Source organism: Bubalus bubalis, chromosome 10 (assembly GCF_019923935.1).
Source record: "Bubalus bubalis isolate 160015118507 breed Murrah chromosome 10, NDDB_SH_1, whole genome shotgun sequence".
NCBI classification, from domain to species: Eukaryota; Metazoa; Chordata; class Mammalia; order Artiodactyla; family Bovidae; genus Bubalus; species Bubalus bubalis.
The window spans coordinates 1,710,610-1,998,263 of NC_059166.1; the positions used below are offsets into that span (position 1 = coordinate 1,710,610).

At 51.5% G+C, this 287,654-nt stretch overlaps 1 protein-coding gene, 1 long non-coding RNA gene and 1 other non-coding gene across 18 annotated transcripts; 1 reads left to right on the forward strand and 2 right to left on the reverse strand.

The window, feature by feature from the left end:
- Positions 1–15,810: 15,810 nt before the first annotated feature.
- AFDN (afadin, adherens junction formation factor) lies at positions 15,811–130,225 on the reverse strand. 16 transcript variants are annotated; one of them, XM_044923984.2, is made up of 35 exons: positions 129,995–130,225; positions 95,755–95,950; positions 92,411–92,523; positions 90,538–90,698; positions 88,101–88,261; positions 84,122–84,279; positions 78,786–78,897; positions 77,336–77,503; positions 74,267–74,311; positions 69,553–69,647; positions 68,641–68,903; positions 64,128–64,197; positions 62,763–62,881; positions 59,864–59,925; positions 59,558–59,763; positions 57,600–57,620; positions 56,620–56,765; positions 54,611–54,705; positions 53,830–54,095; positions 52,074–52,217; positions 50,520–50,718; positions 48,183–48,286; positions 45,178–45,264; positions 35,324–35,389; positions 35,102–35,175; positions 34,624–34,742; positions 33,063–33,257; positions 32,362–32,453; positions 31,900–32,085; positions 29,732–30,643; positions 27,713–27,748; positions 22,743–22,877; positions 20,092–20,530; positions 18,503–18,587; positions 15,811–17,713 (listed from the first exon to the last, which is right to left on the reverse strand). In XM_044923984.2, exons 1-35 carry the CDS (start codon positions 130,097–130,099, stop codon positions 17,560–17,562), a joined length of 5,589 nt encoding a protein of 1,862 aa, XP_044779919.2. In that variant the 5' UTR covers positions 130,100–130,225; the 3' UTR covers positions 15,811–17,559. The 16 variants fall into 16 exon arrangements, with proteins under 16 accessions (XP_044779919.2, XP_044779917.2, XP_044779918.2 ...); XM_044923982.2 differs by having other exon boundaries at positions 90,538–90,701; XM_044923983.2 differs by having other exon boundaries at positions 92,411–92,526.
- LOC112587311 lies at positions 129,337–148,575 on the forward strand. The gene is made up of 2 exons (XR_006542224.2): positions 129,337–129,471; positions 146,774–148,575. It is a non-coding gene; the product is annotated as an uncharacterized LOC112587311 (long non-coding RNA).
- Positions 148,576–253,716: 105,141 nt separating this feature from the next.
- TRNAC-GCA lies at positions 253,717–253,788 on the reverse strand. Its single transcript has one exon. It is a non-coding gene; the product is annotated as a tRNA-Cys (tRNA).
- Positions 253,789–287,654: the final 33,866 nt, after the last annotated feature.

The following is a 287,654-nucleotide window of genomic DNA, read 5'->3' on the forward strand; positions in this document are numbered from 1 at the left end:
GGGATTGTAGCCGTGAGCTTACTGAACGCCGGACCATACGTTTCACCCGAGTGAATGTCTGGTACCTGAGTAAGTCCTCAATAAAGCTGGCTTTAAAAGCACAGGCACCTTGTTAATTTATTACTTCCTAAATATTCATGAGCACAGAGATAATAGGAAGTCAGACCTACAGATGGTTCAGCGTAAAATACTTTAAAGGGTCCTTGCTGGGGGAAGAAGAGCATCTCAACACTTCCTTCTGCAGAGCCTGAAACAAATCTGGATGCTGAGTCACCACACACTGGACATAATTCATCCCAACCGCGAGACACGTAAAAGTATTACCTCCGCCAGTTTCAGGTGAAGAAGAGCATTCTCCGTTTCCAGCTCAACTATTCTCTCCTCTTTGGCCTACAACCAAGGATCCAGAAAGCAAATGACCAGCGTCAGTGACAGTCACCAGCAGCTGCCTCCACCCCCAGAATGATGGCTTACACAAGGCTGCAAGCTCTTGGCTGGCAAGGAGGGGAGCAGGCAGCGGCGGGGGGCAGGAGGGCCACCCGGGGCCCTGGTGGACCCCCAGGCCCTTGTCTGCGACCCCGGGGCCCAGGTGAGAGCCCCAGACCAGCAGCTAGGGGCTTGCTAGAAACCCAGAATCTGGGACCCTCCCATCCCAAATGGACCCAAGTCTGCATTTCAGTAAGTTCTCCAGGTCACGGTGGGCACATGCAAGCTGGAAAGGCAGGGCTCCACAGATGCTGCTCATCAAAACCCACTGCTTCTTTCCTTTTATTCACTTACTCAGAATACACTTGTTAGAAACCTATTGTGTGCCGGGGACCTTCCAGGGGCTGTGGGGTCAGCACCCTTGTGGGGTAACTCACACACCCGTGGATGGAGCCAGTGAGCGGACAGAGTAGCAGCTCTGCTAGAACTGAAACAGGCAATGTGAGCTCGGACAGGCCACTCCCTGGAGGGGGGCGGGTGAAGGCGGGAGCCCATGCAAAGGCCATGTGGCAGGAGTGAGCTTAGCAAGCGGAGGCACAGAGGGAAGGCCAGTCAGCCTGGGGCACGGCAGCGAGGGTTCCCTGAGCCTGGGAGGGAGGCGTGAGCAGGCAGGAAGGAGCTGCAGAGCTGGGGCGGAGGAGTCTCAGTATTAGCCATGCACAGATGCTGAGAGCAGCAGCTCCTGGGGGTCTGGGGGAGAGGACAGTGCCCGCTCCCGGGAAGGCGGGCTCAGGCGGGGCCCTCCCGCTGGGGAGCCCTCCCTCCCCCAGGCTTTGACGAGCAGCTCACAAGGAACCCGGTCAGTTCAGGACATGTGAACTTTGTGAACATGTGAACTCTTTGTGACTGCTGAGAAAACCCGAAACCTGGAGCCACCTAGATTTCTGTTATCCAACGCAGTCAATTTTACCTCTTAAAAAATAACGCCTCAAATATTTCCCTGAGAGTTCGCTTAATCCTAAGACCCCACCAGCTCTCACCTCGACAGGTGCAATGGTCAGCGCCCGCCCCCAGCTGCAGCTGTCCTCAGCGACAGCTCACACACCGCCCGGCCAGCTGAGCGGGCGGCTCAGAGACTCCGAGCACATTCACAGCTGTGCGACAGCCACCGAAGCTAACTTTAGAATCTGTTCACCACCCCCAAAAGAAACCCACCTCATCACCCCTGACTCCCCACACCCAGCGCTGGGAAACCACTCACTCACTTCCAGTTCCTGCATTTCTGCCAGTTCTGCACACTGTAAATAGAATCATACGATATGGCGTCCTCTGTGACAGGCTTCCTCCTCTCAGCACACGTTTTTAAGGCATAACTGCATTGCGGCATGTTTCAGCATCTCGTTTCTTTATTGCCTGATACTATCCCATTGTTCGGAGGGGCCACACCTGTCCACTCATCAGCTGAGGGCCAGCAGGGCGGCCTCCCCTCTTTGGCTGTGATGAACGGGGCTGCTCTGAGAGTCCCTCCTTTTGCTGAGGACGCTCTCCTCAAGCTTGAGCGTGCCCTAGGACTGGCACTGCGCGCAGGACCCGTCTGTAGCCGGTGGAAGAAACGCTGGGCTGCATTCATTTCACACCCCCACCAGCAGCGTGTGTGAACTCTGGCTCCTCCGGCCCGCCCAGCTGCCGTCTGTTTTTCTGATGACCGCCCTCCAGGGAGTGTGCAGCAGCACCTTGCTGGGGTCTGGTCTGGATGTGCCTGGTGGCTGGTGGCCCCAAGCACTGTTTCAGAGGGCAAGCCTTACCCACCCTCTGGGGGCAAATTCCCTCGAAAACATCTGGTTATCTTGGCTGATACCACTCACTGCTATGGAGTAGAAACACCACTGACTTCTGTGTATTCACCGTGTATCCCACCACCTTGCTGAGCTCATCTTGTTCAGTTGCAAAGTCATGTCCAACTCTTTGTGACCTCATGGTCTGCAGCACGCCAGGCTTTCCTGTCCTTCACTATCCCCTAGAGCTTGCTTAAACTCATGTATATCGAGTCAGTGATGCCATCCAACCATCTCATCCTCTGTCGTCTCCTTCTCCTCCTGCCTTCAATCTTTCCCAGGATCAGGGACTTTTCCAATGAATCAGTTCTTCACATCAGGTGGCCAAAGTATTGGAGTTTCAGCTTCAGCATCAGTCCTTCCAATGAATATTCAGGACTGATTTCCTCTAGGATGGACTGGTTGGATCTCCTTGCAGTCCAAGGGACTCTCAAGAGTCTTCTCCAACACCACAGTTCAAAAGCATCAATTCTTCAGTGCTCAGCTTTCTTTATGGTCCAACTCTCACATCCCTAAATGACTACTGGAAAAACCATAGCTGACCTCACTTTTTAGTGCTAATAGTTTTTTAGGTGTTTTTTTGGTGGGGGGAACGTGTGAATTCCTTAGGGTTTTCTGTGTATGAGATCATGTCATGTATAGTCTTCTTTCCTGATCCACATGCCACACACCCCCCCCATTATCTTATCTAATCATCCTGACTAACGCTGCCAGGATGAGACTGGACACAAGCAGGGACAACAAGCACCTTCCTCTTATTCATCATTAAGGACAAGGCCTGATGGTCGCTGTGGGTTTGCACGGGTGCCCATTATCAGGTTGATGGATTCCTCTCTGTTCCTAGATGGCTGAGTGCTTTTTCACGAAGGGGAGCTGAATATTGTCAAATGCTTTTTTCTGGGTTGATTGAAATAAGGGTGGAGGTTTTGGCCTTTATTCTAGTGATGTGGTTTATTACATTAACTGATTTTTGTTGCTAGACCAACTTTGCATTTTGGGGATAAATCCAATTGCAGTTTAGTGATGATGTATAACCCTTTTCCCTTTATGTACACTGCTGGGTTCAGTTTGCCAATGTTTGTTAAAGTTTGAATCTAGATTCGTAAGAGACTCTGCACTGTAGATTCCCTGAGGTACTTATGTGTGGCTTTGGTATCAGCGTGATTCTGTCCTCACGGAGCAGGAAGCATCCCTTCCTCTTTTATTTTCTGGAAGTTTGGGAAAGACTGGAGTTAGCTCCTCTGTAAACATTAGGTAAAAATTGCCAGTGGGGCCATCTGGGCCTGGGCTTTACTCTGTGAGGGTTTTATTCATTTATTAATCTCTTTACTTCTTCCAGCTCTGTTGACATTTTCTAGTTCTTCCTGAATCAGCTTTGGCAGTTTTGTCTTTAAAGCATTTGACCATCTCACCCCAGGTATCTAATCAGTCCGCAGTGCTGCTCACAGTATTTTCGTATAATCCTTTTTATCTCTGCAAGGTTGGCAGTCAAGCCCTCTTTTATTCTTGATTGTATTAACGTGAGTCTTCTCTCCATCAACCTAAAGCCTTGTCAATGTTGTGCATCTTTTCCAGGAGCCAGCTTCTGGTTTTGATGATTCTCCCCATAGCTTTCCTTTTGTCTATTCCTCTTATTTCTGTTCTAATCTTTAGTGTTTCCATCCTTCTTCTAGGTTGGGTCTCATTTTCCTTATCCAGTGTGTCCTGAGGTGAGGTTAGGTCATTGGCACGAGATCTACCTTCTTTTTAAAATATAGGTGCTTAAATAAATTTCCTTTTAAGCACTGCTTTGGCTGCATCCCATAAATTTTGGTGTGTGGAACCTTAATTTTCATTCATCTCAAAATATTTCCTAATCTCTTTTTGGATTTCTTCTTTAAATTGTTGGTTATTTAGAAGGTGTTTTTAATTTTTACATATTTGTGAATTCATCAGAGTCCTCTCTGTCATTAATTCCTGGCTTCCCTCTATTGCAATATGATAACAGACTGCATCTGATTTCTGCCCATTTCAATTTACTGAGGCTTGTTTCACGGCCTTGCATGCCGCCAGTCCGGGGCCCACCCTGCCCACCACACAGCCCCACGAAGGTCACCCCCGGGGCAGGTCGTTCCTCAACCCCTGACCCCACTCGCACCTCCCCAGGACTTGGTTCCACCTGCTCCGAGGAGACACTCCTGGACCCAGGTGAGGCCCACGGTGGCTGGACCAGAATGGCCGACCACACCCTGGAGCCCCATCAGTTCCTTTCCAAGCTGACATTTACTTTGTGAGTATGAATTTAACTCAGATGACCATTATATCTACCACTGTGGGCAGGAATCCCTTAGAAGAAATGGAGGAACCCTCACAGTCAAAAAAAGAGTCCGAAATGCAGTACTTGGGTGTAATCTCAAAAACGAGAGAATGATCTCTGTTTGTTTCCAAGGGAAACCATTCAATATCCAAGTCTATGCCCCGACCACTGATGCTGAAGAAGCTGAAGTTGAACGGTTCTATGAAGACCAACAAGACCTTCTAGAACTAACATCCAAAAAAGATGTCCTTTTCATTATAGGAGACTGAAATGCAAAAGTAGGAAGTCAAGAGATACCTGGAGTAACAGGCAAGTTTGGCCTTGGAGGACAAAACGAAGCAGGGCAAAGGCTAAAAGAGTTTTGCCAAGAGAACACACTGGTCATAACAAACACCCTCTTCCAACAACACAAGAGACGACTCTACACATGGACATCACCAGATGGCCAATACTGAAAGCAGATTGATTATATTCTTTGTAGTCGAAGATGGAGAAGCCCTATACAGTCAGCAAAAATAAGACCAAGAGCTGACTGTGGCTCAGATCATGAACTCAGTAAGGAGTTCAAAATTTAGACTTGAAAAAAGTAGGGAAAACCACTGGGCCATTCAGGTGTGACCTAAATCAAATCCCTTATGATTATACAGTGGAAGTGAGAAACAGATTCAAGAGATTAGATCTGATAGACAGAGTGCCTGAAGAAATATGGACAGAGGTTCATGACATTGCACAGGAGGCAGTGATCAAGACCATGCCCAAGAAAAAGAAATGCAAAAAGGCAAACTGGTTGTCTGAAGAGGCCTTACAAATAGCTGAGAAAAGAAGAGAAGTGAAAGGCAAAGGAGAAAAGAAAAGATATACCCATCTGAATGCAGAGTTCCAAAGAATAGTAAGGAGAGATAAGAAAGCCTTCCTAAGTGAACAATGCAAAGAAATAAAGGAAAACAATAGAATGGGAAAGACTATAGATCTCTTCAAGAAAATTAGAGATACCAAGGGAACATTTCATGCAAAGATGGGCTCAATAAAGGACAGAAATGGTATGGACCTAACAGAAGCAGAAGACATTAAGAAGAGGTGACCAGAATACAAAGAAGAGCTCTACAAAAAAGATCTCAGTGACCCAGATAACCATGATGGTGTGATCACTCACCTAGAACCAGACATGGTGGAATGTGAAGTCAAGAGTGCCTTAGAAAGCATCACTACAAACAAAGCTAGTAGAGGTGATGGAATTCCAGTTGAGCTATTTCAAATCCTAAAAGATGATGCTGTGAAAGTGTTGCAATCAATATGCCAGCAAATTTGGAAAACTCAGCAGTGAGTGGCCACAGGACTGGAAAAGGTCAGTTTTCATTCCAATCCCAAAGAAAGGCAATGCCAAAGAATGCTCAAACTACTGCACAATTGCACTCATCTCACACGCTAGCAAAGTAATGCTCAAAATTCTCCAAGCCAGGCTTCAGCAGTACATGAACAGTGAACTTCCAGATGTTCAAGCTGGATTTAGAAAAGGGACAGCATATTAAAAAGCAGAGACGTTACTTTGCCAACAGAGGTCCATCTAGTCAAAGCTATTGTTTTCCAGTAGTCATGGATGGATGTGAGTTGGAGTATAAAGAAAGCTGAGCACAGAAGAATTGATGCTTGTGAATTGTGGTGTTGGAGAAGACTCTTGAAAGTCCCTTGGACTGCAAGGAGGTCCAACCAGTCCATCCTAAAGGAAATCAGTCCTGAGTATTCACTGGAAGGACTGATGCTGAAGCTGAAACTCCAATACTTTGTCCACCTGATGTGAAGAACTGACTCATTGGAAAAGACTCTCATGCTGGGAAAGATTGAAGGCGGGAGGAGAAGGGGGTGACTAAGGATGAGATTTCGGTGTTGACCATCTGGTGATGTCCATGTGTAGAGTCTTCTCTTGTGTTGTTGGAAGAGGGTGTTTGCTATGACCAGTACGTTCTCTTGGCAAAACTCTATTAGTCTTTGCCCTGCTTCATTCTGTATCCCAAGGCCAAATTTGCCTGTTACTCCAGGTGTTTCTTTACTTCCTACTTTTGCATTCCAGTCCCCTATAATGAAAAGGACATCTTTTTTTGGTGTTAGTTCTAAAAGGTCTTGTAGGTCCTTAGAACCATTCAGCTTCAGCTTCTTTGGCGTTACTGGTTGGGGCATAGACTTGGATTACTGTGATACTGAATGGTTTGCCTTGGAAATGAACAGAGATCATTCTGTCATTTTTGAGATTGCATCAAAGTACTGCCTTTAGGACTCTTTTGTTGACCATGATGGCTACTCCATTTCTTCTAAGGGATTCCTGTCCGCAGTAGTGGATATAATGGTCATCTGAGTTAAATTCACCCATTCCAGTCCGTTTTAGTTTGCTGATTCCTATGGCAGAAAGTGAAGAGGAACCAAAAAGTCTCTTGATGAAAGTGAAAGTGGAGAGTGAAAAAGTTGGCTTAAAGCTCAACATTCAGAAAACGAAGATCATGGCATCTGGTCCCATCACTTCATGGGAAATAGATGGGGAAACAGTGGAAACAGTGTCAGACTTTATTTTTGGGGGCTCCAAAATCACTGCAGATGGTGACTGCAGCCATGAAATTAAAAGACGCTTACTCCTTGGAAGGAAAGTTATGACCAACCTAGATAGCATATTGAAAAGCAGTGACATTACTTTGCCAACAAAGGTCCGTCTAGTCAAGGCTATGGTTTTTCCCGTGGTCATGTATGGATGTGAGAGCTGGACTGTGACGAAAGCTGAGTGCCGAAGAATTGATGCTTTTGAACTGTGGTGTTGGAGAAGACTCTTGAGAGTCCCTTGGACAGCAAGGAGATCCAACCAGTCCATTCTGAAGGAGATCAGCCCTGGGATTTCTTTGGAAGGAATGATGCTAAAGCTGAAACTCCAATACTTTGGCCACCTCATGCGAAGAGTTGACTCATTGGAAAAGACTCTGATGCTGGGAGGGATTGGGGGCAGGAGGAGAAGGGGACGACGGAGGATGAGATGGCTGGATGGCATCACTGACTTGATGGATGTGAGTCTGAGTGAACTCCGGGAGTTGGTGATGGACAGGGAGGCCTGGCGTGCTGCGATTCATGGGGTCGCAAAGAGTCAGACACAACTGAGTGACTGAACTAAACTGAACTGAACTGAGGATAAGATGGTTGGATGGCATCACCGGCTCGAGGGACATGAGTTTGAGCAAGCTCTGGGAGTTGGTGATGGACAGGGAGGCCCCACGTGCTGCAGTCCATGAGGTCGCAAAGAGTCAGACATGACTGAGCAACTGAACAGCAACAATATTCCTCTTCCTCAACTGCGTGTCCCCTGAGGGTGGGGGAGACAGCCTACTCCTCTTGCCTGATCTCTGACATTTAGCCCAGGGCTCAGAAGACAGTCAGTAAAGTGGGGGTGGGGCGTGGAGGGAGAGAGGTCCCTGGAGGGGGGACACTGAGACCCTTCGGGGGTGGGGATGGGGAAGGAAGTGAGCGGGGAGGCGGGGATGCCCACCGCTGGCCTCAGGCGGGGGTGGAGCTCCGGTGGCGGGGCGGGGCCCGCCGTATCCAACTCAGCGATCAGCCAAAACCCGCTGGGGCTAAGTGGTGCCTTGAGTTGAGCACGGTGGGGTGCAGGTGGCCTGGGGTCCCGGGTCCCTCACCTGCAGTTGACGCTGCAGCTGCCTCGCCCGCAGCTCCCAGAAGCACCCCCAACGGCTGCTCCGCACTGGCATCGTCCTGGCCTGTGGGCCGTGGGTGGTTGCCAAGGCGATGCGGGTGCGGGGCGGGGCGGAGTGAGTGGGGTGGGAGGGGGGCGCGCGGGTGGACGTGTAGGGGTACCGGGGGGAGGGGGGCCAGTTCGGGGGGGCGTCCAGTGGGGCGGGGGTCCTGGCAGGAGGGACCCCGGGGGCAGGAGGGGCCCGGGCTCTGTGGCCCACACCTGCCCGGAATGATGACGCGCAGTGACCGTCGGGCGCAGGGCCGCGTGGATGGAGGGCGGAGGTGTGTCTTCTGGCCCCAGGGCCCGGCGGACAGGGCTCGGAAGACTCTGGGCCGGGCCGGGTCGGCGGGGACAAGGGCCCCTGCCCCTCACCTTCCGCGCGGAGACCTGCCTCCGGCCCTGCGCCCTGAGCACAGCAGCTGCGGCAGCTGCTGAGCAAACTGCTGCCCCCGTGGCTTGGGGGCGTCCCAGCCCGAAGGGCGTCTCCACACACAGCGGAGATGAGCTGGCCACCGCTGGAATCTGGGCCTTCCATGCTGGGTGCCCCTGGGACGGTGACCGCGAGAGGGAGGCCGGAGGCCCGGTGCAGCTGGGAGCCCAGGTGAGGCCCCGCCCAAGGCCGCCAGACCCTGGCCCCACCCACAGGCCCCTCTCCCTGCTCTGATCGGTGGGGAAGGGGGTCCATGGTTCCTTTGGCTGCCGCAGGAGACAGGGCTCCTTCCTGAGAGGAGACCGGGATGGAGAAGATGAAACTGCAGCCGCGGGATTTTTCAAATATCTAATTAAGCAGCTGTCACTACCAGGAGAGAAACACACCACACTGTGTCCAAAGACTGGGGGGTCTGGGTTTTCATGGTCCTGGTGGCTTAGCTGGTACAGAATCCACCTGCAATGCAGGAGACCCCGGTTCAATTCCTGGGTTAGGAAGATCCGCTGGAGAAGAGAGAAGCTACCCACTGCAGTATTCTTGGGCTTCCCTTGCAGCTCAGCTGGTAAAGAATCCGCCTGCAATGTGGGAGACCTGGGTTCAATCCCTGGGTTGGGAAGATGCGCTGCAGAAGGGAACAGCTACCCACTCCAGTATTCTGGCCTGGAGAATTCCATGGACTGTGTAGTCCGTGGGGTCGCAAAAGTCAGACACGACTGAGCGCCTTTCACTTTGCTTGAGTTACCTTCACTTGCCCAAACCGTGGTCCTTAAACAACAGGGATCAGCACAACCAAGGCCCAGCCCCAGCCCCGCCTCGCCTCCCAGTTCCTGCGCGCCTGGCGGCGCCTGGCGGACACTCTGCTCCTGAGGCTGCCCTTGTGTGTGGAGCCATCCTCCTGCAAGGAAACGTCTGTGGCTGGGGGCGGCGCAGGGTATTTTTTTGGCCGCACTTTTCACTTAGTGTTTCTCTCTGTTAAATGTTTTATAGTATTAAAAAAAAAAATTCCAATGTCCACTCAGCTGTATTTAAGAGTGATCATCAACAAGGACCTACCACCTACTGACACAGGGAGCCCTACTCAGTACTCTACAGTGAGAAAGATCTGGAAAGGGAACAGGTACATGTGTGTGTGTAACTGAACCACGCTGCTACCCCTGAAACTAACACCACAATGCAACCACGCTTGTTTGTTCACCAAGTCGTGTCCAGCGCTTTGCAACCCCAGGAACTGTACTGCGCCAGGCTTCCCTGTCCTTCACTCTGAGTTTGCTCAAACTTATAACTTATGTCCGTCGATTCGGTGATGCCATCCAACCATCTCATCCTGTCTTCTCCTCCTGCCTTCAGTTTTTCCCAGCATCAGGGTCTTTAATGAGTCAGTTCTTCACATTGGGTGGCCAAAGTATTGGAACTTCAGCTTCAACATTGGTCCTTCAAATGAATATTCAGGATTAATTTCCTTTAGGATGGACTGGTTTGATCTTGCTATCCAAGGGACTCTCGAGAGTCTTCTCCACCACCACAGTTTGAACACATCGATTCTTCAGCACTCTGCCTTCTTTATGGTCCAGCTCTCACATCCATGCATGACCGCTGCAGAGACTACAGCCATGGCGATACAGGTCTCGGCTGGGAAAGTGCTGTCTTTGCTATTTTTTATACACCATCTAGGTTTGTCATCGCTTTCCTGCCAAGAAGCATCTTCCAGTTTCATGGATGCAATCACTACCTGCAGGGATTTGGGAGCTCAAGAAGAAATCTGTCACTGTTTCCATTGTTTCCCCATCTATTTGCCACTGGAGAAGGGAATGGCAAACCACTTCAGTATTCTTGCCTTGAGAACCCCATGAACAGTGTGAAAAGGCAAAATGATAGGATACTGAAAGAGGAACTCCCCAGGTCAGTAGGTGCCCAGTATGCTACTGGAGATCAGTGGAGAAATAACTCCAGAAAAGAATGAAGGGATGGAGCCAAAGCAAAAACAATACCCACCTGTGGATGTGACTGGTGATAGAAGCAAGGTCCGATGCTGTAAAGAGCAATATTGCATAGGAACCTGGAATGTCAGGTTCATGAATCAAGGCAAATTGGAAGTGGTCAAACAAGAGATGGCAAGAGTGAATGTCGACATTCTAGGAATCAGCGAACTGAAATGGACTGGAATGGGTGAATTTAACTCAGATAACCATTATATCTACTACTGTGGGCAGGAATCCCTCAGAAGAAATGGAGTGGCCATCATGGTCAACAAGAGAGTCCAAAATGCAGTACTTGGATGCAATCTCAAAAACAACAGAATGATCTCTGTTCGTTTCCAAGGCAAACCATTCAATATCACAGTAATCCAAGTCTATGCCCCAACCAGTAAAGCTGAAGAAGCTGAAGTTGAATGGTTCTATGAAGACCTACAAGATTTTTTAGAACTAACACCCAAAAAAGATGTCCTTTTCATTATAGGGGACTGGAATGCAAAAGTAGGAAGTCAAGAAACACCTGGGGTAACAGGCAAATTTGGCCTTGGAATACAGAATGAAGCAGGGCAAAGACTAATAGAGTTTTTGCCAAGAAAATGCACTGGTCATAACAAACACCCTCTTCCAACAACACAAGAGAAGACTCTATACATAGACATCACCAGATGGTCAACACTGAAATCAGATTGATTATATTCTTTGCAGCCAAAGATGGAGAAGCTCTATACAGTCAGCAAAAACAAGACCAGGAGCTGACTGTGGCTCAGACCATGAACTCCTTATTGCCAAATTCAGACTTAAATTGAAGAAAGTAGGGAAAACCACTAGACCATTCAGGTATGACCTAAATCAAATCCCTTATGATTATACAGTGGAAGTGAGAAATAGATTTAAGGGCCTAGATTTGATAGATAGAGTGCCTGATGAACTATGGAATGAGGTTCGTGACATTGTACAGGAGACAGGGATCAAGACCATTCCCATAGAAAAGAAATGAAAAAAAGCAAAATGGCTGTCTGGGGAGCCCTTACAAATAGCTGTGAAAAGAAGAGAAGTGAAAAGCAAAGAAGAAAAGGAAAGATATAAACATCTGAATGCAGAGTTCCAAAGAATAGCAAGAAGAGATAAGAAAGCCTTCTTCAGTGATCAATGCAAAGAAATAGAGGAAAACAACAGAATGGGAAAGACTAGGGATCTCTTCAAGAAAATCAGAGCTACCAAAGGAACATTTCATGCAAAGATGAACTCGATAAAGGACAGAAAGGGTATGGACCTAACAGAAGCAGAAGATATTAAGAAGAGATGGCAAGAATACACAGAAGAACTACACAAAAAAGATCCTCACGACCCAGATAATCATGATGGTGTGATCACTGACCTAGAGCCAGACATCCTGGAATGTGAAGTCAAGTGGGCCTTAGAAAGCATCACTACGAACAAAGCTAGTGGAGGTGATGGAATTCCAGTTGAGCTATTGCAAATCCTGAAAGATGATGCTGTGAAAGTGCTGCACTCAATATGCCAGCACATTTGGAAAACTCAGCAGTGGCCACAGGACTGGAAAAGGTCAGTTTTCATTCCATCCCAAAGAAACGCAATGCCAAAGAATGCTCAAACTACCGCACAATTGCACTCATCTCACACGCTAGTTGGAGAAGGCGATGACACTCCAGTACTCTCGCCTGGAAAACCCCATGGACGGAGGAGCCTGCTAGGCTGCGGTCCATGGGGTCGCTGAGAGTCGGACACGACTGAGCGACTTCACTTTCACATTTCACTTTCATGCATTGGAGAAGGAAATGGCAACCCACTCCAGTGTTCTTGCCTGGAGAATCCCAGGGACAGACAGCCTGGTGGGCTTCCGTCTATGGGGTCGCACAGAGTCGGACACGACTGAAGCGACTTAGCAGTAGCAGCAGCACATGCTAGTAAAGTAATGTTCAAAATTCTCCAAGCCAGGCTTCAGCAATATGTGAACCGTGAACTTCCTGATGTTCAAGCTGGTTTTAGAAAAGGCAGAGGAACCAGAGATCAAATTGCCAACATCTGTTGGATCATGGAAAAAGCACGAGAGTTCCAGAAAAACATCTATTTCAGCTTTATTGACTATGCCAAAGCCTTTGACTGTGTGGATCACAAGAAACTGTGGAAAATTCTGAAAGAGATGGGAATACCAGAACACCTGATCTGCCTCTTGAGAAATCTGTATGCAGGTCAGGAAGCAACAGTTAGAACTGGACATGGAACAACAGACTGGTTCCAAATAGGAAAAGGAGGACATCAAGGCTGTATACTGTCACCCTGTTTATTTAACTTATATGCAGAGTACATCATGAGAAATGCTGGACTGGAAGAAACACAAGCTGGAATCAAGATTGCCGGGAGAAATATCAATAACCTCAGATATGCAGATGACACCACCCTTATGGCAGAAAGTGAAGAGGAACTCAAAAGCCTCTTGATGAAAGTGAAAGTGGAGGGTGAAAAAGTTGGCTTAAAGCTCAACATTCAGAAAACGAAGATCATGACATCCGGTCCCATCACTTCATGGGAAATAGATGGGGAAACAGTGGAAACAGTGTCAGACTATATTTTTCTGGGCTCCAGAATCACTGCAGATGGTGACTGCAGCCATGAAATTAAAAGACGCTTACTCCTTGGAAGGAAAGTTATGACCAACCTAGATAGCATATTCAAAAGCAGAGACATTACTTTGCCAACAAAGGTCTGTCTAGTCAAGGCTATGGTTTTTCCCGTGGTCATGTATGGATGTGAGAGTTGGACTGTGAAGAAGGCTGAGCGCCGAAGAATTGGTGTTGGAGAAGACTCTTGAGAGTCCTTTGGACTGCAAGGAGATCCAACCAGTCCATTCTGAAGGAGATCAGCCCTGGGATTTCTTTGGAAGGAATGATGCTAAAGCTGAAACTCCAGTACTTTGGCCACCTCATGCGAAGAGTTGACTCATTGGAAAAGACTGATGCTGGGAGGGATTGGGGGCAGGAGGAGAAGGGGACGACAGAGGATGAGATGGCTGGATGGCATCATTGACTCGATGGACGTGAGTCTGAGTGAACTCCGGGAGTTGGTGATGGACAGGGAGGCCTGGCGTGCTGCGATTCATGGGGTTGCAAAGAGTCGGACACGACTGAGCGACTGATCTGATCTGATGAGACTGGATGCCATGATCTTAGTTTTTTTAATATTGAGTTTTAAGCTGAGTGTTTCACTCACCTTTCACCCTCATCAAGAGGCTCTTTTAGTTCCTCTTCGCTCTCTGCTATTAAAGTGGTATCATCAACTATACTCCAATATTAAAAAAAATTTAAACTAATTAAAACATAAAATAAAAATCCAATACTGGAACCATTGTTACCATTTTAGATTTAGGCCGTTTTTACCTGTATTCTCAGTAAAGAATAAGACACAAGCTCTTCAAGAGCAGGAAAACAGAGGCCTAACCTACTGGCGAGACTGCAGTCCCCACTTGTAGTCAGCGGCACCCCGCCCCCAGACCTCGGCTGTGCCCCATCTCCACCACCAGCCTGCGGGCCAGCTGGTTGTTCATGCTGGAGACCTGCTGTGGGGAAACCCCAGGTATGCGGGCAAAGCCCCAGCAGACACAGACCCCCTCCCTTCTCCCACGGGGGCCAGAGCCAGGGGAAGCTGTGTTCGCCCTGAATCCTGAGCTCCCGACCGGGGTTGGGGGCGCCCTCACCCACTGCTCGGAGGGCAGCAGCCTTGCCTCTGTCCTCCTCTGCCTGCTGTGGTCTTTTCTCCCAAAGGGAGGACGGTTTTCCTAAGTTTGCCATCTCCATGATTGCAGCGGGTCCTTGTGGTAAACCTGCCAAGTACCCAGACATCCTCTTTACCCAGATCCAGTTACTGGGTTTATGTAATGAATAGCGCATCTGTCTCCCACTCTGCTTTGGAGGATCTAGTGGCCAGGTCTCACAGAATAGGCATTCATAAGGTGTATTTGTTGAAAAAACTGTGAAAGGATTTGGCTTTTATATCCCAATTTCAAGTCAGATATGTTCCTGGGTAGCTCAGCTGGTAAAAGAATCCACCCTCAATGTAGAAGACCGTGGTTCAATTCCTGGGTCGGGAAGACCCCCTGGAATAGGGTATGGCAACCCACGCCAGTGTTCCTACCTGGAGAATCCCCGTGGACAGAGGAGCCTGGCGGGCTGCAGTCCATGGGGTTGCAGGGAGTTGGATGCGACTGAGCGACCAGGCACGTCTGTCTTTTGGGGTTGAGAGTTGGACGCAACTGAGCGACCGGGCATGTCTGTCTTTCGGGGTTGTGTGGGTTTAGATGAATTGCACGGATGCAGGCATGGACACTGCTCACTTTTTGTGCACAGTTCCCTCCTGCAAGTCATGCCACCTCAGCTTTGCTGGGGCAAAGTGTTTCCTTAGATGTGTAAATCCCCGAGACCAGCCTTCCATGCACAGAGCAGGGAGGAGCCCCCTTCCCCATGGCTGCCCCGGAAAGCTGCCCAGCGCAGACCCCACGGGCAGAGCTATTCCTGCCACAAAAGCAACAGAGCCATGCAGCCGAGGATGAAACCACAGCAATGTAACACAGCCTCTAAGCCTGTGCTCCTTTCTGGGCGTTGTAATACACCAAACACGAACACTTGCAGCTCCAGCGTGGTAACCCCTGGCTCTGCGTGCTCTCCCGAGTTTCTACAACCTGAGACCCCCCATTCCTTCATCAAAGTCTTTCTTGAAATCTGACAGCCCCACTCAGAGGCCATGAAGGTGAATGGCTGTGGGGGTACCTGCTCGCCAGCCCACCCCACCCCCAGCTGGACACACAGGCACCCAAACACGTGCCCGCTTGGTGCAGGGACGGGGCTCCCTGCCCTCACGCACGTCACAAGGGCTCCCTATTGATACAAGGGGTGATCAGAGGATAGCCTGACACCCAGAGGCTGAGCGTCCGAGCAGCAGCCAAAGGGACTCGAACCCTTCACTCGCGTGTCTGTGGGATCGGGAGAGGGGACGTCCCCAGGGTCTGGGGACACTGCCTGTCATAGCAGTGATGCTCGGTGGGCTGATGAGTGGATGGGAAGGGGGGTTCTGTTGCCAATGAGTCTGTGAACACTGTTAATAGCGAATACCCTTAAATACATACAAAGTTTATTAAAAATAGGCTGCAAATGAAATACAGTAGAAATGGAAAACTACAGCAGGTCTGATGTTGTCTCCATAGTAACGCACAGCCATGAAAAGCACTTTACACATATTCACATTTGACCTAATCGTCCAAGGACGGCCAAATCCACGGGAACGGGCTTACAATCACACATAGAAATATCCCTGCATGTAAATATTTACATGTATTTGCATGTACTCATGTGTGTCTGTTGTTTTTCTATATATTAACAGGATAACAGTTCAGCTGCATGTTTCTCTTTAAAGAAGCTGTGGATTCAGTCTCCGTAAGGCTGCCAGTGTTCCGAGACGTCGGGAGGCGCAAGCATGCAGATCCTTCATAAACACTTAGAACTGCTTACTCTCTTACTTGACGAGGGAAATGAGAGAAGCACACTTCCAGATACGAACCCTGACGGACACAGAAAATATGTACACGCGCGCTGTAATGACTTATCTTACAGCTCTGAGGAAAGTGACTTCTAGGGCAGACGCCCTCCCCTTCTGGCAGTGTGCATATCTTCCTAACACACCTATCCTTAAGAGAACACCACGGTGAAGTCACCTAGAGCCGCAGCAGGGGTTGTCAGATAGAAAATCTGCTCATGATCACAAAATCACTGACTGTTTTAACATCACATAATATAAAACAAAGTGAGGTCCGTCTCCCCAACACCAGCCACATATTCACAGCTGAGGAAGTGACAGTGCTAACTAATAATTCAATACATGAAAATTAAATAACTCTATTCGAGTGTAAAAAAATAGCCTGAACTGCCACGAGTCTCTCTTACAGTATTTCAGTTACAGATGCCATACACAATGGACCCTTCCTTCCCTGACAGCAGATCGGTATAAATCCAGTTCTCTTCTGAGTTTATCTTTCTGAGCGACAGCCGTGCGTGAGTGTTGCCTACTGAGCTCTCATCCTTCTCAGGTACTTTGGTTCCCATTCACGCCAACACCGTTAGCAGACATCCTCCTTTACAGATTCCCTTGGAAGAGCTGAAACATTTAGCTAACTTTCTAACTTACGTGCCATCTTCAAAATCACTAATGACTTATTGGCATAATAATCATCTGGTATTTATAAAAATAAAATTTTCTAAGCTTAAATCCTCAAAATTGTCTTCTTGGAGAAACTTGTTTTAATCAAAGACTAGAGCTGATTTGGAGGGCTGCCCGAGGGGACGGCGCCGCAGCGGTCACGCTCAGGCCCGCCTGCCTCCCAGCTGCGGGCACGGCAGGCCAGCACTCCTCGGTGCGCGCACGCCCGCGGTCTCCCGAGGCCACGCTGACCCTCCTGCAGCGGCTGCAGCTGCCGCCACGTAGTGCAAACGACAGTCTGCGGAGTTCAAGCTACTCTGATTAGTGAACAGCAAGTTTTAGAAAAGAAACAGAAACAGGACTTGTTTGCGCTCCTTGGGGGGAGACGGGGGTGAAGACACATCTCAGGCTCTTCTTCTGCCCCTTTCCAAACCCAGACCCTAAAGAGGCTGACCGGAAAGCTACCTTCCTGGGAGTCAGGTCGTTAAGAAGACAGTGTCTAGAGACTGTAGAAATGACCACCTCTTGGTAAAGTAAAGCGGAATTTCTTAGCGATGGAACTCTTCCACATGCCAAGCCTTCCAGAAGCAGGCTCCCTGGGACCTGGGTCCTCAGGCTGCGCCGTCACCAGGACCCCGAGGGGCCAGGCTGGGCACAGGGCCACCTCACTTCGTGTTCAGCTCGTTCTCCAGCTCTGTTAACTTGCGAGAGGCCTTGACTTTATTGGAGACGTCGTGGCCTTGGGAGAAAAGGCGCTGGCGCTCCCTGAACGTCAGGTTTTCAGGGGCTCCGGGACCCCCGGGGACATCTGCTTCGTGGCTGCAGGAGGGACAGACACAGGGTTATTTTTCAGAGTGGAAACGACCCATCAGCAGGTAGCTCAGCTCACGTAAAGGCAATTAGGTAAAACTTTCTAAGGGAGAGGCTCATTCTTTGTTTCATTCCGTCATAACACTGCCGGGGCTGTATTCAAACCCACATGGGAAAGGGCACAGTGTTCTCCTTAATTAATGTTCACTTTCTCCAGTCACACCCGACTCTCAAAAAGCTAGTAACATCAGTGTTAGCAAACAGACAATCCTTAGCAATTAAGTTTAACTGAAGAGGTACAGTTTTAAAACCCAGCACTTTAATGAGCCCTACCTGCATCTGAGAGGCCTCTATCAACCTACTAACGGACAGTGATAGCAAGTTACCCTGAGATATTAAAGATGTGCAAGAACGCTTTGGGCATCAGTGGTTCTGCCTACACCTAGCTGAGGATGTCTGCTGAACTGCAGGGGGCGACCCTGCGTGGTCCAGCAGGACACCGGGGCTTTGCCCTGGGCATGTTGCTCCTCTGTGGTGGACGCAGACGGCAGTGCATCCAGCTCCTTCCACAGTCCCCACCAGAAACCCTGGGGCCCGTGCACCGTCTGAGGCAGAACCGTATCAGCAACACCAAGTAAACAAAGCCTCTGTGCTCACACAACTCTGTAAAGCGAGAAACGCCTGAGCTGACAACCAAGTCTCTGAAATTCGAGTCCAGCTTCACAAAAGGTAGTGCGAGAAAAGAAAAGCGCCCTCAGTGATAATGAGACAGCCGCACAGCACAGCCTCAGTGAGTACCTCTTAGGCGGTCTCTCTCTCGGGTCCCGATAAACATCATGGGCTCCAAAAACTGTCCCAGCAGGTCCCACGTAAGAGTTTGTTCCTTTTCCATAAAAAGAGAAAGTCACGGTTAAAGTACCTGTGCTATTTCCAGAACCACACTCATGATGAAGATGCAGTGCTCAGGACCTCTTACGTCCTGAAAAAGCAGCAGCGAAAGGCTCTTCGAGTGGCAGACGCTCAACGGAAACCACATCCCTGGGTGACCTGAGCAACCCCCTCACGGCCCTTGCAGGTGCTGGGAACCTGGCCCTTGGCCTTACTATTAGGGGAAACGTTAAGTCTAAGGGAGTAATAACTAGAAAGTTCAAATCAGGTAAAATGTGTAACTAACATGAATTCACAATAAAAATCCACAGATGGCAAAATTTTTCAGACACCCTGACACTAAGAACTTGCTCAGCGGATCACAAGGAGCAAATGTTCTTTTTCAGAGCAGTTACTGAATTTTCCCCACAAAATAAATGGCTATAATTCTTAAAACATTTGGGGGGGGGGGGGGGGGGAAGAAGTCCTAAAACTCCCTAAGGTCTGATACTAATGCCGCAGACACAAAATCACTGACCAGAAAGGAGGCCCGAGGCAGCACGGTGTGACTGTCAGACGCCTGGCCTGGGGCCCCGCGCTGCGGGTCAGTTGGCCAGTAACTGTGGGTGAGTGACACCACCTGCCCACTTACTGAAGGAAGAGTGCTGCCCAAGATCAAAAAAGGTGACACCCATAAAAGCGTTAAATGCATCCAAATACAAAGGAAAAGTGCCACTAAAGTAAGACGGTCAAAATCACAAAGCAGTCCATCAGCACTAGTGTGCGTCTGTGAACTGCAGTGTCGGCAAGAGAATCTCACACTTCGGAGACTGTAACCCAGGGCAGGGTCGTACACGCTCCCGACACTCAGCAGACACTGACAGCGCTGCACGCCGCGCTCGAGGCCCGGAGACGGCCACCGAGCGCCGGGCCAAAGCGGCCCTCCTCCACAGGCGGCAGCGATGAGCCTATGCTTCTTTGCTCCCTTATAAAGAGGTGTCTTTTCCACGGCCGTGTGGGGTGCGTCCCGGCACCCCTCCTGGCACTGCGTCTTGCTCGGGAGTCAGCTGGGGTACCCACAGCCAGGGCACAGGAGTGGTCCTCCGCCAAGACTCAAAGATGAAACAGAAAGACCTCTCTTAAGTAACCCGTTGTAGACCTTTAGATAAATTATTGGCAGAGTGAAAAACTTTCCATTTTAATTCTATGTTTTTTCTTAAATTTGCCTTAAAAACGTCGTGTTTCACCTTTTGAGTTTTGATTGAGGAATGCTTGCTTGTTCCCACTAGTAAAAATCAACTGTTGAAAATTTTCAGAATTTTTGATCAGAGTATCAGACAGTCTGGGCTGAGTGCCGCCCACAGAGCAGAGAAACGGGAGTTGGAGGAGCACAGACAGGAATCAAGCCCCCACGCCGTGATCGGAGCTGGATTCCAAAGCCAGTGCTGATCAGAGGGGCCACGCTAGTGAGGGCGCCCTGGTGGGGCAGGCGGTGGGGGGCTGGGCCGCCCCGGCTTTACCTCGACCTCCGGAATGGCCGGGCCGGGCGGGGCCGGGTTTGGAGGGAGGGGGCGGGGGCGGGCCGGCCCCGGGCCCTGTCCTGCTGGCGCCGGGCGGGGGCGGCTGGAATGGGCCGGTGAGGAAGATGCCATCTGAGACCGGGCGCGCCCTCCGCCCGGAGGGCCTGTCCTGACCTGCCGGCTCGTCATCCTCGTCCTCCTCCTCATTGTAGGCCACGAACTTGGCGGTGTAGAGAGCGTCCGGGGAGAAGGCCTGCGTCTGCAGGTAGGAGGCGGTGCGCTGGGGCGGTGGCGGCGGGCCGGCGGGCTCATAGCCGCGCGGGAGCGGCGGGCGGCCCAGGTCCGGCTCCTCGGGCTCCAGCAGCCGGCGCTCGGCCTCCTCATGCTGTCGGCGCCGCTCGGCCTCCAAGCGGCTGTAGTAGCCGTCCTCCTGCCGCCTCTGTGGCCGGGAGACAGAGGGCAGGTCAGAGGGCAGCGGGGGGGGGGGGGGGGGGTCTGCCCCAGGGTCCCCCCAAGCGCCAGCGACTGCCGCAGTAACGGGCAGCTGGGCCTGGACACGGAGCCACTGACACAGAACCAGGCAGAAGCAGGAATGAACCCCGGGCGCCTCTCCTGCTTTCAGTGGGATTTCCACTTACCTGTCGCTCCTGAGTTTAAAGACAAAACCGAACCATAACTAGGCTCTGACTGGCACCTGCGGAGGGCCAGCCCCCACCCCGCCCCGGGGCGCGTGGAAGAAGGGCAGGCCTAAGTCGCTCGTTTCCAGTGACCAAAGAGGAAAATAATAGGAAACCACACTGTCTCTTCCCAAGGTGACCACCAGTGAACACGCGCCGCCCCCAGCCCTGAGTGTGTGTCTCCCTGCCAGACAGGAAATCGGAGAGCCAGGCACAAGAGCAACAGCAGCGGACAGTCCAGTGTATTTCGACACATACTGTACATTTCTTCTGACGTACATCTAGATGCGCAAACTACAGTTGACAGCATTAATTTAACAATGAAAAAGGTAACAGCACAGTTTTGTTAAAGATTGACAACGGTTTCAGAACCCAAGAATAAAAGCGAAGAAAGCAGCGGAAAGACCAAACAGGACCACCTGCCTTAAGCTGAGGTGGGCTCGGGGCTGCAGACTTTAAACCCACGCACCCGGGGCAGCCAGCGGCACGGAGCTGCTGGCATCAGGGGCAGAGCTTCCAGTCCTCGCGTCACCGTGCACGCTTTGGCCGCCCCCCACTCCACACGCACGTGCGCACATGCACACACACCGACTGAGCACACACAGTCAGAGCTCTGCCTTCCAGGGGCGGGGGAACGTGCCAGCACACACGCCAGCCTCGTCGCGGCCCTGACCACTTTTCACGCTATGCTGAGCCATCCGGAAGGAAAAGCACTTTCATCTTATTTCCACACAGAATGAGTGTTCCCTTACAGAGGAGATCCAATCTGAATGAGCTCTGCGGACTCGGAGCAGAGCCGTCGGGAGGCCTAGCGCTCCACGAACACCACTTGCGTGGTGGCACTTCAGGGAGAGACCACGGCTCACCCTTCAGTTACGTTAGGAGCAGACACAGCCACATGACGTCGTTCTGCCGGACAGGTGCGTGGTCCTCCGGTGACAGAGCAAGCCCACCCATTTTGGACATTCTATATAAAAAACAGCTTATCTGGCTTCTTTTTGCATGGAGTACTCAGTCATGGAAGCAGGTACCCAAACAAGTGCATCTGACGTAACCACAAGCTGTGAGAATGCACGCTGCAAAAAAAACCCAATGACGGAGAGTTTCCCCACGTGGAGAAGAGGCCCGGCCTTCTGTCTCCCCACGGCGCTGCTTCCAGGTGGCCGGAGGCGCAGGGGAAGTGGACACCGCAGACCCGGGACTGGGGGCTCAGACTGTGAAGGTCCACCTCCTCCGAGGGCTCACTGAAGCACACGGGGTCTTCCCCGAAGCCCAGACGCTCTGAGCACCTCGCAACTGCCCGGGCCCCACCAAGCGCTCGGGGTCGGGGAGGTGGAGGGGCCGCACACGCGCGCGCCACAGGCCTGCCCTGCTCGCCCTGTCACCCCCGGAGCCCACGTGGCTCCCTGCGGCCAGGCGCTCCCGCCTGCACGGAAGGGACCATGTGGACGGCGGCACCGCTAGTACTCTGTCCCTGGCTCCTGAGGTCCGGCAGCGAGCCCAGGGCTGGCAGTGCGCCCAGAGGTGGGTTCTGCACTCCCTGCTCAGATTACGTCACGTGTGGTCAGGTTAAGACCGATTAAAAGGGCTCCCTAACTCCTGGAGACAAACAACAACGTGACTATCTACCCGTGAACACACCAAGTGGAACGGAAACCCCTTGTGCTGTGTTTTCTGTAGGCCACTGGCCAGGATCAGGTGACTTTCATAAAGAATCGACTCGAGATCCTGTTTGTCCTCCTAGGCGCCTGTCCTTCCCCAGGCCCGACCCCAACACGACCACTTCCCGGCGACCGGCCGGACGCCACCTAGCGCGGCCGCACAGGCCCCACGGTCCGCAGGCCGGAGGGACGAGCCCCGAGGACGGCGGTGGGGGGTCGGTCCGCAGGCCGGGCGGGCGGCCGGCGCGGGGGCGGCCCTACCCGCCGCCCTGCCCCGCCCGTGCGCAGGCCGCAGCCCTCAGAGGACCAGGACCTTGTCTTCGGCCTCGCGCCTGACCCGCTCGTCCTCCTGCCGGCGCCGCTGCTCCTCCTGCCGTGCGCGCTCCTCCGCCTCCCGCGTCCGCATCTCCTCCAGCTGCTGCTGCCGCCGCCGCTCCTCATCCTGCAACTGACGACAGGGGCCCGTCAGCCCGCGCCCCGGCCAGGGAACGCGCACGGCCGACGGACACGTGCACGGCCTACGACGTGCGTGCGCACGCAGCCTAGACACACGTGCACGCGCACGGCCGGACAGACGAACACACGCACACGGCACACATGCACGACTGATGAATATGCACATACAACACGCGCACGGCTGAGACACATGTGCACGGCCGACAGATGCGCACGGCCCTCAGACACGTGCAGGCGCGCGGCCGACAGACACGCGCACACGACAAACAGCACGGCTGACAGATGCACACGCAAATGACACTGGACACGAACACACACGCACATGACACAACACACGTGCACACGACAGTCAGCACAGCACGGCCCAGACACGGCACACAGCCGACAGACACGCGCACACGACACACACAGCACGCACACAACACATGCTCGGCCAGACACACGCACATGGCACTCGACACGTGTACGCACACAACACACACGCAGTCAGCAGACACCGCGGACACACGCACAGCTGAGCACAGACAGCAGGCCAGGTCACGCAGTGCCACCTCACAGCTGTCCCCACCCTCCAGAACCACCTCAGAGGAGGTGTATCCTACACACTCACACAGCAGCAGGCGTGACACTTATCCTAGAACAAATCCACACACCAGCGCGTGGCCGCCAGCAGTCGGACCCTGGCATGCGGAACCGCGAAAGCCTGGGCCGCCTCCTGCCTGTGCCCCTCACCAAGTGCCACCATGACGGTCAAGGAGCTCGCCTGCACTCCCGGCCCTGGCAGGTGGGCCCAGCCGCTCGTTGGGGTGGGCTGGGGGCTCGGGGGCGGGCCACCTGCCTAGTCTCTGGGACCAGGTTTCCAGCTCTCCTGTCCTGGCCCTTTGCCATCCACTCCCTCTGGGTCCCATCCTGGACGGAAGAATCCCTCCCCAGCTCGGTTGTCCCCTAGATGCTGATTTACAGAATCTGAGCCTGAAATTTGAGACAAACCTTATTCTCCCTCTCTCCTGCTCCACCTCTGCCGAATAACGTGCACTGTGTCTGCACGCCTCCAGGCTCTGGGGCCCCGAGCCCACCTCCCACCAGTGCATGCCATTTTCAGGTGACTGCTCGTCAAAAAGCATGGCTGCTCTTCTCAAACTCAGCACCTGACAGCTTCCAGTTCTTTGTTTTTCAGGGTTTTTTTCAAACAATACAAATTTAATCTCTCTCCTTCATACCATTCAAATTCTTAAGGACATCTTCAAAGTCCTAAGATGTATTGTACCTGGCTTTCAGCTCCTTCAGTCTCCTGGTCACACCTCCTATACGCTACAGAGGAAAATGCCTCAAGGGACCCGGAAAAGCACGTGTGACTGGCAGAGAACAGAGTCTTTCTGTCAGGTCCACAGGACACAGTGACTTCTGCTGTCACAGCCTAGGAGGATGCGGACTTTTTCTTCTGCATCACAGACCTGAGCTGGGCTAGCACCCACAGCCCCCTACCTCCCTACCCCAACGAGGAAGCCGGCAGAAGTGCCTGCTCCGTGGAGGTGCAGAGACAGCCCGTAGCCGGGATCAGCTCTCTGGAGGGTCTGCAGCACCAGCGGAGGAGGCGTCAGCACAGATATGGGAAACAGCTCCCAAATAAGAGTGACGAAATAAAACAGCAACTGGTCACACTAAGTATCTCCAGAAAGACAGCGTATGGAAGAAGGTAAAACTGCAAGAACGCAACAGAGACCCTTCTGTTACCCGACAAAATACAAACCAACTCATTATGTCTTACCTTTCCTACATCTAATTAAAAACAAGTTCTGAGCAAGAATAACCATATACACTGAACCCGCGAATGAATCCTTTCACGTTAAAAAGAAGTATAATTTTAAGAAGTCAGAATAATTTCAATTCTCACAACTACTAAATCTAAAAGCAAGCATTTTTCTCTTGGACACCTTGCTCTTCCAAACCCCGATGGCGTGAGCACAGAGCCTGCCCCCTGCACCCGGTCACTGGCTTCTACTTTTAAATCTAAAAGCAAGCATTTTTCTCTTGGAAACCTTGCCCTTGCAAACCCCGATGGCGTGGGCACGGAGCCTGCCCCTGCACCGCTCCCCGGCTTCTAGTTTAGAGCCGCGAGTGCACCACTGCTGTTATAACCAAGGCCGTCTTCTTTCCACTATTTGCTAAGCTGTTTCGGGTATTTTCATTTTCAAAACAAACTTTTGTTTTTCACAAATATTCTGCTTTACTCAAAAAACAAGCAAACAACAAACTAAAAACCCAAAACACATAAATGAGAACACAATCTCCTAATCTGCCCCGAACAACAGATCCAGATGCTACACTGAACTGTATAGTTGACTCACGTTTCACGACAGTTAGAGGACACCTCAAATTAAGTCAGAAAGTTACTGACTCTGAGCATCAGTGACAAACCGCATGCATAAACACTGCAGCTAAATGGAGAGAAGACGAGCTTGCTGTTTTACCCTGAAGGATGGAGAAGTCCCACGCCACCAAAACAGCCTGGCAGGAAGCTGTACTGGGGGAAACAACATCTCAACAGATCAAACAGTAATTCTTACAGAGAGTCAGCCCAGCCCAGACCACAGTCCCTGAAACCAACTATCATGCTGGGATCTAAAAGCAGGATGCAAGCCTGAGCCAACTTCCTGCAACACTGGTGCAGCCCACATTTCCCAGAAAGGTCTTTTCAGGGGTTAAAAAACAGTGTGCTGAGGTTTCTCTGTTTATATTTTTGTACCACAAAAATACACTAATTTATTACATCTTTAATTTACAACAGAAATCCCATTAAGGCAGACAATCACACTGAAATATGTGAGTATGAAACAGGGTCAAAATACCCCCTGCTTTTTGACATTTTCTCTGAAAAGCAACTACAAGCACACGACCTGTAAGAAACCTCTCTCTCCGCGGGCCTTGTCTGCTTATGCTCCTACCCATTAAAAATATTCACTCTAAAGAATTTCATAGGGCCCCAATAAAGATGAATCATCCTGATTAGCCAATTATTAGGCCGGGACTTTGGGTCCCATCCTGGCAAATGCAGCTCCTGCCTCCTTTCGCAGAGGACTCTGCTCGGGGTTGGGGGGCGGCTCCTGGGGAGGAGGGGCGGTCCCTCACTGGGTGACGCAGCGCTCGCCCTCAGCCTGCAGGGCTCCCTTCCCCTTCTCTTCAGCAGAAGGAAGATACTCGGACCCAGAGCTCCAAGGCAAGCCTCCAGCTGCCGAGACATTGGCCGCGGAGAGAGCCCGAGGTGGAGCTCCCCGCACCCCATGCAGACTCCCGCAGCTGGAGGCAGCGCACCCGGGCAGAGTGGGGGAGGGGAAGTCAGCTCAGAACAGGTGCAAAGCGGTTAGGTGGGCGCGTGCGCACAGGAGTCCAGGGTGGGAGACACAGGATGGAGTGCAGGCGGGGTGCGTGGGCCGTGGGCCTAGAGGCAGCAGGCGTGGATGGAGGGAGCGATGGACACGGAGAGCCCGCTTCTCTTGTCACCATAGCAACCAGCACGGGGAGGGTCCTGCACCAGCAGCCACGCCTCTGCCAGTGGGGACACGGCAAGAACTCAGCGATAACATTAACACCTTCGGGGTAATCAGGCTAAGAAACCTGGTGCCCACAGTCAATATTAACACTAGAAATAATTATCTTTAAGGAAACAAAGAAAAACCCTGAACTAGTCCTTTGAAACAAAAATCTCAGTGCACCCCATCCTAACCAATTGTGACTCAGCTGTCACACACTCCACAGACATGGGACTCTCTTGGGGCCCCAGGCCAGCCCAGCCCTCACGCGTGTGATAAGGACATGGTAAGTGGAGAAACAACGGGAGGTGACTGGTGCTCCCCCGTTCCTCCATCCACAGACACCTTAACACACGCAGAGGCAGAGAGAAGCAGGCTTCCTATCTCTGTCTCACAAGGAAGAAAAAGTCAAGCTCAGAAGACACGCCTTTCAGTCACCAAGGAGAGGAGGGGGCTCCCCTTTGCAGTGACACTGCCACCGGGATCTTTAAATTCAAAAAGCAAAACAGGACGAAAAAAGGAGGGCTGCTGCTTGGGGAAAGGCCATTAAGGTCAAGCCTGGATTCAGAGTCTTCTCCAAGGATGGTTAGATCTGGCCTTGCAGCATTTAAAAGTTGACCAGCGATAAAGGCTACTTAAGAGTCAGTATCGCCACCCTGGTAAGAACATAAGTGACAGAAATCCAGTCCTCAAGCACAGTGGACGCTATTACAACCCACTCAGTCTCCCCAGCGTGGACGTGAGACACACCACGGTTATTGCACAATGTGACTGTGTTTTTTGTAAGGAGTGTTTTTCAGCAACGAACTGGCAATGGCTGGTAAGTTAAACTCATGTGATATTAAAGAAAACAGTAATGTTTACTAGAAATTCCTTTCTCTACCAAGAGACAGTTACATCCTAATTGGCAAACAATGTTGGAACCAGTTGAACTAAGCGTCTAATGATAGTTAAAACGGACTTCTAATGTAACAAGAGTGAGTCACTACTCCCTGCAGTTTGCTCTTGTTTGTGAGTACACAGGAATATACAGTATGAACTTTAGGACTAAAGCTGAGTAAAGGTCAAAACCAAAAACAAACAGGAAGTAACACTTAAAATTAACAGAGAAGAGCAAAGGATAACTACATCTAAACACATTGAAAGGCATGCTTCCAGAGTCAGGGAACTACATACGGGTCCTGATCTAGGACACCCCTAGGACCAGATCTACTGAAAACATAAAACCACCACCACTAAAGGAAAAGAGGAAATCAGACAGGAAAAAGGTACCCAAGGGAAAGAAACAGGAACATACCAAATCTAGAACAGAGATTGCTGGCATAGCAGTCTGCTGCAGGTAACAGAGAAGGAAAAAAAAGAAAGATGAAGTGTGAAAAACAGGCTCCGTTAGGACCTGGATCCGCCATCAGCACGCCTGCGGTTCTCATGCTTCATCCGTGCTTGAGGACAGCCCAGGAGAGAAGTCAAGACTAGACTGACTTCTAGTGCCCAGAAACAGAAAAGTGCCCACATGGTGTTAAATACTTGAGCTTCATTAGCAAGACACACAGAAACCGAAAAAGTAGACTTCCCCTTGGCTCTCACGTGGAGACCAAGATCTTAATCCCAACATAATTAATGGTAAACAAATATTCTTAACTAAATTATCATAAAGAACTTTCTAAATAGCATGAATTCTTAACTAAATTATCATAAAGAACTTTCTAAATAGCATGAATTCTTAACTAAATTATCATAAAGAACTTTCTAAATAGCATGATTCATACTAAAAGGCTTTGAAATAGTCAGCGTTTTAATCACTTGGAAAAACTGATAGACCTTCAATAAAAATTTAGTCTTCAGAGAAAAGAATGAGTGTAGAACTATTACAATGTGGTTTCTAACTTTTCACTAAGCAATAAATTTAATCATGCCCACTTGTTTACCATGAACCTCAGCTTTAGGCTCAGAGTAAGCCTTCTTTCCTCACGTGGGGCAGAGCCCAGGGCCACGGCCACAGCAGCCACGCCGGGCCCGCCTGCAGCGCGTCCCCTAGGACTGGGTGCAGTAGGCGTGGCAGCTGTGACGGGCACACAGCTCACCACCTACGGACAGGGCCAGGGCGCTGGGCAGAGGGTGGGGACAGCTCAAAGGAGTCTTATGCGCCAAGTAATTACTCATTGAACAGCTGCTCTGTCAAAGGAAACAGTCTTTCTTGAGGAGGTGTACTCCTGATGACTTACCTAATAATACAGTGTAATAGTTAACACTTAGATCTTTGTTTATGAAACAAGTTTCTCAAGAGAGATTCCAGCTGAGTTTTGGACTAAGTCATATGCATGTCTGTCTGCTAACATGTATCTAACTAGAAATGTATGCGGTGATGTCCCAGGCCTTAAGGGCCCACATTGCCCACTCAGGGCGCTCTCTGCCAAGGGTCTAGGGCTGAATTTCATCCTGAGCTGGAAAGATTTGAGGGTCTGACAGCATAGCCACTGGTTCCGGTCTCCAGTACAGATGGCATCAGAGGGGGAATTAGAAACAAAATCCAAAGACAAAGAGGACATGCCCTTTGCTGTCTTTTCTCGAAATACTGCATTATACTAAAAAAAAAAGAACATCACTAAACTCGTTAACATAAAAGGCTCACTAGCACTTGCTGCAAATCAACACCAATAAGTGCTTCTCTGTCAACAGCTCTCCTGAGAGGGCGACAAAGGATATCAGATTTGGCATTTTAACAGTCTATACTGCCCTAAACTAATATGGATTTTACTTTCTTCTTTCATGTGATACCAAGGCAACAGAAGTTACTTTCATAAAATGAAAAACTCTGGAGTCCTGAGTTCTCAGTCCCTTTACACTACCACTGAAACAAGGCTCGCTGGTTTAGTAACACCCCCTCATCAGTGTGACAACCAGAGAGTCTGTTTCTGGGGGTGACAACACACTTGACCCTGCGGTTGTGCTCAGCCCCACCCCGGCCCTCCGGGACCCCAGGGAGCCCGCATGGTGGAGACCAGGGGCCGCGCGTACGCGGCCTGGTGCTGCTGTCAGAGGCTTTCCTGCTTCAGGAGCGGAGCCGGGCAGTTAAGAGTCTGGCCCACCCAGCCAGAGAGACACTGACTCTCTGGCCATTTCAGCCACCACCCCCCATCACGGTGACCACTGGCTATTAAGTAACTGGTCTCCACCAACGCTGGCGAGAGAGCTGAAGCAATGGTTCAGTGCCCCGCGCACCGCAGGAACGGCTCGTCTTGGGAGCAGCTCGCTCTGGTCCCCGGGGACGCGGCTCCAGCAAGGCGCCCACCCACCCGCCCGCCCGGCCCGTTACCCGCGCTCTGCGCTCGGCCTCCAGGCGCTGCATGAGCAGCACGGTGTCCACGTCATCGTCCTCCTCCTCCTCGTCGTCCTCGTCCTTCTGCTTGGACTCCTGCAGCCGCTTCTGGAACTGCCACTCCAGCAGCAGCTTGCGCAGCCGGTCGCTCTCCTCGGCCGAGCGCTCGGCCTTGCCCTGCAGCTCCTGGATCTCGCGGCTCAGCAGGTCCACGATGTGCAGCTGCTGCTGCTTCTCCAACTTCTCGCGCGCATCGCGCTTCCAGGGGTCAGGGGACAGGCTGTCTCCGGAGGCCAGCTCCTCCCTGCTGACCGTGATGTACTGCAGGTCTCTGCGCTCGATGGTGCGCGGCTGCTGCTGCGGCTGCAGCTCGCGGATCACCGTGTCGGGCGCGCGGGCGGGCGCGGGGGGTGGCGCGGGCGCGCGCAGCTGGCCCAGCCGGCGCTCCTGCTCCCGGCGCCGGCGCTCGCGCTCCTCGTCCAGGCGCGCCTTTTCCTTCTCGTACCAGCGCTGCTGCTCCTCTCGTTTCTTGCGCTCGGCGGCCGCCTGTGCCTGGGCGGCGGCAGTGGCGGCGGCGGGAGGCGGGGGGGAGTCCGCGTCTGCGTCCGCCTCCCCGGCGTAGGACCCGGGGGGCGGCGGTGGCGGCAGGGCCTGGTCGGTCCGAACGGGCGGGGAGGCGGCCGGGGTCTTCCAGCGCCCGGGGCCGCTCTTGGTGAGCGTGGAGGCGGGGGTACCCGCCTTGGAGGGGGGCCCCAGGTGCTCCTGGCTGGACGCCCCGGAACCCAGTGACGAGCCCTGGGTGGGCCAGGCGTCGCCGCCGTCCGACCTGCGATCCGCAGCCGCCTCCGCCCGCTGCCGCTCGGGGTGGTAGGCGTCCTCGCGGAGCTCCTCCTGGGAGCGGGTCACACGCTGGAATGAGAGAGGGGCGCGCACGCCTCAGCCCCGGGCAGCCAGAGACTCCCCGAGGTTCCTCCCAGGAGAAGCGGGCGTCTGAGAAACCGCAGCGAGGCCCGCGCAGGGGCCATCCCGCCACTCCCACGCCCGCACAAGCGGCGGCTGGCAGAGAGGGTGCAGCAGGAGCCCGCGCCTGAACTGAGCGACTGGACTGACACCGTGAGTCCGAGGCGGCAGACTCCCCTCCCTGCCTTCCAGGCCTGGCCGGACCCAGCTCAACTGGAGTCTCCCGACCGCTGCGATCCCAGGACAAGCGGGGCGACTGCCTCCGCCCCACACCCCCCAGCACCTGAAGTGAGAGAGTGGACTGCAGACACTCCTGCCCCTTCCAGGCCCAGCAGGACTGTCTCCCCACCGCTGAGATCCCAGGAGGACAGTCCGTCCGAATTACTGGGGCACGTGATTGTCACCAAGCCTAGGCTGTGCCTACTTTCATGCGAACATTTAACTTCTTTCGCCAATCTCTCAGGGTGGACGGTCACCTTTCACACACGGAAACACCCCCGACAGCCCCACCCTGCTCAACTTCCACCTGACGGGGCCACAGCCACCTCCCTGGGGCATAAACCGGGAGCGGGGGCGGGGGTGTGTGTGGGGGTGGGTGTGGTGGCACGACTGGGTGCATCCGCACGGGCGGGGAGGCGGCTGGGGCCCACTCCCAGTAAGCATGGATGGTTATCCAAGTTACCTGCTAACTTCATAAAATCCCAGGCCCTGGGTTTGGCCCCGAAAGCCCTTCCCTGTGGTCACCCTGCCTGTCGGCCAGAAGCTGCCACGTGCCCCGTACATAGCTCGAGGCCCGGCCCTGGTGGGCGGAGCGCCGCTGATTGGCGGCACCGGTGCCCAGCGCCCTGCCTGCTCCTCCTCCGGCCACCGGCTTCCTGCCCGCAGCTTCAGCCCCACCGGCAGGACCGGGATCTTCTCTGCTTCCCCAGGCGCGGAACAGCCATGTGCATGGACGCCGTCCCGGCTCTCAGGCTGCCTCCCACAGCCTAGGAACCTCACCCCGCAGACCGCAGATGTTCATTAAGCGACACCGAGTGCGTTAACGCCGGTGCACATCAGGACAGGCCCCCTCCCTGGTGACCGCAGAGCCCAGGACAGAGAGGCGGCAGCAGCCCTAGCGCTGCTCTACAGAGAACGCTGGTCGTGCCCGTCTGCCCGCACGTGGGCCTCCTGGGGGCTGGGGATGCCCTGGGCCCACCTCTCACCTGGATGGCAGCGCTGGAGTGGTTTCCGTCTGCCAGCACGTGGGGCTTCTCCTCGAAACCCAGCCACTGGCTCTGCGGGGGCACCACGCGGTCCTGGGACTTGGAGGCCGGGAAGGTGAAGTACTCCCTGGTGGACGTCTGCGTGGGGATGGGGTAGGCTTCCGGGCGGGGCGGAGGTGTCTGCTCCTGCGGAGGGCAGGGAGCAGCGTTTAGCAGTGCGTACCATTGACTGACTTAACTTCAGGGATCTGTGTTAAAATATAATCTGTGTATTTTAAAAAATGTTAAAAATGTAAAGTGTTCAGTCCTATACTGAGAATAAAAAAAACATTTTCTTTGTGCTGAGTTACTAACTTAAAGCTAATTGACCCATTATATTAAAACCATCACAACCACTGGGACGTTCTCCCAGAGCACGCAGGCACTAGGGGAAGCCCGTGTCTGCCTGCTCATCGCCCAGACCTCAGCGCAGAGGTTCCCCGTGGAGACAGATGTGATCTTGGCTGCTGTTCCCGAGGCATACGCACTCTTCCCTCCAGGACTGGGAGGCTGATCTGTTGGTGGGAGACAGGAAAGAAAGCTCAGTGTTAAATAAGCCACCCTGACGTCACGGCACGGGAGCCATTCACGGGCAGCACCCGTGTCGGCAGTCTCACTGCCAGTGAGGAGCGGGGCACAGACCTAAAAGCCCGAGGCCCGCGGTTGGGGGAGGGGGGGCTCTTCAGTAACTGGACAGGAGCCCCGAGTTTCCTGTGTGGACCAGGGCCAGGCAGACATCTCCAACTGTCTGACAAAGGGCCAGACGGGACGTCATGTCAGGCTTTGTGAACCTGGTACCTAGACCACAGCCTCCTATGCCTCCCACTTCCTGCCAACAGCCCTTCACAGCAGAGAGACTGTCCATGCCCGCAGGGGGCCGGCCACCCTCTGCCGCATCAGTGCACCTGCCCAGGCACCCCCCGAATCAAGGTCCCCAAACCAGCTTTTAGCGCCTGTTAGAAGGTTAGTTCTAACGTCTCTCAGGAGAAACAGACCCCAGTTGGCTAATCTACGCAGGCGAGAACATTCTTTATTGACCAAGCGCCCCCGGAGTGGCCCCCCACCCCGGTGGTGAGCAGATGTGTGTGGGGCAGGCCTTGGGAAGGGCCACAGGGCTCCCTCACTTGCGACGTTGGGGCTGGAGCGGTGGTCCGCCCTGTGCTTCATCAGCCGGTCATCGCCCGGCAGCTTCTTGGGCTCGCTGTACTCGGCCCAGGGCGTCTGCGGGCTCTCCGGGGACCCGTTCTGAGCTGAGTTGTTGTACAGCTCAAAGCCTTCGCTCTTTGGTCGGGGTTTACCTGACCCACGGCGCTCTGAAACTGAAGTCAAAACACATTCAAGACGTGGTCATTTGTTATCGATTGTATCTTAGTTTAGTTTTAAAGGCAACATGATTTACCAACATCTAAAATTCCACAGTAAGTTGGTTTCTCATCAGCAGAAATGAGGTATTTTTAAAGGAGAGCAGAGTCTATCTAACGACTCTCCAGAAGGGGCTTCAGAGAAAGTGACACGGGGGAGCAGAGCGCTCTCGGAGCTTGCCTGCTTCGGTGAGGAGACCGCCGTCACCGGGACATCCTCGCTGAAGTGCGAACACCCCTCCCGCAATTGTAAAACCCGCATCAGTTCTTCGCTCCCTCAGGGTGTCCTCCTCCTGAGCCGCTCTCATCTGCTGTGGTCACTCACTCCTTACACTTTACTCTGCCATCCTGCTACCTGACAGCCCTGACGTTTGGCTCCAACGCTTTCTCTCAGTGATTCCTAACTCATCATCAAGCTTGCTTCTTTTAAATGACTATAAACTTGGGAATCAGAACACCAATACGTTAAGTATTATGCTATGAAAAAAAAAAAGAAAAAGGTGCCGTATATGAAGGCCGTGCCTTTTGCCCATCTCCACGCACAGCAGCCCAGGCTCTCGAGCAACCCGGATGAGGCCAGTGTGAGGCCAGGCTCTGAGCTTACCCAGGGTACCGACCTGCTCACCTATGGTGAGCCAAGGAAATGCAAAGTAGACAGCAATTTCTAAGATAATGGGAGTCAGAACGGTTTTCCCCTGGTTTCTGAAAGAATTCTTTAAAAAGCCTGACATTTATATTGACTTTTTTCTGAGGTTTTTGATGTACCTACAAAACCATGATTCTTATCAGCAAATTATTATTCAAAAACTGACCTCTTACAGTGGACTCTCCCTGTAACAATCATGTCCTGTCTCAGAGCATGTGAGCCGGACCTAACTGTTTATAAACAGTCCTTCAGGAGAGAACTCTGCTTGTTCTCTGGAGACTCACATCCTGTGCCTGCCTGTCAGAGCTGAAAAATCATTCCTCCACTCACTATAGACCGAGTTCCCTGAGTGCTGTGCTGGCATGGGGGATACTGGGGTCCCCCGCAGTCACCAGGCCTGTGCAGGTGAGGTGAGGGGCTCTTGGGGAACCAAATAAATTCACACCGTGTCTGAAGGCCGGCTGGCCACACCTAGCCTGGGCCCTGGGAACCCATGAGCTTGCGATCCCAGGCTCCGTGCTCGAGGGCGCTCATCCTCACGCCCTTCTCTAGAATCAGGACAATGAACACAACACGGCCTGCTTCGAAGGGTCTGAGTATTGGAAGAGGTCACGCTGGCTGCCTGGCCCGCGGCAGGCAGGCACAGCCCGGGAAGAGACGGCCCCTCCGCCCCCTTACTTCTCTGCATCATAGGGGAAGGCTGGTTGAGCAGGGTGGCGAGGCCGTGGTAAATGGCTCCTTGCTTTGCTACTTCAAGCGTCACGACGGAGCTTGTCCTTGTCATCAGTTCTGCTGCCCTGGGAAGAGAGGTCACAGGTGAGAGTGTGGGCAGGTCCCCCGTCCCCAGGGCAGGCCAGGGTCAGAGCGGGCTGCACCCCGCTAGTCTGAGCTGGGGTCTCAGGCGCCTCGCCCCTGAGGACAACTCTGCACACAGCTCCTCTCGCTGTCTTGAGAACAGCGAGGCGACCTGCAGAGATCGCAGCACGCGCTGGAGGCAAGGACGCCTTTCAGAGTAAAGCAGACGCTCTGCTAAGTCTTTTCCTCTGAAGGAGGAAGGGCACAGCTTTCAGCATGGTTTTTTGTCTTCTAATTCCAAAATTTAATGTGAACTACCCCCAGAAGTGCACACTATCATCTTTAAATAAATAAACAGTACCTTTCTTGAGAGAGTCCCACCAGACTCCGTCCGTCCACGCTGAGCAGCTGGTCACCCGCGGCGAGCCGCCCGTCCTGAGCACCCCAAGGCGTGGGCAGGTGAGGAGGGGGCGACAGTGGGGGAGAAGGGGAGGAGGAGGCCAGCGGTGAGCACACTCAGACTCGGGCTTTCGACAAGCACACAGCACACTGGGGGCTTCCACCATAACGACCGTATACCCACCACGTCCGCAGCGCCTCCTTTCACAACGGACTTGACGTAAATCCCAAGTTTGTCTTGACCAGCACCCTAATAAACAAAGACAAGGAAAAACCCCACGCTGAAAACACAGTGAGACACACAACACACAGGAAAAAGAATAAAGTATGTATACAGGTGACTGGAATAAAACTCTCAGCTCTTGTTTTTACATGAAAATTAGAAATGCAAAAACTGTATTAATAGAATGAACACTTAGGTAAAAAAAAGGAAACTCACAGGAAATGTACATACTTTGTTTTCAGATAAAGAAAAATTACTCCTGAAATCTCATGGACAGAGAACCCTGGTAGGACAGTCCGTGGGGTCGCAGAGTTGGACACGACTGAGCTACTTCACTTTCACTTTTATTTCACTCCTGAAAACTCAGTCAGTTACCAGTCAGCCGACGGACCACAACAGACCCGCCACCCTGAAGGCAGGGACGCGCTCTCTCCCAGTGGGTGAGCTGCGCTGAGACACGCGCAATCATCACTTCAGCACACAGGCAGCTCACCCAGGGGTCCGTGTTCCAGCGTCACCCGCCTCCTCACAGCCTTACTCTTCCACTGTTGTTGTTGCTCGGTCACTCAGTCGTGTCCAGCTCTTTGTGACCCCCATGGACCGTAGCCCGCCAGGCTCCTCTGTCCATGGGATTCCCCAGGCAAGAATACTGGAGTGGGCTGCCATGCCCTCCTCCAGGGGATCTTCGTGACCCAGGGATTGAAGCCGGGTCTCCTGCACAGCAGGCAGATTCTTGACCACTGAGCCACTGGGAGGCCCTATTCTTTCTGCACACACAGTTTAAAATTTAAAACAAGAAAAATCTTTCTGTTGCAAACGATGAGAGGGACTTCAGCAGAGACAACTATGGAGAAAATACTCCGTGTTGCCTCCACTTAAGGGTCGTGTGCCGTCATGCTAAGGAAGTCCTGAAGCTACAAGCCCCCGTCCAGAGGAAGCGTGCATAGGTATGAAATGTCATTGGATGTTTCTGTCAATATCCTACAGCTGAGTGTATTTCTTGGTTTGTGAACCTATGGTGTCACAAAAGCAACAATATAAGGTATCACAGAAAGTTATAAAGACAGTTTGATAAATGACTTATTGGACACATTTTCCTACAACGCCCTGGAACTCCATAATCTCCACCTGAACACACTCCCTTTCCTCTCTGGTCAACAGAACGGGTCCAGGACCGACTGGCGGCTCCTGGTCAGGGAGGACTGAGCAGAGACCCTGCTGTGAGGCTGACAGCACCCCCCGCCCCCCGAGAGCCAGGTTTGCAACTCCATCCCAGACCCGCGTGCCTACACACCCGTGAACGGACTCCATAAACGCTCCACGCAGCCCCCGGGTCCCGCCCGGCTTTCCCGACTCTTCCCCTCAAGACCTGTCTCTGTCAGTCTGTACGTCTGCCCTGACCTTGTCACTCATCTCCTGTCTGGTCCAGACACACGAGTGCCCCCCGGAGGATGCAGTGGTCCTTCCACATGACACAGTGCCCCCACCTGTGCTCCGGGCTGGGCCCCTCTGCCACAGGCGCAGTTACTGGGGTACCTGGGAAAACTTGCACTTTGGGGGTACAGTTGAGGTTTCACACACACACACACACACACACACACACATGTTTAGACACGTGTTTGTATAATCACTCAATGGGTTTCCCAGGTGGTGCAGTGGTTAAGAATCTATCTGCCGATGCAGAAGACCCGAGTTTGATCCCTGGGTCAGGAAGATCCCCTGAGGAGGGACTGGCAACCCGCTCCAGTGTTCCTGCCTGGAGAGTCCCATGGACAGAGGAGCCTGGAGGGGTTCTGTGGGGCCACAGTCTATGGGGCCAGGAAGAGTTAGACACAACTGAGCGCACGATGAATGAATCACTCAATAAAGGTAACTTTCTGAAGTTTAGCCCATCTCTTAGCCCGAGAGTCAACAAACACAGCTTCCAACCACCTTCAATGACACCAGCATGGTCTTCCCTGAACCTGGGCTGGGCTCAGGGTCAGATGGCTGAGGGGAACCACCTCCAGGGCAGCCCCTTGGGCCCGCCTCCCACACAACCTGATCATACGGCTTCTTCCACACTGTTCTGTGCTTCTGTGTAATCCATGATTCGTTACCTAATTCAGCTCATCCCACAACAGTCACAGAACTCCTGCATCGCCCCACCTCCTTAGACATGCAGACAGACAGCACCCCGCGTCCGACACAGCTCACGCTCAGGCAGTTTTCTCTGTGCCCGTCAGACACTGTTTCTGATGGGTCCCCGAAAATCTCTCTTTTCCTGCCACTATGCCCTTATAACTAAACCAGATTTTTTTTTTAAGGCTTTTAATGCATAATTACTTTTTTCTTCTGTTCTCCATCCGACTCATAGAAAAGCAACATTTCTAAACTTCAGATTCCCAGTTTTCAGTGTGAATGAACAGACTGCATTTCCACAAGCACTACTCTTGGGGAGTGCAATACTGTCCTTGTAATTTAAATAATAAAAGTTGCACTTTTAATGAGATAATCAATTACCACCATCTATGACAAAAGAAAGGTCTAGCAGTAATACCAGCAACATAGTATTTTTAGTAAGGCTGCCGTAAAAGAAATATCAAATACATGCTTTCAATACGTATGGATATTTTAATATGAATGAATATTTTAAAAGAATCACAACAAGACTTCCTCCCCCATTTCTGGTATACTTTATAAAAGTATTATTAACAAAGGAGAATTTTCATTTATTTAGGTCAGCTGTAATAAGAAAACTTTAATCTTTCTAAGGTCACAAAATGGAATGACACAGCAGACAGCAGGAATCCGGTCCTGTCCACTAACAAACTGAGGCCTGGCGAGCGTACGTTTGCTGCATGTCCATCCGTGAGGCGTCTGCGCGTCGCGGCGCCCCGCTCCCAAGGCCGCACTCCACGCCCATGTCCTGCTCCCGCCGCTCCACTCAGACCAGCCATCACACGCCACTCTAGAACAACACACACGCTTCCACGCCGCGGACTCGGCACGGACCGCGGCCAGTAGTGACACAGCCTGAACCCTATCGTGTCTTTAAGTAGATAATTTACCACAAGTCACATGCAATATACAATTTAATAAATCTAAGTTTAAATATGCCAACAACAGATACCGTAATACAGATATCTGACAGCCTTATGAAAAATCTGACTGAAGTCACATCTGTAAACAAGCATTAGTTTACATTGTAAATTTCAGAACAATCCTGGCAAGACCCAGACGTTCTCCTAAGACTGACCCGCTGGCTCCTCTATCCAAGCTGCCTTAAGAAATTCTTCCTGCAGGCAGCCTCCTACCCCGAGAGGTGGCCAGCTGCCTGTAAGCAAGTAGAAGCCTCCTGCATGGGGCACCCACGTCAAGTGCAGGCCCACCACACCGCCACGTGCCCCATTCCACCCCTCAGCCATGTTCCTGCCACACACAATGACCTTCTGATGCAACAGGTCAGCCCAAATCCTTTGATCATCTGCCTCCTGGGCTCACCTGCCCACCCACTCACCCCACCTGCCCAGGCACGCCACCACCCTGGCTCACTCAGTTCCCAGGGCGCCTCCGTTGTTCCTGAAGTCGGTACAGGGGGCCCTCCCCCGCTCCTTCCAGGGGAGCTCCCAAAGCCCTGTCGTCAGGCCAGGACAACGTGGTCGATCTAACGCTCCCTGAATGAACACACCAGCAGGTTATGGGGCGGCTGATAACGCGCTATCGGTGAGCTGACGACACAACACTGATGGCACCGCAAGCTCCTGGCGCAGCAGTGAGAGCCCTGGGCATCGCTGGCCGTGACACCGTGTGCCGTCCTCAAGGGACAGCGCCCAAGCGGTGAGAAACACTGCTTTCTTACATGATGGGAATTTATCTAAACTCGAAGTGACGGTCATTCCTTTTAATCCCAAATAAGTTCAATTTATAAGTATGTGTCATTGTGACAAAAGATTTACATCTGAGGAAAAAAAAGGACCTCAATTCAAAAGACCACCAGCATCTAAAAGGTCTACTTAAGGTTGGCCATAAAAATTGACTTTAATAAAAAGTCACTGAGAAAGCACCATGAAATATGATTACTTAAAAAGACTCCTGGGGGTAGGGTAATATTTTAAGAGATGTCCAACCTCTGGTTGACATCTGAGCCTTCCACGTGTGGCCTCAGCCTCACACCGTTTACCTGGAGTACACTCTCCGTGTGACTCACGTCTGTCAACGTGTCGCCAGGCCCGCACACCTGCTCGATTCTGCAGAGTGACTGTCCCTGGGGGGCGCCCTCCTCTCTGGCCAGGCTCTCTGCCTGTCTCTGCCGATTTGAGTCTTACACGTGTTTCACGTGTAGCTCACAGTTTAAAGTGACCATAAACATTTGTAAATGCAACTAGTGTACAGATAAGTCATGGGTGTTTCTGCAAGTTACTATGAACTTTTTAGCCAACCCAAATACATATATTAAATCAACAGTACACATATTAAACCCTTTCAACCCCAAAGACCACAACCTTTGACCCAGTGCCTGGCTAAGGTGACCCAGCGCCTCAGTTTGGCCAGGGCAGGCTGGACTAGACCGACCCCGGGACTCAGGGGACAGAGTTGGTGAGCTCTGCCTGGCCCCTGCCCACCGCCGTCTGAACTGGGAGCAGGTCAGCTCTTGGAAGAAACCAAGACACAGGCGCTCCTCAACACTACGGAGCTCTCTTGCCACCAGCCCCATTTCATCTGAATAAAAACATTGCCGACTGCGATAAAAAAATTCAACAAAACAAAATTACTTTCAGAAATATTAAACCACTCATGTCCTATTTCTATATAATAATGTACACACTAGTCCAGTAAGACTGAACTTAAAAAGTACTGAACAAATTCCACTAAGTTCCTCTTCTATTTACATATACACATGATTAAAATTCATTTGCTGGCAACCCTACTTTTTAAATTAACACATAAAAATAGGGCCCAGAAATTAACCTTCTTGCTGCTAAATCAAGGCATTGCACCTGTCATTAAAAGAACATAAAGATGAACTACCTAGGCACCGACCCACAGCCAGTGAAGGACCACAAGATCCTGATGCTGGTGAAGCTGTGTCCGCGCTGGTGCTGGCAGCCAGGGAGGCCGGGGCGCGGTGCTGGGGCGGGGGCGTCCCAACTGAAACTTGGAGTCCAGAGCAAAGTTCTCCCAACCCCAGAGACTGAGCAGGAAGAGTCTACAGTGTCTCACCAGCAACATACAGTGAGGACACTGAAGTCACAACTGCATTGAAGGAGACACAGCGGGTTTCAGTTTCCCTTACTTTTTAATGCAGTTAGTAGAAAATTTTGATTTACCTACATGGCCTGAGTTACAGGACGATGTTGCCCCCAAACTAAGCTTTTCATAGTAAACCTATGTCATCAGTAACCACAGATACTAACAATAAATCTGTAATTATGCAGATAATTGTGTAAAAACAAAATCTTCCCATAACACAACATATATGCTAACATTATACACCTTGATTTCCAACCATGAGAAGAGTAACCACAGTATAACAACTAAATGCATAGTGTAAAAGATTTTAGTAACTACTTGCCTAAAGATATCTAAGCTGGCATTTGAAAAAATATTACTGTATTTTTGGTCTATTTGTATTCTTATCTATGGGTCTATTTGTTATTTATGAAATCAAAATGAAAAGCAACATTGTTCAGAATTATCCACTCTCCATGTGACAAATCAAATTCCTTTTTAAAACTACCTTCTGAAAAGCGGTGATATATTCCACATGTATCAGGAATGACAAATTCCACTGGATACCATTTTGTAATTTAATTCCACTTAAATACTAAAAGTACATTTTAAAAAACCAAAATCAAGTCTTCCCTCCCAGAGGCGCTACTGAGGGTAACACGGCAGCGCAGCCCTGCAGCTGCTGTCCAGCCTCCACGCCGTGTAACGTGGTTTCGGACGGAGCGCCCAGGGGCCACACGCACCAGCCGGGGCACAGGGGGCGGCCGGGGCCAGACCTCGGACCTGAGCAGGCAGCCACGGTGAAGCATGAGGGGCACGCCTGTGTGAGCCCAGGATTTCACCCTAAAGCGCATCTGGGAGCTGCTTTCCTTTCCCTTAGGAGGGAGAGGAGGAGGCCCGAGGAGGGGGAGGGGAGGGCGGCACCTCACCTGAGTTTACCCGGGGCAGGTACGCGGGGACGGCGGGGCTGGCAGGGGCGCCCGGACAACGGCAGAGCCACGCGCGCCCCCCAGCATGGACGACACACGCACCTCTCGGGCAGCTGCCCTGCACTCCGAGGGAACGGCCGCGAGTCTGCAGGCGGCCGCCCCTCTACCCTCTCAGGCACCTTGGAAAGACTGAAGCGCAGGTGCGCTGCTCACCTCCCGCTCAGAGGCTCCGTCAGAGGGGCCCACGCTCCCAACATTCCAGCTGCAATTTCCGACCGAGCGTGGGAGTGTGATGTGACTAACAGCATAAAAACATCATTACAACACAATCCAAAATGGAAAAAAAAGCAGCAGCAGAAGGAAGACAGAGCTGCCAGCCAAAGAGCATGAATCCAGCCTATTGTTCCCAGGCGTGGAAACAGGCAGGATGACCTAAGAGCCGGGCGTGTTTAAAACTCATCAGGCCAGGCCGTCAGGACAATGCTCCGCCGCCTCCTCCTCGGGGTCTGGAGCCGCTGCCTCTGGTCAGACAAGAGTTCTGATTCATGAACACCTGAGGTTCAGACTAGAGGTTCAACAACACTGCCGCGCTCGCGCTCTCTGCTAGGAGTGACCTTACTTCTGAGACAATCGGGGACACTTCCCACCCTGGCCACCTGAACAGCCCCGAGAGGTGAGCGCCCCTTTGCCTGGAAGGTCAGGGCTGTGCAGTTTCCTGTTTACGTTCAGTACAGAGGACACAGCGTGTTATCTATCTTCCCATTCTCCATGAGATAAAGGAAGCAAACCACACAGCCTCTGATGCCGGGGCCCCAGATGGGCTGCAGGGGGCCATAGGGTCCTGAAGGGTGCAGGCAGATGAGGGTGCAAGGAGGGGTCTCCAGAGTGAAGGTGCAGCCTCCCGAGGGTCTCAGAGCGTCTGGGGCTCAGAGACGGAGGTGATGATGGTGCCCCGCAGGCCTCTGCACACAGACGCCCAGGCAGGTGTGCTGGTGCGGGGAGCCTGGACCCCAGGCAGGGCTCAGGGCGCCAGGTGGGGCTGGGCTCTCTGGACCGTCCCTAGGCGGCCCCCCACCACGGCCCTGCACCCGGACGCCGCACACCATCTTTTTCTACGGGAACCACCAGGGGAAAGGAGGTTCTGCTTCAGGGAACTAGCATTCCTGTCCCAGTGACACTGTTTCAGTACTGCAACTGAGTCAGCGTGTCAGACAACCCAAGAAACGTGCACTGAAGCCATGACTGCAAACGGAGAGCGAAGAACGTTGTTCTTCACACACTTTACTGTGAGAACAGAAACAAACTGTCCAGATCTGCAGCACAGCCGTGTGGGGACGCCACACAGCCCCCTGCGCTTCCGGGGAAGGAGCCGAGCGCCTCCCGGTCCTGACGTGGTCGCTCCCGCCAGCTCCCGGCGAGGATGCACGTGAAGGCCCGGGAGCTTCGCGCACTGAGCGTGGCTCACACGCACCGGTCCAGTGGTGAGGAGGCGACGCATCCGTGCACACTGCTTTCACCCTCTCCTTTCTAAGGCACAGCAACTTTTTTAAGCTAACTAAAGATTTTAAAACTTAATACTATACACAGACCACAACCAAGATTCAATTAGCCATTCATTTCTAAGTAAAGCAGTAAACCTCCTAGTAAGTGCCCTTTCAACTGTCACTTTCACGCCCTCAGAACAGACCCGCTCAGTGACCACCACCGGACAGCCCACGTCCTGCCTTGTGGACACTCTCGTGTCTGTGCTCAGCAGTCCTACAGTCGCGACCACTGTTTCCAACAGCGTCCACCACCACAGTCCGTCCTTTTCTTGCATAGAGTACGGAGCAGCCTCTTATTTCCCGAGCCCTGAGGAGCCGCGGCATGGAGCTGCAGAGCAGCAGCACCCCGGGGTGTGAGCACGAGCTCCCCGAGCCGGGGCGTCACCGACAGGCTGCAGCAGCTCGCGGGGAGGACAGCGGCCACCTGGGCCCCGAGGAGACTCACCACAGGCTCTGCTCTCCCGACAACGGAGAACCACATCTCTCTCGGGCACAGGGACTCTCAGGCGGAACACCACTGCCCGGTCCCCGCAGTGGCGACAGCCAACACACAGCTGGTCTCTGAAGACTGGCCACCGCGAGCATTGAGCAACTCCAACCAGCGCCCAGGCAACCTCAGGCTCTTATGTAACCAGGCAGCTCAGATTCTCGCTTACTTTGTACTTTATTAAACTTTAAAGAGAGTTAGAAAAATAAAAAGGAGGAAACAGTGTCTATTTTAAAAATCCAAACTAAACAGGAAGCGCCATGCCGGCCCTCAGCTGAACGAGAGGCAGCACCCTGACCCCCCCAGCCCCCCGGCAGGCTTCCACCGTGGACGGCGCGGATGAGCCACGGCATCTGGATTCCATAAAGCGGCCGCAGCCGGGAGGGGCGCTGGCAGGCTGACATCAGGGCGCTCCAGGCGCATGGTCCCGAAGCCACAGGCTGACTGGGAAGGCAGAGGACAGAGCCAAATACTGTCACAAAGGCCCAGGCAGCTCACAGGGAAAAACAAGGCCCCCAGACTCCAGTCAGGGCTACGGGGTGAATCCAACACAGGCCGACGGGACCGTGTGACCTCGGGGACCAGCTCTAAGGCCCCCAGCCTTCTCCGGGGGCTTGAGCTGCGGCCACGCCCAGGGCTCCACAGCTGCCCGGGGAGGGGGGCAGGGTGGGCCTGAGCCCCGGTGGAGGATGTGGCCATCGGCACAGACCCACGCAGGGCACCAGCAGGGCACCGCTTCGCAACATGTGTAAGCACACAACCTGTTTTCCCTGCAAGTCCTGGAGAAACCACAACTGAGCTGGAGAAAAGCAGATTCGGTCAAGCAGTCAAGCCCACAGATGAACAGACTCTAACATATGCCTTCATGCCTGAGAACGGCACGCTGCCCAGTTACCAGGGCACAGTCTTTGGGTTACTTCCTTTACAGCACCTGTAAGCCAACACAAGTCTGTATCTCTGCCTCCTGCCCTCTGGGTTCCACACACTCATATCCAACACAAGCAAACAGGAAAACACCCCCAGGCCAGCTGCCTGCTCCCGCCCGCCCCACCCACTCCGGCATCCGAGCACCACGCTCAGGACCTGTATGGAAGGGGTTGGCTCAAGTCCCAGCCGGTGGACTGGGCCAGGCGGCCCTGAATGGGGCCCGGGACTGCCTGGACGGGCCGCCGTGCCCTGGAGCACGCCTGCTGCCGCGCCCCGGCCCCCGGCTCCAGGCCTGGCACGTTAGTCCTCCCACACGCCCTGCCCTGAGATCGCGGCTCCCACCCGTCCCCTTGCTGTTTCAAACCCTTGTCTCTCTGCGGGGCAAGCTCCTACCCGCGAACCGAGTGTCTTTAAAAGGGAAGAAGCCCCCTCTCCCCCTCTGCTCCCCCTAACACGACTGGGGCACTGCTCCCTCGCTGTAGCTCCCAGCACACCACGCGTCTGGACGGGTGCCCAGCGGCCCCCTGCAGCCCGAGCCTGCTGGGGGACAGGGGCCCAGCGGCCCCTCCACACACGGGCTCTGGAGCTGGTACCCCGAGAACGCCACGCGCACAGCACTTCATTCCCACGCCTGGCCCCTAGACGTCAAACTGGACACGCCGCTGACTCAGGCTTAAAGGATAGAGGACGGCAGCCCGGGCCCCAACCCCGTCCTACCTTTGCAGCTACAATGCTAAGGCCCATTCCGTTCTGCTTTTTGAGGGTCACAGTGATGATTTCAGGTTCTTTACGCAGAGGCTGCGCCTAGGAATGGAGAGAGAAGTTTACGGAGGGCTGAAACCAAAGAGGAAACAGAAGCAGTAAAAATCAAGCCTTGACGGGGTAACCTGGTAAAGTAAATACCATATTCTTTCTTGACTCCAGAGCCATCAAGAGAATCACCACAAACGCTAAATATTTACATGCTGTTTAAACACCTTCATTTACAAAACAAAACAACCCTGGCATCACTACCACGTAAGAAAAACTTGGTCTTAAAGACAACATTACAATTTTACTTTATTATCTTTTAAAACAAAATTACTGGACATTTTTTAAGGAAATTTAAACTTACTCTATACTACCCAAGGGAGGACAGTTATAACATAACCAAGATGCTCTTGCATCTATCTTGTGAAAAGTGAAGTCGCTCTGCTGCTGCTGCTGCTAAGTCACTTCAGTCGTGTCCGACTCTGTGCGACCCCATGGACGGCAGCCCACCAGCTCCCCCGTCCCTGGGATTCTCCAGGCAAGAACACTGGAGTGGGTTGCCACTTCCTTCTCCAATGCATGAAAGTGAAAAGTGGAAGGGAAGTCGCTCAGTCGTATCCGACTCTTCGCGACCCCATGGACTGCAGCCCACCAGGCTCCTCCGTCCATGGGGTTTTCCAGGCAAGAGTACTGGAGTGGGTTGCCATTTCCTTCTGTGGGGATCTTCCCAAACCTGGGATCGAACCCGGGTTTCCCACACTGCAGGCAGACTCTTTACCGTCTGAGCCACCACAAACCTATCTTGTGAAAATTCAACAGCAAAAATACACTGCCTCAACCTTCAGGCAGCGGGCCCAAAGCTCAGTGTGCCTATGTGAGGCCTGTGGTGGGGGGTCGACCGGAAGGGATGAAGTATGTGTCCAATAAGGCCAGTTCCCAACAGATCCACAATGAGAAAGGGAAGCCATCCACGGAAGTCACACGTTCTACGTATGTCCTGCCTCACGTGAACAAGTTAACAAAAGAAGAATATCACCAGGCCCACACACTAGGAATTTAGTTAATTATATACGTAAGTATGAAGGCACGCTGCCAAAAAGTGGTGATTATACACACAGCTTGTTTATTTGGAACCAAAGTCTGTATGAGAATATTTTAAGGGAAATAAATAAGATCAGGTAACAAAGCTTCTACAAAGCATCAGGACCTAAAATCGACTGAGGGATCCATAAATAAACTAGAAAGATGGGAAAAAAAAAATCAGTGATTCCATCTAAGGTGCTTGCTTTTCTATAAAATCTGGAAACCAGAAATTGCTATTAGCTCAACAACAGCTAATAAAGGGCATGCGTGGCACAGTCACTGTGCCGACAGTCAAATGTGATCTACTTGGTGTAACAGCAATCACCAGCTAAGCCAAGTTTGGAGATGCTCGAATGCAAAACAAAACCGCTCAGTTTTTCTACTGAGCAAAAACAACTACTTTGGATTTAATAAACAAAACACACATCCACCGTTGCCTTACGTTTAAGTATTGCCTCCTCACATGATCTGTCTTCTTAGAAACTAGGTGAGAACCAGGTGTGTGGTTCTGAGTGATCGATGGATAATTCAGGAGGTCACCACAGGACGCTTCTAAAGCTCCAGAAGACTCGTGGTCGTTCTTCACAGCCGAGAGGCCCCAACCTTGGCCCAGGGGGCCGAACGGCCACCACGCCCCCCGCACGGAACACACTGGCCCCCTCCACCATTACCTGCCAGACAGGCAGCCACACCTGCTGGGCTCCTCCGAAGCCTCGCGTGGCTTAGGAGTCAGTTACACTTAAGGTGAATGAAATGGAACAAGGACATTCCCAAAGGAAAGACTTGACTCGTCTGTGTTCTCTGGACTGACGTGCAGTGTACGTAGGAAAAGACAACTCTGGTCTGACATCCCTTTCTAAGACATGGTGAAGCTCCTTTTCTAGTTTAAAACTCTCTGCAGGAAGCAAGGCAGGGTTTCCCCTAAAATCTATGAGCCAGTAAACACTAATGGGACTGGTCAGTCTTTCACTAAGATACAAAATATTAGTAAATGATTTGGTACATAGCTAAGATAGGGTAGGGGCGTCTTTGGTGGCTCAGATGGTAAAGAATCAGCCTGCTGAGCAGGGGACGTGGGCTCAATCCATGGGCTGGGAAGACGTCCTGGAGAACAGAATGGCTACCCACTCCAGTATTCTTGCCTGGAGAGTTCTGTGGACAGGAGCCTGGCTGGCTGGAGTCCATGGGGTCACAGAGAGTCAGACACGACTGAGCAACTAACATTTTCACTAAGACAAGTTAGAATTGACTAGAAAATAGAAAATACTTTTATCACAGAAAAATTTTTCTAATAAAACCCATTAAGATTACCATGCTAAGTCACTTCAGTCGTGTCCGACTCTGTGCGACCCCATAGACGGCAGCCCACCAAGCTCCCCCATCCCTGGGATTCTCCAGGCAAGAACACTGGAGGGTGTTGCCATTTCCTTCTCCAATGCATGAAAGTGAAAAGTGAAAGTGAAGTCGCTCAGTCGTGTCCGACTCTCAGCGACCCCATGAACTGCAGCCTACCAGGCTCCATCCATGGGATTTTCCAGGCAAGAGTACTGGAGTGGGGGTGCCATTGCCTTCTCCGTAAGATTACCATAGTAATGTATTTTAAAAATACATGTGAAGTTTAACTGTGGGTATCAACAGGCATCATTGTTCCCATCTGGCCTCTCTGTGTGGGCTCTGGGATCTGAACTCCCTGACCAGGACTGAACCTGTGCCCCGCTTTGGGAGCTCAGAGTCTCAGCTACTGGGTGACCAGGGAAGTACCCAAACAAGCATATTCTTAAAAGCAACATTTGTTTATAGATGAAACTTCACAGACACAGCCAAGTATTTTCAAATCGAAAGGAATCAAGTTTCCTTTTCTGGTCCACCTGCCACCTCACGATACTTGCCAGTTCTGTGTTCTCCCGCAAAAGGTGACTCTCGTAATCTGCGCCTTCAAAATATATCGTCCAGGTGCCTGGGGAGCGTGGGTGAGGAATTAACCTGCAAAACCCTGGGGAGAAAAACAGGCAGGCTGTGAGCATGAAAAGCCGCCGTGTCAGAGCCCCGAGCTTCAACAAGGGGGCAATGTAAGGCATCGGCCGCACAGCGCTTCCCTAGTGACGCTGCTGGGTGTTCTCAGTCCATAACCCTCACTCTCTCTGAGAAGTGAATTAGCAGACATTTCACATCACTTGTTCATCTGAACACAGAACCTGTACACAAATATTTGTATCAGCTTTATTCGTGATTAAAATCTATTTGTTTTGGTCCAATGTAATTTCAGCACCAAGCAGAAAAGCGAAACTGGTTTCCCCTCTTCTTTACCCCAGCTTTCTCCCTCACGTCTATGAGAAATTACAGAATCGCACCGAGATGCTTCCCTGCAGATCTATCTCCTCCGCTCGACTAGGAGCTCCTCAGCCAGGCTGAGAACCCCTGACAGACAGAAGGGAAGGACAGAGGGACCAGAAAGCAGTTTTGGTAGAAGCCTGCCGGCAGGCTCACCCCCAAAATCAGTGATTTACTCCAGGGGAACAGTGATCCCGGGGAAGGGGGCCTCCTCACTCCTCTCTGTCCTCATTTCCTTAGAGGTCACATTTACATTTTTTCCAAAAATATGAGAACATTTTAAAGAACATCTTTAATGTTTTCAACATGGACTACTGACATGTTTACAAGACTGAGCCTGCGTCATCCCTTATTTGTCAGATCTTAGAGGGTCTTTCAGAGATGTTGTGACAAAGTTGTATCACACACAAACACAATTCTTTTCTCTCAAGCAGTCTTATTATTAGCACCAGCTGGCAATTAGGAAGAGCACACTGCATGCTGGGCACCCCAGGCACCGGGGGTCCTGGCTGTCCCACGGGGGTCCTCGCTGCACCCCTACCCCAGCAAGGATCACCTGGCTAGCATCTCAGGACAGTTATGAGGCTGTCTGTGGTAGATGAGAAAAAGATGTCACAAACACACTCCATTATAATAACGACATAAATGAACTTTATCTACTTTTAGCCTTTCATTTTTTTAAGTCACTGTCTCAATCCAGTTTTGCTGAAATATCAGCTACACTTTGTTTCTCTTCCCGCTTTTTTAAGGAATCATAATCACCATGGTTCTGAAATGCCGATGACTTAAGACTTGCTGAAGGCAGGGGTGGTGATTAACATTTTTTAGCAATAAAGTATTTTTAAAATACTTATTTTCTTTTTGGCTGCACTGGGTCTTTGGTGCTGCACAGCTTTCTCTACTTGCGACAAGCAGGGGCTGCTCTCCGCTGCAGCGTGCAAGCTTCCCACTGCAGCGCCTCCTCCTGCTGCAGAGCACAGACTCCAGACTTGAGGCTTAAAGTAGTGGCAACCTGCTGCTTGCTTGCTGCATCGCATGTGGCGTATTCCCAGACCAGGGATCGAACCAGGGATCATCCCTTGCATTGCAAGCCATATTCTAAATCACTGGACCACCAGGGAAGCCCAGCAATAAAGTAATTTGTCTATTGTTTTTCAGACACACTGCTTTTGCACACTCAACAGACTGCATCTTGGTGTAAACTTTAATTCCACATGCACTGGGAAACCAAAAACTTGACGTGATTTGATTTTCTGCAACACTCACCGCCGTGGTCTGAACTAAAGCCGCAATACCTCTGAAGTGTGTCCTCCTCCACATGCACGACACGAAGGCAGACAGAGCCAGGGAAACGAGCTGAGCTGTGTCAAGCGCGCCCACCATCACCACGTGCGCGTGCCCACCCTGCACGGCAGCACCACTGGGGCTCCACTCGGGCCTCAAGACAACCGTGGGGGGGCACGCGGCGTGGCTGTGCCCACCGCCCGGGTGGAAGGTCAGAGTGACGGGGGGCTCAGGGCTCGTCTGGCCCTGCTGCTGAACGCTCTGCTCGGGTGGCACTGACACACAGGACGGATGGAGCCCCAGGCGCACCCGGAACCAGAGAGAGGACAGCGCCAGGGCCGGCGAGCAGAGGCGCCCCAGGTGGCCGCGCACACCTGCTCTGACCTGATCGTGACGCCGGGCGAGCAGAGGCGCCCCGGGCGGCCGCGCCACGCCTGGCTCTGACCCCACATCACCACCGACCGCATCCTTCCATTCCCCGGGCTCCGACCTTCCCAGAAGCGCACCGGGTGTGCGCACATGGGGTGGCCTGACACACGTCAACACACAACGAGCACCAGGCCCGCTGGTATGCAGGGGGCGCGGACGCCCGGGCTGGGAAGGCGACCCACCTCTCTGGCAGAGAGGGTCCAGGAACTCCTGCAGGCCGCTGGGGATGTTCCTGACGACGTCGCAGGAATAGCCATCCTCGGGCAGGAGGAAGGGCAGCTGCAGGTCAGGGTCCTCCTCCAGCCGCACCTCCCGCCCGTCGCTGCGTGCCAGCTCGTCCGCCGTGTTCTCAGCCACGGCCACCACGTTTGCGATCAGGTCCTGCTCAGAAAACAGACGTGGGCTTGGGAGACGCTTGGCACGCGGTGCGGCTGACTAGTGATGACCAGACGCGCTTGGTCACGTGGGGTGTGGCCACACACACGCAGGGTGCCTCACAGAGGGAAAGCCAGTTCATCCACAGCTCAGTCCGCCCTGGGGAGCAACCGAGCACTAGCACGGCACACACTCTGTTTGTGCTAAAGATACTACTACTTTGTGAATAAACATCTGTAGTTCTAAATAGAAACTGTTTGATCACAAGAAAATACATCTTTTTCCTTTTCAAAAATAATTTTTTCCTTGCACATTTTTTAAACGTCAAGTTGCTAATAACCTTATTTTTTTACTTAATGACAGGAAAAAGTTTACACAATGTTAAATATTACAAAAATACATATTCCCAGGTTATGTAGAGGTTGTTGCCTTATGATGGGTTTACAGGTGATTTCTGCTTAAGAACTTCCAGTTACTAGATAATGTACACACAGGACAGTTCACAGAGTGAATACCCCCTCTTCACCCCAGGTAGGGGACAGAATCACACCCCATAGAAGCTGCCCTCCCTGCCCTGTCCTCTGTCTCAAAGTCATGGCCCCCAGGCTTCTCCCTGGGTCCTCCCTTGTCCCTGAGCCCGGAGTGTGGACCGCGGCTCTACCCTCCCACGGGGCTGTGGGGTCACAGCCCCCTCCCAACATGCAGCCACGTCAGGACCCCTTTCAGGATTGTAACCCAGTCTGTCTGGGGACAGTTAGTGGGTTCCAGGTTTTGGCCCCCGCCTTCTGTTGGCATACACTCAGCACTGGAGGTGAAGCCATCCCGTGGGATCAGGTCCCCTGCACACTGGACTCTCAGGACACCTGTGCCCAGCTGCTGTTACCATGGGGCTGTGCTCGGGCAGTGTTTCATGAAGAGCCGGCTGCATCACGCACTGTTCTCTGTGCTCTCTGCTCCTCTGGAGAGATCTCTGGATAGCAGACTCTGCTCTGCGTGAGGATCTGACTTCCCCAGGCAGGCGCCTCAGCACAGCTCTGGGAGGCAGCCCTCAGGGGGGCCCTGCCCTGCTGCTTGCTGCCAATGTGAGGGGCCCTGGGGTCTCGGGTCACAGTGCTGAGCCCCGAACTCAGGGTGAGGGCAACTTCCTCACTCCCTGCCCTGGCTTTCCAAGAACCTCGTTCCCTGCATTAAATCCCCATCTACTTAAAACGCTTACGTGGTCTCTATGTCTCGCATGGAGCCCTAACTCCTACAGATGTCAACAGCAAAAGTGACCTTGTAAGACGACTACGTAAACTTTCTCATTCTTTTCTCCTTTTCCCTGCACAGACGCGCTGCGTGGTGACTGGCGCCCCACTTACCGCAGGGACAAAAGGCTCATCGGGTGCACAGTGGTAATTCTGCAGTAAGGCTTGGAGCTGCAGTGAATTTAACTTGAAGCAGGTGCTGTTTATATTTGGAATGTCATCAGGTGCGTACTTATCCATCGTAAGCAAAGTGGTTGCCTATGAACAAGCAACAGGAAAACCATGATTTAAAAGTATTTCATAAATATTCCCCTTTATGTAATATTTGTGAAACTGAAGTAAGTTGCTAATTTGACTTTCAAATGCAGGGTGTTTTTAAGAAAACACATTTCCATTCACATTACTTATATGCGTCAAGTTGGACTCAAAGCACCATCTAGTTAAAGGTGTTAGATAACCTTGTGTGTGCGCTCCATAGATTCAGTCGTATCTGACTATGACTCAATGGACTGTAGCCCGCCAGGCTCCTCTGTCCATGGAATTCCCCAGGCAAGAATACTGGAGGGGGTTGCCATTTCCTTCTCCAGGGGATCTTCTTTATTAAAATTGTATGTATAGTAAGAACCAATAATTTATGTACAAAAAGCACTTAAAAAGCCTTAGAAACTTTAAACACTTATATAACCAGATTACCAAGGTCTGAATAAAATAACATCGTAATGACCTTTCTAATAACTAGCTGATTCAATCAAAGTAAAAGGGCAGAAATCTCTACACTGTATCTCTTTAAGAGATTGAGAAAAAAATACAAAATTACACACTAAAAATAACAAAGCAGGTTCCAGGTACTCCTTTCCGTAACTGCACAGCACCAGGGTGTAGTCTCCAGGCACCAGGAAAGCCCAGAGCGGGTGAAGCCGCGAGGACCAGGCTCTCGCGTGTCCCGCGTCCCTTCTGCCGCTCCTGCCCTCTTCCTGGCGATGTGATGGGTTTCTGAGGGGGTGTGCACAATCCTCTCCATCATCTGTGTTTCTACTGGAGGTTTCTGCTTCGGGGTCACCCTGCGTGTAGCCCTGACTTTCTGCGTCACAGCTGAGTGCAGCTGACGGACAGCCGTGTGTTAGTCTCAGGTGCACGGCAAAGGGACTCGGTCACACACACCAATCTGTCCTCTTTCAAATTCTTTCCTCATTTAGGCTATTACAGAATACTGAGCAGCGTTCCCTGTGCCATACAGGAGGTCCTTGTTGGTTATCCATTTTATTCCTCCTATTTTTAAAGTGCCAGCTACCATCCATTTTAAAATCAGAGTTTCTCAGGGTATGCAGCTTCATGACACACGCCTCACTGTTCCAGGTGTTTACTCTGCTGATTGCCACCTGTTACGGGCTGTACTGTGTCTTCTGAAATACACACTGTGAAACCCCAACACTCAGGGGGTAAACTTCGGACTGTGACCTCATCTTGAGAAAGGATGTTGAGAGAAGGAATCAAGTTAACCCAAGTCAGTAGATCTGGGGTCCCTACGAAAGGCGGAGGCTGGGGCAGAGATGTGGCCTGGGAGAGGCCTCCTGAAGACCGAGGCGCAGGCAGGATGCTGGAGACCAGCAGCCACAGCGGAAGGCTCGGGAGCTGTGGACAGGCTCTCCCTCTGGGAACCGTGTGCCCCGACCTCAGTCTCAGACTTCCGGACAATGCACTTCTTTTGTTTAAGCTACCAGATTGCTGTACCTTGTGAGAGCGGCCCAGGCAGACGAGTACACCACTGTCTCACCCGAAGCGCGTGTGAAGACCCCGGGGAGGTGCCGAGACGCCCCGGGGGAGTCAGAGACGCTGGGGGCCACGCGGCCACGAGGCCAGCCCCACTCACCTGCACGATCCGGCTCAGGTGGCAGTCAGCCGCCAGCTCCAGGCCCTGCTTCTCGGCCCAGGCCTCCACGTGCCCAAGCTGCTGGCGGAGGATGGCGCCCCAGTAGTGGGAGCAAAGCCCCGACTCGGGGTCGGTCACCAGCCGGTTGAACAGCCACATGTTGATAAAGTGGAAGAGCTGGGAGAAGAGCTGGATGGTCAGCGCGGCATTGACCCGGCAACGACGCAGCAGGGACATGGCGCCCGTGAGCGTGTGCAGCACGTCGTCTGTGAGGGGAGAGGGCTTGTGGTCAGTGCCCGCTCCACTCTGCTCGACACCTGCCCGTCCAGCCACATGCCAGTGTCCACCGCACTGACCGAGAGCCCCAGCGGGGCCCCCAAAATGAGAGCTGTTCCTGTATGGAACACAGGGGGGTTCGCCACACCAGCAGGACGTCCCGCGGACTCTGATCACATCTGCCCCTTAGACCACGGACGCTGAGGTGAGCGCCCCTAAGACAGCTCCTCAGACCACGGACGCTGAAGCAACGGCACACCTCAGACTGCGGACACTGAAGCGAGCGCCCCTTAGATCGCGGACGCTGAGGTGAGCGCCCCTCAGACCGCTCCTCAGACCACGGACACTGAAATGACCACCCCTCAGACCGCGGACGCTGAAACAAAGGCACCTCAGACTGCGGACGCTGAATCAACGGCACCTCAGACCGCGGACGCTGAAACGAGCGCCCCTCAGACCGCAGAGGCTGGAAGGAGGGGCTGAAGCAGAAAGAGAAAGGCCTAACCTATTTTTGGTCTCTGCAGACTGTCCTCTTCGGGGTCGTCCAGAAAAGCGGGCATGTAATTATTCAGCTCTGACTGAAGACAGTGAACCAGGTACCTGAAAAACATTGACAGTTTTAATAACCTCAGCATGACGCCCTGCTACTATCACACAGATAAAACAATCTGTACTGTTTAGAAATATTTTCCACGTACGACATCTATGTACTAGTTTTCCTCTCAGGATTCATACCTAATTGAACTCAATTTATTAAACCAACACATTCTGCGTGTAGCTATTTATGCTTCAGTTGTGCTCACATACTAGTAAGGTAATGCTCAAAATCCTTCCAGCCAGGGTTCAGTAGTACCTGAACTGAGAACTTCCAGATGTACAAGCTGAGTTTAGAAAAAGGCAGAGGAACCAAAGATCAAATTGCCAACATCCATTTAGTCATAGAGAAGGGAATCCCACAAAAACATCTACTTCTGCTTTATTGACTATGAGAGAATCTTTGACTGTGTAAAACACAGTGAACTGTGGGAAATTATTAAAGAGATGGGAACACCAGACTACCTCACTCCTATGTGGGTCAAGAAGCAACAGTTAGAACCGGACATGGAAAAACAGACTGGTTCCAAATTGGGAAAGGAGTACATCAAGGCTGTATACTGTCACCCTGCTTATTTAACTTCTATGCAGAGTGTATCACGTGAAATGCTGGACTGGATGAAGCACAAGTTGGAATCAAGACTGCCAGGAGGAATATCAATAACCTCAGATACGCAGATGACACAACCCTTATGGCAGAAAGTGAAGAGGAACTAAAGAGCCTCTTGATAAGAGTGAAAGAGCAAAGTGAAAAAGCTGGCTTGAAAATCAACATTCAAAACCTAAGATATCTCAAGAGAGAGGGGACATATGTACACCTATGGCTAACTCATGCTGATGTATGGCAGAAATCAAATCATTATTTATAAAGCAATTATCCTTCAATTAAAAATAAAATGAAAAAAAAAAAGGGCAAAAAACAAGTAAGATCATGGTATCCAGTCTTGGGCTTCAAAGTCACTGTGAAAGGTTACTGTAGCCATGAAATTTTAAAAGACACTTCCCCTTGGAAGCAACCTATGACAAACCTAGACAGCATATTAAAAAGCAGAGACATTACTTTGCTGACAAACGTCCGTACAGGCAAAGCTAAGGTTTACCAGTTGTCATGTATAGATGTGAGAACTGGACCATAAAGAAGGCTGAGCACTGAAGAATTGATGCTTTTGAACTGTGGTGTTGGACAAGACCCTTGAGCATCCCTTGGACGGCAAGGAGATCCAACCAGTCAATCTTAAAGGAAATTAGTCCTGAATATTCAGTGGAAGCGGAGAAGGCAATGGCACCCCACTCTACTCTTGCCTGGAAAATGCCATGGACAGAGGAGCCTGGTAGGCTGCAGTCCATGGGGTCGCGAAGAGTAGGACACGACTGAGAGACTTCACTTTCACTTTTCACTTTCATGCATTGGAGAAGGAAATGGCAACCCACTCCAGTGTTCTTGCCTGGAGAATTCCAGGGATGGGGGAGCCTGGTGGGCTGCCATCTATGGGGTTGCAGAGTCAGACAGGACTGAAGCGACTTAGCAGCAGCAGCATTCAGTGGAAGAACTGATGCTGAAGCTGAAAACTCAAATGGCCACCTGATGCGAAGAGCCAATTCACTGGAAAAGGCCCTGATGCTGGGAAAGACTGAGGGCAGGAGGAGAAGGGGCGGCAAAGGACCAGATGGTTGGACGGCATCACCAACTCAATGGACATGAGGCGTTTGAGCAAGCTCCAGCAGACAGTGAAGGGCAGGGAGTCCTGGTGTGCTGCAGTCTATGGGGTGGCAAAGCGTCAGACATGACTTAGCAACTGAACAACACTGGCACTTCTTGATATCTATCTTCAGTGAGGGGGAATAAAAAATCTTTCAAATGAGTTCTGAAGATTTAAAGAGAAAGCATGACTGAAGTCTTTACAGAACGTGGGTTCTTACTTAAAGGCCATCTGTACCAAGTGTGCCAGGACGTCCTGTGCATCCAATGTGATCCGACTGAGGTCTCGGTCCTGCTTGATGAAGTTGAGCAGCTCGGACGCGTTGGCCATCCAGAAGGCAAGGGCCCCTGCAATGTTCTTCTGTTTCTGCAGACAGAAGGCAGCTCTGTAAGCAGCCACAGGACAGACAAACAGCACACACGAAAGGAATGCTCCTGAAAAGCTGCCGAAGATAGACCAGTACCTCCCCATTCTCGCCAGGGTACTGAGCACAGATACCAGATACTTGCAGAGGAATTTGGGTGCAGATGCAGCAACGGCAGTAAGGCCCACTGCAACTGCTCAGGACTCAGGCACAGCGCGTGGCTCTAGTGAGCACCAGCGTATGGCACCAGCGTGGGTCTAGTGAGCACCAGCGTATGGCACCAGCGTGGCTCTAGTGAGCACCAGCCTATGGCACCAGTGCAAGTTCCCAGGACTCAGGCGCAGCGCGTGGCCCTAGTGAGCACCAGCCTATGGCACGGTGCTACAGCGCCGAGTTGCAGACTGCACTGTATCTGGTAATCTGCGACGCACACACATGTGTCCATGGTTACCCACCGCCACCCTGATACTCGAAGTCACTGGCACGGACACCAAGCAACTTGGTATCAAGTACTGATCTATCGCGTCATCTCCCGACCACATGAGCAGGCCAGGCAACCTCAGATGAGAACCAAAGAATAGGAACCAAGGATAAACAACAAAGAGGAGAAACAGAACTTTTGTCATTTCATATCCACACGGAAGTGCATTAAGCAAAAGTTATGAAATGCTGATAAAGGTTGCACAGTCAAAAAAGGATTTTAGTACTGCATGTTCCAGCTGCTGAATGAGTGTTATGAGCCTCAGTCCAGTTGTTTTGTACTTTGACATGGAAGCAGCATGAGAAACTCAGCTAAGCCAACACAGCTAGGATCGGCTCCCAGCAGTATGTCCTACCTGATCAACCTGGTCTACTTCCTGGAGAAAAACAGACGAGGGGAAACCAAGCAGAACGAGAGAAAGAAACTTGTAAACAGTCATGATCGTTAAAAAAAAATCAAAACGCTAACATGAAGGCACGACACGAGGGCACGACATTCAGTTACGCTAGTCCACGTTACACACTCCTTGTGGCTGCGAGGAGCTCGGGAAGTACAGGGCATAAAGGGGGGACTTCCTCCTCTTAATGCGGGCACAAAAACGAAGGGAGTTCCTAGACTTTGTTTGTATAGAAGATGTTGCCATGAACAAATGAATACACTGATTTCTTTGAAAGATGTACAAAGAATGGGCTTCCTAACATCTCTGAGCAACACTGTGTGTGTGAGACGACCTAAAGGTACACAATTTCAGAGTCTATTCCCCTGGACCAGCTGATAGGGATGGAGACACAGGAAAGACCAACAAAATCAGTAAGAGTTGAAAACTCTAAAATGTATCAAAAACTTGTATTATTTCTATACTACAAAGGAGCAAATTGCTTTTTGCAAGTAGGTTTCTTATGAATTAAAGATTTTTAATTATTCTAAAATTCCTCCCTAAAATTCAAGATTCTTTCAATCACACACTGAACCTAAATCTTAAGTATGAAAGCCTTAATAATGTGATTTCACTGCCAGTTCCAGTAAGAAAAGCCCATCAGAAGTGTCTGCTGATGGGAGTTTCATAATCTGAAATCCAAGCACGAGGGAGACAGACGGCAGCTCTGAACAACAGCCGAAAAGGGAATCCACGTTTGTGTATAAAATAACAGGAGTGACTCGATAGTGCTCAAACAGAAGGAGCTTCCTTTTCATCTACTTCCTCCCTCGGGGGAAGACTCTTAAACTCCTCAGAGTCACAGGCTAACCACTCAAACAGGAGAAACCTTTTTTTGAAAATGTTAAAAAAGCCTTCTCTGACAGTTCTGAGGGGATGAAAAGATTAGCTTGCCTCCAACTATCCTGACAGGAAAAAAGCAACCGAATCGTCTGAATGTGTCGCTTAAGATCATGTGCCTCAAGTGCCACAGCTGAATAACGCTGACAAGCGGTTTAGGAAAACTTTTTTAGAAGTCTGTAAATTTACTTTTAAGGACTTTAAAGATTAAATCTTCAAGTTACCTCTAAGTGTGAAAAACTGTTATGCCAATTTTATCAACTACAGGCAAACAGTAATAAAGGAAACGAACCATTCTACTGAGAGAATATGCTAATTTCCTGACATTTGAAAACTGGTTTATGAAAGAAGTTGAGCCTGATTTTCATCGTGAGTGAGAAATGTCATCACATCCACGATACCTACGCCCATGATGGGGAACCCAGAGGCTGACTACCAGCAGCCTGGTGGGGCCATCATCAAACAGCGAGTCCTTTTTTACAGCACCTAAAAGATTCTGCAGGTGGTCGTCAGGGACCCGTGGGGCAGGTGATGCAGAGAACTGCTTGGTGGGCGAGGGGTCTTGTCAGGAGGGACAGGGACCCCTTGTGGGCGAGGGGTCCATCGGGAGGGACGGGGACCCCGTGGAGCCAAGCACAGGCACCCACACAGTACTGAGGGCCCTGAATGCAACCCGGCTACTCACTCTATCTATAACAGTTCATTTTACGATACGTGAATTATTTTTTAATTCTCAATGCCCTCTCACACCTAGTGTGATTTTAAGGGCCTTTTTCACGATCATTATGTGACCACACACAAACCTTCCCTTCCCTTAAACTTTGTAGGAAAGAAAACAAAAGAAAGGTTTACATTTCAACTTTGAAAGCTATACAATTTTGGATCCTGCTTATGTAACCTTTGCTTTAGAAAAAAAATTACTCAGATAAAGTCAAGCATGTAAGCAAATCTGAAACATTAAAAAAAAACTGACTTAGTTGATTTAAAAGTTATCGCCACAGTCATGGGCTGGTGCGGCCCTGCACGTCAGCGCTTACCTGGATCACCGCTTCCATCATGCTCACCATCTTGTTGACGAGGGCCGTGACTGTGTGCGTGCGCTCCGCGGGGCTGGCGTCGGGTCTGTGCTGGCGGGACAGTGCGCGCCGACACGCCATGTACAGCACGTAAGTGGGCGACAGCTTAAAATGCACCGTGGAGCTATTAGTGTAGTTTATAATGGCGGATAAAAATGAGTCTTCAGCTGTGAAAAGATTTCAGAAAAGAAAAAAAACATGAAAACTCAGATGAAGAAAAATGGAATAAGAAATAATTCACTACCAGTAGAATCTGAAATTACTCACAACTTTCCCTGAATTCGATGCTTGCAGGCAGAATCAGGTCAGGCCCGGGAGCATCCTGAGTTCTGAAAAAGCAAAGTGGCCATCTCTTAAAACCAGGTCACATTAGCTAACAGCACCCCAACAAACAGTGCAGATTCTGCAACTATTTTTTAAAAGTCAATACTGCATACAAAGTCTTGGCTCATTTTCACGTGGAGACTCTTCCAATATGCGGGTGAGGGAACTGGGGGTCATCCCAGCCCAGCTGCTCACGGGTCAGATCCTGAGTATCTGCTTCTGTCAGGAGAACACACCCGACCACGAGTCAGTTCTTGATGAAGACGCCCTGCGCTATAGAGACGGGGCTGCCGGGCGCCCACTACCACAACGGCTTGAGTAACAGTGAAAGACACCACTGGGAGACAGAGAAAGTCTAAACCTCCCTGAGCTTGAAACTGAGCTCTCACACACGAGAGGGAAAAATGCCCTAACAGCCGGACACCGCCTGCCTCTCCTGGTCCCTGCCAGCCGGGCCCGCGGCTGCGCCGTGTCAGCATCTGTCCAGGCGCACAGCGACGGCACCTCAGGGTGACCGAGACAGCTGACCACAGGGCTACAGGCCGGCTCGGAGAACCGCAGCAGCTCCAGCAACAGTCTCGTCCTGCCACGCTCGCCTTCTCCATGCACCAAAGGCGAGTAAGGGGAAGATGCAACAGGAATCCATTCAAGCTGCTATAGATGTCAAAAGTAAAAACAAAAACCTTTCACCAAATTACGTGCTTCCGAATTTATTACCCAGTCTATAATTTATTAATTTGGATTTAACTCCACACTTTAGGTATAAAAATGCTCTTAGAATATAATTCAAAGGCTCAATTACTTTTACTATGTCTTTCTTACACTGCCATATTTGTAAACATCTAGAACTGTAGACAAAGCGCTTATTTTTCAATTTAATACCCACAACATGAACCTGGGTACAGTTTACCAATTGTTTTTTTAATGCTTTATCACTTCAAAAAATCTAATAAAAATTAGGAACTTAAATTCTCATTGAAAAATTTAAAAAATGTGTCAATGATACTTTAAAAGTTAATCCAATCATTCAAAAAGATTTCTTCCTTAACTAAAATTAGTATTTAATCATTCACTGCTTAAGCCTCTCAGATTTTATGACTAAACCAGTGAAGAAAACTGCAGATGTGAGAAACAAGAGACTGAAAATGGGAAGAACCATGTTTCCATCACTGTCTTCATAGCAACAAAGTAACATTTCAAATAAAAGTTTAATTAAAGTCTTGGCAAAACAAATGACCTCGCAAAAAATTTAATTAAGATATATGCTCATAGATAAAATAATTTCTGACATACAATTAATCATCACATGGTTATTTTGATGCATTATCATACTACATTTACTTATTAACTGTGTATACTTATTAATTTTTCACATCCTGAAGACATTATGCCATCAATCTTCCCCTGCCCCATCTCAAGTTATTTGCTTCTTCAAATATCTGTGGGCTAAGAACCACTATACATACATCTCGATCACCTTATAAGCAGACGGAGGTACTCCACATAGTACTAACTCACCATCCTGAACATCTTACTCTAGAATACACTACCAAAAACAAGCATGGACACAGAAAGCAGACTACTCATTATTACAGCTAAAAAAAAAAAACTGCAATATAATTCATACTGTAATTATAAAAAATTCACAAAAAAAATACTGAATAACAACCAAAAGCAGACAATAAAAACGAGGTAAAAACATGAAGTTCCCATATGAGTCTACAGATTTAATTACTGGCTGCTGCTGCTGCTAAGTCGCTTCAGTCGTGTCCAACTCTGTGCAACCCCATAGAAGGCAGCCCACCAGGCTCCCCGGTCCCTGGGATTCTCCAGGCAAGAACACTGGAGTGGGTTGCCATTTCCTTTTCCAATGCATGAAAGTGAAAAGTGAAAGTGAAGTCGCTCAGTCGTGTCCAACTCTTAGCGACCCCATGGACTGCAGCTCACCAGGCTCCTCCGTCCATGGGATTTTCCAGGCAAGAGTACTGGAGTGGGGTGCCATTGCCTTCTCTATTACTTATTGGGATGAATGTTATTAAAATCTTAGGAGGCACAGTGCCCTCTGCTGCACGACGTCAGAACTGCACCTGCAACCTGTCGCTCAACTGGTCCCTGAGCAGCCCTGGCTAACGCCCTGGTTACTGGAGCTGCACCGTGATGGTCCGAAGGGCTCCGTCAACAATCTGAGGTCCACTGCTTATGGTGATGGTGAGAGTCACACGGTGCCCCCTGCTTCCACCTCAGCACCGAACCGAACCATCTGCCCTCCCACACTGAAGCATGCTACCAGCCACAGGGAAACAGAACCCCGACTTATTAAGGTCAAGCACACTGAAAAATCCTAAGAAAAGGAAGTAAGAAAAGCTCCAAGCTCTCTGTTCAAAGGATCCAAGCAAGAACAAAACCCGAAGAAGAAACGGCGTCCCGTGTGTCAGAGCCAATGGAGCAGGGAAAGGGCAGGTGGGCACTCTGTGACTCCTGAGCACGCAGCTTCAATGCCATTTCTTCTAGATATGGGTAAAGTGACTAGGCTCATCTAAATATAAAAATTACCAAATGATTAAAATCCTCTAAAAATTCCCTTTCTCCTGTTTTTATAGAGTAGCTAGCGTATTCAACATAGCAACATTTTAATTCAGACTATTTCACCTAGACATGGTCGAGGTATAAAGTGAGGGATACAATTGTTAATAAAGCATTTTCTTTTTTAATTCGGTGACATGAAAAGTAAATACCCGTGAGGTTCTGCCCACATCCTGGAGGGCTCAGCTGGACCTCGAGAGCGGATCCCTGCCCCAGACCCTCTGTGCCCCCCAGCCCCGGGCACGGGGCCCTGCCCCACCTGCTGTCCTGCCGGCGGTAGTCCAGCTGCTGCTCCACGCGGACCATCGGCTTCACCATCCCCCGCTCGGCGGTGCTGGAGGTGGACGGCGTCCTGTCGCTGTCCAGCCTGGCGGTGCTCTGAGCCGGGGAGACACAGGCGCTTAAACAGAGCACGCAGCCAGCCGTGTGTGTGACACCTGGTGTCGCAGGGGATGCGGGTGGGGGCCTGGGAGAGGGGCCACAGCCGCGCACCCGAGCACTCAGACCCACGTCCTGGGCAGAGAGCAAGCGCGCGGCTCTGAACCAGCTGCTCGGGCGTGGGCAGAGAGGGCCCCCACGGCATCTGGACCCCACGTGCTTCTCGGGTCAGAACGCAGCAGAGAAAGCACACGCGCGGTGTGAAGAGGCAGGTCTCTGTTTACTTGTGAGTTTTAAGAAAGGATGTGCAAGCTCACTATGATAGCGCAAAACCCGATGAAGAACTAAGCACAGAAACTGGCTCACTTCCTGCCCTTAATCGACACAAGTAAAGAACACCCAAACAGCAACCCACGTGGGGCACAGAAGCCCCTCCAAGCAGTGCCCACTGCCAGCAGCCTGTGGCCGGTGGGGATGGCGACCGACGCTCAGAGAACCATCAGGACAGACCAATACAGTCAGGTGCAAAGTTCACTGCAGCAAAACTCTCTGCCAGACTTCTCAGTGCCCCTCCCTGTGGATACTGAGCGCAGGCGCGGAGCCCGCCAAGCGGGGAGTGACCTACACCACGCGAAGCGCACCGCGCACTCCTCGTATTGCCCCAGACGAGGCTGCACAGCCTGCTCTGAAAAGACACTTTCCTGCATGTTGTGAACAGCGTGTAGTACGATTTTTATGTTACAGAACAGTGACAGGGAAGTGGAGAGACCCAGCTACCCCGTGTCCCAGCCACCAACCAACCCACCCCAGGAACCGGCGGCAAGACAGCAACTACAGAGAAAGAAACAGCTGCCGTCTCAGGCCCAGGTCGGGGGCGGGGGGCCTCTCCTTGGTGGCGGGCCGCAACCCAGAGCAAGCACAGTGCAGGAGAGGAGGGTCCCGGGCAAGCGTGGTACCCGCGGAGAGGCCGGGAGCTGCGACCACGCTGAGGTCACAAGCGCAGCAGCCGTGACCTCTGCGGTGACCTGATCTGAGCGAGGAGTCTGGTCCTAGAGGACAAGCCTGGGACACACCGCTTGGAGAGAAAGCACAAGCTCCTGGCCTCTGTGGTTATTCCCACGGACCACAAGAGACAGGATGCCCGCACACAGGCCCCGCACAGCCTGCACCACGCTTCCCTGCGGGTGTCAGCCACTGCCGCCCTGCCACGTTAACACGGTCCTATCGGTGACGGACAAACACCCACCTTGCTCGCTGGTAAGGCCATTCCACTGTGAACATCTCCTCCTAAATCAAAAGTTGTCTCCTGAACAATTCTGTTGAGATAAAACAAGAAAGCCACAGAATTAATAGCTCTCAAATGATGAGAGGCAGTCTCTTAATAGTGCAAATTGTTAAATATCCCAGTGTGCAAAGATCTTCAAGAAATCACTTTACTATCAGAATATGAACCTAATGAATAAAAAAACTATACTAACTTTATTAACTGTTTTTTCCAACATATACTGAACGCTCTCAAGATCCGAGTTTTTAAAACTAGGAACACAAAATTGAAAAGAAGCATAAAGAAAAAAAGGAGCTCGTCCATTGTGCGAGTTTCCTAATTTCCCAGTGTAGCATGGGCCTGTTTGCGCTGCATGCTGGGCATGTGAACAATCACACAGGACGCATCGTGACTCCGATGGCAGAGCTCGCGAGGCACGGAGTTCAGGGATACAGGTGACGAACACGCAGCCATCGCCACGGCGCCAGACCATCACCCACACACCATCCACAGCGACTGTGGCATCCTGGGGTGCCCACCACCAAGGCTCTGAAGACAGAGACCCCGAGTCTGCAGCTAAGGACACACACACGTCACGCACCCTTTAAGGAACCAGAATAAGAACAGCAAATGAAGCCCAAGTGTAAATAAATGAAACAGGCACTAAAAAGACAACAGAAATGATCATAAGAGATGGTTCCTTTAAAAGATGAGCAAAACAAACCTCCAGCTAGACTGACCGAGAAAAAAAGAGAGAGGACTCAAGTCAACTGGAAATGAAAGAAAAGCTACTACAGGCAACACACAGGGACACATCAGAACACACCACTACGAACAACAACACCCCAACTGGACAACCCGGAAGAAACGGATAAATCTCCAGAAACAAAATCTTGCGAGACTAAAGCATGAAGAAATAGAAAATCTGAACAGATTAATCACTGGAAAGGAGAGTGAATCAGTAATCAAAGGCCTCCCAACAAACTAAAGTCCAGGACCAGATGGCTTCACTGGTGAGTTCTACCAAACATTTAAAGAAGAGTTAACACAAATGCTCAAACGATTCCAAAACACAGAAGAGGGTGCGGGGACACTTTCAAACTCATTTTATGAGCCATCATCACCCTGATGCCAAAAACAAGACAGGGACACCACAAGAAAAGAGACTTTCAAGCCAACGTTCCCCCTGAGCACAGACGCAGACATCTCAACAAAACACCAGCAGACCCAATTCAACAAAACAGTGAGATGCTCACTCACCAAGATAACGGTGACCAATCCCAGCAGAGCCAGATGCTTCAACTCTCACAAGTCAATCCACGTGGTACACCACGTTAACAAAAAGGAAGGGTAAAAATCACATGATCGTCTCAACACACACACAAGATTCGACAAAACTCAACAGCCATGTATGGGAACCCCCTGGTGGCCCAGTGGTGAAGAGGCTGCCTTCCAATGCATGTGGTGTGTGGGTTCAGTTCCTGGTTGGGCAATGCCGCGGGACAACTAAGCCGTGTCCCACAACTACAGAAGCCCCTGTGTGCTGCAACCAAGGAAACCCGTGTGCTGCAAGGAAGACCTGCAGAGCCAAAAAAAAACATTGTTTCTACACACTAGTAACAGTATCAGAGGGATCAGGAAAACAATTCCAATTTATAATTGCATCAAAAAGAACACTTAAATTTAACCAAGGAAGTAAAAAACAAATACACTGAAAACTTTAAGACATTCATCACAGAAATGGAAGAAGACACAGATAAATGGAAGATACTAGATATTTTGTGTTCAGGGACTGGAAGAATTAATATAGCTAAAATGTCCATTCTACCCAATGTAAGACCAGAAACTATAAAACTGAGAGGAAAACACAGGCAGGACACTCTTTGACATAAATCATAGCAAGATCCTCTGTGACCCATGTCCTAGAGGAATGGAAACAAAAACAAAAATAAACAAGCGGGACCTAATTAAACTTAAAAGCTTTTACACAGCAAAGGAAACTATAAACACAGTGAAAAGATAACCCTCAGAATGGGAGAAAATAATAGCCAATGAAACAGCTGACCAAGGATTAATCTCCAAAATATACAAGCAGCTCAAGCAGCTCTACACCAGGAAAAACAAAAAAAAACAAAAAACAATGAAAAAGTGGATGGATACACATTTCTCCAATGAAGACATACAGATGGCTATTAAACACGTGAAAACATGCTCAACCTCACTCATTTTTAGAGAAATGCAAACCAAAACCACAAAGAGGCGTCACCTCACGTGGTTGGAATGGCTGTCTTCAAAAACTCTGCAAACAACAAACGCTGGAGGCGGGGGAGGAAAGAGAACCCTTTTGCACTGTTGGTGGGAATGTAAACTGATGGAGATTCCTTAAAAAAAAAAAAACTAGGAATAAAACTAGCACATGACCCAACAATCCCACTACTGAGCATATATCCTGAGGAGATAAAACCTGAAAAGACACAGGTGCCCCGACGTTCATGGCTGGGACATGGAAACCACCTGGCTGTCCAAGGACAGATGAACAGAGCGCCGGGGCGCACAGATGCAGTGGGCGTCACTCAGCCACAAAGGGCTGCGTCCCGAGTCAGTGCCAATGCGGTAGATGAAGCTAGAGCCCACTGTGCAGAGTGAAGTGGCAAGTCAAACAACAGTCTATTAAAACACACACACACAGAATCTAGAAAGATGGTGCTGATGAACCTATTTGCAGGGCAGCAACGGAGACGCAGACACAGCGAACAGACCTGTGGACATGGGAGGAGAAGGAGAGGGGGGACAAGTTGGCAAAGAAACGTGCGCACCAGCAAAGGGGAAGCGGGCAGCCGGTGTGAACCTGCTGTGCGAATCAGGGAGCGCAAGCCCGGCGCTCCGTGACAACGTGGAGGGGTGGGGGGAGGCTCCCAAGGGAGCGGACACGCACACCCATGGCTGATTCACACTGATGCATGGCAGAAACCAACACAACATTGTAACGCAATTATCCTTCAGCTAAAAATACATTTAAAAAAATCTTATTAAAAGTAGTAACAAAAAAGCAAGGTCATAGATACAAACATACCCGTGGTGACCAGAGGCAGAGGTTTGTGGGTAGAGGGAGGGGGTAACGCACAGCGCAGGAAGCAGAGTTCAGCAGTCATTAAGAGAGCAGTCCTGAGTGTTCTCATCCCAGGGAAAGAACTCCTATACCTCTGATGGCGAGGACAGCACCTACATGCACTGTGACCACCTCATGTGTGTGCAAATGCTGAGTCCATGCCCCACACCTGCACTGGTATGGGGATTATGTCTCGTTTTAAAGGTATACAGAGATGTGTGCAAAAAAGAAAACACAAGTTACTTACCTAGAAGTTTATGTAACAGTTTAATGTTAGAACAACACTAATCTTTATAAAAGTGAGAAGTCTGTCCTATTTATGGATGTACATATAAGTACCGGTATAATCAACTACTAAGCGGTTTCCACTAGTTTTGCATGAGAAAGATACTAGAGACCGAGTTTCACAGTGGCACCACCCCGACACGATCTCAGCTCACCCAGAGACGTGACTAGACTAGACTAGACACCGCAGCCCTGCAAAGCAGGACCCTCTGCGCCGAAACAGCAGCAGGAGGCCGAGCTCTCAGACGCACACACATCCTAGCAAGACTGACAGACTGACTCTGACGGGGGCACAGACGGCTCACAGGACTGCTCGTGACAGTGATGCTACGACGAACACCATCAGAAGAGAGACGGCACAAAGCCTAGAAGTAAGCCCAGCGGCAGACAAGAGGCGTGGCGAGGAGAGGGCAGGCAGAGGCTGGATCCCCGCCGAGGAGCCGCCAGGAGACAGCGTGGGACACGGAAGGCCCGGGCATGGCTGGAAGCACGCGGCCCGGGAGGCTCCAGGGCGGGCCTGCGACACCACGGGGCAGGCTACGCACCTGCTCGCCCGAGACCCACGCCCACCAGCCTGAACACCGGCAGTAAAGCCCTGGGCCAGCACGCTTGCTAACAACAGTCACCATCAGAGAGGGCGCCTTCCTCCCGGCCCGCAGACAGTAAGCGTTTCCTTGCCTGCCACAGGCCCGTGTCGCAGGTCCTCAGAGAGGCACTAGGTGGAGCCACAACACTTAGCATTCCTTTAAAAAAGACCATGTTTTATCACTAGGAACAGAAAAGGTCCATACGTTGCAACAAAACCCAACAAAAACCTAGTTATCTAGATTCAGAACACTGTAACTCAAAGTATGGCTTTAAAGTATCAGCTAAAAGACAAAATTTAAAAAGAATTAAAAAACCAGCCACAACTTCCAATTTCAAGACGAAGTCAAGACCTTCCTTCTTCTCTGAAACGAACCCAAACCCAACCTGAACCACAGATGGTGAAGTCTGAATTTTTAGAAATTAGAAGACAACAAAACACAGTCCACGGCTAACTCACATCTGCTCTGGCATGATCACACTCTCCAGAATTCTCAAAGGCACCAGTGCTCTTACCCAGACTTATGTCTGGGGCCCTTCACAGTCAGGCCCCCGTCCACGGATCTCTTGGGGAGCGTGTGGTCCTGGCTGGGGTCCACGAACTTGAACACGTGGGACGCCCCGAACTGCACCTTCATCCCGCTCTGCAGCATCGTGGTCTCCGAGATGCGCTGCCCGTCCACGTAGGTCTCAGCGTCCATGCTTCTCGGCGTGACTGTGACCACCCCGTCCATATTCGTGAGGTCACAGTGATGGGGTTGAATGCCTGAACCAAACAACTGGGAAGGAAGGAAAATCCAAGGAACTTCCACCAAGTACAGATCATTTAAAACTGAATTTTAAGATTCTGGAGTCCCCCTTTCATGATAAATACAACCTAATAAACTCTGGATTTTTGGTGGTTTCAGGGAACTTTCCTCAAGAGCAAAAAAGTAATAAACACTGTCAAGATAACTTTTATTTTTAGCTTCCAGGAGCTTGTGTGCTTATGAGATGATAATGGATCTATCCGGTACGGATCGCTGGAGTGCTCTGCCGTGGGGAGGATGGAGAAGGAGACGGACACGGGTCCTCGGCCCCGTGGCTCCACAGCTGAGAAATGAGGGCAGATAGAGCGCGGCCTGCCAAGCTCAGCCCCAAGAGGCGAGGGCCGAACGCCCTCACTCACAGACACCCGGGACCTGGCCCAGTCCAGCCCGAGCGCCGCGCAGAGCGGGAGTGATGCCTGCCTCCCGCTGTGTGTGGGCCCCGGGGATGTGCTTGCCCGTATTGTCTCCTGAAGCACCCTATAAAAGCAGCCCCGTGTCCCGGGGAAAAGCGAGCAGGCCAGGGCCCTGGGGGGCTGGAGGACCAACGTTCGCGCCTCCCGTACCACCCATCAATCTGCTCTCTACTGCCCCGCCCCGGCCCCGCCCACCACCCGCACACCTGGATGGAGCTGTCGTCGAACTTCTCAGTCCCCACCTCCGTGACGCTGAGCTGAAGGCGGTAGAGCTTTGGCTTGTCTCTGGAGTCAGAACCGTCTGCGGGAGGAGAACAGGCTTCACTGCGAGTCAAATCACAAGGCTCTCGCCACGTGATTTGAAACAAGCAAACGGGCAATCCTTGAAAAGACAACCACTCAATTCTCAGGGTTTCTTTTCAAAGAACTCCCCAGGTTTACATCCTGCAGTTTAACTAACTGGATGCACAAAATGCAAATGAAGACACGAACATATGTTTCTGCTTATTACGCTACAAGGTACTAACACCAACGTCCCTCCCAACCTTGCTTACCGCATAAAAAACGCTTCCTGACCTCATGGTCCTGGACCCATCTGGTCCTGAATGAAGACCAAGGAGGAGATGGGGCGCCTCCAGACTGGCCGTTGCCCCGTGAGCCCTGCACACAGCCCGCGGGGAAACGCGAGCCCTCTCCCAGATCCAGGGGCAGACCCGGGGAGGCGGCCCCCACGCCACCCCCCGGCTGCCACCGCGCTGAGTCCCAGTAGGAACTGTGGTGAGGCGCCCACCTCCATGGAGCACAACTGGGGAGAAGCACAAATGGAGACTGGAGATTTCTGTGTCATTTTAAGCTTCCTGGAGCCGCGAGACATTCCCCCTGGCTGTGCATGAACTTCTCTGACCTGATAGGGTGGACTCGGGGTCGAGCAAGAGGGGGAGGGGGACCACATGCGCTAAGACCCCTGCCCACTGAGGCCCGGACACTTACCCCCCCACATCCCGGCTAGCGCAGGCCACTCTGACCCCAGCCCGGGTGCACAGGCGGGGACGGGCCTCAGCCCCGACACGGCCGCATCAGGACGCAATCCCGGGCTGGACAGCAGCCTCGCGGGTCCCTGCTGCACAGGAGGCTCGCTGACTTCAGACCCGCTTACCGAGGGGTCGGGGACGGGCCCGCCAGAGCACACAGGGGATGGTCCCAATTCTCGCAGACCAACACCAGGAGCAGGGCACGCAAGCCGTCAGCACGGTCGCTAACTTGTGAGTGCACAAAGCAGCAGGCTGAGGGCAGGTTTCCTATCTGCGAGCTACTGCAGCAATTCTGAGATCGGGTGAAGAGGAGACCGAGCCGGGCTCCACGGACTTCGCCTCGAACAGACCCCACACGGGGCATCCCGGTCGGAGGCGGCCGCAGCGGAAGCCTCGTCTGAGCCTTTCTGTTTCACCTCCAAGTGCTGACTCAGAACAGGGCATCCATCGTGTGGGGACTTCCTGGACGGGCCAGTTCCGTCAGACCTGCCGGGGGCGTGTTACTCTGCTGCCTTTCAACACCTCGGGCAGCCCTGGGGTCAGTCCAGGCTGAGAGGCATCGTCAGCCCTGCTGTGCCCCCGCAGCGGCCGCTTCCTCACACCCCCACCCCCGGGCTCCGGCGCAGAAGGGCATCTAAAATGGTCTCTTTACACCTGGCACTCAGCACGGACCGTGGTCCACAGTGTGCATCCCGTAAAGCTGGGACCGGTTAACAGGGAGTAGCTACTAACTAAAAATGGAGAGAACAGAATACTGCAGTGTGGCCACACAGAATCACACTAATGAATCATAAAGAAAGCAAAAGCAGCAAATTAGTGATCAAGAACAATTGTCTCAATTACAACGTTTAAAAAAAACAAACAGAAGAATGTGAAAAATGTGTTTAGCGGTGACAGAAAAATGCACAGATGCTTTCTTCTGAAATTCTGAATGCTTCTGAAGGGCATCTTGTGAACTAATAACCTGATAATACAAACTTTTTTTACATCAACATTTACAGCCACAAATTTAGAAACATAACAAGAAAGGAGAAGGCGGTGGCGCCCACTCCAGTGCTCTGGCCTGGAGAATCCCACGGGCGGAGGAGCCTGGGGGGCTGCAGTCCATGGGGTCACTATCAGTCGGAAACGACTGAGCGACTTCACTTTCACTTTTCACTTTCACGCATTGGAGAAGGAAATAGCAACCCACTCCAGTGCTCTCGCCTGGAGAATCCCACGGGTGGAGAGGCCTGGGGGGCTGCAGTCCACGGGGTCGCACAGAGTCGGACACGACTGAAGCGACTTAGCAGCAGCAGCAGCAGCGAGAAAGGGAGCGCTACAGACTTCCCCATCCTCTCCTTTCTCACCACTTCCCTGTAGCAGAAACCTGCCGACAGGCGGACAGAAACCACCCTTCAAGCCTCTACTTCCTCACTGCTCCCCAGGAGTAACACGAGAGAGACACCTTTACAGGTGTGTCCGGAGTACCCGGAACGGGGGCCACAGATGCCGCAGACAGAAGGAAGCCGAGGGGCCAGACACACGCCACAACTGCTGCGTAACACAAACCCTTCTGCGTTCCCCTTCTGTAAACACTGCTTCTGCCTGGAGGGCGGAAGCACCCTTCTGCCTTCAAGCTACAGCAGCTCTGGTGTGGCCCAAAGGCGGAGGTAAGTCCTCTTGAGGAACCCGACCACACACACCAGAGCTTCTCCCAGAGGTTTTCAAAGTTTTTTTTTAAATTTTGCACTTTTGCCTTAAAAATACGTGTTGTTGTTCAGTCGTGTCCGACTCTTTGCAACCCCATGGACTGCGGCACGCCAGGTGTCCCTGTCCTTCACCATCTCCTGGAGTTTGCTCGAACTCACGTCTGTCGAGTCAAACAGGTACGCAACACAGTCATATGGTTCAAAACTCAAAAGGCACAAAAAGCCCAGGTGAAACATCCCCACCTCCACCCAGAAGCAAACCTGCAGCGTCTACCTTTAGTGGATGGAACAGCCTGATGCCCAGCTTCTCCGGTGCTCACACACCTGTCAAGAGACCCACTCAGGGCTCCCAAACAAGCTGCACAAAACCTGGTCAGACGTCCAACACCTGACTAACCGGTGTTTCCTCTGAAATTCACCCTGAATTTCATTTGCCAACTCTGCCAGCACGCCTCCACGCCTATGCACTCTGCCCTGCACGTTGGTCTGCTGCGGCTTTCTCCAGCATCCCAGAGACCACTCTGAACACATCCTGAGAGCGAGCCCAAGGGCGCCTGCATTCTCAGCCGGCAGCACTTCCACACAGCCAGCTCCGCCTCTGCCCCCGACGGCTGGCGGCCGGCTGGACGAAGCGGCTGGGGTCCTGCCGGCCACCCTGCGTGGATGGAGGGAGGGGACTCGCGCACCTAAGGAGGGCTGACCGCGAGCACAGCCCAGGCGCCGCGCTGCACGCCGGAGATGCACAGTGAGGAAGCGGATGATGGTCACGTGCCCAGAGAGCTCACGCTTCAACAAACCAAGAGAACAGTTAAGACACCGACAAAAAAGAAATGTGAATCTTACTGAAACATGACTATCAAGAGAATATTTTCACTAACTCTATTAGAAAAAAAATCCAAAAAACTAAGTCTCCTCAAGCAGAAACTAAGGACACTTCAGTGAAGTCGATGACTGTATCATGCGTATTTTTGGTATATGCCAGGTAAGAAAAGACGTGTATTCTCTACTGTTCCATTATTTTACAGTATGAAATTAAAAAACACAGGAAGACATTAGAGTCCTTTTCAGGAATAAAATAACAACTGAAACATGTCTAAGACTCTATTTATGTATTATATCAAAATAGGTGATAAATACTGGGTTTGATCTCTGGGTCGGGAAGATCCCCTGGAGGAGGGCACGGCAACCCACTCCAGTGTTCTTGCCTGGAGAATCCCACGAACAGGGGAGCCCGGAGGGCTACAGTCCATGGGGTCCCACAGAGCTGGACACAACTGGGCAACCAAACGCAGCACACAGCACAGGTGATAAACACCACTTGTTTCTATTTTTCTTTAAAAAATGAACAAAACCCCCAAACTCCAAGTTTGGCTAATATCTGATGAAAACCTGTATGATCAGTTTGGACAAAGTTCAACAAACCAATATAAGATGCTAAAAGCTGAATAAGCTTTATATACAAGGACGTACTTGACTATTACATTTGACATGCAAAAAACGACATTTAAAATGTAAAAACAGACCAAAGAAATAATTCCATGTACTATCTAAGATAGACTCTACTGCACAAAATTTGAGAAACAAACTCCAAAAAAAGAAAGCACAGCTCTGCTGAAAAGGGATGAGTTTCAACTGGGAGAATGAGGACAGCCCTAAGACACCCTGCATCCAGTCCAGACACCAGTGAGAGCCCCACCAGGGGCCAGGGGTGAGTGGCACCCGCTGGCCGGCCGGCTCCTCCTCTGCAGCCTCCTGGGGCATCACACATGTGGCTCTCCCTACGCACCGTGCCCCACCTCTCAGCCCAGGCCCCCTCTCTCTGGGCCTGGGTCTCAGGCTGTCTGTTCCCCATCTGTCTCCTCCTCCCCCGCCTCGCCCCCTCTTCTTGATTGTCTTGGGGGAGAGGGGAGTCGAAGGTCAAGAAAACCACTCTCTTCCTTCTTCACTCCAAATTCTCACTTAAAACTTATCCTGAACAAAGGAACTGGAAATTTCTGCAAAACAAGCTTCTCTTAAATGAATTCTGGATATGGAACAATTACTAGATACGTATAAAATGAAAGGACATTAAACTCTTAGGAAGCGTTATTTATATTAATTGAACAATGAACACATCACGCATGTGGTCAGTCCACATTGTTCTGCCCGCGAGGCGGTCAGTGCTCTGGTTAAGAAAGCAGTAGGAAGCACAGCGTTACCTTCGGAAGCGTGAGAGCCGTAGCAGGCCGAGTGGTTCCTTCTCCCTGGGGTCGGAGTCATGCACGGCCCCCAGGTGAAGGCCGCGGCAGGACAGAGGCCGTGCAGAAGGCGTGGGGGGAGACAGAGAGGGTGAGCTGCAGGGGCGACCGTGCGCGGGAAAAGCGCGCCACCCGAGCCCGGGGCGCGGACACGGCAGCGTGCTCCACGCGGCGCGAGTGTGAGAGACCGAGGCCCACTGTTAGGGAGACACTGAGACAATAGGTGAGTGCCCAAGGCGGGCAGCAGTTAGTCCAGCGCAGGGAGACCCCCACCCTGCCGGGAGCAGCCGATCGCTTCCGCCCAAAGAATAACATGACTCGCTACCCCCGTCCCTCCAAAAGACAGTGGAAGTGTGTACCCACGTCTCAGAAGCCTGGACAACACCTGCGGGCCTCAGTTCCCCCCGCCTCTGTCGAGGACACATGCTGGCTGACATGCGGCCACGCGGTCCCTACCCCCGACCCGCCAGCACCCAGCGGCGGGTGGCTAACACCCTCTCACTCCGCCTGCAGACCGTGCTCGGAGCGCGGCAGCCACACCGGCAGGCCAGGGGGCTCTGGGGAGGACGGCTCTGGGGTGAGAAGCCCGTGGCAGGCACCGGGCCTGCCTCCGTGACCCCTGAGTGCGACCTCCATGAGCAGAGAGGCTCCCCCGCGGCCCCGTACCTAGCAGGGCAGCAAAGCCCCGGGCGCACGATGCTCACCCACTCAGACTGAAACCGTGAACTGCACGAGGGCAGCGAGACCTCTGGCCCCTCCGCACCCGCTGCCCAGGCTTTGGCGGCAGCTCTGCGACCCTGACTGGAGGCAGCATAGGCCGGGGCACTAACAAGTGCGTGATGCACGCTGACAGCATCTGGTGGCAAGCAGGACACAACTGGCATCTGCGCAGGACCCACCCTATGTCCCTTTACGGCCATGGAACAGCTCTACGCAGCTTACGGCCTGGGAGACGCTAAGTGTGAGATCAGCAGTCAAAACAGCACTTCTCGCCGAAACGTGAGTCCCAAGGTCGGGGGTTTAATCTGACTTATTGCTGCTCCACCTCCAAGGCCCAGAACAGCGTCTGCCACCTAAGAAGCGCTTGGGAAGGACTCAGCATCCTGTCTCTGCCTCCACCCAAGTCAACTTGCTGTTCTTCATTTCAAACTATTCTATGTCAGCTGCTGTGTATGAAATCTCTATGGGCTAATACCATTTTCAAACATTTTAGTTTGGGAGAAAGAAAATAATCATTAATTTCCAGCACATAATGCAAAATTTTAAAGGACAGACCCAAGACCCAAAGACTAAGTTTCAAAACCAACGGCCGTCTCCTGGCCACCATGCGCTGCTGCCCACGTCTGACACCAACCTCACACCCAGGCGCCAGACATGCCAGGTCTCCAAACCAAAGTGTCCATGAACTTTTCAGCCAGAGAACTCAGAGACAGAGCAATACTCACATTTCCCCACAAACAGCTAATCAGTTTTTAAAAAACCTTCAGACACAGAAGTTACTGCCTGCAGCACAGGGCCACAGACTATAAACTACAGTCAGTCAAAACAGCAGCCATTTTACCTGCACCAACACCCACCGCCCAGAGGACACCCTGCACCACAGCGACCACGCCCATCGTTAGTCAGCCGTAATTTTGTAAGCAAAAATAAACACTCAGGAATCAAAGAGCAAAACATACTTCCTGCCCAAGGATCCACAGGCCATCTCCATAACAGTCTGCTTTTAGCTAACCTTTTCTAGGATTACTTACTAAGCTTCATTTAAAAGAAACTCTGGGTGGGAGGGTCGACTCTGCTCTTGATAGCATTTTACGGTACAGGTCACAGGGCACCATTTTAACCAAATAAACAGAAATGACGCAGTTCAGCTGAATGAGAACGATACGCATGTCACACACGTATCAAGTATGTAAGCAGATTAAGTACACTGTATAACTACATGTGTGCATAAGACATTTTAGGAAAGTCAATGTATTTCTCTACCTGATGACTAACTTATAACAACAGCTTTAGCTTAAGAGAGCACAACAAACACACAATCTAGAAGGCTGACCTGAAGGTACACTTGGTCTATTAGAAGGCTGACCCGGATATACACTTAGTCTATTAGAAGGCTGACCCAAAGGTACACTTAGTCTATTAGAAGGCTGACCCGAATGTAGACTTAGTCTATGAGAAGACTGACCTGAAGGTACACTTAGTCTATTAGAAGGCTGACCTGAAGGTACACTTAGTCTATTAGAAGGCTGACCCAAATGTACACTTAGTCTATTAGAAGGCTGACCCGAATGTACACTTAGTCTATTAGAAGGCTGACCTGAAAGTACACTTAGTCTGTTAGAAGGCCGATCCGATATACACTTAGTCTATTAGAAGGCTGACCCGAATGTACACTTGGTCTATTAGAAGGCTGACCCGGATATACACTTAGTCTATTAGAAGGCTGACCCGATATACAGAGTCTATTATCATTTAAAACTACGCACATACCCTTCCTCTTACGCGTGGACTTCTTGGATATACAGCTGACTTTACAGATATCGTTTAGGACATTCATACACTGAGCAACAGTGTAACACATACACGTTATCAAACACATACACGTAAATATCAAACACATACACATACACATCTGCCTCTAGAAAATCTGTCCTGAGAAAAGTATGTCTCAGTTTCCTGATTTTTAGTAGCCTAAGTATTTTACAAGGTTATTTTTGGAAAAAAATTTTTTAAAGGGAGTAGATCATTTAAACGTCTCAAAAACTCTCTGTATTCACTATTTAAGATTTTGTTTTTCAATATCCATTTTTGTGCATGTTAAGTTTATTCTTATGCACGAATATACATATCCTATGATCTTAAGAGTTTGTTTTTTAATAAATACCGTCTTATGATGGCTACTTTAAAAAAATAAATAAATAAATAAATAAATGGTCTTAAAAAAAAAATAAAAAGGATGTCAACCAAAAGAAAGTCTATCCGAGCAAGGTTCACCACAAAGCACAGCACGCCCAGCGTGGCCCTGCTCACCTGGGCTCAGCTCCACGAGGTAGGGCAGCTTCTCGGGGGGCAGGGTGGAGCCATAGGCCGACCCATCGGCTCTCTCCTTCCCCTGAAGGGGCTTCCCGTCCGTGTGCTTCTTACTTTTCTTTGGGATGTGGTCTGGCGGCCTCCTCTTCAACTGAAAGACTAAAATCCCTAGAATAGAAACTGTAAATTATCAACCGACTCAAGTGAATGTTGATGGACAGCTGATCGACCATCAGCTGCCCAAGGTTCATCAGGAAAATGCAATTTAACATCTCCCAGGGTGGCTCCAGTGGTAAAGAATCCACCTGCCAATACGGGAGATGCAGGAGACCTGGTGTGATCCCTGGGCTGGGACGATCCCCTGGAGGAGTAAACAGCAACACGCTCCAGTATTCTTCCTGGAGAATCCCAGGGACAGAGGAGCCTGGGGGACTGCAGTCCATAGGGGCGCAAAGCGTTGGACACAACTGAAGCAACTTAGCATCGCACACCATTGCCCAAGGCATAATTAAGACAAGCTCACGCAATTTAACTTTGTGTTCTTGAAAACTCTTGTAAGCAATTTCCCCAAAGCATTTTAAATTAACAATTATGCAAACACGTTATACGCTTGAAAAACAACATATTTCAGAATAAATGCTTCTATTGGCAAACAACCCTATGATCAATATGTCCATACACACATGTAGTTAACATAGGCACACATTAATACATATACACATATATTCTTAATTCAATTGTATTAAGTCACAATTAAGAGCAATTTGACTTTAATAAAGTTTAACTTTATACTGTCCAGAAAAAGTACAAAGCAAGTGTACGTTTGAAAGTACCAATCTACATTCAAATATGCCAGGGTTAACTGGCAGTAAGTTTTCACGTCTTTGTCAACACCAAGGCCCTCCACTGAGCAACAGCGAGCTTCAGAAGTGTTTCTGAAAGCAAGAAAACTGTTCTCTCGTCAAAAACGCACCTTTATGCCCTCACCGCTCTGAAATAATCAGGACAAATTGTCTGAGCGGTGGAAAGTCTGGATTCCTTATACAAAATGACTAGAGGATTAGACAGTATTCAGGGTTGAAGGTTATCTTCCCTATTACCACAAGCCTGTCCAAACGTCACCAGTCCGTCTGGTCAGCAGGGAAGGAACAAGGTGCCAACCCCTCACGAACTGACAAGGTGCTCTGGTCTGGCTTCTGCAGGACACAGTGGCCCTGCTGCTGCGTGACGGTCTGTGCCAGGCCTCCTGCCAGACCCACCTGGCACAGAGCAGCCTCAGGAAGAGGAGACCAGCTAGGAGCCGCCAGCAAGTCCAGTAAGGAGGCGGAAGACGGCCCAGCACACAGTCCTCAAGAGACACTGCCACGCACACCTGCCTCTTCCGGCAGGTTAGACCCAACCTATCACGTATCCCAGAGCTAATTCCTTAACAAATACAATCTCTCTTTACCTCTGTCACTCGGCCATTCCCTGAAGATCTGTAAAGGACACTCGTCATCATCAAGGATAACTTCTTTAGCACCTTTTTCATCAGAATGCTGGGCTCCAGGAGGAAGCATGACCTAAGAGGGAATAACAATTAACTGTGACTACACCCAAAAAGTGAATCAGCGGGTATTTAAAAGAATTTTTTGTTTTTGAGGAAATTAAAAAAAAAGTCACTGTAGAACTGAATTGTTCAAACACTATAAACAATCCTGAAAAACATGGACAAAAGTGAGGGAAAAGTTTCCAATAAAAACCTCAGCCAGCTGACCAGACTGCTGTTACTGGCCTGCCCTCTGTCCTGCCCTGAACGCTAGTTGGGTCTGCTCCCTGACACGCTCTGTTGGCAGGCTACCTGGGGTGCTCGACCTGTGAGGAGGCTCTTAAAGAAAGATGACTGCATCACCGCACACCCGCCGGCCCACAGCCTGCCTTCCACTGTCACACTGGTGTTAAGAAGGCAGTTTCATCTAACACGTCCTCTGCAGGAAAACCATCACAGAGCAGCAGCAGAAGAGACCAGCTTCCCTTTTTTTGTACAAAGTTCATCTTTAGGATTAAATTATAATTAGATAGTTTAGATGCAGTACACGCCTTTCACTGAACAAGGGCTTTAAGGCGCTGCACGCACAATGCTCACACGTCTGCAGCTCTGCATTACTTTTTATTCTATTCTAACGGCAAGCAGTTTCCTTAATCATTGGAAAAACCCCATGACAGAGAGAAAAAGAGCCAGTGACCAGGGCCCAGTCTCCAATGCCCTGCTGAGTTCCAGCCCATCTCTCAACACCAACCAACACACAACTACAGAAATCAAAGCCAGTCACTGGCACGTGGAGATTATTTTCAAACTCGAGTTAATTCACTAACGTTATAAGACATTATGCCCAATTACATCATATTTGCATATACCAAGTGGCTTGGACGTCTACAGAACCGTGTAACTTCTCTCTACACTGCTACAAATTACCCTAAAAAGACGTTTATTATTAATACGACACACCCCTACGCTTTAGTAACTGATATTTTCTCATAGTGTCTTGTACTAAACGTAGCATCCTGCCTGGGCTTGGAACGCATGCTGCTCCAGGGTCTGACCTGCACTTGTCTCTCCGGTCTCACACTCTGCCACGCAGCCTCAGAGAGCAAGTCCCTCGGAACTTCTCTGGATTCTCCACCAGGCCACAAAACCCCACGCTGCACTGCGCCTGTAACGCCCCTCCCAACTTCGGGGTCCAGCAAGCACCCCCTCTCACCCCTCGGCTCGGGGACAACTCCCCCAGAGAGCCTTCCCCGACCTCCGTGCTCGGCGCAGACCACATGCCTGTATTTCTCATTCTTGGCTTGTCTCCCTTTACTGTGAAGGCTTTTGAAGGCAGGTCTCAGCTTCGACCTAAAACAGTATCTAACACAGTTAGCACAGTACCTAACAAAGAAGCGGAACCTACCTATGCCCTGAATACCTCACTGAAGAGAGAACAGATGAGTGGACGAAGATGAAAGAGCTTCATATCACATGATCAGTGAGAGGGCAAGAAAGCAAAGGACTTCTATCTCAAGGATAAAAACAATTATCAACCCCTAACTCATTTTGCCTAAACTAGCAGGGAAAAAAAAAGAAAAAAATGCTCAAGAACACAGTATTTAGAACAAAAGCCCCAAACTATGCAACCCTCAAAAGAATCATCAAACTATTTGAAAGAGACGGTCAGAAAAAGCCCAAAGAAAGTATTTTATAACTTCATGCCTCTGACTAAGCTGCTCTTTTAATTTTCTCATTTTCATCAATAAAATCAGGCAGAAATTAAGGAAAGGAAAACACACATTATGAAGTCTACTACCACACAGTCTCTCAAATGCAGCTTCATGGAACGGAGAATCACTGAACAGACTTAGACACAGTACCGCTCCCCTGGCAGACACCTGGGCCTCCACGCCAAGAGTCAGGCAGCGGTGGCAGCCTCGGGGCCACAGCCTAGGAGGCCCAGGTGGAAAAGGGCCAGGCCTCTGTTCGGCAATGCAGACTATTCACACCACTGCTTTGCTGTTTTCATCCTCAGACACTTTTCATAGTGGTTATTAACTGGAAGTATGAGGAAAATGGACCCAGAAAACCCAAATCCCTCAGGTCTGGGAGACACACTAGTGTTATTTTTTTGACAACCTCTCTCTCTCCACTTCCTATTGCTTTTTGTACCTGATCCTCCGTCAGACCCTAAATCTCCCCATCTCCTGTCTTTCTGTCCTCTGCCGATGTCCTTCACGTCCCCTTTCACCCCTCCTGCTAACACTTCGCACCCTGGCCGTTCTCTGCAGGCTCCTCCCACAGCACTCTGGTCCATTCCCCCAAGCACCAGCCCAGCCCTTCTGTCTCAAGTCTCAGCTTTTGAACACTTCCATCTGCTTTGTCTCATTTATCTCAAGTTCTCTCATCTGCTTGGGCTGGTCTATCTTTCACTTTAAAGGCATTTTCCAGCATCTGTTGAGTCCGGGTCATCCTCTCACACTGACGGCGAGCCCAGGGAGAGCAGGTGGTTCTGGTGAGGGTGCCCGCTAGTGAGCCAGGATGTCCGCAGGTCAGAGTTCATACAGGCTGCTCCTCCCTGAGAGACAGCGCCGTCTGGAAGGAATTGCTCATCTTCTGGCTGTTGGGACTCGGGGCACAGCCTCCCTCCATCCTCCTGCTTGTGGTGAAGACCTTGCTATGCCAGGACCCCCAACCCCGCAGTGTGACCATGGCCTTCAGAAGGGGAGGTGACAGGACAGCCAGAACTGGGGAGGCTACTCCCTGAAACAACTCTCGGGACAGCTTGTCCTGAGACGGTTTTCAATGCTGCCCGGGGAGTGCTGGAGCCCCGTACTCCTGGGTCCTCTGGACTGGGACGCAGGCCCCTCTGCAGGTGGCTTCTCACCCAGCAAGTTACACACGCCTCCTTCAGGTCTTGCATTCATGTCTATGGCCACACCACCCTGAAAGTGCCTGGTCTCAGAAGATAAGCAGGGTCGGACCTGGTTAGTACTTGGATGGGAGGACTGTGTTCACAACTCTTGCCATCTCTTCTCTCGTGCCCTTTGTTCTTGTGCATTTACAAAGAGTTCTTTATTCCTTTATTGTCATCTCAATGGGATAAAAACATCTGTCTTCTCATCTATTTTCAGCTGAAAATTGGGCTTTACTCATAAAATTATAGATCTAGCAAATGGTTTTTCCAACAGAATATAAATTCTCAGCTTTATAACAAAAAGAAAAAGCCATAAAACTCAAGCAAGGCCTCTTATTTAACCCCTTCTGTAGCAACACTACCAGCACCGCTGAGAGCTCAGACCAAACAGCACTCAGCTCACAGCTTGAAAGACTGAACACTGCTAGGGTTCTGAGTCGTCTACACAGTCAGTGCAAACCCACCCACAATTCCAGCAGGTTTTATGTAGAAACTGATAAGCTGATTCTAAAACTTATGTGTAAATGCAAATAAGCTGGAATGACCAAGGCAATTTATTAAAGCAAAAGGAAAAAGTGCAATAGGGACTTTATATGATTTTAAAAGACTTACCATAATCTATAGTAATCAATATAGCTTGATGTTGGCAAAAAGATATAAGATATGTAAATGAAACACCAGATTCCAGAATTAGAACCAAAAATATATATGGCCAACTGATTTTCCACAAAGGTGCCAAAGCACAGAGGGAAAAAAGAAAGCCTTTGTAACAAATGGCATTGGGTCACCTGGGTGTCTGAACAGAAGCGACTCTAACCTCATACCACACACAGACATTACCTTGAAATGGAACATACAGCCCCAATCTAAGACCTAAAGCTATGACACTCCTAAAATAAAACACCGGTAAAAGTGTTCACAACTTTGGAGGAAGCAAATTCTCATATAGAATAAAATAAGTATAGAACGCTAAAACAGAATTACCAAGTTAGACTTTAACAATTTTAATCATTGAAAGATACCACTTTAAAAATGAAAAGGCAAGCCAAGCCACAGACTGGGAAAAAACATTCACAGCCTATGTATCACACGTAGGACTTAATATACACATAGATCATCAGGGAAATGTAAGATTTTTGAACAATGAGATACAACGACACACATCAGTATGACAGGTAAGATGACCGACCACACACACGCTGAGCAGGAGAGCAACGGGGCCTCTCGTCCACGCGAGGGGAGCTGCAAGTGGCGCGGCCACGCTGGGCACACACGCAAGTGCCTCCTGTGGGACTCAGCCCTCTCCTGAGTCTTTACTCAAGAAAAGAAGTACTTCGACGAGAAGACTTGCAACGTATGCTCACAGCAGTTTTACTGTAGGAGTTAAAAAATGAAAACTGGAAACAACACAAATTCCATCAACAGGTGACGGATGAACAAACCATGACACACCCACATAACGAAATACACAGGAGAAAGAGACACAAGGAAGCGTCTGCGGGGTCACTGTGCTGACTCGTCAAAACAGACAGTGCTGTGAGCTTTAATGTGTGTGATGTATCATGTGACGTATTGCACCTTAATTATTCCTGAAGAATCTTATGGGAGGAGGAACTAAGACTACCGCACTTTGATTATTTAACGATCAATTGCTAAGATGAAAGAAAGGAGGACACCTTTTAAAATCTACTTTCAATGAGATTCTGACAGAAATAAAGGTTAAAAAGAAGCTAATACCTACTTGGGACTGACTTAAAGCTGAAGGATTTACCAGAAAGTTTATCTTACAAGAGAAAAATCTGCTTGATTTTACTCAGTGTGACCAAATCAATTCTGAGGTATAAAATTTCAGTTATTTCTTGAGAACTTGGGTCAAAGACACAACCTTCATCTCCAAGAAATTATGGATGGCAACTAAGACTATCAACCAAATGTTGGTTAGTGACAAGCAGCAAACCAAGATTTATTTAAATGTTGAATTGTTATGTTAAGAAAACAATCACTAAAGCATATTTTACTGAAATAAAATTGTTACCTATATATTAGTATATATGCTAAATAAAAATTGGAAGGGTACGTGTTAAAATGTAAATAACGCTTATCCTTTGGTATTAGAACTACAGAGAATTTTTATCTTCTTCGATTTCTCTTTTTGTACTTAGTTTATAACAAACAGAAACACAAAGTACTTTCGTAATGGAGGGAGAATGTTGTCTTTTATACACACGCCCATGGTCTCAGTTTACCAGATTCTAACAATACAGCAGGGAGAAAGTCAGCCCATGTTCAACTCCCATGTAAAAGCACATCTGTCCACGTGAGTGCCACATCCGGGCCCGCGTGACCTGGGAGCACTCACACGGGCGATGCAGTAGTCCCTGGGGTTCTCTTTCTCCAGGCCGTACTTCTCCAAGGCTTCGGCCACAGCAAAGTCCGCAGGGTCTGTAGTGGACAGCAGGATCGTCTTGTAGGGAATATTTGGTTTTAAACTATCTGCATAAATTCTCAATGTTCCACCTGAAAAAAAAGTTTGACATCTTTAAGCACAACTTTTATTTTACTCCAACAACAGAGAGCAGTACACAAATTCCAGCCCCACTTCCTGTTAAACAACACACACGGCAGGGCCATGCTGGCCCAGTGACCCTTAGCCAGAGAGAACGAGAAACAGTTCTGTGTGGTAAGGCTGCGTGTGTCCTCTCCTCGAGCCCACGCTGCTTTCATATCTGCTCTCGGTAAAAGATGGAAAGGAGCGTCCTGAGCGCTGCCCCTCCTCCACCTGCTTTCCTACATCGTCACCTGCACCAAGCTAGACACCGACCTTCCCCAGTTCCTCGACTTCCTGACCAACAATCTGAAACTTATCCCTTCTACCTGTGAACTCATTTGGGAGGAAAAACTGTGAACTAGAGCAGAGCAATTTGGATACCCGGAGGTTTTCTTCTTTGTATGTTTCTCTTTAATGGACTCTTTTACATGTTGTATTATTGCTTTTTTGGTGTCATAATTTGCTTTCTACTTACAAGATTTTTAAGCCCTACAATTTTAAGTCTAGATGAAAGACTCCCACCTTTAAGTTAAAGACTGAGAGTAAAGATCTGTGCACCCGACGCAAACTCTAAACTTCTGTGACTCCCGCATCTGCTGAATTCTAATGCAGTTATTCTGGCTACTGAATGCTTCTTACACTCTTTGCACACAAGTCTGGTACACACTGCATCATGACAACCTGACAAGAATAAAATAATTCTGGTCTCCTAAGATAATCATCAAGTCCAAGCTAGCATTAGAATGCAGACCTGCTGACACAGGCCAGGAGGCAAGCTATCTACAGACTCACAGGGACGAACCCCTCCCCGACCCGGCTCAACAATAAGGACAGAGCCCGGACCGGTCACTGTCACAGGCTCTCAACAGCTTGTAAAGGGTAGAAATTAAGGGGAAAAAACAAGAAGGAGAAGTAAAAAATGTATATTTTTAAGAATGTGTCTGAACTTAAAGGACTGCTAGTTTAACACAAGTAGATACAGACCAATGTATGTGGACCCACAGTATCCACAAAAACCTACAAGAAACACAAAAACTCCAAAGAAGGAAACACAAGAATACCACTAAAGAAAATCAACAAAATACAAGGGAAGGAACAAAGAAACGAGCAAAGGAAAACTACGTACACTAGCAGAAAACAAGTAATAACATGGCAGTAAGTACACAGCTATTAGTAATTACTTCAAATGTCAACAGAGTAAACATTACAATAAAAAAACACAGGACGGCTGACTAGATAAAAAAAGAACCATCTACATGCTGCTTACAAGAAACTTCCTTCAGAGCTAAAGACACAAACCGACTGAAAGTGAGGGTTAGGGTTAGGGTTAGAAAAAGACAATCCATGCGAACAGACGACAAGAAAGTAGGGGCAGCAATAATGATAAAGGGATACAAATACAAGATGCTGATACACTCATGCACACGCATGTGCCTGTACGTGAACCCCTGACTGTATGAAGCTGATCTGAACAGGCGTGGGGAGAGGGCCTGACGGTAACACAACAGCACCAGGGAGCCTAACACCCAACTCATCCAGGGACAGGTCAACAGACAGACAAATGGATACCGTCTGATTTAAGAGGTTTTCACTGTAAAAGCATAATCCCACAGAATCAGCACAACAGAAACAGACATCTCCTTAATCTCTGAGGAGGGAGAGACAGGCGAGAAGCTAACATTTTAAAACTCCTGCTGGCAACTATAACCCGTCTATGTAAACACACGTCTAAAGCTGAGGGAGGATCGCTCCCCTACTGGGAAGATGTACAAAGCGTGGCCCACGGAGCAGAAGGACCAGGGCAGCACACGCGGCTCCCGAGGCTGTTCACAGGAGGCGGAAGTGGAAGGGCTAACCCCACGGGCATTCTGAAGTCACTGGCACTTGGGAGGCATCCGAGTGCTAGAAATACTCTCCAAGGTGCAGAGCCAGAGGCTGCTGCAAGTGACAGCTTCTGACCCGCTGTGAAGGGAGTGGAAGCGTGTGTGAGCTGCTCCTGAGAACCGGGGGGCCACCCTGAGGCTAAGAGGGCGGCAGAAGGACAGACTCTGCATTGCTCTCTTCCCACCCTGACATCACGCCAACCCCGCAGACACGGAGATTAAAGGGATACATTTCTCTAGGTTACTTATTAGACACACACCGACAGAACACTTCAACTTACTCTATTGAACCGTCTCAGTATTAACACAAACGGCTGTTGTACCAACACTCTGGTTCCTCAGGGTTTCCTGGAAGGTTGCACAGGTTCCCTGGACCGCAACCGTCCCTTGAGCCGACAAGCCCTCCTCTCCTGGATGCTTGCCGTTTCTCCTCCTCACCCTCCAGAGGTTTGTCCTGTTTCCTCTGTCTGCTCCTCAACAACAGCCTTAGTTCCAGGTCTGCATCACCTGCAGCAAGTCCGCTCCACGCCCAGGGACACCGCTGACTGGTTCTCGGTCACCAAGCTGGCACACGAGTGCATGCGGGCTTCCCCTGCAGACGTCCCCGGAGCCCGCAGAGCCCAGCCATCCCGCTGAAGACGCCGCCATCCTGAAGGGCCCCCTCCTCAGAGGACCCGCCAGGCGCCGGCCGCCTTCCTGCCTCCGCTGCGCTCGCCCCGCGTCCCCTGCTGCGGCCGCCGGCCACGACCCCGAGTCCGGCCTTCCAGGGCTGCTCCCGCCGCGGCCCTCACGCGGGCCCCTGCTCCGCTCTCAGCACCCGCCCGCACGGGAGGCGCGGGCTCCGCCGGGCGCTTTCTACTGGTGCGCCCCCAGCTCGCGCTGTTTCGACCGTTTTCCTAAACGTTTACATTTTTCCTTCCTCATCTTTGTGGTTCCTCTCTTCTTCCTCCTCCTTTTTCAATGCATGTATTTTTAAGTCATTTCACATCCCTGCTGGAGTAAGACAGGATGGGTCTCAAAAGCCCTCTATTAAATTATTTATAGAGTAAGAGTCGCTCAGGGCCCTAGTTTCTGAGTCACCGACACTACCATTCCCACGAAACACGTCCTGAAGACCCAGCTCGTACGGGCCCAGTCGCCACAGGAAGGGCCGGCAGCGCCGCCTCCGACGCGCCGCAGCGGGCCCGCGGGAGGCCAGGGCTGCCGACCCGCCGCGCGGGCGCTCAGGAGGGGCCGTCAGGGACACAGCCTGCTGACAGAGCCTTTCTGAAACAGACGATTATCCACTATTTCCTGACAAGCCAAACTACTGAGGACCTAACGTGTGACTTTACCACACTTATTCACACACGTCAGGCGCGTCCCTGGACGGCAGCGCTCCCGTCAAGCGCAGCAGCGGGCGCGGCGCGCGTCAGGCGCGTCACTCGACGGCAGCGCACGCGTCAGGGATGAGCGGGCGCGGCGCGCGTCACTAGACGGCAGCACTCGCGTCAAGCGCAGCAGCGGGCGTGGCCCGCGTCACTAGACGCCGCCGCACACCAGGGGCGTCGCTAGACCCCAGCACTCGCGTCAAGCGCAGCAGCGGGCGCGGCGCGCGTCAGGCGCGTCACTCGACGGCGCACGTCAGGCGCGTCACTGGACAGCAGCGCACGCGTCAGGGATGAGCTGGCGCGGCGCGCGTCACTAGACGGCAGCACTCGCGTCAAGCGCAGCAGCGGGCGTGGCCCGCGTCACTAGACGCCGCCGCACACCAGGGGCGTCGCTAGACCCCAGCACTCGCGTCAAGCGCAGCAGCGGGCGCGGCGCGCGCACGTCAGGGGCGTCACTAGACGGCCGCGCGCCTCATGCGCGTCCCTAGACGGCAGCACGCGCGTCAGGGATAAGCGGGCGCCGTGTGGGGCCCGTACCCGAGTCCGGCCGCCCGTCCGAGCTCCGGAACTCCTGCATCCTCCTCTCCAGCTTCTGCTGCCGCCGCCGCTTCATGACCACCTCAGGGTTGGAGATGGTTCGCGTAAAGCTGGTCTCGGGCATGTCTTTGTAGACCTCAGCGGCCAGGCGCGAATTCTCACTGTGGGGAGAGAGGGAGGAGCAAGACACAGCAGGTGTTACGTAGGAGACAGGCTCACCGCACTCACGGCGCGCGTCCTCCAGCCGCTCCCGAACCCTGAGCAGTTCTGCCCTGCCCTGGTCTAATTACGACAGATGAAGTTTCTCTCGGTACAAACTAAACCGCTGAACTAGGCAGAAACTCCTAATGAAAATTTTATAGTTGAGTTTACAGAACTTGAGTATTCATTAATAAAACTAAAAGAAAATACATTTCAGTTATTTCTACAAGGTTTCTCTATCTCAAAGAGATTAAATAAGTGATACAGCATTGCAACCACAAGAAATAAAGAACTGAATATGTTTTAGCAAAAATCTGTCTTCAAATTATGTATGCATGCTGAGTCGCTCACTCATGTCCAACTCTGCGACCCAGTAAGTCTTGAAGAACTCACACGGCGTGATTCTTTAACAACTGAAAGACTGAAAAAGGAAATAGCTCCCGAAGTCCCTACAGTGAGTCAAGTGTATAGAATGATGAATTGAAAACTAAATATTTAGGTAAGACTAATACACTTGGGGAGAAGGCGATGGCAGCCCACTCCAGCGTTCTTGCCTGGAAAATCCCATGGACGGAGGAGCCTGGTGGGCTGCAGTCCACGGGGTCAGTAAGAGTCAGACACGACTGAGCGACTTCACTTTCACTTTTCACTTTCCTGCATTGGAGAAGGAAATGACAACCCACTCCAGTGTTCTTGCCTGGAGAATCCCAGGGACGGGGGAGCCTGGTGGGCTGCCGTCTATGGGGTCGCATGGAGTCGGACACGACTGAAGCGACTTAGCAGTAGCAGCAATACACTTGACTAAATTTTGATAAATATACTTTAAAGATGTCATAAAAATCATAAAATAATTTCATTAAATCAGTTAAGCTCTGAATCTATCAAGTTGAACTTAACTCATTTTAAGTAGCTTACTTTCTTAACACAAGTAATTGATCATCCTGTACACTAAATTAACAGAATGACTATAGCCTAAGTTTTAAACTCTGCTCTTCCTTGACATTTTTCATATGTGAGCAACCTTTGTGTACAAGTTCTTCCTCTTGCATAAATACACTGAGTAGAGCCTTACTATGTAATATACTATACTCAAGAGTTCACGCTCATCACACAGGCATCTCTGCCTAACAGATTAAGATCTAAACCCACTCTGATGCAACCCACAGCAGGCTCCAACCCCACTCTAAAGTAAACATCCTTCACTGACAAATGGGCAACATCCTCAAGACACATGGACACTTAGAAGCAATCAAAATATGGTAAAAGACTAAAGACGTTGCTGCAGCAAAAGCGCATAAACGGTTCACAAGCGTGCAGAGAAACGGCCATGTTAATGGTAAAGCAAGCTGCACTGACTGGCGCTCACACACACCGCAGGGACCAGACACTGCTCTGATAGACTCGGCAGTCCTAAGGGAGGCATGAGGGGCCCGCGGGCTGGAGACCCTTGTCTGGCAACACAAGCCTGCCACAGTGTCTCTGAGCCATTCTTCCGGAATATTTCCTAAGGAAATATTCAAACAAGTCCTCAAAACTAGAAACAAGGACATTCGCTGGAGTGGATGCAGTCAACACCAAGACGAGGCGGTGGCCCTGGAAAAAGCACTTGATGATGGAATGAACTGACTGAGCTGAACACCAATGAGGCTACAGGGAGGCCAGGAGATGCCCTGAAGAGCAGAGGCCAGGTTCTCCTCATGCCTCCCTTCTGTCACCCCCTCAGCTCCGAGATCAGAGGTGCAAGTCCCTTCAGACAGGTGAGCACACCTGTGCGGGGGCCGGAGCACAGGAAGGAGAGGGGCTGGGTGGGCCCGATGGCGCCTCTGAGCTGAGATGGGGACGCCAGCTTTTCTCACCAGTCTTGCCAACCTGCCATCAGGTGTTAAGTGTATCTGAGGTGTCTGAGAAACCAGTGCTGCCTTAAGGACTGGAACAGCAGCGAGGAAGAGAAGGCAGGCAGGGGTGATGAGAATCTGCCCCATGGTTCACCGGGAAAGGCAGCCCCGTTCGCGGGTTCCCCACGCCAAGATGAGCAAGCACCGCAGACTGGCAGCGTCAGCAACACGTGCTGCTCGGCAGACGCCCGGCTCCCCTCGGCACGCAGAGCCAGGGCACGCTGGCCACTGAGATGCAGTCACCCCTCCCCCGTTTATCTGCGAGTTTAAGGAGGCCTGCTGTGTTAAAAACATTTGGCTTAGAACACAAAGAAACAGGAATACTTCCGCAATTAACTTACATGTCATCCCCAGGGAAAGGTCTGTCATCTTTATCAGACGCCTGTCTCACTGCCTCTTTTTCTCTCTTCTTTTTTTCCTTCTTTTCCTTCTTTGAGAGAGTTCTCTTGAAGTTCTGGATAACACCTTCTTTTTCCTGCTTTTCAGGTCCATTACTTTGAGCCTTCTGATAAAAGCAACATTATCACTCCACCACTATGACACAGAATCACACAGAGTCATCTATGGGGATCTAACCGCATCTTACACGCTACAGCCGAAAACAGCCATTGGGGCAGGGAAGGCCTGGGATGAGAGATGGGCTTTGTCTCGACTGTGCCAACAGGTACGTGAGTGTACTGATCCACACTTACACGCTCAAGATCTCATTTCACCGAGTGACAATTTCACCTAAATTCAAACTGATAACCAAGGAAGCAAGCGCACAAGACAACCCAAACCCAGTAAGAAAACTGGGGTGGGAATCATACCAGCTTATTTATCATTTTTAATAAATAAAAATCCAAATAATTAGTAACTTAAATGAATGGAACCTAATGGAAATACAGAAATAACCATTTGAAACATTATCTACTTTACAGATTTCCTTTAACGTCAGAAATGTCAAGAATAGCCCTAAAAAATTGGCTTTTATGCAGCAAAGTTTTAAGTATTGTGTTTATGCAAAAACTTCTAATTTGTTTTCCACATCTTTTTTTTTTTTTTTTTTTTTTTTTTTGCTTATTCCTAATTTATACCATGACCTGCCTGCAGAAGACACAGAAACAAATTATTTTTTATATGACTTAATAGGCTGGCTGGTAAAGAATCAAAAAAAATAAATGATTATTTTATGGGGAAAGAAAACTGCCTTCAGCTGTGCCAGCGAGCACCTCCGTCTCCGTGCAAGCTGCCTGGGCCCCGTCCAGTCGTCCCGACCCTAAGAAGGGCTCTACTACACACTGAGCAGGACCCGGGCCCCACCAAAAGGCAACCAGCTGAAATCACGTGCTTAGTCGCTCAGTCATGTCTGACTCTTTTCGACTCCATGGACTGTAGCCAGCCAGGCTCCTCTGGCAGAAAAAAGTTATCCATTCTTATTTCGTATGTGTTTACCACAAAGGTGACAAGTCCCGGGAGCACAGCTGTGTGTCTGGATTTTCCACATGGGACGCTGACGTCACAGACGCTGAAAACTGCTGCCAGAAGCAAACAGCGGCCCTTTCCCCAGATCTACTGGGAAAATTAAATGCAAGACTTTTCTCAAAATACCCTTAACCTCTGCCTTTGCTATCATTTGTCAACACTATATTCTAGCCTATAAGAGGCCACCCGACTCGAAACAGATTTATAATCATTTTAAAGCTATACCTGTATTTCATAAAGCTCTATCTGTATTTCTTTTCCACATGAAAAGAAGCGGCACAGGAATTCCAGGTGTCCTACTAGCTGAGAAAGTTTTAGACTCACTCTATTACAGCATCCACAGAAACTCAAGGAAGTTTACGAGAAAGGTCTTAAACATGCCTTACTATTAAGCTGTATCTGAAAGTTCACAGATAAATAGGTGATTCAAATTTTATTTTCCCTTTTGATTCTTATTAAAACACATTTCAACTTTATAATTTGGGGGAAAAAAACCTGAAGCTGATTCCTTGATCATGAAGTCTCTGAGTGACAACAGTTTACATAATTCTTTGAAAAGGAGAGAATAATATTTGGGATTATTTCGTGAAATAGAGGATGAAGCAGGGAGAAGCTGGGCTACTCTTACAGTACTTTCCAGAAGGAAGGTAAAAGGGCAGTTTAGGGAGAGAAGCGAAGAGGAGAATGAGCCCCGGGACCCTCGATCAGAGGCGGCCCTGGAACAGCATCAGCAAGACCCCCGGCTCTCACCTTTGCAGGAACAGCATCGTTCTCGTTCTTAAGGACAAACCTGCCCTCTCGGTCATCTTTATTCCAGTTCAGCTGCACCACCAGGGGTTTCTCATCTATATCCAATCTTCTTTCTTCTTCACAACATGAAAAGAAAAAAAACAAACAAAAAGCCATGGTTATTTAATGGCACTAGTCAATACAATATTACAACATTCTGATACACAGTAAATTTTATAGACGAAAAATGTCTTGTAACCTTCATTACTTACTGATAGACTGAATGTAATTTAATCCCTCTCATATGGCAGTGAGCGCTTCAATGACTAACTGAGGATTTTGGTGCTGCTGTATGTATACCTACCCCGTGTCCAGTGCCTGAGATGGCCAGGCACAACTTCCTGACAGCATTTAGAATCTAAGCAGCAAAATACGAGAAATACACATGGACTAGGAAAAAAACACATGTAGGGCCTTGCTATATGTTTATTTCTGTAAATCAAGTTCTCTCAGATACAACTGGAAAACGAGACGTTCCACTGATGGATGAAGCTCTTCTCACCTCAGCGTTACGTGCCCACGAGACGTGGCCCTGCCCCGCCAGCATCCGTCCTGGCGTGACCCCTGTCCTCCTCGCACCTGTGTCCTGACTCTTGTTCCAAAACGCTCAGTGCTCCACCCTCACACCCCTCCCGCCAGCAAGCATCACCCCACCGTTCTCTAGATAAAGGGCTAAGAGTCTACTTCCTTCCTTATTTGAAATCTAAAAAGCTCCTGGCAGCCCCCCAAGGGCCCGTACACCTGACCGCATACTAGGAGGTGAGAGCTGGGAAAGATTATCCAGGAAGAGGGCAGCAAAGACGGGCAATCACCGTGGTAAAGGAGGCGGGGTCAGCCGGACGAGTCCAGAGGGTTTACAGAGGCCTCAGCAAGCGTTACAGATCAACAGCAATCAACCGGACGAACCCAGAAGATTTACAGAGGCCTCAGCAAGCATTACAGATCAACAGCAATGTCAACTACCAGAATACAGGACAAACCAACTCTGAAGTATTATTGTATCAACAAGACAATAAATCGGAGTAATATATCGGAGATTGCGCCAAGAAGTTTGAAATTCCTGCTTCAAACCAAAATTACCAAGTTGCTCAAGTGGCAAAATTTGCACTGGGTTGAAACCCCTCACAGCACATTTTTAGAGAACGAATATTCAGGACAATTAAGTCTAAACTGTAAAACAGCAAAGAGGGAGCTGCCCTGAAACACATGTGCCAGACAACTAAGTCAGGGCCCTGCTACAGTTGACATCACGTGTGCCTGACAACTTCATGCAGAAACAGTCAGGGCCCTGCTACAGTCTACAGTCTACATCATGTGTGCCTGACTCCATGCAGATCTAGTCAGGGCCCTGCTACAATCTGCAGTATCCTCTGCTCAAGTTAGAACAGCAAAAGCCTTTAGTTTTCCAACTGACTTCACACAAGCAATTCTCATGTGGAAAAGGGCTGCAAGTGGCATTTCCACGGTACTGGGCCAGCGCTCTGTCCCCACACAGGCTGAGGTGCCGGGGGCTCACTAGGCACATGTCACCCGTCCAGGGAACACGAGCCGAACCTGCCAGACACGGCAGGACCACTGGTCCCTGCGAGGCTGAGCACCGTCCCTCCTGTGGGCATCCCATCCGTGTCAGGGGGGTTTGCCACAGCACTGTGGAAACGGGAGATGGGGGTGCTGCTTCCACGTGGGCGTGGGGCAGGGGCGCCCAGGAGGCATGCCCCGATCAGGGAGCAGCTGTGGCTGGGAATGGCGCGAAATCACCGGTTTTCCTTTTATGTGTACTATTTTCCCAAATAACCAGCAAGCTGTTAAGAACATAAATCCTTATGAACTTGTCTGGATCTATGCAGTAAAATAAAGTGTTAAGTATTTCCTTTGGCCTGGGGATGCCACAAAAAATTCCTGACACACTACAGGCTCTGTGACCCGAAAAAGACTGAGGCCTTGCGCCGGGCCCACTCCTCTGAGGACTCGCACCCGTGGCCTCCTCCTCTCTGAGGCCCCGCACCGGGCCCGCTCCTCTAGGACTCGCACCTGCGCCCTCCTCCTCTCTGAGGCCCCGCACCGGGCCCGCTCCTCTAGGACTCGCACCCGCGCCCTCCTCCTCTCTGAGGCCCTGCTGGAGCCACACGAGGTACAGGACACAGGCGGGCCAGCCTGGCTGAGCGTCACCAAGGGGCCGGGGCTGGGGCTGGGGAACAGACACCTGCTTGTTTACACACCTTCCTGGTCACTTCATCCCATACAAGTAACTTATCTTACTTTTTAATTAAAAACAAATCTAGCAACGGAAGTTTAAGGAAAAAATAGTCTTAGAAAAAAAAATCAAGCCTATTCCATTTTTAGACCTCAAATCCCAACTGTAGATGTCATTCCGAAGACCTCACGTGGTGCTGTTCAAATGACCAACGGTGCAGAAAGAAGAGTGCAAAGGATGAGAAATACCATCCTCCTCTCTGTAAGCTACGTACGAAGATTCTGAGGTGAAAGGAGAACTCGGCCTCAGAGAAAACATCCAAAATCGGGACCATCCTCTCCTGTCAAATCTAGTCAAGGTACAAGGTATGCAGGTGATACCCCAGGTAACTTGTAAGAATGATCCGTTTCAAACAAAGAAAGCTATACTTCAGGAAGAAAACTAAATAAATAACGTTGAAACAGGTTTTGTGGCTAGAACTTAAATAGGTATTAAAATAAGGTTTGTGCTATCTGTAATTCTTTATTTACAACATTTACTGGATTTTGCTATCTTCTTTTTTCTGCAGGTGACTCAGTATTTCCAAAGCACTCATAAACATTTAAGCATTTCCACATTCCTAAACAGTTCAGCCTAAATTGCCACATGATATATAGGATATTTTCAGAAACTTCAAACCTTAAAACAAGGAGAAGAGCTTCCTCACAACCCCTGTTCTTCCCAAGAACACGGTTCCTGTTCCACAGGACAAAGACGCTACAGCAAGACTGATGGTCCACACTCACAAAACAATGGGCTACTTCTGGCTGTAGCGCTATAATCTACAAATAGAGTTACACGAAGTATTTCTGCAAAATCAGGCAGCCCCGTGTATCATCAAGGTGTGTTCCAGACCTGGAGAATTCAAGTATGAAGCACTGCACTCCTCATCTCTGGAGGAGAAGGCAACTCCCCAAACTGCACGTGCGAGGAACCTGCTGGGGCACCTCACAGAGACCCGAGCGTTGCTCCGTTTCACAGCTCCCTGGGAACAGGACGGGGCAGCGGTGGAGCTGGGCCCCAGGCAAGTGCGCGCCTCGCGCCGCGGCCCGCGGCCGCCCTGCGCACTGACCTCCGCTGACGTGCACCTCGTACAGCGAGTACTTGGGGGAGGACAGCATGCGCATGTCGGGCCGGAACTTCTCGGCCAGCGTCTCCAGCACGTCCTGGGTGGTGGCGGTGCTGGACACCCGGATGCATTTCGTGGCGAAGTTCCCGGCGGCTTTATCTTGAAAATAAAACCTCATCACTCCGTGGAACTCCAAATCCTGAAAGGAGAATGAAATGATACATCTTTGAAAAAACCATAGCCTATAAAAAAAAAGTATCTTCAAATTTAGTCAAGTGACTCGGGACGAGCTATTTCCAGTCGGCCTCCCCCTGCGCGGCTCGAGCGCAGGTCCGGCTGCAGAGCACCTGTGTCAGCAGCAGCTGCCACTCGCACCGGGGCCTCAGCTAGGGCCGGGCACCACTTGGTCAAGTCTTTATAACCACCCAGTGAAGCAGATGCTACGATCAAACCCCAGCCTCAAGATCTGGCCACTCAAACTCACAAAGCCTGAGTATCCCATTCAAGCAGGATCAAAGCAAGTCCAGAATTAAGCCTGGATGCACAGAACTCCGAGGTGCACACCCACCTGCCCCTGAGGGCCCATCTGTCCCGAGATTTCAAAGGGGCAACGCTAACCCCAACCCCAGCATGAATGTGAATGAATGGAAACTCCCTTTGGCTGAATGTAATTTTAAGTATTTTCAGTATGAACTACTCGCCCCAGATCAACAGGCACAATGTGGATTTTTCTTAAAATTCTTTGTTTTTTAATAATCTTACTTCCAGAGAAAAGTACAATGGATGCCAACCAAAGACTACTTCGCGGGGGCTGAAGCCCACACACAGGACCTTGGGAGGCGCCCTCCCAGGGCTCCTTTGCTTTTTTAATCAATCACAGGTTTTATTTAGGCAGCGCTCTTGCTGTCACCATAATAACAAGACGCAGGAGTTCACACCCGGGGCAGGGGCCTGCTGCAGTACAGAGCACCTGTGTTTGTCTGGTGGGTCACACCTTACCAGATGACGCTGTGTTCCTTGGGACCCCCTGGACACAGACCTCCGCGGACACTTCCAACCCCGAGGCTCCTTGGACGGTCCCTGGCACCAAGAGCGCCTCGGCAGGAGTCCTCAAAGCTCCCCTCCCCTCCCCCCGACACGTGACGTCTTCCCACATCCGGGAGCATCCAGAGCCACCCCCACCCTAAGGGCAGGCAGGGGAGCCCCCCTCGCCCTCCTCCTCGCAGAGGTCCCTGTGCCCTCAGAGACCGTCACAGCCACTTCTATCCGCATCCCAACCCGCCAGCCTGCCCTTCCCGGAAAGGCACGCTCCAACGAGTCTTCACCTGAAGGAGAGTAAGGGACAGGGAGTATCAGCACAGGCTTAATGGTCTATTTGAAAACTAAACTGGACAAAGACACCTTTGGGCACATTTCCAGCCCCTGGGTTCCTACTGTGTCCGTCTGACTCTGCTGCGGGCTGCCCGCCCCCTGTGTTCCCCCACCCTGGGCTAGGAACGCAAGGATCAAGGCTATGTGGGAAGGACAACCCGAACCACAGACACCGGGGTGAAGCCGGGCATGGGCGCAGGGTGGCAGCAGAGAAAGCAAGTCAGGAGTTGTCTGTGTCTGGCCCAGGCCAAGCAGCCAAAAATCAGGCTGATAATCATTTTAAAAGAAACCTCTCTATTGATGCTTTTAAGAAACAATTCTCCAGGCTTGATCAAGCCTAAATGACTATTAAAAACTACCTTTGATTTGATTTGCACTAAATAAGCATTAATAAATAGCAGTTCAATTTGCCGGGTCTCCTTAACATCACACCGGAACACCTAAGCAGAGTCATCACTGGGCGAGTCCCTTAATAAAGGAACACATTAGCTTTCTGCTCAATTATTCAGCTAGTTTCGGCAGGTGTGCATAAGTCTACAGAATTGTATCAAAACTGAGAAGACATAAAATCAAGTTCCTGAACGTTAAATTGGGCAGGCAGTGACCAAGCTAACACCCAATAATAATCGTAACTAACGTGCGTCACAGGCCATCCTGTGCCAGATACGGGCGGTCTTCAGCATTTAATTCCCCAAACTAAGAGGCAGCTGCCACCGTCACGCCCGCTGCGCAGGGCACAAAGAAGGTCCAGGGAGGCCTGGCGCGAGCCGCCAGCACCCCCGCCCCCGCCCCCAGAGCTGCCTCCTGGCCGCCAGTCCCTCCAGGGCCAGCGGCGTGACCCCATCACCTGTGTTCCGCCGCCAGCGCGGCAGCTCGATGCACAGAAAGGCAGGGCGACCTAACAGACTGGTCACTTGGTTCCTTTCCTCAGGGGTCACTTTTCCTGACAGGAAAACCGCCTTCTTTCTACCTAAAGGTATATCCTCACCGTCAGATACATTCTTCCCTGAGAAACACGATCACCCACGGTCACCACAACGGTAATGAATACTGCTCGGAGTTGCATTACCACTCTTGAAACAGAAGTGTACTTGTGTTTATCAGAAGGAATACGAGAAGACCAAAAGAGAGAGCGAGAAGGCTCGTTAAGAAATTACACACACAGAGTCAAAACAAGGAGCAAAGACGTACAGGGGGAGGTTTGCTTTTCAATATTTTACCAATACCTCATTAGTTAATGAAACTGATAATCAATTGGCCTTCTTATCCGAACCAGGAGAAACTCACCCTGTCAACCCCAAATCTCCTTCTGTTCAAGCTATGGAGAACCACCTGCTCTAGAGCTTAAACAGGCTAATAACCAGGCTGTGTTCACATCCTTCTCACCGCTTCCAGCATTCCTAGGAAAACCAGGTCCCAGCCTGTAGCCCGACAACGCTACCTGCAACAGGTAATCACCTTTCCAGTCCCCTGGTTTACAGGACCACGCCTTTATCTCATACACACACCTATTCCCAAGGCTGCTGCCTCCAAGACGGCTGTGTGCCTTCAAAACACAAACATTACTGTGCATAAAGCCATCAGCCAGATGACGGCCGTTTACTCACACAGTTAAACACAGCAGTAACATTTGATGCCAACAGTTTAGGTCGAGAATGGACACAATACCTGATCACAGGTTTTTAGAGCCGTATAAATACTATTTTTTAAGCTTGTATAAACCGCTTCTTAAACTGTTTTAAACCAGCACTGAAGGACACTTTTTAAGACTATTCGCATTTCATTACCTGTAACTTCTGCACGACAGATACTCCCGAAGGCTCAGCACCATCTGGGGCGGACCGCAGCCCACCCCTCCCGGGGAACGCGCGCCCGCTGCACACAACCTGCCCCCGGGGGCCTCACTGCACTGCACCGCGTGGGCGCTGGGATTCTACAAGCAGAGGGGGTGAAGCGCCCCGGGAGGGTCACATGACGGACGGCTAGCATTTCTCAGCACTCAAGTGTTCTGCAGTGGAGGCAGGTACGCACACTTGCAGCCTGCAGGACTATGTGAACGTCACCGTTACTTGCAACCAGAAACCAAGCACAATGGGGAGCCTGCTGTATGCTCTAGACCGAATCTGCTTATCCGGGGCAAGCCGGGGCCGCCCTCACCCTGGAGCACGATCCACGGCACACGCCTCACAGGTCTGCGTGATCCAGTGGTTCTGGTACGGCTCCTTGTCTGAAAACAAAGGCACGCTCTCTCACACATCCCAGTGCACGCCTTCTCGAGGTGAGCCAACCACTGTTCTCCTAACACCGCCAGAGCCGAGGTGGACCAAGCTCACTGAACACGGGAAAAGTCACCTTTCAGGGGAAGATTTCAGAGTTCATACAAGTTCTCTGGTCTAAAAAACTGACCCCAACACACACACCCCACAGAGAACACACGCAGATCACCGCTTTATGAACTCGAACAAACCACCCTGTATCCAACCACATGAGCGTTGTAAGTAAGACAATTCTCTGCCAGAAAACAGCCTGCTGTGAAAACCGATCAGCAAACATGGTCTTCAAAGTCCTCAGTTATGGCCTCAGCACCGTCTACTTACAACTGTCAGCTTCCGAGGCAGGTTCCCCATGCGCTTCGCTGGGAGACGCCAGCGAAAGCGGAAACCTACCCAACCCCTGAGTCAGCGTCACAAGGGGATGAACAGTGGCGTTCTCCCCACAGTCCTCTGAAAATCTTTAATCTCTATATTTGAGAAGCTACCACACCATATGCACTGGAGATGTGAAAGACAGTAACAAAGGATACACTAATTAAACCCAAATAACAAAAGAGCAAAAATCACACTTGTGATTAAAGATGATGTGTTGATTTCTGCTGTGACTCTTAAGTACTGCACTTGTACAAACGTGAAGGGCAAACATACAGAAGGAAGAAGTGAAGGTCAAAGTCACTCACTCGTATCTGACTCTCTGCGACCCCATGGACTGTACAGTCCATGGACTTCTCCAGGCCAGAACACTGGAGTGGGTAGCCTTTCTCTTCTCCAGGGGATATTCCCAACCCAGGGATCGAACCCAGGTCTCCCACACTGCGGGTGGATTCTTTACCAGCTGAGCCACAAAGCAAGTAAAGAAAACACCCTTCAAAAAGCCACCTCTCTAGTCCAGGGGTTCTATCCAACTTTGTCCGGGATCCTTCAGCAGACTGGTGAGGCCTATGCCACTGTTCTTAGAATAAAATTGTTAAATGCATAAAGCACAGAGGATTGCAAAGTGAACAATCACAGTGAAATGCAATCATTGGGGCTTCCCTGGTGGTGCGGTGGTGAGGGACACCGGACAGATCACTGGTCCAGGAAGAGCCTGCAGAGCAACTACAGAGCCCCGGAGCTGCATTCCTGAGCCCTCGCCCCCGGAGCCTGGGAACAGCACTCCTGAGCCCTCACTCTGGAGCCCAGGAGCCGCAACTCCTGAGCCCTCATCCCTGGAGCCTGGGAACAGCACTTCGGAGCCCACACTCTGGAGCCCAGGAGCCACACTCCTGAGCCCACACTATGGAGCCCGGGAGCCACACTCCTGAGCCCTCGCCCCCCCGAGCCCGCCGTTAAGAGAAGCCTCAGCGATGAGAGGCCTGCAAATAGCAGCCAGAGCAGCCCTCACTCGTTGCAACCAGAGAAAAGCCCGGGAAGCAATGCAGACCCAGCGCAGCCAATAAAGAAAGAATCTTTTAAAAAGTACAATGATTGAAATATTTTTAAAACCTGTGACAGAATATGAGTGGTTTTATTAACATATTAAGTAAGGTCTAGACCTCATTTTTGTGCATTTAAAATTTTACAGCTTCAATTTTGAAGGAGATATGAGTATAAACTTGTAAGTGAAGAAAATGCTAAATTTCAGTTACAGGCTAATAAAAATGTATTTACTGAAATTAAGATGTCATTATTTTCTCATCCATGGAATGTATCTATAGCCCTTAAGTAAGAAGGCGTCCCTGGAGCAGCTCCAGAGATGACAAACACGCTTGACAGCTACAAAATATTGCCGTTTACAAAAGCAAAACTCATCTCATTCACTTTGCCAACTGGGTTGAACTTTACCCACTGGCATCCCTGAGCCCGATGCTCAATCGGTTTGAGCATGACATTCTGCATAGGGGCCCAGGCCCCGTGCACTCTGGGGTGTGGGTGGCGACAGCGGGCAGGATGGGCCCAGGACTGCAGCTGTGGGCACCCCTGGGCTCCTTGGGAACGGCCGTGCGGTGCCTGGACCACCCCCGGCCTCCACCTACAGGATGCCAGCAGCACCCGCCAGCTGGGAGACCAGGTTGCCTCCAGACACCGGCCTGGGCCCCGGGTGACAAGCCAGGCCCTCGGCAGCACGGCGTTCCAGTTCCCATCCCTCCAAGCGCCTGCCTTCCTGCGGCATGATCCCACTTCTCTCCTGAACAGATTCCTGCTCCAGCGTCCGAGCCGCAGTGTCCAGACGTGGTCAGTGGACTCCAGGTGCATCTAACCAGCTGCAGATGATGCTAAATCTAACATCACACCTGTGATTAACGCGATTTAAAGTGACACAGCTTGACGATGACCACCTAAGATTGTTGATTCACAGGAGGCGTCAGTAAAATGACAATTCTTGAGTCACTGCCACCTTTGCCCACCTGCAGCCTTGCTCCAGCTCAGCACTAGCCTGTTAAACCACAGACTTTGAGTACAACTAATCACCTGTTCCCGGGCTTTCCCCACCAATCAGAGGTAACGAATCTGCCTGTAAAGCAGGACACACAGGTTCGATCCCTGGGTCGGGAAGATGCCCTGGAGGAGGGCATGGCTACCCACTCAGTATTCTTGCCTGGGAAATCCCGTGGACAGAGGAGCCTGGTGGGCTGTGGTCCTTGGGGTCACAAAGATGTGACTTGGCACAGCACATCAGCTGTTCCTAATTCATCTCACTGTGCTCAGATCCAGCCCTTCAACTCAACAGCGGGATGAAAGCCGTGATAACGTCCGGACACATCGTGACTAATGCACTTCCCCCATCTACAAAGCTGGCAGCCCACTCTCTCAGGCACACACACAGTCACGTCACTTCCCCCATCTACAAAGCTGGCAGCCCACTCTCTCAGGCACACACACGGTCACGTCACTTCCCTCACCTACAAAGCTGGCAGCCCACTCTCTCAGGCACACACACAGTCACGTCACTTCCCTCACCTACAAAGCTGGCAGCCCACTCTCTCAGGCACACACACAGTCACGTCACTGCGTCCGCTGGGCCGGGCCGATTCCTGCGAGTGGAACTGCACAGCCCCCACTTCCTTTCAGGCTCACCAGAACCAGAGAGCACTTCTAGGAAGTTTGGGTTCATCTTCACAGCGTTAGTATGCACACTCAGTTCACACACTGCTATCGAAACCTGTATTCTGTAATAAACGTCTTCATGGAAACCCACACTTTAAAAATTATAGATGTCATCATAAGGCGATTTAAGAAATGTAAATAAATTTGACTACATAAAAATAAACTTTCATTTGGGGGAAAAAAAGGCACGCAATAAGTAAAGTCCAAAGACAAGGGACACGCTGGGGGAAAAAACATTTCCAACTTACGTGAAAGGAAGAAATATAAGATATATAGTCTCTAAAATATTCGAAGAAAAAGAAAACCTCATGTTCACAAAGTGAACATGACTCAAATAGGAAAAAGGATGAACCACCTCCTTAAAGACAAAATAACTGTAAAACTTCAAAATAAGATCACATTTCTCAATCAAAGTGGTAAAAGTCTAAGCACCCCTCTACTTGTGGGGCGGGTACAAGACGCATGTCGACGAGCAGACCTGGGGCCGCGCTCGGCAAAACGAGCCGCACCAGGCACAGCGCGTCCCCTTCGGTGGGTGCGTCCCGAAGACACGCCGGCAAAGTCGCGCACTGCAGCGCCGGTGATAACAGCAAAGGTCTGGAAAAGATGCGGCGAGGGACGCCAGTTCAATACACTCTGGTCCCGTCACGTAACGGAATGAAACGCTGCCTCTACGCTGTGACACAGCACGGAACACAAGTCCACGTTTCCGTGGACGCAGGACACAACCGTGTGCGACGGTCAGCACCTTTCACGTGACGCCTGACCACACCCGCAGAAGGAAACCCTCCCTAAAGTGCACAAACCAAAACGCTTCCTCGACAGGGAAGATCCCATGCAGAAGGGAATGGCAACCCACCCAGTATTCTTGCCTGGGAAATCCCATGGACAGAGGCGCCTGGCGAGCTACAATCCAAAGGGTCGCAGAGAGGCACAACTTAGCAACTCAGTAACCACAGCTCTTGTCACTGAAGAAGTCTCAAAGCAAAAGACAAGATGTAAAGTTAAGCGTCTCTAGCACCCAGACTGCTGTCTCTCAATCCTTTTCTCCACTAGAAGGAACCAAGGATCCCTGGAGAAATGGTCTAATCCAGGTATGGTCAGAAAATGGACAAGGTGAGTTTGGGACACCTTATTACAGCAGAAAACAAAGTTGTTTAAAAAAAAAAAAAACAAGAAAAACCGTCTAGCCACCAAAAGGTGCATCTGGCCGAATCTGGACAACTTGATTACCAGCAGCAATGATGACTGCAAGTGACGAGACAGAGAAGCCATGAAAACTCCCAACTGCGCAGCGAAGGAAAGAGCAGGGGGAACGCCAAAGCCAAGGTCACTGTCACCGCCGCAGGCTACGGCACCGCCCGAGTCGGAAAACAAGCAGCTCAACTCAGAGCGCGCAGGCTTCACTGTCCTCCTGCAGCTCAGACGAGGAAGACAGGCTTTTAAACCTCCAGCCAGTAACCGTGAAAGAAACGACAGAACTGGGAAATCAGGATTTTTCTCAACCCTTACTTGTCGGGCGAGGACTGGCACGGCCCCAGCCAGGAGGCAGAGGCCACAACCCGGCCCTGTGGGTGCGGTGGGCGGGCTGTCGGGGCCGCCTCCTCCGCCCCCAGCTCAGGGCCAGCCCCCGAGGCCCTGCTGGACGTGCGTGCGGACCTCAGCTCCATCACGGCTCCAAAGCTACAGAAACATTCACTCCCCACCGCCACTGGAAGTGATTGGAAGTTTTGGACAGTGAATTTCAGAAACGGGATTAGGAATGTTCAGTGTTCTATTCTGTGAATCTTGGTATTTTGCTCCTTTCGTATGATGCATATAGAGTACTAATATGCTCAGTTGTTTTTTGCCTTTTTTTTTGGCTGGAGATACTTTTCAAACTATTTTCTCATGTTTAAGTATACGAGCACTTGAGAATTTTTAGATAGGAAGTGATGAAATGTCTTCTCTCAGATAACCATGTCCCTAAACTCAGCTTCAATAATAAAATGAGGAAATTTTCTTTTAAAACCTGTTTCTTGTATCTGCGCTGAGTCTGAAGTATGTGAAATATTAAAAAGTTTCCAAGTCTGAACAAGGGTAACGCACCATACAACTACAGCGGAGATCGGTAGACTATCCTTTACCGTATTTACATAACTTCCAAGTAAATACTCAGCTGCAAAACTGATTCAAAGACACTTTGTACAATTGAAATGCTACCACCTGAATCTCTATAGTATACTAAAAATTGAATTCACAGTACTCAACCTGTTCTATTAAAAAAAAAAACCTCAAGAAACTTATCTAAATGAAAAAATTATCTTCAAATCTTCACTATCGTATACACTGCATTAGTAACCAAATACACTTTGAAACGGTTTTTGAGTCCTTTCCATATTTTGAGGCCTTTCATATCCTCTATGAGACACTTGAAAGGTGGTTGGGGTGGAGGGAGAGAAGAAGTTAGAAACAAAATAATCTGGGGGCAGAGGGTGCAAGAGCAGTGACGTGAACACGACCGCCTTCCGGCTGGGGTTTCACAGAGAAATCGGCACCGAGCTTGACTTCTCTGCCTGGTTTGATGGGGGCTCCCGAGCCGCATTCTTGGTGCCAAGCGGGACGTGCGGACCGCACTTCCTGCCTCACTCTGCCTTATCAGGTGAGCACAGCAGATCGGAATGCCGCCTGGTAGCAGGCGAGAGCGAGCCAAGGTGAGCTGCTCACAGCAGCACACGTGCAGAAAGGCACCCAGGAGGGCAGAGCGACACAGGCGAGACCAGCTCCCTGTTCCGCTGGGTTTCCTCGGCGAAACTGCACAAGAGAATGTTCGCGAAAAGCAGCAACCACCAGAGTGGACTGTCCTTCTGCTCACCAAAATAACACTTCTATTCCAGAATTTTCCATACTGAAGTAAGTATTACAAATATGTGGGGTATTTAACTATAATGTATTCGTGTATAGGCTAAAAAAAAAGTACATTCTGTAATAAATTCTTTAGATAACTAATGGAATATGTCATAGGCATGAACTCAAAGACAAAGAAACAGAAATATGATGATGAAAGAAAAAAGTGTTAGGTTCCATAAAATGAAAACCTCAAAAACCACTGATTTGTTTTTATATATAAAGTTACACTATATCTTTTAAAGAAGATATTACCATTTCTAGACAAAATCAGAAACAGTAACAAGATTTTTTTTTTCAGCTTAAGAGATATGCAAAGCAGAATCAACCTAAAACGAGCAATACTAACCCAGAACGTGGTGCTGGGGACCTCCCCTCCCCAACAAAGCACCTCAACTGACACAGGGCTGAGCCAACAGATCTGAGCTTCGGTCCTGCGATGAACAAGGACGACCTTCTGCTGGAGCAGACAAAGCGAAACACGGGAGAGGAGAAAAGGCACAGCTAATAACGACAATAGGAACAGCAACAGGTATCCATCCTCAAGAAGCATCACCAGAGCAGAAGGAAGCACCACCCGGAGCCAAGTACTTTCTACACACGTCTGCTGCACTTCTAGACACCGCCCTGTCTACAGACCCTCAGCGGAGCCCAGGACACTGCACGTCCAGCCACAGCCCTACAGGGCGGGCACCTCTGTCTACAGACCCTCAGCTGAGCCCAGAGCCACAGCACTTCCACACATGACCCTACAGGGCGGGCACCTCTGTCTACAGACCCTCAGCCGAGTCCAGAACCGGTAAGCTGCCTGACCCCGACCACACAGCAGCACCCTAGGGTCAGAAGGCGGATGAGACAAGAAGCTGCACTTCTTTCTCCCCACGAAACGAAGCTGCCTCTCACCTGTTACCCTGTTGTGAAGAAAGGCTGTAGCCTTCCCATGCCCAGTCACACACAGACTGCACAGCCAGTCAGCACCCCACCAGTGGACAGGTAACACAGCCTGCGCTCCGAAACACACCGAGCGTCCAGAAGGGAAAGCCCGGAAAACCCGCACTGAGGCTATAAGAGGGGGTGGGGAGCCCCACGGGCGAAGGCACTCCAGGTACAGTGAACACCTACGGGTAAAAAGTTAACTGTAAACCCTTCAGAATGGAGCGCTGAGCATATCCCTGAAACAAGAGAGAAAAGGTATAAAAACGAAAGTCGAAGGAGACCGAGAAACCCAACTACATTTTAAGGCTTTAAATCTGTGTGACAAAACACTGTAAGAGACCAAAGAAAAGATGAACTGAAACATACTTGCAACATACACATGAAAGATTCGTATTCAGAGTTTATAAAGATTTCCTACAAATCAAGTAGAAGAGGACAAATAGCTCACAGAAAAAAACATGGACAAAATGTATAAGTAGGCGATTCAAAGAGAAAACCAGAAGGACCATACACGTAAAAAAACACGCTCACTCACTGAAATCACGTTAATAATTTAGTCATGATTATTATTTCATATATTCTAGCTTATCAAAGAAATCTGAATATCCCGAGGATGCGGGGACTTCTGAGGTCTGAACTGTAAACTGGCAAGCCCATCTCAAGATCAATGTGGCAGAACATGCGCCTGGCCTCTGACGGAGAAATCACACTTCTAGGTGTCCTCCTGAACACCGCCCCGGCCCAGAAGAAGACAGGGACGAGGGCGCCCTGAAAAGCCTGCTCCGTAACAGGGACGACGCTGCACAGCCTGGCCATCCCGAGGCAGGAGCGGAGATGCGGGACGGGGCGACCACGCAACTGCTGCAACGCTTGACGCTCTGCCCTGGCGGCCTCAGGCGGCCATGCTCTCTGGAGGCCGAAAAGGAGCAAGACAGGCAGGAGGGTGGCTGTACCTATTAACTCGACATCCTGAGGCTGCCCGGGCCTCCTTCGGCTGAAAGATACCTCAATGATAACAACTACACCTCCCTTGTTGATTTGCGAATTAAACAGAGCAACGGGCCAGCTGTGTGTCTAAGCCTCTGCTCGGCAGGCGTCGCGTCAGAGGTGTGAGCTCAGCAGTGACTCGAGGAGGAGGTGGCCAGGAGGGCCTGGCCCCCCAAGCAGGGCCCCCCAACAGCAGAGGCCCCAGGACGCAGACCATGCTGGGGCCACGAGTGTGTTGGGGGCCGGCCGGGGTGCCACAAGACAAAGGCTCCCTGCGTTGTCCAGTAATAATTCTCACTGGGTGGAGAGGAAGAAATGGGGAAGGAGGGGAAGAATTGTCTGGAAGGAAGGAAACAATAAAAACCAACACCCAGGGTCAGATTTCCAAAGCTGGGACACAAATCAGCTCAAAGACAAAGCCCACTTCATAGTAACATTTTTAAGCCACATTAAATGCAAACATTCAGTAAAAACAGAATAGCAATCTATAATAAATGTTTTAAAAAGACATGAAAACTGTAATTCAGAAACAAAAAAACAGACTCAGAACAGACACTAAGCCCAGGGGATAAGATGCTTCTCTCTTCAGCTAAATCACCTTCACCCCCTCCACCTCCAGGCGATGGGAATGAATAGCAAACAGACTCTGTGCTCAGGGACTCGTGACCCAACAGGAGAGCCTCGCGACAGGCGGACACCGACCAGCGAGCCGGAGGGACCAGTCCCGGGATGCGGAGGGACCAGTCCCGGGATGCGGAGGAACCCAGTCCCAGGAGCCGGAGGGACCAGTCCCGGGATACGGAGGAACCCAGTCCCAGGATGCGGAGGGACCAGTCCCGGGAGCCGGAGGGACCCAGTCCCGGGAGCCGGAGGGACCCAGTCCCAGGATGCGGAGGAACCCAGTCCCGGGATGCGGAGGGACCAGTCCCGGGATACGGAGGAACCCAGTCCCGGGATGCGGAGGGACCAGTCCAGGGATGCGGAGGGACCCAGTCCCGGGATGCGGAGGGACCCAGTCCAGGGATCCGGAGGAATGGGCGGCCAGCAGCGCATCTGGAAGCAGCAGGACCGCGACGGTCCGGGCAGAAGGAGGCGGGGCGGGCGGCACGGGCGGCACCGGGGCTTCTCAGGACGGAGCGCCACACCGGGCTCCGGCGGCCACGCTGCGCTCCGGGTGACAGCTCAGCCGCCTGAGGGTCTGAACGGGAAACTGCACCACTGAACTGAAGGTTGACAAGCGCACAGCCCGGACTGCGCCAGCAGCAAGACGTGCTGAGACGCGAAAGATGCCGACGATGCTTTGGAGGCAGAGCCGCCAGACTGGGGAGGGCTGAGGCCTGGGAGAACGGGGGAGTCAAGAATGGGGCAAAGGGGCGCCAGCGACCGAGACAAGGGTCGCCCAGGTGGTCCTCTGGCCAGGAGGCTGCAGGAGTCGCTGAGCGGAGAGGCACGGTCCGCTCAGGGCGGTGTGCGCACTGGATGCCCCAAGGAGGAAGGAGCTCTCGGGGAGCAGAGAGGAGGCGGCAAACCAGGGCTCCTCCACTCGGCACAGGAGAACCGACCGGATCCCGGGGCCAAGTGGAGACAAAGCCAAGGGATCACATCAGAGGGCCCGGAGGTGATGACCGGGTCCTGGCAGCCCAAAGGACATTAGTGACCCAGACAAAAGCCGTCTGGGTGACCTCGAGGGTTGGGCCCTTAGGGTAACAAGCAAAAAAAAAGTTCTAAAATTTCATTTACATCTTTAAAATTAGACAAATGACATTGATAGTTGCAGCCCACTGGCCACAAACGCCCGAACTGGCAGCACAGCCACTGACAGTCCTCACAGCGCAGAGTGGTTAGCAGAGGCAAGCAACTCTAATATATACATAGGCTGGAGCTCTAATGAAGACTTTTACAACGAGGACTCCCCTGAAGACGCCACTTACTCCGTGACCAATATACCACTCTCCCACACACCACAGAGAAGACGAAAAGATAACTCCAGGAAACAAAACCACCTTTTTTTTTTAAATGTTAATCTCATTAGAAAAGACCTTGATGCTGGGAAAGATTGAAGGCGAGAGAAAAAGGGGATGAAAGAGGATGAGACGGTTGGATGGCATCACCGATTCAATGGACATGAGTTTGAGTAAGCTCCGGGAGTTGGTGATGGACAGGGAGGTCTGGCATGCTGCTGTCCGTGGGGTTGCAAAGAGTCGGACATGACTGAGTGACTAAACTGAACTGCATCATTTTTTAACCTATTATTTTCTCTACTGGGATGTTTGCAGACATAAGTTGAAAAAAACATCGTATCACTAAAACAAATCAAACAAATCAGAAGGAAGTTTTAAATAGTCAGATAACCTTAACTATTTGCAACTACCAATCAGGCTGATTTGTCCAAGGCTCGTGGCCTAATTCCAAACTTCTAAAGCTCATTCTCTGGTTTTTGGAAAGGTTGTGTTTAAGTTCATTTATGTGCTGTATGTGCTTAAGTCACTCAGTCATGTCCGACTCTTTGTGACCCCATGAACTGTAGCCCAACAGGCTCCTCTGTCCATCAGATTCTCCAGGCAAGAATACTGGAGTGGGTAGCCTTTCCCTTCTCCAGGGGATCTTCACAACCCAGGGAGTGAACCCAGGTCTCCCACATTGCAGGCAGATTCTTTACTGTCTGAGCCACCAGGGAAGCTCATTCAGTTCAGTTCAGTTCACTCGCTCAGTTGTGTCCGACTCTTTGCAACCCCAGGAATTGCAGCACACCAGTCCTCCCTGTCCATCATCAACTCCCAGAGTTCACCCAAACTCATGTGCATTGAGTCGGTCATGCCATCCAACCATCTCACCCTCTGTCGTCCCCTTCTCCTCCAGCCTCCAATCCCTCCCAGCATCAGGGTTTTTTTCCAATGAGTCAGCTCTTCACATGAGGTGGCCAAAGTATTGGAGTTTCAGCCTCAGCATCAGTCCTTCCAATGAACACCCAGGACTGGTCTCCTTTAGGATGAGCTGGTTGGATCTCCTTGCAGCCCAAGGAACTCTTAAGAGTCTTCTCCAACACCACAGTTCAAAAGCATCAATTCTTTGGCACTCAGCTTTCTTCACAGTCCAACTCTCACATCCATACAGGACCACTGGAAAAACCATAGCCTTGACTAGACGGACCTTTGTTGGCAAAGTAATATCTCTGCTTTTTAATATGCTATCTAGGTTGGTCATAACTTTCCTTCCAAGGAGTAAGTGTCTTTTAATTTCATGGCTGCAATCACCATCTGCAGTGATTTTGGAGCCCAACAAAATAAAGTCTGACACTGTTTCCACTGTTTCCCCATCTATTTCCCATGAAGTGATGGGACCAGATGCCATGATCTTCGTTTTCTGAATGCTGAATTACTGCTAAAAAAGAAAAATATACCCCTCATATCCAAAGTAGTTCCACAATGAAAATCCTTAAGACACAAACCTATCTGTGTGAGTCTCCTCCTGATACTATAAATTCTGGTGGTAGAGAGTCTAACGGAATGAAGCCTGATTTAAGAAAAAAAGACAGCCCACACTCTTAAAAAATAGGGCAATTACTAAACTTAAGAGAATACAGGCCGCAACTCAAGCTAAGACAATCACGATTTTAAAACAGGTGCTCCCTTGATTTTTTAGTTACTTTTCAAGTACATAACAACGAAGAAACAAATAACTAGTAAAATACATCCACTGATGGATAGAAAATTAAAAGACCAAAATGATTAAATAGAAAAAAAAATTTTTTTAATACAGGATAAAACATCAATATGTTTTATAAACAGCATTTGCACAAATTGAAGAGATTAAAACAAATATCCCAACAGAAAAAAAGACATGTCACATAGAAAGTATAACGGTCGATGAATTTGTGAAAGACGCTCCTCCTCAACGGTGAACTGGGAAATGTGAAGTTTGAAACCAAGGACTTGCTGTCAGGCTGAGAAAAGATGAATTCCCAGCAACAGGGTCGGGTGAAGGGCCACACCACTGCAGCAGCGTGCGAACTGGAAGAGCCTGCTAAGGTAAGAACTCGGCAAAGTCTATCAAAATGCTCCGTGTGTCCACCCCTCCAATGCAAACTGCTTTTGGAAATCCATTTCTATTTTATAGAAATGCAACTACACAGAGATAATTATGCAAAATGCTCACAGGAACAGTTCTAAAACACTGTATTGTAGAGAAAAGTGTGAATAATGTGACTCCTACAAGGAATATTACATCGTCATTAAAAAACAAGAGCATTTTATGTAAGTGTTATAAAAGTGTCCATAGCTTCCTTCTGAGTAAAAATAACCCAGGCACCACTCACCTAAAAAAGCTTACTGTTAATTCTTCAAGAGCCACTGCCCCCAGGGGGTCCTGCTCCTAAAGTCAGACAAAGACATTAACACAGACGAAGCCACCGCGGTTCCAACTAGAGACGGAGCTCCAAGACCAAGAGGGGCGCGCAGACCTCACAGTCACTGAACTCTGAGTGTGCACACTCCGTCAGGCACAGCCCTTATCCGTGGCCTCCTTGATCTCAGGATAATGGTGCCAGGCTTAATCACAGGCCTTTCTTTATTGAAAAAATAAACAGAGGACAGAGTCCAATGTGAAAACACAGCGCCAAGAAAGAGGAGCCAGGTGGAGTCACCCGCGACACCAGGGAAGGGCGGGAACACACAGACTCCGTTACAGGAGGCGGGAGGCCAGCGAGGCCACCTGGCTTGGTGATGAGCACGTCAGGGCTTCCCTGGGGTCTCAGATGGTAAAGAGTCAGCCTGCAACGCAGGAGACGTGGGCTCAATCCCTGGGTCGGGAAGACCCTCTGAAGGAGGGAATGGTCACCACTGCAATACTCGTGCCTGGAAGATTCCATGGACAGAGGAGCCTGGTGGGCTACGATCCACGGGGTCACAAAGAGCCGGACACCACTGACCAACTACCGCTTTCACATCAAGGCCGTTGGAGAGGAGCAGGTCAGCAGAGGGGCCGGACAAAGAAGGCAGGGGCAGGATTTGTTTTTATTTTTTCAACTCTGGCTAAAGGATAATTGGAAAATTCTTTACGAGATGAGAATACCAGACCCCCTTACCTACCTCCTGAGAAATCTGTATGCAGTTCAAGAAGCAACAGTTAGAACCGGACATGGAACAACGGACTGGTTCCAAATTGGGAAAGGAGTATATCAAGGTTGTATATTGTCACCCTGCTTATTTAACGTCTATGCAGAGTACATCATGAGAAACACCAGGCTGGATGAAGCACAAGCTGGAATCAAGATTGCCAGGAGAAATATCAATAACCTCAGATATGCAGATAACACCACCCTTATGGTAGAAAGTGAAGAACTAAAGAGCCTCTTGAAGAAACTGAAAGAGGAGAGTGAAAAACCTGGCTTAAAACTCAACATTCAGAAAACTAAGATCATGACATCTGCTCCCATCACTTCATGGCAAATAGATGGGGAAACAATGGAAACAGTGACAGACTTTAGTTTCTTGGGCTCCAAAATCACTGCAGATGGTATCTGCAGCCATGAAATCAAAAGAAGCTTGCTCCTTGGAAGAAAAACTATGACAAACCTAGACAGCATATTAAAAAGCAGAAACATTACTTTCCTGACAAAGTTCTGTCTAGTCAAAGCTATGGTTTTTCCAGTAGTCATGTATGGATGTGAGAGCTGGACCATAAAGAAAGCTGAGTGACGAAGAATTGCTGCTTTCGAACTGTGGTGTTGAAGAAGACTCTTGAGAATCCCTTGGACTGCAAAGAGATCCAGTCCACCCTAAAGGAAAAATTAGTCCTGAATATTTATTGGAAGGACTGATGCTGAAGTTGAAGCTCCAATACTGTAGCCACCTGATGTGAAGAGCTGACTCATTTGAAAAGACCCTTGCTGGGAGCCGGCATATTGCATATTGAGTGCATATTGTATATTGAGTGCAGCACTTTCCACAGCATCATCTTTCAGGATCTGGTGGAATAGCTCAACTGGAATTCTGTCACTGCCAGGAGCCAGCGTGAGGAGGAAGGAGGCTCGGCATACGCAAAGGCGGGATCGAGCCTCAGGAGTCCCCCTGGAAATTCTCGAGCATCTACCCCCAAAACCAGAGTCTGCCTACTTTCTGCTTTGTGCTTTCACCTACACCTCTGACTTTACGGGGGGCTGTCCCCCACTACCTCTCTCTGAAAAAAGAGTTAGCTTACAGCTCCAGTTAATAATTCCTGGGTGTGACAGTGTTTAACCTACAAACTCCTTTGGAAATCCTCTAGCCTGCCTGAATGGGTTTTTCCGGCCACATGTGATTGTTCAGAGCCTCCCAACTGTGAGAGGCAGGAGATGTTCTAAACTGCCTAAACACAGATTCCTTTGAGTAGTTAAAAGATTGATTAGAAATTGTATTGGTGAAGGGTTTTTCACTTGTTGGGCCAATGTTTGCTGCTAAGTCTCCATACTCCTTACCTACTGTGTCCTTGGCAGTGTATTGATTGATATAATGGGTGTATAGAAATGTAAAATGCAGCTTTGTCCAATGCTTTTTGGAAGCTGGTGCCTGACTTTGGAATAATCACGTTTAGAGAAAAATAAGTTTCTTAAAATGTTAACAGGCCTGCGGGCCAGAAGATGATGTCAATCACCTGAACTTTTGCATATGATAAGTTTGAAAGCCTGGCTTAGATTAGAACCAGGAACTGCTGTCCTTGCATGACTCCACCCCTTCCCCCATTATCCTCTATGCATAACTTAAGGTATAAAAACTACTTTGGAAAATAAAGTGTGGGCCTTGTTCACCGAAACTTGGTCTCCCCATGTCGCTCTCTCTTTCAAATTCTGGCTGAGTCTCCATCTGGAGCGCGGAACCCGCCATGCTTGCTAATTATGCCTGGGCTTCTAAGATCCGACCGGGGAGGCCTCAGTGTCTCCTCTCCTTTGGGAGAACGGAAGGACACCTGCGGCCTACGTAAGTGGTGCAAACTTCTTGTCTTGAAGTTTTATTGGTCTCCCGCGTAAACCAAGCTACTCAGCCCCTTTTCTCCACTGAATTTTCCTACTGAGCTATCCTCATTCTATTACTCTTTATATCTTTAATTAATACCTAATTGAAGCTATTGTATCCTTACCCTCGCCGACGCCGTCCCCGCTTCGAATACCCTGGATCAGCCAGGGCTGGACCCCGGCAGACCCTGATGCTGGGAATGATTGAAGGCAAGAGGAGAAGGGGACTACAAAGGATGAGATGCTTGGATGGCATCACCGACTCAATGGCTGTGAGTTGGAGTAAGCTCCGGGAGCTGGTGATGGACGCGGAGGCCTGGCGTGCTGCAGTCCATGAGGTCACAAAGAGTCGGGACGTGACTGAGGAACTGAACTGGACTGAAGGGCACTACCAGGGCTTCCCAGTTGTGCTAGTGGTAAAGAACCCTCCTACCAGTGTAAGTAGACAAAAGAGACACAGGTTTGATCCCTGGGTGGGGAAGATCCCTTGGAGGATGGCAAGGCAACCCACTCCAGAATTCTGCCTGGAGAATCCCACAGACCTGGCGGGCTACAGTCCATGGGGTTGCAAAGAGTCTGACATGACTGAAGTGACTTAGCACGCACGCATGTACTCTAGGGGACCACCGCCTAGCTAGTAGCCAAGTGCAAACCTGGGATGACCCTGAACGGCTCTCTTTCGTCCTCTGCTTGCATGTGAGCTGCGGCCTTCGTTCCATGAGACGAAGGCCCTGCACCTGATCAGCCTCCTGCCGCCAGGCCGCTCTCCCTTCGCCCTGTGGCCTCTGCTGCCCGGGAGGGCCGGAGAGCTCAACTGCAAACGTCATCACCTTCTTTCACCTACAATGTTCTTACCTTGGCTTACAAGGCCCATAAGAAACCCACCTGTTATTAACAATGTGCCGCTCCTCAGTCAGCGGCCAGCACCTTGTTCAGTTCAGTTTAGTGGCTCAGTCATGTCTGACTCTTTGCAACCCCATGGACCGCAGCACGCCAGGCCTCCCTGTCCATCACCAACTCCCGCAGTTTACCCAAACTATGTCCACTGAGTCAGTGATGCCATCCAACCATCTCATCCTCTATCATCCCCTTCTCCTCCCACCCTCAGTCTTTCCCAGCATCAGGGTCTTTTCAAATGAGTCAGCTGCATGCTTGTACATCCAGATAAACACAGACACACACGATTTTCAGCCATTAGGCCATGCTGCAAAGACAAACAAACCCAAGAGCTCAGGTGACCCACTCCAAAGTTTCACTGCTCTCTCACGACGACACACCTCTCTATTCCAGGCTTCCGCACCAGCCCCGCCTGGGACACAACTTCATGGGAGAGGGACGAGCAGAAACAGAAGGTGGATTTGGGGCTTAGAGCTGTTGCTCAGGGGGGCTGCTCACGGGCCAGAGCAAGGCACACGCGGTCAGGCCTGGTGCAAGAAGGTGAGCTCCCGGGACCCAGGTTCAGGGAGGCACGGAGAGTCCGGAGGAATGGCGTGCCTGCGTGTGCACAGGCCCACAGGCGGACTCACTGTGTTCTTTCTAAGTCAGCTTTCCACGTTTTCTACAAATTCCTCAGGATTCAGAGTGAACATTTCCTGAAACGCACTGTGGGAAGCTGTGCCTACACCCCAGGAAAGGCTTGGCCCAGGCGCTTCCCGGCCCCGCACGGCACAGGGCGCGGCCTGCAGACCTGGGCGCACCCCCCACAGGCTGCGCCCCTGGAGGCTCAGCTCACCCCAGCCCCACGGGCATCAGCTGAGCACATACTTGCTCAGTGAGTCAGGCTCTTGGCCAGGAACGCCCTCCGCAGAACCACAGGGAAGGTTCCTGTCATCCGAAGATCCACGTCAACGGCTGCACAGGGTGCCTGCTCCTCAGGACCCAGACGGGGCGCGCGCACTGTGCTCCAGACACACCTCCCAGTGCTCTTGCACACTCAGACGGGAGCCGCTGCGGAAAGCACAAGGGTGCACGGGGCTCGCAGGGACTGGCCGTGGAGGTGAGCGCCAAGGGAGCTGCAGCTGGAGGCCGAGGGCGCCTGAGGGTACCCCTGACGCCGGGCAGCCCCCTCACTCCCACCCCGGATGGCAGGGCAGGCCGCCCTGCACACAGCACCTAAAGCACAGCGGGCACTTGGAAAACCACGCTGAACGAATGACCGCTGCACCGGCCCAATGACAGACCCGAGAGAAGGGCTTCAATGTCATCATTTTAAAAGCACTGAGCCACTAAAAAAAAAGAAATAAACACAGATATGCCACAGAAGCAATTTCTCACAACACTCAGGCCCCGAGCTAAGTACATAACCGTTTCTGAATTTTTTGCTCAGACGTTCATAGAAGCAAACAGCAACTATCACTCTATTTAATGTAAAATCTGCCCGGTTTCTCATGAATCAAGCTGCTGGTACCAATCACGCGCTTTTGTAACCACACACACTAATATAAAATGTCTAAAAATGTCATTAGACTAATACATGGAACATTTCTGAGCGTTGGAAACTTGCTTAGAAGCTGTGCAAACCACAAACGTGTAGTATTTGGTAGTTTAGGACACTCGGTGAAAAACACTAATAACCTTAACGCTAAATTACATTTTGCACTGGAATATGAGCCACAAGACTCTAGAGGCAAACGCAACCTCAAAGTGGTACAGACACAGACAGCAGGGCGGGTGCCAACCTGAAGTTCCCTGCGTCCAGCCATCCTGGGAGACCAGCTCAGGGAGCACGCCGAGGCCGCTGGCCTCGCAAACCCGGGCAGCAGATGTGCAGCTCCCCAAGTCAAGTATTCAGTCCCTGACTCGTAAAAGAAAAGCACACTCAGCTCCCACCGAGGAAGCTCCTCCACGCTTTACTGTCTCCTTCAAGAGGAGGAAACAGGCTCCTGAGCAGAGAAGGAAGAGCGTGATCCGGGAGGCCCCCTGAAACGGCCGTTTGGTCTGAAATCCTCCCTTCCATGTTGGGAAGGGCAACTATTTACTCGGGAGATGTTAGTTAGAATCGTCAGCAACAAGCAGGGAACAGCTCCAGAGGACTCTGCTGAAACCGCAGTGTCACCTGGGGAAATTGCTAGTTAATATGTAAACAGCACCCTGGGAAGGCAGAGTCAGCGGGGCAAACAGGTTTCGCCTGTCACTCCATTTCAGGCTCAGACCAGGGAGGGTCAGGGCCACACCCGGACCCAGGGGCTGGAGGCCCTTCAGGAAGCAAGGGGCCAGATGAGGAGACACCGGACCCAGGCCGCACCCTGCGGCCGGAGCAGGGTCTCCACGCGGCAGGACCCCAGCCTCGGGGAGCGCAGGCCACCTGTGTCTCCCTGGGGACAGGAGACTGCTCCATCTCGGACACATTTCACACTCCAGCTGCTGGTGACCGTGCAAGACACAAGCTGTCCAGGTCTGCAGACAGCGAGAAAAGATGGGCGCCCACTCCACGCTGACCACACAGCACCCTCACCCATCTAAAGATAAGGCACAGCAAGGCCTTCCAACCCATACACTCACATTTATATCCGGGTTGGTGCAAAAGCCAGCTGCGGAGCGGCACTGGCAGGCTTTCCTGACGCTGGAACACATTGTTAGATACGGCTGCCACTCATCTCAGCACACATCTCTTGCTTTATGTTCTTTTTGCCAACAACTTATTACCTGCTATTTTATATTTATTTTAGACTACAGAAATGATGTTAGATAAAAAATTCAAGCGATTTTTTTATTCGAGTTCAAAATGGGTCGTAAAGCAATGGAGACGACTCGCAGCATCAACACTTTTGGGCAGGAACTGCCAATGAACATGCAGCGCAGTGGGGGGTCCAAGAAGATCTGCAAAGGCGACAAGGGCCTTGAAGACGAGGGGCAGGGTGGCCGGCCATCGGAAGCCGACAACGGGTAACTGTCAACAACCATCGAAGCTGATCTCCTTACAACTACAAGGGGAGCTGCTGAAGAACTCAATGTCGACCACTCGACAGTCATTCAGCATTGGAGGCAAACTGGAAAAGTGAAAAAGCTTATAAGTGGATGCCTCGGGAGCTGACCAAAAAAACCTGTTATTGTATTTATTTATTTTTATTTATTTTTTATTTTAATTGGAGGCTAATTACTTTACAATATTGTGGTGGTTTTTGCCGTACATTCACATGAATCAGCCATGGGTGCACATGTGTTCCCATCCTGACCCCCCTCTTAGCTCCCTCCCCATCCCATCCCTCAGGGTCATCCCACTGCACCAGCCCCGAGCACCCTGCATCGAACCTGGACTGGCGATCTGTTTCACATATGGTAATACACATGTTTCAATGCTATTCTCTCAAATCATCCCACCCTCGCCCTCACCTACAGAGTCCAAAAGACTGTTCTATACATCTGTGTCTCTTTTGCTGTGTCACATATAGGGTTATCATTGCCATCTTTCTAAATTCCATACATATGCATTAGTATACTGTATTGGTGTTTTTCTTTCTGGCTTACTTCGCTCTGTATAATAGGCTCCAGTTTCATCCACCTCATTAGAACTGATTCAAATGCATTCTTTTTAATGCTTGAGTAATACTCCATTGTGTATATGTACCACAGCTTTCTTATCCATTCGTCTGCCGATGGACATCTAGGTTGCTTCCATGTCCTGGCTATTGTAAACAGTGCTGCGATGAACATTGGGGTACAGGTATCTCTTTCAATTCTGAAAACCTGTCATTTTAAAGTGTTGTCTTCTCTTATTCTGCAACAACAATGAACTGGTTCTTGATTGCATTGTGACATGTGACGAAAAGTGGATTTTATAAAACTGGCGATGACCAGCTCAGTGGCTGGACTGAGAAGAAGCTCCAAAGCACTTCCCAAAGCCAAACTTGTACCAAAAAATTCACGGTCACTGTTGGGGGTCTGCTGCCGGTCTGATCCACTACAGCTTTCTAAACACTGGCAAAACCACTACATCTAAGTATGCTCAGCAAATCGATGAGACGCAGCGAAAACTGCCAACGCCTGCAGGCAGCACCGGTCAACAGAAAGGGCCCAGTCCTCCTCCACGTGTGGCAACGCTCAACCACACGTTGCACAACCAGCACCTCAAAAGCTGACAAATTGGGCTACCAAGTTTTGCCCCATCTGCCATATTCATCTGACCTCCACCACTTCTTCAAGCATCTCAACAAAGTTCTGCAGGGAAAACGCTCCCACAACCAGCAGGAGGCAGAAGATGCTCTCCAAGAGCTCCTCAGGTCCCAAAGCACGGGTTTTTACGCTGCAGGAACAAACAGACTGGCACAAATGTGTTGACTGTAATGGTTTCTATTTTGGTTAAAAACGATGTATTTGAGCCCAGTTATAATCATTTAAAGTTCAGTCCAAAATCGCAATTACTTTTGTACCTACCTAATAGAAGATATATATACATATACATGTAACGTTTCATTGTATCATACCTCTGATTATTCTTAAAATTATGCTCTAAGTTGTTCTACTTATGAATTATTTTTCTATAAAACCTGCAGGCACTGTTTTTGTTGCAGTGATCCTACACCTTCAGAGTCCGCAGTGCTGAGTTACAGGAACGCTCTGTTCCAGAACCATGAGACCTGGGCACATCACTGCCCCCAGCTTACCAGCTGTCCGCCCACCTACAGGACTGCTCTGAAAACTAAGGGAGGTGATACAGGCAACGCACTCACACGAATGGCAAGCGCACAGACACTACACACCCACAGAATGTTACCTCTCACAGCGATCATCACAACAACCTACAAAGCTTCTAAAAACTGGATTCCCGACAAAAACTGTAAACTTAATAACATGATCAATAACAAATGATCCAGTACTGGGTTAAAAATGCAAGTAATTAATAACTAAGTATGTATACTTCAAACATTTCCCAAATATTCAAAAGAAACATACAATTTTCATAATACAAAGAAAGCAAATGCCTTAACTCCTTCATGTCTAACAACATTTTCAAGAATATACTTCAAAAATAAACCATAAAACATCATCATAAAATTTTTTAGTGCTTTTCCAGATTTACTGGCCTTAATTTTACTGTTCTTGACATTTCCAAATAACAGTTTAATGAAGGTTATCAGATCAGATCAGATCAGTCTCTCAGTCATGTCTGACTCTTTGCGACCCCATGAATCGCAGCACACCAGGCCTCCCTGTCCATCACCAACTCCCGGAGTTCACTCAGACTCACGTCCATCGAGTCAGTGATGCCATCCAGCCATCTCATCCTCTGTCGTCCCCTTCTCCTCCTGCCCCAAATCCTCCCAGCATCAGAGTCTTTTCCAATGAGTCAACTCTTTGCATGAGGTGGCCAAATTACTGGAGTTTCAGCTTTAGCATCATTCCTTCCAAAGAAATCCCAGGGCTGATCTCCTTCAGAATGGACTAGTTGGATCTCCTTGCAGTCCAAGGGACTCTCAAGAGTCTTCTCCAACACCACAGTTCAAAAGCAGCAATTCTTCGGCGCTCAGCCTTCTTCACAGTCCAACTCTCACATCCATACATGACCACAGGAAAAACCATAGCCTTGACTAGACGGACCTTTGCTGGCCAAGTAATGTCTCTGCTTTTGAATATGCTGTCTAGGTTGGTCATAACTTTCCTTCCAAGGAGTAAGCGTCTTTTAATTTCATGGCTGCAGTCACCATCTGCAGTGATTTTGGAGCCCAGAAAAAGTCTGACACTGTTTCCACTGTTTCCCCATCTATTTCCCATGAAGTGATGGGACCGGATGCCACGATCTTCGTTTTCTGAATGTTGAGCTTTAAGCCAACTTTTTCACTCTCCACTTTCACTTTCATCAAGAGGCTTTTTAGTTCCTCTTCACTTTCTGCCATAAGGGTAGTTATAAAAAATTATTTTTAAAAACTGAAATCAACAAGTTTGGCATAAAAACACACGAATTATTCTATGAAGTCTACAAGGCCACCTTTGCCAAAACAGAATTAAAAACATATTTCAAAATACTTGAGGTCCTCAACATGAACCATGGTGAAGATACTGTCCACGGTGCTCTGGGCAGGACCCTCCTGAGTAATAAGACAAGCCCAGCTCATCTACAAAGGAGCCATTCACAGATTCACTTATTCAGCAACTCAGGTTTCAGATCTGTATTGTATTACTCTGGCAAATTAAAACAACATGTCTATTAATAAATATGTGTCATTATGTGGTTAAAAACAGTGCTCCATCAAAATGATTTAGTAATACTACCTATAAAAAGAAAATGGTCACCAAAGCTTCAAATGAACTCACACCTCACCATGAAAGAACAGCACAACATATCTGCTGCAAAAAGTTGCCACTGAGTAGATAAATTAATCTTAAGTGTTGGTAACCTTTAACATAAATTCAATATTCTCCTATTTTGTTTTCGCCATATGCATTTTTACAAGTAGTATGCTCACAAACTATTTATAAGTATTAAAATCCCATGTCGTGCATGGCGGATCTTAGAATATAAACACTAATCTGTGCGGTCTGTCTCTCTCCGGAGAGACAGTAACGCTATGGGGGAGCACAGCCAAACCCAGCAGGAGAAAGCCCTCTCAGGGTCGGTCGCTGGCATCGTGCAGAGTGCAAGCTTGGAAGGGGAGGCCTGGAAGCACGGACAAGTGCCAGAAGACAGAGCCCACATCAGCGACACAGCTACCAACCAGGTTACCCAGAATATCAGACTCCAACGCTCAGAACTAGACACTGACCAGGAGGAAGTGGGCCACACCACAGCCCGAGTGAATCAGAGCAATGAAACTTCAGTCACCCTTCAGCTAGGTTGTAGCCAGTATCTCTCAACGGCAAAAATGTACATGCTTGCATCTTACAAATTCAAATTTTTCTATTTTTCCAGTAGTCATGTATGGATGTGAGAATTGGACCATAAAGAAGGCTGACTGTGAAGAACTGATGCTTTTCAACTGTGTGGTGTTGGAGAAGACTCTTGAGAGTCCCTTGGACTGCAAGGAGATCCAACCAGTCCATCCTAAAAGAAATCAGTCCTGAATATTCATTGGAAGGATTGATGCTGAAGTTGAAACTAATAATTTGGCCACCTGATGCAAGGAATTAACACACTGGAAAAGACCCTGATGCTGGGAAAGATTGAAGGCAGGAGGAGAAGGGGATGACAGAGGATGAGATGGTTGGATGGCATCACCGACTCGATGGACATGAGTTTGAGTAGGCTTTGGGAGATGGTGAAGGACAGGGAAGCCTGGTGTGCTGCAGTCCATGGGGTTGCACAGAGTCAGACATGACTAAACAACAACAAATGAAAATAGGTATTTATAAATAAAAATAAGTAAATATATGCAAAATAAATGAATATATGTTAAAACCTATCTTTCTATCATAAGGAGAATTACATTCAACTTTAAATGATATGTATCTGTTAACTGTATAGCCCTAGTCGGAAAATACCAAGAATATAGACTTTAATATCTGCCTTAGAATGTTTCAAAAATGAGCTGAAACCAAAACTCTTAAAAGCAATCTCCACGTGTTCCAGGCAGCGGCTCACACTAAGGCAGGAGGCCCTGGCCCCTCTCAGGTCCGCGGTGAGGTCAGACGCTCTCCTAGGCCCACAGGCGCTGGAGCCTGGCAGCGGCGGCCGGCAGGGGGCGGTCGGCGCAACCCGCGGGCTCAGCGCGCCGACCACAGTGGGGCGCCCGTCCCTGCGGCAGCCACGGCTAAAGAGGGCCCGTCTCGCTCAAGACTGCCTCTGATGCAACTGGAGGGACGATCAGTCTTATCGGACGTGGACTCAAGCACCTCGGTCCGGCACCCTACTTGCTAACGTGCAAACCGCGCATGAAGGACCAGGGCTGCTCGTCAGAGCCCAGCGAACGTCCCGGAAAGCCCGTGGGCAGCGGACCAAACGAGGCACGTTTCTCACGGAAAACCACATCCACCTCGGAGAGCTGAGGGCGCACCGTGGCTTCGAGGGCTCGGCCTCTCCTCCGAGACCAGGGAAGCGAGCCCCTTCCTGCAAGGGCCGCCAGCAACCAGCACACCTGAGCTTGGACAGGGACTCCCTTGTCCGAAAACGGGTCTCCAGCACCGCGCTTGGTGGTGCGGGTTTAGCCACCAAGTAGTGTCCGACTCTTGCGACGCTATTGACTGTAGCCCACAGGCTCCTCTGTCCATGAGATTCTCCAGGCAAGAACGCTGCAGTGGGGTGCCGTTTCCTTCTCCAGGGGATCTTCCCGACCCAGGGCTCGAACCCGGCTTTCCTGCATTGCAGGCAGATTCTTTACCAACTGAGCTATGAGGGAGGTTTCCCAACACTTAAGATTTTTCTAGTCAATGCTGATATTAACAAATGGGCTATTTTTATATGGTTTAAAGAAATGTATCAACATGTGGGGAAAATCCACATAACTCAGAGAACCTGTATTTTCAAAGTGGTCAGTGCTCCATGGCCCAAAGCCACACGTGGGTACAAGACCCATTCAAAGTGCAAAACAGACAAATGGGTGTTAACCGAACAAGAGGAAAAAGATTTAAAACAATCTTCCAACGGAGAATTAGTACCAGAAACGGAAACACTTAGGCTCAAAGCAGAAATCTTCATAAAACTGACTCTTAACTTTTATTATCCATGTCTCTTAGAAATAATCACGCCAATAATGCCCCCCAAGTATTTGCCAACACAAAAATACATTCCAGTGAAAAATGTAAGATAACCTAGGAACTCATTAAGAAGCTCATGTGTAATAATGGTACACTATAAACTTATATAAAACCAGGGTAGATTTTACAAGCTTTTTTCTGTAAATCTGGAGCACTCAGAAATTTATTCAGAAAATAATATCAACACCTACCTAAAAATAATGTCTCTGCAAGACATATTCCCAAGGTCCAGAACTAAGTATGTATATGGAGAGAGGCACGTGCTTTTAAGAACACAGTGGTTTTTAAATATTTGATTGTACTGTCGCTCCCAGACCATTTTCTCTACCAACCATGTAGAACTAGTCCAGACTCAAAGCAAAAGGGGGAAACTGGCAACCTCCAGCCTCCACACCAAAAGCCAGTAACAGCAGCACAAAAAGAAATGACAAGTTAGAAATTGTGCTGGCTCTCCTGCAAGACTCAGGAAATAAAAAGAACAGTAAGTCACCATGGGAAGTACCACTATTAGCCGACAAGGATACAGAGAAAGTACGTTCTTTAAAGGAACAAATGGTTTAAACTAGTGGAGAGCGGGAGCCTGACTTTCCTTTAACAGAACAAGTATGAAATGGAGCAACAGAGAACTATTAAGCCGTGACTCAGAATACGGCAAACCCACCAGACAACAGTGAGCATGAGCAGGGTGTCGCGGGCCAGGCCCTCCACGCAGCTCTCGGGCTGGGCTGGGCTGGGCTGGGGGTCTGCAGGGAGCCGGGGGAGACCAGAGCCCCTGTGGAAGCCCGGTCCGCTGTTTGCACCGCGGTCGGGGGCTCAGACAGACTCAAGGGTGACGCGTCCTCCCCCAGCGTGGGGGGCAGCGGGCAGGCTGCTTAGTCTAACCTACGACCACAGGTCACGCACGTTCCCGCCACTGTCCTGGGCGTCGGCACGGTTACTGAGCGCACCGGAAGCAAGACCAGCCAGGGAACCAAAAGCGACAAAAAAACCAGGAGCGAAGACTGCAGACTCCACCTGAGCATGTCTTCACTGAAGAGGTCAGTTCAGTTTATGTTACATGAATACTGTTCGCGTCTATTTTATGTACAATAGAGGAAAGCAAGCGTCTACCAAAATAACTGCTATATTATCTACTAGTGTTTTCTGATACTACATCAAGTTCAAGTCTGGCAAAACTGTTTATAAACAGATTATGCCACCAGAATAATAACCAACCACTAATAATAATGCTTTATCTACTACAATTACTCAATTAAATCCCTATTGACATAACCCTAAGCCTTTTTCTCTTAAACATCCCACCAACTTGGTATCATATCCTAGTTTTCTGTGAATCAAATTTTTTCGCGAATATGAAAGTTCTGCTATTCAACTATTGCTGCTGTTTGGTTGTTAAATGGTGTCTCTTTGCAACTCCATGGACTGCAGCACACCAGGCTTCCCTGTGCTTCACCATCTCCCAGAATTTGCTTAAACTCATGGCCACTGAGCTGGTGATGCCATCCAATCATCTCATCCTGTCACCCCCTCCTTCTCCTGCCTTCAATGTTTCCCAGCATCAGGGTCTTTTCCAGTGAATCAGCTCTTCGCACAAGGTAGCCAAAGTACTGGAGCTCTGTATTCTACTATTAACCACAATCAAAATCTGGCAATTCTAGAAATGCCTGTATTTACAACGTTTACATTCCATTAAGTCCATAAACCACATAAAGGAACAATTACTGCTTCGTTGGCAGGAACACAGCAAAGTGAAGCTGGTCGAGATGCAGCTTCAAGTCAAGGTAAGGAGACAGCGTGCCCTGACCTCACACCCACAAACACAAACCACAACCAATTACTACAGAAGAAAAAAAATTTTTTTAAAGGAATAGAGATGCCTATAAATACTAAAAACACATCAGTGGCAGCTGCCTATCTCATCACACACTAGTCACCAGATCTTCCGAAGTACCAAGGTTTAATAATACAACTGCTGTTTCCAAAACAGTCTCAAATATAGTTAAGTTGTATGATAAAGCATAGTTACAACCTAAGCATTAGTCCAAAATATAGATTAAACTCTGTGCTTATTTGCTTAGTCATGTCCGACTCTTAGCGACCCCATGGACTGTAGCCCACCAGGTTCCTCCGTCCATGGGATTCTCCAGGAAAGAATACTGAAGTGGGTCGCCATGCCCTCCTCCAGATGATGTTCCTGACCCAGGGATCAAACCCAGGTCTCCCACATTGCAGGTGGATTCTTTACCATCTGAGCCACCAGGGAAGCCCAGTTCAAGCTCCAAATTACGCACTTACTACGACCTCATCTGAAGACTTCCTCCTCCACCTCTGCTGAGAAACTACGAGTTGTTTTTCACACACACCTCGGGGTGGTCTGGGTCGTGTGAAGCACCACAGTACTTCTCCAGACTAATCAGAGTACCAAAGTATAACATATCCACCTTCAATAAAGAATGGAGGGGTGTCCACAAAAATTCTAGGTTAACCTTTTTCCCATCGATGCCAAAAAAAGGCAATGAATTCAATAAGTAATACATATCTCACAAAAGTGAAGTGGTCAACTAACTATGCAGCACAGGTTTTGCATTCAGGTGTAAAGTTGATGCAGAAGAATAAGACATGAAACGACAAATATTTAACAGTCTAACAGACAATTTCACTAAGCTTTTAAAAAGCTCACTTTCCTGTGTAGTCAAGAATAAAGGTACACAAAAAGGAAACCACATTCAGCATTCTTTTCACAAAGTATTCACTGAGCACGCACCATGTGACAGACATAAAATTGACAATTCAAACAATAAAATGCTAAGCTCTCGCCTTCATGCAATCAGAGAATGATTCAGACAAAACCAATGGCTACAATGACAAAATTAGCTAAACAACGGAACACCCAACAGCACGCAGACTTTTGGGTAACCAGAGAAGCCTTCTTCTGAGGAAGTACAGAGATTAGCAACAAGAACTCTGCTATGATAAATTATCAGAAACCCCTAAAAGAAGTGAAGGCTTAACATTAAAAATAAGACAAGGACAGGCGGGACTAAGAAGCTCTTATAAGCATTATCAAGCACTATAGGTCTCCATGGTAATCAAGATATTAATTCAGCTTAATATCAATTTCTTGGTGATAAAGCACTGACTCTAAGTTTAGATCACCAACTTTCTTTTTAAATATAATCAGGGATGAAAAACACACAATGATAAAATATAGTCTGTTTCTTCTTTGGAAGCCCTTCTGCATACAAAGGTGAATACAAAGCAAACTTAACGAAGCTGAAGTTAGAACATATTCTAATTTTCTTTAAGAGAGAGAGTAATCCAAAGAGCCAAGCTTATCGTCTCCCTAAACATAAACACCCCAGATCAGAAGTTAGCAATACTGCCTGAAACCACCTACCACAGACGGTCAGTAGTTCTGTAATTTGGTAACAGAGGCTTCCCTGGTGGCTCAGCCCAGAAAGAGTCTGCCTACGATGCGGGAGACCGGGGTTTGATCCCTGGGTCGGGAAGATCCTCTGAAAAAGGAAATGGCAGCCCACTCCAGTACTTTTGCCTGGAAAATCCCATGGACAGAGGAGCCTGGTAGGCTGCAGTCCATGGGGTCTAAAAGAGCAACTTCAGGTCACTCACTGTGACCCCTCCAAAAAAGCTGCCAAAAGAACACAAATCAACAACTACACTCTCATATACGTACATAAAAAAGCCTCTCCAAATATATAAATACATGCCTTACAACTTATTTTTACAAATCAAATTCTGAAGTAAAGTTGCTCAACATTTACTGACCATAATAAAGGCCAGTATGATGTTACATTCTTACAAGGAAAATTATTTGTGATGGACAAATAGAGTGAAAAATTCATCGTTTCCCAGATATTAAAAAAAGTTCAGACAAAAAAGTTTAGATAAAGCAACTTGAATCCACTGGCTTTAAAATATTGATTTAGGGAATTATTAACTTTAGTTTACCTTCATGATAATGAAAAACACATGCTAAATGTGAAGCTTAAACTTCCAAAGGCCAGAATAAACAGACACATACAGCAGGCAAAGGCTCTCCAGAAAACAAAGAATGGAAGTGTAAACCAGGTACTAGACATAATGCAAGAGCGAAGAAGACAACACGGATATTTTAAAAAGCCAACTTATTTCATCAAGAAACACTTTCTAATATAATCTTGGAGGACCATTTCTAGACATGTTCAGGTGTAAGCGGGGAGGCTATTGTGTCTTGTTGCTAAGTCATGCCTGACACTTCGGCAACCCCGTGGACTGCAGCCCACCAGGCTCCTCTTTACATGGGACTCTCCAGGCAAGAACACTGGAGTGCGTTGCCATTTCTAAATGAAATATATAATCATTTGCCTGAAATGTCCTTCAACTTTTGCTTTGCTTCAACATCTGCATAGCAACTTTTCACCCGCAGAATAACCAGAAAAAACATAGTTCTCTGAATGACAGGCCAGTTTTACTTTAAAAACTACTCAGATAGTGTATCTCAGAAAGGACAGGAGAAGTCTCAACCAAGTGCTTAAAAACAGAATTTAATAAAATCAACTGTGTTTCTGATTCAGGATTTTTTAAAATGCCAGTGCATTCAGAATCCCAAAGAGTAAACTGAATTATCTATCACTAAAGTGAAAAAAAGATTCCTTTTCTCAACCAGAGTTGGGAAATTTCTGAAAAAAAAAAAAAAAAAAAATTATAAATAGGTCCATTCAAACAGAAAAACAAAACAACTATGTACCAAAATATTTTACATCTGAATTTTTTAAACCAGAAAAAAGAAAAATGAACTCATTATTCTGAAAGACAACCTAATCCTGAAGGCTAAATGACTGCACGTCTCTTTTCAAAGACCTGCTAATAAACCTATGAATGAACACAACTATGCATTATTCATTTGTTTACTAGCACCTAACTCATAAAATCATTAGAGAAGATGAGTTGTGAACCAGGAGTAACTTATCAATTGGCAACCTGAACCTAATAATTCATATTGGCATTCAACTACGTATTAAAACGAATGGCTCTGCCAGTGCAGACGTAAGAAATGGATTCCCCTCCCCCGCCCCCAACATGGGCAAAATCAAGACGCTGAGACGCTAAAAGTCAAGTTTGCTCAAAACTATAAACTGGGGTTTAATGATAAGGCATTCAATTTCATGAGAATGTTCAAATTCGTCCAACAGGATTGGGGCCCCAAAGACGGCATTTCAGTAAACAGTATTAACTTGTAATTACCTACTGGGACAAATCAGAAATAGATGCTAGTAAAACCATTCCCTAGGAGGACACGAGTCCCGGGTAAGGTGTCTCTCCCGCGGCTGGAGGATGGGCTCTCAGGGTCCCTCCCTGAGCCCTCCCCTCCACGGCCCTCCCACACCTCTCCCAGACCAACGCAAGGGGAGGAGACCTATTTAAAAAACAGAAAACTGCTGGGAATTCTTTCAGCCTCTCTGCCACAAACAACTACCATTGTCCCAGGCCGAAGGCAAGCGAGATTTCCTCCTTTTCCAGGAGCACACCCAGGGCGGGCTACCCCTAGCCAGGCCCGGAGCCACCGTGCGCGCCGCGCCCTGCGCCCCCCGCCCCTCCCCAAAGCCCCCCCACCCACCCGATCGCCCCGACTCCCCTCCCCTCCCCCTCTCGACACCCTGCCCCTCCCGACCCTCGCCCTCCCCCTCCCCCTCCCCTCCCCCGCCCAGCCCCCTCCCCTCCCCACCCCCGGGCCCGCGGCCGCGCGCACGGCCGGCGCGGGGAGGGGCGCCCGCCCGTCCACCTGAGCGCCGGCAGCGAATGGGAGGGACCGCCTCTCCGCGGAGTTCAATTCCGGGCCGCGTTATCAGCGGGGCCGCACGGTCGGAACAACTTCCCCGACATTCGCTGTGCGCGCCGGGCCTCCGAGCCCGGCGCCGAGCCCCGCGGCCGGCCACAAGCCCGCGCGCCCCGGGACAAAGGTCCTCCGGGCGGGGGCCCCGCCAACCGCGTCCCCGCCGCGCCCCCCGCCCCCGCCCCGCGCCCCCCGGTCCAGGCGCCCCCCGCCCCGCGCAGGTGAGCGCGCCCCGCCCGCGCCCGCGGCCCGCACCTCGGTGGGCTGGCTGATCTCGAACAGGTCCAGTCGGTTGGCGTTCCAGTGCTGGATGATGTCGGCCAGCTTCCGCCGCTCCTCGTCGCGGCCGCCCGCCGACATCCTCCGGCCGAGGGGTCGGCTCGGCCGAGGGGCCGCGCGCCGGGGTCGGCGGGCCCGGCTCGCCGCCTGTCCGCCTCGGTCCCACCGGCCGGCGCCCCGCGCTCCCGGCTCCGCGCGCCCCGGCCCGGCCGCCTCGGCTCTCGGCTCCGCGGGCTGCTTGGCCGCGTCCGCCGGCCCCGCGTCCGCCGCCGGCCGGTGTGAGTGCGCCCCGAGCGCCCGCCCCGCGCCGCCCCGCCCGCCGTGCGCGCCCCCGCCCGCGCGCCCCGCCCGCCCGCGCCGCCGGCCTCCGCGAGGTGCTGCTGCTGCGCGCGCGCCGGGCGGGGCTGGTCCCGGCGGGCGGTAGGGTCCGACCGCCGTGCCGGGCGCTGACCGTGCCGGATGCAGAGGCGGGTACCGGGTTCAGACGGGCGGGCCGGGTTTAGGTGGTACCGGCTTCGGACCGACGGTCCCGCGTCAGATGGGCGGGCCGGGTTCGGACGGTACCGGGTTTGGACCGGCGGTAGCAGGTCCGACCGGGGTATGGGTGGGCGGGGTTCGGAGGGACAGTACCAGGTCCGATCGGGGGGCCGGGTTTGGTCCAATCGGGGGGCCGGGTTCGGACGGTACTGGGTTCAGATGGGCTGGCTGGGTCCATATGCTGATGTGTTGGGTCGGCCGGCCTCGGGTCGGGCTCGTAGGTGGAGTTCGGATGGACGGTACCGGGTCCTCCGGGCGAGCCGAGTTCGGCCAGGCGCGCTGGGCTGTCGAGGCCTCCGGGCCAGGACGCGCGGAGGCCCTGTGCGCGCTGACCACACGGGGCCCGCAGCGCCCGACCAGGCCAGCTCCGGGGTGACCATGTCCACCCCGCCCGGGGCTGGGCCCCCTCTCCCGTGTTTGTCCCGCGGTGTCCGGGTCACGTGTGGACCGGAAAACCTGTCCTCTCCCAGCACAGGCTTCCAGCCACGGGGGAGGGGGTCCCCCGAGGTGCCCCCGCGGGGAGATGCTGCCTGTCTACTGCGCGGGCGCCTCTCAGGCTCCCGGTGTCCGCGCAGACCCCACATTCATTTCAGGAGCAAGTTTTGTCCATTTTAGGAATGTTTATGTCATTAGGGGTTTTTCAATTGCCTCTCCCCCGTGCCCCACCCCTTAAAAAAAAAAAAAACTGGCCTCAGAACACCTGTCAGCAGACAGATCTCTGTGATGCGCTGGGCCAGGTGAAACCAGCCTCCTGCCTTATCTGTGATGTGTGGGAACAAAAAGCCCTCATCTCTGAAATACCACGCCAAGTGATGAAAACAGCGAGCTGCGTTTGACAGAGCCTCTTTATTTGTGTCATTACTTTGTCCTTTGCAGCGTGGAGACGATTTTCCTCTCCACCAATTGGATTTCTTCTTTTCTGGGAAAGATGAGAATTCTATCGTCCCTGCTGGGTTTTGTCTTCAGCTCTCTTTTCTGCAGCACTGGTACAGTTCAGCTTCATAAGGAGGCTTTTCAGCAGAGAAGCCTGCGGTGTTGAACCAGTGCCACGGGGGGATGAATTCTTCAATAGATCTCTGGCCTCCTTTCTCAAAATTAAAATGTGGTGACTTGCAGAAAAGCATATGTGTATAAACAGCACATCCCTGTTCCGACATTCTGTTCCTTTATGCCTTTTAGTTCCTGTGCTTCTTTATAGACTCAAATCGTTTTCTGTTTTGAGATTTTGGTTTTTTGTTTGTTTGTTGTGGTGAACATCACAGTGTCCATACAGCTCAGAACTGTCCAGCTAGGTTGCACGCATGGCATGAGGGTCATCAGCTATATCGTCAGCTGAATTCTAACAGTAAGAGCTTTATTCCTGACGATGCTGTTAGCAAGGATCACTTGGCTGTTAGAGGAAAAAAAATGAGTTTGCAAAGCTGGCAGTTAGGTTGCTGGTGTCTGAAATAAGTACACGTGGAAAATTTAGTATTTCTGGAAAATAAAAATGGGCTCCCTGTAGTGGTGTTTTTGTAATAAAAATATAAAGCACACATGAAATGCCTACAGTTTGATGCAGAGAAGGCTCTAAATCAAAGCTCATTATTATCATTTTTTCGACTTATTAAAAATCCCCATTGGTGTTATGAGTGTATGAGCATATAACTCCTCTGTCCATGGGAGTCTCCAGGCAAGAATACTGGAGTGGGTTGCCATTTCCTTCTCCAGGGGATCTTCCTGACCCAGGGATCAAACCTGCGTTTTCTGCTTTGGCAGGGGAATTCTTTACTGTCTGAGCCACCACATAAGCCCATACAGTTCATAGGAGGTCCCAACCAATGTGAGTTTCTTGACAAAGGTTTAAAAGCAAGGTGAAACCCATAGAATACCTATGATTCTTAAACTGTGTGTGTGTGTGTGTGTGTGTGGTCGCTCAGTCGTGTCCGACTCTTTGCAACCCCATGGACTATAGCCTGTCAGTCTCCTCTGTCCATGGGCTTTTCCAGGCAAGAATACTGGAGTGGGTTGTCATTTCCTTCTCCAGAGGATCTTCCAGAACCAGGGATTGAACCCTGGTCTCCTGCACTGCAGGCAGATTCTTTACCGTTTGAGCTACAGGGAAGTTCTTAAATCATGAAGATCCCTATCTATTTAGGCCATGAAAATTTAAGAGTAACAAATTCCTCTGCTAGTTGTTATTGTTCAAGGCCCAAGAAAATGTGCTGAGCCATATGTTAATCTTGATGCCACACTATGAGAAGAATAAGCAGGCATGCCCTCCATCTTCTGTTCTCATTGCGCTGCTGAGTTCTGATACATTTCGGAAATCACATGTAAGTGCTATTCAAGAGATGCTATATGAAAATTGAGTTGTGTGGGGTTTATGATGAATCCTGCCATGTAGATAAGAACTGAGGTGTGGAATGAGAGGCCAGACTGAAGCTAAACAACTCTGCACTGGATGAGGGTGAAAAGATTTTTTAATCTGAGTCTATTTTTTAAAATTAATTCTCCAATTTATATATTTACCTTTTGTTTTCCTTTTTAAGTATTATTTTTAGCTACATTTTAAGAAAATTAAGAGGTCCTGTTTAAGTTAACACTGACCTACCAATAATTCTAAATATCTGTAAAACAAATCTACATAAAACCTTGCAATGTCATATCTTATATAAGGACAAATAAATAATGATAATTTTAAAATTCTGGTTAAGCTTTGAACAGTTAGAAATATTTTTTGAAGCATTATGAAAACCATGTTCTGAGACCAACCAAAATGAACTTATTCCTGCCCCAGTTGCCACAGGCTCTGGAAAATAGAAAATGCCAGGGAGAAGATCAGGAGCTTAAACCACCTCAGAAGAAAAAAATGATAGAAATATATTAACTACGTATAACTATATCAACTATATTTAATGACCTATGGGTCATTTTCTAGCCACCAATAGATTTCGTATTTCAGTAAATTAACGAAATTTAAAATATTTCATCCTATAATTGTACTAAGCATCTTATAAGCTTTTTCTTGTAGATATCAATTCAGAGGATCATCTTTAAACGAAAAGTAAAGGGGTATAATAAAGGTTCAAACAGGAGAATTCCTAGGGTAGAGCACCTTCCTTAGTAGCCTAAAGCAGTGAAAGTTAATTTAGTTTGCTAATCTAAAAGTTAAGTAACCAAACTCTTCCTTTGCCTAACCCATGGCTACGAAGGTCAGTGTGGTTAATTCAGTTTAAAAAAGAAAAAAAATTCCAGAGGATTAGATCTCAAGAAATAAAAGTAGGATATGTGTTACTTTACTGGGTAAATGGAGAAATATATACTTGAAAGAAATATACTTTATACTCTCTTCCTTATATTCCAATGTTCCTGATAGTTAAATTTTAGATTACGTAGAGTTCATAGAAAGCAGAGCCATAAAAAGCCCTTAAAATGAGAATTTAATCTTACTTATTTAAAAATATGTATATTATACATATATATATTACTAACTCAGACTTCCGTGGTGTGTGTTCTCTAGCATTTTTAAACTAAAGATAATGCTGAAAAAAAAACAGATCTATTTATATAAAACAGATAAATAAGATGTTTACACTGAGTGTAAAGAAAATGGCCCGTGTGTCTGTCTGTCTGTGTCTGAGTGTATGTCAGATTGTGTGTCTGTGTGTGTGTGAGTGTCTGTGTGTCTGTGTGTATCTGTTCTGTGTGTGTAGTGGTAGATGGAGAATTTAGCGCATGGACACTGCCCACTCCCCCTCGTGATGTGCTGTACAGTGATGCCATGCGGTGACCCCCAGTGACCAGGCCTGTCTTGCAGTTCCTGACTCTGCCCCCTCTCCCAGCGCTGAGTGCAGCACCGAGCTCTGCGTGCAGAGGGTGTCGGACCCTCACCCCAACTGCTGAGCGTGGCACGCTGTGGGCCGCCAACACGGCATCCTCAGCTGCCGGCCAGCTCCCCCGGGGCCAGCACTCGAGCAAGGGGTCTTCACGAGGCAGGGTCTTCAGCCTGGAGGTCTGGGAAGCTTTCCATCAGCTTTTGCCTATTCTCGGGACCACAGTCCCGGACAGTGGAGCTATGAGAGTGCCTCATTCCTAAAATTGAGGTCTTGAGCTCCTGAGCAGCTTCTGTAGGAGTCCGTCACCCGACTGCCACTGATACAACAAAGCAAAAGAAAATGTAGGAGACTATGGAAACTAGGTTCTGTGATGAACTGAATGTAATAAAGCTGACTCTTGCAGCAATTTTCAGAGGCTCCAGAAAACACAAAGTGTCAGGAAAAAGATCAGTGACTTAACAGACCTAAGAGGACAAATGGTACAGATACATTAACTGTTATTCTCTGTGTCTCATACCATGTTCTGCTATAAAATGGGTATTTATATATTGCATATATATATACACACACATATATATAATACTTATGGATATAAATATATAACCTTTTATATGTTATATATAATTGTATGATATATGCTGAGACATGGAATATGTATGATTTTGCTGGAAAACATATTTTTGTTTGTTATTTTTTATTGAAGTATCCCTGGATATACTTCCCTGTGCTTCCCCTGTGGCTTAGCACTAAAGAATCTGCCTGCAGTGCAGGATACATGGAGATGCAGGTTCAATCCTTGAGTGGGGAAGATTCCCCTGGAGAAGGGCATAGCATCCCACTCCAGTATTCTTGCCTGGAGAATCCGCATGGACAGAGGAGCCTGGTGGGCTATAGTCCATGGGGTCCCCAAAGAGTCTGACACGCCTGAGCGACTAAGCAACAGATATGATGTCATGTGTAAGTGGTGCCACGTGGGGTTTGTCTTTCTCTTTCTTCTCTTGGTCTGACATCTCTAGTTGCATCCATGTTGCTGCAAATGGCGTCCCTTCATTCTTTTCGTGTCTGAGTAGTGTCCGTTGTGTGTATGTACTGCCTCTTTTTTATCCGTTCAGCTGTTGATGGGCATTTAGATTGTCTCTATGTCTTGGCTGTTGTGAACCGTGCTGCTGTGAACATACAAGTGCGTGCATCTCTTTGAATTACAGTTTTCTCTGGGCATATCCCCAAGGGTGGGGTTGCTGGATCACACGGTAACTCGCGTTTTCTGAGGACCCTCCATACTGTTTTCCCCAGTGGCTGCACCAGCTTTCGTCCCCTTCAGCAGTGTGGGACGGTGCCCTTTCCTCCACACCCTCTCCAGTGATGGCCATTCTGGTTGGTGTGAGGTGGTACCTCATTGTAGTTTTAATTTGCATTTCTCTAATAATTAGTGCGGAGAAGGCAGTGGCACCCCACTCCAGTACTCTTGCCTGGAAAATCCCATGGATGGAGGAGCCTGGTAGGCTGCAGTCCATGCGGTCGCTGAGGATCGGACACAACTGAGCGACTTGACTTTCACTTTTCACTTTCATGCATTGGAGAAGGAAATGGCAACCCACCCCAGTGTTCTTGCCTGGAGAATCCCAGGGACGGGGGAGCCTGGTGGGCTGCCGTCTATGGGGTCACACAGTCGGACACAACTGAAGTGACTTAGCAGCAGCAGCAGCAATAATAAATGATGTTGAGCATCTTTTCATGTGCCTACTGGCCATCTACATGTCTTCTTTGGAGAAATGTCTGCTAAGGTCTTCTGCCCATTTTTCAATTGAGTTGTTTGGTTTTTTGGTTGAGTGGGATGAGCTGTTCGTATATTTTGAAGAGTCAGCCCTTGCCTGTCATATCATTTGCAAATATTTTCTCTTATTCCATCGGTCTCTTTGGCTTTTTTTTTTAATTGTTGGAAAACATTTTTAAATGCAAACTCCCATTAAATTGTACTCCAACAAATAGAAGCATACCAAATGAAGGGAATGCATATTATTAAGGCTTTAGCAGCTTCCCTTGTGGCTCAGAAGGTCAAGAATCTGCCTGCTATGCAGGAGACCTGGGTTCAATCCCTGGGTTGGGAAGATTCCCCTGGAAGAGGGCATGGCTGTCAACTGCAATGTTCTTGCCTGGAGAATCTCCATAGACAGAGGGGCCTGACGGGCTACAGTCCATGGGGTTGCAAGGAGTCGGACACTACTTAGCAACTAAGCACAGTACAAACACAGCAGTAAAAATAAGATAAACCGAAGAACAAAGTAGCCTGTAGCCTGCCAGGTTCCTCTGTCCACGGGAGCCTGGGAGCTCTTCCTCAACCACCAGCATCTCTGGAAACCATCAACACCAAACCACAGGTGTTTGCTCGTGCAGCACAACTTAAACAAGATACTCTGACGTCTGCAGTAATTCCGTGAGAAGTGGAAGGCCTGAATCAGCTTCTGTTATGATGGTGTTACAGGTACATGCTCAGAGACTCCAACTCTGATTATACATGACTGGTAGGTGAAAAGTAAAGAGAAAATGTAAGTTTAGAGGTCACTTGAGACCATGTGGCCATCACTGCAGATCGGCGTCTGGACAGAGGTGCACAGCTGTTGAGAGGGGCCTGAGGAACCGACCTGCTGGACCTGGGGGCCTGAGGAAGTGGATCTGCCAGGAGCTGGGCTCCTGTCAAGTTGGGGACTCCAGGACATGCCCCAGAAGGAGAGGAGGCCTTGATACATCCTGCGGCCTAGAACTGAGCTAAGCCCTGCAATGGCTGCCTCTGGGAGACGTCCAGTCCAGAACATACTCACTCCAGGAGGAGGAGCGCCCTGTGTGGGCTAGGGCAAGGCCTGTGTTAGCCAGAGAGAGGGGTGAGTGGAGAGGCACCAAGAGACCAAGGGAGATGGCCCCCGACCTGGGGTGAGCTGAAAGACCCAACATGCTGAGGCCCACGTGTAGACCAGCTGCAGAAGGACCACCAGAAGCAGCAATCTAAAGATGAACTCACTTGAGGAAAAGTAGTAGAACATTCTAGAAACAGTTTTAAGTGTTTGGGAACCTTTTTTTTTTTAATTATTTATTTACTCGGCTGAACCGGGTCTTAGTTTTGCCCTGTGGGATCCAGTGCCCTGGCCTGGGATTGAACCCACGGCCCCTGCACCAGGAGCTCGGAGTCTCAGCCGCTGGGCCACCAGGGGAGTTCCCAATATTTGGGAAACTTACAGGTATATATGATGAAGTAAAATCCACAAAAAACTCAAAGAAATAAAGCAACACATTTATAAAGAACCAAATAGAGATTCTAGAAATGATCCATGTGGGCGTTGACGTAAAAAAACCACCATAAAAGGAAGAAAAGTGCTGAGAAGCACGTCTGGAAAGCAGAACGGGAAGAAAGAGGCTTCTAAACGTAAGCGTCTGTGAGCCTCAGGTTGGCTGGTGGAGTTCAGTCTCATCAGCACTCCAGGGGACAGAGGAAACGCAGAGCAGCCATAAACGCTGGGGAGTTTCCAGAATGCGAAAAATGAGCCTCCAGGTTAGAAGAATTTCAGACTGCGGACAGATACAAAGTAGTGGAACTGCAGAGCAAAGGTCAAGGTGGAAACAGACTTAAAACGAGGGGAAAGGGCGGAATCAGAGACAGGACCCAGACGACAGGTCCCGGCTTCGGGGGAGCAAACCGTCCCTGAGCACACGCGCCGCTGGCCGCTGGCGCCTCCTCTGCGTTCTGCACGCGCTCTGCGGTCACGCCGTTTCCGGTTCCTCACTCAGGCGCGTGTGGGCGCGTGTCTGTAGCAGCCCCGCTAAGACGTAGCTGTGCACACCGTCCAAGTCACACACCCGCTGTCGTTGGAGCTGCATCATCACAAAAGCGTTTGCTGGGAAGCTTTGTTTTTCAGCTTCTTCTTACAGAAGCTTCAGTGAGACACACCAGAGTCATAAGAAGACGCTCTTCTTCTCCCGTCCCCATGACCCAGCTCCAGCGATTACCACAAGCCTGCTTCATGGACCCTCTGCCCTCTTCCCTCATCCCCAGATTATTTCAAAACAAGAACCAAAAAATAAACCAGAAAACTAGACGTATTGATTCATTACTATCTTAGATGTATTAATATCTTCAGAAGACAAGGACTATTAAATATTAAAATACATCAGTTCAATCACTCAGTCATGTCTGACTCTTTGCAACCTCATGGACTGCAGCACGCCAGGCCTCCCTGTCCATCACTATCTCCCGGAGCTTGCTCAAACTCATGTCCATCAAGTCAGAGATGCCATCCAACCATCTCATCCTCTGTCATCCCCTTCTCCTTCCAGCTTCAATCTTTCCCAGCATCAGGGTCTTTTTCAGTGAGTCAGTTCATTGCATCAGGTGGCCAAAGTACTGCAGTTTCAGCTTCAGCAACGGTCCTTCCAATGAACACCCAGGACTGATCTCCTTTAGGATAGACTGGTTGGACCTCCTTGCAGTCCAAGGGACTCTCAAGAGTCTTCTCCAACACCACAGTTCAAAAGCATCAGTTCTTTGGCGCTCAGCTTTCTTTATAGTCCGACTCGCACATCCATACATGACTACTGGAAAAACCGTAGCCTTGACTAGACGGACCTTTGTTGGCAAAGTAATTAAAATACATATTCCCCTAATATTATTGTCATACTGTGAAACTGAACAGTCACTCCTTAAAGTCATCAACTATCAACTCAGTGTTCACACTTCAGAGGACTTTTGAAACCTCTGTTTCGTCTGCTCAATCCCAGACGCAGAATCAAAATGCAGGGCTAAGCATACACGATTCTGGGAGTAGGTCTGATCATCACTGGCTCTGATGACCAGTGAGGCCCTTTCTGACCTTGAGACTATGACTTTCCCGGTGTCACACATCTGCAGCGACACCTCTTCTTTCTCCTGGGTGAAGCTGGTTCCCTTGTATCACTGAACTAGCCTGGAAATCAGTTTTATGCGTGTGATCAGAGGTTTTAGAATGAGAAGTTGTTGGGGAAAGTCAAGCCCTCAAATGTGAGGTCCGTCTCTGAATCATAGGATAGCGGATCATTGTAGCTCTCTTGAGGCGCATTTTCCTCAGTGAAGAATAAACTCCATGATGGCAGTGACCCCAGCAACCCCTCTTACAGAGCTGATCACAAGCTTTAAGTTAAAGTTAAGCATGTGAATGCATTCTCCAAGTGCCTGTGGCTGTAGGAACACCTTCATTTTACTTATGAACGCTGGCATGTGAGTGCTCAGTCCCATCCATTCTTTGGGACCCTGTAGACTGTAGCCCACCAGGCTTCCCTGTCCATGGGACTCTCTAGGCAAGGATACTGGAGGGGGTTGCCATTTCCTTCTTCAGGGGATCTTCCCCACCTGGGGATGGAATTCACATCTCCTGCATTGCAGGCACATTCTTTACCCACTGAGCCACCTGGGAAGGCCACTGAATGTTGGTCCTGCAGGGTGTTAGAAAGGTACATGAAGAGGAGGAAAGTCTAGGGGAAAAAAAAAAAAAATGTTTTTTTAAACAGACTTGGATGGAAGTGAAACAGTACAGAAGTATTCATGCTTATGTGTGTGTGTGGGAAAATCATTAAATTTTAACTTTGTATGCAAATTTGAATTATTAAAAGACACTACACTGGCACTTCTGTTTGCACAGAGTATTGAAGCAAGCCTTGGGAGGGTTTCAAGCCATAGCATGTGTAAGAACTAACAGACTATATTGTCCTTGTTTGGGCTGTGGTTTACTGTGATTGTTTCCACTGCAACACTGTAGTCGGTATATACTATACATGTTTAAACGCTGCATCCTAGACATAGGGGAGAGCAAGCGCATGCTCACCTTCTCCTGAGTTCCTCAGCCACCTTCCAGCTGGTCTCCACGTGCGGGATTCAGGGTGCCTTGCTGCCCACCCCCGCTCCTCTGCAGCCCCCCTCCCCACCCCACCCCTCCCCGGCACAAGCCTCCTGGGAAAGCCTGGCTCAGGGGCGTGTCCCTCTGGCCTCAGGGCCCTGCCTGCCCTCTCCTGCTCTTCCCTACCGGGCTCCCAGCCTTATAGCTCTGGTTATGACTCTCCCCACCTGAGGGGCCCTTCACACACCCTCTCCCCAGGCCAGACGGTCTCCATCTTCCCAACACGCTGCTCTGATCATATCTCTGTCCACACCAATAAAACCAAGTCATCCAAGTAGACCCAGCCCAGTTCCTTTTTTTAGCTCAGTTCCTACTGTCTCACATGTGAGTTCCAGGCAGGTTGTCCCCGACTCCATCTTACAAACACCCTCTGCCCCGTACCTCCCAGCTTCACTCATCCCTCTGGGGGAAGGCCCCTTCAGACCCACTGCTGGGGTCCTTCACCATCCCCCTTAGACCTTAGCACCGAGGGCTGGTTTCTGTTTTCCTCTCTCAAACATGCAGAATGTCACCTTACATGTGTGAAGTCAGGCAGCTCACGGGACTTGTTTAGGTCAATGAAACGGTGTGGACTTAAAGTGTCTCTTCCGGGAGGAGGGGCCAGTGAGTGATCGCCCAGCCCTGTTTGCCCTGCCGGCAGTGACTTAGTCCACATGGGAATGAAGGCTGCAAAAAGCCAAGCAGCCGTCTCAGCCCCAGCTGACCCTGCAGGGTTGCTGAGCCCCGAGGTGGGTTTGAACACATCAGTTTAGGGCCGCTTATTACCAGGGCACAGCCTCGTCTGTCTGCAGAACCGCCATCGACTTCCAGTCACAGGTGGATGCGCCCTTCCCACCAGAAGTGATCCCCCACCAACCAGACTGTGGGGCCCCTTCTCCCGTGGTCTGTTGCTCGATTTGTGGTCATAACCGGGGGTGACCCTCTCTGAATGTCAAACTGCTGTTGGCTACTAATGCCGAACCCTCTTTCTTTTCAAAGTTTCTTTTTGACCCTTGGATCTTTTTAAAGTCTTTATTGAGTTTGTTACAATATTGCCTCTGTTTTATGTTTTGTTTTTTTAATAGTCAAAAGGGACAATGATTTTATTCATTTAAAAAGATTGTTACTTGCTTATACACTGATGTGAACCAAAAATCAGAACTATTTACAAAGGTATTGTAAGTAGTCTTATTTCTGTTTTCCACATCTAACCCCCATTTCACATAAGTAAACTATTTTTTTTTGTTTCCTTTGTACTTCGAGGGTGTTTATGTGCATACTATTATTAAAGTGCTTTCTCTACATTTTTACACAAAAATATCCCCTGTTCTACACAACCCTAAAGTAATCCCAGAGGGTAAGATTTTATTTTTATTTTTCTGCAATTTATAGAATAATTACAAGACTGAACAGATAAATTTTTATGCCCAGTAATTTTACCAGTTTGATTTCTTCTAAATAAAGCACAGATATTTATTTTTTAAGGTAGTTAACAAGGCAAACCATAGCTATAAATAATTTGATAACATTATTACACAATAATATTCTTAATTTCTAAAAAAATTTTAGATTGATTTTTATATAAATTTATAAAAAATCAATTTTAAAAAGCCAATTATGTATCAGAAAAGTTGAAAATCATAGACTGAAAAAGTTTAGTTGTTAATAGAATGTCTCCAATTACCTTTGACCTGAGTGAGTATCTAACTGTTTTGAAATGTGGAACGATTTTTGGTTTCAAGGGTTTTTCTTTTTCTTTTTTGGTTGGTTTAATGCTTGCTTAAATATCAAGGACAGAATGAACAAACATGGAGTTATGCACATTTTAGATGGTTGTTGTTCAGTGGCTCAGTCGTGTCCGACTCTTTGCAACCCCATGGACTGCAGCACGCCAGGCCTCCGTGTCCATCACCAACTCCCGGAGCTTGCTCCAACCCAACGGCCATTGAGTCAGTGATGCCATCCAACCTTCTCATCCTCTGTCGTCCCCTTCTCCTCCTGCCTTCAATCTTTCCCAGCATCAGGGTCTTTTCCACTGAGTCAGCTCTTCGCATCAGGTGGCCAAAGGATTAGAGCTTCAGCTTCAGCATCAGCCCTTCTAATGAATATTCAGGACTGATTTCCTTTAGGATAGACTGGTTGGATCCCCTTGCAATCCAAGGGACTCTCAAGAGTCTTCTCCAGCACCACAGTTCAAAAGCATCAATTCTTCAGTGCTCAGTTTTCTTTATGGTCCAACTCTAACATCCATACATGACCACTGGAAAAAGCATAGCTTTGACTAAACAGACCTTTGTAGGCAAAGTGACGTCTCTGCTTTTTAACATGTTGTCTAGCTTTGTCATAGCTTTTCTTCCAAGGAGCAAGCATCTTTTAATTTCATGGCTGCAATCACCATCTGCAGTGATTTTGAATCCCAAGAAAATGAAGTCTGTCACTGTTTCCATTGTTTCCCCATCTATTTGCCATGAAGTGATGGGACTAGATGACATGATCTTCATTTTTTGAATGTTGAGCTTTAAGCCAACTTTTTCACTGTCCTCTTTCACCTTCATCAGTGAAGTCGCTTAGTCGTGTCCAACTCTTTGCGACCCCATGCCAGGCTCCTCCTGCCCATCTCCTCCATCCGTGGGATTCTCCAGGCAAGAATACTGGGGTGGGTTGCCATTTCCTTCTCCAGGAGATCTTCCTGACCCAGGGATTGAACCCGGGTCTCCCGCATGCAGGCAGACGCTTTACCATCTGAGCCACTGGGAAAGGTGGAAAGAAGTTTTAGATTAGATGGAAGGAATTTGTTGTTTGGATAGTAAATTCTCCTTATGTGTTAATACATCCTGAGACCATGACTCTTTCACTAGGCTAGCAGAGAGCCGCAGCGCGGTCAGGAACACGTACGTTTCTAACCCAACAGTACCGGGTAGTGTGTACTTTCAATCTCTCATGGATGTAGTTCTCATGAGAAGCTTAAGTATCATTAGTGTCTTTTAAAGCATAAATGTCAGCAGCTTATTATGAGATAATTTTCTACGGTTGAGTCCTTCTATTTCCTTGGGATTCTGGAAATGGTTCTTTTTGTTTAATAACAAGATTTTTTTCAAGAAGCAATTTTTAATTATAAATTTCCCCACACCATTATTAATTGAAGAAGACAAGATTGCAGTTTGAATTTCAATATATATAGTAAATTGACAGCGTATGATGGGGAATGTTGAGTATCGGGTTGAGAAAACAAAGAGACTCACATTATTAGAGTGGAAGATGGGCTTTATTGGTATTTTTCAGAAAGTTCAGCAAATTTTTTAAAAATAGTCACTTCATTGAAATGTAATTCACATACTATAAAATTCACCTTTATGAGTGTACATCTCAGTGAGTTTTTGTACACTCACAGAGTCATGCAAACATCACTAGTAATGTCAGAGCGTCTTTTCACCCCCGCTCCGGTTAGCAGTCAAGCCTCATCTTGCCCCACCCCCACCACCACAGTGAACACTGGCCTCTGTGTCCACTTTGATGCCTGTCCTCCGTGTCTCGTTTAAAAGGCGTCATGCCGTATGTGGGCTTTTGTGGCTGGCTTCTTTCACTTAGTATGTTTTCAAGGTTGGTCCATGTTGCAGAACAATTTTAAAATGAAAAAGGTTACCATACAAATCCTATACTGTGATCAAAATATAACCATTACAATAATAGACTTAGTTATTCCTACCCAGTGTGTTTTATACATAAGGTGCTAATATTTACAATGAATTTTATAGATTAAAACATTCTTGCCTTAGTTCATTTTGTTGAAAGGGGAAAAAAATGTTGCAGGGTAATGATGTACAATTAATATTTCTAAAATGTATTCTTAGTCAATGAAGAAGTCTTCCTAAATTATTAAATATAACTAAAAAATTGGATGATGTATTTTGAATGATGTAAGTATTAAATTGAAAACTCATTAAAAATAGAGGGTAACTCATCTTGCTTTTCTATACAAATTAAAAATGTGAAACTTCACAGCTAACCTGAGAAGCTTTAATTTGGAAACATTCAGGCCTGAGGTTCTATGAGATGCCAAGATTCTACTAAGGTCTTGAATATTCACAACACACAAGTCTGGGGAGGGGAGGAAATGAAGATTGTAATGGATCACAAGACAATAGCTTGACTGTGGTGATATTTCTATGGGTGTGTATGTATGTGAAAACTAAAAAAAAAGTATATCCTTTAAATATGTGCAGTTTATTGTATGTCAATTATACCTCAGTAAAGCTGGCAAAAAAGATTCTCCCCTATCGGAAACCTCGATCATGTCATATGTCTACTAAATGTTGTGCCCTTGGTCAAAGTGGTTTCCTGTGTGGTTTTCACTTCTTGAAGTAGTTAGGCTTAGGCAAAAATCTGGCTACTTTTTTCTTTCTGATCCTTTTTAAGAAGATTTCATTTTGGCAATTTTGCTGCTTTTTTTTTCATGGGCAAATATAGCACAAACATGTTAGAAGTAAATCAGCAATCAATATTGGAAATAGAACATACGTTTCAACTGTGTAAAATCTTTCTCTGTGTCTAGAAATGAAGTATACTCTCTAAATTTAAATATAATTTTTTTAAAGTGTTGTCTGGTAAGAAATCCCTGCAGAAATGCACACATAATAATGACTTATAAATTTTGTTTAGAGACCAGAACAATCAAGATATTGAGAAATATTAATATAATATTATTGGCTTTGCAAGAAAAAAAATTGCACAATGTGCCCACATTCAGGTGCCACATCCAATAGCGCTGAAAGTGGCCTGGTCTGAAGACTCCAGAGCTGGGGGCGGAGTCCCAGAGCTGGGGGGCGGAGTCCCAGAGCTGGGGGCGGAGTCCCAGAGCTGGGGGCGGAGTCCCAGAGCTGGAAGCAAACTGTCAGGATGTGCCGTGTCTCTGCTACAACTCTGATTCCCCTGCTGGTTTTCCTTCTGTTTCATGTTCTACATGTAAAAAACGCAGGATGGTAGTGCCAGGCTGTGAGGCCTGTTTAAAAGCATTGACGGTAATAGACCTGTCACTGAAAAATCTAGATACTCAGGGAGCTAGGAGGGAAGGTCTGGCGTTTGTGGTATACAGCCTTTTTGTATTACGATTTCTCGCTCATGTGGAAGGGTGCCGTGCAGCTGTCTGGTAGAGACGAGTGCAGGAGTCAGACCCACTTGCACTGGAATCCCGATGCTTCAACTTCAGCTTTGTGACCTCGAGCAGCTCGGATGCCTTCCTCGGTGTTTACTTTGTTCTTGTTGCTGTTCACTCACTAAATCATGTCCTACTCTTTGTGACCCCATGGACTGCAGCACGCCAGGCCTCCCTGTCCATCACCATCTCCTGGAGTTTGCTCAGACTCGTCCATTGAGTCAGTGATGCCATCCAACCCTCTCGTCCTCTGTCGTACCCTTCTCCTCCTCCCCTCAATCTCTCCCAGCATCAGCATCTTTTCCAATGAGTCAGTTCTTCGCATCAGGTGGCCAAAGTATTGGAGTTTCAGCTTCAGCGTCAGTCCTTCTGATGAATATTCAGGGTTGATTTCCTTTAGGATGGGCTGTTTGGATCTCCTCGCTGTGTTTAATTTATGTATCTGTAATAACTGGAAGCAGATTGCCCACCGTCAGGACATGGTTCTTGCAGTGATGGAGCACTGGTGTCCTTTGTCACAACCGTCTTTCCCAGGATGAAGGTGGAGCAAACACTCTGGAGGATGGAGCAGCTCCCTCCGTCGAATCTCAAGGGGCTAATGTTTGTAGTAGACACAGTGTCTCCCTCTGGAGTCGGGGGCAGGTTGCTTACAGCCCATCATAAAAGACTGGGGGGGCTTGGAGTTGGTGCCCTGGGACGCAAACCCCTATGGGACTTGGGGGTGGAGGACAGAGGTAAGCATGGAACTCAGGCTGCCTGTTGAGCTGGGAGTGCTGGGCCCATTGACTCTGATCTGGAGGCTCCTGTCTTCCACCAGCTTCCCTGGCACTGTGCCAGGCTAACCCTCCAGCTTCCACGGAGGGTGAAGCCTCGCCCGTTCCCCATTGCTGACGCTCACCTTCAGGTTTTTGAGAGGATGGGCGGAAGCACTCAATCACCCTGGCAAATGCTAGTCTTTCAAAGTCATGCTCCCTTCCTCTCTGACACCAAGAGCTTTTTTTTCACTATAAATACTTGTCAACTCGTCATTACTTCTTTTAGGTTTCAGCCGATACCCATAATTAGATTCAAGTTCCATATCCTAATTATACCCCTGGGCACACAGGCAGATGAAAAGGAAGTGCATTTTCCAGCGTTTTTCTTGCAGCTCAAGTCGGCTGTTCAGGTACCTCCGAGGGTAGACTGAAGCTTTCCCGGTCGGGTGGTACCCGAGGATGTGGCGTCGGGACCTGTTTTGAACGTTATCCGTCAAATGTGCACCTTGCGCAGCACAGCACGTTTGTTTTAAAAAGAAATAGGCAAGCGAAGAATGTCCATCACGCATTAACTTTGTCCTGTGTTTCTTGTACAGGAAATAGAAGAGTAGGCTATGAAGAGACCATGAAATGAGGAACGAGAACTCGTTCTCATGAAGGTACAAGCTGACTCCCGGGGCTCGCCAGGGCACCGCAGTGCGACAGGAGACCAACTGTGTCGCGTTCTTGGGGTGGATTCTCCTGAGAACCTCCCAAGTGCGGCAGCGGCCTCCTCTGTTTCCAGTTCCCGTTTGAAGACAGGGCGGAGTCCTCCTAACTTCTGTGACCGCATCCTCGCCTGCTGGACCTCTGCCAATACTGGATATTGATCGTGTGTAAGATCACTGCCCTACAAGAGTTCACAATGTTTAAGAATTCTTGCCAGAGCTTCTCCTAAAAAAATTTCACAGAGAAATCGTGAAATGTTACACCACGTGATATAGCACTTCTTTGTCAGAAAATGTCTCACTGTAGCTTCTGTTTAAGGAAAGCATCTGCACCCACCCAGTTGTGCCCAGTTTGGTCCCAGTGAACCGTGTCTTTGTAACGTGCTTCTGGGCAATTTCCTTTCGAGCCGCTCTCCCAGATCATGCACCTGCGAGCCTGATCTGCACCCTGTTTGTCAGAGAAGATTTGAGTTTCCCTCTTACTCTGGGAGACGTTTCTGCCTCCGAGCGCCTTGTTCGCATCTGTGACGGGTCTGCCTACAACCCGGCAACGAGCGACACCAACACGACGTGTGGGGGTTGCCCCCTTTGTTGTCCGAGAACAGCGGTGTGATCCGCCGTCTGGGCGAGAACAGACCAGAAGCGCCCAATCAGGGCAGCCTGGGTCAGCCGGACCCTGCCCCGCATGCAGGTGCTGGGCAGACGGCGCCTGTCTTCCCAACACTCAGTTCTCTACGCGTGTGTCCCCCTCCGCGTCCTCGGGAACTCACTGCTCCCCATCCTGGCTGGCTTGTAGAGAGACTAGAGGCAGGATGTTAGGAAGCTCAAGGCCTGGCCTCGTGAGGGTCCTCGTGACGTATGGACAGTGGAGGAAGGGACGACACGGTTCCTAATTCCTGTGACTGCCTGCTCTCAGCCAGCCTTCCCTGCCCCGCTCTGCCCCGGGCGGGTGACCTGCCCCGTGTGAACTGCAGGCGGCACAGGCTGGAGGGTGGGGGGCAGAGAGAGGGTGGGGTCTCTCTCCCCCCTGCTCCCCAACTTCCTGCCGCCTGGCAGTGGCTTTATCCTCTGGACTCAGCTCTTGCCGAGGGGCACTCGGGACAGCCGCCCTCTCGTGGTCCAACATCACTGGTCCGTGCCCTCCAGTCTGGGTCCAACAGGTGGTACCGCTCCCCTTGTTGCTTAGTTTCGAGCGGTCCAGAAGCGCCATACCCCACCCCGCCCTATATATTGAGATACATGTTGAGATACAGTCCGCATGCCGTAGGGCTCGCGCGCGTGCGCCATGCGGTGGTTAGGGCTCCATCCGCAGACTCACGCAGCTGTCGCCACCAGCAATCTTAGATCGCTGTCCGCAGCCCAGGAGAAGCCCCACGCCATCCACGGCCACCCCTGCCCCATGCCTCTGGCCCAAGGGAAGCACTGCGCCCCTCTCCTTCTGGACGTTTCGCACGAAGGGGCTCCTCCCCCATCTCCCCTCCCTGCGTGTTCGGTGGCCCTGCCCACGCCTGTGTAAACAGTGCCTCCATAGAACTCTCCTCGGCTGAACCCTTAGCGGCGTGCCACCCTTTTGGCCGGGAGCCCACTGGCTTAGAGTTGCATGCCAATCTGGTGTGAAAAAAAGAAAGAGCAATTGATTTCCCAGCTCTGGGCATCAGGTGGGTGACGCCCTTAATAAAGAAGTGGAAGCAGAAGGTGTCCGGTTGGAGTCACCCTGATAAGCCACAAGGTGCCTGCTCAGTGGGGGCCACCCTGGTGCTCAGGAGCATAGCCTGAGCTATGCTATAGCCCCGCGGCTCTGTCCTGAACCCCCACCCTTCGCCCCCAGCCTCCGCCCCCACCGCAGAGGCCCAGCTCAGGACCAGAGGAACCCCAGGAGCAGCCCAGGCTCTCTTTGCTCCTTGCAGGGCGTGAAGACCCCCCAGCCCCACCCTCCTGCCCCCATCACCCTTCGGACACCCTTAGCTGTGTCTTCCAATGCCCTTTTCCAGTCCCCGTGTCCCCGGCCTGCTCGGCCTCCACCCCACAGCATTCTGCACCGCAGAAGGCCGTCTCCGGTCCCGCAACAGATGGGATCAAGTTTGCAGAAAGGGGAGTGAAGGGGAGTGAACAGGTGGATGGAGCCGTGGCCTCTTGACAGGCTGGGGGCTCCATGGGCTCTAGCTTCTCCACTGATCATGGAGTTAGCAGAAGTCTAGATGAATTCTTAGGGGATCCAGCGCTGATGGACAGAAGGAAGAAGGGAAGTCCACTGAGGAGACTGTTTGGGAAGACATGGGAAGCGTTTGGGGAGAGTCAGGGAAGGGCCGTCGGGGTCCCCAGGGGGGACCCTGCTCTCAGATTTATCAGTTTCAGAACTCATGGGCGACCAGCAAGGACAGCTTCTCTAGGGAGTCAGGCTTGGTGAGTTTTGTTTCCCTACTAGTTGGGAGGTTGGGAATCAGATTTCAGCTCTGTGGAGTGTGAAGGAGTGGAAGGAAAGAGTGGAAGTCAAATCAGGAAGCGCAAGGTTTTAAGAAGTTTGGTGGCAAACGCAGCATAATAGAAGAGCAGAGTCTGAGGATTTCCAAGGAGGCACCGTGAAATACATCCCAATGGCGACGGGGCGGCCTCAGGGGAGCGGAGAGCAGGGTGAGGACGCAGAGGGGACGGGAGGGAGCACCTGCCCCACGGTCTCCATTCTGGCCCCACCTCCGTATGCTGTGTCCCACGGAGGGGCTGGGGGTCTCTCTAACAGCAGCAGCACCCCTCAGCTTCAGTGTTTTCTCTTTATCCTGAGCCTGCTCTGTCCTGAACTTCCCTTCACTCTCTCTAATTCCTTAGCCATCACATTTCTTAGCCGACAAGCTGAGATATGAAATCTGTTAAAGAAACATACAGCAAGAAGTATGAGGAAGAAGAAGAAAAACCATAGAACAAATACAGGATTTTAAGGTCACTGAAGTCTGGAACCACTGACTGTGGGTATGAAGCACCCTCTCTAATTCAATGACTATAAATGACATAATTGTCCAAAAATTACTCTCTTAACAAAGGCACGGAATCACACACTTCAGTTCAGTTCAGTCACTCAGTCGTGTCTGACTCTGCGACCCCATGAATCGCAGCACGCCAGGCCTCCCTGTCCATTGCCAACTCCTGGAGTTCACTCAGACTCATGTCCATCGAGTCAGTGATGCCATCCAGTCATCTCATCCTCTGTCGTCCCCTTTTCCTCCTGCCCCCAATCCCTCCCAGCATCAGAGTCTTTTCCAGTGAGTCAACTCTTCACATGAGGTGGCCAAAGTATTGGAGTTTCAGCTTCAGCATCAGTCCTTCCAATGAACACCCAGGACTGATCTCCTTTAGGATGGACTGGTTGGATCTCCTTGCAGTCCAAGGGACTCTCAAACTTACTAAAAGGTTAAACTGTTATGTGTTTCAGAATGCAGAAAAAAGGTTTCGCCCATTGCAAACTGTCTAAAGTGGAAGTTAGCCCCTGTCCCTCCCCTTCCCCGTCCAGGCTGTCACAAGCGTGGGTTGCACTCGCTCCGTCACCCGGCAGGTCCCCCCGGCCAGCTGGCTGACACGTGTGATGTGTGCGGCTCCGTGCAGCTCACGGCTCGTCCCACCTTCTTCACACCCTCCCCGCCCACCCCGTGTCCACAAGTCTCCCCTCTGTGTCTGCATCTCCACTGCTGCCCTGCAAGTAGGCTCATCTGTACCATCTTTCCAGATTCATGCCTTTGCCTGACAGAAACCAACACGATATTGTAAAGCAGTTATCCCCCAGTAAAAAAATTTGATGCGAAGAGTTGACTCATTTGAAAAGACCCTAATGCTGAGAAAGATTGAAGGCAGGAGGAGAAGGGGACCACAGAGGATAAGATGGTTGCATGGTATCACCGACTCAATGGACATGAGTTTGGGTGGACTCCAGGAGTTGGTAATGGACAGGGAGGCCTGGCTTGCTGTGGTCCATGGGGTCGCAAAGAGTCGGAAACGACTGAGCGACTGAACTGAAAAATATTTTTTTAAGTATTAGCCCTTAAGGGAATAAGTTTCCACTGTGTAGAAAAATAAATCGTGTGAAAGCGTTCGGTCTCTAGTAACGCCCACCAAATCACGTGTCGGCACCCGGTGCTCACAGACAGCGCGGAGCGGAGCAGCGGGTCTGGGCAGTGGCACTGGAGCCTGTGGCCTCGGGGCCCCGGCGCCGCACACCCCGTCCCGCAGGCCGCCAGCTTCCTGGGCTGGACCCTCAGGGGTCCCCTGAGCTGTCCCAGGCCCTCTTCTCAAGAAAAAAGAAAAAACGTTTTTAATGGACGACTACTTGCCAACTTGAGTAACTTGAAACTTGGTTCAGTTTGTTACCAGATTAAAGTTAGGTGTTTCAGGCAGATGTATCTAACCTCGGGAGCTCTGCCTTTCAGCTTTCCTCTGTAGACCAGTAGGTATGAAGAGCGACATTGTTAGCTCGGATCCCCGCCCTGACAAGGAGCCTCCAGCACGCTAGGACAAGAGGTCCAGCCTCCGTCGAGGGATCCTCTCTGACCCCACCTAGAACTGTCTTCCTTTCCTCGGCTTTTCTCACTGTGGCTTCTCGGGTGTGTCTTCTGGGCTAGAATATAAATGTTTCCAGAGCATAAATGTCTCCACCCGCACACCACCTTTCCTCTGTCACAGGGCCCTTCCCATGACCCTCTGTGTGCTCTGGGTGTCTAGTTAATGCTCAAAGACGCAATCCGATTGACCTGCAGAACCCGGCCTGAAGCCAAGAAAGCCGGCCTGTTTAGAGCGACAACATACCGTTTCCACAACAGCACACTGCTTGTTTGCTCCGTCTCACCAGTAGCTGACGGAGACGTCTGCACTGAATCGGGAGATGAGCCTGCTGATGGAATGCGGAGGCGTGATGGAGGCAGCTGCGTGGCCAGCACGGCACTCAGCAGGGCTCCGAGTGCCTCCATGGGGTTGCCCTGCCTCCCCGGACGCCCCTGGGGTCACTGAGGGGCACAGGAAGCGTACCCCAGCTCCCTAGGCTGCCAGATGGTGGAGAGGGCTGGCCCCCTTCTCCCACTGTCTGCTCTTGCCTGCTGTGCACAACTGAGACAGCCTCATCTCCGTCACAAAGCGAAATTTGAAAGAGTGAAGGTTACAGGTAGAATCTGAATCAGCAGGAGACTTAATGTCGCTCATTCCAGAGATGGGGAAAATCTAGTTATTGATCTGACTCATTCTCCTCAAAAACAAATTCACACGTTGAGCAATTCAGACAAATGAAAGGTGAAGTTAACCGTATCCAGTACTCAGAACCTGACTGAATAAACTATCTCCAATTTTGGAGACCATCAGGACCATGGGCAAGACTTCAGTTCTGTTTCGCTTGGCTGGTGAAAACCACTTAACTTATGGAGTTTCTGTTTGACCTAAGAAGGCTTTCTGTCTTCATCCATAAGGGGGACGGTTTATTTATCTGTGGGTCCTACACTTTTCTGGAACTCTCCCCTGAGGGGTAAGCCCCACATCCGGCCCCGCACGCGTGTTCCGGAGCACGGGCGCCTCTCCCCGCTCAGGTCAGGACCCGTGGTGAGGCCGCAGGACGCCGCTCCTGTTTCCACCTCAGAGTTGGAGACTCGGGCGCGCAGGCTGGAGTCGCGGTCAGACATGTGCTTTCCCTGGGACCGCGTCCCCTCAGCGGGCCTGGCATAGAGACGGCCCCGGCCGGGACGACCATCAGCCCTCCCTGGAGGTGGTCAGAGGGCTGGTTTTCAGCAGCGGGCAGGGCTCCCCCAGGTCAGGGGCCCTTGTCATGCGTGCAGTGAAGGCCCCATTCTTCCCGACACCCCCGGTCCCCAACCCCCTGAGCCTCCGTCCTCTGGTCCCCGGGGACCCCACTGCTGCCCTCTGGCCCCCATCCCCCCTAAGCCTCCATCCACTGACCATCCGCTGCCCCCCAGGTCGTCTCCATCCCCCCGAGCCTCCGTCTGCTGCCCCCGGGTTCCTGGGAGGGGAGGCCAGGGGTGCAGCTCCTCCCCGGCTCTGCTCTGGCCCATCTCACCACTGCCCACTGTTCTCAGGGATTTAAATATTAATACTAAGTCACAGGCCCTTCTTTAGTTAAGAAAATGAAGTTTCATCGGAGTTGTTGCCACCAGGTCAAGAGGGATGGGGAAGATGGAAAACAGAGCGGGAGAGCTCTGCGCTGAGAAATGGCGGGCAGACATGCATTGAGCGCCCACTGTTTACCCCTCAGTGGTGTTTGTTCTGCCGTCCAGGACAGCAGGCTGAGGGTGCTCGGGGACCCGGCCATCACTGCCGGTGAGGGGCAGGGCCTCCAGGCTGCGGGCGGGAGCAGGGTGGCTGTCCTGAGCCCCGGCGGGCAGACGAGACCGCCAGCTCGAACTGCACACTCCAGTGAACATTCAGGCCTGATTTCCTTTAGGATGGACTGGTTGGATCTCCTTGCCATCCAAGGGATGATACTCAGCATCTAACCTTGGGGAACTTGAGCCAAAACCCCAAGAGGGCTGCTTTGAGATTCTGAGACGTTGGCGGTGAGGAGGACTTTGGTCATGTTCTTATCAAAAATTGCTCTGAGTACTGTCATAAAAGGAAGGGAAGTTGTGGCCTCAGACAAGGCCATAAAGCACAGATGTTGTTACAGTGCTCACCTGCGTTTCTTTTCAAACGGCTGAGGAGGCTACTCAGACGCACACCTTTGCCAGCGGGCTGCACACCTGGCAGGCTCAGCCAGGACGCGGTCAGTGGAAACGGGGCTGGCAGGAAGGGATGCACGCAGGATGCTTTATTTTCCTGGGCTTTTGCATTTTAAGGGTGTGGCTTCAGTCGTCTGACTGCCCTGTGGAGGGCAGCCCTGCGGAGAGCCGTGGAGACGGCCGGCATGCCTGCAGGCCTTCTGATCTGTGTGACAGTTCTCACTCCTTACGGAAGTAATGACGCACACAAAAGCGTCCTCAAATCCCCAGTGTGGTGGGGTTCACAGGCCCGGCACACCTCCCTGGTCAGGGGAGACTCAGCCACACCCTCGGACCCCAGCGCCTCCCCAGCCATTTCCAGGCTCTGTCACCCCAGCCCGCCCTCCCCTTCCTGCCTACCCTCCCCCCTTCCCTGCTTGCCCTCCCCTCCCCCTTCCCTGCCTCCCCCTCCCTGCCTCCCCTCCCCTGCCAGCCCTCCCCCTCCCCCTCCCCTGCCTGCCCTCTCCCTCCCTACTTACCCTCCCCTTCCCTGCCTACCCTCCCCCCTCCCTGCCTCCCCTCCCCCCTTCCTTGCTTCCCCTCCCCTCCCCCTCCCTGCCTCCCCTCCCCACTTCCCTGCCTGCCCTCCCCTCCCCCTTCCCTGCCTGCCCCCCCTCCCCGTCCCTGCCTACCCTCCCCCCTCCCTGCCTACCCTCCTCCCTTCCCTGCCTGCCCTCCCCTCCCCCTTCCCTGCCTGCCCCCACCCAGTCCCTGCCTACCCTCCCCTCTTCCCTGCCTGCCCACCCCCCACCCCTAATCCCAACCATGGTGCTGACTTCTGAAAGTTTTTTTTGTTTTGTTATTTTTCTGTATTTTTCATTAGTTTTTTCAGGTCTTAGTTAATTTTATTTTTAAAATTTTCTAGTTTTTTTTAGAATTCACTTTTTTTAATTGAAGGATAACTGCTTTATTACATACTGTATTGGTTTCTGCCACACTTCAACATGAATCAGCCATAGGTAGACAGAAGTCCCCTCCCTCACGAACCCCGGCCACCTCCCTCCCTTTCCTACCCATCTAGGTTGTCACAGAGACCAGATTTGTGTTCCCTGACTCAAACAGCAAATTCCCACTGGCTATCTACTTTGCATATGGTGATGTATATGTTTCCATGCTGTTCTCTCCACGTGTCCCACCCCTCCTTCATCCACGGGGTCCATAAGCCTCTTCTATGTCTGCGTCGCCATTACGGCGTGTGTGCTAAGTCACTTCTGTCATGTCCAGCTCTTTGTGACCCCATGGACTGTAGCCTGCCAGGCTCCTCTGTCCATGGGGTTCTCCAGGCAAGAATACTGGAGTGGGTTGTCATGCCCTCCTCCAGGGGATCTTCCCGACCCAGGGATCGAACCTGCATTTCTACATTGGCAGGTGATTTCTTTACTGCTGAGCTGCCAGGGAAGCCCATACTTTATTGTTAGAGTGTTTTTTTAATTTGCATTTAGCAGTCTAGAATCTAAGCATACAAGTCCTTTTATAAAACATTTTATTTTTATTCATTTTCATCTTTATACAATTCATTGAGTTTACCAGTAAGAAAGTTGCATTTTTCTTTAGTTATGTTGTAATGCAGATGCTTAATGAACTAGAGGGGCATTACTTTTATAACTGTAAATTGATGAGGTTTGATTACAATTTGCTTTAATCGGGTGTGAAAGTAGATAATCACGGGTGAAGCAGGTATTCGTTAAATCAAGCCATTTCACAATCATGAAAATTGTCTAGTTGAGGCTTCTCATTCATGGGCATGCAAGAGGGTGAGAGGGTCTGGATGAGTGCTAAGCCCTCCTTCCTGCTTTATGCTTCTCCAGTGTCTTCCGTCCCATGCCCTGCCAGCGCAAAGCACGTGCACTCTTCACAGTTATAATTTAAGAGAAATCAGACAGGATAAAAAACATGGGACAAAACGCATTCAAGGGGCGACCCCTCTGACGTGGGTGAGCATCAGAGAGCATGGAGCCCGAAGCTCGGCCGGCCTGGCCTCTGACCGGGCAGCCGGGCACCTGCTTTCAGCCCATCTCTGCAGGAGAGACCTTAACTGACCAGTCACGTGCTGAAGGGTCCAGCCTGTGTCCTTAGTTACCTTGATTTTCTCCTTCAAAACACATTATTTTAGGAGGTTTAAAATCGAAACATTAAAATTTGGATGGAAAGAGGAAAAAAACTAAAATTAAATTCCATGTAAATAGAAAAAAAAAATCACTGCTAGGATTATGTTAACTGCCACACGGTCAAGTGCCCACCCTTCAGGAAACACTGAGAAGCTACCCCCAGTATGGCCACAGGTTGCCAGCTGCTCTGGGGGAGGTGCCCACAGGTGGGACGGGTCTGCCGTCCAGGACTTTAGTCTGGAAAGAGGCGATCTCATCCGAGAGCTGTAATGATGGGCGGAGAAGCGTATGTGTAGACAGAAATACGCTTATCCTGAGCGTCCGTAGCATACATAGGTCAGCTATGTACCAAGGTACAGATTCCGCCTTGATTTCTGATTTGTGTTGAATTTATTCTCACCTCAGGAAGACTCTGTAACCACTAGAACCCAGCAGAGAACAGGGCGAGACATTGGGTCGGGGGATGTTCGGGGCCAAGGTGGCCTATGGGTGGCACGGGAGGGGGTGTTGGGGAAGCAGGCGGGGCTTGTGCAGGGGCCAGGAGAGCTCGAGGGCACAGGCCCCACTGGGCACTGGGAATACACACCTGTCCGAGTGCAGGTGACCCGCTGGGGCCTGTGGAGCTGGGGCGCGTGCGGCCCAGGCCGGCCCTCGGCCTGCTGGAGGGTCCCACTCAGGATGGCCCCAGCACACACCTGCTGGGAGGTGAGGGCGTCAGCACCTCGGTTTGGAAGGCCCTGGTCCGCTGTGCCATCAGGAGCTTGAGCCGGGTGTTTCCTGGGCTGCATGATGTGTCTCTGGGGATCTGTGACTTTGCACCTGAGATTCTGAGCTTAACCAAGAGCCAGAAGATGACAGGTGTGGTGGGAATGAAGGCAGAAAAGAGGACCCAAGGTTTCCCTGGGGGTCCAGTGGTAAAGGATCACTAGCCGGTGCAGGAGACGCGGGTTCAATCCCTGGTCCAGAAAGATCCCATGTAGCTCAGAGCAGCGAAGCACTGAGCCTGTGCTCGGGGCCTGGAGCTGGGACAGCTGACCCCACGGTCGCCCCAGCCGGAGAAAAGCCAGCGCAGCGGTGAAGACCCAGCACATCCCAAAGTAAACAAATAAATCAATTTTGTTCAAAGTTAAAAATAAGTTTAAAAAATAGAGGATCTGAGCCAGAATGCAGGAGACTAAGAATCTATAGCAGACCACGAGTACAGGAGCTTCGATCCTCAGGTTTTAAACAATGGGTTGGATTTGGATAGAAAGAGAACACAGCTGTTAAACAGTCAGAGCTGGATTGATTATAAGCTGTTAGCCACTCAATAAACACGCTCTTTATACCGTTACCAAGGATGTCTGGCATTTTCCCTGCTCTGGGAATCAAGCTCGCTCAACATTTTTAAGGCGTAGTTCACCCAAAATCAAGGACTTTTTTTGCATTTAAAAAATGACCCTCTTTTAAAATGATAAATGTAATGAACACACATTATTAATAACTTGGAAAAATAGTGTTTTAAACTGGGACAACATTGCCCGTTAATTCCACTTTCTAGGAGCGGACACAATACTTTGTGAATTTTGTTTCAATCTTTTTCTGTGCAATAGAACTGGGATAATGCAGCATGTTGGTGACTCTCAGAGGAGGGGAGAGGTGCACGTTAGAATCAGTGGGTGAACTTTTAATAAATACAGAGACCCGGGTAACTTTGACATGCATTCCTGGGGAAATCATTGTTATTTACAGAGATCCGAGCCTGCTTTTTTCCTCTTCACTTTGTCACAAACATTTTCCAGGGTCAATAGATACTTTTCAAAATCCGATTCTTTAAATGACTATAGTTTTCTACCAAATGGAGGAAAAAACACAATTAATTTCTCCCTTCTCCTGTTCTCGAACATTTAGGACCCATTAGAGGGTTTTGTTAGTTGAATTATTCAGTTGTTGGATGACTATTTTAAAAGCTGTTGTGATATTGAATAAAATAATGAAAAACCCATTTTTTTTTTGTGGTGGCAGGATAGGAGGGTGATCAAAATATCCAAGACAACTATTTTATTATTGCGTAACCCTTGGCTTCCTGCTTAGCTATTTTTCCAGATTTCTATTCATGGTATAAATATGATTTGTGTTCTGACTTCTTTCTCTTCCCGTTGTGTCATAAATGTTTTGTGTGCTTCTGCATTGTCTTTATTTTCATTTTTAACAGCTGTATTTTCTGCTATAATCTATCCTAATTTTGGTGTCTGAGTTGGGCCATCAGTGAAAGGATGTCCCAAGTAATTTGTTGTTTTTTTGTTTTTATTAATTAGAACATCTAACAATATATGTGGAGAAGGCAATGGCAACCCCCTCCAGTACTCTTGCCTGGAAAATCCCATGGACGGAGGAGCCTGGTAGGCTGCAGTCCACGGGGTCGCTAAGTCGGACATGACTGAGCGACTTCACTTTCACTTTTCACTTTCCTGCATTGGAGAAGGACATGGCAACCCACTCCAGTGTTCTTGCCTGGAGAATCCCAGGGACGGGGGAGCCTGGTGGGCTGCCGTCTATGGGGTCACACAGAGTCGGACACGACTGAAGTGACTTAGCAGCAGCATTGTTAGTAATGTTGCACAAATATCGTTATATCCAAAGCTTTGTACCTTTCTAAAACACTTTTTAAAATCTGGCCGTGCCAGGTCTTAGCTGCAGCCTGCAGGCTCTTTACTCGTGGCTTGTGGGATCCAGCTTCCTGCCAAGGGATTGAGCCCTGGCCCCTGCACTGGGAACACAAAGTCTTAACCACTGGACCGCCAGGGAAATCCCCAGACTTTGCACATTTCTGATTCTTCCTTGGATTCACAGAACTGGAGTAAACAGGTTATAGCGTCTGAAATTGTTAAGTCTCTTGGTAAATTCACATTCCTTCTACCTGTGTTTGAGAATGTCTGGTGTATCAGATCTTTACCAAAAAAGACCTTTATCAAAACAATAAAAACCAAATGAATACAGTATTTTCAATGACGAATGGATTTCTCATTGTTTTGATAGACTCTTCTTAGAATTTTAGAGAAGGTGAATACTATTTGATGTATTTGTTACCTATTTTTAATGAATTGCCAGTTAATACTCTGATCCCATCTGTGTCATGGGGATTATCTTTTACTTATTGATATTTAAAATAATCAAACATATTAGAAATATTAATGCTTTGTTTATTATGTATAATTCAAATATTTTCTTCTAATTTTCATTTGCTTTTAATTTTGTTAACTGAGATTTTGACTGCTAAAGATTTTATATTTTTAGGTAAAAAAATCTGCTACTGTTTTGTTTATGGGCTCTTTCTTCACTTTTGTGTGTTAAAAAAAATAGCCTTTCTGGGAATCCCCTGGTGTCCAGTGGCTAGGAGTCGATGCTTTCACCGCTGTGGGCCTGGATTCAATCCCTGGTTGGGAGCTAAGATCCCGCAAGCTATGCAGGGCAGCTGAAAACAAAACAAAACAAAAACCTTTTTCCACCAAAGGATCATACAAACACCTAACAGCGTTGTCTTTTTTACATCTGACTTCTCACAGTCAGTATATATAAATATTATTTATAATGCGTAGTTATAGAATCCCTTCACAGTTATTAATAAAATGATATTCTTTCTGAGATTTTTTTTGAGTAACTGATGTGCTCTGAACACTGAATGAAACTGGCCTTTGGAGGAATGTGGTTGTTCACTAATGGTCATAGGCTTGGTGCAGCCAGGCTGAGAGGTGAAAGTGAAGGCCTCTCAGTCGTGTCCGACGCCTTGTGACCCCATGGCCTGTACAGTCCACGGAATTCTCCAGGCCAGAATATGGAGTGGGTAGCCTTTCTCTTCGGAGAAGGCAATGGCACCCCACTCCAGTACTTTGCCTGGAAAATCCTATGGATGGAGGAGCCTGGTAGGCTGCAGTCCATGGGGTCACTAAGAGTCGGACACGACTGAGCGACTTTCCTTTCACTTTTCACTTTTATGCACTGGAGAAGGAAATGGCAACCCACTCCAGTGTCCTTGCCTGGAGAATCCCAGGGACGGGGGAGCCTGGTGGGCTGCCGTCTGTGGGATCACACAGAGTCGGACACGACTGAAGTGACTTAGCAGCAGCAGCAGCAGCCTTTCTCTTCTCCAGGGGATCTTCCCAACCCAGGGATCAAACCCAGGTGTCACGCATTGCAGGCAGATTCTTTACCGTCTGAGCCACACGGGAAGTCCAGGAATACTGGAGTGGGTGACCTATCCCTTCTCCAGGGGATCTTCCCGACCAGGAATCGAACCGGGGTCTCCTGCACTGCAGGCAGATTCTTTACCAGCTGAGCCCCCAGGGCAGCCCGCAGGCTGAGAGTTAAATGTGTGCGCAGACTTTGCAAACACAGTATTTTGAACATTTCAGTTCTGAGCAAGCCTGATGAGGCTGGACGAGTGGGGAGACTGGGGTGGGATGTAACTTTTGAGCTTTACAGTCAACCAGTGTGGATGATTTCAGAGGGACTGGCAGGGGCTCCTCTGGGTAAGAAGCGATCGTGATCGACCTCTGCAGTTATAAACTGACGGGCCGCAGAGGATGAGAACCTGCTGGGGACGCTCCCGCCACGGGGACCGGTGCGGATCAGACTCGTGGCTGAGGCTCCTTCTGGAGGCGACCCTGCAGGCAGCCACACGCTTGACCCCGGCCAGGTGGCGTCTGCAAAGCTCACCCCGAGTTGCCCTTTGTTATTAAGGAAGCAGGGCTTTTCTTTCTCTCCTTTTTTAAAAAGCCTGTATTATTCGGGTTGCTTGCCCTTCAGGCTCCAGAGTAACTAGTGGGCTTTCTGGGGACACTTCATGGAGTCGCCTCTGCTTACCATGAACCGCACATACACGTTGGGAGCTGGGAATTTCGCTGGTGGTGTCTGAGCGTAGGAATACAGGACCCACTCAGAAATGAAATGAAGATAAATATTTTTATACTTTCACAGGTAAAACACTAAAAATATTGATTAGAATGATTTTGAACGCTCTCAGGTCAGTGGCTAGTGGAACGTCCGGCTTGAGAGATGGACGTCCACAGCCGTGTCTTGGCCTTGGGCTGGGGTCAGAAGGGAGGAAGCCCACGTTAATCAGCCAGACACCAGGTGGCATGAACTTCGGCTTGAAAATGGATGAAAACAGAATGCCGGGGAAAACATACGGGGAGAAAAAACGGAAGGCTGGGAAAACATACAGCGAGAGAGTCTTCATCTTCAGATGACCACGATGTTACACAGAAATATCAAGAGAGTGACTTGGTAGAATTCCCAACGCAGGACTGATTTGAAAATATCCTCCCTTTTCATGATGTTGGAGTCGTTAAAGAAGCTGATCTTTGTTAGAAGATTTTATGTAAATCTCCAGGCTTCTGATTGGATTTAACACTTGTTTTTCCATCAGCTATTTTAAAAAGGTAAGTTTAATTCAAAAACAGAACGCTCTCCTTTCCGACTCAGTATTAACACTAGCAAATACATTAATCTCTGAAGTGTTCTCGTCACTATGCTTTCAAAGGAAATGTACAGTAGAAGTGTAAACGAATGATTTCTTCTAAAACACGCCCTGGAGGAAAAAAAAAAGGTGAAAGCACTGTATGTCACAGGATCTGTTATTGGACTTGAAACAGAATATTCTGCTGCGTCCTTTTATATTTGTAAAATGTGCCCAAAGATGAGGGTTTTTTGAAGAAAAAAAAACTAAAAACTAAAAACTAAAAAATGGCTCTTTTTTTCCCTTCAGGCAAAGATGGCTCCTGGTCTTGGAGGGAGAAAATGCAGTGAATTCGTTTTTCATTTCCATCCTGGTTGTGCTGCAGTTCCTGCAGAGAAGAGAACTGTGGGTTCTTGAGGCCAGAGCCCCCCACCACGGAATCTTAGAGCTCACAGCAGACTGAGGGGACCATCGCCCCCTCCCTCCCCTCCCTCCCCTCCCTTCCTCTCTGTCTGCCTCCCTCCCTTCCCTCTTTCTGACCAGTACTTAACTGAGCACCGTTTGCCCATCTGCCTCTGGTTAATCTCGGGACCCCAGCACAGTTTCTGCCTCCAAGGAGCTCACCACTTGGAGGAGGAGAACCAGAGGTTCTCTCTGAGGATCTCAGAGGATCACCCTGAATCCTGTTCAGGGTGGCAGGGTGGGCTACACCCTGACACCTCGCAGTTGAGAAGAACTATCTGTTCCAATGACAGCCATCTCTGCCTCCATCCCTCCATCCATGGCGCTCACTTGGCATTCTCCGAGGGCGTTTCTAGGGGGTGTGGGGGGCACCCTGCCTGTGTAGCTCACCCCAGCCCTGTCCCCGGAACTCGTCACAGAGACGACATTCCTCCTGGGGAGGTAAGGGCCAAGGTCTCCCCGCTCTGAGTCCCTATGGGGCCTGGCTCCTGTCCCAACCCATGACGTTGGTAGAGGTGAGGCTGTGTGACCTTGGAGGCTGAGGCATGGGGGCAGCAAGCTTCTGCCCGGCTGTCTGTCCATCAAGACCCTGCCTTGGGAATCCGGCTGCCATGCTGTGAGGGGGCCCGGGCTACACAGACAGGCCACATGTGGGCGGTCGGGCCCCCAGGCCCCCAGCTGACACCATCGTCCCCTGACCGATGGGTGGGAGCCTTCAGACGGCCCCAGCCCCGGCTGTGACGGAGCAGGGACCAGGCGCCTCACAGCGACCTGGCCCAGAGAACAGGGGCAGCGTCTTGGCCACTGTTGTCTTTGAACCACCGCGTTTGGGGTCAGCCATCACCTGGAGATAGATCACCAATACAAAAGAGCTATGACGTTTTTAAAACAGTTCATCTTCCGAAAGCTTAGATTTCACTTGGAGGGAGAAGATGCACTTGTGAAATAGCTAATGAACAAGCATGTGACTAACGCAAATGGAAGAATTCAGAAAACACCTGCCTGTCATGCTCAAAGCGGGAGACGGAAGCCAGGCAGGCTTTGGAGAAGGAGGCGGCTTCAAGTGTGAGTTTGGGGCCCTGGGAATTCACTGCAGAGATGACGGAATTGGATCAAAGCTGAGTTACAGCATGACAGAGTTTTTAGAGAATCGCTGCCTTTCTAGCCACAGTGGGGGACAAAGGAAGGATCATGATGTTTATTAACGACACCCGCTTTACAAACAGTCACTCCTTTAATGTTCACACTTGCCTGAGGGGGTAAAGTATTTTTACCCCCATTTTTTGATGAGGAAAATTGAAGTTCATACGGCTTTGCTACTTTTCGTCAGGTTACACAGCTGGTAACGGAGCTGGGGTTATAATGGTAGGTCTGACATAAACATCTTCGTTTTTTTGAAGGTGATGTGAGAAGTGGAATTACCAGGTAATCGGGGGAGGGGCCATGTTTTGAAGGGCACTGGGAGGTAAGAAGTAGAAGGTAACAGTCCAGGCCGCTGGTTCTCAAAGTGAGGTCTGTGGGGCGCTGGGGAACTCGAACGTCCTCACATGTCTGCGAGATCGAAACCGTTTCATCATAGTACTCCATGTGAACATAAAGCTGAAAATAAAATTATATTCATAGGAAGAATACACGTGCTGCTCGGCTTTGTCTCAGTGTTGATAGAGGCCCTGGGGTCACCGTACCCTCGCACTAAGCACTTTGCGGAGAATGCTGCCCGTTTCAGCTAGGAACGTGCCGTGGTGAACCTCACTAGGCCTCAACCACCATCTTTACACACGTGCGCAGAGGAACGGGGCAGGTGAGCACAGCCGTCTGCAGAAGCAAGACGCCGTGGACGGTGGTCTCGAGGGCTGTTTGGGTTGCAAGCTGCACGCCTCACTTTTTGATGGAACATTCTTTCCGTCTCTTTTTACTGGTTAATCGCCTTAGTTTTGGCCGCACTGTGTCTGCACTGCTGCTCTCAGGCTTTCTCCAGCTGCAGCAGGTGGGCGCTTCTCTCTCACTGGAGGGTACCATCTTCTCACAGGAGTTGGGGGCGGGGGGCCCTCCCGTTGGGAGCACAGTCTGGGGGGCGCAGGCCCCGGGCCCGCGAGCTGGGAGCACAGGCCCCGGGCACACAGTCTGGAGGGCGTAGGCCCTGGGCATGCGGGCTGGGGGGCACAGGCCCCGGGCACACAGTCTGGGGGGCACAGGCCCCGGGCACGTGGGCTGGGGGCACGGGCCTCGGGCACACAGTCTGGGGGGCACAGGCCCCGGGCATGCGGGCCTCCAGCAGCCCACCAGCTTCAGCAGTTGCCGCTCTTGGGCCCTAAAGCAGAGCCCAGTGGTTGAGCTGCACAGGCCGAGCTGCCAGGGGTGTGATAAGCGCTTCTGGAAGTCTGCTCTGTGAGCTGCCGGGAAGCCCCATGAACTTATGTTTTACTTGTAAGAACGAGTGACAGGGCCTCCGGGCGCCCGGCAGACATTCGCCGGAGAACAGGTGAAGCGAGGTCTCCTCAAGGGGAATCACTGACAGTGGATCTTGGCAGCATAAATTTGAGGTTTTGCGTGAAAAATAGAGACGGGAAAGGGCAATGAAGAGCAGGGGCTGTAGGTGAGACCATTCCAAAGGCAGAGATGGTAGAGCCTGCAGAGAAGATACCCAGGTAAAGGGAGTGGCGGCGCGCCTGGGGAGCTTGACACTTGGGAGCCTTTCTGCTGTGTGTCAGCTCGGTGAGACCGGACCTGCTGTTCTTTCAAACGCCTTCAGATGCACTCGGACTGCTGTGGGTATGTGATTAACATTTAAATAGGCCGGCTATGCGCAAAGCAGGTGACCTTGGAATGTGCTGGGCCTTGGCCAATCAGTCTTAGGAGTGAAGACTGTGATTTCCTCCTTAGGAATTCTGCCTCCAGACTGCCTTCCGGCTCAGGACTGGCCAAGATCTCCAGCCTGCTGACCTGGCCTGTGTGCTGCGGACCCGCCACCCTCGGGTCACGGGGCCTAAAATCCCCTTCTATATGCGTGTAGGTATTGCCTACCGGTTTTGCTTCTCTGGGGAATCTTGACTAACACGGAAGTGAATCACAACAGTAAAGCTCTGGAATCATTCCTATAATCAGGCAAGCCGTGGGCGATGCCTTAGTGGAGAGATCCCCACGGCACTGACCCAGGATTGTGAACTGAGGTCTGGCGGCCACCAGCACGGCCGGTTGTGCAACACGCAGATGGTCGAGCCCAGCCCTGGCCTTTCCAGTCCGTGTTTGATCTGAGAGGCGCGACCACAGTGTCTTCATTCAGAGACTGGAGTTCGGGGTCAGACCCAGAAGCTCGGGCCTGCAGCGGATGCCCACCCTCAGCTGAGCTCCTGAGCAGGGTGATGATTGGTGTCATCGCTTACGGAGCCCAGGAGAGGACACATCACGCGTCTTCCAGGAAGATTGAGTGACGTTCGGTGGCTTCTGCCATGGGGTGGGGGTGGGGCGTAACAGAGCCCCAACTCCAAAAGTGGGGGTCTGGCCATTAAAGAGACAAGCTCAGTGGAAAAGCACTTTGCTTTATTTCAGAGGCTGGCAACTGGGGATGGGAGTGTGGACTGCGGACTCCTGTCCAAAGGCCAACTCCCCACCCCTGAGAGTCAGTGGGCAAGAGCTTTTCCAGGTGAAGAGAGGGGGCTCCCTGCAGAAACAGCGCAGTCAGCTCAGACGGTCATCTTGAAATGGGTCACCGGTGGTCTGACCAGCGTGACCTTGATCACGTACGGCTACTATTCAGTTCCGGGGTCGGTGTGTTCCCATTTCTTTGAGGCTCTGGGAACTGCAGCTGCTTATGTTATGCCTACAGTCTGGTCATCGTGTAGTTAACCTCTCCATCTGGGGGGGGCGGGATTTCAGTATCCGTATGACAGCTTGCGGGACACGGCTCAGAATATCACCTACAGCCCCTGAGGAGAAGCTGACGGTCCTTGACCTTGCTTACCGACTAGACTATTATTGTTTTGTCTTGTTTGACTACTTTTCTTTGCTTCTGCATTTTCTCACTTTGCTGATTAAACTTATTCTTGACTGAAGTTTTTCCACAGACAAAAGGCAGGCAGAGGAAAGGGGGTCTAGAACCATGGGGGCCTGCTCAGTTTTACTCCCCTGCCGGCCTTTGCCAGACCTGGTCCCTTGAGCCTGAGCAAGGCTGAGACCACATCGCTCGGTGACTCAGCCAGTCATTCATTTATTCACCCACCAAGCGTTTCATGAGGGCCTGATTCCCGATGGTGCAGAGTTCTGGGCTGGAAGGAGCCACTGGTCTCCTACATACATGTGGCCCAATAGCAGGGGTCACATGCTCTGCTTGACGGGCTCCGTGGTGTGTGTGCAAAGACAGAGTGCCAGAAGGAATTTCAATCTCCTGACGCTGGATCCTCTCCATTCACTCTGAATAGTGAAGCTCGACATCCCTGATCTTCAGTGCAGGTACCGAGCAGACAGAGCGATGCTCGGACAGAGATTCAGAATCTGCGCGTGACCACCTGACTCTCAACTGTGGGCAAAAGTGGGAGCGAGTCTCTTGAAACAGAGTAATTGCTGGCCCCGCAGCTGCTCAGACAGAGATCCAGCGTCTCTGTTTCCAACACTCCCCTCCGTGACGACTTGGGGCTACTCAAGCGGGCCCTTCTCTTTGCCTCTTAGGATGCCAAGATGGGTGGACGGCAGGAGTGGGCCTGTGAGCAGCAAGACAGGTGACTGGCCAGCCCCCTGGGGACACGTGGCTCTGCAAGTGAAGAAGGCCCGCTCGCGGACTCTGCCGCCTGGATGAGGAGGAGGACATGCGTATTTCAACACTCGGGTGTGTTTGTGTCTGTAGGACGATCCCTCACGCCTCACTGGGGAGACACGACTAAATCTTAGGGGACGATCGGCAGCAACAAACAGCAACCCAGCAGAGAAGCAGATGTGCGCAAATGAGGGGGGCCTGGGAGCTGCAGGCGTCAGTGAGGGTGCGCCCTTCCGGAGGCCGGCCCTCCGCACCGGTCTGCTGGTCCAGACCACGGGGACATACCCGGCATTTCAGGCCCAGCTCAGAGGCACCTGCTCCACGATGCCCTGTCCGGGCCATTTTAGCCTCAAATGCACTTTTTCCTCCTCTTATCGCAGCACGGTCGCTTCCACTCGCGTGGTGCTAAGCACTAAGAGTCCCTCTATCGCTCACATCTCCCTACTGTTGACTCCCGGCAGGCTCGTTCAGGCCGAGCACTTGCTGCGTTATCTAGAGTGTTTCCTGCACAAGGGGGCCTCACACACCTGGTCCAGAAGTTGGAGGAGAGAGGCTGTGCGGCTGGGGGAGGGGGCCCGTGGGCTTCCCAGGGGCCAGGCTGGTGGGGGGCCCTGCTGTGGCCTTCCTCTGGTGTGTGATCCCAGCAGGCCATGGCCACCTGAGACCGGTTCCCAGTCTGTGCAGTGGGCACCCAGGCACACCCCTGGCCTGCTGCGTGGGGAGGTGGTGGGCCACACTCGTCACGGAGCCCGGCGGTCCCTGCTGGGAAGTGGGGAGAGGCCGAGGATGTGGTGGCGGCCGGAGCCTGGTGGGACCGGGGCCAGGAGGAGACGGGAGGCACGTGGCTGGTGTGCTGGGTGGAGGTGGCGCCCGCAGGCTAGGGAACAGGCAGGCGAGCTGGGGCCCCTCGAGGTCAGCAGTTACGAGGCGGCAATCTTCCTGAGCGTGGGAGAGGCCTGGCTGAGGGGCGTCCGGGGGCGAGGCTGCCTGGGACTTTGCAGGGAGGAGCTCAAGGAGGGGTGGCGGGAGTGGGGATCAGGCTGTGAGCTGCCTGCTCGGGTCGGGGAGGGGGGAGAGGAGCTGGAAGCAGAGCAGGGGCCCTGCGGTGGCTGGAGGCCCTGCAATCCCAGTGCAGACGTGGAGGCCACAGAGAGGAGGCGGCGGCGTTTTCCCGGGGAGGACGGGGCTTCCCAGCTGCTGAGCACCGGCCTGGGGGCCGGGTCAGTGCTGACGCCGTGAGGACCTGCCCGCCTGCCGCCCGGGGATGTTGGAGCCAGGAGCGAACCATAAGCATGGTCCCTCCTTGTCTAGGGCTCAGGGGCCAGGGGAGAGAGGCCCCTGGGACGTGAACACGACCCCGCGAGGGTGACCGGCCCTGCCGCCTATTCAGAAGCAGCGGCCGCTGGGCCAGGGAGCTGAGAGATGCTGTTCTGAATAGACCAGGGGACAGTTCCCGCTCCTACATGACCAAAGTGACATGCGCACGCTTCGCCCTGGTTAGGGCCTGTGTCCACCCACCAGCAGCGCGTGCTTTGTGTGCTGTGCGACTGAGGGGAAGCCGCGTTTAGACAGACAGGCCACACAAGCCGGTACTTCTTCGCTAGGACCACGGCTCGTGATCTGTTCACCTGCATTTGTTTAAGCTGACACTTGCGCGTTCTCTATCTGAATTTTCTCGTTTGCATCTCCCCGGAGATGCCCTCCCTTCCGTGGGCTCCCAGGACTGGCCCCTGACTGCCCTTCACTCCCAGGACTCAGGGAGACACGATGCCCAGTCAACCCCTCAGCCTCCTGTTCATCCTCCTCGGCCAGGGTCCTCAGCTCCAGACCTGGGGACCCCTGGAGCCGCTAGAGCCTGGGGGGTGCACAGGGGGAGCACGGGCGGAAAGTGGTGAACTGCAGGAGCATCGGGGCTCCCGGGCTGTGGTCCCCGGGGTCAGCGGATGCTGTGGGTGGATGATGCTATCCTGGAGGTCACGGTGACTGCAGATCTGATGTCAACCCCAGTCTCAACGCCCGAGAACTTCTCTAAGGCCGATAAAACACTTGCTCCCCACTCGCCTCCAAAGAATAGTTATAGCAAGTCTCCCACTTCTGTAAAGAATCCTGCCCAGTTTAGAAAATCTATTCTCCGGGTTTCTCAAAAAAGACTTTCTCATTCCACTGTAAACAGAACTATCTCATTCTCTATTCGTGGGCCAAGCTGAGAACTAAGTAATTGCGGAATGAAATATGTATAGTGTGGGTCCTATGCATCTAAATATTTAGACAGACGAGAGAGACAGCAAGAAATTCCAACCCTGAGTAATCACGGTGGTGCCATCATCCCACGGCAAGGTTAGTCTGCAGCTCACACCCGTAACTGTCACGGCTTCACTCTTACTCTCCCGCCTGCCTTCTTCTGTTAGGATGTTGGGAACGTGTCCATGTGGAAGGCACAAGAGAAACAGAATCTTTATTAAAATCAAATACTTGAGTTGGATTGTCAGACCCCAGTTAGCAGAGAGTTGACTGAAGTCAGGCCTTTAGTGGGCAAATCAAAGGATGAGTGGCAGAGTTTGCAATCGAGCCTCAAGTATGCAGATAGGAGGTGCCCGGAGGGCAAACTGTGGCCGGAAGAAGGCTCACTTCTGGACGGGTGGACCCAAATGTCAAGGGAGTGTGCCGAGGACGAGCGTCTGGAGCCGGGGCGGGCACGGCATCGCCAGAGCAGCTGGTGCTGGTGGATCCTCGGGGCTGAAGGTGAAGCAGGCCCTCTGGATTCGGCTCCTCACTGCACCCTCAGAGCATTCACGGAAGGCAGCTGGGTAAGCGGCTTGAGAATTTTCACTGGTCCATTTCCTGACAATGTTGATGCAGTGCTCCTGGGACGATGAAAATGACCCCATGCCCTTCCCCAGGACAAGATGAGCAGTCTGGGCCAAGTGCCCAAAGAGGTGTGATGGATACCAGGTCCATCCCACGCTAACACCCCGCTGACCACAGAGCAGGCAGGCCATGCCAGCCTGTGGGCTAGAGTCTGGGGGCGGGTGAGGACAGAGGACTGTAGCCAGCTCCTCGCTCTGCTAGTGGGATGAAAACGCCACCTGCATGCTCTAGAGGCCCGCCCCGCATAACTTAGTAATCTGCCATCCGAGCGCCAGCTGTGCTCCCGGTTCAGCCCTGCAGCGCCAGGCCCTCGGGCAGGAGCTGAGGGCGAGGACGCCAGGCTGCCTCCCCGGGGGGTGGTCGCCGGCACGACAGTGGCTCTGACAAAGTGAGTGTCGTGTGACTCCACGGTGATGTGAGTTCTGATGGAGGCTCATCGCTGCCGCAGAAACTCGTTACAGACGTTACGACTTCTACGGATAAACTCGCCTCCTGTTTCACTGTTTTCTGAAAAACTTTAGGCTTTCCTGCAGTGGTACACTGAATTTCTCATGTAAGTAGTAACTGCAGATTCAGAATAAAATATTGTCAGCGCTGCTCCGGGTGGGTGTGTTAATGCCCCCTCCAGCCTCATGAGCATGCTCCCCTGAGTCTTTCAAAGAACAAGGGAGAGATGCTGTTTTCAGATCTGCCACCTGGAGCATCTTTGGATGCCACGTCATACCAGGCTGGCTTGGAGCAGGGTTTGACATATGCAAGAATGACTTAGGAAAGCTCTATTTCTGGAATTAAAAGCAGGTTGATTATTTCAACAAAACCATCGGCATTGACCTAAGTATTGGTGCAAACGGTGCCCACATTTGTTACAAATGAAAATGCTAATCACCCAGCTATTTTAACAAGAGGATAATCTTGTTCTGCTAAAGGCATAGTTTATATAAAGAATATTTGTGATAATTAATGAGTAAAAATTGTAAAGGACATCATAATTCAGTTTCATATCATAAATATTTAAAATAATAAAAGCATAAACATTTTTATTAAAGGATGTTAATAATCAAATTAAAAAATGTGGAGAAAGTACTATCATAATCTCTCACACCTCCTACTCTGTGGCTGAAATTAGTCAGGCATTTCAGACATGAAATATTTACTAGAACTTTGAAAAAATAACATGGACGTAGCCGAATCGTTGTCATCTAGATTTTTGACCCTCCTGACTGAAAATGTGCATCTACTGAAATGTGAAAGCAGCTTTTAGAAAAATTTAGAAGCCAAGCCAGCAAAATCTCTGTCCCTCGGTCATACTTCATCTCTTTCACTTAAGAATATTGTGGTACTATATTTGAAGTGCAAAACGCAGGGCTCTGGAAATGGATTAATGGTTTGGTTGATTTCGTGGTTCTGGAAGGGGTAGATGTAGCTACCCATCAATCATTATTCTTAGTGCTTGAACAATTTCAGAGGAAACGCTTCCCACAGAGAATAAATTGGAAACGTGCGATCCGTGTCCATTGCGTCACACTTACACTGTGATTGTAGCTTAATTGCAATTAACTGGAGAGAGAAAATGTGTCACTTCTGCTAATTTTTATAAAAATTTCCAGGTGTTTTAATTTAGATCATCTAAAATGACCACATTCGATTATATCCGAATGATATAATAAAATATGTAAATTGATCACGTTACCGCTTTTCTCAAAAAGCTTCATATTTGTTTCATCCACCAAGGAAAGAGCAGAGTGATGAAATACTCTGTCTGAAGAAGTAGGAATAGAAATAAAGGAAATCGGAAGAAGATCCGGATCTTAGCCTATCTCCTGTGTGGCGAGAGGTATTGTAGCATTTAAAAAACGTATCAAGGACAGTTCAGCCTCTCTAACAAAATTTGTCATCTGAAAGAGGGTAAGCATTTTATTTTATTTATTTATTTTTTATTTTTATTTTTTTTATGGGCTTTGATAAACACTGTTGCTGCTGCTGCTGCTAAGTCGCTTCAGTCGTGTCCGACTCTGTGCGACCCCATAGACGGCAGCCCACCAGGCTCCCCCGTCCCTGGGATTCTCCAGGCAAGAACACTGGAGTGGGTTGCCATTTCTTTCTCCTGCCCACCCACAAAACTATCAGTACTTTCTCTAGTATTGCAAGAAAGATGTTTCAGTTATGCAGGGACGAAGAAAGATTTCAGACATGTACTCTTGTAGGTGGGACCCGCCCTGAAGATTCAGTTTAAAACTTCAAAGCAGCCCCACTGTCCCCAGAACTCTGAACTCCCTTCTGAGCTCTGATTTCCCACCTCACAGCTCTTATCACCTTTAAACGCACGTTTTCCTTCCTGTTTTGCTTGTTTTTTGCTTCTTTTCTTTACACTGTGGGCGTCCCTAGTGGCTCAGCAGTAAAGAATCCACCTGCAGTACAGGAGATGTGAGTTCAATCCTTGGGTTGGGAAGATCCCCTGGAGGAGGGCATGGCCGCCCACTCCAGTACTCTTGCCTGGAGAATCCCATGGACAGAGGAGCCTGGCGGGCTACAGTCCCTGGGGTCACAAAAGGGGCAACAAGACTGAAGCGACTGAGCACGCACGCACTCCTCTACATTGTAAACCCTTCAGGGCAGAGATTTTTGTTAATGTTATTGTTGATTTTGATCACTCATGTATCCCACGTGCTTAAAGTGTGCATCACCCTGATGGGTGCTCCATAAGTATTTCCTAAGTGAATGAGCACATAAAAGAAATAAATGAAGTCATGAAGAAAAAGGAGAAGATTATGCTCAAGAGAAGAAATAAGACATGGAATTTCCAATGAAAACGTACGGTGGCTGGTGCACGTGGAAGAGCCAGCAGCTCGCCTACAAATTACGGGAAAAGGCACTTGCGGTTTAATGAAAAAAGGGGAAAGAAAATGAAATGTTAAGGCTTTTAAGTTAAATAAACAGGGTGACAATATGCAGCCTTGACGTACTCCTTTTCCTATTTGGAACCAGTCTGTTGTTCCATGTCCAGTTCTAACTGTTGCTTCCTGACCTGCATATAGGTTTCTCAAGAGGCAGGTCAGGTGGTCTGGTATTCCCATCTCTTTCAGAATTTTCCACAGTGTATTGTGATCCACACAGTCAAAGGCTTTGGCATAGTCAAGAAAGCAGAAATAGATGTTTTTTTCTGGAACTCTCTTGCTTTTTTGATGATCCAACAGATGTTGGCAATTTGATCTCTGGTTCCTCTGCCTTTTCTAAAACTGGCTTGAACATCTGGAATTCATGGTTCACGAATTGCCGAAGCCTGGCTTGGAGAATTTTGAGCATTACTTTACTAGCATGTGAGATGAGTGCAATTGTGCGGTAGTTTGAGCATTCTTTGGCATTGCCTTTCTTTGGGATTGGAATGAAAACTGACCTTTTCCAGTCCTGTGGCCACTGCTGAGTTTTCCAAATTTGCTGGCATATTGAGTGCAGCACTTTCACAGCATCATCTTTCAGGATTTGAAATAGCTCAACATTCAGAAAACGAAGATCATGGCATCTGGTCCCATCACTTCATGTGAAATAGATGGGGGAAACAGTGGAAACAGTGTCAGACTTTATTTTTTTGGGCTCCAAAATCACTACAGATGGTGACTACAGCCATGAAATTAAAAGACGCTTACTCCTTGGAAGAAAAGTTATGACCAACCTAGATAGCATATTCAAAAGCAGAGACATCACTTTGCCAACAAAGGTTCATCTAGTCAAGGCTATGGTTTTTCCACTGGTCATGTATGGCTGTGAGAGTTGGACTGTGAAGAAAGCTGAGCGCCGAAGAATTGATGCTTTTGAACTGTGGTGTTGGAGAAGACTCTTGAGAGTCCCTTGGACTGCAAGGAGATCCAACCAGTCCATCCTAAAGGAGATCAGCCCTGGGATTTCTTTGGAAGGAATGATGCTAAAGCTGAAACTCCAGTACTTTGGCCACCTCATGCAAAGAGTTGACTCATTGGAAAAGACTCTGATGCTGGGACGGAATAGGGGCAAGAGTTAGGGGACGACAGAGGATGAGATGGCTGGATGGCATCACTGACTTGATGGACATGAGTCTGAGTGAACTCCGGGAGTTGGTGATGGACAGGGAGGCCTGGCGTGCTGCAATTCATGGGGTTGCAAAGAGTCGGACATGACTGAGCGACTGAACTGAACTGAACTGAAGGCTTTTAAATTCAGCATTCTGAAACTAGATCAAATGACACGTGTGAAGTTTCATGGAGAAAGAAAATTCAGCTGGCTATTAAATATGACAGCCCAGGAACCAATTATCAAGATTCAGTTTAATCGCTGAGATGTTGAATTTGCAAAAATGTCCAACAGTGGTCTTGGGGATGGAAGGAATATTTGCACGTGACGGGTGTTAGCGTCACAGGTGATCATGCGATTCCTGCCCCGTGAGCTGTGTCATGGGTGTTAAAGAGCTAGCTAGCGTCGCCTAACAACGGTGGGGGTACTTAGTAACAGTGCTTAGTAACGGTGCTTAGTGGGGAAGTTGGGAGGGTTTGGGGGGCCCCATGTGGATCATGGCTCAGTCAGGGGCATCTTATGGGAACAGCTTTGTCAAGTAAGCATCACACCAATGTTCTCAGCTCCCTGTTGGCAATTTGGAAATTGTTAGGTTGGGTAAATGATTTGGGTCACAATTCATGTACCTTGGTAGATGGTTGTACAGAAGGGTGTTCATGAGATAATGATACAGTTTAGAGAATGAAGAGGAAGCTATCTGGCCCCTTTAAAGCATATGCTGATTTCTGTATTAAACTGCTTTGCTGCTCAGTTACCTGTTTCGAGGCTTCCTCGCTGCCCTGAGCGTCTCTTTGGTCGGGACCAGGAGCAATGGTTTGTGATGACTCACCTGGTGGGTCTTCATCTTTTCTGAAGGTGCTGCCATGCTCTGGGGCCACCTCCCTGCCTGTGTGGGGCACCAGATGAAAGCGACCACAGAGGCTCCCGGGGCGACTCGGGGCAGAAGTCACTTGGTCGGGCTGCTCTGGCCTGGAGGTGAGGGTGGCATCTGAACTCCCACAGTGGGGGGATCTGAGGGCCTGGCGAGGGGCACCAGCTCGTCCTGTGAGGGGGCCGGGGGCTGGGGTCGCTGGAGCCTCGGCTCAGAGTGTGTGCCGACCGCCCTCCCAGGCTGGGGTCCTGGCCTGGAGGGGCGGGGTGCATCACGGGGCTGGGCGGGCAGGGAAGGGCGGAAACCCGCTCGGGTGCGGGCGGGGTTGCCGGCCTGTCCTTCCTGGGAGGACACCACGTCCTTCCCGTCAGGCGAGCTCATCCTTGGAGCCCTGCCCGTGTGGGACTTGGGTCAGAAGGCCTGCTTCTGGGGTCCTGGCTGCCCCCCGGGGACAGGGGACACCGAGCCGTGCACGCTTTGCAGGTGGAACAGGGGGCACTAGCTGTATTAAGGCAAAATATTTCACTGAAATGGAGGCAAACCTACCTTTTGCGTTTTTAGGGACGTGCCATGAGGAAGAGCCACGTCAGACACACTTCTTATGTTACAGCCGTGTGTTAGAAGGGAGCCTAACTGGGTATTTCTCGAGTCTCCATTTGGTCATGTGGCCTGTTTATTCAGCTGAGACTTGGTCCCCGCACAGTACTGAACAGATTCTTGCCAAATTATTCTGACGATCGTAGAGGAGGACTAGAAGGACTGGGGAAGGAGAGAGGCCATCTCCTGAGAAAGACAACGTTCACGGGAGACGAGACCAGCACCATCTCCTGAGCTTCCAGATCCGTCCAAGCGTAGCTACAGACTCATAACCTGAAGCAGAAAAGAAAGACTCTGGAAAAATAGTGTGTGCGTTTTCCGATAGTTTTAATAAACTGGGGAGACCGCTTATTTATTTTAATAAATAAGCGGCCACCGAGGAGACCTTCCAAGGCTGGAGTCGGGGATGGAGGTGCCCAGTGACGACGCCGGTGTGCACGTCATGCTGGGGGCAGAGGGGGCCGCGGGAGTGCTCCTGGGACTGCTCCCTCTAACCCGCAGCCCAGCACGGTTGGAATGCTGGGGAGTCCTTTCACAGCGGCCACCAGAGACCACCCCAGGGAAAGCCCAGGAGCCTAGCATGGCTGACACGTGCTGGCCAGGCTCTCAGGGTCCTTCCAGCATCAGTGATGCTGCGCCATGGTGACTGGACCAAGGACTTGTGCTGGGGAGACTGTGAGCCCCGGGTGACTTGCTGTGACTAAGCAGCCCCATCAGACCTGCTCTGACGCCCTCCAGGCTGGCTCTGCTGTGTACACCTTCCCACAGGGCCAAGCACATCCCCATTCCAGACAGGAGACCCCAGCGGCGGGATGGCCTGAGCCATCTCTAGCTCCCAGCCACCCTTTCGATACATAAACTGCCAGCTTCCAGGGCGTCTGGGGCGGTCGCAGCCCTGCAGGCTGAGAGCCAGCGAGCACGGTCATCGCGAGTGCCCGTGGGGAGCACAGCGGTCACCCAGCCAGCAGGCATCACTAATAAACACAAACCAGATGCCTGCTGGATGCCCCGGGCACTTCACACACAGACACCACAACTCGACGGGGACATCGCGTCCTTCCCAGTTTACGGGCCTGCGCTCCCGGGCATAGAGCAGCTTGTTCAGGCAGGTTAGCTCAACCAAAAAGCGTGAGCCCAGCAGACTAGAAGGCCACCCCACCCGCCTCTCCCAGGCCTGGCAGGAACCGCAGGGTGTCCGCTCATGTGGGAAGGCAAGCGTGTGTTCCCAGGGTCTGCACACAGGTGACGGTGGAGGTCAGCTCACAGCCTGGTCACCAGGGAAAGCGTGCTCAAAACGAGCTGAAATCTGAGGTTGTGGACATCAGACTGACAAAGCCAGGTCAGCAAAAACAGTTGGGCTAAGTGCGTGAAGTGTCCCCTGCAGAGCAGGTGACTCCTGGGCATCCCTGGAGGGCACAGTAGGTGGGGAGCGTGGTCAATGAATGAACCCAGAGTCCATGTCGGAGTTGGATTTGGAGAGGTCAACTGGGAGGCTTGACCAGCACCTCTCCCCCACTGAGGGCTGTGTCCTGTCTCTTACTGGCTGGGTCAGGTGGGGGCTTAGAGCACGCCGGTATCTCAGTCTCTGACTGGAGGACGATGGGACCCCCACCACCCACCCTGTCCCCCACGCCTAGATTGGGAGCAGAGCCGGCCAAGTGCCAGAGATCAGGAGACCCTGCCCGCTGAGCGCTGCCTCCCCTGGAGACAGAGTCACCCGCAAGGACCAGCTTTGCTGTGGTGAGGACGCCCGTGGAAAGCTTCATTCAGTCTGGCTGTGCTCTTACGCACACGCTCTTCCTCTTGACTGAGGCCAAGCGAGTTCCCAGTCTTGTTTCTGCCCCGGGTGCTGCCTCGTGATTTGGAGCCCGGAGGGTGAAATTCTTCTCCAGGAGACCAATTTTCTGATTAATTCAAATGTCGTGGGGCCAGCGAACATCTTTGAAGATGACTGCGTTTGGAGTAACTCGCATAGAATTAGGAATCCGCTGGGATGGAGCATGAAGCCTCCCAGGAGTTCTGCCAGGATCCAAAGCCTGTCATCTTAGGACCTCCTTTGCCAGCCACGCATTCTGGTCTGCTCCCCGCAGCTGAGCGAGGAAAGGCCGAGGACCGAGTCCGCCATGGCTGCAGCGCCCTGGCCTTTCCCCTCCTCCGGTGGAGGCCAGGCCAGCCGCCTCTCCACCCTTCACACCGAGCCCTGCGCTGCCTCTTCCAGGAAGGCCGCCCTTCAGGCCTGTGGACACCCTGGCGTCCACCACCAGCTTTATGGTCCACGTGGGGCTGGAGCCGCTCTACAACCTTGCCAGGTAGGCATGATTGCCCTAATCTTTTCTCTTTTGGGGGGCCATGCCGCATGGCATGTGGAACCTCCACACCTCGTCACATGGCCACACCCACTACAGGGGGTCAGGAAGACCAGCCCCCCATCCGCTGGGAGAGAGGAGGACCCTGTTCATGTCAGTGAGCAGCGCCAGCCACCCGCTCCGCACCTGAGCAGCATCAGCCCTTGATGTGATGTCCAGAAGAGCTTAGCTGGCCAAGCATTCACTTAACAGGAGACGAGGATCTTGAGATAGGTAATATAAAACATGGATGACAAAGTAGTGACCTTGTCTTAAAAATCAGGAGGAAGGGACTTCCCCAGTGGTTCAGCGGCGAAGACTCCATGCTCTTGATACAGGGGGCCTGGTTCAGTCCCTCGCCAGGGAACTAGATCTCACAGGCCACAGCTGAAGACCCCGTGTTCCACAGCTAAGATCCGGTGCAGCCAAATCAGTGAATAAATATAAACACAAAATCAGAAGGAAAAGTGAGATTACTTTTTATCTCTCTCATTCTCATTGTTGGCCTTCGGCTTTGTCCGCTGGGCAGCAGCCGTACAGAAGAATCTTAAGGTAGATCAAGTCGATACAAAGAAATGAAAGGCCAGCACAGCTTTGCAGAACTCTAAGACTGTGCTGATTGGCGGCGTTGAAACCCCTGGCAACCGTGGACGTTATCTCCTGACCAAAGCTGTTTCCTCTCCTTTGCACCAGAATGAAACACGGAGCCTCCATGGTGGACTGGCGCTCATGCTGTCTCCTGGCAACAGTCACGTGCTGACATGTGAATTTACGCTGCTGGTAACAAGACTGAGAAAGAGCTCACAGTTCATTGTTGTATTTACAATAGGAACCGGCCCGGGAATGTGAGTCTCATTGTCACAGGGCACGGTGCCAAGGCTGTGGGGGATGAGATGTGCTTGGCTGTGATTTCACCCAATAGGCAATCAAGCCCTTTGGTCACTCTGGCCCTGGTAATTGATCACAAAAACCCAATTAGTATCCTTCCGTCAATGAAGTTTAAGCCTTAGCAAAAATGCAGCGTTGTCCAGAACTAAGGTGGAGTTTGTTGGGAAAGGAGAAAGGCTTTCGCGGGGAGTGTAAGGATGGTGTTAAGTGTGGAGCTAACAGGAGAATGAGGTTGGGATGGGCCCCGAGTAGGGTCGATGGGGCAGACGCCTGGGGAAGCTTCCTCCGGGGCCGCATCTCATCAGACTCCCGTTTCATGTTTCCTCCGTGTGTACAGACTAACGCATGTGACGAGGCATGCAGCAGAGCATGTCATCTCCCATCCTTACCTTTGGCAACGTGTGTGGGCTGCCAGCTCATCTGTAGCCCATAAGACCTGCTGGTAATAGATACACAGATGAATGGATGGACCGAGACATGGACAGGCAGGTAGATGGGCAGATGGATTAACAGATGGATAAATGAACAGCTGGGTGGATGGATAGGTGGATGGATGGGTGCGTGGAGAGTTGCATGGGTGGATGGATGGACTGGCAAACATGGATTAACCGATGGATAAAGGATAAAGGAACAGGTGAGTGGACAGCTGAATGGATGGACGGTGGGAAGAATGGATGATTGGATGGAAGAATGGATGGATAAACAACAGGCAAACAGATGGACAGATGGATTAATGTTTGGATGGATTAATGGATGGGTGGTTGGAAGGATGGATAGACAGATGGACAAATGGATGGATGGGTGGATAGGAGGACAGGTGGCCACTGAGTGGATAGCTATAACCCAGTGTTCTGGGCGAAGGGAGACTCTAGCATTGAGATTAAGAGTGAGCCCCATGGAGCCACGCTGTCTGGGTCTAATTCCCAGCGATCGATACACTGACCATGGTCTTGTGGGGCTGAAGGGCCTGGTCTTCTCAACATCTGATGTGAATAAAAGCAGGGCTGTTGTGAGGATTATGTGAGTTAACACGTGAAAGTGTGTGAACAGTCTTCTGTCTCCTCATGAAGGTTAACTATTCAGAGCCTCCCAGCTATTTGGCTTCTTTGCGTCAGCTGGGCTGGAGGAAAATCGTGCAAACCCCACTCAGGGAACAGACCACACGGCCTCTGGACAGAGGGGCTGAGTTTTCCTAGTTTCAAAGTGTTCCTCTCCTTTGATCTTGGCACCCAGAGGCTGACGGGAACCCTCGAGCCTGTGGTCTGGTGGAGTGGGAATGGGTCTTTAGGAAAGTTTCCAGCCGCTATTCACTGGCTCCCACTCCGCATGTTAAGGCTCCAGGCAGGCATCGAGCAGATTCTGCCCACCGACTCCTGCTTTGCTCCGCCGTTCATCCATTCGCCTCTCACAGATCCTTGCTAAGTGCCTGCTGTTGCCGGGTATGGCTCGAGGAGCCATCGCCGCAGCTCACGCCCTGCGTCAGGCCGTTTCCGTAACACCGTCTTCCCCGCTCCACTCCGTGTGGTCCTGATGCTCTCCAGGCATTCCGGTTGGGGTGTGGGTGGCCCAAGTCCAGGACCCTCTTCTCCCAGAACAGCAAGGAGGAGCCAGTGGGTGGCCAGACGGGGCTCAGTCCCTTCCTTCCATGTCTCCTCCGCAAACCTCATCTCAGTTTCCCCCCTTCACGTGGGGTCCTTGTCTGCGGAGCTGGGATAACTTTCCAGGAGTGCAGGGGGTGAGACGGGACATCAAGGCCTAGGAGGAGACTTGCGCTCCCTGACACCCAGGGCAGAGGGTGGTTACATCGGGGGTGTGGGGCTCCGATACTTTCAGTCTGTATGTGCTTGGGGAAGGGGCACGGTGGGTAGGACTCCCCGCTGGCAGCATTCAGACCACGCAGGTTCTGGCTGGATTCTCAGGACGAGGGCGCCCCGTCTGGATCGGAAGCAGAGGCCGGCAGCCCCCACGTGGAAGGCCTACCGCCTTGAAGACCCCTCCTTGGGGCGAGCCCTGGTGTGACTTCTGCTCAAGGCAGCTGAACGTGGAGAGGGATCCTTGGGGGCAGGAGTGAAATATGCCTGCAGGCTTGGAAGGGGGAAAGATAGATGGCACATTAAGATGAAAATAACCTATAAACCTGCAATGTGCGGATCCGCGCAGAGCCATCTGTGTGACGGACGGGGACACGACTTCTCACCGGCTGCAGGCCCCGCCGCCCGCATCCTGCTCCCTTGTCCCTGTGCCCGGACCTGTATCTGTCGCCCTCTCCACCGTCGTCCCGGGGACCACAGAGGCCCGGCCGTCCCCCGGCTGTATCACGGCGTCCTGCATGTGGTGTGGCCGGGCTGGGGAGGGGGGTGGCATTAAACATCTCCCGAGAGCTTTGCCAAGTGCTCACGCCCACCTGTATCTCGGATGCCTCTATTGTGAACAAATCACCTGGCTGACCCGTGGGGGCCCCGGCTCTGCTTTTGTCTGAGCATCACAGTGGATCACACTTTCCAGATCCGGTGAGCGGCCCAGCTCTTCCTGAGGCCAGACCCTTCCCTGAGGACCAGGCCACACCCCTCTGGCTGCGCAGGGCAGGAAGCAGCAATTCCAGCCTCCTTGCCTGCATCATCCCCACTTCTTTCTTTCCTGGTTTTTCCAACTCGCACACGAATGTGCAGCTATTTCTCTCCTCTCAGGGAAAAACAAAGCCCCCCAATTCCTCTTGGCCCTGGTTGCCTGCCTCTCCTGTCAGCAGACTCCCTAATGGCTTGTCTCTATCTGAGGTCAGAAGCCGCAGTGTGGTCCTGCAGACCCGGGCCACCCCTCTGCTCTGCCGCCGTCTCCTCCGTGCTGCCTGATCCCAGGTGTGATCCATCTTCTTGACCTTGAACCCTGTGAGCGTCTGGCCAGCAAGCCAGCCCTGCTCTGGGCACCCCCCAGCCCCCACCGTCAGGCTCCTCCTTCTCGGCTTCCCCTCTGGCCCTGGTGTTCAGCCCAGCCTTCCCTGCTTGTCCCTCCTCTTTGCTTGGGGGTGGGCAGGTCTCCTCTCCCCTAGAGGAGCATCATCTCTGGGCTGGTGACTCTCAGTCTGAGCTCCAGGACAGCCCCTCTCCTGAACTCCAGACCTACCTGGGCAGCTGGCAGGGCCCCAGGTCCCTCTGCTCAGGTGCCCAGTAGACATCTCAGGACACATGTCCCTTCCCACCCAAGCCTGCACCCCGCGCCTGCCATCTCGGCTGGGGTGAACCCGTGTTTCCACCATACGGACCCCCTGGGGGGGCGTCACCCGCCCATCACAACCTCCCATCCCACACGCCCACCCGTCAGCAAGTGTGTTCCCTCCAATCAGAAGACACTTGCAGGCTCCCCATTGGGATGGCTGCATTGATCTCCGCAGAGTCCTCTAGGCCCGTCTTGAGTGTTTCAGATGAGGAGGGAGACCGGGAGGCGCAGCAGCTCCCGTCCCCGGGGGCGGGGGCCGTGTCAGCCCATCTCTGCTGTTCCCTCTCCAGCGCATCCTCTCCCAGCCTGGGGGCCTCAGCCGCGGAGCAGCGGGGTCCCAGCCGTGATGGGAGAGGCACCCATGCAGACTCAGGACACGTGGCTGGTGCTGTTTCCCTGGCAGCCTGGCCGTGGGCGCTGAGCACCTGCAAGGCCTGAGCTGCGGGGACACCCCCGGGCAGTGGATGGCCTGGTGCTCACAGACTGCTCCTTCCCAGACTCTGATGCTTCGCTCATGTCAGAGACATTGTGGCCGACTGCCAGCGCTCAGGACGTGTAGCTGCTGACTTCCTAAAGCCGACGGTGGCTGGTTAGGAGGACGACAGATGAAGAACCAGTGAGAACCGCCTGGAGATGGCCGTTCACCGTCCCAGCGAGAAAGGGAAAGGCCCCCGCACCCGGGTGACCCGCAGGGGTGAGAAGGGGCGGGGGTCTCTGTGCCCTTTGGGGAAGGTCTTCGGAACGTGGTGCTAAGTGAGAAGCAGGTTACAGACTGTGTCTGGGAGGGGTGCAGAAGAAGCTGTTATTAGCATGACTCTCATTTGCTTACAGAAAGACAGGTGCAGGCCCAAGGCAGGTGCTTAGTTTCACGGGGAGGCGAGGGCACTGGACAGACACGTTTGGATGCTGTTTGAACAGTTCAACGGTAAACACAGCTACGAGTGAGGTCACAGCTCAGGACCTGGGTCTTGTGTCTCTTGCTCTTCTTGCCTGTGGCATCCTCTGAGGCCCAGCCTAAACGCCAGCTCACCCCGACGCCTCCAATCAGGTCCAGTCACTGGCTCTCAGCCCCTCCGTGATGCACCTCCTAGACGTTTATTAAAGCGTTTATTTCACCCAGCCTTGCATGAGAGTCAGTAATTAACCTGCCTGTCTCCCCTAAATGATAGATTTCTCGAGGGAGAGAACCGTGTGTTACTCATCGCAGCGCCTCGCATGGAGTGGCTGACTGAGCAAATATTTGCTGGGGGATGAATAACTCAGGGGATCCCCCGGAGGGCTCACACCCGGGTGCCTGGTTCTGAAGCTGAGTCCGTGGCTGGGTGCTCTCTAGGATGGCCTGGGACGCCCGGGTTCCATCAGCGCCCGCCTCTGGCTTACTGTGGGACGCCATGGACACTGGGTCCCGGGACGTACTCTATCCAGCCTTGGGGCTGTGGGCCGGCAGGCTCCCTTTGATCCGCTGAGTCCTGTCCCAGGGAACGGCCGTCCGATTTCCGTCATGAAGGTGGAGCACTCATATTCCTGCACTGCACTTTCCCAGTTTACACGGACGTGTCTACACATGCCAAATAACTTGAGAATGTCATCAAGTAGAAAAAATGTAATGTTCAGCGAATGAAAATAGCAACAGAAATAATAATAGTCAACGAGATGGTGATGCAGTGGTAAAGGATCTGCTTGCCAATGCTGGAGACACAGGGAACGCCGGTTTGATCCGTGGGTCGGGAAGATCCCCTGGAGAAGGAAATGGTACCCACTCCAGTGTTCTTGCCTGGGAAGTTCCACGGACAGAGGAGCCTGGTGGGCGACAGTCCATGGGGTCACAAGAAGTCGGACACAGCTTAGCACGTACACACTCAAAATGAGACGTTTATTACGGATCAATACTCAATTGGCTTGACTGAATTCTTGTGCTCAGAAACTCTGAGGGCTTCTTATGTGAGAGGTGCAGTGGGCAGGGTGGCCAGTCATCCCGCAGCACGGCCCTGGGCCTGAGCCGGGAAGGCTTGGGAGGGTTCTCCTGGGAGGGTTCACCCGAGGGGGTACCGGTGCTGAGTGCTGTTTCTAGAAGACGTGTAACCTTCCCGCACGACCACATGTCTTCTGACAGCGCTTCCCATCCCGAGACCCCAAGAGGCAGGGCACGGGCTGACAACCTTCCTGGTCGGCCTTTCACCTGCCTGTCTCCTCGGCCCCTAAAGAAGGCCACGTTTGCCCCCCAACTCTAGCCAGGTCTGGGGGAAGCCAACAGCCCCCGCTTCAGAGGCGCCCCCTTTGCTCTCAGCAATTCAGGGGTGTCTGACCTTCCAGGCAGGTGGGGCCTTTCTAACTCAGCGCAGGAGCCCCGGGTCCCAGGGGGCCTGTGGTTGCCCCCAGCTCTGCAGTGGACCCCAGTTCTGCAGGCTGGCTCCATTGGGTCAGCATCTTCCATATAAACCACTGTGTCATCTAAGCCTCACCTCCTATCGGCTTCGTGTCTGGAACTCTCCACTGTTACTGATGTTTGTGCAGACCAGTTCCCACCCTCGAGTCTGAGATCCAGGCTGTGGAATCCCCGCATGTCTGTGTAAGCCCCCCACACCCCGGGCACCAGCGGAGGTGAGAGGAGCAGCAACCACACCGAGCAGCTCGTGTTCATGCCTGACGAGGGCTTTCTGCTCGTCGTCACACGCCGTCCCGGCCTGTGTCACCCCCGTGTTCTCCCTGCCACACCTGAGGCGCCCACAGCCATCCGCATCTTGCAGGTGAGATTGCTGAAGCCCAGAAACGCTGCCGCTTGGCCCCGGGCCACCAAGCCCCTAAGGGGCACATACCACACGTCACCCCTTCCACACCCGCCTGCCTACGCCGACCTCAATGATACACTTTATTAACCTGAAGCATTTTGCCAACACTCTTCAAAGGGAGGAAAGCCCTTCTGAGAACTAGACTGAGAGCTGGTTTAAAGTTGTAAAAAGAATTAACAAAGGAAAGCCTGGAAGTCCGTTGTAAAGCTCAGCATTTTGATCAGGAACCTGCAAGTTTGCCGAGTACCCGGCTGTGGCTGGGAGGGGGAGCTGCAGCTGCGGGAGCTTGTCTGGGACCAGGTTGGCTGGTCCTGGCCCTCCCTGGGGCACGTGTGTCAGGACACACGGGGCAGTGAGCTGCACTTCTGGTCACGGGGTCAGGCCAGGAGTCCTGAGCCTACACTCAGTGAGGGCCTGCAGCCTGGGTCCCAGCTGCCCGGAGTCCCTGAGAAATGCAGAGTCTCAGGCACCCCGGCACACTGCTTGGAATCTGCCCACAGGATGGTGGGGTCCTGGGCATGTGGACCCTTGAAGGGGGGTGCTTTGAGCACTGTGCAGATTTCTGAGGTCCCTCTAAGCCTTGAAGAAATCTCTTCAAGAAAATTCGAGATACTGGGAACAGTTCAAACAAAGATGGGCACAATAAAGGACAGAAATGGTATGGAGCTAACAGAAGCAGAAGAGATTAAGAAGAGATGGCAAGAATACACAGAAGAACTGTACAGAAAAGATCTTAATGACCCAGATAACCACGATGATGTGATCACTCACCTAGAGCCAGACATCCTGGAATGTGAACTCAAGTGGGCCTTAGGAAGCATCACTACAAACAAAGCTAGTGGAGGGGATAGAATTCCCGCCGAGCTATTTCAAATCCTAAAAGATGATGCTGTGAAAGTGCTGCACTTAATACGCCAGCAAATCTGGAAAACTCAGCAGTGGCTTTAGGACTTGAAAAGATCAGTTTTCATTTCAATCCCAAAGAAGGGTAATGCCAAAGAATGTTCAAACTATTGCACAATTGCACTCATCTCACATGTTAGTAAAATAATGCTCAAAATTCTCTGAGCGAGGCTTCAACAGAATGTGAACTGAGAACTTCCAGATGTTCAAGTTGGATTTAGAAAAGGCAGAGGAACCAGAGATCAAATTGCCAACATCAAATGGATCATAGAAGAAGCAAGAGAATTCCAGAAAAACAACTACCTCTGCTTCATTGACTATGCCAAAGCCTTTGACTGTGTGGATCACAACAAACCATGGTAAGTTCTTAAAGAGATGGGAAACCAGACCACCTGACCTGCCTCCTGAGAAATCTGTATGCAGGTCAAAAAGCAACAGTTAGAACAAGACATGGAACAATGGACTGGTTCCAAATTGGGAAAGGAGTATACCAAGGCTGTATGTTGTCACCCTGCTTATTTAACTTATATGCAGAGTATATCATGTGAAATGCTGAGCTGGATGAAGCACAAGCTAGAATCAAGATTTCGGGGAGAGATATCAGTAATGTCAGATATGCAGATGACACCACCCTTATGGCAGAAAGCAAAGAGAAACTAAAGAAACTCTTTATGAAAGTGAAAGAGGAGAGTGAAAAAGTTGGCTTAAAACTCAACATTCAAAAAATGAAGATCATGGTATCTGGTCCCATCACTTTATGGCAAATAGATGGGGAAACAGTGGAAATAGTGGCTGACTTTGTTTTCTTGGGCTCCAAAATCACTGCAGATGGTGCTAGTAGCCATGAAATTAAAAGACGCTTGCTCCTTGGAAGAAAAGCTATGATCAACCTAGACAGCATATTAGAAAGCAAAGACATTACTTTGCTGACAAAGGTCTGTCTAGTCAAAGCTATGGTTTTTCCAGTGGTCATGTATGGGTGTGAGAGTTGGACTATAAAGAAAGCTGAGTGCCAAAGAATTGATGCTTTTGAACTGTGGTGTTGGAGAAGACTCTTGAGAGTCCCTTGGACTGCAAGGAGATCCAACCAGTCCATCCTAAAGGAGATCAGCCCTGGGTGTTCATTGGAAGGACTGATGTTGAAGCTGAAACTCCAATACTTTGGCCACCTGGTGAGAAGAACTGACTCATTGGAAAAGCCCCTGATGCTGGGAAAGATTGAAGGTGGGATAAGAAGGGGACGGCAGAGGATGAGATGGCTGGATGGCATCACCGACTCTATGGACGTGAGTCTGAGTGAACTCTGGGAGATGGTGATGGACAGGGAGGCCTGGAGTGCTGCGGTTCATGGGGTCGCAAAGAGTAGGACACGGCTGAGCGACTGAACAACAACTCAAAGCCTTGCAGCCTCATGGGTCAGGCTCTCTCTGGGGTCTGGGGGCACAGAAGCCAGGCTGGGGGGCTCGTGGGCGGCCTCCTTGGCAGCAGGTGGTCCCCACTCTCCTGTCCCTCTCCACCCCGGCTGCGGTCCGCAGCCAGCCCAGAGCAGGAGCCATAGCTACTTTGCTTTCTGCTCTGTGGTTTAAGGCTTGAGATGACTTGGATCTTGTTTGTATTTTCCTCAGTCACTATTTAAGTGGAGGCTCAATTGTTTGTTCAGCAATAAAACTTGTGCGGCAGCAGAGCTGGTGCCGGGGGCTTGTCCAGAAGTGACTGGATGGGCCAGAATTAAGGCGGGTGAGACCGGGGTGGGGGTGGGGGCTGGGCCTCTGCACTAGGCCAGACTCCTCCATGTCTAGATCGGACGCTTGGCCTGCCTTAGGGCTGTGGGGTCAGCATAAGGGTCCGCGAGGCCGGCTGTCTGTTGCCGATGGTTTGGGGGAGAAGGCAGGGTCGGGCTGGTCAGTGCAGACAGAGGAGGGTGGGTGGGCATGCCGGGCGCCCTCTCTGTACAGTCAGCCCGCCTCCAGGAAGGGGTGGGTGAGGAGGACGGGGCGGGCTGTGACCCCAGTGCCTCCGGTTCCTGACCCCGGGGTGCAGGTGATGGGGGTGCAGGGTGGGGCGTGGGTGGGGCAGGACGCCGTCCGGGTACCACCCTGCTTTGTGGCCACATGTCCTTCTGACCGTGCGTCTCTCGACAGGCCTTCAGACCCTCATGCCCTGAGGGCTCCGGGTGCAGAGGACCAGGGCCCCAGAGAAGGCCCACGTTCTGAGCAGTGAGGCTGAGACAAGGGAACAGGGCCTTGTGTCCGCCTCCAGGCTTCCTGCCCAGCGACCTGGCATAATAGGAGCGCCCAGGGCCCCCAGAGCCGAGCTACATGATGGACAGAGGTCACGTGCTGCGTCCTGAGTCAGCGGAGAGGCCTGGGTCCCGACGCCCCCGTCCACTCCTGCCCTGCCCCCGCCTCCCCAACCGCCCTGAACCAGCTGGCCTGGCCCTGTAGGAAGCTCTGCTCAGAGACGCTCAAACGACAGGCCGGTCTGACTGGGTCTCTGGGAACAGCAGAGGAACCCACAGGCACCGTCTGGTCCATAATCCAACTCCTGTGGGGCTGATCCGACAGCAGCAGCCTCTGCTCGGAGGATGGAGCGGAGGGACGGCCTGCCTGGGAGCATCTCAGGAGATGAACCCGGATGAGTTCATGTGCAGAGTCAGAGCGCAGGCACCTGGCTGAGCGGAGAGGCGGGGCCTCTGCCCGCTGAGCTGCACCTGGAGGGCCCTGGGCATCTGAAGACGCCCGAGAGAGGGTGGAGGGGGAGGTGGGCGGGCGCGGGGCAGCCTGTCTTCAGCTTGTGGGGCCCGGGAGTTGACCGCAGCCCAGGGAGGAGGCCTCCGAGTTGGCCTTGGCGCCGCCGTGCCTGCCTGGAGCAGATAAGAGGTGCTGACTGCCCGCGGGGAGAAGCGAGCGCCTGTCACAGGGGAGACTGTTCATGGAAGAGAGTGACTGCCCGTGGGGGAAAGCGAGGGGCTGTCACCAGGGAGACTGGTCCCGGGGGAGAGGTGAGGACCCGGCCCCTGGCGCTCCGTCTCTCTGGAGGAGGAGGTGGAATGCCACCTCCGTCTCAGGGTTTTCCGGGCTCTTTGTTGGACGGGAGCCGCGGCCGGGAGCCCCGCTCCAGGGAGCACTGCAGGCTGGCCGCGGAGGCGTCAGGCGGCCTGGTGCCACACGTGTGCGTCCGACACGGGATCCAGGAAGGGGCTGTCAGCTGCTTCCATCTGCGTTGGCTTTTCTACCTTTCACTTCAGAAATAATCGACACCTTCAGCCTCGCTTTTTGAGGACTCTGTTCATTGAGTTTATCCACTTCGGTCTGCATTTCACATGAAAAGTTTTGTAATAACCCCTGGAACACAGAAATCCATTTTCTCTGTGCACAGAGGGAAACCTGGCTGAAGTTGGTAGAGACTAGGGCCCCTGCGGGTCAGGAGGAACCCTCTGCCCCGTGGAGAGCCCCCGGCAGGCTGGACAGGGGCAGAAACCCACCGAGAGGCCCCAACGCCGTGCCCACTATCCCGGGCGTGATAGGGACCTCCCGGCCTTCTCCACAGCCCGGAGCAGGCGAGGCCTCAGACCATGCCTTGCTCACGGTGCCGCCAGCCCCGAGAGAAGGGCCAGGCCTGCGGTCTCCGGCAGTGGGTAGGCTGCCCTGGGAAAGCCCAGCCCTGCTCAGCCCGCCCCCTCCAGGAGCTGCTGCCCCCCACCCCAGCCTCTGCCTGCTCAGCAGCACCTCAGGGCTGGTCAGCATCTGGGGGCCGGGGGAGTTGGTCGGAGCTGCAAAGGACTCTGGGAAGCCAGAAACGACAGGAGAACACTGAGACAGCAGTCTCCAGGTAGTGGATGTATGTTTCTAAGCTTCCTACCCTGGGAAGGAGCTGGTCTCCTCACAGCAGGGGTGGGTCCAGGTCTCTCCAGGGCTGGGGGTTTGTGAGAGATAGTAGATCTGTACACACACCGTTCAAGGGTGCATCCATTCACATCATGGAGCCTCACACCTGGTGCTGCAATTCTTTGTGAAGAACAGGGAGGGGGAGCAGGAGTCCCTGGAGGTTAGGGTGCAGGAGAAGGGGGTAGGGAGGGCGAGGGGGCAGAGAGGGTGACCCTGGCCACACACCCTGCCCCTCTGCCCCTCTGCCCCTCTGCACCCAGCATCTCCAGTGTGGCCTCCAGACTCACTATTCCTCCCTTGGATGTGGGCACAGATCCCTGAATGGATCCAGCTGGGCGGGACCTGGTCACTTGCGCAACTTACTCCTGAAATAACAAACGTCCGCCTCCCCAGTCCCCAACCGGCCCCGCCTCTCCCATGGGAGTCAGAGTCTGCGCTGGGTGGAGGCATGGACGCCGTGTCTGGCACTTCCAGAAAAGCCAGTCCGGCAGACCCGCCCTCGGTCCTGGGGCCGCCAGTGGGCTCCTTGCCCAGAGTCTCTGTGGAAACCCAGGGAGGGAGTCCACGGGGTCCCTAGAACACAGAGGGTTTGCAACCCCAACCTCACCCAGGATGGAAACCCGGGATGTCATCGCTGTTCAGACTCCCTGGAGCGAGGGCGGAGAGCCGGAGCCTTTTGGATCGTGAAGGGACCCAGGCTGACCTCACGTTCTGATGCCCCCCACTGGCTGCATGCCCTCTGCCTGGCACGTGTGCTGGGCTCGCAGCCTCACGTGCCCGCCCCCCGCAAAGCAGGAGCCACACCCGCCAGGCTGAGGACACAGCGGTTCACTTTACGTTTCTAATAAAAAAGCTACTGAGACACTTTACAGCTCATCAGAAAACTGTGGGTTCACAAGGGTGTGTGGAGGCCTCCATGGGACGGGTAACTCGGGGAGGAGGAAGCTTGTAAACAGAAGGTCTTAATCGACATGGAATTCCAAGGTGAGACTAAATGATGCCACCTGACATTTATGCCATCAATTCTTTAAAAACAAATAAAAGTAAATTGTGAGATTTTTTTTTCCTTCAAAGACCTCAGAAGGGAGGGAGATTCAAGAAATAGGGGACATACACCTATGGCTAATTCATGTTCATGTATGACAAATCAAACTCATGTAGTAAAGCAGTCATCAGTCAATTAAAAATAAATAAAAATGATTTTTTAAGAAGGCCTTAGAAGATACCGCTGAGCCTGTCCCCACGCGGCCTGCATCTCATTTCAGCAGCCGTCCTGAGGAAGCGCCTTTCTGATCCGCCGAGGCTGCCGCCCGCACAGTCCCCAGGGCCCTGCACACTTGACACCCAGCAAGGCTGCCCCCGGGTCTCAGGTCCTCAGAGATGCTGCGGCGTGGTCTCCTCCCCGCTCTGAGCCTGATCGCGTCTCCAAGGGGGCAGCGGCTGAGGGCTGGTCCCGAGGCCTGCAGGGGCCCGGGGCTGACCTCGCTCCCCTCTCGTCCCCCCGTGGCGCTGCTCTGCCCCGTTCCTTGTGGAGCCGGCCCTCCACAGTGGGGACAGATGAGCAGCTTTCACTCCAGGACACTTGGTGTCGCCTCCGAGGGATGCAGACAAAGGGCGACGTGATGCTCAGGGCCTGACACAGCCTGGCCATGCAAGCCCCGGCATCGGAGGAGGCCTGGCCGGTCTGAGGGCTCCTCGCCGCCCAGGGTGCTTTGACTCTGGAATCTCAGTCCCAGGCTGGGGACTCTCAGGCCTGGGGCCCCAGTGCTGTGGAGCTTTTGGGAAGACATTTCTGGAAGGCGCCAGGAGCAGGTGGGCCACAGAGCCTCCGCTTTGCTTCTGTCTGGGCCAGTGGGCAGTGAATAGAATTAAGTGACATCAGCAAGCACAGAGAATAATTGCTGAGGGCTTGCCGCCCATGTGCTGCAGGTTCCCAAGATTCGGGGGCTCCGAAGAGCGGAAGCCATGTGGGGACGTGGGCTTTCCTGGGGTTGGGGTCAGGGGGAGCACAGCTGCAGGGCATCCTCTGCCCGACGACGGGGGGCTTTTCCCTGGACACAGTCAGGCCCCCCTTTCACACCCACTCCTCTTCCCTCCCAGTCTCACTCATGCATGCATGCACACTCAAATGCACACACATGCATGCACACATAGGCACACACACGCATACTCTCACATGCATGCACATGCACTCACATGCACACACAAGCACACACACAGGCACACACACAAACGTGCATGCACACATGCATACTCACACACACGCACTTGCATGCGCACAAGTACACACGTGTGCACACATGCATGCACACACACATGCTCGTGCACACACATGCACACACACTCGCATGGACACAATACACACATGCATACATGTACACACACGCACACATGCATGCACACACGGGCACACACTCTCACATGCATGTACATGTACTCACATGTGTGTGGGCATGCATGACTCTCACAAGCGTGCGTGCATGCATGCACACACATGCACACACTCGCATGCACACACATGCACTGCACACACACACATACATGCACACATGCACGCACACACTCACACACACACACGTGAACCCCACCACCAAGTCTGACTGCAGGAACAGAGTAACCACCATGATCACATGTCCCTCCTCTCTGTTCTTTGACCCCTCCTCCTTCCGCTCCCTCTTCTTTTCCTTTCTTCCATCTTCCCACTTTCCTTCCTGCTTTCCTTCCCGCTTTCCTTCCCTCTTTCCTTCCCTCCTCCCCTTCTTTCTTCCACAGCACAGACACTAGTCAACACAGTAACATGTGGCACAAAAAGAAGAGTTTAAAAGTAAGACTTTGTTGTTGTCTCTTTACTGAAACACTGTTAATTCAAAAAGAATATTTTTACGTTGTTTGAGTTCAACATTTAAACCACCCCGCTGGTAAACAGACATAAACTGACACTGTTCTAAATACATTATTTATTTTGTTTAAAAATTTACAACAAGCCCATCAATAATGCATCCGATTGGAGAACATTCATTTGCTTCAGGCCAAGCACCAAAACGCCAAATTAGACTCAGATTTCTCACCACTCCACCCTCTGCAGTCAATACGCTCGCGAAGCAGTCCAGACGAAGGCGGGCAGAGCAACCCCAGGACGGAGCAGACGTGCCTCCCCTGCCTGCTCCGCCCACTGGAGAAGCCTCAGGCCCCCCGAGCTCTCCGTGTGCTTGGCGGTCAGTAAACACAAACACCAAAGGCTGAGCTCCCGAAGAGCTGAAGTCTGCACGGTCATATCCAAAGGAGTTAAGACCTTTTCTGGGGGAGGACCGTCCAGGGAAAGAAACGTACACAGATAGCTATTGGTTTTTTCCCATATAGAAGTTCGTAAGGATAATCTTAAAATTGCTCTTTACTTAAAAAAACCCCAGAGCACAGGTCATGTAAAATCCAATCATTAAAATATTCCAAACAGCAAGGAGTCATTTGATAAACTATCTGGTACAGCAGCTCAGGCGTCTTCCCAAGCCCCGTGTCTGGGCCGATTGGGAGAGAGAAGCCGGCCTTGGGCACACTCGCTGTCCCCAAACCACCGGGCTGTGACCAGCCCCAAAACCCACCCCACTCAGAACAACCCCCGAAAACCACGCCGCCCAGAACGAGGCATGGCCCTGCAGGCGTGAGGGGCCTGGCCGGGCCGAGACAGACGTGGGGGTCAGGGCTGCCCCCGTCAGCGGACAGCGCCGCTCCGGGGACCACTCTGACGTGCCTGCCCCCATCCTGGCCCCGGCTGGGTGTCACTGTTGGGATTCGGCAGAGAAAAGGCCTGGAGGAGCGCCGGGCACGTAAGTGCTGGCCCTCCTGGCTTGTGTCGTTGAAGAGATCCCTGGTTGCGTGTGTGTGTTCCAGCAGCAGGTTTGCAGCACACACGGACACTTTTATGGGTGGAGGCCTTGCGGCAGAGACAGGGCACATACTTTCTGTGAAAGCCAAGGGTGTCCTCTGAGCTGGGCGAGGGCGGCCCTGCTTCCCACTGAGGCACTGACCCTGCGTGCCGGCAGCCGTCTGGCTGGGGACCAGGGAGCCGTGGGGGCCGGTGCTGGCTGGGCTTGTGGTCACCGCCAGCCCCAGGGGTCCGGGCCAGCTCGGCCTGCGGGAGCTCCGGGGAGGGTGATGGGGGCCCGGCCGGGGTTTGGGGGGCTGGCTAGATAGAGCGAGATGGACGGGCCTGTGTACGGAGCGCCCCCTTTCTCTAAATGGGCTTCCCTGGGGCTCAGACAGTAAAAGATCTGCTTGTGATACAGGAGACCTGGGTTCAACCCCCGAGTTGGGTTGATCCCATGGAGAAGGGAATGGCTACCCACTCCCATATTCTTGCTTGGAGAATCCAATGGACAGAGGTCCCTGGCAAGCTACAGTCCATGGGGGTTGCAGAATCACACAAAAAAGAGAAGCCAAATATTTAAGTTTTTAAATGGAATTTCATCACGTAAAAGCACTGGCAAACCAGCAGGCCTGCGGGAGAGGTGCCCCGCCTGGGGCCCGAGTCCAGCCTTCCTTCCGCAGATGGGACCCCGAGGCCACGAGCAGCAGGCGGCCTGTCCCGGGTCCGCAGGCGGGCGAGGCCGGGCCCGGGTGGAGCCCTGATCTCTGGGGCAAATGCCAAGTTCTGTCTGCAGGGCTGGCTGATTACTATACTTTGAATCAGCCATCTCTTCCCTGGAGGGGGCAAGCTGACTTACACATTTAACAACACGGGTAGACCATTGCCCTGAGCGCTCGTGGTCCTTAAGATTTAAATATGTGAAAATATTTTAAAAATATGTACATATGTCACTTAATATACTCACGTATTATGTAAGATTTTACTAGTTAGCGTTAGCCGCTCACTCATGTCCAACTCTTCGTGACCCCATGGACTGAAGCCCCCCAGGCTCCTCTGTCCAGGGGATTCTCCAGGCAAGAATCCTGGAGTGGGTTACCATTCCCTTCACCAGGGGACCTTCCCAACTCAGGGATAGAACTCATGTCTCTGCATCTCCTGCACTGCAGGCCAATTGTTTATCATCTGAGCCATTAGGAAAGCCCCTAAGATTTTACTATATTCTAAAAAAAAAAAAAAGAACAGAATAGAAGGTTTTACTATATTCTATTATTATTATACATGATTTAAATATGTGTGCTTATGTTACAGGTTTGAAGGGAAACAAATACCTCAGGTTCCAGCCCCTGGTCCTCTTATCTGCAATATTCCCATACCCCCTTGGGATTCTTTGCAGATGAATGAAAGGGGTCATGGAAGACTTCCATCACTGATACTGAAAAAAGAGATAACAGGAGCCTGACAAGCCCTCAGATAAGGAGGCCGGCGGAATGCCTGGAATTCCCTCTGAGGCCACATCCTAACCTGCAGGCGGGCAGCCGGGCCCAGGAGGGGGAGACCAGCCTGGGGGCTTCCGTCTCAGCCCCGACCCCATCATTGTTCTGTGCGACTTTCTGTGGGTGGGGCATTTCTGGCCCTTATCTCTGAAATTAGAAGGCTGGGCTGCTATCTCTCTATCCCAAAGCTGGTAATCTCTGGAGTCTGAGAGATTTCAAATACCCGACCCGGGGCCTGCCATGTGACCCCAGCAGGCAGAGGGCCTTCTCTGCGCTTTGATTTATCTGTGAGAGTCATCTGTCTGGATGCACTTAGAAGACCGGCCGTGCCTGCCTTCTGCACCCGACCCTGCAACCCAGGCATCTGCCTTTGCACAGAGCTCGCCCAGATGAAAGCTGGTTGCAGAGCAAGAGTCGATGATGTAACGCAGCTGTCCAGATGTGTAGAATGTGGGGCAATGACCATGACACCCCACACCTGCCGGGAGTACCGTGCTGTAGTCTGGGGGCAGGGAGTCCCACTGAGAACAGCTGGCGGCCTCCCCGCTGGCTCCCTCCATGGGTAGGATGAGGTCAGGGTTTGCGGAAAGCGGTGAAGCCTATCCACAAAAACAGGCACGTGCGCACGCACACCCTGATTTGTACCCGGAGGCTTCATGGACGTGAGGAAACCTGTCCCTGGACCTTGGTGGTTTTGGGATGTCCCTAGGGACAGCTGGTCACTTACAGCTGCCGCGGACCCAGGAGGGGCTGACACTCAGCACCCTCACTTTGTCCTGGAGATGTGGGGTTCATTGTGGGTGATTCAGGGGACGGAGGGTGAGTCCCTGCCACTGTCTATGGCCTCCTAGAGGTTCATGGGTCCTGGTCTGGGGGGTCCCCACATGTGGGACACATATGCACTGCAGTAACACCCGAAACCTTGACAGCTGTTAGCCACGGAGTGTCCTTTGTCCTCAGGGTCCAGGGTTCAAGTTCAGGGCCTTCAGACTCCAAAGCAGCTTCCCACCATGCTCATCAATAACAGGAATGTTTAACATCAGGCTGGAGTCGCTCTGCTGTAGGGAACCTCCCTGCCTTTCCGCTCATGGCTCCCCGGGACGTTTCTCAGCCATGAAGTGATCATGGCGCCTTCTTCGTGCTGGTTCTCAGCTTCCAGCCGGCTCTCCAGTCCCAGTCTCCTCTAGGGTTTGCACCCCCAGCAGGGCTCGCCTGGACTGAGCAGCAGATGCCAGCAGGGTGTCTGGGGGCCCAGGCCTGGTGACTCCCGGAGACTTGGGCGCAGATGCCCTGCGTCGGGGATCCCCGCTGGGCCTGGGGGCTACTCAGCGTGGCAGCCGGCCTGGGGAGCCAGCAGAGCTCAGGTCCTCAGCAACCCGCCCCCAAGCCAGAGATCTCCTGAGAGCAACTTACCCTGAAAAATGTATTCAGTGTTCCATTTGTCTACATGAAAACAAGAATCACTCATTGCTTTATTAACTCCAATGATACATGTAAATCCCAGCTAAATCATCTGTGCTGATAAACACAGTGAAGAGGAAGGTTCTTAGACAAAAGCGGGTGGAGCCTGTACCCCGACCCCCCCAACCAGAAGGGGTGTCCCCATGGGGAGGAGAGGCCTGGCTGACAGGACATCACTGCCCAGGGCGGCTTCCAGGGCTTCTCACTTGGCCAGCGAAGGAGACGGGCTCATGCCGCCCTCGGGAGGGGGCATCTCACGGGTCCACCGCACGACACTCGCTGGGGGCGGGCGGGTGCTCGGCGTGCGCCCAGGTGCTGGGTGGGCGCCGGTGGGGGCTGCCTGGTCCAAGAGGGGAGACACACGCACAAACCTGCCCTGTGGGCAGTCCTGCTGTAACTCGGGGGCGCAGAATGTTCTAGAGCTCAAAGAGGGGCATTTCGGGCAGTGTTTACAGATGGGTGAAGAGCGAAAGGAGGCATCCGGGAGGACAGAGGCCAGTGGTGAGTGTGAGGGCCACGCGTCTGAGCCGCTGAGGGTGAGGCAGGGGCGGGGACAGGGTGGGGGAGAGCCGGCCTGGGCTCGAGACCGGGAGCCTCTGGGTCCAGCTCCTTGAACGGGGGTTTGTTTCGGGGCCGGGTCCCAGAGCGACTGGGGTGACATGCTCGGGGAAGCGGACTCCAAGGGCCCCCGGGGACCCCTCCCCTCCCAGGAGAGGGGCGTGCGGCTCCCGCGGGGCAGGCAGGGCCTCAGGAGACGCACGTGGGTGGGAACGACAAGGGGCCAGGTGACTGTCCCCATCAAGGCCGCGGGGCCAACCGCGAGCCCCGGTGAGCGGGCCCGGAGGGGGCCATACAGAGGGCAGCTTCCTGGCTGGCCACAGGCCTGCTCTGAAGCCGTGTGCAGGGGTCTGGCACTGCCTCCCACGTGAGGCGGGCAGGTGAGAAGGCCTGGACTTGTCACCGCCCATCCACACTGGCTCGGGTGTGCAGGCTAGGCCACTTCCCCAGTCCCTGCAGTGCTGTGTCCTCCCCCCACCCCACCCCACCCCACCCCCGAAGCCCCGCGGAGCCCCCACCCCGTCCCATTGTGTGAGGACCACGGCCGCCCCCACCCCCTGTGAGAAGCAGGCTGCTTCTGCCTTCGGTGCTTTGTGACCAGGACTCCTGAGACAGCGCTTCCCACAAAAGGCCTGAGGACACACGCCCCCTGGCCATGGAGGCTGCAGGGCTGCCCCTGAGGACTGGGGCCAGCACGCCGAGCAGCAGCGGGGCCAGGCTCCGGTCGGGCAGCCGCTGGCGGAGGCGGGGGATGGCACAGACATCTCCGTGAGCAGTGGGTGTGGGGCAGCTTCTCCTCCACAGGAGCCCACGGGCCGCCGGCCACCCCCAGTGAGCCCAGGAGCTCCCAGCTCGTCAGCCGCCCAGGCGCCAGTGCCGCGTCGAGTCAGGAGCGAGGCTCCAGGGTCCTCGCTGTGGCCTCTTCTCTCTGTGTAACCCAGACCAGGTGGCTTAACTTTTCAAAGCCTCAGTTTGTCCGTGTGCAGAACGGCCTGCAGCTGCCACGAGGACCCTGCAGCCTGGAGACCCCGGGACCAGGCTGCCTCAGCGCTGGCGGAGGGTCCGTCCCCAGCACTGGCCTGAAGCTCAGTCCTGGCTGAGCCACCTCCCCCGGGAGCTTTCTGGGCCTCGGGGGAGGGTCACTCTACATGGTGTCTGGTACCCAGCGGGCGCTGATTAAAGGGAGGGCAGGACTGAGACAACAGACGGAGCTGCGCGTCTGTGATTACGGCCCACGAAGCCAGCGCAGCGCCGGGAGGCCCAGGGTCATCCCTGCCTGCAGCTCAGCCCGGGGAGGGGGTGGTCTCAGTCCAGCCCCCTCCCGGGGATGCAGGCGGGGTGCTGCCTCGAGAGAGCCTCGTGCAGCAGACCCACAGCCTCCCTGTCGGGTGGGAGGGTGTGCTTCCCGTCCGTCCCCCACCCCGAGAGCCAGGGCATCAGGGATCCCCTGCCCAAGAGCTGGGGCATCCGGGAGCCCCCCACCCCCACTGCAGCCGTGGCCACCACACCCTCGGCACCGTGGAACTGACACTCAGACCCCGCCGTCGGAGGCTGACAGGGCAAGCCATCTTTGAAAACACTGTAATTAAACCTGAACCGCCGAGGGGCACTGGGAGTTCAGGGGACGGGCCGGAGGAGGTGGGGTGTGTGGTGGTGGGGGTCTGGCCCCTCCCCCCGGGGGCACGGCCCTGCAGGAAGTTGCACAATGTTCTACCCGGGTCCAAGCACACGCAGAGTTCAAAGGCGGGGAACAGTAGGTCGAATGTCAGTCTCCGAGGGATGAATTTAGGCCATTGTTTAAAATAAAACATTTGGTCAAAAAGCCCACGCTTGTCCAAACACTAGAAGAGGGCAGGGGCCCCAGTGAGTCAGCGAGGGCAGCTCTGCCTGGGACGGGCCAGCAGCCTCACATCACCCTCGGGAGGGAGGCGTCCTGCCCCGGAGGCAGAGGACCAAACGCCGCTGGGCTTGGGGTCAAAGGCCTGGGAGGCACCCAGGCACAGGGTTCCTTCCCGGCTCTGGCTCTGTCGTGCGGCCAGCTGGAGCCGCTCCCAGGAAAGCATCCCAGGCACCCCCATGCAGAATTCTCCCCCAGGGTTCCCCACTCACAGGACTCTTGGGGGCTCTTAGGATAGCGGCAGGGCAGCCCATGAGAGACGTGGGCACTGTTCTCCAGGCCATGCTGTGAGACAAAGACGATGTGAAGCTGGCTTGTGTCCAGGTGTGGGACTGCTGAGCCTGGGTGTGGAGGGGAAGGGGTGAGTCCAGATGTCTTCCAGCTCCAACAACTGGACGCTTGACTCGGCAGAGCCAACCAAGGTGGGGGCGGGGGCAGGGGCAGGCTGGCATCTGGGAAGGTGATGGGCACAGTTCTGACCATGTTGGACTTGAAACCACTTGGACCAAGTGACGGGAGGGGCAGCTGGGGACCCTGTATGTGGTTCAAATCTCAGTGAAGAGCTTGGGCTGGAGACACTGATTGAAGATTTATCAGCATTTGAATGAATGATGGCTCTGGAAAGAGGGCTTCCCTGTGGCTCAGAAGGTAAAGGATCTGTTTGCAATGCACGAGACCCTGGTTCGATCCTGGCATCAGGAAGGTCCCCTGGAGAAGGGCATGGTGACCCACTCCAGGATTCTTGCCTGGAGAATCCCAGGGACAGAGGAGTCTGGAGGGCTACAGTCCATGGGGTCGCAGAAGTTGGACACGACTGAGCTAGTAACACTTCACTCTCTGGAAAGAGGAGGCCAGGTGGGCAGGGACCGGGGAAGGGGGTGGAGCAGGCGGCTCGGGCCTCTGTGAGATGGCCTCAGGTGTAGGGCCCGGCGAGGCTGAGAAGCACCTGCAGAGAGAGCCTCAGCCCTGCACTCAGGACACACTGCTCAAGCTGGAACCTGCCCCCGACCCCACCCTCCCCTGCCCCTCTGGGCTGCCCTGGCTGGAGTGGCTACTCAGTGTCTCTAAGTGTCCCATCTGGGGCTGGGTGGGTGATTTTAGAAAGTCTGATGAAGAAGAACTGAGCTGATCATGTGTAGATTTGGGGTGATGGGGTCCAGGGTGAGGAGGGGTGATGACCAGTGTCCCTAGCACAGGGGGGACCTGGGATATCTGGGTGCAATAAAGGAGCTCAGATCCCATCCTGTTCCTCACCAGCCCAGTGGTGCCCAGCACTGCCCTGCTCACCAGGCTTCAGCTGCCAGTCACAGAGGCCAGCTCCCGCCAGCTCAGGCAGGGGTGGGGGCTTTGTCCACTTGCATCCCTGGCTTCTGCGTTGGTTGTGCTCCCAGGCAGGCTAACTCCTCAGGGAGGGTGGGGGGGACAGGGCCACCCAGGGCAGGGGTGCCAGAGGGGAGAACTGTCTCCCTGTGGGCCCTACGAGGCCTTGCATACCCTCTCCAGGTAGGGGGTGGATGCACAGAGCCACGTGGACAACAGGGCAACCTGGAGACAGGGGGGCCTCCAGAAAGGGTGACACTGGACAGCCCCAAAGCTACAGGTGAGCACACGCACGCACACACGCAGGCATGTTTTCTTATCAGTTCAGTTCAGTCACTCAGTCACGTCCAACTCTTTGTGACCCCATGGACTGCACGCCAGGCCTCCCTGTCCACCACCAACTCCTGAAGCTTACTCAAACTCATGTCCATTGAGTCGATGATGCCATCCAACCATCTCATCCTCTGCCGTCCCCTTCTCCTCCTGCCCTCAATCTTTCCCAGCATCAGGGTCTTTTCCAATGAGTCAGTTCTTCGCATCAGGTGGCCAAAGTACTGGAGCTTCAGCTTCAACAACAGTCCTTCCAGTGACTATTTTCCAATGACATACGGCATTTCGCATCCCGACCTCAGCTTCCGCATCTGTGGAAGGCACCTGCGTGCTGACTGAGTGCTGAGTGAGCTTGTGCGGGTGAGACTCTGGGTCCACGTTGGCCGGTGGCAGTGTTACTGCGGCATGGAAAGCCTGAGCGCTCGTGGCACTGGGCGTTAGGGGGTATTGGCATTTGTTCAGCGCACATCCTGGAGCACCGTCCAGGACTGCTCGCCAGGTGAACTCCAGCTCCAGATGAAGGCCTGGAACAGGCATGATTAGCCGCAGAGCTGCTCGGGGTCTGGGGCGGGTGGACCCAAGGGCCTGGCGGTCCAGGCCTTCTCTGAAGAGCTGCATCTTCTGTTCTGAGGGGAGAGCGGGGCCCAGCGGAAGGAGGACCCCGAGCGAGCAGGGGCCACGGGGTCCGGGGACAGTGTGCCCGTCTGGCCGGTCCTCCCAACCATCCCTCATCTCCCAGGAAGTACTGTGTCTCCAGAGCCCACAGCTGCTTCCATGACACGGGGTGCTGGGGAATTATCCACCACATGGGTGAGCTTTTTATGACCCAACATGTGAGACGGGTCCTGAATGTTTTCTGTTTCGTTTCTTCCTTGAAAGAGGACCTCAAGGAAGAGACAGAGAAGGAAAGAAAGGACTGGTTTCTGTGCTGATTGCCCCTCCCAGCCCTACAACCTGGTCACCAGCCCCAGAGCCGCCACGGATGCAGGCATTTCTGACGGTCTCATCACTACCCTACTGCAATGTCTATTTGTTGTCACTCTCCATTTAATAAACGTGTTCTGGAAATTTTCATAGAGAAATGATCGAAACACTGAAATTATAAAAGCACAAAGCCTGTTTTTCTCTCTCAGTCTCCCTAACAAGGAACTGCCCTAGGCCAAATGCTTGTGCCAGACTTAAATAATATCTGGGCTTTTGATATCATCAGCTCAATAATAGTGCCTCTCTTGCCACAATTGGAAAGGTATTGTCCTGTAAAATCCTCATTCTTCAGCCAGGATTTCCTTTTCTTCTTTTGAATTCAGGGTGAATTCTAGCCAAACAAACAGCTGTGAAATCTGGAATGTGCCATTTCTGTTCTAAGATGAGGGTCTCTCTTTGTGAAGCTGGATTAGTGGAGCCGGCCGACTGCTCTGGGCGTCTTACTGATTTATTTGCAAATGGGGAGAGAACTGGCATGCAGGCTCCAATTTGCTCTGCCAATCACCCAGGGCTCCTCTCTGCACTTCCTATTGAGACAGACAGATTTTAAACGCTTGAGCAGCTTTCAGCATGGGCTGAGTAGCCAGCAACGCGACCCTGAGCCAAGTGGGCAGGGAGGGTGTGCCTGCCCACACCCCGGCCTCACGGGCTCCAACTGGGTTCAGCTCGCGTCCCATGCCCAGAGCCTGACCATGCGCCGTGGAGGAGCCCAGAACATGGGTGCAGGGCCTCCATCCTGAGCCAGGCAGTTCTGCCTAGAGAACGCCAAGCCCGCGGTAACGTGCGGCTTACCAAACAGAGGCAGTGGGAGGCTGGGAAGCAGCTCACTGAACAGGCCGAGGAGGCAAAGCCCGGCAGAGCCCGGCTGAGCTGACCCGCAGACCAGACCCCAGGCCTGAGCGCCTGGTCCCCCTGCCATCGCCTCTCTGCGTGTCGTCCTGTTTGTGAAAACGAAAAATCAAACACAATCATGGATTGAGAACACTTTACAGGAACTGCTCATTGTACAGGATATGCAAGTTGAAGGTAAATTACTGGGTAAAAGATGATTGTGTTGTGTTATTGTTGGATAGACGTTTAAGAACAGCAAGACCAAAGACTGTGACCACGTGCACTTACGTTGTAAGAATAACCGAATAAAAAAGAACTAAGAGGGAAAACGCGCCCTCTCAGGTATTATGACCCACTATGAGGTTATTAATCAGTGTGGTGAGGCAGGAGTGAAGAAAGCATTTTAATGACCCAGAATGGAGAGCCTAGATTCACTTCGAACTAGTAAGAAAAATTGCAGATTATTTAATAGATGGTATTGGGACAATCATTCATCTATTGGGGGTAAAAGTTACATTTCAATTCACAATATTTACAAAAATAATGTTCAGATAAAAAATTGAATGTTATAAAAGATCTTAAAACTAATGAATGCAAATAACTGAGTATATTTCAGTTTTCAGGAACAGATAAGGCCCCTCCCAAGTAAGCAAGACCCAAAGGAGACAATGAAATGAAAGACTGATGAATCTGACCACAGATAATTGGTTGTTTAATTTTCCAATAGGCTTTTATTTTCGTATCACATACTTGGAGCAACACACACCAGTCTGTGACTTGCTGTGATCAGCAGATACTACATGACCTAGAGGCTGCACCTTGAAGGGTCTGTGGATTCTGCTGCCTCGGGTGGAAGATTCCCTCGTAGACGCAGACCTGAGACACCCAGGTCCCGGGTCAGAGAAGCGAGGACCGAGCGGCCGACAGCCAGCATCCGCTGCCTGCGAGTGAGGGAGGTGCCGTCCAGCAGGCCGAGCTCAGGACTGCAGCCCAGAAAGCAAGACTAACCCCTGGATGGCTTTCAGCCGCTACATTCTGGGGCTCCCATCACTCATCAGCAGACCTCAGAAGCACTCCTTCCATGCAGACCCCGTCCCGTGGGTTCCTCAGGACTCGATTCTACCCCATGGGAGCCCGTTGCTGCGTTCCACTCAACACCGCCGGCTTCCGGGAGAGCCCCGGGGCGTCTCTATGTTCAGGGACAGCAATATCAAGCGCATCGCTCCTCCTTTCGGGCCGCTGCTCGTGGACCCTGGGGTAACTTTCTCTTTCTCTGTGCCTGTTTCATGTAGGAGAGTGAGCTCCACAGAGGGCAGGCCAGGAATGCCCCTTTGTGAGCAGAGACACCCAGCTGCATGCTGGGAAGGCGAGGACAAGCTGGGCTTCAGGCACAGGTAGATCCAGGGCACGAGCGCAGACTCAGCAAAAAGCAAAACAAAGCTGCCCCAGGACACCCGGTTCCAGCTGTATTTCAGATGAAGAAAGTATGACTTTCTAGCATAAGAGTGTTCCCCCTCCTTCACCCAGAAATTCAGCTTTATTGGGGCAATTGTATTTACCAGACAACTTCAACCCAGGGGCTGAGACAGGCATGGCTTCTCTGTTTATTGCTTTATTCTGTAAACATCTGCTTCTCACCCTCCTTTGTGAGGAGGAGAGGCCTTTGTTTTCCTAGGGCTGCAGGAGACCCTCAGGAGACAGCCACGCCCACCCCAACCCACCAGGTGGCCGGAGCTCTGAGCCCCTGGAGGCGGCTGTGGGGGGAGTGTGTTCAGCCTCCCACAAACTTCAACTCCCACAAACTTCACCCTCGCATTCAAACTTCAACCCTTTCCCGTGGGAGAGGGGGCTTCTGATGCCAGAAAACACTGGGGAGGCATGATGCTAGCTGGACTCCTGACCCACTGTGGGGACATGGCCTTCCTAGAAACAGGCCAAATCCAGCCCACTGAAATCATGACAGGCATTGCTCTTGCTTTTAAAGGGTTTCTCTCATTTTAGTTCTTTTCCCTTGTGTTCTAAAAGAACCCTTCTGGGTCAGCAATAGCACCCCGCCTTTCTGTTTTGTAAACTGGCGCAGGTAGGCCTGAGGCACATGGTCCTGGGGGACAGAGGCCGCGAGGCTGAGCCCTCGAAGATGGAAAGTCGATGCCGGTGACCACAGAGGACGCAGGAGAGGACTGAACGGCTGCTGCTCCGAGAGCTGTTGTTAAATTTAAACTTGGCAGAAAATTAGCCACCATGGAAATTCATATAGCCAATGATAATAATAATTATTATTATAATTGTTATAATAATTGTAAAAGAAACGTGTTCTGGGGTCAGAGCCAAACCACGCGGGAGCCACAGAGTCCCGAGCGGCAAGTGCCCGGTGGTGCCCTCCCGGATGTGGGCAGCTCTCCACCAGGATGCGGGCCTCGCTGCCCTGTGGGGAGGTCCCCGGGGGAGCCGGGTGGGGGCTCGTCCCGAGTCCGCAGCACAGCGGGGGCGGCAGGCTGATGCAGGAGCCAAGGCAGAGGTGGACCAAGAGCCTCTGGGGGTTGGGAAAAGCGGGCCGTGGGGAGGGGGCGAAGAAGGGTTTAGCTCTGTCCCCCCAGTGGCCTCTCATCATGACCTACTGGGGAGACAGGGAGGGGAAACCCCAGAACCCCAAGACTCGGGGCCTCAGCTCACCTGTGTTGGCGGGGAGGTTGGATAAGCCCACCAGTCTGTGCCAGAGGCGTGGGGAGGGGGGCGGCAGGGGACAGCAGACACACCCCTGTCCCTCCTGGGGCGGTTTTCTGAGCCATGAGGGGCACGCGCCAGCTTCCTGCTCATCCTGGATCAAGCCCTGCCCTTGGGGTCCCCATGGCAACATGTCCACCAAAGATCAAGCATGAAGGGTAAAATAGAAGTGATTTGAACTCTCCTGTCCTCTATGCAAAGCCCATCCATCGCAGTTCTTCTCAGAGCAAAGCTGTCCAATCAAGGCGGGCAGGGGCCAGAGTCCCAGGGGCTGGGCTGCCCAGCGGGCTGCCCCAACTTCTGCCATCTGCCTGCTTTACCACTGGACGGCGACCCATCCTTCTGAACCTTGGTCTCCTCGTCCCCCGTGGAATCATCACCAGCACCACTGGTTGAAGAGTAGAAGCAAAACTCACTTTCCCCGCCCTCTGCGTGCTCCCTGTGAATGAGAAGAAGAGAGGGGAGGCCGCAGTGACCCCTCCAGCTGGCCCAGGGGGCTCCAAGCCCCCAGCAGGCCGTGGAAACCATACATCTCCACGCACAGAGCTTATGATCCTGCGGTAAGACAGGGGTCATCTATCATGCAGATGGTTAATAAATAATACATATAAGTATAACTCAGGGATAAATTATTTAGTGCAAAGTGTAAATATTGCAGGAGTTTAGGGAAATAAATAGCTGACTTTTTAATAAAAATTTTTTAGTTGTATCTTTAAGGATTAGGTTCAGTCGCATGTAGCAGAAAACATATATTTAATATAAGAGAGACTTCAACTAGATAATAATTTACTTTTCTTTTCTGTAAATCAAATCTGGAGGTAGGCTGTCCAGAGCTGGTTTCTTTCACCTGCCTTCTCCCATACTGGGGATCTGGGCCTCTTGTCTTTCTGCTCCAAGTTTCCTCATGGTTGCAAAATGTCTGCTGTGGCTGTGGCCATCACATCTACATTCCATCTAGCTGACTCAGTCACCTTTACACAGCTTTTCTGGAAGCCCCACCCAACAACTTCTCATCCTTGAAGCAAGGATGGCCATCCTTATAGCAAAAGCTGGGAAGTATACACATTTCTGCTTCCAAGTTGTAGGAGTTCTGAGACCCAAAAGAGAAGGAGAAGAATTGCTGTTGGATTCAGGGTTGTAGGTGCCTGGTGTGAGCTCCTGACCGTGTGAGACTCAGAGCCTGTGCCCTCCTTGTTCCCTCTGCTGTGTCCCCTTTCTTCCCACGCGCCCCCTCCCTGTCCTTCTGGGCTCTGCCCAGCGTGTGTGACAGGCTGCCGCTTGGTGACCTGCTACCTGGACTGCCTGGCTGTCTACCCAGTGAGCTGCCTCCTTCTCCCTGGTGTCCCTGGAGCCCCTGCAAAGCTTGCATGAGTCAGGGGTCTGCGGGCGTTTCCCTCTCTGAGCAGCTCAGTGAAGGCAAAGGGGAGAGGAGGGCTCAAGGGCTCCCGAGCCTCAGGGGCTGTGGGCAAATCATTACTTGACCCAAGGCCTTTTTCCGTATTGTTCTGTTCTAAACACTATAATCTAGTCAGGCTGCCTTTTCACGGATCACTAACCCACTGGAATAATGACTACCTTCTCCTTAACAGACGGACTTCCCTGGTGGTTCAGACGGTAAAGAGTCTGTCTACAATGCGGGAGACCTAGGTTTGAGCCCTGGGTTGGGAAGATCCTCAGGAGAAGGAAATGGCAACCCACTCCAGTACTGTTGCCTGGAAAATCCCATGGACAGAGGAGCCTGGTGGGCTACAGTCCATGGGGTGGGAAAGAGTCGGACACGACTGAGCGACTTCACTTTCTTTCACTTTCTCCTTAACAGAGGACAGTTTTGACCCTGTGGTCCCTTCTCAGATGATTTTAATTAGATGGAGATGACAAGGTTCATCGAGATGGAGCAGGGACCTCACAGGTCCACAGGTGACGGGCACCCTGACCCTGAGGAAGAAGCCCTGGGTGAGCATGTGGACAGTCTGGCTGGGACCATGGAAGTGATAGACTTTCTCTTCTTATCTTTTAGAGATAACTATTGCATTTATGAGAATGCTAAACGGCTTCCCAGGGAGCTCAGTGGTAAAGAATCCAACTGCCAAGCAGGAGACATGGGTTCAATCCCTAGGTGGGGAAGATCCCCTGGAGAAGGAAATGGCAACCCATTCCAGTATTCTTGCCTGGAGAATCCCATGGACAGAGGAGCCTGGAAAGCTACAGTCCATGGGGTCACAAAGAGTAGGACACAATTGAATGACTAACACTTTCAGTTTTGACACATCTAATTGGGCTTCCCTGGTGGCTCAGATAGTAAAGGATCTGCCTGCAATGTGGGAGACTCAGATTCGATCCCTGGATCGGGACGATCCCATGGAGAAGGAAATGGCAATCCACTCCAGTATTCTGGCCTGGAGAATTCCATGGACAGAGGAGGCTGGTGGGCTACAGTCCATGGGGTTGAAAAGAACTGGACATGACTGGGTGACTTTCACTACACCTAATTAGGTCTAACCATAAGGAATTACCATCTTTGGCCCTTTTTAAACCCACAAGCATGGCATTTTTTCCTGGTTCAGTGGATCTTTGTTTTCACTGTGTGAACGTTCCATGAAAGGTGACCAGCTTTTCCTCCGTGGAACTAGTTAGTCGTGGGCTGTGCTACCTGCTGCTTCCGTTTTGGGTCCGGCCCTCCCCTCTCTATCCCTGAACCACTGGCCTCGCTCTGTCTCTGTGCCTCTGCAACTTTCCATGTTACTCTGTTGACTCATTTCATCTGGGAATTCGTGTCTGTCATTCCTGATTCTCTTTATTTTTAGCCAAATCTCACAGAATTTATTATTGAAACACTCCTCCTATTACTGAGAGTAGGAAGTAGGTTTTAAGAGGAGGTGTAGCCCCCGTGCTTTGGTGCGATTTCCTCCTCTCCGCTTCTTTTCTTTTTCCTTCACAGCTGCGATGTGGTGAGCGGCCCCCATGCCGCCCTGCCTCGTCTCCCACAACCTGCTCTCCCCCCACCCCCAACATCCAGTCCTTGGGAAGCGACCCCACCTTCAACATCCAGATCCAGGGACTCACAGTCCCTCCATCTTTCCCACCACCGTCATTTCCTGTCCGTGTGGCTGGAAGGGGCATCCGTATCAGGCTTCCGGCTTCATGTCGTGCCCCCTGGGATGGGTTCTCTGGCAAGCCGCTGCCCCCCCTCGTTGCCCCGAGCTCCTATTAATGACTCTGCTTTTGGGGAATCCAGGGGGCACGCCACTTGCGACAACTCTAAAAATTAATTTTGTAAAATATTTATTAGCCCGAGTACTCCATCTTCCACGGAGAAATTCCAGTGATCTAGACTCGGGGACTGCTGTTCAACCTGCACGTGGAAACTCCATCATCAGCTCAATTTTGGTGGCGCCAGGCTGCTTTTCTTCCTACTACATAACATCACCATCGTAGTGGCAGTTATGGAAGTTCAGAACAATGCTCCAGGCCTCTGAAATCTGACATGACATAAATTTACAACCAACCCTCTAGAATTCCACTTTCCTTCCTTGGTTTTATGCGGATCCTAGATGGTCAGGATGTATTTCCATGAGTGATTCTTTAACAGTTTTTCTTTGAAGGACAGAGAAAGAGGCTCTTAATCTCTCTCTGGCATCACTGAATCCCACCTGGCAGGCCCCTGACCTGAGTGACCAGGGCACGTGGGGAAGGAAGGAGCTTGAGCCGCACTTTAGACGTGAGGGACCCGGGGGCATCCCGCCCCCTGGGGAAGGAGGCAGGGGTGTGTTCTGTGTGTCGTCTGGGAACAGACCCACCCCCACCCCCCGACCTCCATGATTCTAACCTTCTATTTGTGAAGCCCTGGAACTGTTAAGAATCTCAGGGCTATAAAAAATAAAAATTAAAAGAGTGATAAATAACCATATTAGGACAGAATGAGGGTAAAAAGAAAAAAGGGGGGAAGGGGGGTGGAAAAAATAAATAAGAAATTTTTGGACTCCAGAGACATGGTACTGGCGATCCTTCAGGCAGGGCAGTGGAGATGCAGATGTAAAGATCAGACTTTTGGGCTCAGTGGAAGGAGAGGGTGGGATGGCTGAGAGGGACCAAGACACTGAGCACCACGTGTGAGCCAGGGAGGCGGGTGCCTGATGCAGGGCACCCAGCGCTGCTGCTCCGCGGCGACCTGGAGGGATGGGCTGGGGAGGCAGGGGCAGCCGGCTCAGGATGCAGGGCACACGTGTCTGCCCACGGCCGACTCATGCTGACGTATGGCAAAAGCCATCACACTATTGTGAAGTTGCTATCCAAAAACCAGAGGGAGACTCTCAGGGCTCGTGAGCATTATTTCAGCAGGACAGACACACGGAAACAGGACTGGAACTGGAATGAGGTCACTGCATGCTTGCTCTGCCTCTGATGAGTTGTTGCTAGTGAGTCGACGGGCAAGGACGCTTCAGAGCCTTAAATCACCCATGACGACACCCGGCGGCCAGGCAGGGCTGGTTTGCTGCAGGCCGAGGGCTCCGCTCATCAAGATGTGGCCTCCTCTCTCCTGGTCGCCTGCTTCCTTGTCTTTCCAGCAGGTATTCCTCCTCCGGCCAGGCCTGCAGCCCCAGGACAAACCCCGTCAGGAGCACACACCCTCCCGGGCCCTGCTCACCTGCGTCCTCCGGGAACCTTCCAGAAACGCTGGGAATCACTGGCTGTCCAACTCCCACCCAGCTATGATTCGGGTAACCTAGTAGAGGTCCAGAGTTTCCCTCCCCTTTAATCCAGAAGACACTCTCTTTTGAAAATAAGGTTTCTCGTACAATTGCAGCCATCTTATCAGCAGATGTCAAGGCCTCGTCCCAAGAAGCCTCCTTATTTGGAGCAAAGGTGTCGGGAAGGGTCTGTATTCACACCCGGCGTTCCGTGGATGTGGCTGTTTCATCCCTGCGGGAATGTGCTGGGCGTGTTTCCACCTGCACATGGGCAGCGCCTTTACCAGAAGGACAACCCGGCAGCCTCCCAGGGCCCAGCGCCTTGCTGGCCACTGGGAACATGAGGAGGAAGGGGGCCTGGTCCTGCCTTTGGGTCCCCGTCCTCCCCCTGAAACCCATCAGACCTTCCACCAGCCCCCAGGGCCTTCAGCTCTGCTCCCGGGGTCCCTGCACCCTCCCAGCACCCACCCCACCAGGGCGGTCAGCCTGTTTATATGATTTTCTGATGGGGGAGTTTATTAACATGAGAAGTCTTTCGAAGATTCATAGACGGTGCATCAGCGTTCTGCCCTTGACGACTTCCTTTGTCAACAACTCTCACACCAGAAAGAGAAGTTCTTGGTGAGGCCCCGGGCCCAGGCTTTCATGAGCCAGCCTTGGCACCCTGTCCCCTCCAGGAGGCTGGCACTTGCTCTCCTGCTTCCCCGTCAGCCTCTGGACTTTGACAGACACCTGTCTCATATTCTCAGCTCATCCTGAGCTCTTAAAACGGGGCGTGTGACACCGCGTGCCTCACTTTATCCCCCCACGCCCATCACGAGGGAATGAATGAAAGGGTGAGGAGGGAGTGCCCGGAGCCCAGGTATCGGCACACCTTTCTCTGGGTCGGAGCTCAGGGATCAGAGTTACTGATGCTCAGGGCTCCCCTCTCTCACGTGGTTTTCGCTCACTGATGTAAAGAGCACTGGCTTTGGGGTCACACGGGCTTGGGTCTAACTTCCAGCTCTGACCCTTGTGAGCTGTGGCATCTAGTCAATGACTTCTCTGAAGCCTGCGTCCCCCATCCCTCTCCCCTTCCTGAGTGTTCACCCCAAAGTCAGGACTGACCCAGGACGCTTTGGAGAAGCCCCCTAACCACATCTGGGAAACAGCCTGCCGTCCTGCCCCCAGGGGATGCAAGGGAAGTGTGGGCTCTTCCTGAGCTGCAGGGCAGCTGCTGGATGCTTTGGTTTAATCTCTTCTTGGAGCTGGGCCATGAAACGCGTCCAGGAAAAGGTGCAGATGGGCTTGCCTGGGAAGGACAGGAACATCCGCCTGAAGTTCAGCAGGTGCTCCGAAGGGTGCCTGCTGGGGCCAGAGCCTGTGCTCCAGGCCGCCTGCCGGCCGGCTATACCACATCACACAGTGAGCCAACAAAGGAATAAGAAAAGACAATCGTGCCACATGTGCTAAGAAAATATGGCTGAAATTATGGGAAATATGAAAACCTGAGGATTGTAAAGGATGAATATAACGTGTTCCCTAGCTGTTCTCACAGCTGTTGCTGTTCAGTCACTAAGCTGTGTCTGACGCTTTGTGACCCCAAAGGAAGTACGCCAGGCCTCCCTGTCCTGCACCATCTCCCGGAGCTTATTCAAACTCATGTCCATTGAGTCAGTGATGCCATCCAACCATCTCATCCTCTGTCATCCCCTTCTCTTGCCCTCGATCTTTCCCAGCATCAGGGTCTTTTCCAGTGAGTCTGCTCTTTGGATCAGGTGGCCAAAGGACTGGAGCTTCAGCATCAGTCCTAATATTCAAGCCTGATTTCCTTTAGGATTCACTGGTTTAATCGCCTTGCAGTTCAAGGGACTCTCAAGAGTCTTCTCCAACACAGCTCGAAAGCATCAATTCTTTGGTGCGCAGCCTTCTTTATGGCCCAGCTCTCACATACGTACGTGACTACAGGAAAAACCACAGCTTTGAGTATACAGACTTTGAGTATACAGCAAAGTGATGTGTCTGCCTTCTAGGTTTCTCATAGCTTTCCTTTCAAGGAGCGTCTTGTAATTGCATGGCTGCAGTCATTTTTTTTTTTTTTTTTTAAGTTTCTGTGTTTTATTCATGTATCTTATAACCTCAATACAACCCTTATAAATCGACTTACCTTCTTTGCTGACACTGTTTTTGGTGTTTGAAAAAATCACATATTTTATAATACATTAGTGAGTATATTTATGATTTCAGAATAATTTATATATTTGAAATGGCATGCAAGGTGGGTTTTGTGTGCACACGCGAGTGCATGAGTGTGTGTGCGGGGTGCAGGAGAAAGGCCTTGAAGGACCCTTTATTTTCCTCCCTGCCCGCCACCCTTCTGCCCCCAACTTCTTGGCTTTTGTTCATTTAATCTGGGTGTTCTGTTCCTGGTAGCTTTTGATGTCCCTTTTATATTTTGTAGATTTTGGGGGATATTGGTAGATGCAGAAGTTTTGTTCTTTTCTAAACTGGTCTCAAGGGCCTTGGTCAGTGTTTCCATGGATGACCTTCCCCTTCCTGAGCTAATTTTTCCTTCTTATCTCAGTGGCTGAAACATATTTTCAAGTAAAATTTTCCAGGAAGGTGTATGCTTTGTAAGTTCTTGTGAATTTGACACGGCTCCTGTTGCTTTTAACTAAATTATCTTTTTTGAACAAAGGACAAGAGTGTGATTTAGGCATGCAACCCCGCCTTTACACAGGAATCCAAGCTTAACTGACTTTATGGTGTGAGGGCCACGTTTCGTCTTCCTTCTAAGTGTGTTTTAAAATACATGGCTTCCTTACATGCTGGCACAGAGGCTGCACTGTAGAAATCGAAGGTAATCTTTTTTTAAGAGATTATTTATTTATTTGACTTTGGCTGTGGTGGGTCTCCTTGCTGCCCACGGTCTTTCTCCAGCTGCGGGGTGTGAGGGGGACGGCAGGGCTCCCCACTCTGGGGCTCCTCCTGCTGCAGTGTGGGGGCTCCAGAGAGTATGCTCAGTAGTTGGGACGCATGGACTTAGTTGTTCCTCGGCATGTGGGCTCTTCCTGGACCAGGAATCGAACCACGGTCCCTTGCGTTGCAAAGCAGATTCTTAGCCACTGTATCACCAGGGAAGCCCTGAGATGATCTTAATCTATGATTCTTTACATGTGATTTTTTTACTCCTTCCTTCTGAGTGTTTGCAATGTTTTGACTCTCACTGCAATTTGGGAATATTTCTAAGGGTAAGTAAGATGTACTGTGTTGCTATTCACAAATCCTTATTTATAGCTCCTACAGTCAATATCCATGGAGACAAAATCAGACACTTAATATTTCAATAGGCCTAAGAAATAACATTTCAATGCACTGAGTTCTTAAGAAAGACATTCTAAGTAAGAAAAACACTGGGCCGGAGCAGCTGTCTGTGGATTTTCCATCCACAGCGAGCGGCAGGGGCCCAGAGCCTGGGGGAGGGGCCTGGCTGTCTGAGTCCCCGCCCCGGGAGGGCTGGGGGAGGTGGACCCCTGAGCCCCTTCAGGCTGTAGCACTCTAGCTTCTGTGGTTCTAGGCTGTGGGTTCATAGTTTTACCCATGAAAGGAAATAGGTGGTGCCTTCAGCTATAAGGACAGAAACTCTGACTCAAACTGGCTTTAAAAGAAAAAAGGAAACGCATGACCTCACACATCAGGAAACGGGAAGTACCGAGTGGATGGGGGGTGTGGGTGCTGTGAATCAGTGGCTCATCTCGGTCATCGGTCATCGCGGCTCTCCATCCCAAGGCTGGTTTTCCCTGCTGCAAGATGGGCAAGCCGCTGGGCTGGGCTGCGTCCTCCATGCCCGTCCCAGGGAGAGGGCCCCGTCCAGCCTGGGACTGGGAGCCTTCTCCCAGCTTTGATGGGCTGTCCTCCCTGTAGGACCTAAAGTGCTCCCAGAGGGGCGCCGGCCATGGGCCCGGGGTCTCGTTGGGGTCCTGAGCCTCAGACCCTGGAGTGGGGCCCCGACACACCAAGGCTGCGGACTCCCGGTCAGGCTGGCCCGGTGCAGCCCCTGCTGCAGGAGGACGAGCTCACATGGGGAGGGGACCGAAGTGGAAACAAGATCTTGATTCTGCGTCTACAAACACAGACAGATGTACAGACAGAGCAGGCTTGTGGTTGCTACGGGGGAAGGAGGAGGGGGAGGGTGGCTCGGAGTTTGGGATTAGGGGATGCAAACTGGTACATATAGGATGGGTAAGTAATGAGGTCCTACTGTAGAGCACAGGGAACTATATTAATCACATCCTGTGATAAACCAGAATGGAACAGTATGCAAAATAATGTATACATATATACATACATATGTGTGTGTGTGAGTCACTTTGTGGTACAGCAGAAATTAACACAACACAAATCAAAAAAAAAAAGTAAACCAACTATATTTCAATAAAATTTTAAAACACTGTGGTTCTGCTAGCAGGGAAACAGGGTCCCAGTGGATGGAGTTGGGATCCTCCATGTTCTAACTGGTGGAGACGAGGAAAGGCCCAGCGGAGGCTGAAGAATCGGCTCCACGAACAGAACCGGTGCCTCGTAGACCCAGAGGATGGGGCGCTTTGGTGGGCTCGGGGCCCCCTAGCTCTCCCTGCCTCAGGGCCGGGGGGCTGCTTGTATAAGCGTGAGTTCTGCAGAGCTGGGTCCAGGAGGACCCGCCCCGCCACCCACCCTGCGCCCCGACCACAGGCCTGGGGACACTCGGCCTGAGGAGGGGGCAGGGCGGCCTCGGGCAGGAGGTGGGGTCTGTGCAGACTCCGCCCCGGGACAGTGACTCGCAGCCCGGCGGACCTGGCTTTCTTCCACTGGCTCCTGTCCGTCACCCAGACAGACGGCGCTCTGGTTAGGGTGCGCCTCTGTGGGTGGGGGCGGGACTGCACCCAGCCCCGCCCCGCCAGCCCCGCCCCACCCCCCCCCCGCCCCGCCAGCCCCGCCCCGCCCCGCCCCCGCCCCGCCCCGCCCACAGCCCCGCCCCGCCAGCCCCGCCCCAGCCCCGCCCTCGGCTGGACGCTTTCCAGGGCGCGGCTCCTCTCTGGGGAGTGGCCGCCTCCCAAGGAGACCCGCCGTCCTTCCCCTGGACCCCGGCTTTTCCCGACTCCCTTGCCCCTCTGTGCCCACCCCGCCCTCCCACTCAGGCTTCCGCCCTTTCCGTGACCCCCGAACTTCAGACATCAAACCCCGGAACAGCGCCAGTGGGGTAGGTGGTGACTGTCCCCGAGCACATCCTGGTCCAGCAGGGCAGGGGTGTGTGGCCAGGCCCCTCCAGATTGCTCACTGCCTGTGACCCTCCCCCGGACGCACCGGAGCCTCCAGTTAGGCAGCCAGAAATGGATGGCCTGGGTTCAGATCTCAGCTTCCTCCCTCCTGGGCAGACTGGCCACGTGACCATGGGGAGCCCTGTCATGGCCCTAAGTCTCAGTTTTATCACCTAGAAAAGCGGAGGTGGTCGTTACCCTGTGTAACGTGGCACAGGAGGCGTAAATTAAAGAGGGTCCCCAAAGTGCTTGTGAGTCCCGTGTACAGTGTAACCACCGTCTCTCCTTCAGCCCCTGGCAGAGGGGCAGAGTTACTGGGACCCACATCAGGAATCCCTGAGCAAATCATGGGCATCACAGGGTGTCCAGCGACCTGCCCAGTGGGAAATTAATGCTGTCTCTAAAATCCTACAAAAACAGAAGAAGGAAAAAGAAAAACGGGAAGAAAAGAAGGAAGGAGAAGAAAGAGAAAGAATGAATGAAACAAAAGGAAAGAGAAAGAAAGAGAGAAAAAGAAAGAGGAAGAAAGGGGGGGAAGAAAAGAAACAGAGAAAGAGAAAGATGAAATGAAAGAAAAAGAGAGAGAAAGAAAAAGAAGAAAGAGAAAGAGAAGAAAGAGAAAGAAAAAGAAGAAAGATAGAAAGAGAAAGAAGAAAGAGAAAGAAAAAGAAGAAAGAGAGAAAGAGAAAGAAGAAAGAGAAAGAAAAAGAAAGAGAGAAAGAGAAAGAAAAAGAAGAAAGAGAGAAAGAGAAAGAAGAAAGAGAAAGAAAAAGAAAGAGAGAAAGAGAAAGAAAAAGAAGAAAGAGAGAAAGAGAAAGAAGAAAGAGAAAGTAAAAGAAGAAAGATAGAAAGAGAAAGAAGAAAGAGAAAGTAAAAGAAGAAAGAGAGAAAGAGAAAGAAGAAAGAGAAAGAAAAAGAAAGAGAGAAAGAGAAAGAAAAAGAAGAAAGAGAGAAAGAGAAAGAAGAAAGAGAAAGTAAAAGAAGAAAGATAGAGCGAAAGAGAAAGAAGAAAGAGAGAAAGAGAAAGAAAAAGGCAAAGAGAAAGAAAGAACAAACGAGAAAGGAAGGGGAAGAAGAAAGAAGGCTAAGGAGGACAGGGAAGGCCTGCTGCAGGAGCAGGACCGCAGCTCAGGACAGGGCTCCTCGGCGGGCGGCATGGCTGCAGAAGCAGTGAGCAGCCATCCTGAGATGGCCTGGCAGCAGGTGCTGACCGGGTCTGACCAAGTGAGCACGCTCCTGCCGTCCATTCAGGGCGCAGACATTTTACAGGACTTGATGTGTGGTTTAAGGTTGGTGACAGCTGTAAAGATGTTATTTATTTATTTATTATTTTTTTTTTTGAAGATGTTATTTAAACTGTCTCATTAGTTTTGTTTATCAAATTAAAAGTTGCTTTGTCCATAAATACTCTGATAATTGAAATCAGTTTGGAATTCCTGAGTGCTGTTATATGAATAAAAATACCCTGTGGTGTATATTCCAAACTAACTCCTCCCCAACACAAAAGGAATCCTTTGACAAGTGTGTTTTTCACAGTCCACATCCCTCCTCCCCCTAAAAAGGCCATTAAAAACAAAGCAAAACAAAAAACCCTTGGCACTGCCTCGTTGCTTAAGAGTCATAATCCTGAAAATTCCGGGTAGATAAACACAGCAACACAGCAGATAAAGCCTGGGGTGTCAGGGTAAATCCTTTCATATTACAAAGGACAAGAGCAATTTTAAAACTCATATTAAGGTAACGTTACATTTAATCACAACAACAACAAAAAACCCCTCTTTTTATTGCCCCCCCCCCCAAATCTGTACAATAAATGCAACCTAGTGACAAAACAATAGAGAAGTGGGAAAGGATTGGAAAATAAAAACTTCCATAACCACCGTTCCTGCCCACATTCCATTCGAAAAACCGCGATCAGAGACTGCAGACACCCTTCCTGTTTTGTTTTCCTGGGTCTGAACCGAAGCAAAGACCTCGCATGAATGCATTCTCATGAAACTGGATCCTGTTATACGTACGAGTCTCTTACTGTCTTTTACTAACCAACTGGTCTGGGACGTCTCTCCACCTCGAGAGACTGAGGATCTGCTTTACTCTTACTGACAGCTGCCCTGTGCGCATTTGTGAACCAAGCGCTTGCTGGTTCACATCTGTTTCCCCCAACTTTTGCTATTATAATACGTGTTAGCCACTCAGTTGTGTCCAACTCTTCGCAACCCCACATTCTGTAGCCCACCAGGCTCCTCAGTCCGTGGGATTCTCTAGGCAAAAATACTGGAGTGGGTTGTTGTTCCCTTCTCCAGGGAATCTTCCTGACCCAGGAATAGAACGCAGGTCTCCTGTATTGCAGGCAGAGACTTTACCATCTAAGCCATAAGAACCTTGCCTTTTGTTATTATATCTGTGTACATAAATCGTTTTGAATTTAGCTGAGTATTTTGGGGTACATATTTCCAGGAGTCTGTGTGTCTTTTCCAAGTCCCATTGGAGGATGGGAGGAGTGGGCAGGGCCCCGTGGGGCTTCATAGGCAGCAAAGTGCTCAGTCAGGGGAGCAGCCTGAGAAGCTGTGTGTCCGGGGGGCCCACGAGGCTGGAGGAGGCTCAGTGCCAAAGAGGAGAGGGAGAATCAACCCTGGCTTCCCTGGTGGCACAGAGGTGAAAAAACCCACCTGCCAATTCAGGAGATGCATGTTCGATCCTTGGGTGGGGAAAGTCCCCTAGAGGAGGAAATGGCAACCCACTCCTGTGTTCTTGCCTGGAGAATCCCATGGACAGAGGAGCCTGGTGAGCTGCAGTCCACGGGGTCTCAAGAGTGGGACACGACTGTGGCTGAACACACACGCACAAGCACACAGAACACGAATCACTTGGCAAGAAGACTGCAAACTCCGAGCCGCAGACCGTCTGTCTTCTCTCCTGGTGTTAGCCGTTTCTCAAAGCCTGCTACCCAACCATCTGAATTAGAAACTCGGGGACAGGATTCCACTGGTGGCAAGTCGGCTCTGCCACCCTCGGATCCAGACGGTCCCCTGAGAACACGGATCAGGGCTCTGCTCTCTGCGCATCAGCTGAGTTTACATCGTGGGTTGACTGAGCTCCTCCTAGAGGTGGACTTCTTCGGCCAGCTCATGTCGGTATGTCCTTATATTTTTTTATTTTAAAGATTTTTTTGACGGGGATCATTTTTAAGTCTTTATTGAATTTGTTACAATATTGCTTCTGTTTTTTCTATGTTTGGGGCTTTTGGGCTCCGAGGCATGTGAGATCTTAACGCCACAACCAGGGATTGAACCCGAACCCCTGTATTGGAAGGTGAAGTTTAATTGCTGGACTGCTAAGGAAGTCCCTTGTGTGGCTATTTCTCTTTGCCATGATCTTCCTTGGCTTTCTGTAGATTTAATTTTTTGCCTTTTTATTGAAATGATGAAGTCTCCCGTGTCCCCCCTTCTCCTCTGGATACTAGAGCTTACACGTCCTCCATTTACCCTTCCGGTGCTGGTCCAAACACCTCAGCGGTCCACTGCACTTAACAAGACCTGGGATACCTGGTACCCGTGTCCTGGTCTGCAGAGCTCAAGGACGTGGGGACGTCTGGGCCTCCGTCTCCCTGATGTTGGTCTACTTTTCCTTTTATTGTTATTAGCAGCCTGGTAGTCACTAATATCCTTGTTCCTGTTATTATGATGATGGATTTTTACTGTTTATTCAAATTTTCCATTATTTTGTATACACTTCATGGCTCCCCTTTCCTACCAAATCCCATTTTTCCTCCAGTTCTAATTCTCTTCTTACTGAAGTCCTTTCGCAGCCATTTATTGGGGGCCTGCAGGTGGATCTCTTTTGTCTGTGTCTGAAAATGTCTTCTCTCCCTCTGTTGAATAACAGTTTAATTCAGTGTAGTTCCTAAGAAATCTGGTGTCAGCCTAGTTGCAGTTAAATTACTGCTTTTTGGTGGTAGTATTAACATGTCTTTTCTCTCTGGTTGTTTTTCTCTTTGATGTTATTCCATTTTGCCTTTATATATTGTGAAAGAATAAACGTACAGGAACTGGGGAGCTGGAGAAGACTCTTGAGAGTCCTATGGACTGCGAGGAGATCCAACAAGTCAATCCTAAAGGAAATCAACCCTGAATATTCATTGGAAGGACTGATGCTGAAGCTGAAGCTCCAATACTTTGGCCACCTGAGGCGAAGAGCTGACTCATTTGAAAAGACCCTGATGCTGGGAAAGATTGAAGGTGGGAAGAGAAGGGGAGGACAGAGGAGGAGATGGTTGGATGGCATCACTGACTCAATGGACATGAGTTTGAGTAAACTCTAGGAGATACTGAGGGACAGGGAAGCCTGACTTGCTACAGTCCATGGGGTCGCAAAGAATCGGACACGACTGAGTGACTGAACAACTAAATAGGGGCACCTTGAAGATGATAGTGATTCCGTTCCAGACCAGCAGACTAAGGTGCACGCTGGGAACAGTGACCACACGCATGTTCTGGTTCCCCAGGGCCTATGGCAGCTGTATTTACACAACACTGTAGCAGCCTCTGCTGGTTCTCCTGGAGTGGAACTCTTCTAGGTTCTCCATCTTGCAGAAAATGCTGGTGGGTCTGGAGCCTCTTGTCAGCCCAGCTCACCTTCTTGGCTCTGGTTCTGCAGACCCTACTGGTCCTGATGGCTCAAGAAAGACCAAGGGAGAGGAAGGAAGAGGACTAATACATATCTTTCAAGAAAATAAGAAGGAAAGGAAGGGGAAGGGAAGCAAGAGAGAAAAGTGTGCGTTTTTTGTTCTCGTCCAGGGTTCGCTGGATCACGCTCTGAAGTTAAGCAGACAAGTAAGGAAGGGTCCCCAGGGACTTTCTTTCCCAAGGCCGTGCATGAGATGGAGCTGCTCCAGCGTCATATGTACAGACGACACCCGGGCGTCCTTCTCTCTGTGTGCATGGGGTCCCTCCATCTGCACACCACTGTCGTTACTGAGGACAAGTCTGAGGCTGGCTGATGGTTGCCCCTGTAGGTGCTCCGCCTCTGGTGCTCAGGTTCTGGTTTAAGACAATTTCCTGTGCTCGTGCCTCCTCTCCCCTGTCTCCTGAACACCCAGTGTGTTCTCCACCCGCCTCTCTCTTCCCTCCTCCCCTCCCTCTCTTGTTCGGATGAGGACATTTTATAGCTTCTTTGCTGGATTCTCCCCATGATCATTTGTCTCTGAATGGGGAAGTTCTATTCTAGCCTGTTATCTTCCCAGGAATGTTGCTGCTGATTCTCCATCATTAGCTTCTATCTACCTGGACCAAATTTGAATTATTCCTGCTATCATGGCCCAAGGACTGCATATTAAGAATTTGTAAGCTGTGTCTGAAGTCAGCTCTTCTGGGAGATTTGCAGTGGGAAGCTGAGTTCTGGTGATCAATGGGCTTCTGGGTCCTCTGTCACAGGGGTGGGTGCTTGGGAGGGTGTATATTCGGGGGTGTAACTGAGAGCTCTCCGTGGGGTTGAATGTCCCTCGCTGGACAAGGTTTGGGTTCTCTGAGGCCCCACGGCTCACAGCTCTTTGGTGCGTTTGTCATATTTGGCATTTCTGCTGAGTTCGCTGTGAGCTCCTGCGAGTGGACGAGCAGATCGCTGCTTCAGCGTCTCTCGAGGCTCCGGGCAGTAGTATCATCGCGTGCTGACCTGACGTTGGCAGGCAGATCACGCCAATGCAGCTGGGAGACACACAAGCAAGCTCAGCCACCGGTGAGTCAGGAAACGGACCCAGGTGAGGTCCCCGTCTTGTGTCAGGTTCTCATGTTTGGAATAGTTCAGCTTCAGTTCCTTTATGAGGATAAGAATGATAAGAATGCGAATTAATCTCATCAAGATGATTTCAGATTAGTGTCATGCGTGCATACTCAGTCATGTCCGACTTTTTACAACTCTGTGGACTGTAACCCACCAGGCTCCTCTGCCCATGGAATTCTCCAGACAAGAATACTGAGTGGATTGGCTTTCCTCCTCCAGGGGATCTTCCCGACCCAGGGATTGAACCCACGTCTCATGCATCTCCTGCGACGGCAGGCAGCTTCTTTACCTCTGCGCCGCCTGGGACGTGTACAGTGTCACACTTTATCCTTGACCTGAGGCTGTGGTCGTGTTGACAGTAAACGTCACGTAAGAAATGAAGATGCTCTGATCTGACGGTTTATGTGGACAAGAGCCCGGCTTGGTGCACACGGCGGCTTCCACAGCACCTCGTGACGCTGCAAACCCGAGGAAGCCTGTTTCGGGTCTTCAGGTCTGTTCCTGGTGCACAGACATCTGCTCCGCTGCAGACAGAAGTCCCGGAGCGTGAGCTGGAAGGTGGAGATGGCATCGAGACAGCGGGACGTGAGTCTGGCTCCGAGGGGACAGGCCAGTTAACAGGCGGATGGAGAGGTGGGGGGCGACAAGGAGAGCCCAGAGGGGCCTTGGTGCGCTTCCTCTCTGCCGAGCGGCAGGTTCAGAGTCCATTCAAACTGAACAAAAGTATCACCCTCAAAATTACAAGGAGTGATTTTGTACTTAAAGCTTCGTGTTTGTTGATGACCCAGGAAATCGGGTGGGTGGTTAGCGCTCACTGAAGGTCAGCTCTGCAAATGTGTCTCCATCTGGGGCCTGGAGCTCCCAGTGCCCGGCACTGACCTTTCCTGATTTCTGACCCCTGTGGTCAGCAGCCAGGGCCCCATGAGTGCACAGCCTGGGGGCTCGCAGGGGAGGGCTCTGCCTCCCTGTCGGGGCCTTGGTGGACTGTGCTGGGTTTTGAGGGTCCCTGACAGGCCACGTGGACAGGTGAGCCTGGACTTTTATCTGCTCACTGCTGGGCAGCTCAGAAGGCAGTGTCCCATCCTTCCAAGTGAAACCCCCAGCGGTGGTGGTGGGCTTCACAGATGCCATGCTGGATGAGCGATGCGACCCTCCCTGAGCCCCCGATGCCCTTCGGTCCCCGTTGGTTCTGCCGTGCCCTGGCATCTGTCCACTCACTGAGACAGAAGCCTGCTTCCCATGTAATCATGAAACCCAAGCTCACGCCACTGAAAAGGAGGCGATTTCAGTGAGAGCCCAGCCACCCAGAGCCACAGGGCAGCAACAAGGCAGGGGTCCACTGCTCGGCTCGGAATGAAGGCTCTCACTGTTCTCTGCCTTTGTTAGAGCTCACGTGTGTGCACTCACACTCACATACACACATATCCCCACAGCTACACACAACCATGTACACAGGCATACTTGAATACGCACTCACATACCCACACATACACACATGTACATACACACACACTCACATTCCTACTTGCACACTTGAGTAACACGCTCACACTTCACATATGTTCACAAGTATACATATGCAAATACGCACTCTCACACATATACCCACACACATACACATAGCACACACTCACATGTACACACGCTTGAATACACGCACACACATACACAGACTTGAGTACACACACACACACTTGAGCATACACATGCACACACATATACATGCTTGAGTATGCACACACATGCACACACATATACACACGCGAGTATGCACACACATGCACACACATACACACACAGTTGAGCGCACACATGCACACACTCATGCACAACCACATTTGTCATTTCCTGAACCAATAAATCCAGTGTTTTCTGCTCTTGACCATGAATGGCATGAAGCTGAACGGAGGGGGTCATCCTTTTTTGCCTCACTGCCCGGGCCACGTGGTACAGGGAGGCAGGGACAGGCTTGACCAGGCTCCTGTGTTCTCTGGTGCCTGGCTGGGGACAGAGGCTGGTAGGGTCGTGCCCACCTCCTTCTGCCTTCGCCCTTCCTGCTCAAATTTGGACAGACCCAGCGGCAGGGGGTGGGAGGTGAGGCTGGTCAATCACACACGTTTACATATTAACCAGCCCTGGCCACTGCCCATAGGACACGGCTACTGCCATCAGAAGACAGAGGCTTCCTGGGAGAAGAGATCTGAGGAATGTGTAGTGACTCTGAGGGCCGCCGCCTCCCTGCCCCCCAGTCGGGAGGCGGCTCCACGTCTGTCATGGTGGAACTTCAGATGGAGGGGATGGGCCCCCTTGCTTCCAGGAGTCCCGGCCAGCCACTGCTTTCCTCCCCTGCTCCCCACGGGGAAGTGAGGAGGGAGCCGGCCAGGGAAGCGAGGCCTGTAGGACTCCACTGCAGTCATCGAGAAAGCCCCAGAGCAGGGCGGACGAGTGCGGGCACAGCCTGGGGTCAGGGAAGACAGCAGGGAGCAGTCTGCTTGGGAAGCTGACCTCCAGTTTAAGAGGCGAGATGTAAAGCGTGGAAAAAGCAGAGAGTAGAGATCAACCTCTCAGAATCACTGTCGGAGCGTGGGCTCTGTGGGCCACCCGGGAGTGACCAATGGCAGATGCGTCCACGTGTCAGTTGCTCAGTTGGTCCGACTCTTGGTGACCTCGTGGACTGTAGCCCACCAGGCTCCTCTGTCCATGGGATTCTCCAGGCAAGGACACTGGAGTGGGTCGCCATGCCCTCCTCCAGGGGAACTTCCCGACCCAGGGATCAAACGCAGGTCTCCCGCATCGCAGGCAGACTCCTCACTGTCTGAGCCCCCGGGGAGCCCCTGGTAAAGGCCGTGGGCGCCGGGCCTGCAAAGTCCACACAGGAGGCCCCCGCCCACCGCAGGCAGCCCTGGGGCCGGGCTTCGGGGCAGACGCGGAAGGCCGAGGAGGCGAGGGGCCTGGATGTGTCCAGACAGGTGAGGCCGAACCGAGGAGCCCATGTGGTCTGCTTGCGGTGACGGAGGACACCCAGCAGCCCTGACATTCACTCCACTTCCCTCCTCTCTGACAGCAGACCCAGTTCAGAGGCTGCAGCAGGGCCACTGCCCACCCACCCAGCTTGGGCCAAGGGCTCGTTCTTCTTTGCAAGGTTCCCAGATGGTGGTGTGTCAGGTGTTTCCGCTCTTTCGGGGGTGGGTGGGTGGGCTTAATTTCCAGCAGAAACCCCTGAACTCCCAAGACGCATCCTGAGGACCCAGAGCGAGACACGGACTCACAGACACAGGTGAGCGTTTTTTCGACGGCTGGTGGTCCCCATGCCGTCGGCCGCGCTACAGCGTCGGCCTGGTGGTCCCCGTGCCGATGGCCGCGTTACAGCATCAGCCTGGTGGTCCCCACAGGGCGGCAGACACTCGGTTTGGGTGTGCAGCCAGGAGTGAGCTTCAGTGCACACGTCTTGAGTGCAGGACGGTCATCATCTGCCCTGCAAGCGGGTCTTTTCTCAGGAAGGAGTGTGCCAGCTGGTGCCGGGGCTGGGGCTGGTGGAAAAAGCAAGCAGCGCAGGACGCTGGAGCGGCCGGCTCGTCGGGCCCTGCACTGTGGCCTCGGCTCCTGGCTGCTCCACGTTCTGCTTTCCCTCACGTCGGGCACAGGGTCAGAGTCCCCCTTCTCCCTTCAGGAGGTGTCACCGTGGCCTCTGTCGTCAACCACGAATACCGAAACCGTATTAGAGACTGGGGACCACCTTGGTGCTTCCCACTGAGTCAGGCAGGGTGGGCCGACACCATCCAGGGGAGACGACAACTGTGGGCTCGGGTGGGCTTCATTTGGGGCAGAACCGTTGGGCGGTGCCGCCTCGGGGAGCAGGGTCACCACAGGAAGCTGCTCCCAGAGATGGACAAGGGCTGAGGGCTGAGGGCCAGAGGGCCCGGTCACTGCAGGGCTGGACGTCTGCCCGCGACGGGGGGACATGCCCTGCCCGGAGGGCACCGGGAGGCACGGGGCACTGAGGAAACATTACCGGGAGAGCTGTCTGGGACAGGAAAACCCACACGCCGCCGCAGTGGACTTTGACCTCCTGGCCAAACAAGAAACAAGACTGTCTTGTCCACAAGCCCGGAGAAGTGGCTGGGAGAACACAACACGATTGTGAGTTTGGAGGAAGACAAATGCTTTCTGGTTTTATTGGAGCGGAAAAGACAGGGCCCCTAGGGTTTGGTTGTCGCTGATGAAACCGTACCCCCAAGTCCACCCCGACCCGGGCAGCTCCCTCGACAAATGCCCTGGGGACACAGATCCTGTCATCAGTCAAAGTATTTTGGGGTTGATCAGTGGGTTTTAAATCAAACCCATATTCCCCTCTATCCAGCACAATGAAAATATATAACAACTTTCTTTGTCCCAAACAACCTCTCGACAGATTTGTTTTGATGAGAACGGTCATCGTGTGTCTTACATCTGTGCATCGCCTGGTCATCTGGGAACCAAGAGACTGAGGAATCAGTGGGTCTAACGCAGGCGCTGACCGCACGGCACGTGGGAGGCAGGCGTCCTTCCCCTGCGAACTCTGCTGACGCTTTCCCTTGGACCTCACCACTGGGCAGTTATCATCCACTGGGTCTGGATGAGACTAAGGCGACCACGTGTCCTCGGGGCTCCCAGGAACCAATGTTGACCAGCTTCCCCCTCCCCAGAAAACACGGGGCCCCCAGATCCCAGACTGTCCTAATGGAGCCTCGCATTCCTCCAGCTTTACCCAGATCACTCAGATGCAGTCTCAGCCCACTAACTCTGATTCCTGGAGACTGTGATTCCTGCCCTGCCTGGTGACCGCCTATCTCTGTGATGGACACCGTCTCCAGACAGACGCCTGCAGGGCTCACGCCGAGGCCTTGTGGCCTCCCTGGGCCCCTGCGGGACCCTGGCCACACCTCTGGAAACGTGCTCTGGGGTCTGCACGTGCTGAGGCCCAGTGTCGGCCGGGGACGGGGGCTGGGAGCTCGTGGTCCCCTGGCTGGGGGTGAACGTCCCCCACTTGTGACCCTCAGAGAGAGGGGAGAGGGGCCCCAACCTGCCAGAAACATCGGCAATCTCAAGCCCCCTCCTGCAGGAGGCGCTGGCCACAGCAGAAGCGTCCCTCCTGGACAGACGGGCAGTATTCATTCAGGTCACCAAGAATGACCGCGGGGTCACTCAGTCGGTGTCCCTGGAGCTGCTGTACCTGAGGGGCTGCTGACAGCAAGGCTGTAACGCCTGGGTCCCCACTATGCAGACTGTGTGAGGAAAATGAGGTGGACGAGCTGGCCTCCGAGGCGCTGGGGACCCGGCATCCTCCCGAGGGCTTTCCAGTACCCGCTGATGGGAAGAAGGACGGATTCCGGCAGAAGCTGAGGCTGGCTGCGCTGGGCCCTGGCGGGAAGGGCTGAGCAGGTGTGTGGTGCCATGGCGGGCAGCTGACTGTACGTGAACGCCCTCTTCTCGTGTGCAGACCCCAGATCACGAGAACCTCAGACCTCTTGAACAGTCTGTTCCCATGATTCTTAAAGTGGAGATAATGAAAGACTGACGTGGAGGGTTAGTTTCTAGGAAAATCATCGTGTAGTAACGACCTACACTTTTCCAATAGCTGATGTTAATACAAACCCATTTACACGGACTGGCCATCAGCAGGTCCAGGCCCCTTGACTGGCATCATAGCAGGTGTGATGGCTTCGCTGTTCTTGGGCACCTCCTTGCTTCCTCTCAAAACACAGTGCTTTATTCAACGTAACACGCAGCGTAGACAGGACCAGCCACCGCAGAACATGAGTTCATCTTCATCTCCCAAATGATGATACAGACAAGCCTGGGCCATGGGACTTTTGCAGGAAACCCAAAGGGCACCCGTTCTAGAGGGAAATTCCTCAAGTCCTGTGATCCAGATGAATCCCCAGCCTCCTCTTTGGTTCTGAATCCAAGGGAGCCGGGGAGGGGTATTCCAGCAGAGGCCTCTGCCTCCCAGTTGGTGCAGATTCCAGGCCACTTTGGGATTCGCCACTGTCTGCCCCCACCCCCCCACCACGGGGAAGCTGATACCTGCTTACTCCTTGGAGCCCTCAGGCCAGGCAGCTGCGGCCTCATCCACGTGGGAGCCCAGGAGGGCTGTACAAGCCACGCTGACTCTGAGGCACCTTGATCCACAGGCTAAGGAGCGTCTTAATCAGTGTGAGAGAAAGTGGTGCCGGCCTGAGGCATGCACTTTGCAGGATGACTCCTCCAATCCGCTGTTTGGAGTCATCCTGCAGGGACCGCGCCTCCTGGGGTGGGCTGAGCTGGGGTGAGCTCGGGAGGGGCGCCGGGCGGGAAGAGAGATATGCGTGGGGGTGGGGGGTCACAGGTGGAAAGCAGGAGCTGTGGGTGGGGGTAGGAGGGTCACAGGCGGAAAGGAGAGGGGGCGGGCCCTGGCGGGTCGATTCCCGAACCTGTCCACTCCTGAGACTCCACATTCTCTTGGGCGTAATGGGAATAAAAGCATGGCTGTTGAACAGGTGGGAGTGAGCGTGCGTGTCCAGGCCCCGGCATGGGCTTGGGGTGTGGTCCCCATCATCTCGGCACTGAGGGCCCTCCTGGGAGAGGAGGCAGGAGAGCCGTGTGGGCTGGCTGGGAGCTGCAGAGCTGCGGCTTTCTCTTCCCAAGGCTCCCTGCCCACCCTGAGGCGGGGCTGAGGGCCTGTGTGGGTGGCATGCACACCTACTGCTGTGGGAATGGGTTTGCCACGGGGGCTTCCCTGGAGGCTTGGCTGGTAAAGAATCCACCTGCAGTGCAGGAGACCCAGGTTGGGCCCCTGGGCTGGGAAGATTCCCCTGGAGAGGGGAATGGCAACGCACTCCAGTGTTCTTCCCCGGAGAAGTCCATGCACAGAGGAGCCTGGCGGACCACAGTCCATGAGGTTGCAAACGAGTGGACGCGACTAAATGGCCAACACGTTTACTTTCCTGTGTGTATATCTGCTGTAGTGTTTGCACAGCTTAAGTTCTTAGAAAAATTCTTAGTTTATTAAGCCTCATTCCTATCAAGGTAACAGTTCAGTTCAGTCACTCAGTCGTGTCTGACTCTTTGCGACCCATGGACTGCAGCACACCAGGCCTCCCTGTCCATCACCAGCTCCCGGAGTTTACTTAAACTCATGTCCATTGAGTCGGTGATGCCATCCAACCATCTCATCCTCTGTCGCCTCCTTCTCCTCCTGCCCTCAGTCTTTCCCAGCATCAGGGTCTTTTCAAATGAGTCAGCTCTTCACATCAGGTGGCCAAAGTATTGGAGTTTCAGCTTCAGCATCAGTCCTTCCAGTGAATATTCAAGGTGACAAATGGCATCTAAGTGCAACGTGATAGGACCCGTCTCCATTAGAGGAGGGTGTGTGACTTCAGCCAGGTGGACGTCACCACGGCAGCCCTGCAGTCCATCTCAGAGCCCCAGTCACGGCATCCTGCACGCAGGATGTTTGTTTACATGTCAAAAATTGGGGCTGAAGTGAAACAGGCTGGTGCAGAGTCAGCAGGGAAGCCCAGCAAACACGCCTGGCTGTGTGTGTCTGTGGCAGGCAGGCAGGCAGGCGCACGGCCACCCCCCAGCTACGGTCATGGCAGGGGGCGGTCAGCGGGCCTCCAGCTGCAGGAGCACCAGGCTTGTCAGCATCCATCTCTGGCAGAACTGCAGTCTGAGTCTGCAGCCCCTGATCAGTTGTAGCTCTGTTTCCCTTGGTGAGTGGGCGGCTCTATGTTGCTCTGAAGGAGGAGAGTCCGTGTGTGAGTGAGCTGCCCGTGTGGAGGAGAACACATGTCAGTGGTGAGACTAAACATCGGCACCTGCCATCTGCTCTATGGCGCTGAAACCACAGCCGCTGTGGCTGCTGACCTCCAAGAGCCCTGAAGGAGCTCAGGGTGGCGCTCAGGATGACCGGGGTGCGGGGCGGGTAGGCAACCGTCAGGACAAGCCTTCAGGTAGGTGTTTTCAGGAGAGGCTCTTGCAAGTCCAATTTCTTGCATCTCCTTATATCTTGAAAAGTACTAAAATCAGCAGTCATGTCCGCTCCTTGTGACCGGCAGAAGGCTTTTGCGAAAACATGTGCTTGAGCGTACTTCCCCTCAGCAGCATTGTGTGTTTGCTGACCCTACCCCTGCCTCTTTGGAGCAGCTCCCCAGTGCTGTCTGTGATGCCATTTCCCGGGCTGTAGTCCTCATTTTCCCCCAAATAAAAGTCAACTTGCGGCTCCCGCGTCGTGCGTGTGTCTCAGCTGCTGAGGGGTCCCTTGGCTGGTCCTGGCCCAGGACAGCCTAGCGCCTGCTGCAGGATTAACCTGACTGTGGCTTCCTGGCCTGGCCTGGGCTTGGGGAGTCCCGGGCTGGTTGGCCGAGGGCCTCGCTGCCACGTGTCAGGGAGGGTCCTTTCTGGGAGCATTGCTGGGAGCAGTCAGAAGCCGCGTTCAAGGTAACACGGTCACAAGGTGTGAGCTCCCTGGTGCTGTGTGGGCGGACGGAGGATTCGAGCGAGCGGTCCTTGAACAGCACCTTGCTCACACAAGCCCTGCCCCGGGCACATGGGTCCTCACCAGACAGCGGCCCCAGGGTTAGAGCCCAGGCTCTGAGCTCATCCCAGCCCCCAGCCGCTCCCTCTGCCCGTTCCTAGTGAGATGACGTGGTGAAAATGAGGGCAGTCTGGGAACACCCCTGTTCGCCGTTCATCAGGGTCTCCTGGTGGGGGCCTGAGCACCTGTATGCATTATTGATGATCTTCAATGTCATCAACGTGGTTCCAGCACGCAGCCCAGCTCGGGAGCCTTTGCTCTGGAAACAAGTCATTGGATAGAACCCCCCACAGTCCTGCTCATAAATAACTCACTGCCTTTCTCATCTGTGGGGTGCCATGAGGTGGAAAACAAGCCCTGACCTAACACTCATTTTCAGGGAAAAACCATGACTCTTGTTGTATGTGAAATAAACCCTGACCCTAGCAAAATTGCAATAAGAAAAGTACATGTAAGAGTCAAGGAAATATGCTATTTGAATAAGAATTCAAAGAATTCTTATTTGAATAAGAATAAGCTTATTGAATAAGCTTAATAAGAATTAAGCTTTCCAAATTTAGGCATATCTTCAAGGTGAAGTTAATGCTTTACTGACAAAGCAAGGTTCCCCACAATCTGAAAGCCAGGGACCATGAGCTCAGCCAACCAGAGGAAGTGAAATGGGGAACCAGCAGAGACGTTGGGAAGGTAACCTGCAGAAAGCACGATGCAAGGTCTCGGCACGATCTCGGAGTCTCAGAGACTGGGATTCTGAATGATTTTGTGCTGAAATACAAAAGCTAATGTTGTGTCAACCAACGACTCACACAAGCATGAAACGTGTGTATGTATGTGTCACACACGCATGCGTACACACCACAGGATGCACCCAACTCTCCTGAAGAAGAGACAGGCTTGGAGAGGCTGAGTCGTAAACCGAAGAGCACACGGTGGGCTTGGATGCAGACAGCCTCACTCCGCAGCCTGTCCTGGAGTCCTGAGCAAGCACGGCTCGCACTAATGCCAACCTGTGACTTCTTTACGGTGAGTTTAAGGTCAAACCTACGGTGAGCAGACACCGTCTGGGGTCTCCGCCACTTCTTTCCTGAGTCCTGAGCCTCGGAGGCAGTGGACCCTGCTAAGTAAGGCTCCTCGGAAGACATCCAGAAGCGAATGCTCAGTATGTGACCCACGGTTCACTGCCTCCTGGAAGTCAGCCCTGGACCAAGGTCATAACCCCCTCTTACTGGAATATCACTGCTCCATCCTCAGGGCCTTGCCAGGCTGATAAACATTCTGACACCACTTCTTAGAAGAAAGGGAAAGGGCATTTATTTTGATGTTTATTTTGGAGAAGAAAGCAAAAGGATATTTAAGAAATCTCAGAACTGTTTGCAAAAAAATTTCCAAGTTATCACATCAAAGAAGTGGCAGACACAGTCTGTGGGGGGACCCGAGGGCAGAGCCAGCAAGCATCGAAAAGGAGATCCTGCAGGGAGATTTCACCTGCATGAAAGGATGACCTGTCCCCGGTTACAGCTGCCTCCAGATGAGTAGCTCTAATTGTGAGTGATGGGAATCTCTGCTACACGCGAAACCCCCTAAATCTGAATACAGAGGAGCAGAGGCTTGGAGGGGAGCCTCGGAGGGTTTACAGGGGCTTCTGGTGAAGGGAGCCGGGCTAAGCCTTCTTCTGTGATGGCCTGGTCTCTGGGGCTTCTTTAGATCATAACTGTGGGCAAAACCAGGAAGGGACCATGGCTACTTCCTGCTTGCCTGTACACAAGAGCTCAGCAATTACCCTTAAATGAGCAAATGAATGGAAGACTCCGTCACCTAGACAGAGAGGGAGGGTCAGAGCCTAGAAATGCAACCTGGGTTCAGTCCTGCATCTCGCTACGCCTTGCTCCTTAATGTATAAAGGATGATACTATAATAGTACACATCTCATTGGGGTCAAATGAGATGTTCCAGGTGAAGTCCTTAGGACAGAACTGGGAGCAAAATTTAACTCTCACCGAGCATCCGATACTAATTTTGTTCAGTATGGTAAATTCCTCTGTCCATCTCTCAGCCTTTAGACCCTTGGAGGCCGCAGGGCCCTGCCTCACCTCCCGTTTCCACAGGCCTGATGTACATACAGTGCGTAATAAGGCTTTGTTGAGTACGTACACGCATAAGGGAAGGGTGGATGGAGGAAAGGAAAAGAGGGCAACTCGCTATTCTCGAGGATCTTTTCTATCTCAGTTGGAATCTCAGTATATCGGATTCTTTGATCATTTTCTCCCTGAAAATCTGAGCCAGTTAATCCAACTAGTCTTATTGTTCACTCTAGTCTCCTGGCCTGCGTTGGAGCCTGACAAGTTACAGAAGGACTGTCCCTGTAAGGTGAGTCCACCCCAGGGGTCTAGGTCTGCAGTACGTACCGAAACGCCAGACACCCCCAGGGAACTGCACAAGCAGCCCCCACTTGGAGTGTCAGGGTTTCCAAAAGGGTTATCACCTTCTGACTGGTTTTCAGTTACCCTCCCTGTGTTGCGTTGAGCGCTGACCTCTGAGGCAGGGTGGAGTCAGAGAAATGGTCAGAGTTGGCTGCCTCCTGTTGAACGGTCTTTTGTTTAGATACCGAGTACTTTGAGCCTCTTAGGAGGGAGAGTCTGGTAAGGCTTGCTTTTCTTCTGTCTTTTGAAGTAGACATGCAGTGTGGGAGTCTTATTCACGCAAGACGACGGCATGGCAAAGAAGGAAGCATGGGGTGAGGTCTTACAGTCCCTTCTCAGGTAATGGCATGGTGATGGCGGTGACGCTGATGGTGACGATTGATGGGGTTGGTCCTGGTGAATATGGCAGTAAGAGACTGCCCTGCAATGAACTTGAACAGGCTCGTGTGTACATTTCTACACTGAACAGAGAACAAGATGAACTCTGTATTAGACTGCACAGTTGAATTCAGGTGGAAAGCTTAATAGCAATCTGGTCAGCTTGCTTGCATGTATGGGGTTATTTTGACATGACCTGGGACTGCTGAGCAAGCTCACAATTGCCTTGAGCCTCCACATCTGGGTTTTTTACAGATCCCTTTAAACAGCAACTTGAATTTTGTCATTTATTTGATTCCAAAGAACAGCACTTAACTTGAGCTGATAAAATCGGTGTCCTACATTCCAATCAGCCTATGTATAGAGAAACTGCCTGTCTGTGACTCTCTCCACATGGCCCTGGGCCTTCACTGTTGACGGTGGATGTTCAGCATGCGGACGTCACCAGGACCGAGGTCACAGACCCGCTTGTCACATGTGGTTTCCGTGAAGGACGTCTGTGCATTCTTGGGCTCCTTAGATGTTTAATAGGAGCTCCACTTAATGCTCTCATTGTATGACACTTCAGTCGTTTCAAACCTTCTTGGGAAGCCTAGAGGATTCGTGTGCTGGTCTGGGCTATTCCACCAGTCAGAGCTCCCCGGCCTGAAGTCATGAGCAGGACTGCCTCCAGGACCGGGGAAGGAGTCTTCCACCATGATCCTCTCTTGGGACAAAGCTGTCTCTGCTCCCCAGGGTGAGACCCTGGACTCCTCCCAGGCAGTGCTCAGGCTGAACTCGTGCCATGAAGAGGAGGACGCAGGAGGATGCTGAGGGTCTGGGGGGCCCAGCATTGAGCCCCACAGACCCCCCGTTTCTCGTGGAATGCCCCTCGGTCCTGCAGGGTCTCTGCATCTCCTTTTGGTTGAGAATGGTTCACCCAGATTCCTCCTGGAGGTCCTCCAGCCTCGGTCGTGGTTCCTGCTGCAGGGAGTCCAGAGGGATGAGGAAAGTCCCGGCTCCAGACCAGCTGTTCTGAAGGGAGCAGCATGTCTGCATGAGGATGCTGAGCTAGGCAGTGTCCTCAGGGACAGGGGCCCTGGAGCAGCGGAGGCAAGCCTTCAGAGGAAGCTGGGTTTTAGCGGGGTGATGGCTATGGCCTCTTCCCAGCCGCACCCTGGTGCGGTCAAGGGAAACCTGGCTTCTCCCAGGATTCCTGCTGGCTCCTTGAGGAAGGCTCCTCATCTCTACCTTTAACTGTGCTTCAGAAGAGCCCGTTCATGTCGGGCGTGGTGGGCCCTCTGCTCCTCCAGGCCTGCAGGTTGAGAGATGTGTGGTCACAGCCCGTGGAGCACATCTGTGTGTCCAGCACCCCTGGGGGGCATTGGGCCAGCCCAGGAACCTGTGGGACCCCCAGGACTTGCAGAGGGGGTGAGGTCAGCCTCCTCCATCTTAGGCCCCTGGTCGCTGCAGGTCCTGAGCGTCACTGTCCATGAACGGGGCCACATTCCTGGGGGGTGGTGTAGGGCCGGGTGGAGAGGAGCGAGCCCCGGGCCCCCACGCAGGCAGCCCTCTCGGGCCAGTCCCTGCTGTGATGAGTTCCAGGTGAAAGGGACCAGATGCACCCTGGGCCCCGCGATCCAGAAGGTAGTGGACTCCCTGGCTGCAAAAGGCTCATGTGCCTCCAGAGCAGCTACTGCAGCCTGGCCAGGGCTCCTTCCATGGACAGGGGCCCCATCAGGCCTGAGGCTGGCGAGGTGAGCCCCCAGTCTCACGACCAGCACTTCTGCAAGTCTCCACCTGCTTCTTTCCTGTGAACGCAGCAGTCCAAGCCCAGCCCACCCGCCAGGAGCCCCCTGGGTAGGGGGCTGCAGGAGAGTCCAGGGGGCACGTGAGCAGCGGCAGGTCAAGGGCACAGAGCCCAGGGAGGGCACCCGGGGCTGCAGACGCTCAGCCCTCCCCACGGCAGCCAAGTGCATCATGCTGAACCTCCAGCACGGATGGACGACTGCCCGGCTGGCCCCACGCCCTCACTGGCCGGCCAGACTTCCCCTGCTGTCCCATGGCCCAGAGGACGGAGGCTCTCACTCCCATTCCCCTCACCCCCCACTCACCAGCCTCATGCTCACCCCGCCTCCCCTAACACCTCTTCATCCTAACCTTCACGGTTGCCATGCCAACACATTGCCTCTGAAGCAGGCTTCTGGAAAACATGCCACTCTTGAAAAATGTGCTCAAGGAGATCAACTACTTCCTGTCTGACCGAGCTCCTGTCCCTTCCACCTCCGCCAGCCGGGGACACGGAAGGGGAGCCATGGGACAGTGGGGGACGCCTGTCTGGCCGGCAGTGAGGCCAGCCGGGCACTCGTCCGTCCACGCTGGAGCTTCAGCGTGACACACCTGGCTGCCGTGGGAAGGGCTGAGTGTTCGCAGCCCCGGGTGCCCTCCCTGGGCTCCGTGCCCTTGACTTGCCGCTGCTCACATGCCCCCAGACTCTCCTGCAGCCCCCCACTCAGGGGCCTCCCCAAGGCCAGGGCTGTGCAGGCCTCAAATGCTGACACAAAGGCAGCAAGCTGGCCAAGCGCAGAATTCACACATGCAGGTTCTCCCTCCCTCTCCAGCTTTGTGGAGTCAGGCAGGGGATGAGGAGGTGGCAAAGAGGCCGTGTCAGAAGCCGTAAACAGAAGCACAACCTTCTGGGGAAAGCTGGGTCTCTGAACGGCAAGAAAAGTCGCGTACACACGAAAATAACACACGAGGCTCATCCACAGACAGCCACCGTCCCCAGAAGCCTGGGTCACGGCTGCCGGCCTGCGCATGCACAGCTTGGTCCACGAAGCAGTGAAAGAGAATATCACCTAAGACAACCTGGGGCTGTGCTTCAGGGATTGAGCGCAAAAGGGTGCTGGCCTTTGACCAAGTCTGCTGAGGGCGAGATAGCCATTTCCCCCGCCACAGGAGACAGAAAATTGCTTTCAAAATAAACAAGCAGAAGCCAATGAAGTCCCCTTCTACCAGAATACTGCCACGGCCATCTCCACCGCCACTGGACAGGTGCCAGCATGCTAATGGGGTCTTCGAGCTTAAACTCAAGCCCCCCGGCCTCCCTGTGAGAGGAAGGAGGCTTGTGAAAGGGGAGGCAAGAACAGCGGGGGGACTGGTGGCCCCTGGTTTCTCCTGCGTCTTTGAGCCTGGTCTTCACGGCAATGTCGCAGATGCAGTGCGGGAGGCAGGAGTGTGAACACGTGCCCCCTGGCCCCTGCAGACTCTGACTTAGGATGGATAAAGGTGGGAAGTGCTGCTTCATGGGGGGGAGTTCCTGCCAAGGCACGAGCCAGTCACCAAGGCTCGGCTCTGACGCCCATGCGGCCTCAGCATGGACAGTGGGGCCCTGCCATGAGCTGGACTGGGCAGGGTCCCACTGCGAACTGGCGCTCACTCTGCATGACTTGTGGGAGTGTGTCTAGGACAGAGAATGTTCTAGAATGTGAGGTGCTCATGCAATTTCTGCTTTGTCCTGTGGCGCACGCATGCTCCGTTTGCTCTTATTCTACCCAGCATGCTGGCTGCAGAGTCACGGAGCAGGGACAGCTCCGTCAGGCTCGGTGGTTTGTGTCCTTCAGCTGCAAAGCCCCCGGCCCCTTGGCCCCCACCAAAGCCTCACGGGAGGCGCGTGGGGTCTGGAGGAGCTGAGACTGAGCCCTGTGCCCCTCTGGACCAGCCCTCTAGGCTGGGAGGAGGAGAACCAGGCACTGGGGAGGCAGGGCCGCTGGAGAAGGGGTGGACCAGCATGCTCCTTAGACGGTGGGCTCCCCGACAAGAGCCTGCTGTTTACATGCTGACCTAGTCCCCAAAGCCCTCCCATGAGCATCACCTGGATGGTTCTCGCAGGGCCCCCGGGAGGACCCCACTCGGGAGCAGCAGCAGGGGGACCCCGAGCAGCCAGGGCCGTCCAAGGTGGCTGGGTGTCCACAGCGATGAGGAACCTCGCCCCTTGGGCTCTGAAAGTGGACAAACAGTCCCTGTTCTCAGCCCTTCTGTTCTGTCGTCAGAGCTCTGTGGTCTTACCCTTTGGGGTGTGGCAGACGTTTGGAGTCCCCAGGCAGCCGTTTCTGAAAGGGCTCTTTGTTTATCTGGAAACCACCTGACGATCAGCCAGCTCCTGGGACTGCAGGCCACTCCAAGGGCACCCGGCTGCCCGCCCCGCCCTGTCCTACCAGATCAGAGCTGCATGGGTGCCTGGGACTGCAGGCCACTCGAAGGGCACCTGGCTGCCCGCCCCACCCCGTCCTACCAGATCAGAGCTGCACAGACATCTCCCAGAGCCGGAGACCCTTCACGTCCTGAGACTGAACGCGTGTGTGGAGCAGGAGTAATCATGTCGTCACGTGGAATCTCAGCTGAACACGTACATGGAGCGAGAGTCGTCACGTGGAATCCTGGCCTTTGTCTCTGCCGACACGTGACTATTCCTGATGCACATGCTGGACCACAGGGCAGAGCAGCCAAGGGCTCAGACCCGGGACCCAGGCACCCGGCCTGGGGCTGAAGAGCCCAGCCTCCTTGGAGACACACGTCCCATCTCAGAAAACGGAGAAGCAGGCTGCCGCTTTGAAAGAAGAGGGCGTGCTATGGACTCTGTCTGCGGTTGGGAGGGGCCCCTAGGTGAGCACCTTAGTGGGGCTCTCTAACTCAGAACTTTGAAAGGAAGACTCATTCTGCAAAAGGCAACGTGTCCTTTGCTTCATCTCCTTTACGCAAGTGTTAGGGGCTAAGGTTTGTGTGCTTTAAAATTCAGTCACGTATCGGAGCCTAACCCACTGTGGCTGGATTTGGAGGCGGGGTTTCCAAGTGGGATTCTGATCCAGGAGGCTTAGTGTCCTCACAGGAGGAGACCCCAGAGTCTGTCTGTCTGACTGTCTCCATACAAAGAAGTCAAGCAAGAACACAGGGAGAAGACGGCCATCTGCAAGCCAGGAGGGAGCCCTCGGCTGGAACCAAACTGACCAGCACCTCGGCCCTGGGTGTCCAGCCCCAGCTGCGAGAGTGAATGTCTGTTGTTTATGCAGCCCACTCTTTATGTCATGGCAGCTTGAGCTGACGGAGGTAACGGGTGTGTTTTAAATGTGTCACAGAAGGAGAAGGCAGCTGCAGTGTGAAATACAGGTGTAGATGAAGCACATGGTTCAGGACCGCACACAAGCTGCTCGTGACCTCAGTGACCACAGCCCTGGACGTTCTGTGAGCCCCCCCACTCCGAGGGCTGACGTGGCACTATCTGGGAGAAGGAAATGGCAACCCACTCCAGGGTCCTTGCCTGGAGAATCCCGTGGACAGAGGAGCCTGGTGGGCTGCCGTCTGTGGGGTCGCACAGAGTCGGACACGACTGAAGCGACTTAGCAGCAGCAGCAGCAGTGGATATATCTCCCCCCTGGCATCACGCTGACGAGACCCCCGTGAAACGGCTTAGGGGACGTCCTCCGACATCAGCCGCCGTCTCCCGGGGCCCTGAAGTGGCAGCAAGTTCATCTTTGACACCCGGGGTCTCCAAAGTTCCCGACACCCAATCAGGACCACGTCAATCCTGCGACTTCCAACCTCCTTACTGCTTCTCACATGATTTTCTTTCACCTTAACCTCAAAGGTTGCCACTCATTCCCTTTAGATTTGAAAATGCAGCGTTCATTCTGTGAGTTTCCAGCTCGGGCGACAGTGTTTCTGTGAACCGTGTCCTAACTCTGCGTTTCATCAGGGCGCGCTGAAGTCTGCTCTGGGCGAGGGTGTGCCGTGTCCATTCGCCTCGCACAGGGGAGCGGTTTCTCGGCCTTGGTGTGTGTAAAGTGGTTTACACGCTGCAGACCCCTCTCTCCTCCCTGAACGTCTGCAGGGTCATCTCTGCGGCCCCCAACGCCCCCAGGGGCCCCGGGTCTACCAGGGAGCGCATGAGAGGGGTTGAGGGAAAGCAGACTCTGAGGCCGAGCCTTTGCAGGGGCAACGCCTTCTCCCCCGTGTCTCCGAGTCAGGAGTCCAGGGACGAGCCGAGACGTCTCGACGCCTGGCCGGCCAGCTGCCCTGAGCTGGGTCAGGACTGGTGGGTGCCCAGTGGGCCGGTGGGGACATGCCAAGTCCGGCCGCTGTGCCCACCTGTGGCTCAGCACTGCTTTTTGTGCTGCTGAAGGTCCCGCTCCGTCCGCACCCCGACAAGGACGTCCAGGCGTGTCCTCCCTCGCCCTTGCCCGTCTAGGCAGGTGGGCCTGAGCTGCCCCGCACCTGCTGGGGGCTTTGAGAGCTGGACCCTGAGCTGTGAGCTCATGTGATCTCAGGGCCTACTTCCAGGCCGAGCAGGGAGGCTCATGGCTGGCATACCCTGTCTGCTTGCTGGGTTTTCTCAGCCAGGTACTGCCCGGGTCTGAGCCGAAGACTCCAGGTCACTCCTAGGTCAGAGGGCCAGGTGAGAGTCGATGCAGGCCCAAGTCACGGTCATGGCTGACACCTGTCAGGTGATGGCCTGGAGCTCCTAATGGGGGGAGCACGAGGGTCCTGGGAGTGCACGGATGGGCCCTGTCCGGGGTCCCACCTGGACCGGCCTACTGTCATGTTTCCGGGGCCTCAGCCCCATGGAGCCAAGAGCAGAGGGAGCTGGGGAGAACCGGCCCTTTTGTCTGAAACCCGAGCTGGTGTCTGGAGCCCTGCAGGCAGGCTGGCCGTGCCGTAATAAGATGGTTATCGAACCTCAGAGAGGGGAACAGTGGGGTGGGGGCTGGTGAAAATGCCGCCCAACCTGCTTCTGTGGCAGCTCAGGCCCCCTCTGTTCCGGGGGGGACAGCTATGATTTATGCCAGCACGAGCTCCCCGCAACCCCCCAAGCCCCCAGGCCCCCACCTTCCCCCACCACAGCGCCTCCCAAACCACCCATCCCCTTGGGAGGTCACACGCTTTTTCAGATGATTGTCTGCAGCTCAAGAATTTCTGGGACTTCTTTTGGAATTTCCTCCAGGATTTGCTGTATTTTTGGCTAAGACAATATGGTCTTAGATAGAAATTTTCTCTCTTCCTATTGTCTGCCATCCCACTCCATGATGTCAAATTTTTAATTCTGAAATTAGATCTTCCCTCTTATAATCAAGCAGACGTTGTTTGGAACTTTGGGGATAAATAAAGTGAATGATAATGCTGGACTAGTGTCCTTTTTGGTGGGTTACTTAGGTGGTTCACACGCCATCCTGAAGTCAAGCCCAGAGTGGGGCGGGAGCACTGGATTCTGTCTGTGAGCGGGATTGGTGTGAATGAAGGGCTTCTGGGGTGACTATCTCAAAAGCCAGGGAATTGCTTCAGAAATACAGCCGTCACTGCTTTCAAGTCACATCCTACAAATCCACACATCGACAAACTGCAGAAATGACGCTCTTCTCTGAAACTTAATAAAGCATCGCAGTGAGTAGCCAGGGACCCTCTCGGCCCCAGGCAGGTTGGGAAAAAAAGTTAAATAAGGATGTTTCTGTCTCTGGAAGATTTCCAAGGCAAGACAATGCCTCCTTCACCCAAGATCCTCGAAACTTGGATGGGGTTTCTCCAGGCTCTGATACCAGGAAGCGTATTTTTAGATCAGGAAAGAGTATGTGGGAGGTGGTGGGGGGTTCAGCGGGGGTGGGGGCACGAGGTGCTGGCAACTGTTTAACAGCTGGATCTCAGAAACATGCGTGTGTGTGTCTGTGCACATGCGTGTGTGTGTGTGCCTGTGCATGTGTGTACACGCATGTGTGTGCCTGTGTGTGCCTGTGCACATGTGTGTGTGCCTGTGCATGTGTGTGTGTGTGCAAGTCAGTCTTTCTGACAGAAAGGCTGTGAAATACACAACTTAGGAATAATGAGGAGTCCACAGTGCTCCTCGTTGTAAGTCAGCTCATCCCCACGGGACGGTGCAGGTTAGGTGACTTGCGGGACTCTGGGCATCTGCAGACGGCCTCTGGGTGCCGTTCCCCCAGGACCCGACACACGGAGCTGCTTCTCGGTCTGCTTGCTTTCTCAGTGAGCTTGTCCCCCTTCCATCTGATATGTGATCTGCCCAAATGGCTTCTCTCTCTGGGTTTGTCCAAATTCAGTTGATTAAAATGAAGCCTCTCTCAGCTTCAGCTCTCCTGATGGGAACAGCGCTGTCTTTTCTTTTGTTTATTTTTTTAGCTTTTCACACTGCTGCAGGGGTGAGAACAATGTTGAGCGGTGCATTGTTTCATCGTGGCTGTGATTAACAATTATTTTGAAAAGTTGCCCCAGATTCACAGTTGCCTCTGTGAGCTGGTGCCAGTGGACCTGCGGTGTGTCTGGGAATGGGGGGCGGGTGGTGGCCAGGCTGGGTCAGTGGGGGCTCTGCAATTCCCTGGGAAGTTTAGGCTTGTCTCAGGAGAAAGAACTCTCAGGATTTTCTAGACTCGTGTGAACTTGCCAGTATCTCGGGGTGTTCAGCTCATCTCTGCCCCCAGTTTAGGGATGGGAGGGACGAACGTGAGGTTCGATGTCCTGGGAGTGTCCTGCTGGTTCACAAGTCTGTTGGGGTGGGTTTGGGACAATCAGAAAGAGATTTACCTGATTGTTCCCTTCCTAGTTTAACTCCTGATTACTAAACAAAATAAGGGAATTCTCGAACTTTACAGAGACAATGGATCTATCTGAGGCCCCTGAGAACCAGGGTGAGGTGTTCAGTTCATTTAATAAATATATTATTAATAGAACCAACCCATCTCCCATTCATCTGCCTTCATCCTTCTATATTAAAGAAAATTCCACAACTCAGAGAGTAAGAAAGGAATTTACATATTTTTCTTTGGGCTACCTTGATGGCTCAGATGATAAAGAATCCACCTGCAATGCATGGGATCCGGGTTTGATTCCTGGGTTGGGAGGATTCCCTGGAGAAGGGAATGGCAACCCACTCCAGAATTCTTGACTGGAGAATTCCATGGACAGAGGAGCCTGGTGAGCTACAGTTCGTGGGGTGTAAGGAGTCAGACGTGACTGCGCGACTAACACTTTCACTTTATGGACAGAGGGCCTGGTGGGCTACAGTCTGTGGGGTGCAAAGAGCCAGACACGACTGAGTGACTAACACTTTCGCTTTGCACACAACCTGAATTCCCTGACTCACAGGCTGTTCACGACATCAGAATATGAGCTGAGCCCCGCAGTTATCCAGAGCCTCTGCCTTCAGTTAACTAGAGCTCTACTTTACAGAAGACCTTGATCAACTGGTAGATGGACTCTGAGTGGATGAGCCCTTTTGCTCCTGTAACTCCAGGCACACTCTGTCCTGGCTGCAGACCACGTGGCCCCATTTGTGCTCCACTCCAGGCTGGGCCTCTTGGGGTCCTTCCCAGGATCCCGATGGAGGGAGGAAGGGGGATGGCCATCTGAGTACCAGCGCTGTTTTCTTGAGCAGCAAGGAAGAAAAATTCTACTTCCTTGAGAATTTTCAAGAAGTCCCAGAGTTGAGATGAAATCATCTCATTGGTTTGTCTTTGGATGTGTGCGTAACTTGAGAGCAGGCTTCCCTGGGGGCTTCCCTGGTGGCTCAGAGGTAAAGAGTCTGCCGGCAATGCAGGAGACCTGGGTTCGATCCCTGGGTCAGGAAGATCCCCTAGAGAAGGCAATGACAACCCGTTCCAGTATTCTTGCTTGGAGAATCCCGTGGACAGAGGAGCCTGGTGGGCTACAGTCCATGGTGTGCAAAGAGCCAGACACGCCTGGGCGACTGAGCAGCAGCAGCAGCAGCAGCGGCAGCAGCTACCTTGAGAGCGTCCTTGTGCGGGGTGCACACTGGTCTGTGTGGTCCATTCCACCCGGAGCGTGGCTGGGCCTCTGGAGTGCTGCTTGGAAGGGTCTGGGTGGTGTGGATGGGGACAAAGTGGTGTGGAGTGGGCAGGCAGTGGGAAGCAGTGAGCTTGAGGAGGCCTTGATGAACAAGAATGGTGTCAGAGAAGACGGAGGGGAGCGGGTGAATGCCAGAGCTCTGCGGGAGAGAAACGCACGCTGAAGAGGGGTTGGACACGAGGCTGCTGCAGAGCTGCGCGGATGCGGGTGTGGGGCCCGCTCGAAGATGGCCCATGAGGGCAGGTGGGGTGTGCGCCTTTTTTCCTGACTCTGAGCTACAATATCCACAGGGAAGCACAGTTAGAGACAGGATTGATCCTGAGCTCATCAAAGGCGTCTGGTGGGAGACAAGACCACGAAAGCTGTCTTCCATGGAAGACTGACTGGAGTCGGGGTCATAGGTGAGATTCCCCAGGGAGAGAGTTCGGACAAGCAGGATGAGCAGGAACAAGCCTTGGGAATGCTGGCATTTAATAGCCAGGGAGAGGAGACGGGTCAGGAAGGAAGCAGAGAACAAGCGGCCAGGGAAGTCTCTGAAGTCAGAGGAGAGAGCGGGGAGGGACAAGAGGTCTGTCCAGGCACACCCAGAGCACTGCCAGAACATTTTACAAACACACGTCTGATCAGAGGCAGCGCCTGGCAGCATCACTGTGCCATCTGCACTCGGATAGACAGTTTCCCCGAGAGCCAGGCCTGATGACTTTCCCCCAACACATCCCATTACTATTCCCCCCTCCCGCAGCACCTTCAGGGCTCCGTCTGTTTGTCTGTCTGCCCGCCCACTCCTCTCTTCTGGCCTATTGCCATCAGCCCTCTGAAGCCGGGAGGCACTGCTGGGCCTCTTCTCTCGCTCGTGCTTTGTCCTTGCAGCCTGGGTCTCACTGGAGCTGCCTGTGCTGCCTTCATTCTGCCCCTTTCCGGGGTCCGCTGGGCCCAGGTGCCTACTGTTTCATCTCATCCCTGCCCAGCCCCTGGGCTGTCCTCCTGGAAGACGGAGGAGCCCGCTCGTCCCTCACTTCTGTTCTACTTAAGGTGGTTCCTGTTTCCTGAGTGCAGGCGTTTCCTGTTTTCCCAGAGAGGATGGCGGTGGTGGGTGAGGGTGCCCCACCTTGGCTTGGTGGAGGCTGCGCCGGGGCCATGGGCACTCCTGGCCACCAGGAGGTTGCCCGGGCTTCCCGGCTCAGCTGCCGCGCAGCCCTGGGCGGCAGGGGTTGCGAGCTGTTTCCCCAGCGGCCTCCCCCCGGGGGAACTTTCCCTTGCTGGTTCACTCGTGGGTGTGTAAGTGCCTGTGCTGCGTGTGCTGATGCCCTGCCTGTTTCAGGCGAGGACACGCCCATTCTCACCCGGTTTAGAGGCCAGGCCTCACCCCGTCTCTCATCGCTGACCTTGGTGATGCACTTTCACCTGTCAGAATGGTGTGTGGAGCCCCAGGGCCTGACATGCTTGCTTCCCCACTGCACCCTCTGTCCCTGCCCTTCTAATGTCACGTGTGTTGGCAACGCATATGACAACTTGCAGCTCAACACACACACGTGCACGCACAGGAGCAGCGCGTCCCCCGCGTCTCCGTGGCTCTGTTCAGGCGGCTTCCTCCCCCAGGATAGGCTCCCTCTGGCGACACAGGGGTCTCAGTGGGTCCTCACTGCCTGTGCCGACCCCTCCCAAGGCCTCCGTGCCTCCCTGGCTGCCGCGACTTGCAAACACCTTTCCTCTCCCAGAGCAGGGTTGACGACCACCTGCTCTGATAACTTGCTTTTGCCTTTGACTAATTTATTTGATTTCGGGTGCTGAAAAATGCAGACTATTTCACGTTGCCTTTGCAATAGCAAGCTTTAAGAAGCAGGGATCTCCCTCCTCCCTGCCCTCCCTCCTTTCTCTCCCTCCTTCCTCCTTCCCTCCTTCTCTGGTCACCCACAACCCCTCTGCTGACACAGACCGGGAAACAGGAGAGATGAATGAAGAGCAGACAGGGTGGGAGACACATTTCCCATAGATCTATATAGATGTGCACTCCACCACCTCATCCTGTCTTTTATGTAACTTTATACTTAAATTATCACTGAACATGTGAATTTTTACACCCAGATGCACAGGAACTGTTTAAGTATAGTTAATTATATCCCTTCAGGACATGTTCATTTTTGCACAAACATATTTCTGAGCTTTTATCCTCTTTTGCTTACGCAACAGATAAGAGATTCCAGAAGAAACAGGTGAGAACATCTCCCAAAATGTGTGGACTGAGTTCAGTGCATTTGGTCAATTAAGTTATGGGAACTTTACTGCAATTAGTTAACCTGAAATAATATGTAAATCAAAAAAGAGAATAAACACAATTTTAGGAGCAGAAATGGGATGATCTAATAATCTTAGTAATAATATTTGTTGCGTTCTCCTGCGTGCCAGGGATTGTTTGCTTAGGGTACGCTCTCACCCTGACCTTTCCAGTGAGGGATGGATGAGGAAACTCAGAAGGTTGAGCAACATGTCCAAGGTCATCAGCCTGCCACAGGCACTGAGACTGGAGCCAGTCTCCAGTCTTTGAGTCTAAACCCTGAGTCTCCATTCAGAAGAGCCTCACTATCCGCTTACCAGGAATTTGCTTAACATGGGCACCAAGACTTCAAAATAAATAACGTAAACAGTTTTTGTTTGGGGCATTATATTGAAAAGTAAAGCTTGAAGATATGCAAATAAATTTCTTTTCCTACAGGTTTAGCAGAATTTAGGTTTTCATCGCAAGTATTTCTGACTTTGATTAAAAATCGTAACGAATCCAACGCTGTGGGAGTGTTGCCTGGTATACTTTTCTCAGTGGAATTTTAAGGCAGGATTCCGCCTGTCCTATTTGGAAGCAGAAAGAATGCAGTTTTTGCAAATGTCTGGGTCAGTTTTCCCAAAGGCCATTCTTGACCTGAAATAGTTGTCTCGTGAATTTGTGGTTTTCCACCATTTCAGTTGTGTTTCTCTTTTTGCCACTGAAGTTGAGCTTCACATGCTGTGTCTCTGTCTGGAGGGTCACATAGTTCTTTCGCGTTCATACTTTGAATTCACAGGATAATGCCTCCTGCAAGCTTGCGCTTTCACTGAATTCGTGGGATGAGGCCTCCTGCAAGCTTGCGCTTTCACTGAATTCATGGGATGAGGCCTCCTGCAAGCTTGCGCTTTCACTGAATTCGTGGGATGAGGCCTCCTGCAAGCTTGCGCTTTCACTGAATTCGTGGGATGAGGCCTCCTGCAAGGTTCCCGATTCTATTTTATCACCTTACGTTGTATTCGGGGCTTCCCAGGTGGCACCAGTGGTAGAGAGCCTGCCTCCAACGCAGGAGACACAGGAGACGTGGGTTCAATTCCTGGGTCGGGAAGATCCCCTGGAGTAGGAAATGGCTACCCACTCTAGTATTCTGGACTGGGAAATCCCATGGACAGAGGAGCCTGGCAGGCTACAGTCCCCGGGGTCACAAGAGTCAGACACAGCTGGGCACGCACACACCTTCAGTATTAAATGTTCAACCTTCAGTAACCAGGGAAGAACCACAGGGACAGACCCTGGGATGAAGGACACCCGTCCCTTGGGACAGGAGATAAGGCCCTCCCTATGGAACTTGAGTTTGGTCAGGTGACTTGCTGCAGCCAATGGAGTGCCTGGGGACATGATGTCATCAGAAGCTCTACATGTGCTGTTTGCTTGGCTTCTAGGGGATTCTTGCCTACAGTAGCAGATGTAATGGTCATCTGAGTTAAATTCACCCATTCCAGTCCATTTTAGTTCATGGGTTCCTAAAATGTCAATGTTCACTCTTGCCATCTCCTGTTTGACCACTTCCAATTTACCTTGATACATGGACCTAACGTTCCAGGTTCCTATGCAATATTGTTCTTTACAGCCTTGGACTTTACTTCCATCACTAGTTACATCCTCAACTGGGTGTTGTTTTACTTTGGTTCCATCTCTTCAATCTTTCTGGAGTTATTTCTCCACTGATCTCCAGCAGCATATTGGGCACCTACCGACCTGGGGAGTTCATCTTTCAGTGTCATATCTTTTTGCCTTTTCATACTGTTCATGGGATGGGGTTCTCAAGGCAAGAATACTGAAGTGGTTTGCCTTTCCTTCTCCAGTGGACCACATTTGGTCAGAATTCTCCACCATGACCCATTCGTCTTGGGGGGCCCTACATGGCATGGCTCATAGTTTCACTGAGTTAGACAAGGCTGTGGTCCATGTGATCAGATTGGTTAGTTTTCTGTGATTGTGGTTTTCAGTCCGTCTGCCCTCATGGACAGAGGAGCCTGATGGGCTGCAGTCCATGGGGTCGCTAAGAGTCAGACACAACTGAGCGACTTCACTTTCACTTTTCATTTTCATGCATTGGAGAAGGAAATGGCAACCCATCCCAGTGTTCTTGCCTGGAGAATCCCAGGGACGGAGGAGCCTGGTGGGCTGCCGTCTATGGGGTCACACAGAGTCAGACACGACTGATGCGACTTAGCAGCAGCAGCAGCAGCCCTCTGATGCAGAAGGATAAGAGGCTTATGGAAGCCTCCTGATGGGAGAGACTGACTGAGGTGGAAACTGGGTCTTGTTCTGATGGGTGGGGCCATGCTCAGTAAATCTTTAATCCAATTTTCTGTTGATGGGCAGGGCTGGGTTCCCTCCCTGTTATTGACCTGAGACCAGACTATGGTGGCGGTGATGAGGACAATGGTGACGTCCTTCAAACGGTCCCACGGGGCACTGCTGCACTCAGTGCCCCCGACGGCCCCCGACGGCCCCATGGTGCACTGCTGCACTCAGTGCCCCGACCCCGCGGCAGGCCACTGCCAACCTATGCCTCCACGGGAGACTCCTGGACACTCAGGGCCAAGTCTGGGTCAGTCTCTTGTGGGGTCACTGCTCCCTTCTCCTGGGTCCTGGTGTGTACAAGGTTCTGTGTGTGCCCTCCAAGAGTCTGTTTCCCCAGTCCTGTGTATGTTCTGGCAGCTCCATGGTGGGGTTAATGGCAACCTCCTCCAAGAGGGCATATGCCATACCCAGGTCTGCTTCACCCAGAGCCCCTGCCCCTGCAGCAGTCCACTGCTGACCCGTACCTCTGCAGGAGACACTCAAACACAGCTCTGTCTCGGTCTCTGTGGGGTCTCTGGGTCCTGGTGCGCACAAGGTGTGTTTGAGCCCACAGAGCGTCTCTGGAGGGTATGGAGTTTGAGTCTAACAACAACTGGAAAATTCTGAAAGAGATGGGAATACCAGACCACCTTACCTGCCTCCTGACAAATCTGTATGCAGGTCAAGAAGCAACAGTTAGAACTGGACATGGAACAGCAGACTAGTTCCAAATCAGGAAAGGAGTATGTCAAGGCTGTATTTTATCACCCTGCTTATTTAACGTATATGCAGAGTACATCATGAGAAATGTTGGCCTGGATGAAGCACAAGCTGGAATCAAGATTGCTGGGAGAAATATCAATAACCTCAGATATGCAGATGACACCACCCTTATGGCAGAAAGCGAAGAAGAACTAAAGAGCCTCTTGATGAAAGTAAAAAAGGAAAGTAAAAAAGCTGGCTTAAAACTCAACATTCGGAAAATGAAGATCATGGCATCCAGTCCCATCACTTCATGGAAAATAGATGGGGAAACAATGACAGACTTTATGTTTTGGGGCTCCAAAATCACTGCAGATGGTGACTGTAACTAGAGAGCATATTAAAAAGCAGAGACATTACTTTGCCAACAAATGTCCATCTAGTAAAAGCTATGGTTTTTTCCAGTAGTTATGTATGGATGTGAGAGTTGGACTATAAAGACAGCTGAGTACCAAAGAATTGATGCTTTTGAACTGTGGTGTTTAAGAAGACTCTTGAGAGTCCCTAGAATAGCAAGAAGATCCAACCAGTCCATCCTAAAGGAAATCAATCCTAAATATTCACTGGAAGGACTGATGCTGAAGCTGAAACTCCAATCCTTTGGCCACCTGATGCAAAGAACTGACTCACTGGAAAAGACCCTAATGCTGGGAAAGATTGAAGGCAGGAGGAGAAGGGGAAGACAGAGGATGAGATGGTTGGATGGCATCACTGACTCAATGGACACGAGTTTGAGCAAGCTCTGGGAGTTGGTGATGGACAGGGAAGCCTGGCGTGCTGCGGTCCATGGGGTCACAAAGAGTCGGACACGACTGATCAACTGCACTGAGCTGAACTGTGCTTGGCTTGGCTCTTGTGTTCCTGCTGTTGACTGTGAAGAGCATGCTAGTGTTGGGAGGATGAGCTACTTGGAGTAACTTGGAGTAACAAACCCAACCTGTGGTCTGTCCCTAAGACCAGACAGGGCCTCCCAGCCAAGCCAGCTGGACCACCGAGTCCCAGGCCCCCAGCGTCGATGGGGCAGGAGCAGGACCCTATGCTGTGGGCCCCTCAGCTTTGGGGTCACCGTCACACAGCAGGATGCAGCCAGGGCGAGTAACATATTGGCCAACAGAGATGCCGACGGCCTGGGTGGAGCTGGAAACACTTCCCACGGCGAGGACGGGCTGAGTGTCTGCGTCATCACTTCATTGGCGTCTTAATCTTACAACCATTTTTGCTGCCCTTACTACTTTACACCTGTGGGCGCTGGGTTTTCCAGGGTCTTGTGGAAATAGATCTCTGGTGATCTACTTCACCTAGGGCAATGGTTTATCTCTCAGGTGGCTTGGAGTCTCAGTGTGAACTGGGCTTGTTACCAGGCACCTCTGTCTGGCGTGTCTTTCACGAGTCATCTCTTCCAGCCAGGGGAGAAGAGACCAGGCACTCCTGTTCCTGATGAAGTGAGGCTTCTCCAGGTCCTGAAGAGGCCCCCCACCCAAATGGTGTCCCCGGGGCTGGGATGCACCACAGTTTGGAACTCTGAGCGTTTATGAGCCGCAAGGGAAGAAGTGCAGACTCCTAGTCCCTATATGTTATTCAGACTTGGCAAAATTTCTCCAAAGTAGCTGGGTTCCTGCGGCCTACCCTTTCTCCCTTCCCCCACTTCCCAAGGAAAGCTGAGCTCTGCCATGGCTGGAAGAGATGGAGCTGGGAAGGGGGTGGGGCTGGGTTCAGATGGAAAACAGCTCAGAGGGCTGGGCTCCCAGGGGAGGCTGACCCACAGCCCCGGGCAGGGAGAGGAGCGCAGAGGCATGCTGTCCTGTCCCAGAAAGACAAGTGACCTTCATGGAGGCCAGCACAGGCCGCTGCTGGTGGCCTTTCTCTCACACACAGTCAACTGCAAGATGAAAAATAAGCAAAATGAAAAACTCTCTGAGGCTCCAATAAGGCAGTGACCCTGAAGCCAGCCGTGTGTGCAAATCGGCTGGGGTGACGTGATCCGTGTCAGGCGATTCAGCATGAACTGCCAGGCCTGGGTCTATTTAGGTCCAAATAAAAGAGAGATCAATGATTAATCAGCTTTATTCAATTTAGGCAAAACCACATTCTCTGTTCCCCACACACTGGCCCTGGGGGTTCCTTTCCTATACCCCCTCCACCAGGAGGAAGCCACTGGCCTCACTTCTGGGATAAGCTGTCTAGTATTTCTGTGTAACTTTATGCACACACCGTGCGCCCCCAGTGGATTCTGCCCCAGGTGTCTGAAGGAGACCCACTGTGTGCACTTTGGTGACTTTCTTTGCGCTTCTTTGATTCGGTTCTATGCTTCTGAGTCACTGAACTGCTGGAGGATGCGAGTGACTCCTTTCCCTTGATACATGCATGTATGTATTTTTTTTCCCATTGAGCATGTGTTCTTTAGGTTCTCTTGGTTAAAGTTTAGAATTCCCTCTTATTTCTAGTCACCTGAAAGTGATGCCAATTCTGGGGGGTTGTATGAACCTATTCACTTGGGAACCAACCCCAGGCCACTTGAATTGAAGGAGAAAATAGCAAGGAAAGAAAGCATGCAGATTTCTACCACATTTGGAGATGGTGCTGTAGTTGAAAATATTATTAATGAGATAGTAGGGAACGTGACACTTCAAAGCAAGTGAAAAAATTAAAAATAATAAGCTCTCTATTCAGTGTTTTGTGGTGACCCATACGGGAGGAGAATCTGGGGAGCAATATGTATATATACGAGCCACTTTGCTACACAGCTGAAGCTGACACAGCACTGTAAATGAAGTATACTTCAATTAAAAAAATAAATTAACCCAGGAAAAACCCTCCTGGGAAGCCATTAGGGAGTTGAGGTCTTTTGAGCATTAACAACCTGCTCTCCTTCTTTGACACCTTGCAATAAATGTTGTCTTTCCTTCAACACAAGAAAGCAATAGATAAATGACCTCCCTGGCAATCCAGCGGTTAAGGCTCCATGCTCCCAAGGCAGGTGGTACAGGTTTGACCCTGGTGGGGGAACTACATCCCACATGCTGCATGGCACAGCCCAAAAAGGAAACAAAAAGCAAGATAATAGATGAAAATTAATGAGCTCTCCTCTTTGAGTAAAGTCAATAGAAAGGCAGAAAAATTGAGCTGGATCTAGTCATGACAGATCCACTCCCTAGTGACTTGATTTGGTATTTCAGAGTCTTTGATGGAAAAGCAGAGAAACCTTAGATCAGGGCAGTGTGCCTGCGGCCCGGTGCTGTTAACAGCTAGGGCCCCTCCCTGCCTGGAGCGACACCGCCAGCGTTCAAAGGTCTCCAGGCCGAGCTGTGAATCAAGAACTGCTGGGAGAGCGGCTTCAGATAACTGTGATGTGCGATGGTTTCCTCTGCAATTTAAGGCTGTGATTAAAGCCTATGAATAGCTTGAAGTGTGAAGCTGAAGCAGATCAGACTTGGAGCCCGATCGCAGCCTGCTGCTGAAGCGGGAGACACGTTTCTGGGTCTGAGTGAGCAGCAGAGGGGAGGCAGCTGGCACAGGGTGGGCGCGGTGCCGGCTGGACCCCTCTGGGTGGAGGCCCGGGCCCTGCAGGTGCGACTCTGCTCGTGGGACAGTGGTGCCAGCAGACCCGCTTCACCCGCTCGGCCGCCTCCGCCCTCTTCCAACCGGAGGCCGGGGCCTCTTCACTGTTAGCCCATGACTCAGGGCAGCAGAGCACAGGCCCTGTGTCCCAGTTCCTGCCTGCTGTCCACGACTGGGGTCTCAGCTACCGTGGAGAAGTCCCCTCTGTTACAGGGACAACCCCACCCCACAATTTCTGGGAGGTGCTTTGCCTTCTGGAGCAGAAATCTAGAGCAGTGATGAGATTCTCCCGAACCGACCTGGCCAGCCAGCCCGAGAGGGGTCCACAGCCACGGTCTCCTGGCCCTGGAGATGCAGACAGCAGATAGCTCCAAGGCCTTCAGCATTCCCAAGAGGATTTTGGAATGTGTTTATTATGTATGTATAACATGAATGTTTATGTATAGAGAATAGGTTATATAGTTATTATATATTTAAAATAATATATACAAGTGATGTTTTAATATAAACGTATACATTTGACCCTTGAACAGCACAGGTTGGAGCTTCAAAGTTCCACTCATATGCAAGTTTTTTCCAGTAAGTACTACAGTATAGAACCTCAGATATGAGAGTTGACTATAAAGTTGTACTCAAATTTCCAACTTATAATCCTGAGTTGTTCAAGGGTCAACACACTATCATGGGGTTCCCTAGTTGATCAGTGGTAAAGAACCTGCCTACAAAGCAGGAGCCACAGGAAATGTGGTTAGAACCGTGGGTTGGAAAGATCCCCTGGAGGAGGGCATGGCAACCCACTCCAGCATTCCTGCTGCAGAATTCCATGGACAGAGGAGCCTGGCCGGCTACAGTCCATGGGATCACAGAGAGTTGGACACAACTGAGTGACTAACACTTAAACTTACTTATTTAGTCTCTAGGGTATAATAAGCACTCAGTCAATGTTAGGACCAGAAGTCTTTCTCTGTTTTTAAACAGATACATGCATGTATCTAGAGAAAGCTTTTATTGATAAAAAAAATTAACATCATTTGAGGCTGGGGGTCCTTATCCCTCTCTCTTAAAGGCAATGTGACCCAATGCAGCATTTCTGACTGTAGATCAAAGCAGAAAGCCAGGGTTCCAGAGCTGCCATGTATCCTTCTATTCAAAATAGTGATCAAGAGAAAGGAAGGGTAAAAGAAATCATCAGAGAAAGCTGAGTGAATACCCATTTTTCCAAAGGATGCATTTTGAGGGCAGCACACCCCCAGGTGACCCTCCCTGTCATTCTTTTTCCGGCAGACATCGCAGCTCGGGGGGTGCCCACACGCTCAGATTAGGGGCCAGAGGGAACGCGTGCACCCTCCAGCCCTTGGCAGGCGCCGTCGGGCAGCTGGTGCAGCGTAGTCTTCAGCTGCACGTGGCATGCCCGCCCCACACAGGAAGGGCTTCTCGTGTTAGACTCTCAGGTTCTTTCTTATTCAGCTTGGATGCAGATAAAAAGCAGATGAAGTCTTAAATCTGCAGATAACCTCTAAAACTTATTTCATTTACTAAAAACTAGCCTTGAAATTTTCGTACTCTAAGCATACACACTTTAGTTAAAAAAATCTTACAGGAGTTTCTTCTAAAAAGGTTCATTTCTACAGCGTGAGAATTCCTGAAGAGTGAAGCTTGTTTCTCAGGGTGCATCCAGATGCCCAGCGCCAGGTGGGCGGGCCTTACTCGCGTTGGGCGGGACATCCTGTGTCATCAGCTCCGGGTCCGTCATGACCTCCCCTCCGCCCCCTTCTCTGTGTATCCCGTCGATGTCCAGTCTTCTGGGTGGTGTCCCAGCACACGCCCCGCCAGTAGAAACCTTTGAGCAGGCAGCTCCCAATTTATCTATGAATCATGGAGCAAGGCTGTTGTATTAACAGATGCCCCAGAGAGAAATCATAAACAAGCATGTCTGGGGATGTAACTGCCTTCTTTTCATTGTCTAGAGGGTCTCCTTGCCCACCTTCAGAGTGGACGTCTGCAGAGGCAGGGCGACAGGGAGGGCCGTGCGGATGTGTGCGGCCTTCCAAGTGTCCACTTTGAAGAAATGGGTATTTACTCAGCTTTCTCTGATGGTTTATCTTTCTCTTATTCACTATTATGAATAGAAGAATATATTCTGCAATTCCTTTGGGGCATCTTTTTATAATTCTTCCATGAGTTTACTTAGTTTTCCTCTAATTTCCACCCTGACTGCTACATACTATTGCTCCAGAAAAGGAAAGAGCAATGCAAAGTGCATCTAGTCCAGGGATGCTCCTTGCTTGTCTGAACATGAACCTGGGAAGATGTGTCTTTAATTCTCTACTCCTTTTATCGACAGCTGGTATTATTACTATTATTGGCTTTCAATGTCTTTGAATTTCAACTTTTCAATTTCAATGAATTACTGTCTCCTGTGTCTCTTGCTTTACAGAAAAAAATGCCGAAGTCGTTTTTGACACCGACTTTATTTGAAAGGGTGGGGCAATGCGTCCAGTGTTGCGTCTAGCAGGCACCACACACACCCAGGAAAATCCTTAAAATTATGTGACTGTTTCATCTCCCACCAAGAGACAGACCCCTTTATTGTCAACCAAAGCAATCTTTTATTTTTTTTCCATTGTGAGCATTTTCACTAGCACATCTAAAGAGTCACAGGCAGATGAAAACCGCCAATAATGGAAAGCATGAATATTTATTGACGTCTCATTACGCGCTTGGCATCGGAGCCGAGCAGATAACAGGCTTCATCTGTCCCATTAATTCTGAGGCTGTCGGGAGAGGGCGGCCCCGGGGTGGGTGCGCCGTGGGGAGGGTCTCCCTAGCGCACAGTGGGGACGTGGGCTCGTCACTTCCTGCTTCTGCAGACCGAACCGCTGCAGTCTGTCTGCACCCAGCCCTGCCCGGCCCCTGACCTCTCTCCCCATACCCGTCCCTCTTCCTGCCCACCGTCCTCTGGGACCCGGAGCCTCCCGCAGACGGCGCTGAGAGCTTCAGACTCTGTCCTTCAGCAAAGAAGCGGGAGAAAGGCCCCGGGCTAGGGCCTCAGGGCAGTGGGACGGCCCATCCGGGAGGCAGCTCAGTCACAAGCTGACGGTCACAGCAGAGGGTGGCGAGCTCTCTGGACGCAGGCCCGGGGGCTGGAGGGCCGTGGCAGCATCTGGAAGCACTTTCCTGGGGGGCACAGACACGTTCCACACCGTCAGGGGACTTGGGTTCAGCGAGTGTGAGATGATACACAGATCCCACGGGCCTGAGTTCAAGTAGACACAGGAGCGAAGGGCAGAGACTGTGCCCCTTAGGGTCCCGGGCCTGTTTGTCTTAGAAACACCTCGGACGTGAAGCCTAGAACTGCTGGGGATTAAACTTTGTCTTCCACGCCTCCCTCCCCAAAGCCAGACCTGAGTTCTAAGCCTGTGTCTGTGAAGTGACCTTATTTGGAAATAAAGTCAAATTGAGGTGAAGTGAAGTGAAGTGAAGTCACTCAGTCGTGTCCGACTCTTTGAGACCCCATGGACTGTAGCTTACAAGGCTCCTCTGTCCATGGAATTTTCCAGGCAAGAGTACTGGAGTGGGTTGCCATTTCCTCCTCCAGGGGATCTTCCCAACCCAGGGATCGAACCTGGGTCTCCTGCATTGCAGGCAGACGCTTTACCATCTGAGCTACCAGGGAAGATACAGAGTGAGGTAGATGTGATCAAATTACATTGAGGTCATTAGGGTGGGCTTGATCCGCTAGGGTGGGTGTTCTTATAAGGAGGGGCGATGCCATGTGGGGACTCATCCTAGGAGAATGCCCGGCGGTGCAGCAGAGGCGTGAGGTGGCCGCTTGAGGCAGCCAAGGCTGCCCCCCACAACGCCAGGAGGGGACGGAGAGGCTGGGGACAGAGCCTCCACCCCACAACCCTCCCATAGAGCATGGCCCTGCCAACAGTTGACCTCAGATGTCTGGCCACCGGGCTGTGAGAGAATTGACTGGTTCTGCCTTCAGCTGCCCAGCACAACGATCCCACGAACCGCCCTCGTGGAGGAGCCTGCGAGACGGACCTAGAGTGGCGGGCGGCTGCGGCAGGCAGCTGTGGCGGGCGGCTGTGGCGGGCGTCTGAGCTCTGCGGTGTCCACCGTCAGCCATGACAGAGGTTACAGGGACAAGGAGAGTCCAGCACGGCCCCGCGTGTGCCACGTGGCACGTCCCCTCCACGTCCCTACCGTCCTGTTGGTGGAGGGATCACCGCGTTTGGCGAGTCCTGAGTGTGTGAATCACAGGCTGTAGGGTGAGCACGCTTGTTCTCAGCAGAGTCCTCTTGACACCCTGGCCACATGGGCACTGGGCCTCTCCCCAGGGTATGTTCCAAGACGCTGAGGTCCCCACGCCTTCCTGGAAGGCTGCCCTGAGCTCCCCTGGGCCGAGGGAAGCCCGAGGACTCGGGGGCTGACTCCACTCTGTGAGTTTTCAGCAGAGCCATGAGGGGTGGTCTCACTCCTTCCTGCTGGCTCAGGCCGCCTCAACCATGATGCAAACATGGCCCCTCTAGGGTCCCCCTGCCAGCTTCCTTGAAGCCTGATGACTTTTCAGGGAGAAGCAGGGGTCTGCGCACTTACCACCCCAGCCCTGAGCTCCTGAGTGACAGGTCTGACAGCATGGCACCCCCACCCCCACCTGCCATCAGTGCCAGCCTGCAGGTTCCAATGCCAGCTGTCAGTTCTGATGCCAGCTGTCCTCTCCCCACCTGCAGGGTGGGGCCTGGAGGCCAGGCCTGCCACATGCCATCCCCAGGCAGGCATGCCCCCCGAGGGTCTAGGCTGACGCTGATGTCGGCTGCACCGCACTGGGGGCCGGGCCGTCTGGGGTCAATGTAGACTGCGTGCCCACCCGCTGGGCACCGCAGGTGGGAATCCGATCCCTTTGCTCCGTCGGGGGTGTCAGCTGCTGATGGCCGGTGCAGAATGGTCCTTCTTCTGAGACTGGGTTTCTCTTGGCCTTTACCCACCCTGTTCTGTAACCAAACACCAAAGCACAGAAGGTCAGCCCTTCTGCTTGTTTTTCACCTAAAACGCACCGGGAGCCACTCTCGAAGCTGGAACTTGAAAAGAAGAAAACTATCTGATTTTAAGTAGCACTCCACCTGGAGAATCCCAGGGACGGCGGGGCCTGGTGGGCTGCCGTCTATGGGGTCGCACAGAGTCGGACACGACTGAAGCGACTTAGCAGCAGCAGCAGCAGCCACCCTGGGAACTCCTCCAGATCTGACAGCGTTAGTTTCCTCTCTTCTGAAACAGGAGACATTTTTCTGAGCTTACCACCTGGCTGCCCTGGACGGAGCGTTTATCTTGCATTTTCTGATTTACGTTCATAGAGGTTCCCTCAGGTTTCACTCCTGTCGTTTATCAGGTGAAAGGACTGATTCTGAAAGGGGCAGGGCAGTGCAGGGCTGGGGGCTGACGGGGAGCGGGGGAGGCTGCAGGGAGGAGGCTGTGAGCCCTGCAGGCCGCGGCACGGGGCTGAGGGACAGCATGGTCTCCCCACGTCTCGAGTCCTGTCCGCACCCCGCTGTCCTGTCCGTGGAGGGGTTTCTCCCTCCTGGGCAGGGTTTTCGTGGTGGCGGGTGGCTAGGCCCCAGGGCCTCTGCGGGAACACTGCTGATGGCCTGTCTTGCTGTCTGTGGGCCCGGCCAGGGGGCCTCCTCGATCCCCGCCATGTGGGCGCCGAGCCTGCCTGAGGGGTGAGACCTGCTCTGCCTGCTCCCTCTAGAGAGCTCTCACCCCCCAGGGATGCCGGAGCCTGCACCTGTGGGCATGTACTGCCCCACCGCTGGTGTGGGGCCCCAGCCTCCGCAGGCCTGCTGGGTGGGGCCTTATGGGCACTCGGGGGAGGCGGGGGGCGGGGAGGGTGATGCTGAGGGTGGGAGGAAACTCCCCGATGGTCCCTGGACACCTCCCCAGATGGTGACTTGCTCTCTCCACCCACTGGTCCATGTCTCTGGAGGTCCAGAGCCATCCCTACACACTGGGCACAGCACAGCCTGGCCGGCCCCCTCACCTCCACTCTCTGCTCCTGGGATCCAGGGAGCCCCTGGCACTCACAGCCTGGCCGGCCCCCTCACCTTCACACTCTGCTCCTGGGATCCAGGAGCCCCGGGCGTGAGTTCTTTGGACACCTCCCCCATCCAGGGCCCCCTGGACCATCTCCTCCCCCGGCACCCACAGTCCTGCTGACGCGGCTCCTTGTCAGGCCACAGGAGAAAGCAGCCGTTCTGAGCTCCTGTGAAGGTCCCAGCGTGACCGCCCTGCTCACACCCAGATGGGACACTCCGGGCTGGAGCTGAGGATCCCGCCCCAAGTTTGCGGGAAAACTTTTGCAAGGACCGCTCAGACTTGAGCCTGCAGAGCTTGGTGATGTCCCCCTACCCAGCACAGGTGAGCGGTCCTGGCTGCGGTCCATCTCTCTCGCTCCTTGGGGGCCCGGCCAGTGGGCGGAGTGGGGGGCGCTTCCTCCCCCAGCTCACAGCGCTCCCCAGCCAGGATCTGGGGTCTGTCAAGGACCAAGTTCATGACTCTACTTCCTTTGTGGGGCGGAAACTGTGCCTCTGGAATGGCCCTGGGGTTTTTTTTGGCCCAGAGCAGGAGCTCAGATGCCCAGGGAGCTACCTGCCCCCCGGGGGGAGCTCGGGCCCCGTCGCTGGCAGGTCCTGAGCTGCATGTCTCTATTCAGCCCCTGGTTCCATCCCCAGGAAAGGCTGCCCCGTCCCTCCCACTGTCCTCAGGCTCTACAAGTCCCCAGTATCCTGCCCTCCTTCCTGCCCTCCATGGAGGTGTGGTGGGGTGGATGCGTGTGTCTGACTTGATTTTTCAACATGAGAGGAAATAAGCAGACCCCTTCTTCTCCCTGTTTCTCTGGGATGCCTACGGAGGGCCCACCGTGCGTCCCGGCCGACTCCTCGGGCTCAGCCTCCAGACACAGGAGCACAGGTCTCTGCTACCTGAGACCCCGGCCCTTGGGAATTTATTACAACCGCCCCGGGAAACGAAGACACTAGGTAAAGGGGGAAGAAAAGCGTATTTAGAGGCATCACTCAGGCTGATGCTTATGGCCTGTTTTACATAAAAGCGCACCTGCTGCCCAGACGTGTTTTTAGGATTGTCCCTCAGCCTCTGAGCTGGTCAGGGGCCCCGATCCCCAAGGTCCCGGAGGAAGCTGTTAAGCATTTAAGGAAGGTGTAACAGGGAGCATAAAGAAGGCTGAGCGCCAAAGAACTGATGCTTTCGAATTGTGGTGTTGGAAAAGACTCTTGAGAGTCCCTTGAATAGCAAGTAGATCTAACCCACCAATCCTAAAGGAAATCAACTCTGGATATTCATTGGAAGGACTGATGCTGAAGCTGAAGCTCCAATACTTTGACTGATGTGAAGAACTGACTCATTGGAAAAGACTGATGCTGTGAAAGATTGAGGGCAGGACGAGAAGGGAACGACAGAGGATGAGATGGTTGGATGGCATCACTGACTTGATGGGCATGAGTTTGAGCAAGCTCCGGGAGTTGGTGATGGAAAGGGAGGCCTGTGTGCTTCCACCCGTGGGGTTGCAAAGAGTCGGACACTTTTAGCAACTAAGCAACAGCAACGGAGAGAGCACGGCCAACGGAGGGAGCACGGTCAACTGAGGGAGCACGGCCAGTAATGGAGGGAGCATGGCCAACGGAGGGAGCATGGCCAGCAATGGAGGGAGCACAGCCGGCCACCGGACCTGGCAACCATGAAGGGCGGCAACGGCTTGTCTCCCTAGTTCACACGCGACCCTGGGGAACACCTCCTTGGCACCGTGTGTCCTCGGCCCTGATTGGTGGTCTCAGTTGTGGATGCTCAAGTCCTAGAGAGCCCACATCTCCGGGTGGAGGCAGGGCTTGGTGGTCTCACGAGGAAAGGCTGCCCCAGCCTTTCTCACTCCCCGAGGCCAGGGCACGCTGAGGGTCTCAGGGCTCGACGAGGGGAGGGCCTTGCAGAGCCAGCTCACCTGGGCCAGCCGCCCAGAGGGGGAGCCCACCCACCTCCAACCACAGCCCAGATTTGCAGGCCCTCAGGGACTGGAGAACAAGGACACAGGAGAAGGGCTCTGACCTCCTCCTCTGCTCTCTCTGTAGGAAGAATTTCAAAATGCTCAGCACCATCACTGACATAATTAGCAAAATAGTTGCTTTTTCTCTTCTTTGTTATGCTTTTGCCAGCTTTTGAATAATTAAAATTTGTTGCAATTCATTTTCTATTTTCTTCCAAATAACTTTTCTCCTCTATGCTTCATTCAGCACCCACATTTTGCTTTTTTCTTTAAAGAAGAGCCCCTCACTTAGGTCCCCTCACTTAGAGCCCCTGTCTTAGGTCCAGGCCCTCCAATCCTGCCCCCTCCCCGTGGAAACCACAGGACCAGGCGGGCCCAGGGGTGCAGGGCGTCTGGGGGAAGCAGAGTGGCCACCCTAACCCCGTAAGAATCCCAAGAGCAGAAAGGAGAGATTTTTAGGAGCTGCCGTGAGTGTGGAATTTTGGGGAGTGGCAGAGATGTCAAAGAAGAATTGTAAGGAATGCTGCTGGAAGTTTTGCTTGTACTTCTGCCTGGGTGTGTGTGTTTTGGTGGGAGGAGGAGGTGGGTGGGAGGCAGAGAAAGAAACACAAAATTTAAGTTTTTCTAAACAATATTTTTTTATTTATTTCTGGCTGTGCTGGGTCTTTGCTGCTGTGCAGGCTTTCCTCTGGCTGTGGTGAGTGGAGAGTGTGCCCTGACTTCTGGTTGCTGTGGCTTCCCTTGCTGTGGAGCAGAGGCTCTCGGGCCTGCGGGCTTCAGGAGTGGCTCCCGGGCTCTGGAGCCCAGGCTCAGTAGTTGCGGTGCTTGGGCTTAGTCGCTCTGCCGCATGTGGGATCTTCCCTCCCCAGGGATTGAACCCGTGATTCCTGCTTTGGCAGGAGGATTCTTTACCTCTGAGCCACCAGCAAAGCCCAGAACTTAAACATTTTTAAAACTTTCATTTTTCTGACAGCCAAGCTGTGTTCCTTGGGTGTTCAGTTCAGTTCAGTTCAGTCATTCAGTCGTGTCCGACTCTGCAACCCCATGGACTACAGCACACCAGGCCTCCCTGTCCATCACCAGCTCCTGGAGTTTACTCAAACTCATGTCCATTGAGTCAGTGATGCCATCCAACCATCCCATCCTTTGTCATCCCCTTCTCCTTCTGCCCTCAATCTTTCCCCAGCATCAGGGTCTTTTCCAATGAGTCATCTCTTCTCATCAGGTGGCCAAAGTATTGGAGTTTCAGCTTCAACATCAACCATTCAACCTTGGATGTTGCTTTGAGTCAAAATTGGGCCCCATGGAACCTGGGTGTTTTGGTCTGGATGGACACTCAAGACTGCCCCCATCTGTGGACGCCCTGGTGCCCGGATGGCTGACCCGCTGTGGGCTCCTCTTTCCTGCCCCGCTCTTTCCTCCACCCCAGCGGTCCCCAGGCTTCTCCCCTGGCCTTGCTCTGGGAGCCCCCTCCCTCCAGCTGGCCTGGCTGCTGGCCCTGGAGGGAGTCCAGGCTGCCCTTATCTGTCCTGCCCCCTCGTACCCTGGACCCTGCTGCCCTTCTGCTCATCTCGTGTGGCCCCTGCCTCTGCCCGACAGGTTAGAGCTCCTGGTGGCTGCGGTCGGATGTGCTCTGACCACCCCTCCCTGCCCCCGGAGAAGACAAGTCCTCGATGTGCTCCGGGTCCTTCATCTGAACCTGTGTGGACTGAGCATCCTGGACCACAGCACTGTGCCCGGTGGGCAGGAGACCTTCTCGTTGGGGGGCACGGCCATGTCATAGGGTCGGCAGCAATGCTTGGTCAGTGTGAGGAGACTCGAGGACACCCCTCCCCACGGATGGGCCGGGTCGGGGGGCCCTCACCCCCCAACGCTTTCTTCCCTCTCCCCAGACGCTGGTCTTCTGTAAATGCCCCTCCACCGATTCTGCCGTGTGGTTTGTTTTCCCCCTCGGGTTATTAGCCGGTGGTTTTCTGGGCTGAGGTGCATTTCTGCTGCAGCTGGATCATGTTTTCAACCTGTCTGGAGCCTTAATTCATTATTCATGCTGTGTATGGATGAAGCTAAAATTAAACGAACCAGTTTCAACTTTCCGCCTCAGTCAGATGCTTCACTTCTGTGAAGAGCAGAAGTGACCAGTCGGGGTCAGTCTGGCATGAGGCTTGTGCTCGGCCCGCCCGCCGGCCACGCTGACCTCTGCTCAGCCTGCCTCACGCCATCCCGCCCCTGGGGAAACGGCAGGATGACCCTGTCTACTCCCCCAACAGTGGTTTTGGTCATTGCAGTAAATTCCTTGATCTGACTCTTATATCAACACTTGGACCCAGGAAATGTAAGGCCAGTAGACCCAGTAAACAGCAAATAGATGATAAGAATCAAAGCTGACGTCCCGGACGCTAACCCTGGGCTCTGCCAAATGCGTGGCTCCCTGTATAATCCCACAGCAGGCTGAGGGAGGCGCTGGGAGCCCATTGGATGGGTGGGAAAACGGAGGCACAGGAGGGCAGAAGAACTTGCCACCGTTGGCACAGCCGTCCTGGCGTCAGCACCGTGACTCTTCCAAGATCCCGATCTCGCTGCTAGAAATCACACGTCTGTGCTGGATCGGTTTGCACTGGGGCCAGAAACTGCCTCAATTTAACAGCGGCCACAACAAAAACAGCCCAGTTAAAAATGGGCCATCGGAATCGGCATTTTCCCAAAGGAGACGTACACAGTAAACCCGTGAAAAGATGCTCAGAATCACTCATCATCAAGTGAATGCAGGTCAAAACCACAGCGAGACATTTTCTCACACCCATACGGATGGCCACTGTCAAAAAACCAGAAACAACAGAAAATAATCACTATTAGCAAAGATGTGGAAAAGCCGGAACCTTTGTATACTGTGGATGAAATGTAGAATGGTACCGTCACTAGGGAGACAGTATGGAGATGCCTCGAGAAATTACCAATAGTTGACCATCCACCCAGTAAGCTCACTCCTGGGTATACACCCCAAATTAAAGCAGGATCGAAAGACAGCTGTGCACACCGTGTCCATCACAGTGATACTCGCAAAAGGTAGAGGCAGCCCAAACGCTCTTCACTGATACATGGATAAAGATGTGATGTACGTGTGTCAGATACGGTGTATATGGAATGGAATACTGTTCAGCCATGAACATAAGGACATGTTGTCACATGATGTAACTTGGAAGAACCTTGAGGGTATTATACTAAGTGAAATAAGCCAGTTACAAAAAGACAAATACTGTACAGTTCCATTCATGTGAAATATATAAAATACTCAAACTCACAGAAACAGAAAGAAGAAAGATGGTATAGAGGACTGAGGGGAGTGGGGAGAGGAGTTAGTGTTTAACTGATGCAGAGGACATCCCAGGGCTTGGATGGTAAAGAACCCGCCTGCAGTGCGGGAGACCCAGGTTCGATCCCTGGTTTGGGAAGATTCCCAGGAGAAGGAAATGGCAACCCACTCCAGGATTCTTGCCTGGAGAATCCCATGCACAGAGGAGTCTGGTGAATTATAGTCCATGGGATCACAGAGTCAGACACGACTGAGTGACTAATATTGAAGCAGAGTTTCAGTGTTACAAGATTAAGAACTTGTAGGAGAAGGCAATGGCACCTCACTCCAGTACTCTTGCCTGGAAAATCCCACGGATGGAGGAGCCTGGTAGGCTGCAGTCCATAGGGTTTCGAAGAGTTGGACATGACTGAGCGACTTCACTTTCACTTTTCACTTTCATGCATTGGAGAAGGAAATGGAGACCCACTCCAGTGTTCTTGCCTGGAGAATCCCAGGGATGGCGGAGCCTGGTGGGCTGCCCATCTGTGGGGTCGCACAGAGTCGGACACGACTGAAGTGACTTAGTAGCAGCAGCAGCAGAGAGCTTTAAAACGCTACTGAACTGTACACTTAAAGTGGTTAAGATGATATATTTAATGTTACATATTTTTACCATAATAATAATAAAAATAAATGGACGAATTATTTAAAAGATGTAGCTTTCCAAAGCTGACTCAAGAAAAGACAAAACACCTAAATAGCCCAATATCTGCTAAAAATAGACTTCACAGTGCTGAGCCGTCTCACAGAGAACACTCCAGACTCAGGTGCCTTCTCTGTATTCTATTTATTTCTCCTTTTTTCAGTTACTATAAAAAGTAAGACCAATTTCATGGTCACTTTAAGAAAGCTCAGGAGGACTGACATTTTCTAGTTTGATTCATAAGGTCAACATAACACTGATACCCAAACTAGAAAATGACAAGAACAGTATCCTTCAAGAACATATTTTTGAAAAATATGTACCAGTTGTTAGAAAATAAAATTTAGCAGTATATAAAAAGAGTAATATTACCATACAGAGACACTCATAAATTAATGGAAGAGAATAAGTTTTCCAGAAGCACACCCACATGTGAATGGTTAAGATGGTTTCCATAAGTTACTCTAATGGGGATAAAATAGTCTCTTTTCAACAGTTCTTACTGGAACAAACCAGTCTCCAGACGATTCCCAGCTCCTTACGTCACACCACACACACAAAATTAACTAGAAATGAATCACAGACCTAAATAGAAAAGCTAGAATTGTGCAGTATCTAAAAATCTTTGCAGCATTCTAGAAGGACACCAAACTCTCTAAACCTAAAAGAAAAGACCTGTTAAGTTTGACTTCATCCAAATTCCAAACTTACTCTTCCAAGACATGGTTAAGATGAAATGGCAAGTCACAGATTGGGAGGGAAATTTGTTGATCCTTTTATCTGACCAAGGACAATATATAATCTATTCCAACAACCCAATAACGTTGAGATGGGTCACCCTGTAATAAATGGACTAACAATCTGAACAGAAACTGCAGAGAAGAAGGTATACAAATAATCCAAAACCACATGAAGTGATGCCTGCCAGCACGGGTTATCAGGGACCCACAGTGGAATGCTACCTCATGCCCTCTAGAATGATTAAGATGTTGGCAAAGAAGTCAGATAACCAGAGCTCACACCCTGTTACTGAGGATGTAAAATGACAAGTGTTTGGTGAAGTGTTTGGCAGTTTCTTATAAAGTTAAATACACAGTGATTCTGCTCCTTGCTGCTTCCTCAAGAGATATGAAAACACAGGTCCATACAAAATTCATACACAAATATTAATGGCAACTTTATTTATAATAGTTCCAAACTAGAAACAACCCAAATGTCAAAAAGCAGAATATATAACATATCAATGTATATTTGGAGGGATTGGGGGCAGGAAGAGAAGGGGACGACAGAGGATGAGATGGCTGGATGGCATCACTGACTCGATGGACGTGAGTCTGAGTGAACTCCGGGAGTTGGTGAGGGACAGGGAGGCCTGGTGTGCTGCGATTCATGGGGTCGCAAAGAGTCGGACACGACTGAGCGACTGATCTGATCTGATCTGATCTGATACGTACAAGATGAACTGATCTCAGAAACAAAGAAGTCAGATGAAAAAGAGCATTTACTCTGTGAGTCCAATGACATGATGATATGGTTCTAGAACAGGTGGAACTGACTGATGGTGATGGAAGTCAGACCAGCGTCTGCCCAGGGCCTGGGAGGTTTGGGATGTGGATCAGACTCCAAAGAACAGGGGAACACTTTTGGGGTGATCTTGGAGGTTGTGGAGGTCACAAATGGAGGTAATATTGCCAAAAATCTGTGAAATTCTACACTTAAAATGGGTGTCTTTTATTGCATGGAATTATACCAGGCCCCTCTGTCCGTGGGATTCTCTAGGCAAGAGTACTGCAGTGGGTTGCCATTTCATCCTCCAGGGAATCTTCCTGACCCGGGGATCAAAGCTGCATCTTTCATGTCTCTTGCAGATGAGTTCCCTACCACTAGGGCGCCTGGGAAGCCCTAATAAAGTTCACCCCTCTGCCCCCGCAAAGAAATACCCAACAGTGACTTTGTCCTGCTGTGAAAACCGCTAGGGAAAAAACAGGACCTACTCTTGGCTTCTTTTTGTCGATTGTACAAATGTGCTCTGTCATACAGATGCCTGAGGTCAGTTTAAAAACAGTAGCCATGCTTTTCTGAATTTTCAAAGTTATTAGATGAGATAAAACACAGAGGTCTTTAGAGAGAAAGAGCCCTGGCGTTTCAGGTGGGGCTCTCGGGAGTCAGCGACACTTGATGCCCGTGAGAGCGGAGGAGAAACGTGTGGCCGTCACCCCTCACCCCTGGAGTCCACGCGGCGCAGAGGGAGACACGGGTCAGATCTGATGGGCTGCTCCCTGATGACGAGGCCACTGGCAAGCGTGTCAGGAAATAAAGCGGGCCATGACGTGTTCGTCTATCAGCCAGGGGAGGTAAGCTCCCAGACCCCCAGCGTCAGGGGCAGGTGGATTCCCCAGGAGCCCCAAGCACGTGTTGTAAAGTTACGTCGGCGAACAGCGCGCAGTGTTCGGCACTTGGACAACACAGAGCTACCGTTCTCTTTATTTGTGGAACTTCCTGCTTTTCATGTCTCAGGATTTACCTACATTTCAAAGGGAGGGAAAGGCCAGCTGGAAAACCCCTCCTCACTCACTGCTGTTCCCGCTGGCTCGTGACCTTGGGAGGTCTCCGGCCACCTGCATTTGACAAGGGATTCTGAACAAAGTGGTGAGGAAGCTGTAATCAGCTTGCGGGGGGAGGATCCTGCCGTGAACCAGTGACCGCACTTCCCCAGAGGTGGTGCTTCCTGGCGTCCCAGGCGAGGAGGGGTGGGAGGCGACAGCCCCCTGCCCTCCACCTCCCGCTCCGAGCAGAGGGCACCGCTGGCCTGGCCACGGCACTCAGGACGGAAGGAGGCGGGTCTGCAGATATTCACAGGCCCTTGTTCATGACTCCCTTGCTTCACGGGAAACCTGACCCTGGGGGCCGGATCAAGCCCGTCTACCAGGAAATACAACGTTTTCCTTAATTCTCTTCCACCTGCTCCCGTGGCCGAGGATGGCTCCCACCTGCCTGCTTCCCACTAAACACCCTCTGTGCTAGGCTTCTGTTCAGCATCCAGGATATTGCACTGGAAAGAAGCTGAGGACGCCACGCCCACAGCCCTCTGAGCTGCAGGTCTGGACCCTCGGGGCTCTGCTGCCCTGCCCAGAGAGGATGGGGAGAGTGGCTGTCAACCAGAGGCCCAGGGGCAGGGACTCCAGGCCCTTCTATCCCCCCCTTAGGGAGTCTGACTGGACACACGTGTGCAGACATGCATGCCGAAGTATGCGTGCATGCTCACATGTGTGGGCATCCGTGCAAGGCACACATGCATGCACATAGGTGTACAGACAAGTGCATGTACTCAGATGCACACACATGTGCACACACACTCTGCTGTGAAGGACGGGGGAATGGACAGTCCTGGAAGCTCCCTGTGCACCGTCTCTCCCGTCTTCTGGAAGCTGGTACAGGAGAGGACATCACACTGCCTGTGAAGAGGGAGCTGAGTGGCTGTCCAGGCTGGGGCGTGAGTGGGTGAAGTCGGCCCCCTCCTGGCCTGCTAGCCCCCCTCCTGGCCTGCTGGCCCCCTCCTGGCCTGTCAGACCCCCATCTTGACCTGTTGACCCCCTCCTGGCCTGTTGACCCCCTCCTGGCCTGTCTGCCAAGCCGAGGGCTTGGGGCACAGACTCTGGGGTCGATGGGCCTTCTGGAGAGCAGGGCCCATTGGAGGGGTCGAGCCTGCTTCTCTGGACGAGGCCTGTGGGGCTTCGGGGACCCCGGTTCCAGGGGTCAGGGGCCCCTAGTGCCGGCCTGAGTCAGTGCTGCCCCCACCGCGGGGGGCATGGGGACCCGGGGCCCACCCACCCGAGGGACCTCTGAAGCAGGAGACGCGCTGCGGGTGTGAGCTGCTCCTTAGCATGAGCTCAGTTCAGTTCAGTTCCGGTCAGTCCAGCTGCTCAGTCGTGTCTGACTCTGTGCGACCCCATGAATTGCAGCACGCCAGGCCTCCCTGTCCATCACCAACTCCCGGAGTTCACTCAGACTCACGTCCATCGAGTCAGTGATGCCGTCCAGCCATCTCATCCTCCGTTGTCCCCTTCTCCTCCTGTCCCCAATCCCTCCCAGCATCAGAGTCTTTTCCAATGAGTCAACTCTTCGCATGAGGTGGCCAAAGTACTGGACTTTCAGCTTTAGCATCATTCCTTCCAATGAACACCCAGGACTGATCTCCTTTAGAATGGACTGGTTGGATCTCCTTGCAGTCCAAGGGACTCTCAAGAGTCTTCTCCAACACCACAGTTCAAAAGCATCAATTCTTCAGCACTCAGCTTACTTCACAGTCCAACTCTCACATCCATACATGAACACTGGAAAAACCATAGCCTTGACTAGACGGACCTTTGTTGGCAAAGTAATGTCTCTGCTTTTCAATATGCTCTCTAGGTTGGTCATAACTTTCCTTCCAAGGAGTAAGCGTCTTTTAATTTCATGGCTGCTGTCACCATCTGCAGTGATTTTGGAGCCCAGAAAAATAAAGTCAGCCTCTGTTTCCTCTGTTTCCCCGTCTATTTGCCATGAAGTGATGTACGACACGAAATCCTGACGCTTCAGCAATGGCCCCTCGGTAGGCACCCCGAGTGCACGCTCTCACACAGTCAAAGGCTTAGAGCTTCTGCCGTAGGAAGCACTTTGTGGTCCTTGAGTAGAGGGGCAAGGAACCCTCCCAAGGTTGGGCATGGGGTGGGGGCCCAGCTGGTGGGAGGACACAGGGCTTGGGGCCTGAGTTCGTTAGGAGAGCTCTGGATGGCAGGGGGTACAGCAGGGGATGGTGACAGAGACGGGGCTGGAGCCCGGCTGGCAGCGAGTGCAGAGCTGGAACAGAGTGTGGAGCTGGGGCGAGCTCTGGTCACAGACGCGCTCCCGACCTCCTCCCCGAGGGCTGCAGGGACCACCTGCCGCTGTGTCTGCTGTTCAAAGAAAACGAGATCACGCAAGGTTTCTGTAGCTTCCCTTTTTTTTTTAACAGAAAAAGAAAATAAATACAATGACTATTATTCCGACCCCACCCAGGAATGTGAGGTCAGGCTAGTTAAATGTTAGAAGTTGATTTGAGCAGAGCAAGCCGTTAAAATGGAGCTGCTGTGTTCTAGAAGCAAAACATGAGCTTTTTCTACACCCAGTAGAATCCGTGACAGTCTGTTGAGGGCCAAGTCCAGGGCATCAGCAGGAGGCTGTCAGCTGTGGCCCAGGGCGGGGGAAGAGGGGGTTCGGAGCCCCGGGGCGGGGTCCGCGGCGGCCCAGCAGCCCGCCCGTCTGCGCTCTGCGCTCTCTCTCCAGCCCCGTCAGGCGCAGCCGTGCACGGCCACTCACCGAGCCCTCAGCCCCGGTGAGGCCCCCACGGCGGGGACGGAGCGGCCTGCCTGGGGTCTGTCCTCCCGAGGAAACCTGCCTCCTGAGGCTCAAGCTCCCGAGGCCCCACAAGCCAGATTGCTCTCCTCAGGGGATTAAGCCTCAAAATGTGAACCTACATTTAAAACAAAAAGAGAGAGAGAGGCATTTTTTGAGAGAATTAAAAAAAAAACAAAAAAAAAAAAAACAAAAACAGAAAAGTACTCAGGCAACAAGGAGGAGACTGTCCATTACCCTCTGTCCTCACCGGCCGTTTCCATCTCCTCGCCGGCCGTGTCCTGTCTCCTCACTGTCCCTCTCCGTGTCCTCACCGGCCATGTCCTCACCGGCCGTCTCTGTCTCCTCACCGGCCATCTCCATGTCCTCACCGGCCGTCTCTGTCTCCTCACCGGCCATCTCCATGTCCTCACCGGCCGTCTCTGTCTCCTCACCAGCTGTCTCCCGCCTCCTCACCGGCCATTGTGACCATGTTTGGCCACAATAAACTGTGTATTCAGCTGAGACATACCCGATGTCTCTGACTCACCCATCCCTCTAGGAATCTATCCTATGGAATAAAATTACTGATCTAGAAGAACCAGAGCACAAAAACGTGTCCTTAGAACTCTATATCATGTAAAAAAAGGTAATGGCCCTGCATGCTCACTGATGGGGCAGAGTTGAATAAATGATTCCAAGTCTACTCTGGAATTTTATTCATTTATTAACAATGCTGGATCAGTGATGTCTGAATGGATCTGAAGGAATATCCAGTGTTCAGTGAAACAAAACAAGTCAGAGAGGCATGTGTGCATAATCACATTTCCTAAAAAACAGAAACAATAAGAATCTGTGTCTGAGCAGAGAAGCAAAGGCATGTGAACAGTGATCACCACAGAGGAATGGGGTCTGGGCACGCTAGGAGGGGCTGTTAGGAACTACTTCCAACATACACATCTCCTTTTTTTTAGTCTATTATAGCAAATGTATATTACTCTTAATATGACTAAGGGAAAACAAGTCAAATAATTTAGCAAAAGTCAGCAACAGTGGCAAGTCAGGAAAACACTCCAGACACCCCTGGTGGGGTATCTCCATCTACAGAGGAGTCCCTGTGCGTCCCAGGCCCGGGTGCAGCAGATCTGCCCTGAAATGAGCTGGGGGACAAATGCTTTCAGCGACAAGGCCCCAGGCCCCTGGCAGCGTCCGTCCAGCCCTGCTGTTCATCGCTCAGAAACACCCAGATGTCAGTGTGGCCATGCTCCGATAAAGCTTTATTTCTGGACACTGAAATTTGAATTTTATATAATTGGCTTGTGTCATGAACTATTCTTTTTTGATTTTCTTTTTCAACCTTTTAGAAAGGTCTCCAGGCCACTCACAGGAGCAAATCCAATGGAATCAGCGTATCTGGTGTTAGAGAGACCCCGCCCTTTTGGACGGTGGATCCCGGAGGACAGGTTTCAAGGAGAAGAGCAAGCGCTGAGCCTGGTAGAGAAAGGCAGGGCGGGGAGAGACGTGGGTCCCAGCACCAGGGCCCCTGTGCCTCCCTCCCTCCCTCCCTGTTGTGCAGAAATGGAAGCTTAAGAGGCATTGTGGACGCTGGCCCTAACCGTGCCCCTGGGTGAAGAGACTTGGACCACGTCGGGCCTGTGGCTGCGGTGGCTGACCGGGGCCCCCGGCCCAACTCTTAGTTCCAGGGGACGGGCACGAGCATGGCCGGGCTTGTCCCCAAGACCCCAGAGGACAGGCTGTGGCCCTGGAGGAGCAGCCCAAGCGCTCTGGCTGTGGTGTTCCAGCGGCTCAGGCCAACGGCTTCCCTCTCCCTCCAGCTGCCACCCCCCTGCCCCTCCCCCTGCCCACAGCCCCAAATTTCCTTCCAACTCAGCTGGGAGCAGGCCGTGCTCAGCCCAGGTCAGTTTTCCGGAGTGAATGACGCTGTCTTCCTACAGGCTCTCACGGTTTCTGGATAATAGTCACCCTACTTCCATCCGCTGGGATGGTGATGCACTTTCGAAGTCGGGCATGGGGTGGGAACCGGGAGGAGGGTCCTTGCCACAGCTGCACATGCGGGCAGAGGGCAGGCGTCGGGTGGGCGAGGGAGCCCCGGGCTGCTGCGTGGGCCAGGCACCCGGACACACTGGGGCTGGGACCCGGCCCGCCTGTCGCATCGTCCAGAAACCTGGCAAGGGGACACAGTGAAGCCAACTTTTGTCTCTAAATGGGCCCTGACCTGACTTCATTCAGATTCCATTCTATCTGAGCCAGGAGAGGCGAAAAGTCTGTTCTTTTCTGTCCAGACCAGGTGTTTTGCACAAGTATCAGCATGATGAAATTTTCTGTAGCCATTGGTAGGTCTCTATCAAGCCTATTAAAATTAAAACATCATTAAATGTGAGAAGAGCATTGGGTGTTCACAGCACCACGCCATCAGGTCCTTGTAAGGAAGGAATCGTCCTCTGAAGCGGCTGCTTAGCTCAGAGGCGGTCTGTGTCATCTCCACTCTGGGCGCAGCAGCGATGCTGGCATCGCCATGGCGACCTGCTTTCTCAGGATGCCGGCCACATCCTAAAGGAAAAGTATGACCGTTTGCTCCAAGATGTAAAGCCGCCTGCAGCCTTGAAGCATTTCTGCGTTGATTAGCATTTTCCTTCTGCTGGGAATCAATTTTTGATGAAATCTGTTCAGAATATAGCTGTCTCTGTTTTGAAAAATAGAACAAAACCTGCAAATCCGAAAGAAAACAGCAGTGTGCTGGGAGGCAGGAGGGGGTGGGGCCGGAGGGGCTGGAGGCAGGGCTCCCCAGGGCACCAGGGAGGAGTCGGCTGGGGGCAGGAGCTGGGGGGACTGGCCCCAGGGTTGGGGGGGTGGAGGGAGCTGGGTGGACCTGGCCCCGGGGAAGGGAGCTGGGTGGTGTGGCATGGTGGGAGAGGGGGGGCAGCCGGGTGGACTGGCCCTGGGGAGGTGGGGGTGGGCAGCTGGGTGGACTGGCCCTGGGGAGGTGTGGGTGGGTAGCTGGGTGGACTGGCCCTGGGGAGGTGGGGGTGGGCAGCTGGGTGGACTGGCCCCGGGGAAGGGAGCTGGGTGGTGTGGCATGGGGGGGGAAGGGGGAAGCAGCTGGGTGGACTGGCCCTGGGGAGGTGTGGGTGGGTAGCTGGGTGGACTGGCCCTGGGGAGGTGGGGGTGGGTAGCTGGGTGGACTGGCCCTGGGGAGGTGTGGGTGGGTAGCTGGGTGGACTGGCCCTGGGGAGGTGGGAGTGGGTAGCTGGGTGGATTGGCCCTGGGGAGGTGGGGGTGGGCAGCTGGGTGGACTGGCCCCGGGGAAGGAAGCTGGGTGGTGTGGCATGGGTGGGGGGAAGGGGGAAGCAGCTGGGTGGACTGGCCCCGGGCCGCCCAGCCCCACTGCCCTGTGTCCACCCTCGGTCCTAACTCAGGACTCACCAGGAAACCAGGGCTGTTTCCTGCCCAGTAGCCAACACAGAACTCAGGGGCGCAGGGGGCAGAGTCCAACAGTCTGGCTCCAGTTCTGCCTCTGCTGCTCCAGGCCCAGACGAGGCAGTGGCCAGTCTGTCCGCCCAGCATGAGGCTGATAGTGCAGGGTAGGAAGCCCTTATCTGGGGTCTGGCTGGCAATAAAACCGTAATGCCTGGCAGTTGTTATTTTTATTTGATTTCATGTGAGGGTAGCTGAACATTAACTCGGCTGAGAACGCTGTGGCATGTTTCCTTCTAAAGGGCCGTCTCTTCTTCCTCGGTGGTCCACAGGGCCCTCCCAGGCCTGGATGCGGGAGGACCGCACAGTCACACGGTGACTCGGGGTGCAGGGGAGGGTGAGTGGGGGCTCAAGGGGGAGGTGGGCAGGCCCAGAGAGCTAGTCACAAATCACCACCTGCCCCCGGCCCCAAAGCGGCACTGACTCCGGCACGGCAGACAGGGAGCAGCACCACCCGGGCTGCTGCTTGCTTCTAGGGTTGGCCAAGGTGTGTTTCTCCTTCTCGACCTTCTGAGCAAAAGCAGAAACTGGGGAGGGTTGTTGCTGGCGGCCTCGGCTCCCCTCCCGATGGTGAGGTGGCTTGCTCCCTGCTGCTCGGTGCTGGGCGCTTCTGTCCCTCCATCAGGGCGGGGGCCGGTCACCAAAGGCCCCAGCGACCACGGGCACCCAGTCCTTTCTCTCGGCTCAGCTGGTTGAAGCCGGCTGTGTATCTGACCTGATGGGTGTTCCCCCGCAAAACCCACCACCAGCTCTGCACTCTCCCATTCTAAGACTGAATTCGAAGCCTTAACCTTAAACCTGGGCCTACACCTGACCGAGGATGAGACAATTGGAAGGCGTCACCGATCCAATGAACATGAGTTTGAGCAAATGCCAGGAGATGGTGAAGGACAGGGAAGACTGGCATGCTGCAGTCCATGGGGTCACAAGAGTCAGACACGAACGCGCGACTAAAAATCGACAACAGGAGGCAACTGGACGATCAGAGGGAGGGTCTCTGCTCTTGGCTGTGGACGGTTCTCAGAGGCCAGGCCTCCTCCTGCCCCTCCCTGGAGTCAGCCCTGGGGCATGGATGCCTTCCCCGAAGAGCGTGCAGGCAGGCGGCAGGGAAATTGCCCATGCTCTCCTGGGCTGTGCGTCCCAGCACAGCAGCTCTGACTTCTTCCCAGTCTGATGACTCAAGGGCAGGGATTCCTACACGGATGGAAGAGGTGGACCTCTGCTGGGCCTGACAGCTGCGGGCTGGGGTCGCCTGGCCATCGGCGGATCTCAGGTGGGATGCCCAGTCTTGATTTCCATCCCTAGATCCGGCTTTACTTTGGCCTCCGCCTGACTCCCAGCCCAGCCACCACGAGAAGAGGAGCGGCAGGTGGGACTGTGGGCAGCAGCAGTGGGGATGACAGAGGAGTGGGAGGGCTTAAAGGAACGGTCAGGAGGGGTGCCGCCGCTCACAGAGGGAGCAGCTCACAGGTGCTGCTCCTGAGTCCCTGCTGGAGAACGTAGGGGAAAGGGCAATGGTTTTATCATTTGCCACTCGAGTAGAAAGTGTATTTTTTAAAAGTATATTTGAAGACCCAGAAAATGAAGATGTTATTTACTGAGTTGTGTCTGACTCTTTGCCACCCCATGGACTGTAGCCCACCAGGCCCCTCCGTCCGTGGGATTCTCCAGGCAAGAACACCAGAGGGGGTTGTCATTCCCTCCTCCAGGGCATCTTCCCGACCCAGAGATCAGACCCGTATCTCTTGCATTACAGGCAGATACTTTACCACTGAGCCACTAGGGAAGCCTTCTGGCTTAGAGTTCAGTTCAGCCGCTCAGTCCGACTCTTTGCAACCCAATGAATTGCAGCATGCCAGGCCTCGCTGTCCATCACCAACTCCCAGAGTTCACCCAAACCCGTGTCCATTGAGTCAGTGATGCCATCTAGCCATCTCATCCTCTGTTGTCCCCTTCGCCCCCTGCCCACAATCCCTCCCAGCATGAGGGTCTTTTTCAATGAGTCTGCTCTTCACATCAGGTGTCCAAAGTACTGGAGTTTCAGCTTCAGCATCAGTCCTTCCAATGAACACCCAGGACTGATCTCCTTTAGGATGGACTGGTTGGATCTCCTTGCAGTCCAAGGGGCTCTCAAGAGTCTTCTCCAACACCACAGTTCAAAAGCATCAATTCTTCGGTGCTCAGCTTTCTTCACAATCCAACTCTCACATCCATACATGACTACTGGGAAAACCATAGCCTTGACTAGATGGACTTTTGTTGGCAGAGTAATGTCTCTGCTTTTGAATATGCTCTCTAGGTTGGTCATAACTTTCCTTCCAAGGAGTAAGTGTCTTTTAATTTCATGGCTTCAGTCACCATCTGCAGTGATTTCGGAGCCCAGAAAAATAAAGTCAGCCACTGTTTTCACTGTTTCCCCATCTATTTCCCATGAAGTGATGGGACCAGATGCCATGATCTTAGTTTTCTGAATGATGAGCTTTAAGCCAACTTTTTCACTCTCTTGTTTCACTTTCATCAAGAGGCTTTTTAGTTCCTCTTCACTTTCTGCCATAAGGGTGGTGTCATCTGCATATCTGAAGTTATTGATATTTCTCCTGGCAATCTTGATTCCAGCTTGTGCTTCTTCCAGCCCAGCGTTTCTCATGATGTACTCTGCATATAAGTTAAGCAGGGTGACAATATGCAGACTTGACGTCCTCCTTTTCCTATTTGGAACCAGTCTGTTGTTCCATGTCCAGTTCTAACTGTTGCTTCCTGACCTGCATATAGGTTTCTCAAGAGGCAGGTCAGGTGGTCTGGTATTCCCATCTCTTTCAGAATTTTCCACAGTTTATTGTGATCCACACAGTCAAAGGCATTTACATAGTCAATAAAGCAGAAATAGATGTTTTTCTGGAACTCTCTTGCTTTTTCGATGATCCAGCAGATGTTGGCAGTTTGATCTCTGGTTCCTCTGCTTTTTTCTAAAACCAGCTTGAACAACTGGAAGTTCATGGTTCGCGTATTGCTGAAGCCTGGCTTGGAGAACTTTGAGCATGACTTTACTAGGTGTGAGATGAGCGCAGTTGTGCTGACCTAGAAACAGGATGTATTTCCAGCCGTTTTGGCCAGGCTGGGGTAGACTACCCTGCAGTAACAAGCACTCCCACGTCCTAGTCGACAGCACCAGGAGTGGTCTCTGGCCCCGTTCTGGGTCCAGTGAAGGTCAGAAGGGCCCGTGGAGGCTCCCTCTCCACATCTTGCTCAGGGAAGGGTTTAAGTCTTGCTGGAGTTTAGGGTGAGCTCGGGACTGAGGTAATAACCTTTCTCCTGCCCCCACGCACCCCCCCAACTTTAAACGGCAAGCGTCTAGTCCGGCACACTCAGCGCTGCAGAAGGAAGGCGTGCAGCGAGCTGCCCTGGGGCTGCTACGGCTTCATCTGGAGCTGCCAACGTCGCTTTTGCTCGCATTCGCGGACCAAAGCAGAGACTCGTCCACCCCACCAAGGGCAGGGACTGCCCCTCATGCGACTGGAAGGGCGAGAAACCGTGTGGGCGGAGAGCCCCGGAGGACGCCCCCCAGACCTGCCCGGAGACAAACACGCTGGGAGAGGTTTGAAGAGCAAAACTGAATGTATCTTTGGTGACAATCTCATGTTATTGCCAGTGATTTCCATAATTGTCTACATTATCTGCACCTAACATATTTTTTAAATGAACATTATTTTATAAATTATATCATTTTTTCAGAAGAACCCCGACGTGTTCTAGACAGGAAATCTGAGCAGTTGTCAGAAGGGTTTATGAGAAGTCATATCTGGTATCTGGTTATTACAAACAACATCTGAGTGAGCCCACCCCTCGGAAAACCATGTTCCTCCGAGACCCCCGCGGTGGCCAGGTGCTGGTGTGACTCAGCAGGCGGGCCTTTCCTCCTAGGACTGCCCAGAGCCCGCTTCACGCCTCCAGTCACTCTGTTTATTAAATAACAATGCAGTAAGGAAGAAAGCATCTGAAAGTCATTTATTTTAAATCCTGCTGTAGGGAGCAAAGGCTGAAGCAGTTTGACGTGAGTGTAAAGACTCATGAGCAGTTGAAACTAGGCCAGTTTGGAGTCCACATTTTCTGCTGGGCAAATGAGGGAAAGGTGTGACTTTTGTTTGTTATTTTTTATCTTATCGGGAGCAGAGGAAATCATTTCATCATTTTTTTTTTTTTCTGGGAGATTTATCCGCATCCCTCTCGCTCCCCCTGAGGGGGAGGTAATTCATACACACTGATGGAGAGGACTGTGAGATTTATTATCAAACGCTTCTGCTTGTGTTTCAGTGCGGTTTCGCCAGAAGTGCTGACAGAAAAACAGGCAGCCTCCAAATTAAGGAGTGTTAAGATGATGAGCAAGGGCTGCAGATATGGAGCTTGGTCTTCCCCTGGAAACATCAGACGTGTATCTCTCCCCAGACACCCCACCGCACCCCCACCCTGAGCCTACCTCTCACAAACGCAGACTTTCTTTCTGAAACCATTTAAGGGTCCACTTTGGTGAATCTAAACTTGTCTATTTTTCCAGTAGAAATTCTCCAGCATCAGATGAGCCTAGTTTGGTTTCGTGGCTCTGAGTCTTTTTCCCTCGGTGGGGGTCACAGCTGAAGGTGCGATCTGGGAAGTGCTCAGAAGGCCTGAAAGTGAAAGTCGCTCAGCCATGTCCGACTGTTTGTGACCCCATGGACTATATCGTCCGTGGAATTCTCCAGGCCAGGATACTGGAGAGGGTAGCCTTTCCCTTCTCCAGAGGATCTTCCCAACCCAGGGATAGAACCCAGGTCTCCTGTATTGCAGGCAGATTCTTTACCAGCTGAGCCACCAGGGAAGCCCAAGAATACTGGAGTGGGTAGCCTATCCCTTCTCCAGGGATCTTCCTGACCCAGGAATTGAACCGGGGTCTCCTGCATTGCAGGTGGATTCTTTACCATCTGAGCCACCAGGGAAGCCTAAGAACACTGGAGTGGGTAGCCTGTCCCTTCTCCAGCAGATCTTCCCGACCCAGGAATCAAACCAGGGTCTCCTGCATTGCAGGCGGATTCCTTACCAGCTGAACCTCCAGGGAAGCCAGGGCAGCGAAGGGAGGGTGTTTAACGGCAGAAGCTCATCAGGGAGTCACAGTCAACCTGGACCTGGGAGTGTCTCGGTGGACAGACCCCTGATGGTGTAAGAGAATACTCACCCCGTGTCCACGGCCACAGACAGGGGTTTCCCAGGGAGGTGGTGGCATCTTGGGTTCACCCCTGTGCACCCAGGAGCGGGTCTGCGGAACACATCTGCTAACCGGCTTCCCAAACCACGATGGCTTTATCACAAGGTGTTTATTTCTCCGGTGGCTCAGCGGTAAAGAATGTACCTGCCAAGCAGGATAAACAGGTTCAATCCCTGGGTTGGGAGGGTCCCCTGGAGAAGGAAATGGCAACTGACTCCAGTGTATTTGGCTGGGAAATCCCGTGGACAGAGGAGCCCGGTCCACGGGGTTGCAAAGAGTCGAACACGCCTGAGCAACTGAGCACACGTGCTGGCATTTGTTTCAAGCCTGAGAGAAATGTAACGGAAATAATACAAAGAGCAACTGTAAATGCATCAATGAGATCTGCTAAATTTACCGATTTTGACAGTTTTTTATCACTTAGCCATATTTGCTTCACATAGTTTAAAAATTAAATAAGACATCACATATTTAGTCCAAGCGTGCTGTGTGATCGTCCCCCAAGGCCATTCCTCTTCCTGCTTCCCTAAGGGCGCCTGCTGTTCTGAATTTGATGTTCACCACGCACAAGCGTGTCTCATGTTTCTATTACAGTGTACGTTTGCATAAGCAATCTGCCCTTGTGTGTTTTTAAAATTTGACATAAATGGCATCATATGTATATATACTTTTTTTTACATATTCCAGTTTTATAGAAATTTGCTTTTTTAACTCAGTATTATTTAACTCAATTTTTTTTTAAGCTTTACACTATTTGGGTTCATAGTAATACCTGGCCTTCCCAGGTGGCGCTAGTGGCAACCTACCTGCCAACGCAGGAGACGTAAGAGATGCAGGCTCAGTCCCTACGTCAGAAAGACCCCGTGCAGGAGGGAATGGCAACCCACTCCAGTAATCTTGCCTGGAGAATTCCATGGACAGAGGAGACTGCCAGGCTCCAGTCCATAGGATAGCTAGGAGTCAGAACACCTGAAGCAACTTAGCATACACGCATCGTAATACTACACATAAGCCGTGTCCATCTGTAGAATATACCACCATATAGTCATTCACTTTTCCCTCCTGAAGAAATTTACGTGTTTCCAGTCTCCCTCTCACAAAGAGGGTCTAAAGGCTTGTCATGCCTTGTCAAGATTCTTTTTGGTTTTGGTATCAGGGTAATGATGGCCTCACAGAATGTACTGGCAAGAGTTCCTTCTTCTTCAACATTCTTGAAGAGCTTGTGTATGACTGGTGTTATTCCTTCCTTAAATTTTGGTGCTCATGCTTGCTCAATTGCTCAGTTCAGTTCAGTCGCTCCGACTCTTTGTGACCCCATGAACTGCAGCACACCAGGCCTCCCTGTCCATCACCAACTCCTGGAGTCCACCCAAACTCATGTCCATCGAGTCGTCGATGCCATCCAACCATCTCATCCTCTGTCGTCCCCTTCTCCTCCTGCCCTCAATCTTTCCCAGCATCAGGGTCTTTTCAAATGAGTCAGCTCTTCGCATCAGGTGCCCAAAGTATTGGAGTTTCAGCATCAACATCAGTCCTTCCAATGAACACCCAGGACTGATTTCCTTTAGGATGGACTGGTTGGATCTCCTTGCAGTCCAAGGGACTCTCAAGAGTCTTCTCCAACACCCCAGTTCAAAAGCATCTATTCTTTGGCTCTCAGCTTTACTTAGAGTCCAACTCTCACATCCATATATGACTACTGGAAAAACCACAGCCTTGACTAGACAGACCTTTGTTGACAAAGTAATGTCTCTGCTTTTTAATATGCTGTCTAGGTTGGTCATAACTTTCCTTCCAAGGAGTAAGCGTCTTTTAATTTCATGGCTGCAATCATCATCTGCAGTGATCTTGGAGCCCCAAAATATAAAGTCAGCCACTGTTTCCACTGTTTCCCCATCTATTTGCCATGAAGTGATGGGACCAGATGCCATGATCTTAGTTTTCTGAATGTTGAGTTTTAAGCCAACTTTTTCACTCTCCACTTTCATTTTCATCAAGAGGCTCTTTAGTTCTTCTCTTTCTGCCATAAGGGTGGTGTCGTCTGCATATCTGAGGTTATTGATATTTCTCGGTTGTGTCCAACTCTTTGTGACCCCATGGACTGTAGCCCGGCAGGCTCCTCTGTCCACAGGATTTCCCAGGCAAGAATACTGGAGTGGGTTACCATTTCCTCCTCCAGGGGATCTTCCCAACCCAGAGATTGAACCAGGGTCTCCTGCACTGCACACAGATTCTTTACTGTCTGAGCCACAAGGGAAGCCCCTAAATATTGGTAGAATTGACCAATGAAGACACTGTAATTTCCTTTGTGGAAAGATTTTTACCTACAGGTTGATTTCCATTTCTTTAAACTCCTTGTTCTATATTGGAGTACAGTTGATTGCCAACGTCGTGCTCCTCTTGGGTGTGCAGCAGGGATTCAGTTATACATACACGTGCATCTACTCTTTTTCAAGTTCTTTTCCCATTTAGGTTTTTACATAATATTGAGCAGAATTCACTGTGCTATACTATATATATCGAGAAAGAGAGAGGTTCTTAAGATGCTTACATTTCTTGAATGAGGTTTGGTAGTTTGTGCCTTTCAAGGAATTTGGTGCCCATTTCGTCTAAGTTCCAGCATTTATTGCTGCACCTGTTGATATATTTTGGAGGGAGGTGTTGAAATGTTCCCATATCCTTGCAATACCTGTGGCCTGTGTAGGGATGTCATAGCTCAACTGCCATATTGCTATGTTCTGTCTTCTTTCCTTTTTCCTCTCATCAATCTGCTCAAAAGTTTATCAGCTTTACTGATCACCTCAAAGACCCAGCTTTTAGTTTCAGTGATTACTGCAAGGAGATCCAACCAGTCCATTCTGAAGGAGATCAGCCCTGGGATTTCTTTGGAAGGAATGATGCTAAAGCTGAAACTCCAGTACTTTGGCCACCTCATGCAAAGAGTTGACTCATTGGAAAAGACTCTGATGCTGGGAGGGATTGGGGGCAGGAGGAGAAGGGACGACAGAGGATGAGATGGCTGGATGGCATCACTGACTCGATGGACATGAGTCTGAGTGACCTCCGGGAGTTGGTGATGGACAGGGAGGCCTGGCGTGCTGCAATTCATGGGGTCGCAAAGAGTCGGACACAACTGAGCAACTGAACTGAACTGAACTGATTACTGTGTTTTTGTTTTCTATTTCATTGAGTTCTGCCCTGAAGGGGTCTAAGACACGCCACCCAGATAAGGCACCCGGACATACTGAGTATCTTAAATGGAAGAGTTTGGGGAAAGGGCAGAAGCAGGAACCTTCTGCCCTCCAAACCCTTCTTCCCTGAAAGCAGGAGAGCTGTGAGAGGCACCTCCCTGCTCCAGGAGGGCGGGGACCTTGTGAAACTCACCCCTGGCTTTTAGTCACTTCTTTTCCGGTTACTGCTCTAAGTCCCAGCCCCTCTGTCTTGTGGATTCTTCACAAGTGTGTTGTTTCTTTGTCAAGAAGGTGGAAAAGCTCCCTGCTCTAGTCATGCCTTAGGGTCTTCATGCCCTTGTGAAAGCTACTGTACACATGTAGACATTCAATAACATGTTCCCGCTCTCCTCCTGTTGATCTGTACCTTTGTCAGTTCAGTTTTAGACCGTTGGTCTTTCCTTGGTGTGGGTAGGAAGTTAGTTAGAATTAGGATAAGCACTTGGCTGCAGTATTGGGCTGACTTTGGAACCATGGGTTTTTCGTGCAGGTAAAGTAAAGGTTGAACCTAGCTCTTCTCTGGTCTGTCTAGAGACCTCTTTTTCATCCTAGAAAAAAACGCTGGCGAATGAGGTCAACCAGATGCAGTTGACAGACACTCCATGAAGAGAATTATTACTGCCCTGGTCAAGAGGAATTAATTATACAAAAACATGTTGGTTCAAAAAAGGAATACTCTGTGCTCTTGAAAGTCCTCCTTACCCCAGCAATTTCCTTTCCAAACCACACAGGGTGTTCTGACAGGGCTCTCCTTTTATCTGGAAGTGGCAGGCCTGACCTTTCTTCAGGGAACTCATAAGACGTCTGCTTGTCCATGAGACCGGAAACTCTGCTGACATTTAAAAATTGTCTCTCTCTCCTGGAGCCTGACCGTGAGGTTTGATTTTAGACCAGCTGGTGTGTAGAAACCAGATGCTTCTTCCTGATTCCTGAAATGTCCTTCTATTTGTTTATCTCTCTGAATCAGTGGGGATTTTCTGTAGACAAGGCATTTGCAGGAAGGATGGGAGGAGGCACAAGGGCGTACCCCAGGTGAAAGTCAAGGTGCCTGGCACGTTATCTGGGTCAGCTGAGATGACTGACAGTGGTCTCTGCGGCACCAGGTACCCAGGTACGAGTCTCCTCCAGCAGCCATGCTTCCAGGTGGAACGGCAGGAGAAAAAGGACTTTCATCTTGAAAATTCAAGATGCCGCTTGACTTCACACTGCCGCCAATGGCAAGGGACTGCATTTAGCAATGACATTTCTAGAAACTCAATCCAAGTGGTTGAAGACTGCTTGTGGCTCCCAGCTTCCTTCTAAGTGGAGTCCCCCTCACAGAACTAGGGCCGTTTCCCTATTGATGGACCAAAGGAGTCATGGGCCAAAGTTCAGGAGCTAGCTCTGCAGGGAAATTATTTTACACCAGAAGTTAAAGTAAGAAGCACCACAGTGCACCCACCTGAGAGATCAGTGACATCCAATGACCATCACAGAGCTAATCAATATGAAATGTTTGCTGAACATCAACAGGGTGGTAAAAGATAGATCATTCAAAAAAAGAAAAAATTAAGATCCTTTTAGAGCAGTTTTAGGCTCAGAGCAAAATTGAGAGGAAACTGCAGCGCGTTCTCATTTTCTCCTGCCTCCACACAGGCACGGCTTCCCCCATCCTCAACATCCCCAACGGAAGGTACGTTCACTACATTCAGTGAACCTGCATTGACCGTCATAACCACCCAACGCCCACAGCTTACATCAGGACCCACTCTTGATGTTGTACATTCTGTGTTTGGACAAATAAACAGTGATATTTATCCATCCTTATATTATCACGCAGAGTATTTTCACAGCCCTAAAAATCCTCTGTGCTCTATTCACTGCTCCCATCTAACCCCTGGCAAACAACGATCTCCACGGGTTTGCCTTTCCCAGAATGCCACAGAGTTGGGAGCGTGCAGTACGTAGGGTTCTCAGACTGGCTTCTTTCACTTGGTAATATGTATTTAAGGCTCCTCTATGTCTTTTCATAGCTTGAGAGCTTATTTCTTATTAGTGCTGAATAATATTCTGTTTTCTGGATGTATCAGTTTATTTATCCATTCACCTACTAAAGGGTATTTTGATAATGTCTGAGTTTTGGCAAAGATGTATAAAGCTACTCCAAACATCCATGTGCACATTTTGTGTAGACCTAAGTCTGCAGACCTTTTGGGTGCATACCAGGAAGTGTGATTGCTGGATCACGTGATAAGAGTGTGCTTAGCTTCATAAGAAACAGCCAAACTGTCTCCCAAAGTGGCTGCACCATTCTGCACTCTCACCAGAGCGCGTGAGATTTCCGACCGTTTCACAACCCCCAGCATTTGATGCTGTCCTTGTTCTGGATTTGGCCATCCTGCCAGGTCGTGGCACCACCCCTCACTTGCTTTAATTTGCATTTCTCTGATGACGTGTGATGGAGAGCCTCTCTTTGTTTGCCTGTTTGTCATCCATGTATCTTCTTTGGTAAGATATTCGTTAAGATATTGGGCCCATTTTCTAATCCAGTTGTCTCCTTATTTGAGTTTTAAGAGCTCTTTGTAGATCTATTAGTCCTTTATCAAATACGTCTACAGGTATTTTTTTCTGTTTGTGGCTTTTGTCTTTTCACTCTCGTGTCACTATCTTTCACAGAGCAAAATTTTTTTTAATTTTTTTTAAGGAAGGGGATAGTAATGTAAATGATATTGCATTTTAAATTTCAAATACCACTTACTCTTTGCTTGTACGTAGGAAAGTGATTGACTTTTTAAGCTTATTACCTACAATCTTGCTATAATCGCTCATTAATTCCAAGAGGGTTTTTTTTTTTTTTTATTTTGTTTTTGTTGTTTGTTTGTTTTGCTTTGTTTTGTCTTTTGACGGGGCTGCAGCTTATGGGATGATCTTCGTACCCTGAGCAGGTATCAAACTCAGGCTCTTGGCAGTGAGAGTTCTGAGTCCAAACCACTGAACTGCCAGGGCAATTCTCAATCCCAAGAGTTTTGTTTTGTTTTTTCTGCATACATGTCTATCCCATCTGCAAATAAAGACAGGTTTATTTCTTCCTTTCCAATCTACATATCTGTTATATAATTTCGTGTCTAGTTGCACTAGCCAAGTCTTTCGGTGCAGCGTTGAAAAGGACACTACAGTCTGCGTTTCCACTCAGCAGCTGATGGGCACTTCAGCCGTTTCCAGGTTTTGCTGCTGTGAGTAGAATGTCTTACTCAGAACACACGGCTCATGCGGGGACACACGCTCTCACTTCCTGAGGGCGAGCGTGGCGCGTGGAGGCCCGCACGGTGGGACGAGGCGTCTGGTGGTATGAGACGTACCAGGCTGCTTGCTTTCCTTTCTGATAAGCAGCATGTTGGTGGCTTTGCTCTTCTGAGTCTCATCTGACAGTCTCCGCTATTTAACCAAAAATTTGAGACCATTTAAACCTACCTTCTTCTTGATGTTTTTTATTTGCCCTGTTTGTCCTTTTTTCTTTTTCCTCTTTTTGTTTTTTGCTTTTTATTGGCATATTTTTTCATGATTTCATCTTATTTCACCTGTCAGCTGACCAGCTACCCTTTGGGGGAGGTGTCAGTGGTCGGGGAGTGCAGAGGCTCTCACTTCCGCCCCTCACTCCCACCCCTCACTCAGATGTGATAAAGCTTTCCTGGGACCTGGGACCCCTCAGCTTTCTGCAGCCTCCACTCTGTATTGGGGAGAGGCAGGGCTGGCTGGGTTTCTGCCATCGAGGGCGTCCCGTCCCGTCTGTGAGCGCCTGGTGGCTGGCACGGGCCTGGGGAGAGCGCAGAGAAAGCGCTCCCTGCCCACACCCGGCGCCCAGCACACCGCACTCCCGGGATCCACACAGCCCCTGCCCAGGCCCGGCGCCCAGCACACCGCACTCCAGGAATCCACACGGCCCCCGGCCACGCTGCTTTCACCTGAGGTCTGGGCCACGGCGCCTTCGTCCAGAACCTCCTGAAGCTGGGTTTGCTTCATTTTGTTTAGGGCAAAAAGCAAGGAGCAGATGGTCCCATGTTAACAGATGGAAAAGAAGCCAGAATGACTCAGTCTATTCTTTTTTCTCGCTTCCTTTATAGAAAAACGGTGGTCACACAGAAAGGACACAGCAGACCCACGGGGAGTGAAACCCCAAATAGCCAGAAAGGTTACAGCGCCTGCTCCCTGAAAGAGAGTGCAAGCTGTCTCACTCAGATGAGGGAGCGGATCTTGGAAATGAGACTGTAAAGTTCCTGGAGGGAATCTTTGTGGAACCTTGAAGAACAAGAGAGAGAGAGACGCCAGGAGAAAAAGATGGACAGAGATGAGGGTCATCTTGGAGACTAGATGAGGGAGCTCATTGCCTGTTGATGGAGAGTTTTAGTCTAGACGTAAAAAGGTGTTCAGAGACTGCCTGGGAAAGGAAGGAACAGGCATTCCTCCCTGTGGCTCGGTGTTAAAGAAGCCGCCTGCCAATGCAGGAGACCTGGGTTCCATCCGTGATCCGGGAAGACCCCACGTGCCTTGGAGCAACTGAGCCCGTGAGCCACAACTACCAAGCCTGTGCTCTAGAGCCCAGGGACCATAACTCCTGAACCCTGCGTGCCCCAGAGCCTGAGCTCTGCAACAGGAGAAACACCGCGATGAGAGGCCCGGGCCCCCGATTGGAGGGCAGCCCCTCCCTGCTCTCCGCAACTCGAGAAAAGCCTGAGCAGCAACAAGGGCCCAGCACAGCCTAAGTAAATAAAGAAAGAAGGAGGAGAAAGAAAGGAACAGGCATTGGCTCACTTAAAAGAAAAGGCTTCATCCTGAGTGTGTCTTACTAGGTGGGGAAGCCGTCTATGCCAACTAGAGTCAGGCACTGACCTCCGCTAAGGACCAGGGGGAGAGAAAAAGGCTCAGAAATAACCCCTTGGGTGAATTTGCAGCTGGCCTGAGGGAGTTTCAATGCCAGCTGAGAAGAACTGTGCTCTGCCCTGGGGCTCCATCCCTGTATCTGTTCTGCTCAAAACTATTGATCATCTGAGTATCGCTACCCAGACCACTATGTATGTTAAGAGCCCCGTGCCTAAAATAACAATAATGAGGCTAAATATCTACACAGATAAGTGAGGATAGCAGTGTGGGGTATTGCACATTTTTTTCTTTTTCACAAGTTTCAGCTGAGGCTGGTGAGGAAAGCCATCTCAGGGGGGTCTGCCCAATGCTGTTGGCAGTCAGACCCTCGCTTTCCTCCAAGCCCCACAGGGCCTGGGAAAGTGCAATGGGGTGAGGATGGTGTCAGAAGCAGAGAAAAATGGAAAATTCAACTATGACATAAAATCTGGACTTGATGAAATACAGAAGCTTCCCACATGTGAAACCGAGATGAGAGACAGTGTCCTGAGGTGAACCTCCGTGCTAGCGTGAGTGGAGAGCTGCAGAGGCCTTCTCAGGGCGTCCCGTGCTCCTCCCGGGGCGGGGGACGGTCACAGGGGTCCCTTGAGCTCGTCTGCGAGTGCCTGCAACACAAGGTCAGTGTTTCTTTCTCCCCCACTCCTTCTAACTCATGGCTAAGTGCTTCAGGTGAGCGCATGCACAAGGAGACTGGTTGTTCAAAACGTCACAGCACCATCAAGCCACTAACCATTATGCTCAGCCAGCATTTTCATTTTTCAGTTTCTTAAATGTTTACAAATCTTTGTTGAAAATGCTCATGCTGTTGTTCAGCCGCCAAGTCGTGACCGACTCTTTTCAACACCATAGACCGCAGCGTGCCAGGCCTCCCTGTCCTTCATTATCTCCTAGAGCTTGCTCAAACTCCTGTGCATCGAGTCAGTGATGCCATCCAGCCATCTCATCCTCTGTCGTCCCCTTCTCCTCCCGCCTTCAATCTTTCCCAGCATCAGGGTCTTTTCCAATGAGTCAGTTCTTCATCAGGTGGCCAGAGTATTGGAGCTTCAGCTTCAGCGTCAGTCCTTCCAATGAATATTCAGAACAGATTTCCTTTAGGATTGACAGGTTTGATCTCCTTGCAGTCCAAGGGACTTGAGAGTCTTCTCCAGCACTACAATTTGAAGGCATCAATTCTTCAGCACTCAGCCTTCTTCTTGGTCCAAATTTCACATCCGTACATGACCACTGGAAAAACCATAGCTTTGACTAACTGGACCTTTGTTGGCAAAGTGATGTCTCTGCTTTTTAATATTCTGTCTAGGTGTGTCATAGCTTTACTTCCAAGGAACAAGTACCTGTTAATTTCAAGGCTTCAGTCACCGTCCGCAGTGATTTTGGAGCCCAAGAAAAGAAAATCTGTCACTGTTTCCCCATCTATTTGTCATGAAGTGATGGGACTGGACGACACGATCTTCATTTTTTTGAATGTTGAGTTGTAAGCCAGCCTTTTTTTTGAAAATACTCAGCTAGTTTACTAAGCTTTTATTGACACAGATACAGTTGAACAGAAGCCTCATTTTACATCTCAAATAAAATGTTTGCTCAAGTAGAACCTGGGACCTGAATAACCAGTCTGTGTGTCAACAGGTAAACATCAGTCAAGAGAAGGCACCATGGGTTTCCAAGCCACCACGGGCCTAAACAGACGGCAGACTTCGCATTGCTGTGCCGCTCACGCCGGGAACCAAGCAGGAGGGGGCCCTGCTCTTGGGAAGACGAGGGATCAAATTCATCACACAGTCTAAAGCACATGCTAAAACATGTCTCAGTACAACGGAGAGCACGATGAAGGCACGTGGAGGTAGAGGGTGGCCAGTTCTGCCTGCAGACTGGCTATCCAGCCCCGCCTCTTCAGCCCCAGGACTGGTGGGTGGAGTCCACTCTCCACTCCCGCTCCTTCTCGTCAATGCTTCTTACCAACTCCTTCTCCCAGCCACGGGGGTATTTGGTATCGAGCACCTGATGGGTTAGCTCTGTCGGGACTTACTCACAGTTGGCACTCCAGGAAGGAAGCGCATTTTCCTTGTGTCTTCCAGAACACCTGCTCTCTTCTTTGCAACTTCTCCGCCTTAACCCCAAGGCCCCAGTGATCTCAGCAGATGAACAAGTCGTCCAATCTCCTCCTGACGCACATCAAAGGGGCCTCTGCTGCCTCCTGGGCAGATTCACTTTTCACAGAATTTTTCTGACAACCTCGCTTGCTGACCTCAAGAAACTCAGAGCAAATGTCTCAGGGACGCGGGATGGGCATCGTCTGTCTCCAGATCAGAATGCTTTCCTTTTATAGCATGCTAACAGCTCTTCCCAGAAAACACCAGCGTCACACCATGCGACGTTGTATTTAATTACAGCATGTCAGCCTCCCTTAGAGGAATGTTGAGAAGATTATACTTTAAAATAATAAGTGTGGGAAAACGACAGATTTGGGATGTTTAACACTTACAAATATTCCTGCAACATAAGTCAATAAATATCTGTGTGGGCCTGTGATACGTCTCATGATTGTAACCTTGGAAAAATTCTAATTTAATGCCTCCCTGTCTCCCACGAGGCACCTAACAGAGCTTGGTATTTAAAGTCTACCCGTCCAGGGAGGAGCCACATTCCCACACCAGATGTTCATGGCGCTGCGTGAAGATCCCAGGCTCCAACTCTGTGCGCATGTAGCGCTCTGCACGGCCATGCTCCTGGAGCTCACACCCTGAGAGTGAGTCTCTGCAGACGCCCGAGTCCACATGGAACTGCACTGTGTTTTGTGGGTTTAGTGATGGTCTGAGAACCCGGGGTGGGAGGTCTCACAAGGCAAGCTCTGGGCACTGCTGATGCAGGCTGGAATCTTCCTGTGATCTGGAAGGAATCCGGGCCTCGCCATGGTGTGATTTAAGGTGAGATCTCCTGAGAGGCGTGTGGGGAGGAGGGAGTGTGCCTCTCGTTCAACCGCAGTGGAATCCTTCCCTTTCTTCCAGCTGAAAAGTGTCTATGGAGCCTCTATGACCTGCTGGATGAGGCTGGAAGGGGGTGTCCAGGGAAACGAGACCCTGCTCATCTCGGGAGCTCCTCATCTGCTTGGGAAGGTGAGGCGTGACCAAGAACCAGTTGCGAGGCCTTGGGACGGTCCACGTGGAGCACTACAGGCCAGGCCTTTATAATGAGGCGGAGAACTGTATTTATTAGACATTAGCTCAGTTGGTAAAGAATCGCCTGCAGTTCAGGAGACCCCAGTTCAATTCCTGGGTCAGGAAG

What these genes read in the sequence shown, in the direction of transcription:
- AFDN (XM_044923981.2), bottom strand. Translation starts at nt 130,099, where the DNA reads ATGTCGGCGGGCGGCCGCGACGAGGAGCGGCGGAAGCTGGCCGACATC. An exon ending in TGATGGAAGCGGTGATCCAG is followed by an intron (nt 57,621 to 59,557) that starts GTAAGCGCTGAC and finishes GTTTTTCTCCAG; the next exon opens with GAAGTAGACCAGGTTGATCA. An exon ending in AAGTAGACCAGGTTGATCAG is followed by an intron (nt 56,766 to 57,599) that starts GTAGGACATACT and finishes TTCTGTCTGCAG; the next exon opens with AAACAGAAGAACATTGCAGG.